Raw genomic sequence first — 252,702 nt, forward strand, 5'->3', positions numbered from 1 at the left:
TATAAGCATTTAATACTATACATGTTCTTATATTCACTGCTTTTGCTGCAAGCTACAAGTTTTGATATGTTGTATTTACCCTTAGCTCATATTTTATAATTTAGTTGTAACCACATCTGGGCTAATGTATTGTCAACTTTAAAGTAATTTGGGGGATTTTTGAGATACATTTGATTTACTGATTTCTAGTTTAATTAATTCTTTTGTAGTCAAATAAAATACTTTATTTGCAATTCTTTTACATCTGAGAGTTGACTTATGGCCCATAGTATGGTCCCTTTTAATGAACGTACCATGTGTTAGGAAAGAGGTGTGTATTCTGCTATTGTTGAATAGAATGTGAACTAGAGCAGAGGACAATGTTCACATATTGAATGTCCTAATATATTCTCCCACTGATAGGAAGAGATGAAATCTGTTCTAAGGTTACATTTTCATGTCAACATAATCACTGCACTTTAATAGTATCCTTTTCAAAGTTCAAGTTTGCACAGATTTGAAAAATCTCATTCCCCATCCATTCTTTTCTACCAGGCTATGAAATGTATATTGGTCTTATATTTTCTAGTCATATACTTCAAGGCAAAGCTTGAGATACTGTCAACTATTCTCATGTGGGATGTGATCCAGGCTAGATAAGAGCATGAATTTCAGGCTGAACGTTGTGGCTCACGCCTATAATCCCAGCACTTTGGGAGGCCTAGGTAGGAAGATTCCGCCAGCCCAGGAGTTCAAGACCAGCCTGGGAAACAGTGAGACTCCCTAACTCTCCAACAAACAAACAAACAAACAAACAGAAAGACAGGTGTGGTGGGTGTATGCCTGTTGTCCTAGCTATTCAGGAGGCTGAGGTGGGAGAATCACTTGAGCCCAGGCGGTTTGAAGCTGCAGTGAGTCATGTTCACACCACTGCAACTTCAGCCCGGGCAATAGAGCAAGACCTTGTTTCAAAAAAAATTAAAAAAAGAAGATGGATTTTGGAGTCAGATAAGCCTATGTTCATATCCTCATTCTGCTACTTAAAATGTATGTGTTCATGGGCACATGGTCTTTATTTGTATTTTTTATGAGGCTTTTGTAAACATTTTGATAGTAGTGAAATACCTGTGCATGGCATGAATAAATAATATATGGTCCTGCTATTATTTTTGTTGTATGTCATGAGGGAATACTGGGAAAGGTCCACATACATTTTCCTTCTGAAAACTTCTGGTAATGCCTAAATTCCTTTATTAGCCATTCATCCATACATATCAAGCACTGCCCTCACTGAGCTTTATATTACAGTGTGGATACCTCCTAAGAGTTTATTCTTAGTTCCTAATCCTTTTCAGTGAATCTGTTTATTGGTAGCTGCTCTCAGTGACAGGAGAAATCAGGCAACATGGTAACAAGCACCTAGGAATGTGGGGTCCCAGAAAGGGAAGTGAATTCTACAAAAGGAGAGCCGACTAGGATTGGTCCTAGCACTCCTATTGGAGGTAGTCATGTCCACAAGCCAGCAAATACCTGTGCCATATACCATGAGGTTAAGCACCAGGAAGACACCTAGAAATATACTTTCAAAAAATCAAAATCGTAAGGCAATAGAAAAAGGCATAATTTATTATGTCTATTATGACTAATGTTTAATAAGACTTATAAGAAAATAATCAAATTAGGATCATTTAACATATATATTCTGGAATTAGAAGCAAAAAAAGTGAGAACATAGCTGAGCCCCCAAAACATGCAAATTATATTTTTATTCAACAAATATCTGTTGTCCCAACTTGTGCCAGGCACCCTGTTAGGCAGTGAGGAATGAGAGTGACTGTGACAAACATGGTTCCTGTTCCTAGTGGGGAAGGAATAGAAATAATAGTATCAGAGGTATGACGACAGAAGTGCAGGAGCCGAGAGAGTCAGAAAGGCATCAAAACCCAGGCTCCCCTGAAATGACCTGAAGCATGAGATGTGGAGGATTAAGGATTTCAGGAAGAAGCAGCAACCTGTGAAGAGGTTTTGTCAACTCTGACCTCTCCAGAAACATTTAGCCACAAGAAAAATCCATAATTTAGTGGAGACTGTCTAAAACATTTAGTGTTACCCAAATTCAGCTCAAGATGAATCAAATGCAGGATGACAACATATCCCATTTCACAGTTTTCCAAAGAAAATACTGATAATGATGAAAAGAATGACAGCAGTTCAGGCTTGTTGATGCATTTTATTGTGAGATGGGGGGAATCTGGTAAAAAACTAGAAAATGACCATGATGTAACAAGGAACTTAAAAATGAAGAGTCAGATCTGTAACTTACATACATGAATACAGGAACAAATTGGCACAAAATGTTAAACATTGTTCCCAACACTGTTTATAGAAGGTAATCCTAATTTGGCTTACTAAGGAAATGAGAGTTTTATGGTTAGGCTAATTTCTTAATAAAACTGCAGAGCATCATGCTATTAGTCACACAGTGAATTTCAAAATTTAAGTTTTATATTAAAAACTGGGTAAAGGTAAAATGACTTGATTGTAGTTGTAAAACTAATACATTCCCATTTAAGTTCTGTTCTACAGTCCAAGGCAAGTATAAATGTTAACATAACACTGTTAAATCAAATCTCAATGCAGGAGAACCAATTGCATCTCTACTTTAAATCTTATCAACTTTCCAAATTTTCATACTAAAATATATTATTGTATTAATACAAACTACAGTATTATACACTACACTGTGTAATAAATAAAGAAATATAAAAATAAGACACATAAATATAAAAGTTTTCTAAAACTAAAAGTACATATGTCAGTAAGAAGGGTATTAATACTGCCAGGTTTGAAGACATACAGTACAAAAATGTTGCACAGATCTATAAACTAAAAGAAATAAAATAATACTGATAGGTAAAAATCAGCTAATGTTGTTAATAAATTGGGTCCATAATAACTAACATTTGGAAACAGTTATGAGTCAAATAACAATGGCATGTCCATGTCTGAAATGCAAGTACATGGATAAAGCAGATTAGAAAATTTCCCTTTCATTTCTGTAGAGAAATTCTGAAAGTCAATTAACATAAAATCAATACTGAGGAACTGAAGGGATGAAAGTATCCCAGTGTTTCAGTTTCTCTGACAGAGTCAGTGGTTTTATTTGGGAATTCTGATACAACAAACAAATCAACAAATGCTAGTTATTGTAGGCCACACATTGGATGAAGGCGGGTTAGAGCCTTGAAAATACTGAGAAATGGCACTTACAGCACACAGGTCTTGCTTAAGGCCAAAGGAGATACAAAGCTTCATGTCATATCCTTCATATGTTACCACATATTCAAACACAATCACAAACACTGATTCTGAAGATTTTGCTGTCCTTACCAGATTAACATTGTTAGTCCCTGCAATCAGAACTCAATGGCAATCTTTTGAACTCCATTTTAAACCACATGAGTAAGAAACTTCAGTTCTTCTATCAGCTGCTTTCTTAAGGCTAACAATACACTTTAAATGATAATATGCTCTACTAAGACATCTAAGTATTAGAAATTACTACCTTCTAGATTGAATTTATTAAAGGTAGTTAGCACGGGTTGGAACTAGATTATACTTCTCTGTGAAGGGAATTTTGTAGTGCAGAAGTTCTCACATTTTAAAAAACATAATAAAATACTGAAGCGGATTTAGCATATGTTTACCAATAAAAAATTATAAAATTTCTCCCAATTGTACAGCTTAAGAATAAACCAACATAAGAGTGATAATTAATACTGATAAAACAATGCCAGATGCATATCTAATTAATCAGCTTCCTTTAACCTCTTATATCGTTGCTCTCTGAGTCATTAAGGTTTTCTAATCTGCTGGATGTTACAAACTTGTTCCTAACTTTGAAAACTGCATGAAAAATTACTAGGTCTGAGGTTCAGGCACACCCGGATTTATTTTGTGTGTGTGTGTGTGTGTGTGTGTGTGTGTGATTTTGTATTTTTTTAGTTTTTACTTTACACAGTAGTGAACAGGAATCACAGCATACAGGTTACTGTGTTTCCATGAAAAGCAAGGATAATATTGAACAAAATTCATTATCAATTAGAATTTATTTTCCTTCTAGAAAAACGATTAGGCTTCATTTGTCTTTTCTTCAGACACTTGCTCACTACTCTCGCTTACTTTTTGTCCTAAGCTGCTTGCTTGACTTTCAGCCCTGTCATCCTTCATCAGACCTTCAGGTTTTGCTGCTTCTCCCTCGTTCTCTGCATCTTCTACTTCTTCTTCTTCCACTTCTTCTTCCTCCTCCTCCTCTTCCTCATCCCCTTGTGGTTTTTCACATTCTTTTTCTTCCTGCAATTCTTCCATCTCTTTATCCTCCTCCTCTTCCTCTTTTTCACTGTCTTCATCGTCTTCCCTTGTCAAACTCTCTCTCTCGTCCGAGTCGCCCTGTGAGGGAGACGCCCTGGCACCCACATGCTCATTCGAGAGGATTTCAGGCCCTGCCTCTTCCTGCTCTGTGCTGTCACGTTCTTCCGCTTCTCTCTTACAGTAGGAGTAGCGATGATTCATGTGTTGAGAATAAGACCCAGAGTGTGAGAAGCGCTTTCCACATTTGTCACATTGATAGGGCTTTTCTCCAGAATGTAATCGCATGTGTTCAATCAAATGATGTTTGTGTTTAAATGCCTTTTTACAGATTCCACACTCATGAGGTCTTTTACCTGCAAAATAAGAATTCTGTTAAATAAAATGGTGGTATTCAGCAAATAAAATCCTTATATGGTTTTTGGGGTACTTCAGGTTGTAGAAAGGGGAGGGTTGTTAGTTTCATTTTTAAAACATTTCCAGGTCCCAAACTCTTTGTAATATAATACTGCAATTTGGTTTGTTCTTTGCATTAAAAAAGTAGTGCTCTACACTCTGCTAGGCAGATGATTAGGTCAATGGGAGCTACATGAGACTGAAATGCCAAAAATACAAGCATCATGACAGCGAGGTGGAAAATGGGCCAAGTGCAGCTGGGAGGAGATGTCTGGTAGTGAGTGAGCACAGTGAGGGCAGGCAGGGACAGAAGTGCTGCTCACCTTGTGTTCTTCATTATTACTACCACTAAGGTCCCTAAAAAGTCATTTTTTTTTTTCCTAGTCACAAGCTCTGCCCCCAATGAAATTTTAATGTTTACTATATACTTTTTATATATGATAAAACTCATAAATATACAGTGTATATGCTGAGCTTCTTTAGAAAACCACAGCCATTGTAGTATCTCAGATTTTTTTGCCCCCTAAGAAACAAGTTTCGGCCCGTGAGGGTAATACTGCCCCCCTGAGAACGCATGGGCTAGAGGAGTGTTGCTGCGCAGACACGGAAAGGACTGGCAGCAACAGATCACAGTCAGGATCGAGAACGTCCAATTTCAGAGCTATCAAGCAGGTAACACTAACAAATGCAGAAATGATTTTTAATTTTAGAAACAGTGTAGTTTTTCACATATATTTTTCACTTTGATAATTGCTAATATTTAACTTTGCCTGAAGAGAAAGGGGATTTTCTAACTTTTCTTAGATCTCTGAGAACCAGAGGACTGAGTTACAAGGGGCTGGTTTTGAGAGGTGTGACTTTCTCTTATGTAATACTAGTTTTTAGCTCCAAGAACCTCCCAAGTGTCACTGTATGAATCCACAGATTGAAGAAGGAAAAAACAATTTTATCTTTTCTCACAAGAGTAAAAATAAAAAATACACTGAAACAGTTTAAGAATATGAAAGATAAATATGGATACTGTAGTCATAATGGCTGGTAGTGGGGGCAGGGAAGAGCGGGTAGGGGATTAAAGAGCTCAGGATGAATCCAGCCCCTTCTACAGCAACCCATGTTAGAGAGACACAGGAGTGTGCTGGAGCCAGTTTGTACTGGCTGGAGACTCCACTGCTAAATTTTCAGGAATTCTGCAAGCTGACTGACATCACATTCAAGTTTGAAATCCACCATGATGGGAGTATTTATGCCGCAAAAAGCTGCAAACACCACAAATCAGGGCTTCCTCACCCTTCAGAGAACCAGGTGTTAAAATTTATCAGTACTTCACTGATGGAAGGAATGAAACAGGCCGGAATTGGCAACTATTTTCCGTAAAGGGTTGTGAGTATTAAAAGGCTTTGCAGGCCAAATGGTCTGTGTAGCAGCCTCTCAATCCTGTCATTGTAGAACAGCATGAAAGGTGACATAGACAAAATGTAAATGAACGGGCGATGCTGTCTTCCAACTCATTTTATTTAGGGACGCTGATATTTGACTTTCACATAATTTTCGTCAGTCATAAATACTCTTCATCTTTTTCAATCATTTAAAAATGTAAAAACAAAAACAAAAATGACCATTCTTACCTCACAGGCCTTAGAAAAACATGGGTATGCTCACCTTTGGCCTGTGCGCTATAGTTGCCATCCCTGAGTCAACCTAAGGAGGCATATTTTGTGGCAGAATTACAGAATCTCAGAATTACAGGATCTTAGAATCTTCTAGTCCAACCTCTTAGGCAGAACTTCCTACTTAAAACAAAAGATCTTGACTTGCCAGAACAGCTTGTTGCACGCTTATGAAGAAGCAGCTTTTTCTTTTATGAAGCCAGATCCTGACTTCCTATGACTTTAGCCCACTGGCCTCATATTTTTTATTAATGGGTACTATGCACTGTTTTTATTAATATAGCATAAGTTTGCATTAAATGAATGTGGACGTAATAAATGCTGTGTCAGCTTAAAGTAATTAAGTCATGGAAAAACAACAACAACAAAAAAAACCAGATGCAGCAAAAAACCAAAAGGCCCAGACCTTAAGTACTAGGTGGAAGTAGGCAAACAGGTGAAAATGGCCAGATCAGAGAAGTAAAAAATAAGAAAATTAATTCTGGGTTCAGCGTGGTGACTCATGCCTGTAATCCCAGCACTTTGGGAGGCCGAGGTGGGTAGATTAGCCTGGGCAACATGGCAAAACCTGTCTATATAAAAACTGGCCGGGTGCAGTGGTATGTGCCTATAGTCACAGTTACTGAGGAGGCTGAGATGAAAGGATGGCTTGAGCCCAGGAGACGGAGGTTGCAGTGAGCTGAGATCAAGATTGCATGCCACTGTACTCCAGCCTGGGTGACTAGAGCCAGACTTTGTCTCAAAAATAAATAAATAAATAAATAAATAAATAAATAAATAAAAGAAGAAGAAGAAAGAAAATTCTAAAACTTTAGTTTAAAATTTTGCATCTTCCAGTATATCATATCATGGACACTTTTGAATATGTTTGTGTTCACTGACATACCTGTGTGTTCATATTTATGTCTCAATAATGAACTACTCTTTTGGAATATCTTATCACACAAATCACAAGCATACATTCCATTTTCTGTCTTCCGCATTTTCTTTTTGGGTGGTGTAGAATCAGAGTCATTCTGATCCTCTACATTTGATACTCCTTCTGAGCTAGTATCTTGTCTTTCATCCTAGAGGGAGAAAGGTGTTAGAAAATTTAATTTAATATTAAAAGATAAACAAGAGATATACATAAAAGTATGAGATAAAGAACTACTTTAACTTATACTTTTACACTTTCAAGGACTTGACCAAAGCAAGTACACTGATCCTCACTGCAAATGCGCCCCAAGGGTGGGGCCAGATCACAGGTGGAGGTGACAAGGACAAGAGTGAGGTTGGGGATAATACGGTCAAAACTATAGCAAAGATATATACTCAACTGGTACTGGAAAGAAAGCAAGGACACCCAAAAGAAAGCATGTAAAATATATAATAACAGAGTTTATCCGGTTTCATGTAAATCATTACTTTACGAGAAATTTGCAGGTTTTAACTTATTAGTTTGCTAATTAATCACTCATTACTAACTGCATCAGTTGCCTTCATTTTTTCATTCTGGGTTTCACTAAGCAAAAGTTAACATTCTATTTTTAAAACCTGGTCTTTCAATTGTATCCTCCAGAACTTCAGGGTTCTTTAACCTCCACGGTCTCTCTGAAAAGAGAGAGGTGTGCTCTACCACTTGTCTAAGGAGCAAGATGGAAAAACAATGCAGGAGGGTCTTTTTAACAGAAATAATTGCTAGTCAAAATGAACCTTTAGAATTCCAGGGCGATAAAAAGAAACTCCAGGCAGTCTCATGGAGATAATTTTGGGTAGCACGTTCTTATATAAGCCGAATAACCCTGCAGGGAGCCTGTTGTGGAACTGGGTCCCCTAAGATCTTTCTACCTTATCTAGAGTGTTTCATGCCATTGCCTCAAACCCACAAATTTTCTAAAAGTTGAAGGTTTTTCACAATATTTCCTATGGCTTTATGAGGCAAGAGAAGTGCAGCCATTTGTTCCTGTCATTTGTGAGTGGCCCCCGTGCTGAAGTAACTTGACTCTCACTGCTATCTGATCTAGTCACGTGACGTGATTCTATATGAAATGCTAAGGATGGCTCTTTTTCTATTCAAAGGCATTCAAAGTGTTCTGTACACTAAAAATTTAGAGGAATTCAATGATCATGTAAGACATTTTTTTCAAGAGTTATCACAAATACAGGAAACCCAATCAGTAGTAATATTTAAGGGAAAACAAAAGCAGCAAATACATGTTTGAGCAGGATATTTAAATTATTATACTTACAGAAAATATTTGCATAAAATATCAAATTTGTCTCTAGTATTCATTTGATTCCATCAGAAATTGATGGAAAAAATGGGAAAACATCAACATCAGTGACATGGAAAAAGTCTGGACAACAAGGCATACAATAGCTCTATCCAAAACTATTGTGGATTTTGGGGTAAGAGCAGTTCAAGGGTTCTTCCTGGACAGAATAAACATTGTTCTGGTAAACACTAGTGATAGTTAAGGAGGAAAATGCATACATATTTTTAGGTTCACAGCCACACTTCCTCATATACATTATGACTGAACACTGTTTATGCACAGTTCATAAAATGATCAGTAAATTCACAAGATGCTTTCTTTGTATACTTCATTCTTGTTTAATTAAAACCTTTTATAAACAGATGTATTAGTATATAAAAGTGATAGATAAGTTTGTCTGGTATGAACCTGTGAATGGGAACATAATTTTCATTTATTAATGACCATAATCAAGGCAGAAACTATTACTAATTTTAGGAATTTAGCTATACAAACAGAAACCCAATTAGCGAGTATTTCAATTTTGTTTTTTTATTTCTAACTTCAAACAGGTTTTTAGCTGAGACTTATAAATCATCTTTCACAATAGAATAGCATTTCAAACTTTAAGCTGGTAACAATACCCTGGATTAGCAAACAACCAACTGAAGACATTACGCCAGAAAAGTTAAAGCAGACATTGATCCTTTTAAAAATGACAGTTTGTAATAACCTAGTTGGCGCTACAGGACTGATACTTTAATTAGACAAACTTAATTGAAATTAATCAAATAGCATTTTACTAGCCAGGTTCAGGATTGGGGGTTTTTACCTGATTTCCATTTGGCTGGATCACTTTCAAGGGTGGTTCTTGGACTGCAGGGCTGACTGTAGTTGAGTATGTGTACGCCACCTGGGGAATCAGAATCGTTTGCTTATTGGCAGCTAGTGCTCGTAAGCATGGAACACTGTTCTGGTCAGCAATGGCCACGATTGTGGGTAACTGGGCAGTGACTGTAGGTATAGCGATATTTATGGGGTTGGCACTTGGTGGGATTACATTTACAACTGGTTCTGAGTCTGTAACACAACTGTCCTTTTGTGGCTCCTTTTTTGCACAAGACAAGTTCAAGGGTTCTTCCTGGACAGAATAAACACTGTTCTGGTAAACACTAGTGATAGTTGACCTTTCTAATAATTCTCCCTGTTGCTTTGGTAGTGAAAGATCAAGAGGTTCTACTTGTGGCTCTTCTTGTGCACCCTCAGCTGTGTACAAGTAACCCTGTGTATTTCTGGATGAGGAAAGGTTTAGAGGTGATGGGGATGGTGTACTACTTCTGGAACCATTGGTGGTTGATCCCACTGGTAAAACTGGGGAGTTAGTCATCTTCAAAGGACTTTGTAGGTTTACTGTGCTGTCCTGGGGTTCATTTGCATTTGCAGATTGAGGCTGATCATTGTTCTTGGCAGGGATATTTTCAGGAGAAGATGGTTCAGAAGACTGCACTGAAATCTGTCCAGCTTGCATCTTTTCAAACCACTTTTTTACTACATCCAGTGGTAGGTTTACTGAATCAGCAATTTTTGAGAGCTCTTCTGCACTTGGTTGTGCATTCAAAGCATAATATGCTTTTAGGAGAGACAAGAGGTTTTTTAAAGGTGGCTGACTGGGAGACAAATTGCCATCTCCAGTAGCTGATGAAACAGAGGACTCAGGTTTCTCAGCTTCTGCTGCAGGGAGTGGAGGAGGCTGAGTAGGCTGCTTTAGGTCATAGTGCTTTAATTCTGGAAGTGCATTAATATCTCCTGGACAATCATCACACAGAAGACAAGTGCTATCATTCACCCCCCCTTCAAAGCTTTTGTCCTTCTCAGACTTAACAGTAAGATCTTCTGGTAACTTTTCACTTTTACAACTGTTTGTAGCAACTGGATTTTCTTTTTTTAAATTCTGAGGAACAACTTGAAGTTGGCTAGGCTGCTCAAGACTATAGTTGATGATAATTTTGGTTGTTCCATCTTGATCAACCAAAGGAAGACTGATGGCTGAAATAACAGAATGGCCACCTTGTTGTATGGGTGAAGCATTGATTGTTTCTTGTTCTTTGGATGCAAGATTGGCTTGATTATTCTCCAACACTTGTCGTATTACATTACCATCTACTGCCACTTTAAGTACATTCTGAATATCACTTAAATTGATACTTATGGGAGACACCAAACCAACTGTTGGCAGAACAACAGCTTGCACCACGCCCTGAGGAGAACTGGTTGCCTGTAATGGGCCACCACCAGTGAAAACCCCATTTTGTAAAGGGGTTGAACAGTTGATTCCTGAAGCAACCACTATGGGTTTGAATTCGTAATCCACAGGTTCAGTTTTAATTTGGTTAACAGAAAGCTGTTCCTGAAGGGGTTTATTCTCTATCTTTTGCCGTATCTGTGGTCGTGTGGGACTGCCTGGTGACGCTGAAAGAGACGGTGAAGAACACTGAGATGTCTTGAGTCCTGTTCTTGGTCGCCCATTCACAGGTATCAAGCTGATACATTTCTTACTGCTTATGTGTGAGCTATAGGAGCCAGAATGGGAAAAGCGTTTCTTGCAGTTTGGGCATTCATATGGCTTCTCTCCTAAACAAACAAAAAAATTATATTCACTGAATTATTACATATAAATTTTTATGTATCCTCATTTCCCTAAAACAAGCGTATTGATTTTAAAAAGAAGACTGCCATGCATGCTTGTGACAGAATTTTATTTAGAATCATCCTTTTAGCTTCAAAACCTATATAAATGTGATGAATGCTAGTAACTTGGTCTGAGGTACATGTTCTGCTAACCAAACATGGAATCTTTGCAGCATATGTGTATAATATTTCTGCCAACCTTTGTAACTTCAAATAATTCTCAAGTACCAAAAGTAATTACATTCTACTCTTTCAAGTATGTTTTCTCTTATTCCGTTTTACCAACCCATATCATTTTTTATATTTTCCTTTATTCAACCATCTGTAGGAGAAACATTAAAGAAAAGAAAAAAAGTAAAATGTCCCTTACGACTTAACAAGTATGAATATCTATCTTTGATTAATAAAAATTCCTGTACCCATAGGGCTTTCTTGAAAATAGTTTTTCCCTAATGGGAGTAAAACTTTAAATATAAAATATTCTATAAGCATTGGCTTATTAAACTGGAATGTATATACCCCCAGGATAAACACTGTAGTGGGTATCAAAGCATCCTGGAGTTTCAATTTTAGTGACAGTGGATATGATAAAACATTATTTTTATATTAAAACAGAGAAAAATACATTTGTGTGACTTGCTAGGAAAAGCCATGCACTATCAAAGTAGCCTTGGCTTGCAGAGGCTTCCCTCAAGCTGCTTCCCTAGACTCTGTGGGGTACAAGGCATTTATTCTCCTTGGCTGTTAGGGATACTTTGGTAGAAAATTTTGAAAGCACTGAGCTAAATGGAATATTTTCCTACAAACCTAATGTTTCCTTTGAGTTTTAAGTTATAGTTGCAGTTTGCTAATTTATAATTTAAAGGTTACAGACTGTAAGCTCCAGTAAGGCAGAAGCCTCTGAGGCTTGTTTGCCATTTATCCCTTGCACCCATCAAAGTACAGGTTGCAAAGATGCTCATTAAACCTTTTTTGGATGAATGAATGCCTAATTGTTGAATGATGAGATGTGATGTCTACTTAGTATGAAAATAAAACTCTCCATTTCCTGTTCTTTTTAAGACTTAAAATGAAAGCAGTGAGGAAGTCAACTTAAGCCCTACTAACAATAGCTTCAGTAGTAACTTCAATGTTAAAATGTGTTTAAAATGTGAGTTATATTTTCTAATAAATATGATTATTTGAAGAATCAAAAATAAGAATTTGAAGAGATTTAAGAAGCCCTGTAGTACAGCCTCCTTTTCAATGAACAGTTCATTTCATATCATTCTTGACACTAGCTCATCTCTGCTTGAGCTTCTTTAATAAAAGGGGAGTTAGGACCTACTGGACAGCCCTGCACAAGAGGGTCCTGTCTGGTTCTGCTGAGGTCCATGGATTTGGGTTCCAATCCTGGCTCTATCACATACTATTTTCTTAAGCTTTCCAAGCCTTAGTTTTTCAATGTGCAAATGCAGATACATTCTCATTAGACTGTCATAGGGGTCATGAGAGATTATATAGCAAAACTCTTAGTATGCTCTCAACAAATGCTAGTCACTTTTTAAAAAGGCAATTCTACTAAGAGACAGGCTGAGTTTCAGCCAAAGTCGGCTTGCTATGATGCCTAGTTCCCTATCCTAGTTTGTCCTTCTGATGCCACACAGAACAAGTGTAACTTTTCTTCTCAAGTCAAACCTTCAAATGGATCAAGAGCTGCTTTATGTATTCTTAAACTTCTCTTATGTAGGTTAAATATAGGTAGGTCCTTCAAACATTCTGCACAGGATGTGGTTTTTAGAACCCTTACCTGCTTGTTAACCCACCTCTGGAGATTCTCCAATTTATCAATATTTTTTCCAATGAGATGCCTGGAATAGGATTCAATTCTCAAAATACATCAGACAAAAGTTTCCAGTGGGGTGTAAAACAAGGAATATACTCTAGTATATCTCTATTTTAACAATTTTAATTACTTGATAACATTTTTACATGAACTACATGCTTATTTTCCTTCTAGAGACACAGACTTCTAGATAAGACAGACTATTTCATTTTTTAAAACAGGGAGACAGAGAAGAATGGTAGGTAAGGGAATGACTATGGGTCAGGATGACTACATCACAGCCCTAGTTTTGCCATGTACTACCTGAGTGACCCTGGACAAGTTAATTAAGTTAATTAAGTCTTCTGAGCCTCAATTTTCTCATCAGTAAAAAGAAGAAAATAATAAAATCTACTGCATAGGGTTATCCTGTGGACTATATGAATGAATGCATACAAATAACTAACATGTGGCTGTACATAGCTAAGGGTCCAATAAGTGCTAGTTATCATTATTATTGTTAAAAATTATCTTGATATTTTATCATTGCCAGAAAGGCAGTTTATACAACAATTATTCTAAAGCCAAAGTCACTATATTTGTTATAAAACTCCTTGTTTCTAGCTTCATAGCTTTATAGTTTATAGCTTAGGCATATCACCTAATTTATCTATCGAGGTTAGGGTTTACAAGTAGTTTAGCCTGAAGGTTACATCAGGAAGTTTTACTACTCAACGTTCGGTATGCTATGTATAACGACTTTTTTTTTTTTTTTTTTAATGGCTGAGGTGGGTGTTTGGCTGCATCTGATATAAAAATTTTCCAGGCAAAAATTACTAAGACCATGGAAAATTATATTGGGGGTGGATCACAGCCATGTGCAGGTGTTCTTTTGTCTCTAATCTGAGTGGAGGTCTGGTGGCCTTTTCCTCATGAGAGCTCAATTCCTACATGAAGAATCAACTAATTATTAACACACATGGTTCGGCATAGGGTCATGATCAAAATTTTCTGGGTACCAGTATTTAGCAACAATATAGGAAATTTTAGAGGGTATAATTTTGGATCCTGATTCTCAACATCTTTTCAAAGTCATGTGAAAAGAAAGTTATGGAGGTTTCCTAAAGGATATTCAGCTCATCCATTATTAGATACTCCAAGCAGAACTTTTCAAACTAATTGTGGTGAACAACCGATTGGTTTTGTTTGGTTCTTTTTTAAGTTTCCAATCTACTGTGGACCAATATTTTATAAAATATAGTAAAATGTCTCAAAGTTCTTGGTATAATAAATGCTAAATGCTTACTCTCATTTTCTATACTTATCTCTTCAAGAATGAGTAACACATGGTTTGCAGACTGGTACCAATCCTGAGCTGACACTTTGGGTAGCCTTTGCTCGAAAATCTTCTCTTGGAATAAACCAGACCATCAGAGAGCTGTGTACTTGAACTGTATCTACGTGGCCACCCTGGAGCAATGCTTTTCCTAAATCGCACTTCGGTGAACTATGACTGGCTTCTATTGAATAATCTGATTTAAAAAAGAAACGCTATCAAATTCTCTGCTGTGTTATTTTAAGAATATTTCTGAGGATTACATAACTTCTGTTTTGTTCTTTTCTCTTTATGTTGTTCCAAGGAATAATATTTTCTATGGACTTGGTATCAGGAAGGAATAGTCCTTTTTCTAGCAACTGATTTTTTTTTTTTTACTTACAGACACCCTGGGTCTTGGTTACTGATTGTCGTGTTCTTACTTCCTAAACCTTAGAGCTTGATTTGTGGTCTACTTCCAGCATACGTATGGCATTTCTCAGCATTCATTTTTTCCCCCACAATTTACTTCGTGTTAACCTTTCTTAATTTTTCTTACATATTTTTAAATTAAAATTACTTGCTATGTTAAAGGTATACAAGCTTCACATTCAATGTTTTAAAAACAAGACAGAAGTAAGTACATAATGAGTGGACAGTGCAGAGTACAGTGGGAGCTTTGTGTTCCATGATCTGGCCTAAATTTGCATTAGCTTTTGAGCAGTAGCAGCATACATTCAGCTCATATTAAGCTCTGGGCCATTCAAATTTACTACTTGATTGAGACTGATTTTTAAATACCAATGCTTAACTTTCAACTTCTTATTTCTAGACCAGTATTTCAATCCTTGTTCTGATTTATACTTCCCAACTTTGTATTATTTATAGATCTGATAAATTTTCCTCTATGACTGCACTATGACAAAATGAATATGACTCATTATATACATGAATCTTACTGTTAGCTTTATTTTCCTTCCTCTGCCCTGATTTCAACATTTAAAAATCCCTCTTGAAATTAGCTATATCTCTATTAACAACTTTAAATCATCTCTGGTAAGAAGGTAGGTTGTTAAAATATATTATTATTGATAAAAACTGTTCAATAGCATAGGAGCTAAGAAATAGGATATTGTGGTGGGCTGCAAAAGACAACTTCTACTTTTTAGAAACATTAATCAATGTGTGAAAATAAATGTTTTGGTAAGGATCTTGGTTTGAGCATTTTCAAGTGGTAACTTCAGCACATTTAACACTGAGGGTTAGCTTTAATGAGCAATACAGTAAAACTTTTAGAAATGCAGTTCCAAAATAAAACATAAATATCACCAACTACACTTCACCAAAGCTATCCAACTATACTTTTTTCGTAAGAAGATGTTTGTAAAATGTAAATGTCAATACATACTTTTCACAAAATAAGCAATGTGTGAGCACCCATAATTTCCCATTCATGGTTAATAATTTTTGCATTAAAATTATTTAAATCTAAAATAACATATCAAAATTTATTAGGAGATGAATAGATTTCATAGGGCATCGTGGGATGCTAGAAAGTTTTCCTTTTGTGCTTTTGTTCAAGTAGAGTCTCCAAAGACATGTAAATATAGCTCTCTGTTTACTCTGAGTTCCTAAAATAGACACAATACTTTCATCACATAATAGTATTAACCTTGTAAGTAATATAGAGAATGACATGGAATAGACAGGTGAAGATGGTGGGTGAGCACATTTTTCTTTTAGATTCTCATTAATGCTGTAATCCTTTCACCCCCTCTCATTGCCTCCATATCATCTCTCCAATATTTTCTAATCTTGAGTTCCATTTCTACTTCTCTCAAATAAAGGACATCCTTCACTTCCCTATTTTCTTGTGCAAATCGTATCTCTATACTCTTTTCCATTCCCCTGTTAATTGTGCAAAGGAGGCAATGACATTTACATTCATCAGAAAGTTAATGTGTTTTCAGGTTGTACTTACTAAAACATGCTATATTATCTTCTCATTAGGAAATGTGGAGTATGTCATACTATATTAATTTGATATACTTTAGTCAAAGGTTAAGACTCTAATAAAACATAAAATAAACATACAATTTCTCCCTATTAGTGTATGCCAAAAGAAATGCAAGGAGTTTCTGATCATGTACGTAGATCATGTTACGATATTTATTTATTACCACATATGCTGATATTCAGGGTGTAGAAAGAAAAAACAAATATTTACCACTGTGAATTCTTAAGTGCTCTTTTAGGTGGTGTTTGTATTTGAAAGCTTTTCCACACTCAGTGCACTTGAATTTACGATTACACCCAGACTGCGTCACATGTCTCTGTAAGAAAAGAATTGGTATTTTATTTGTAAAGCAAAAGATCTTTAGACTAAAGAACATCCAATCTGCTAAGAGTAACATTTTTGTGAGCCTGATGGTTGTTTTGTTCCTTAAAGACCTCAAATTGCAGCAGTCACAAAAATCTACCTCTTGAAATTACTAGCAGTTGTAACAGTCACAAAAATGTAACTCTTGAAATTATTACCAAAAAGGATAGTAACAGTGGGGACAGAATTTGATACAGAAAAATATCAACTTTCTCAAGTATCAGACAGAGTTCATCCTTTATTAAGCAATATTCAAAATTAGCAAAAATAAAGTAATATATACTTTGCTAGGAACTAGAGGTTAATTTGTTTGCATTCTAATTTATAGATATAGAAATCGCATCTACAAATACTGAATAACCTGTTTAAAACTTACTCAATAGAACAAGGTCCTGAAGAGAAGACAGGCTTTTCCCTGTACTTTATCCTGTGTCTTCCATTTGATATTTCCAAAACGTACTTTGATGATTAAAAAGATACTTCCAGTTTTTTCAGCCAAATGGGGATTATTATAATAGCTTTCTGTCTGGTTTATCAAATTCCCATTTGCACATATTTCAAATGTATTCTTCATACTTAGATTAATCTTACAAAAGCACTGCTTGAATTGAATTCTATCAACTCCTGCTCATAAACCTCTGAAGGATCCCCATTAACCCCTCAATAAAGATTCCGAGTCTATAGATTCCAAGATTTTAGTCCTTGAGTTTCCAAGATGATTCTTCACCAGTTTTTTATGACAAGTCCATGTCTCAGTCATTTGCGAGCCATGGTTTCCTGCACACATATCGCTCCTCTTTATCTTTTGGCTTTGGTTTACATAATTCCTTACTCCTTTACTGTGTTTTCCCATAATTTTGACTACTAAGATTCTACCCATCCTTTAATGGCTTAACTCAACTACTGCTTCATGCTCTCCCAACTGGAATCTCCCTTCCTTTGCCTTTCATACATGAAGGAAAGAGAATTAGTACTTACTTTGAATCAGGTCCCACTTCATTAAAACCCATGACTTAAAATACCAAATATATGGTGACAACTCCCAAATTTGTATCTCTAAACCTCTCCCCTTAACTCCAGACTTTTACAACCTACTGCTTCTTTGATATTGCCAGTTGGAAGGTGATAGAGATATGAAACTTTACATGATTAACACCAAACTCTTAATTTCCCTCCTGCAAGCCAGCTCCTTCTCTAGTATTTCCCATCTCTGTGCATAGCACTCTTATTTATTTGGTTATAGCTTAGGCCTTAAACTTTGGAGTTATTCTTGATTACCCTCTTACTCATGTACCCTCACCCAATCCATCAGCAAGCATATGAACATATTCTGAAGCTAACAATCTTATTTATCCGTCTGCCACCAAAATCTCTGGCCTAGATTACAGCAAAAGCCTCTAAATGTTCTCCCTGCTTCCGTTCTTGTCTCTCTTATCTATCATCCAACAGTCAGTGTTCCCCTAAAAATAAAAATTAACAATTCCAGGATCCTTGACAGGCTTCCCCACTGCACTTGAGAATACAATCCAAAGTCTTTATCTTGGCCTACAAAAGGGCCTATAATATGTAGCCCCCAGCACCTCTCTGGCCTTACCTTTCTCCCTTTCACACTGGCCTCTGCTGTTCTCAGGGTGTGCCCGGCAGGTTCTGGCCTCAAGGCTTTCTTACGTTTCACTGTTTCCTCTGACTGCAATGCCCTTCTCCAATATTCCATGACTGGCTCCTTCACTGTATTCAGATGTCCCATTCTCAGAAAAGTCTCCCTTCTCTGTGAAACCTAGCAGCTTTCATCATTTTCTATCCTCTTATCCTGCTGTATTTTTCTTCATAATACATATTATTTTATTTCTGTTTTATATAATCTACTAAATGTATGGTCCCTACTATCAGGGACTTTCTTTTTCACTACTGTGCCTTTAACACCCAGAAGAGGGCCTCACATATAAAAGAAATGCAAATGTTTGTTGAATAAATAAGTTAGTAAGACTTGAAAATGCTTGTTAGTCACAGTATGATTCTCAAGCGCCAGCAAAATACACATTCTACCTTTTAGTTTGCTACCTTGCAAACTAAATTGTTTCCAAGACCTGTTATATTTCCTCACATTACTGGTCCCCATATTTATCACAGCTCCTTCCTGACCTTAGTCTGACCCACAGTTTATATGTAAATCCTACTACGTGTGCACCCACTGGAAAAATCATCATAGAATTGGTTTTCATGCTCATTAAATATTTTGGAGTTTGTTTTTATAATGGCATCTTCTGCTTTCACCACCAGTTCAATCTGTCCTCTCCTTTTACGATGGCCCTTGGAGTAGAGGGAATATGGTGGCAGCAGCTCAGGATGGGTCTGTTTCCTGAATGTCACATGAGTAGGCTCTTTCCCAAGCCTTGTCTACACTGTGGCCACATCAGAGCGCTAAGGTATAAAACATACTCTTCTGCTGGTCTGTGTCTGATAAGACTCATTAATAGGGGCACTTACAAGGAGATGATGTTTGCCTTCAGTCATCCCTTCTCTGTATTAATTTCATCCTTCTCTTGGAGCTTTTACCTGTTTCAAGTGCTCCTTCATGGGCTTATGGACCATTAACCTATAAAATCTTGGTTCTGTTCTCCCTGATTGCTGCCCTCTTCTTATTATCTTGTTATCATGAGTACTGTTGCCAAGTACTAAGGAAATAGGTTGACTCTGCTCAGTCATTCTTTTTCTGTTACAATTTTTTGTTGTTGTTTGTTTGGCCTAGCCATCACCTTAGCAAATGGTCTAACTTGTTCTCTATGGGATATGTGACACATATTAGGTACATCCATAGGACAGAGTTCAGGTATGTAGATATACATCATTCTTTGATGTAAGAAACTGGAAATGTGCCCTAACCCCAACATATACCCTCACAAACCCTGTGTGGTTGAAAATTTATTTAATTTTTAAAGTTAGAATTAAGGCAATATTAATTTCATTGTTGATGGTTGATAGTTATGAGGACCTTGTAAAAAAAGAACAACTGATAAAAGCTTTCTTGACTTTAATCCTAAATATAGAACCAGCAATTTAAATGTAACTTACAGTTACAAAACAGTCTTGGTTTATACTCTAAAAACTGTGGCACAGTGACATAGAAGTAGAATAAACCATACAAAAATTAAGTTTTCAGAATAAAAAAATCTAAACTTCAGATTTTTAGAGGAGGCAACTCCCTTTACTATGGCGGAAAAAACAAACAAACAAACAAACAAACCCACAGTAGCTTATACTGAGAATAAATAGTAACTGGTTCAAAGAAAATTAAACTTTTAAATTTGACTTTCTTGTTAATTTGGTTAGTATAATGTGGTTTATATAGTCAGCATTTATTTTTCCTACACTGAACATTTTAATAGAATGCAATTTGAAATCTTCTAAACTTGAAGAATTATCTGTTATGGCATAAGCAAAATAATTAAGTCAAGATGGAAAGGGTCTTATCTGAAAAAAATACTGAGTCACCTCTAAAATAACGTTCATATGTGGTTTTTAATCTCAGGAATGACTGGATAACTCAAATAAATAATCATTTTCATTTTTATAAGGCTGCAGATATAGCACTGTTTAGTACATTCTTTTAACGTTTAAATATATTAAAATCCTTGCCTTCCATTGAGGGCTGAGTTGTCAAAATCTGGAAAGTTAGTGAACTCTCAGTCATTGCACTTACTTGATCTCTTCCTGATTTATGTGATGTCATGTGACGTTCAAGTTGGGTTCTGTATGCAAAGGTGTAACTGCACAGGGAGCAACTAAAGTTATCTTCATTCTTTTCATGACGATATTTAATGTGTTCTTTCAGAGAGGTAAAGCGTTTATAGCCTCTATCACAATATGGACAGGTGAGTAACTGTGAAAATGCATCTGGTGTTCCTGTAAAAGAAAGATCATATATTTTAAACTTAAAACATTCAGAATATATTACCAAAGTTTCCACTGACTCCCTATGCTATGTTCCAGATACTGTGCTACCCATTTCATATTTGATCCTCAAAACAATACAATGATACTCATCTCTATTTTATAAGAAAGAGAACATTGGTGCCCAGGAAGACTCAATAACTTAAAAGAAAAGTCACAGAGCCAGAAAATGATGAAGTCAGGGTTCAAATACGGGCTATCTGACCTTCAAGTCCCATATTTTCCCCTAAACTATAATTCTTCCCTTTTGTCATGTGATTAGCCAGAAAAGAAAACAAAAGTAAAATTAAAATGTAGGTTGCCTTTGTAAGTGTATACAGATTAAAGGGGAATTGTGCTCTACAACAGGGTCTATTGGTAACAATGGTATGTATCATTATTTATTTAAGGTTTATTCCTCTGATTTTGAAAATGAAACTACCAAGTCATTATCATCAAAGAGGAAACAGTACACAGACTGTTTCCAAGGGCCCCTTGCAGGTAGGTGTGGCCACAGGACTGAGTTCAGACCAAAAAGGAAGTGTGTAAGGTAAGGAAGGAAAGACTGATGGGGGCCAGATCTAGGCCTGCTACATAAACACATCCCATGCATGACCCTGCTTATAATTTCCCCTATTGAAATACACTGGCAAATCTGCTATATAACTGTGTATGTATGAATATATATAGCTTTTAGAAAACAAAGGCATTCTGAATAGAGTTTACTGAATGAACTTTATTTTTACACTTGGAGCTGTCTAAGCCTGACAATCCTAAAATGTAGTGTTTTGCCAATTAATACTATTTAACTAAGAGTAGTTTTCCATAGTTGACATTTCTTCAATGAAATAAGTTACTAAGTGATATCTTTTTGTAAATATCATCTCTATTTTCATTTTGAATTCACTATAGAAAAACAAACCACCAAAGATAATTTCATAAAATCTCCAAGTGCTTTCTAAACATATACTACTTTATTTAAGTCCATATACATCAAATGTCTTGCTCAAGGACCAGCTTGCAAATAACAGACTGAGCACCTGAATGTTAAACAGTTGGTCAAACATGTTGGGAGAGGGGCTTCAAGATGGCTCAATAGAGGCATCTGGTACTCACCTTCTCTACAAGGAAAAACCAAAATAATGAGTTGGGCTCACACTTCACATAGATCATCTAAGAGAGAACACTGGAATTCAACAGAAAAGTGACAGGAAACACCTCAAGTAAGGAAGAAGGAAGTGAAGCAACCTGCAAAGGCTCTCCAGTGCAGGGAAAGAGTAAGTGAGAGACCCCCAGAGGTCCACATTCCCACCATGGACTCCTGCAGTCCTAGCCATGGGAGATCCCTTGACCACTGTGGGCTCTGAGACTAACACAGGGAGGTACCTGGAGACCACATGACAATGCTGCTCCAGAGAGGGAGCTTACGCTGAATCTGTACATCCCCTGAGTTCCAAGTAGCTACAGCACAGCACTATTTTGAGAGCCCAACTCCCAACAGACTACATCCTGTTCTGGGACCCAACAGCTCCTGCATCTTCACATGCCTGGAGCCCCTCTGACATACCTCCCTTCACAGCCACCACTGACACTGGTTGCGGCTGCTAAGGCTGAAGTGCAAACCATTGAAAGTGACCATATTTCCCCCGAGCAGAGGAGCTGCAAACATTTTTACATGCCCCGAGGACAGACTTCCCAACAGACTACTGCCACTGTGGGCTTCCACTGCTGGGGACAAAGTGCTAGCCACTAGCAGTGACCCCCAATTTCCTCAGCAGCTGAGCTGCCATGCATTTATAAGGGACCTGAGGACAGGCTACCTCATCCACAGCTGCTGTCTGGGGCTAAAGAGCACATTTCCCAGCTCCCTCCCTATGGCTGCTGCCACTGAGAGCAACCTTGCCCTCCCCAGTAGGAAGGCTACAGTGCAAACACTGATGTCCTTACTTGAGCACTCTGCTGGTGGCCTGGGACCATCCTGCCCCTGCCATGATAGCCAGTGCCTACACATACCACCAAGGGGCCTGAGGACAGGTCTATCTGGCCCAGCTTACCTCCCCAGTTTCCGAGCATGCTATTCAGGGACCTGGGGGATCACCTAGCCCAGTCCAACACTGTTGTCACCTGAACACTCCTCCTGGAGGCCTGAGGTTTGGTCCACCCAACTTGCTACTATCACCACAGCTGGCATACTCCTGCATGCACCACCAGTAGGCTTGGGGACTGACTCACCCAGCCCATTGCAGTCACTGCCAACACCAGCGTGAATCACTAGGGAACCAGGGGGTTGTCCTGCCACTGCTACTGCCATTGACCAAGTGACATCCACTGCCCAGGAGCCTGAGAACCTGCCTACCTGCCCAGCTTAGCACTGCCACTAGCAGCACCCAAGCAAGCCACCTGGAGGTCCAAGGATCAGCCCACTTGGACCTGCTAACACAAGGTGTCAGTGTGCCACCCTGTGGTCTAAGGACAGGTACCACAGGCCCGTTACTACCATGACTAGGGCCCAAGGAATGTTCCACCTGGCATCCCTGTCTCAGCCAAACTTCACCTCAGCCTCCAGTAACAATTGCACCCTAAGCCAACGAGGAAATCACAGAGCCTACTCACACTATTTATAATCAAATATATCACACAGAAATTACACTACCACATATACCCAGAATCAAAGCCAAAGTGCCCTACTCAACCAACGAAAGCATATCCAAAAAACTCGAATAACTATTATACCAGATGTGTAGATATCAAGGTAAGAACATAAGAAACATGAAAAAGGAAGGAAAATGACAGCTCCAAAAATACAGTAATTATCCAGCAACAGATTCTAATCAAAATAAATTTATGAAATCCTGGGAAAGATTCAAAATAATGATCTTATAAAAGCTAAGGGAGATACAAGAAAACACAGAAAAGCAACACAAAGTAACCAGAAAAACAAATCAGGATATGAATGAGAAATTTACCAAAGAGGTAAGTTTCATAAAAAAGAACTAAACAAATTCTGGAATAGAAGAATTCATTAAATGAAAGACAAAAGATATCTGAAAGCTTCAGCAATAGACTAGGTCAGGCAGAAGAAGAATTTTAGAACTTGAAGACAGGTCTTTTAAAATAACCTAGTAAGAGAAAAAAAGAACAAAAAAATGAACAAAGCCTGCATGACACGTAAGAAACTATAAAGCAACCAAATACTCCAATTTTTGATGTGTTATAAGGCAAAGAGGAAACAAAAGGGATAGAAAACCTATTTAATGAAATAATAGCCAAAACTTCCCAAGTCTAGCAAAGGATTTAGACATCCAGATACAGAAAGCTCAGTGAATCCCCAAACAGATACAATTCAAAAAGATTTTCTCCATGGCACATTATATTCACTGTCAAAAGTAAAAGACAGAGATTCTAAAAACAACAAGAGAAAAGTGTCCAATCACTTGTAAGGGAACCTCCATATGACTAACAGCAGTTTAGCAACAGAAACTTTATAGGCTAGGAGAGAAAGAAATGATATATTTATTCAAAGTATTGAAAGAAAAAAACCCTGCCAGCCAAGAATCTCATACCCAGAAAAATTATCTTTCATAAATGAAAGAGAAATAAAGTCTTTCCTAAACAAGTAAAAGCTGAGAGAATTCATTACCACTAGACTGGCCCTACAAGAAATGTTTAAGGGAGTCTTATCCCTGGAAGTGACAGGAAAATATCTACCATAATGAAAACACATGAAAATATAAACCCAGTGGTAGAGCAAGTACAAATAAGAAAGAACTCAAATGTTACCACTACAGAAAACTACCAAACCACAATAATAATCAGTAAGAAAGGAACAAATGATATACAAAACAACCAGAAATAAAAATAAAATGACAGAAATAGGCTCTAACATATCAATAATAATAACCTAAATGGATTAAACTTTCCACTTAAAAGATACAGATTGGCTGAATGGATAAAAACTATAACCCAACTATGTGCTGCCTACAAGAAATTCATCTCTCCTGTAAAGATACATATAGATCGAAAGTAAAGGGACAGAAAAAGATGTCCATGCAAATGGAAACCATAGTGAGCAAGAGTAGCCATAATGAGATAAACTACTAAATCTAGTAAACAAAACAGTGTAAGGGGACAAAGAAGGTCATTAAATAATGACAAAAGAATCAATTCAGTAAGAAGATATAACAATTATTAACATATATGCACCCAACACTGAAGCACCTGCTTATATAAAGAAAATATTATTAGATCTAAAGGGAGAGAGACTCTAATACAATAATAGTTAGGGACTTCAACACCCCTATCAGCATCAGACAGATCATGTAGAAAGACACTTAACAAAGAAACACTGAATTTAAACTGCATTTTATACCAAATGGACCTGAGACATTTACAGAACATTTCAACCAACTAAAGGATACATATTCTTCTCATCAACATACAGAACATACTCTAGACTGCATGTTGGGACACATGACAAGTCTCAAACAAATTTTTAAAAATCAAAATCATATCAAGTAGCTTTTAGACCACAAAGTAAAACAACTATAGATTTTAATAATAAGAGGATCTTTGGAAACTCTACACACACATGGAAATTAAACAACATGCTTCTGAATAACCACTGGGTCAAGGAAGAAATAAGGAGGAAATTTTAAAATTTCTTTAAATGAAATTAAAATTAAAATTTATTTAAATGAAAATGAAAATCAAAACAGAACATACCAAAACCTATGAAATACAGCAAAAGCACTACTAAGAGGAAGTATACAGCAATAAATACCTACATCAAAAAATAGAAACATTTCAAATAAATAATCTAACAATGTGCCTCAAGAACCTAGAAAAGCAAGAACAAAGCAAACCTTTAATTAGTAGAAGGAAAGAAATAATAACAATCAGAACAAAATAAATGAAATGGAGACTAAAAAACAACACAAAGAACAAAACAAAAAGTTGGCTTTTTGAAAAGGTAACAAAACTGATAAACCACTAGCTAGACTAAGAACAGAGAAGATGCAAATAAAAAATGAAAAAAAAGACTTACAAATGATACCACAGAAATACAAAAGAGACAATTATGAATAACTATACATGAAAGAACAGAAAAACCTAGAGGATATGGATATTCTGGACACAGCCTACCAAGATTAAATTAGAAAGAAACAGACCAATAAATAATGAGATTGAATCCATAATGAATATCTCCCAACAAAGTAAAGTCCAGGACTGGAGGGGTTCACTGCTGAATTCTACCAAACTATCAAAGAAGAACTAACACTAGTTTTCCTCAAACTATTCCAAAAAATTGAAGAGGTGGGAATTTCCCCTAATTCATTCTGTAAGTCCAGCACTATCTTGATACCAAAACCAGAAAAAGATGAAACAAAAAAGGAAAACTATCCAGGTTAATATCCCTGATGACAATAGACACAAAATCCTCAACAAAATATTCACAAACTAAATCTAACAGCACATCAAAAAGATAATGCAATATGATCAAGTGGGATTTATCCCATGGATGCAAAGATGGTTCACCTCCATATGCTAAAGGCCATATATGACAGAACCACAGCTAACTTCATACTGCATGGAACAAGCTGACAGACTTCCCTCTAAGAAGTGTAATCAGAAAAGGATTTCCATTCCTTCACCACTCCTACTCAACACAGTATTGGAAGTCTTAGCCAGAGCAATTGGGCAAGAGAAAGAAGGCATCCAATTTGGAAAAGAAGTCTAACATTCTCTCTTTGCAGACTATATGATCTAATATCTAGAAAAACCTAAAGACATGACCAAAAAACTCTGCAATCTGCTAAATAAATGGCAAGTTGCAGGATACAAAAATCAACATAAAAAATCAGCAGTGTTTCCGTACACCAATAATGAACTAGACGAGAAATAAATCAAGAAGACCATCTCATTTATAGTAGCTACAAAAAAGTAAAATACCTAGGGATAAATTTACCCCAGGAGGTGAAAGACCTCTTCAAGGAAAACTACAAAATATTGATGAAAGAAACTGAAGAAGACACAAGTAAATGGAAAGACATCCCATGCTCATGGATCAGAAGAATTAACATCATTAAAATGATCATATTGCCCAGAGCAATCTACAGATTCAATCCAATCCCTATCAAAATATCTATGTCATTTTTCACAGAAGTAGAAAAAACAAATCTAAAATTTTTATGTAACCACAAAAGAACAATATAGCCAAAGCAATCCTGAGCAAAAAGAACAAAGCTGGAGACATTGCACTACCTGACTTCAAAATATAATACAAGGTACAGTAACCAAAACAGCATGGCATTAGTATAAAACAGATACACAGACCAGTGGAAGAGAATAGAGAACCCAGAATTAAATCCACATTATTAACAGCCATTTGATTTCGACAAAGGCACCAAAAACTTACACTGGGAAAAGGACATACTCTCCAATAAATGGTGCTGGGAAAACTGAATATTAACATGCGAAGAATGAAACTGGACTCCTATCTCTACCACATACAAAAATCAACTCAAGATCAACGAAAGACTTAAACACCACCATAAAACTACTAGAAGAAAACACACAGAAAACACTCAGGACATTGGGGTAGGCAAAGATTTTATTGCTAAGACCTCTGAAGCACAGGCAACAAAAACATTTGACAAATGGGACTATATTAAACTAAAAAGCTTTTGCACAGCAAAGGAAACAACAGAGTGAATATCTGCAAACTACTCATCTGACAAAGGGACTAATATGAAGAATATACAAACTACTCAACAGATTAAGAAAACCCAAATAATCCTATTGAAAAGCAGGCAAAGGACATGAATAAACATTTCTCAAAAGAAGACATACAAATGGCCACAGATATATGAAAAAATGCTCACCATCACTAATCATTAGAGAAATGCAAATCAAAACCACAATAATATATCATTTCATCCCAGTTAGAATTGATATTAAAGACAAAAACTAATGAATGCCGGTGAAGATGTGGAGAAAAGGGAACTCTTATATATTATTGGTGGGAATGAAAATTAGGACAGTCACTGTGAAAACAGTATGGAGATTTCACAAAAAAACTAAAAATAGAACTATTATATGATCCAGCAATTCCGCTACTGGGTATTTATCCAAGGGAAGTCAGTACATCAAAGAGATGCCTGGATCTCCATGCTTATTACAGTACTATTCACAACAGCAAAGATATGGAATCAACCTCAGTGTCCATCAATGGATGAAGAAAATGTGGCATATATGCACAATTGAATACTATTTGGTTATAAAAAGGAATAAATATGTAAACAAATGTCATGGATATGACAGAATACTTCAAAATTCTTTATTAGCATTTAATTAGATTACATTAAATATCTGAAAGTAATGAATAACAAAATCAACAACTTATTCTATAATTCAAACTGTTTACTAATTCAGAATAGTAGTTCCTCAATTTTTAGATTGTACTGTGTGGACTTGACAAACTTTAAAAGGTTTAACCTTTATTAGAACTACATAATGGATCATTTCTTTAGGTTTCATTGTTTCCTTTCAGTGAGGCTTTTTGAAAGCCTTTAGTCACATAAACATTTTACATAAATACATATATATTTTAAAATTTTGTATTTCCCTTCCATTTCTTTGATAACCTACTTTCTTCTGGTGAACAATAACATAGTCTTTTCCTCCAAAACTGTAACACAGCCTATTTCTTCTCAGGAGAGTCTGAACACATTTTTATTGCATTTTCCTCACTCTGTACACCGACTTTTCGTATCAGAGTGGAATAAGGCAGATTCAGAAAAACCACTGTCTCCAAATTAGTATGTTCTTGTACAAAGCAGACAACCATATTTTTATTTGCTACGAGAAGAGTGGGAAAGAATCAAAGGGCAGTAAGGGTTTTTCTAGTTCTCGCTTCTACTGCCTACTGCCATGTAAGTAAATGGAATTTGATGTCCAGACACTGTTCTAAGCATTTCATATGCAGTGGCATTACTACCACAATACATGAGCAGCTAATAATTTATTACTGTGTGGTCACCATAGTGTTCCATTAATGAAACAGACTGCTCTCTATAGGCACCTGTAATAAAGTCTGGTCCTCAAGAATGTTCCCAATAGTAGAGCAAGTTCCCATAGTAGAATGGTAGAAACAACAATCCTTTAAAGAGGCAAAGAAACACGGTTGTTAAGATCCATTTACCATTTTCATCATGACCACTGGCTTCTGGTGTACCCTGCCTCTGGTCCTCTTCAGGTGCCTCAGGAAAAATGACAGCAGTGTCTTGTTGTTGTAGAAACTCTTCAACATTAGGATCATGGTTTTGCTCATTTTCTGCATCTGACTCGCATTCATCATCTTTTACTAAAAAGAAAAAAAGCGTACTTTTAAGAAAGCAATCTCACCACTAAGTTATTACAAAGGTTTTCTAAATAAGAAATTATTTGAGAGAACATGTGATTCTTCTTGAATCTGCAGAAAATATTTCTTGAATATTAAAAATGAATTCCACTCATTTTGTTGTAATCTCCTAAAATCTCTTTGCTTTATAAGTTTAAAGTGTTATAAATGTGTGAAATTCTCACAGTATCCCTTTTAAATGTTAAAGTCATACTTCTATTGCATTTTACTAATAAAACACAGAGAAAGCAATATAGTTGACTGAATTATTTCTCAATTAATGATAAAGCAAGAAAAAAACTTTAGTTCTCAAAGGTCACCTTCTTAGCAACCTATCATATCACAATATTTAAAGTTGGACAATAGACAGCCCCTTATCTGTGGCTTCATTTTCCATGATTTCAGATACCTGTGATCAGCTGCAATCTGAAATCAGGTGAACACAGTACAAGAATAATAATCTGAGAGACAGCGAGGGAGACCACATTCATATAACTTTTATTACAGCATATTGTTATAACCGTATTTTATTATTAGTTTTTGTTGCAATCTCTGTATAAAATTTATAAATTAAACTTTATCATAGGTATGTATGTATAGGAAACAGTATAGTAAGTATTTATTTCAGACACTTGATGGGGGGTCTTGGAATTTATCCCCCATAGATAATGGTAGGGGGGGACTGTACTTTAAATCTGAATCATTCTCATATAAACCATTCTGACATTCAGTTCAGTTACATGATTTCTTAGAACATAGTTTTTAATAATTATCTATAGTTAGAAGGATTTCTAATAAGCATCAAAGGGTATCAAATCTATGAAAACTGTTTCTTAGCTATACTAGTATTCATATAAAACAAGGCTATTCTTTCTCTATTTCTGCCTCAGTAAATGTTTAACTGGGGGATTAAGGCAGAGGCAACTTTTCTTGAATTAGAAAGGCTTATGCTTTGAGATGGTAGCCCAGAGTGCTGCCAAATTTCTAAAGCAGTATTGCTGTACTATGGTTTTCCTCCATTTCCTCCACTGGCTCCAGATGAGGGCCTCTACTCCATGCTGGTAACTGCAGTGCCTTAGTATGGCTCCCAAATGCCGCAGGGATGACTTCTTTATAGACTCTGAACTGTCAGGTCTAAATTTGTAAAACAGCACTTCCCAGCAAGCTGACATTTGGCCAAATTACAATGGGGATGTATGGCATCTGTTTGTTTGATGGTTATTAAAACTATCTTGCTAAATCTCCTGCACCGTAGTGATAACTGAACTCATCAGGGTGACTGCTATTTAAAACCTGAGAACCAATGACAGTAACAAATGGTGACTGTAATTTTTTCCCTACTTCTCAATAGCGATCAATTATTTAACATTTGCTACATACCAAGAACTGCATTATTTAGTTAATGTCAGTAGTTACCAAACTGGGATTACTGGATCCAGAGGTAAGTGAAGACTTTTAAAAGGTAAGCTGGACTGTTGGTTTTAAAGGAATCAACTCCCAGATCCTCAACTTCCATGCAAACTCTTTTCTAGCATCCTTGAAAGTTCTTCTCCCTGCTCTCCCTTTTTCACAGTATCCCTTGTTCTTTCTTAAAAGAAAAAAAGAGAAAAGGCATATTCCTCTACCCATCCATGACATGATTATGGTACACTGCTTGGAGTGTAAAGTCCTCCTGGGTGCCAAAGGAGTAAAGTTCAAAATACTGATTAGGGAAAGCCTTCTTTACTGACAAATAAAGGCAACATAGAATCACTATAGGTTTTCTGGTCTTCCCTGTTTACATGAATTTCTATTAGGCATAAAGCACAACTGAAATGGCGGTATGCTGGTCCTGGTTGGGATGCTGAAATTAACTATATAATATGGCCAGAGGGAGTGAGGGTAATTTTCCCTTAATGACCCCCTAACTATTATTTAAAAATTCATTGCTCTTCAAGAGACTGATAAGAGCAAAGCAAATAATATTCTCAAACATCATTCCTAGGATTTGTCATTAGGTAGAACAATAAGCAGTTCTGAAGAGCTAAAGCAGAACAAATCAGTGGCATTCTTTGCAAAGCAATTTCAATTTTTTTAATTTAAACTAGATAAAAGTCATAAATGAAATTAATATATAATGTGATTTCTTACAGATTCCATGTTGAGTTGCTAAGAATTAAAATTGTTTTTATCAAATTATATAAAATATTTATTTCAATTAAGCAATCTCCATCTTATATTTTCTAAATCCTAATAAAAATTGTAAGTGTGCTAGCTGTTGGAATGAGTTTTTAAATAGTATACACTTTTCAGAACTGCATGATCTGTATTTTATATATGAATTTTGCTGCTTCAATAAATTCTAGCTCTCCTATACATTGATTAGGTCTAAAGGTACACAGTTGGAGATGAAGATTTTTTTAACATACAAATTAGATGAGATCTATATAATCTTAATCTTGACTTTACTACTTAGTATTAGTATAAGATGTATTTACTTATACTTTATGTTTTCTTCATTACTGATAATTTCTTTTTTTTTCTTGAGACTGAGTTTCGCTCTTGTTGCCCAGGCTGGAGTGCAATGGCATGATCTTGGCTCACTGCAACCTCCACCTCCTGGGTCCAAGCGATTCTCCTGCCTCAGCCTCCCAAGTAGCTGGGATTACAAGCGTGTACCACCACACCTGGCTAATTTTTATATTTTAAATATATCCTTCATACACTTCCTTATTGATGAGATTTTATAAAATTCCTCAAAATATGTATTGTCACACTGAGTTCAGAAAATGAAAAAATGCTTTTTTTCCTGACTGAAAGTAAGTCTGACTTGTCTGGCTGGTTTGATGTTGATAACTGGCTTTGCTGGGTAGATTATTGGAAATTTTCCAGAAATTGCATGAACTAATAAGGTATTGCTCAAAATACAGTTCATATAATAAAAGTGTTTTTCATGAAAAATATACTGGTAAAAGATACTTAAATTAACCATATTTCAGTTTCTTCAATACATTAAACAAAGTGACTGTGAGAAAAAAATTTTTTAAAGCCCAAAACAGATATCATTAGTCCTTTGATAAATAACTATTGGTAAAGTCTTTCTGGTATATGTCCCAGAAAATGAGGGAATAGATGATTGTAATCACTGGGAAACAAATCTTTTTGCAAATTAGATGGCTTTAAATTTTGGTTTTCAACAAAATTGAAGAAATAGTTAATCAAAGTATAAGCTGACAGGACATTAAAATATTTTCATTGACAAATAACTTTTGACATTATGTCTGAAGATGTATAAAAACTGAGCAACTCAGTTATAACATAAAATTTTATTTCATCTTTTAATTTGAGAATAAAGGTACCTCAATGCTAAAAAAAGAGAAACCAAATGATGAACACTTTTCCTTCTAGAAATAATATTAAGCTATTATAATTAATTACTATTTATGAAGTAATTAAAAAAATTAGCTCCTGGCCGGGCGCGGTGGCTCAAGCCTGTAATCCCAGCACTTTGGGAGGCCGAGACGGGCGGATCACGAGGTCAGGAGATCGAGACCATCCTGATTAACACGGTGAAACCCCGTCTCTACTAAAAATACAAAAACTAGCCGGGCGAGGTGGCGGGCGCCTGTAGTCCCAGCTACTCGGGAGGCTGAGGCAGGAGAATGGCGTAAACCCGGGAGGTGGAGCTTGCAGTGAGCTGAGATCTGGCCACTGCACTCCAGTCCGGGCGACAGAGCGAGACTCCGCCTCAAAAAAAAAAAAAAAAAAAAAAAATTAGCTCCTTTAATCTCATTTCTAATAATGTTTTTCTTTAATAATTAAAGTTTAAAATATACTTATGTTGTGATCAACTATGAACTACTAATAATTAAATGATAAATCCCTGAATTTTCTAAAAAACTAAGATCTTTGTGGTCCCTGGAAATTAAAAATAAATTTTAATTTATACACATATTTTTCTTGTAAGGAAATAAAATAGTTGATCAAAAATACCTTCAAACAGGAAATATATATTGGCATAAAATTCTATAGTGTATATAGAATGGAAATATGAGCTCAAAAAGTAAACATTATGACCTAACATTTCTTACTCTTAAAGAACATTTTCATACTTTTAAAAAAACGATAATAGGTTTTAATATACTATGGGTTTCGTATGTAACAGTGATGTTAAAATGTCAATGTTTTACTATGCCAGAAATTAAATTATAACTACTGACATTTAAAATGAAAAATTTTATATGTCCATTAAGAAATTTGCGAGGCAGTATATAATCAGTTTACATCCTATAAAATTTATATACAGTACCTCTTAGGGTTGTTGTAAGAATTAAATTAATTAATACATTAATGTACTTATTAGGAGGGTACCTGGTATGTAGTAAGTACTATGGAATTGTTAGCTATTTATGCCTTAAAGAAGTCTTGCAAGATGAACATAATTTTGCAATTAAAATTTTTCTCAATAAAAAAATTAGGGTCAGAAAAGGTTTTCTAAGATCACAGAGAGAAAATGTATGACTGTTAGAGCAGACAAGTTGGTATTAGGTGTCAGGTATAAAATCTGAGCTCTTTCTATTAAACTACACTCTATCTCCATGAACCCACATTTACCAGGCCCAATTTCAAACTGAGACCAGAATTTCTGCAGCTTTTTAAAATTTAAAGTGTTGGGAAATGCACATCTTGAAAAGGTCAATTATAAATGTCCTGGTCTTTAGATGATAAACGTATATATGTAAACATTAGGAAGATGAAAAAAATATACAGAGCATAAAAGGGTAATTGGGTTTTCTTTAAATATGACAAAACTCAAAATTGACAATCAAAGTGTAGAATTAAATGACTATATACGTGTATTTGAGAGAGCAAATATTTAATATAAACACTAAATATTTTTTAAATCAATCAATTTTTCCATCCTGAATAAAGTGTCCTCAGGCTTCCTCTTATCTTTATCCTCCATGTTTGAAACTTTCTAAAATTATCAACTATATAAACAAAAAAAGGGATGCTCAGTAGGAACAAAGGATGTTTTAAATGAATTTTTTACTCTGAATACTAACTTCAGACTATAGTTCCTTAACTTCAAGAGCTGCAAAATGAAGTCTGCTATAAAAAAGATCCGACAACGTTCTGAACTAATGATGGCGACTGCTGTAAAATATTTTTACTCATTTTGTCAGCATATTATTCCCTAGAAGTCAAGAAAGTAACAAAAGCAAAGGCATGACATAATTTTACAGTTTAACTGCTCAGAAGTCTCAAAAGTTAAATTTCCTTTTAAAGCTACACTCACTGGAGCTTTAATGGAAGTTTGCTTACTCCTAACTCCCCATGTTCCAGGTGAATAATGCAGCAGGGATCATCATCGTGTAGATGGGGGAGATTTTACATTCCAGCAGCAACTTTTGTTAAACACAAATTTGAGAAGGTTACCCTGCCTTTCAGATGCAATTTTTTTTGAGGAAATTTACATACTATTCAGTACTTCAAATTGAAAGAATTCATTTATTTTTATAGTGAAGAACAGCCTGACAGATAAAATACTGTAAACCTGTGAGTATCTTTTTGGATAGCATTTTACCTAGAAGGGCAAGAAGTCTTCTGTAACTCTGGTAATATAAGTCATCAAAGTTTAACAACACTAGGTAAAAGTAAACAGTGTACTCTTACGTTTATTAACATTACTGTATTACTACTAACAAATGTCCAGCTTAAATATTTTACATATTCTATAGTTTAGCATTGCAAATATATGATAACAAGCATATCTGAATACATTATTCACACAGGTTACACAGAACCAAGTTGGGGCAAAACATAAAATCGTAGGCTATAGGCACCACAAATTATCACATACTCCATTATTATTTAATTAACCTGAAATTCACTTTTAATAACAGCACAAAGATTTACTCTGTTTTACAGAAATGGCTGACAAGTATAGGAGTGCTATTGTTTATATTATGAATAAAAATCTAATCTTGACACTTTTAGGCCATGAACCGTACCTCATCTTACCTAATGAAAGATACAATTTGTAAGCCTTTATAGAATATTCCTAAAATGCACAGCAAAGTAAAAAACAAATCTATAGATGATAACTCATAGAAGAGAAGGAAAAAGAAAATGTAATGAAAACTATATGACAGAAATATCTAATTTATGGTTGAATACACAAAGTACAATTATACTACGTTTAAGTATAATATTGTGAGGAAATGTTTTAATAATCTGGAATTCATTTTTGAAGTTTACATTCTAACAGTTCTGGCTCTTTTAGGGAACACAATAAAAAGTGACTGGTATTATTATACATAATATCTGATTTAATTTTTCCACTTACTCTTTTGCTTCTTAAATCTGATCTGAATCCATTACAGAGGAATAGCCTTAAGTCTCAGGGAGTATGTACTTTTTAGTCACCTAAAAGCAAATTTCCTTGTTTACTATAATTCAACTTCATTTTATCCTTTTTCAATCACAGAAAACTTAAGAAACATTTTTGATTCTCTTGTTTGCTGCGACATGTTCACTCAACTCATTAATATTCATGATTCTCATCTGATTCATAGATAATCCATATTTGCTTTTTCTATTTTCTTCTGCTTTTTGTCTTGTGGGCAATTCAAAGCAGACCCAGGTAACTAATAATGAAACTCAAAAGTTAGATCTGCATTTCTCTAACTTTGGTCAAAAACTTGACAGAAGTTCAAATCATCTTTCAAACACTTATTTTTTGGATTATCTGTAGGTTATACTTGTCATTCTTATAGAACAGAAAAATCTGCTATGTAATATGAATCTGTAAGTTACTCTGTATTTAAGGAATATTTACTTCTTTTTATGTAGTGCATCACACGCCTAAGTACTTAAACATTTAAGGAAGGTAAGATAAAAGAGAAGAAAACGGACTAAATTCAGAACTCACAAATGCGAAATCAGTGACACAAAAGACTTTCTTTTAAAGGTTATGGTATGAAAGTAAGCTGCAGCAGAGTACCTGTACATCCTGCTTCATCCGCCTGAGCTTCAGGCCCCAGGATTTCTTGCCCTTCCTTTCCTGCTGAAATCAAAGAAGAAGAAATTAAAATAGATCTATAGTGTTCCTAATACAAATGAAAGACACATGTTTAAAATTTTGGATATCCCAATTACTCTGATCTGATCATTACACATTGTATACATGTATCAAAATATCACATGTACTCCCCAAATATATACAGCTATTATATATCAATAAAAAATTAAAAAAATAAATCCAGGTATCACAAACATTTTAACTTCCCAAAATCTGAAAAGGAAACTTTCAGTACAGATTATATTTAATTTGAATTTTTTCCTTTTATGAATATGGTAATGTGTCCTTGAAAAGTAAAGCTGTTTAAATAAATTAAGTGGACAGTCTTATCACAAAGATATCTTAGAGAAGTAAAAGCAGTACAGATTTAGATATTCTGGAATTATACATATTTTAGGATTATAAGCAAACTGGAATTTTAGTATTATTTTGGGAAAAGAGCTCTACCTATAGATGGTAGAATTATGTATTTTTATTTCTTCTCTAAAGCACAAATTCTATGTTCTAGGCATTGTGCTAGTAACTTACTTCTTTTAAGCTTTGTAACAACATATTTTATAAGTTAAAAAACTTGAGGCTTGGAGAAGTTAAATAACTTGCCCATAGACACACGACTATTAGGTGGTAGAAATGAAATATAAATGCAGGTCTGATTGACTTCAAAGCCCACTTTCCATCACACTCTTGCTCATTTAACTAGGGTACCAGAAAACTAGAAAGAAAACCGGACCAAACATTACTGTGCCCAAAGTAAACACCTAAGGCATTACGCTTTTTCTTTCACTTTATTCATTATTCTACTACATATGTTGATATGTAGTAATCAACAATATAGTGCTACTAACAAATATTTTTAGATATCTGTCATCTTCCCTTGCTACCTGTACATTTATAGTGGGCTATCTGTAGCATTTCATACAGCATAGGTTCAGAATGAACATTTTGTATGATAAATAAATGCATACTTTTTGGACAAGAAGTATGTTTTATATTTTCAGGTACATTTTATTTATTATAATAATGTATTAAGAACATGTGCATATATGAAAGGTATGAAGAAGTTAAAAACTGTTCCTTTTCTAACTAGTAGCAGAGTATATGTCATAATTATGATCAGAATACTTATATGGTCACACCAAAATAGTGTAGTTATCTGCACCCTAATCAAATTGCACTGAATATGTCAGTCAAAAGTCTTGATTTAAATTTCTTTTAGGTTTTGTTGTTAAATTGAGAAATAGAGCACTAATCAAGTAAAATGTTTGCATCACATTATAGCATGTATTTCCTTTAAGTGCCTTGGATTATCAGGTGGATTTATTCAGCAGATTTTCTTTACTCATTAACTTTCATACTAATACTTAAAGATGATCATATAGGAAAAACAGTCAAAATACACACAAACCTCTTTAGATCAATGTAAAAAACACTGTTTTAAGTAGATAATGATGAGATTAACTTCTGCTGAAGTCTCATTTTATACTTTCCATCAGCAAAATGACAGTTTAAAGATTCTTGGTAAAGTGCTTACAAAGCTGTAGGATAAACATTAATGTTTGCTAAGTGTCTGCAAACCTCTAGCACCCCCTTTTTCTTGCTTCAATGTTTCTCCTTAAACTAAAATAATAAACAGTATGCCAACTGGGTAATTATATGATGGTAATATAGTTATTGATTGTTGTATACTTATGTTCCTTATTCTTCTAAAATGAAAATCAAAACAGCCAGAGTTACTACCTGATAAGATGGAATATGACATTGATATTAAAGGTTAAAATGACATTTTTAGACACTGCTAATTTTTCTACTTATAAATATTTTAGGAACTGCAATTTGATTGATTTGTTTGTTTCTTCATTTCTTCATCCCCCCTTGGGATAAATTCTAGGCTCTTTAGATGAGTATTTAACATACTTCAGAATCTACTCCAAGACCTATTTTCCACAATTTAAAAACTAGAAGTCTATTTTTTTCCCTCATTATTGAGGCTGGAGTTTTGGTTGAACAACTAAGATCATGGTGCCTAATGAAAACAGAAAACATTCTAATGTTGGCCTTCAGCACTGCAAAAAAATGCTGCCTCGGTATAGGCTCCTTTCTGCATCATCCGTGGACTAGCATGAGTGTGTCTGCAAACAGGCTGTGCTAAGTATTTTTCAAGCAGCAGTATCTCTCATGTGTTCTGATCTTACTTCTGATTTAGGAATTAAAAGGGGAGTAAAGTAACAAAATCAACTTGTACGTATTTTTTTCCTGTAAGACTTAATAATGTCAACAGATTATGACTGGTTAACCTAAATGCAATTTTAAAAAGAACACTAGAATGCTCCTAAGGTTTTTGTTTTTAGTATAAATTCTAAAGCAAATATATAAGTGAGAAAAATGCCTGAGTAATAAGACTTTGTTTTTACAAAATGGAAAATAATGGAAAAAGGTGGCCTAAAAAATAAGTCATGAAATAACTACTCAGCAATAAAAAAGAACGAACTATTGATACAAGCAACAGCTCAGATGAATTTCCAAGAATTGAAAAAAAGCCAGTCTAAAAGGTTACATACTGTATGATTTCATTTATGTAACTTTCTTCAAATAATACAATTGTAAAGAAGGAGATTAGTGGTTGCCAGGGGTAAGGAATGGGGCAAGGTAGAGGGACAGGGGTGAATATGTAACGGGAAATGAGAGCCTGGTAGTGACAGAACTGCTTTGTATCTTGAGTATATCAATGTCAATATGCTTGTTGTGACATTATATTATGTTACCATTGGAGGAAACTGGGTAAAGGGTACATAGGATTTCTCTGTATTATTGTGAATCTATCATTAGGTCAAAATAAAAAGTTTATTTAGAAAATAAGTCAAAGGCAAATATTGCAAATTCAGACCAAAAGAACTTATGGCTTGTTCGTTTTAGTCATAAGATGAAATTCCTAGTAAATAAAAACAAGAATGGAAAATGTGATTAATTTTAATAAAAATCCAGAAGCCTTACTATCATTTGCAGGATAGCATAGTTTAAGCTAAAGGACTGGTTATTCAGCATATGTGTTAAATTCAAAAACTTGTGTTTTTTGAAATTCACACCCATGTGTTTCTAACCATTTCAAATGTGTTCATGGGAATATCTTATAGCAACCTCTAAGAAGGCACAGTAATTACCTAACTGAATCAGATTTCCCTTTCCTGGTTTGCCTACTCCTCTTTGATACACATTCACACATGCCAGGCATATTTTACCTGTATAGATACTCCTTGACTTATGATGAGGTTACATCTTGATAAACCCATTATAAATGGAAAACATCATGTCAAAATGCATTTAATACACCGGTCCTACTGAACAACATAGTTCAGCCTAGTCTACCTTAAAGGTGCTCAGGACAATTATGGTATCCTACAGTTGGGCAAAATCATCTAACATGAAGCCCATTCTATAATAAAGTATTAAAATCTCATATAATTTATTGAACAGTATATTGAAAATGAGAAATGATTTCATAGGTCCTTGGAGTGTGGTTTCTACTGAATACGTATTTCTTTCACATCACTGTAAAGTTGAAAAGTCTTAAGTCGAAGTTGTAAGTTGGGGACCTTCTCTGTACCTTTTCTCAAGTTGTTCCCTCTGCCTAGAAAGCCATTACCCAGTCCAAATGAGTAACTTCCACAGATTTTTTAAAGGCCAATTCACATCTCTCTCTCATTCTGTAAGTCATTGCTGGGCCAGCTTTCTGCTATTCCCACCCTACTGTTCCTGCTAAGGGAAAACTATCAAAAAAGAGAATGCCAACAGATTCCTGAATTCAAACCTAAATGTGTTCAAACTTTAGAGATGAAATGTTTCACTGTATACTTTTCCAGATAGTTTCATTTTCCCACTCCTGTATCTTCTACTTTATAATGTGTATGTGAATATTTGTGGTATAACTGTCTAGCAAAGTTAAAACGAATATAACTCACAAACTCCATGAATACCCATTACCTTAGATAACGATTAAAAATATATACCTGAGGTCAGATCCAGCTAAGATGGAGAATGCACAAACCGTTTATGTCTGCTACTAAATCTAGCTAATAAAACCTGGGGATAATGAAGGGAACAGTTATTTAAAGACTGTAAAGGGTAAGTCACAGCAGGTGGACTGGAGAAGATGACATGACAAGAATTCAGAGTAGCACAGGGTGATTCCCCTTACCTTTTTCTTTCTTCTTTTTTCAAAAGGTACCCCTGGCCCGGATTCAAGGGAGCTTAAAACCTGAAAGTGGGCCCTGGGGCATGGCAGTGAAGGCTCTAGGAGAATCCTTCTAGTTTAGGCTCAAGGAGCAGGAAAAGGCTTAAAGAAAAGAAAAGCTGCCCTTTTCTCCTTTATTCTCTTGCATCCTAACCTTCAAGGTAGTAGCAGAAATAATGATGACTGCAAGAATTTAAAACTTTGAGGGAGGGAAAACTTCCTCTCCAGTAGGAGGAGCTGTGGCCCTAAGAGTATAATATAACCTCCACTGAGCTCTTTTCTCTGTCTTCTTTCAGCTCTTCCACAGGCACAGATGCAGGAAGTATGTGGCAAAGTAGGGTAAATGAAGTCCCAAAGTTTTGGCTAGAGGACTGAAAAGCAGAGTCTCTAGGAACTCAAAGTACTGAGATCATGAAAGAGAGAGGCTCAGGAAAGTGACCTCATAAGGCTGTTTATGAACTCTTGGGTTTATGCTCAAACTTCTCATGTGTGAATCTGATCACAGACTGTGAGAAACTAAGTATGGACAGACAATTACCCATGTTCTAGATTGGACCCTAGGTGGTACATGAAGGACAGATCTGAACAGCATTTCAAAGGCTTTGAAAAGTGAACCAGTTGTGAGCAAAAAATATCAAAATTCTCTATAGGATTTAAATAAGACCAAGTATTAGTCTTATTTAACTTATTAGTCTCATAATACTCGAAACATCCAGGATACAATCTCAAATTACTTGGCATGTGAAGAATCAGAAAAAGTCTCAAGTCACACAGGAAAAGATGATCAGAAAATGGCAACATAGGGAAGAAAAAGATGTTGGAATGATTAAACTAAGACATTAAGACAACTATTATAAAAATGCTCCAAGAAGTAAGGGTAAACACTGTTGAAAAGAATGAAAAGACAGACTGTCTCAGCAAATGGAAGATATTTAAATAAAAACTAAAAGAAAATTTTAAAACTATTAACATAAAGTAACCAAAATTTAAAAATCACTTGATGGGCTTCATAGTAAAATGGAGATGAAAGAGCAAAGACTGGTGAACTTGACAGTATATCAATGAAAACTATCCACTTTGAATAAGACAGAGTAAAAATATTTCTTAAAAAATAAAGAGTCTCAGGATATGCAGCACAATAATAAAATATCTAACTTTGATGTCACTGGAGTCCCAGAAGGAAAAGAAAGTTGTAGTGCAGAAAAAAACTGAATAATGTTTACAAATTTCCCAAATTTAGTGAAAGACATAAACCAACAGATTTAAGAACTGAACCTCAAATAGTAACCTCCTAACCCCCCAAATCTAGGCTCGAACCCATCAATCAAACACTAGACTCAAACCCATCAACCAACCTAGTTTTAAAAAATATTAAAAAGAGCCAGATGAAATAATATATAATTATAGGGGATCAATTATTTAAAAGACTAGAGTTATAATCAGAAATCATAGATTTCATAAGAAAGTAGAACATGTTTAAAACAAAAAATATCTGTCAGCTCAAAATTCTAAATCCAATGAGAATATTCTTAAAAAATGAAGGTAAAATAAAGACATTCTCAGATAACAAGTATAGTTCATTGCCAGCAGATCTGTTGTAAAAGAATTACTAAAGGAAAACTGTCATAAAGAAGGTGAAATGAGGAACACTTGGAATGTCAGGAATAAAAGAAGAGAAATGATGTAGTGCATATAACAACTATAAAATAAAGGAGGGAGAATAACAAAACTTACATGAAAGAGTTATACATTCCACTTGGCATGGTAAAAGACTGATTCTAAATAGACTGTGAAAAGTTAGTATGTACATTCTAATCCATAGAGCAACCACTAAAAGAAATCTATACAGAGATACACAGTCAAAACTAAAATAAATTGAAATGGAACACTAAAAAATATTCAAATGATCCAAAACAAGGCAGAAAAAGAGGACCAGAAGAGTGAAAATACAGAGAGAAAAACAGAAAACAAATAGTAAAATGATAAACCCAAATCCAAACATCAAACATTTTACAAAATATGAATGGCCTACACAAATCAATTAAGGGCAGAGATTATCAGAAGAGACCAAAAATAATAAAAACAATCTTCACTAATATCCTCTCTACAAAAATTACTTCAAAAATAATGACATAGTTTAAAAGTAAAAGGATGAAAAATTCTATCACGAAATATTATATCATTAACCAGAAGAAAGCTAGCGTGATTACACTAATATCAAAGTAGACTTCAGCGATAAGAAAATTATCAGAGATCAAGAAAAACATTGCATAATGATAAGAGGGTCAATTTGCCAAGAAAAAAGAGTGATCTTAAATGTGGATGTATTTAACAACATAGCTTTAAAATAAGCAAAGCAAAAATGAACAGAACAAAAAGTAGAGACAAATCTACAATATTCTTGCAGACTTCTGTACTCCTCTTGCATTAACTGACAGAACAAGTAGACAAAAAAATTACCAAGGATATAGAAGAACTAGGCAACATTAACAACTAGATCCAAATAATTAACACTCACCCCAATGACGGAATTCACATTCTTTTCAAATGCACACAGAATATTCATGTAGATACACCACTTCCAAGATTATAAAACAAAACAAATTGAAATTCTATAAAGTATGTTCTATGATCATAATGACCAGATGTCAACAGGAACAAGATAAGAAAATCTCCAAACACTTGGAAATTAATAAAACCATTTAGAGAGAATCTATGGATCCAAAAGGGAAATAAAAAACACATCAAAATTTGTGGAATGTCCCTAAAACATTGTATAGAGGGGAATTTATAGCATTAAATGCTTGTGCTATAAAAGAAGGTCTCAGATCAAAATTCTAAATTAAAAGAACAGTAAACAAGGAGCAAAATAAACCCAAAGCCAGCAGAAAGAAATAATACAAATCAGAAATCAATAAAATTAAAAAGAAAAAAAATGAGACAAAAAGCTGGTTCTCTGTAAAGATCAATGCAATGGACAAAACTTTAGTAGGACTGGTAAGCAAAAAAGAAGCAGCCACAAATTACTACTATCAGGAATGAAAAGACAATACCACTGTAGAACCAGCAGATATTAGAAGGGTATAAAGGAATGTATATTCCTTTTAGAAGGGTATAAAGGGTATAAAGGAACAATTGTGCAAACATAAACCTAAATAACTGGAATAAGTAAATTCCTTGAAAATCAGACACTAAACACATCCAAGATGAATACAAAACCTGAATATTCCTGTAAATATTTTAAAATTGAATTAAAAAAAATCTTCCTCCCAAACAAAACAAAACTCCGGGCCCAACTTGTTTCACTCGCAAATTTTACTACATATTTAAAGAAGAAGTAACACCAATTTAAATATTTTTTTCAAGGCCAGGATTACTCTAATACCAAAACCATAGGACAATAGTACAAAGAAAGTAAAAGAAAAAGAAAAAATATTATAGACTAACATAACTTATGAACGCTGACACAAAAATCTTCAACAAAATATTAGCAATATACAAAAAGAAAATGATCAAGTGGGGCTTTTCAGAGAATAAAGCCTGATTCAATATTTGAAATTGATTAGTGCATTCCTCCATATTCACAGATTAAAGAAGCAAAACCATATGATCATTTCAATTGATGCATAAAAAGCATTTAAAAAAATCAACATTTATTCATGATGAAAACTTGCAGCGAACCAGGAATAGAAGGGAAGTTCCTCAATTTGATAAAGCGTATCTACACCAAACCTACAGTTAACATTATATTTAAAAGGAGAAAGACTATGCTTTCTTCTCAAGATTAAGAAAAGCCAAGAATGTCCATTATCATCACTCTTGATGTCTTGCAATAAATCAATAAAAGAATTATAGGCATACACATTAGAAAGGAAGAAATAAAAATGGCCCTATTTGCAAAAAACAAGACTGTCTACATAGGCAATGAACTGGAAACCAAATTAAAAGAAAAAAACTTCAAGCCATTCACAGTCCTTACCTCCAAAAAAGAAATACGTAGGTGTAAATTTAATGAACTATGTACACTATCTGTATTCTGAAATTATCAAACACTGATGTAAGAAAAAGAAAACCTAAATAAATGTAAACACACACCATGTTCATTAATTGGAAGACTCCTCAACATTTTAAGGAAGATGTCAGTTCTCTCCAAATTGATCTGCATATTTAACACAAATCAAATCAAAATTTCAGCATGATTATTTTTTAATATAAATAAGATTATCTAAAATTTATATGAAAAGGCAAAGGAACTACAATAGCCAAAATGATTTTGAAAAATAAAATTAGAGAAATAACATTCCCCAATTTTAAGACTATCAAGCTACAGTAATCAGGATTACATGGTATTGGCAAAAGGATGGATGTATTGATCAACAGAACAAAGTCCAGAAACTGACCCACATAATAGACAATTTCTGACAAAAATGCAAAATATATTCAACAGAGAAAGAATAGTCTTTTCAACAAGCAGTATTGGTACTATCGGACATCCAGATTGAAGAAATGAAACTTCACCTCAATCTAACATCTTACAAAAAAATTAGGTAAAAATAGAACAAGCCCTAATAAAAAGGTGAAGAAAACAAAGAGAAAATCTTGATGATCTGGAGTTAAGCAGAGTTTTTGCACATGACACCAAGCATGATGAAAATCATGATCCATAAAAAGAAAAAGTGATAAACTAAATCTCATTTAAAACTTTTGTTCTGTGAAAGACTAGGATAAGAGAATGAAAAGACAAGCTACAGTAGTTTTTATGACAACTCTAAGGAACTCTCAAAACTTAATAAAATAAGTAACTAGAAAATACACAAAGCAGACAATTCAATATAACATAAGTGGACATAATATAACAAACACATGATAAAATGTTTAACTTCATTAGCCATTAGGGGAATGCAAATGAAAACCAAACCTATTATGAAAACACACCTATTAGAATGGCTAAAGTAAAAAAAAAATATGATAAAACCAAATGCCTGTGGCCATGTAGAGAAAGTGGATCATCTCTTATTTATTATTGGTGGGATGGTACAACCACTCTGGAAAAGTTTGGCAGTTTCTTAAAACATTAAATATATACAATATTTTATGCAACAATCACACTTCTACATATTTACCCTAGAGAAATGAAAACTTACCTTCACCCTCAAAACCTGTATACTGATGTTTATAGCAACTTTACTCATAATCTCTGTAAGTTGGAAACAACCCAAATGTCCTTCCACTAGTGAATGGATAAACTGTGGCACGCCCATACAATGAAATACTACTTATTAATAAAAAGGATCAACCTGCTGATACATGTAACAACCTGAATACATCTGAGTGAAATAGAAATGTTTCATATTGTATGTTGAGTGAAACAGAATATGTTTCATGTTGTATGATTTCATTTTTATAACATTCTCAAGAAGAGAAAATGATAGCAAAAGATCATGGTTGCCAGGGTTTGTGGTAGAAGGAAAATGTGACTAAAAAGGGGTAGCATGATAGTGCTCTGTTCTGTACCCTGTTGTGGTTGCTACATGAATACACTTGTGTGTGTGTGTGTGTGTCTGTGTGTGTGTGTGTGTGTGTGTGTATTAAAGCTCTAATAAATGAACATCAAGTCAAATTTATAGTATGTTAATTAAAAGAGATTTTCTGAGATCTTAACACTCAGAAAAAAAGAAACTTACTTTTCTAGTTCTAGGTGCTAATTTTGTAAGTAGAAATCCAGACGAATAGGAGCGTTTACAGATTTTTAAAACTGTTTTAATGTTTTAGTCTCAGTTATTTGAGAGACAAACTGGTAATAATACACAACAATGTTTTTGTAATCAATCAATTCACAAGTAGTACAGAAATCAGATCCAGAAATCTTGTGAGTAGTTTTACTTTAGGAATAAAAAGAAATATGGAGGCAGTGGATAAGGGCAAAAGCTTTAGAGTCAGTTATTCCTAGGTGAAGACACTGGCTCTACTGGGTCCGTGAGTAGACTTGGGGGAGTGATACAACTCAGTTAGTCTTTAGTTGCCACATGTATACAACTAGAACATTACATCACAGGATTGTTGTGAATACTGAACTCTCGTTTAGCCCAATGCCTAGTAGAGTGCAAATGCTCAATAAATAATGGCCATTATTAGGGATTCTATAAATATTCAATTTGTTTGAGACTCTTAGAATTATCTTTATTACATGTAGAATATGAAGATCATCTTGTCTGAAACATTTTGATCTCAAATTAATTCATCACATTTTAAGAGCAGGGTATAAGTGGACTGACAATTACAGGAATGATTTAATTAATTAACTAATCCATTCATCCAATTCACTATTTGAGGATCCATGAGCCAGAAATTCTGCAGATGCTGAAATACAAAATTGGAAAGACCACTAATACCAAAGAACAAAGCTTAGGGGGAGAGTGAGACAGAGAATTACAACATCATTGCAAGTGCTGCAACAGAGATGTATGTCATTGGATTACATGATAACCTAATTACCATCCGTTTTTTTCTCTATGTTGTTCTGAAGGAACTTATTTAACAAACAGTAACATTTCTTATACAACAGTGATAATGAGTAAAATAATCTAAGGAAATAACATTCATTTTCAGTCATCTGTGTACCCTCATTATCATTCCTTTTCTCTCAGCCAGCAAGAAAAAAATATTCATTTACCTAAAATACTAAGAATAACCAGCCCACATACAGTATAGACTTGCTGAATATTTTGACCCTAGTTAAGTAAAATATCCAAAGTCCTGAATCATCTGAGTGACTTATGATAGTACAGAAGTTAATGGCATAGCTTATAGACTCAGACCGCCTGGTTGAAATTACAGATGATACTTACTATCAGTGACTCTGGTAAATACCTAATGTCTTTTGTACTTGTTTTTTCTCATCTATAAAATGGGGCTAAGTAACCTGCTGCATTACAGTATTGTAATGATTAGATTAATATATAACACACAATTTAGAACATTACTTGATACAAATAAACTGCTCAGTAAAGTTATGATTATTAATATTAGCCAGTGGTTTATGAACTTGTGTGATTTTTTTCACGTTGTGGTCTGCAGAACAAGGGATCCATGAAGATGTCCACATCCTAGTACTCTGAGACCCTGTGACCCTGTGACTGTATTACTTTAAATGGTGAAGTGAACTTTGCAGATGTGATTAAAATTATGGACCCCAAGGTGGGGAGATTATCCTGGATTATTTGGGTGGGCCAGTTAATCACATGAGCTCTTAAAAGTGAAAGAGAGGGAGGCAGGAGTGGAGACACTATATGAAAGAAATAGGACTTGACCTGTTTTCCTAGCTTTAAAGATAGAGAAAAGAAGTTACAAGCCAAGAAATGCAGGTACCCTCTAGAAGCTGGGAATGGCCTTCAGCCAGCAAGGAAATGGGGTCCTTGTATGACTAAAAGGATCTGACTATGCCACCATCTGAGGAAGAAAATGAATCTTCCCCATGAACTTACAGAAAGGAATACAACACTTAGATTTTAGCCCAGTGAGACCTGGGATGGACTCACGACCCACAGAGACGAAAGAAAATAAATTTGTGTCGTTTAAATCTTAAGTGTGTTGTCATTTGTTATGACAGCAACAGAAAACCAATACAAGTGGTTAAATATTTTTACAGCAGAGAGAAGAATGAAGATACAGTAATTTGCCAGCTAGCTACAGGTAAGATTGCCCTGTTGAGGTCAATATTGTTTTCTTTTTGCTGTTTTAGTTTCATCAGACACTATGAATCTGAAAATCACCAATAATGTAATTACCGGATTCTAGCCTTATTAGAAGCCATGGGAAATTATAAAAAATATATGATATGGTAATTTCTCTTAAGATGTTTCTATATGGATGGGCATTGATACTGACAGAATTACCTCTGCACTGCTCTATTTTATGTATGGATATCATATTTAATGTATATGTATTTTTCTGTTGGACCTATAAGAAAAAAAGAACAGAATATTTTGGAATCAAATAGACCTGGGTTTGAATCTTGGCTTTTCCATTACTTAATGTACCATGTTGGCAACATATTTAATCTTTCTGAGCCTCATTTTCCTTATTTTTAAAAAGGAGCCAACATCTATCTCACAGAGCTATTCTAAGTATGAAAATAAATAATGTATGAGAAAGCAATTAACATTAGGTCTGTACAGGTACACTCAGTAATATTCTTCTTACCAAATATGTGAAATGTGGGATTGCCACTGACTGTTGTGTCAGCCTTCCCAGTCCTATAGTGTTTTAGAGAGGCATATTCTCTCACACCCCAACCAGGCCTGAACAGAAAAGCCTAATGAAAGCAGAATTAGCCTGATTTATCCTTGCCCCCGAAGTTCAAGGTATCGTGACCAGGTCTGAAATGGGCAGAAGTAAGCTGACACTCTGCAACATGGAGGAAGATCAGGAAAAGTATATAAAACTTTCCCAAGTCCTTTGGGGCAAGATATCTGACATTCTATTAGGCTAAGGAATGGGACAAGAGTCAGAGATCTAGGAATGATCCTCTGACCTACTATGCATTTTGTAAGCTGAATAATTATTATATTCCAATATTTTCCTTTTGTTCTATTACTGCTTATTAAAATATTTTTGAAAATTCCAACTTTTTTCAGATAACATATACTAACAAAGCCCAAGGAAAGGATTTTACTTCATTTTGATCAGAAATTTTCAAAATATCTCAATTTCAAAAATTTTAGACTTACAGAAAAGCTGTAAAAAATAGAGTTCCTGTATACCCTTTAACCAGTCTCCCCTAAAGAGAACATGACATAATCACAGCAGTATTATGAAAGATATAAAATTAACATTATGTAATGCTATTAACTTATCTAGGGACCTTATTTGCCCTTTCCCAGTTTCCCCACTAATAATCCTTTTTTTTTTTTCTGGCCCAGAAGCCAATTTAGTATGCTACACTGTATCATGTGTCCATAACCTCCACCAAAATTTGATAATCCAATCTGTTTGTCTTTGACAAGTTGCTTCCGTCTTTATTTGTATTTTATGACCTTGACATTGACACTTTTGAAGAGTACTGGGCACTTACTTTGTCATATGCCCCTCAACTTGGATTTCTCTGATGTTTTCTAATTATTAGATTGAGGTGATATATTTTGAGCCAAAATACGACTAAGGCAATAGGTGCCCAGTATACCACATTAGTGGCACATGGTATGTCACTATGTTATTACTGGTGATATTCTCATCTGTAATTGATCATCTGGTTAAGGTGGTGCCTGCCAGGTTTTTTTTTCACACCAGTTACAATATTTCTCTTAGCAGTTATTAATTATCTTCTGGGAAAATACTTCAAAATTATGCAAAAGCTCTTTTTTTCTCATTACACTTTCACCCACTTATTTTAATATCTATTGATGGTTCTTTTAAACAATTATTACCACGATATTTGCCTAATGGTGAGTCTCCATCTCCATATTTACTTACTAATTTATAATTGGATTTCTACTATAAGGAAGACCTGTCCTTTCCCTCCCAGGTGTTTAAGTATTTATATCAGTACAGATGGATGGATATTTCTTTTATTTTCTGGATTTTAATAATGCTATCATTATTTATTTTGCTGCTAAAATTGTTCCAGAATTGGCTATTGGGAACTCCTTCAAGTTGGCTCCTGTGTTTTTTTGACATGCTCTCATCATTCATTCATTTAGTCATTTTTTGAGATGGAGTCTTGCTAGGTTGCCCAGGCTGGTCTCAAACTCCTGGTCTCAAGTGATCCTCCTGCCTCAGCCTCCCGAGTAGTTGGGATTACAAAGCCTCCTGAGTAGCAGGGATTGCAGGTGCATGCCGCTGCACCTGAAATTTATTTATTTATGGGTACTTACTATTCCAGGCTCATCTTCTATTTTCCCTGCCCTAGATATAGAATCAGTCATTTCTCCAAGGAGGCTTAGTACTTTCTACTGGAGAATGGTGTTTGAATCCTAGATCTGGGTATTATATATGTTCACTACTACTGGGTGTCACTGCTTTCATGTCTTGTTAGTAGGCAGGGCTTGGAAATATATGTATGTACACTAACATCCGTTCTATATTTTCATATTTACCTGTTTTTATATATATTCAGAACCATGAGTTCATATTGATACCTCCAATTACAACTGAACACCATAGCCTTTACACTAGCCTTTTCTCTTACAGTGAGAAACCTGGGTCTTATTGTGTTAAACATATTTACTTACTTGTTATATCTCAGTATACACTTAAGTAGTTTCAGAACAACCCAAATCTCTGACAAACAAATTTAACAACTAGAAGGAGAATGGAAACAGGGTAGTAGGCATAGGGAGTGACACTTCCCTGAGTACATCTTTTTGTAGAGCTTATTTATATAACTATGGCAATGTTTCCTATTCCCTCCCCCCAAAATTTAAATCATCAGCAGATAGGGAGAATGAAAAATACAATACCAACAGTAATAAAACTATTATGAATGAAGTACGGAAAAAAAGAATTTACCTAAGTAACTTTGGAAAATATTTTAAATGACTACATATTATAAGACTAATGACCAAAAGACCTATACACACTGTACTCTAGGTAGCAAATTTGTTTGATTGGTTTTTTAAAGACAACAGAATATACACCAAGGTTCAACACTGTAGGGAAAGCCTAAACTCCATCATGAGTGCCACCTCTCAACACTCAGATACTCAGAAATACTTAAATATTCATACAGTATGTTTAGTGCAAATGGAAGTGTTCCCTTATAAATAGAGCTAAAAAATAAAACAACACTCAGGGGTCATCTGGCCCATTGTTTTCATTTTACATATGCACAAGTGGAACTCAAGAGATGGTACAGTGAAGACTAGAAGCCATGTGCTTAACTTTTTCTAAATCATACACCACCTCTGGTTGAAAATGATTCCAAAGAGTAGGTTCAACTGAATCTTGAAGGATGAATACAATTTGCTTCAAGGCTTAGTGACTGATATATTCTTTACATGTATTACTTATAGTATTTTATTATAATTTATGCCCAAGAAAGCATTATTACTATGTGCTATATGATCAGAGTTTTAAACATTTTTAACATAAAGAAGTTTAATGGTCTTGGCAGTTGTGTAAACATGTAAATTTCCAGAGAGCTTTAAAAACTACATGTGAGAAAAATGTTTTTAAATCGTTGTTAACTTGGGACAGTTCTAAAACTCACCAATTTCAAAATATTCAGAAATAGCTAACATATTAAACAATATCTCACATTATCAGATTAGTTTTATATGTTTTAAAAACTGAAAGCATATTCAACAATTTCAAAATATTAAGAAATAACATTAAACAACATTTCACATTATCAGATTAGTTTTATATATGTTTTAAAAATGGAAAGCACAAGGAAGCCTTTAAGACAGGTGTTTCAAAAGTTATACTTAAAAGTTTAACTGACACAAGCATGAGAATTTCTGGCTGAAACACAAGATCTTGTAAGATTAATACAGACATGTTGGGACATGCAAACTTACAGTTTCTTCTCTACAGAAAATAAAGTTGATAGTATTTTAAGACAAAAACACTTACTGTATAAATTTTATTTTTGATAACAAACATGTCCTAGTTTAATATTTACAATAAAATACTCTTTTTTCCATATAATTCTTCTTTTAAGAACTTAATCCTAATTTGGAGTTTCATTCACAGATAATAGCTTTTTGAAGGTACTTACTACATATTTAAAATTTTAACAGCACATTATATTTCCCAATATAATTTAATCTTTGACTACATTATGTTACAGATCTATGAGTATCAGAATATTAATGTGTTATGTCACATTTTTTATCTGCATAGGTTAAACCATTCTTGCATCCCAGGAATAAGTCCCAGTTGATCATGGTGTATGATATTTTACATTTCCTACTGAATTCAATTTACTATTATCTTGTTAAGGATTTTTTGCATCTACATTCACCAGAGATATATACTGGCCTATAATTTTCCTGTGTTCTCATTTGAATTTGATATCATAACAATGCTGGTCTTATGGAATGAGTTTGGCAGTATTCCTCCATCTTCAAATTTCTAGAAAAATTTGAGAAGAACTGATTCTACAAGCTGACCACTTGTCATTAATTCTTCCTTAAATGATTGGTACAATTAACCAGTGAAACCATCTCATCTCGACTTTTCTTTGTTGGGAGATTTTTGATTACAGATTCAATCTCCTTACTTGGTCTATTAATATTTTCTATTTCTTCATGGTATATCTTGGTAGGTTGTACGTTTTTATTCATTTATCCATTTCTTTAGGATTATTCAATTTGTTAGTGTGTAACTGTCAATAATAGTTTCCTATCATCCTCTGTTTTTGTTTAGTATCAGTTGTAGTGTACCCTTTTCCTTTTAAATATATATATTTTTCAAATTGTAGATTCGGGGGGCACATGTGCAGGTTTATCACATGGATATATTATATAATAGTGAGGTTTGGGCTTCTAGTGTACCCATAATCCAAACTGAACAGCTGTACCCAACAGGTAACTGTAAAAGTCCTAATTCCCCTTTTACCTTCCCCCCTTTTGGAGTCCCCAACGTCTGATATTTACATCTTTACATCTATTTGTACCCACTGTTTAGCTCCTACTTACAAGTGAGAATGTGCAGTATTTGATTTTCTGTTACCGAGTTATTTCACTTAGTATAATGGCCTCCAGCTCTATCCATGTTTCTACGAAGGACATAATTTCATTTGTTTTTATGACTGCATAGTATTTCATGGTATATATGGACCACATTTTCTTTATCCAATTATCCACTGATATACACTTAGGTTGATTCCATGACTCTGCTATTGTGAGTAGTTCTGTGACAAACATACGAAAAGGTGTCTTTCTTATATAATGATTTCTTTTCCTTTGGGTAGATGCCCAGTAGTGGCACTGCTGAATAGAATGATAGTTCCATTTTCAGTTCTTTCAGGAATCTCCGAACTGTTTTCCACAGGGGTTATATTAATTTGCATTCCCACCAACAGTGTATAAGAATACCCTTCTCTCTGCATCCATGCCAACATCTGTTTTCTGACTTTTAATCATAGCCATTCTGACTGGTATAAGATGGTATCTCATTGTGGCTTCAATTTGCACTTCTCTGAAGATTAGTGATATTAAGCATTTTAAAATGTTTGTTGGCAACTTTATGTCTTCTTTTAAGAAATGTCTATACATGTCCTTTGACCAGTATTTAATGGGGTTGTTTTTCTCTTGCTGACTTATTTGGGTTCATTGTAGATTCTGGATATTAGTTCTTTGTCAGAGGTATGACTTACAAATGTTTTCTCCCATTCTGTAGGTTGTCTGCTTACTCTGTTATTTCTTTTGCTGTGAAAAAGCTTTTTGGTTTAATTAAGTCCCACTTGTGTATTTTTGTTCTTGTTTTATTTTCTTTTGGGGTCTTAGTCATAAATTCTTTGCCTATGCCAATGTCCAGAATAGTTTTTCCTAGGTCTTCTTTCAGGATTTTGAGTTTCACTTCTTACATTTATGGGTCTTTAATCCATCTTGAGTTAATTTTTGAATATGATGAGACACAGAGGTCCAGTTTCATTCTTCTGTATGTGGTTAGTCAATTTCCCAGCACCACTTACTGAATAGGATGTCCTTTCCCCATTGTTTATTTTTGTTGAATCTGTTGAAAGTCAGTTGGTTGTAGGTATATCACTTTATGAATTCTTTTTTTTTTTTTTTTTTTTTTTTTTTTTTTTTTGAGACGGAGTCTCGCTCTGTCGCCCGGACTGGAGTGCAGTGGCCGGATCTCAGCTCACTGCAAGCTCCGCCTCCCGGGTTCCCGCCATTCTCCTGCCTCAGCCTCCCGAGTAGCTGGGACTACAGGCGCCGCCACCTCGCCCGGCTAGTTTTTTGTATTTTATTTTTAGTAGAGACGGGGTTTCACAGTGTTAGCCAGGATGGTCTCGATCTCCTGACCTCGTGATCCGCCCGTCTCGGCCTCCCAAAGTGCTGGGATTACAGGCTTGAGCCACCGTGCCCGGCCATGAATTCTTTATTCTATTCCTCTGATCTATGTGTCCATCTTTACCATGGTATCATGGTATCAGTATCATGCTGTTCAGCCTTGTAGTATAATTTGAAGTCAGGTAATGTGATGTTTCTGGCTTTGTTCTTTATGCTTAAGATTGCTTTGGCTATTCGGGCTCTTTTTTTGGTCCATATGAACTTCAGGATTGTTTTTTCTAATTCTGTGAAGAGTAACATCGGTAATTAGGGATTGCTTTGAATCTGCAGATTCCTTTGGGCATTATGGTCATTTTTAATAATATTGAGTTTTCCAATCCATAAGCATGAGATGCTTTTCCATTTGTGTAATCTTCCTGTAGATCTTTCACCTCTTTGGTTCAATGTATTCCTAGTTATTTTATTTTTGTGTGTGACTACTGTAAATGGGATGGAGTTCATGATTTGGATCTCAGATTCAGTAACAGTATACAGAAAATGCTACTGGTTTATGTACATTCATTCTGTATCCTAAAACTTTACTGAAGTTGTTTATCAAATCTACGAGTCTTTAGGATTTTCTAGGTATGGGGGCTTGTCATTAGTGACCAGAAATAATTTGATTTTCTCTTTTCCAATTTGGATGTCTTTTGTTTCTTTCTCTTGCCCAATTGCTCTGTCTAGGACTTCCAGTACTATGTTGAATAGAAGTGGTGTGAGTAGGCATTCTTGCCTTGTTCCAGTTCTTAGGATGAATGCTTTCAGCCTTCCCCCGTTCAATATGATGTTGGCTGTGAGTCTGTCATATATGACTCATTATTTTTAGGTATGTTCCTTCAATGCTTAGTTTTTGAGGGTTTTTAACATAAAGGGATGTTGAATTTTACCAACAGCCTCTTCTGCATCTATTGACGTGATCATATCGTTTTTCTTTTTAATTCTGAATATGTGGTGAATCACATTTACTGGCTTGCAAATGCTGAACCATCTTTGCATCCCTGGAATAAAATACACTTGATTGTGATACATTTTGTTTTTGATGTGCTGATAAATCTGGTTTGCCAGTATTTTGTTGATGATTTTTACATTTATATTCATCAGGGAGATAACCAGTATCACAGAATGAGTTAGGGAGGTATCCCTCCCTCCTTGGTATTTTGGAATAGCTTCTGTAAGACTGGTAACCTGCTCTCCTTTGTCGATATGGCAAAACTGTCCTGTAAATCTCTCTGGTCCTGGACTTTTTTTGTTGTTGGAAGGTTTTTTACTATTGATTCAATTTCCTTATTCATAATTGGTCTGTTCAGGATTTCTATTTCTTCCTGATTCAATCTTGGGAGGTTGTGTGTTTCAGGAATTTACCTATTTCTTCTAGGCTATCTAGTTTGTGCACATAGAGATGCTCATAGTAACCCCTGATGAGCTTTTGTATTTCTGTTGTATCAGCAATACTGTCACCTTTATAATTTCTGATTGTGCTTATTTGAATTTTCTCTCTTTTTTCTTCATTAAACTAACTAGTGGTCTACCAATTTTGTTTATGCATTCAAAGAACAAACTCTTCACTATGTTGATGCTTTTTATCACTTTTTTTGGTCTCAATCTCATTTAGTCATTCTCTTTGTTATTTCTTTTCTTCTGCTAGCCCCTTTGAGTCTGTAGTTGTCTTTTGCCATTAGGTGGGTCTCTGGTAGGCAGCAGATGGTTGAGTCCTTCTTCTTTTATCCAATTTGCTAGTCTTTATCTTTTAAATGGAATATTTAGGTCATTTATGTTCAAGGTTAATATTAATGTGTGTGTGTTTTTTCCCTTCATAGTTTTGTTAGCTAGTTGCCTTGGAGTCTCGGTTGTGTAATTGCTTTATTGGATCTTTGAGGTTTCTACTTACCTGTGCTTTTATGATGGCGAGTATTATCCTTTTACTGCCATGTTCAGAATTCCTTTGAGCATTTCTTGTAAGATGGTGTAGTGGTGATGAATTCTCTCTATGTGTGCTTATCTGGGAAAGACTATTTCTCCTTCATTTATGAAGCTTAGTTTGGCAGGATATAAAATTCTCAGCTGACATTTTTTCAAGGTGGCTAAAAATAGGCCTCTAATCTCTTCTGTTTTACAACATTTCTGCTGAGAGGTCTACCATCAGGATGATGAGCTTCCTTCATAGGTGATTTGACACTTGTCTCTAGTTGTCTTTAAGATTTTTCTTTCACATTGACCTTGAATAGCCTAATGACTATATGCCTCGGTCATGTTAACGTTGTACAATATTTTTCAGGTACTCTCTGAATTTCTTGTATCTTGATGTCTACATCCCTGGAAGATTGGGAGATTTTCCTATATTATTCTCTCAAATATTTTTCCAAGCTTTTTACTTTTTCCTCTTCTCCATCAAGAATGCCTGTAAGTCGTAGGTCTGGTAGCTTTACATAATCCCACATTTCTAGAAGGCTTTGTTCATTAAAAAATTATTTTTTTCTTTGTCTGATTGGGTTAATTTGAAGACTAGTCTTTAAGCTCTGAAATCTTTCTTCTGGTTGGTCTAGTCTATTGTTAAGGCTTTCAACAGTGTTTTGATGTTCCTTCAGCAAATTTATCATTTTCAGATGTTCCATTTGCTTTTTAAAAATATGTATCTATGTTGTCTTTCATCTCTTAGATTGTTTCTCTAGTTGCTTTGGTTTTCAACTTTCTCTTGGATCTCACTGGGCTTCTTTACAGTCCATATCTTAAATTCTTTATCTGTCACTTCAAAGTTTTCATTTTCATTAGGATTCACTGCTAGAGAGCTAATGTGGTCCTTCAGGGATGTCACAACATTCTATTTCTTCATGGTGCTGGACTTCTTGTGCTGGTTCCTTCTCATGTGTAGAAGCTGGCACTTATTTTTGGATTTATCTTAATTTGGGTGGGATTATTTTTCTTTGCCTCTTGAGGGTGTGACTCTTGCGTATGTTGGGTTGTGTCCTTTGGCTTTGCTTAAGTGCTTTTAGGGGGCCAAGGCTCTGTATAAATTCCTTGGTTATAGATAGCCTTAGTGTAGTCGTTTTCTCAAATGTTAATAGTTTGTAGTTTGTAGTAGTGGAGCGCTGTATGTGTAGAAAGGTTCACTGTCTCCTAAAGAGACGCAAAGTTGGAGGTCTTTTGGGGGAAGATTATCTCTTTCCTTAGCACTGTGTACTTGTAAGGAGGAATTATATTGGGTTGTGCAGTTCACCCTACAGGCCAGCAGGTGATGCCTGCAGGGAAGAGCTGTCTAAGTGCTGTGCAATGATATCAACAGTTGTTGTGACAGGCCATGAAGTTTGACCTCCTGGCCAGTAGGTGATGCTGGCAGGTTACAGGCAGCTACAGTGATGACAGTGGGATTTTTACTTGGCCTTTGTTGATAGGAAATACGAGGGTGTCCCTGATGATGGGTGGGGGTGTGGAGCTCTCAGTGGTCCCATTCCATGCTCCGCTCCCAAGGCTGGCTAGAGGGGGCAAAGCTGGGTGGGACTGTGTCCGGTAAGCCTGTGATCAGGCTCTCTGAGGCAGATGGGACCTTGGTAGGGCTGTTCTCAGGCAGCTGGAATAACACTCTAGGGAGGGGTGGAGGCACCTCTCCTGTGCCATAAGAGCTGGTTCAGGATTAAGAGGGCTGGCCCTGGGTTTTCATTCCAGCAGATGGCCATGGGGCCCACCCAGCTTCTATACCCCTGACTGGTGGGTCTCTCTCCAGTGTCCACCCTGGCAGCCGGCCCAATTGGTTATGCAAATCCCAAACCACCTGTGTCCAGACTGCCATGCCATTCCAGGCATTCCAGAATGCAAGACTCCCTGCAGCAGAAACCAAGGCTATGAGGCTACACCCTTCCTAGTCTGTTCTCATGAAGGGAGGGGTGCCCAGCTTCTGTACCACCTGAAAAACCCGCGCCACACTCTTCTCTGTGTTCTGACAGTGGGGGTTCCTCCCCTGCTTGAGATCAGGCCACAGATCTCATCCCCATATTCCTGGGTGGTATGCTTGAGTCCTGGCAAACTGAGACCAGGCCAGTGGATCTGTCCTCTGGCTCCTTAGGATCAACCACTGGCAGTGATGGGAGGAGTGAAGTGTTCCCAGGTAGCAATAAACCACTCAGGTGGGGCAATGGAGGCTATGCTGTGGGTCCCACTCCATAGCAGTGGCCAGGCAGGCAATCTTAGGAGGGACTGGCAGGCACGGTCATGTGTGGTTTAGATTCATCTCAGTCCTGCAGGAATGGTGGTGGATCCTGAATTGGGCATGTGAGCATTCATGGGCCCCATTCTATCCCAGCCTGGCAGACAGCAGATGTAGCTGCTTGGCCTCCCTCCCTGTAAAATTCTTTTTCCATATTGCACCAGACTTATTCATAAATTACATTAATGATGTTCTACTCATAACTTCCATAATAAGGTTCAAATTCCTTGACACAGTACACAAATCACTTCATATTTTTTCCCTTGTTTACTTCTCTGATCTCATTTTCTGTGATGACTTTGCTCAAGTGTCTGTGGTTTCATGTATGTTGCCTCTTTTGCCTGAAACACCTTATATTCACTCTACTTTGCCTAATTAACCTCCATTGGTCCTTAAGAACTAAAGACCAACTCTGTTTCACTCAGAACTCTTCTAGGACTTTCCCTTCCTTCTCTAATTCGGATGCTCCTCCTTGATGCTGCCACATAATGTATACCTAAATAAAACTACAACGTATGTGTGACTTATTTATCTCTCTTTTCCATTAAGCCCTATATGCATCATTCATGCAGAGAGTCTTATCCACAGTTGCAACCAATTTCTACAGAGGTTGCTGAATGGACAAACGAACAACACTATAAAATGAGAGGGCTGATCTATATTATTTTCAAAGTCCCTTGTTAACCATTAGATTTGTCATATTGTAGAAATCTTAACTTCTGCCAATCTGTGCCTATTATCTGAGCTTTTATCTATACTTCCACATTTCATTATCCAGATAATATCCTGACCTGCATGCCTGACCCACTTTTCCAGGTTTTAGTTTTGATATCTTATCTAGATGATCTCTTTGAACTTGAACTCTTGCTGGGAAGCTTCTCCTTTGACTGGTCTTGGATTTGAGTTATTGCATGCACTTGTTTATCTTTTCTGATGTCCTTGTTTCTGATCCCCAACCTCCCGAATTAATACTATGCCACTTCCATATCCTATTTTTATATCACTGGTGCTTACCCTGGCAAGACAGGCTAAATAATCTAATTAGTTTATTAGGAAAAGTAGAAAGAAGAAATTTTAGAGCTAGAATAAAAGACTAAGTCCAATTTCTCCATTTGATAGATGAGGAAGAAGATTAAACTTTCAGTGTTTACTCATTAAAAGTGTAGTAAGTAGAGGGTCTCCTTACTTTCACTGCTCCTTCCACTCAGCCATGCTTTGAGTAAAAGTAAACATATAAAGTGAAAAAAAACCCCACCTTACTTAAAGGATTCTGATGTATGTATAGAGAGGCTTACAAGCACTAAAAACACCTCCATGATTTATATGTGTTTGGGATTTTTGCACATTGAATTATAATTTCACTACATCAATATATTATTTATTGGTTTCTAAGTACAGTATTCATTTGGGGTTACAACAAAAAATTAAAGGTAGGTTCAATTATATCAACAATATTTGGAAAGCTTGATCCTGGTTAGTAAATTCTACTAAATTTCAATAAATTATATGCATTGTAAATATGGTCAAAATAACTTTCTTACTCTGCTTCATAATCTACTTTTTAGTAAGTAGGACACCTAATATTTATTGATAGCCAAGTTTACTATTGATTTCAAACTTTTCATCCAATTTATCTTTTCCATTAATATATATTTTAAAAACTAATCATGAGAATACAATATTACAAAAAAAATCAGACTTACTGTCATCCTCCCAGCAGTTCTTAGCATTCCCTTCTCTTTCACTGCTCCTCCCTGGTAACACTGTCTGGTCTGTTGGCAGGTCATCCTCTGGTACACCTTCACAATCAGCTGCATCTGTAACACTTTCTTCTTCCACAATATGGAGTTTGTCTTCATCATCTGAATCTGAATTTGTTTCTACCACAGTATTATAATTTGTAACTGTAATATAAACAAGAAACAAATAATCAAAACCAACTAGTAAAAAAATCAGTTTTTACATCTCACAAAAATAAAAGTATAAAAGATACTTAAAACAGACTGTAATTCAATAATGTTCTTCTAAACAATAATATGTAAACAACTAATTTATTTGACAACACACATATATAACACTAGATATTACATGACCAAACTGATGAATAGTAGCAACCCTTATTGAACACTTACTATATGTAGACCTGCTTTATAAATACTAACCCATTAAATTCTTACAACAATCTTATAAGAGCCTTATGAAATAAGAGTTCTACCACTTACTATTTACATCCTTGTTTTATAGGTAAGAAAATTAAGGCAGAGAGAGAGAGTAACTTGTCCAAGATCACAGCCAGGAAGTGGCAGAGCCAGGATTTTAACACCAACGGTCTGATTCCATATTTTGTGCTCTTAAACTCTATATTAAACCTCCCCTCCAATGATAATGAGCCTACAGCATACAATATTGCTTATGTACAATTAGGGCTTTGAATCCTTAAAGGATTACAACTTAAGAAAAGAGGCCATCTTTCCTAACAAAATAGCATTACATCATCAAGTTTACCACAAGTATTTTTAAGTCCTCAATAGACCCATACATGACATTATTAATCCCACACTGACTTTAGAAAGAATCAACCAATTTAGTCAATTTCTATGTAATTAAGTTTGTCATTCTGAAAAACTGACATTTGGAAGTTTTCAAATGAGTACCTTTTTCTACAATTTTTAATGAATTTCAATAAATATAACATCAGCATTTTAAAGACATATAATTATTCTGAATGAGTTCTACAGTTCACAGAACCAGGAGTATAAGCTGAGAATAAAATTCTCTAAAATAAATAATCTAGTATAATCAATGTTTTCCTTTAGAGTCCTTGTAATAATCACTCTAACAGGATGAATATTTAGTACTTCATTGGGTATGGTCACTAGAATGTCTCTTTTAAACTACTTTCAGGGTGATTCTTATTTGCTAAGAAAAGATTCGGAAGAAGGGAGAAAAAGAAGCTTAAATTATTTAGATAACTAAGCAGCAATTATTATTATTCTTTCCATTGCTTTCTTAAATTTTCCAACAATTCTTGAAAAATAATCACCTAAATGCTTAAATAATATGTATATATATCCCTCTCCCCCCCGCCCCCACGCACTCCTGATAACACGAAGGAAGAAATTCAATTAAAAATATGGGTAGGTATTTAAAGGTGAAAACAAATGACCAAAACTCCAAAATTGCTTTTATAGACTTTAGGAAGACTCCTTGTCCAAAAGAGTACCAGAGGTCACCACTGTGCTCACATATTAGGAATTCTTCAGTATCTTGTGTCAGAAGAAAAATGTCAAGTTTTGTTATGTCATTAATATTTTAGCGTGAATATGCTTTTCCAGATCTTTTCCCAAGAATAAATGGTTTTCTCTCTTATTGTACTAAAATAATACATGTAAAATCAGTCAATGCAAAACACGTAAAATAAGTAAAGGCAGCCCTATTTTTCCTTCCTCTATCCACTCCATAAAGGTAAAAATAATGGCAAATTTTATTAATTATTTCAATGCACTAAGTAGGCATGATGTAAACCATTTTATATACCTTTTCTTACTTAGTTGTAATACAAACCTCATCTTATCTTATATTTAATATGAATCCAGCATCACCTATATACAAATTTGTGTATATATAATTCAAAATACACATGATCACGTCACACTGCTTTGCCACTTATATTCTGCCACTTTATAACATATCTTGGAAGACTTTCTATGTCAGTACAGACAGTCCCTGACTAATTATGGCTTGATTTACAATGTTTTGACTTTATGATGGTGCAACACCATTCTGTTTTTCACCCTCGGTACAGCATTCAATAAATGACATGAGATATTCAACATCATATTAAAACATAGGTTTCATGTTAGATGATTTGCCCAACTGTAAGCTGTAAGTGTTCCAGGCATATTTAAGGCAGGCTAAGCTCAGCTATGATGTTTGATAGGTTACGTGTATTAAATGCATTTTCAATTTCACAGTATTTTCAACTTACGATGAATTTATCAGGACATAACACCATCATAATTCATAAGCCGAAGGGCATCTGTGTATATAAAGCTTTCTTATCTCCCTCTGGATAGCTACACAGCATTCTATTGTCTTATTGATACATTTTTTGCCTGTGTTGGAAGCACTAGCAAAAATGCCATAATTTTTCTTGTAAATATGTATAATTTTGGCCATTCCTAAATATACTTATCAGATTTGTAGGGGTGAAACTATTGAGTCAAAGGGAAGACTTATGAAGTAGATATTGTTAAACTGCCTTCCGGAATGGTTTTATGTTTCCATAAATATTACCTGAGAAGGTCTATTCAGTTTATCAATATAATAAAGAAAAAAGTCACTTTAATATAGTAATGGGAAAATAAGTGTCAAGATGGAACAGTCATACTATGCGCAGCCACACTATAAGCAGAGTGAAGTCTGTGTGTGGGTAAGGGAAATGATTTTAAAAGCCTGGTTCATAGCTGATTATAAGAGTTTCCTGACTATAAGTTTCCTGATGGGCCTCTAACTCATAGTAAGAGGCAAATACACACACACATACACTTGGAATGGAGATGCTTACTGGCAAATGATGTACAATATTATTAACTTTCATTTTTACTTTCAGGACTTATTAGCAACCTACTTGTTAAAGTCATTTTAAGTTGGCATTTATATATGACAAGCTAAAATTAGAACATGGTAAGTATTTGCCGAGGATTACTCAATTCTATACTCCACTAAGAGCTGGCTATCATGTAAGGTCTGGCTCACTGCAAAGCTCTCAAATATGCTTGACCAGTGAAACTGCATGCCTAGATAGCTGACATTCCTGCTGTTTTGCGAAGGGAGGCTTCCGGACATCTTTGGTATCTTGAGTTAGCCATGGTTTTATGCTGGTGCCATTCTTACCTTTTAATGATGCAATATTGCAGTTTAGCATTATATTATCAATTTTGTTAGCTGTAGGTTCTCTGGTTGACCTTGGATTGCACATTTAACACATTTATATCTAGAGTATTTTGGGCTTGAAAATTTTCCCCAAATTAGGCTTTAAGACATATATGCATTCTGGTTCAAATGCTTGCTTGCATGGTTCATATTTTTCTACTGAGTTCTTTTTAACCAGAGATACTGGGTGTTCTGTCTGAGTCAACCATAGCTCAAAGCACTGTTAAAGATTGCCTATCACTTTCTGGGACTCTAGCAAAACTCCTTCCTGTCACCTGTATAAGCTGCCATTGTAAGATGGAAGATTATGTCATACATCCAAAACACAGAGATTGTATATATTTTATAACTGTCTCGTGAATTTTCCCAGAGCATGTTTGATATGTGTCTTTTGCTTCTGTCACTCAGCTGAGGAAAAAAGACAGTAAAAACTGCTGATACTGATGACTGAAACTTAAATTAATAGTCAAGTTTACTTGTATTTCTGAATCTATCACTTTTGTTTGTGGATCTACACAGCTTATTTAAAAAATGGGCCACCACCAAAAGCATACAGAGTAATGCAGGCCCTTGATAAATTCTAGTAGCCAGTGAGGGCTTCAGTTATCTAAACGTTCTGTCCAATTACCTCTATACCTCTGAACTGTTTAACCTGTGGCTGAAAATACAGTATAGCTTATCCGAAGACAGGTGATCATCACATCTTAATTCTCATTTTAATTAAAGTATCAAGAAAGCAAGGGTAAAAAATATAGTAAACAGAGTTTTAAAAATCTTTAAACATGACTTAAGATAGATAATATGAATTTAAACTTCAATAGAACATGGTAACATTTTCAATGCATTCTTATTGTCATCAGAATGTAGTTGACTTCTTGATGGTAGTAGTTGTTGGTATTATTTGCTAATATTTAATGCCAGACACAACAGTACCCACTGCATACAGTGGTTGTGAAGATATTATGATTTTTAAATGTACTGTGCTTAGATCAGTGTCTGGTACACAGTAAGGACTAGAGAAGTGTTTTCTGCTACTACTATTATCTTGGTAAATCTTTACAGCAGCTCCTAAGAAGTATTATTATATATCCCTCTGATAGACAAAGAAAAATAGAGTACCTAAGTAGCCTGTCTGAGGTTATGTAGCTACTAAGCAGAAGAGTGAAAGCCAGGTTGGCTAGATTCCACAGCCTACATACTTTATTATGTGCAAAGGCTCCTGACTGAAAATTGTTGCACTGATGATAAATATTCTTAAATTTTTGTGTGTATACCTATTTTGGGGTACTGAAATTCCATACTTAACAATTTACCACTGCAGATATTTACAAATGACTAAACAATGCTAACCATTAGAATCTCATAATATGTGAACAGTATATTCCAGCATAATATCCTCCTTATAGTGGATAAATCTTTTTTTTATTATACTTTAAGTTCTGGGGTACATGTGCAGAACATGCAGGTTACATAGGTATACACATGCCATGGTGGTTTGCTGCACCCATCAACCCGTCACCTACATTAGGTATTTCTCTTAATGCTATCCTCCCCTAGCCCCCATCCCACCAACATGCCCCGGTATGTGATGCTCCCCTATGTCCATGTGTTCTCATTGTTCAGCTCCCACTTATGAGTAAGAACATGTGGTGCTTGGTTTTCTGTTCTTGTGATAGTTTGCTGAGAATGATGGTTTCCAGCTTCATCCATGTTCCTGCAAAGGACATGAACTCATCCTTTTTTAGGGCTGCATAGTATTCCATGGTGTCTATGTGCCACATTTTCTTTATCCAGTCTATTATTGATGGACATGTGGGTTGGTTCCAAGTCTTTGCTATTGTAAAGAGTGCTCCAATAAACATACATGTGCATGTGTCTTTATAGTAGAATGATTTATAATCCTTTGGGTATATACCCAGTAATGGGATGGCTGGGTCAAATGGTATTTCTAGTTCTAGATCCTTGAGGAATCACCACACCGTCTTCCACAATGGTTGAACTAATTTAGACTCCCACCAACAGTGTAAAAGCATTCCTAGTTTCTGCACATCCTCTCCAGCATCTGTTGTTTCCTGACATTTTAATGACCACCATTCTAACTGGCATGAGATGGTATCACATTGTGGTTTTGATTTGCATTTATCTAATGACCCGTGATGATGAGCATTTTTTCATATATCTGTTGGCTGCATAAATGTCTTCTTTTGAGAAGTGTCTGTTCATATCCTTTGCCCACTTTTTGATGGGGTTTTTTTTCTTGTAAATTTGTTTAAGTTCTTTGTAGATTCTGGATATTAGCCCTTTGTCAGATGGATAGACTGCAAAAATTTTCTCCTATTCTATAGGTTGCCTGATCACTCTGATGATAGTTTCTTCTGCTGTGCAGCTCTTTAGTTTAATTAGATCCCATTTGTCAATTTTGGCTTTTGTTGTCATTGTTTTTGGTGTTTTAGATATGAAGTCTTTGCCCATGCCTACGACCTGAATGGTATTGCCCAGGTTTTCTTCTAGGATTTTTATGGTTTTAGGTCTTATGTTTCAGTCTTTGATCCATCTTGAGTTGATTTTTGTATAAAGTGTAAGAAATGGGTCCAGTTTCAGTTTTCTGCATATGGCTGGCCAGTTTTCCCAACAACATTTATTAAACAGGGAATCTTTTCCCCATTTCTTGTTTGTGTCAGGTTTGTCAAAGATCAGATGCTTGTAGATGTGTGGTGTTATTTCTGAGGCCTCTGTTCTGTTCCATTGGTCTATATATCTATTTTGATACCAGTACCATACTGTTTTGGTTACTATAGCCTGGTAGTATAGTTTGAAGTCAGGCAGTGTGACGCCTCCAGCTTTGTTCTTCTTGCCCAGGACTGTCTTGGCTATGTGGGCTCTTTTTTGGTTCCATATGTTTAAAGTAGTTTTTTTCCAATTCTGTGAAGAAAGTCAGTGGTAGCTCGATGGGGATAGCATTGAATCTCTAAATTACTTTGGGCAGTATGGCCATTTTCATGATATTGATTCTTCCTATGCATGAGCATGGGATGTTTTTTCATTTGTTGTGTCCTCTCTTATTTCCTTGAGAAGTGGTTTGTAGTTCTCTTTGAAGAGGTCCTTCACACCCCTTAGAAGTTGTATTCCTAGGTACTTTATTCTCTTCATAGCAATTGTGAATGGGGGTTCACTCATGATTTGGTTGTTTGTCTGTTACTGGTGTATAGGAATACTTGTGATTTTTGCACTTTGATTTTGTATCCTGAGACTTTGCTGAAGTTGTTTACCAGCTTAAGGAGATCTTGAGCTGAGACAATGGGGTTTTCTAAATACACAGTCATGTCATCTGCAAAGAGAGACAGTTTGACTTCCTCTGTTCCTATTTGAATACCTTTTATTTCTTTCTCTTGTCTGACTGCCCTGGCCAGAACTTCCAATACGATGTTAAATAGGAGTGGTGAGAGAGAGGGCATCCTTGTCTTGTGCCAGTTTTCAAAGGGAATGCTTGCAGTTTTTGCCCATTCAGTAAGATATTGGCTGTGGGTTTGTCATAAATAGCTCTTATTATTTTGAGATATGTTCCACCAATACCTAGCTTGTGGAGAGTTTTTAGCATGAAGTGGTGTTGAATTTTATCAAAGGCTTTTTCTGCATCTATTGAGATAATAAATAATGTGGTTCTTCTGATTGGTTCTGTTTATATGATGGATTATGTTTATAGATTTGTGTATGTTGAACCAGCCTTGCATCCCAGGTATGAACCCGACTTGATTGTGGTGGATAAGTTTTTTGATGTCCTGCTGAATTTGGTTTGCCAGTATTTTATTAAGGATTTTCGCATCAATGTTGATCAGGGATACTGGCTCGAAATTTTCTTTTTTATGTTGTGTCTCTGCCAGGTTTTGGTATCAGGATGATGCTGGACTCATAAAATGAGTTAGGGAGGATTCCCTCTTTTTCTGTTGTTTGGAATAGTTTCAGAAGGAATGGTACCAGCTCCTCTTTGTACCTCTGGTAGAATTCAGCTGTCAATCTGTCTGGTCCTGGATTTTTTTTTTTTTTTTTTTTTTTTTTTACTGGGAGGCTATTAATTACTGCCTCAATTTTAGAACTTGTTACTGGTCTATTCAGGAATTCGACTTCTTCTGGGTTTGGGAGGGTGTATGTGTCCAGGAACTTATCCATTTCTTCTAGATTTTCTAGTTTATTTGCAAGGTCAATACATCTTTACAAGAATGTTCACATATTTATCTTTAGCACACGATTGCATGCAGCACTGTATCAACTATAGTAATTAAAGTCTCATGCAAATATCTGTTTCTTAAGTAATGTATAATCACAAAAGCATTAGATAACTTATATGAGTATGGTTCCAAAATAAACCAATACATTCTCAATTTATTATTCATTGGGATGAAAGAAAGATCACCTAAATGCTTCATAAAGAATCTCACTATAATCATTTACTGTAACTTGGAATAGCAGGATAGGCCCATGTAGAGGAAGAAACTTAGGGAAGTGGGGAAGGAGGATGGAAAAGATTAACTTTGAGGTCTTCAGTTCTTTCTTTCTTTCTTTATTTTTATTATACTTCAAGTTCTAGGGTACATGTGCATAACGTGCAGGTTTGTTACATATGTATACTTGTGCCATGTTGGTGTGCTGCACCCATCAACTCGTCAGCACCCATCAATTCATCATTTATATCATGTATAACTCCCCAATGCAATCCCTCCCCCTCCCCCCTCCCCATGATAGGCCCCAGTATGTGATGTTCCCCTTCCCGAGTCCAAGTGATCTCACTGTTCAGTTCCCACCTATGAGTAAGACATGCGGTGTTTGGTTTTCTCTTCTTGTGATAGTTTGCTAAGAATGATGGTTTCCAGCTGCATCCATGTCCCTACAAAGGATGCAAACTCATCCTTTTTTATGGCTGCATAGTATTCCATGGTGTATATGTGCCACATTTTCTTAATCCAGTCTGTCACAGATGGACATTTGGGTTGATTCCAAGTCTTTGCTATTGTGAATAGTGCCGCAATAAACATACGTGTGCATGTGTCTTTGTAGTAGATATTTATAATCCTTTGGGTATATACCCAGTAGTGGGATGGCTGGGTCATATGGTACATCTAGTTCTAGATCCTTGAGGAATTGCCATACTGTTTTCCATAATGGTTGAACTAGTTTACAATCCCACCAACAGTGTAAAAGTGTTCCTATTTCTCCACATCCTCTCCAACACCTGTTGTTTCCTGATTTTTTAATGATTGCCGTTCTAACTGGTGTGAGATGGTATCTCATTGTGGTTTTGATTTGCATTTCTCTGATGGCAAGTGATGATGAGCACTTTTTCATGTGTCTGTTGGCTGTATGAATGTCTTCTTTTGAGAAATGTCTGTTCATATCCTTTCCCCACTTTTTGATGGGGTTTGTTTTTTTCTTGTATATTTGTTTGAGTTCTTTGTAGATTCTGGATATTAGCCCTTTGTCAGATGAGTAGATTGCAAAAATTTTCTCCCATTCTGTAGGTTGCCTGTTCACTCTGATGGTAGTTTCTTTTGCTGTGCAAAAGCTCTTTAGTTTAATTAGATACCATTTGTCAATTTGGGCTTTTGCTGCCGTTGCTTTTGGTGTTTTAGACATGAAGTCCTTGCCCATGCCTATGTCCTGAATGGTACTACCTAGATTTTCTTCTAGGGTTTTTATGGTATTAGGTCTAACATTTAAGTCTCTAATCCATCTTGAATTAATCTTCGTATAAGGAGTAAGGAAAGGATCCAGTTTCAGCTTTCTACTTATGGCTAGCCAATTTTCCCAGCACCATTTATTAAATAGGGAATCCTTTCACCATTTCTTGTTTCTCTCAGGTTTGTCAAAGATCAGATGGCTGTAGATGTGTGTATTATTTCTGAGGACTCTGTTCTGTTCCATTGGTCTATATCTCTGTTTTGGTACCAGTACCATGCTGTTTTGGTTACTGTAGCCTTGTAGTATAGTTTGAAGTCAGGTAGCGTGACGCCTCCAGCTTTGTCCTTTTGACTTAGGATTGTCTTGGCAATGCGGGCTCTTTTTTGGTTCCATATGAACTTTAAAGCAGTTTTTTTCCAATTCTGTGAAGAAAGTCATTGGTAGCTTGATGGGGATGGCATTGAATCTATAAATAACCTTGGGCAGTATGGTCATTTTCACGATATTGATTCTTCCTATCCATGAGCATGGTATGTTCTTCCATTTGTTTGTGTCCTCTTCTATTTCACTGAGCAGTGGCTTGCAGTTCTTCTTGAAGAGGTCCTTTACATCCCTTGTAAGCTGGATTCCTAGGTATTTTATTCTCTTTGAAGCAATTGTGAATGGAAGTTCATTCATGATTTGGCTCTCTGTTTGTCTGTTACTGGTGTATAAGAATGCTTGTGATTTTTGCACATTAATTTTGTATCCTGAGACTTTGCTGAAGTTGCTTATCAGCTTAAGGAGATTGTGGGCTGAGACAATGGGGTTTTCTAAATATACAATCATGTCATCTGTAAACAGGGACAATTTGACTTCTTCTTTTCCTAACTGAATACCCTTGATTTCTTTCTCTTGCCTGATTGCCCTAGCCAGAACTTCCAACACTATGTTGAATAGGAGTGGTGAGAGAGGGCATCCCTGTCTTGTGCCAGTTTTCAAAGGGAAGTTTTCCAGTTTTTGCCCATTCAGTGTGATATTAGCTGTGGGTTTGTCATAAATAGCTCTTATTATTTTGAGGTACGTTCCATCAATACCGAATTTATTGAGCGTTTTTAGCATGAAAGGCTGTTGAATTTTGTCAAAAGCCTTTTCTGCATCTATTGAGATAATCATGTGGTTCTTGTCTTTGGTTCTGTTTATATGCTGGATTACGTTTATTGATTTGCGAATGTTGAACCAGCCTTGCATCCCAGGGATGAAGCCCACTTGATCATGGTGGATAAGCTTTTTGATGTGCTGCTGAATCCGATTTGCCAGTATTTTATTGAGGATTTTTGCATCGATGTTCATCAGGGATATTGGTCTAAAATTCTCCTTTATTGTTGTGTCTCTGCCAGGCTTTGGTATCAGGATGATGTTGGCCTCATAAAATGAGGTAGGGAGGATTCCTTCTTTTTCTATTCATTGGAATAGTTTCAGAAGGAATGGTACCAGCTCCTCCTTGTACCTCTGGTAGAATTCAGCTGTGAATCCATCTGGTCCTGGACTTTTTTTGGTGGGTAGGCTATTGATTGTTGCCTTAATTTCAGAGCCTGCTATTGGTCTATTCAGGGATTCAACTTCTTCCTGGTTTAGTCTTGGGAGAGTGTAAGTGTCCAGGAAATTATCCATTTCTAGATTTTCTAGTTGATTTGTGTAGAGGTGTTTATAGTATTCTCTGATGGTAGTTTGTATTTCTGTGGGGTCCGTGGTGATAACTCCTTTATCATTTTTTATTGCGTCTATTTGATTCCTCTTTCTTTTCTTCTGTATTAGTCTTGCTAGCGGTCTGTCAATTTTGTTGATCTTTTCAAAAAACCAACTCCTGGATTCATTGATTTTTTGGAGGGTTTTTTGTGTCTCTATATCCTTCAGTTCTGCTCTGATCTTAGTCATTTCTTGCCTTCTGCTAGCTTTTGAATGTGTTTGCTCTTGCCTCTCTAGTTCTTTTAATTGTGATGTTAGAGTGTCCATTTTAGATCTTTCCTGCTTTCTCTTGTGGGCATTTAGTGCTATAAATTTCCCTCTACACACTGCTTTCAATGTGTCCCAGAGATTCTGGTATGTTGTATCTTTGTTCTCATTGGTTTCAAAGAACATCTTTATTTCTGCTTTCATTTCGTTATGTACCCAGTAGTCATTCAGGAGCAGGTTGTTCAGTTTCCATGTAGTTGAGCGGTTTTGATTGAGTTTCTTAGTCCTGAGTTCTAGTTTGATTGCACTGTGGTCTGAGAGACAGTTTGTTATAATTTCTGTTCTTGTACATTTGCTGAGGAGTGCTTTACTTCCAATTATGTGGTCAATTTTGGAATAAGTGCGATGTGGTGCTGAGAAGAATGTATATTCTGTTGATTTGGGGTGGAGAGTTCTATAGATGTCTATTAGGTCTGCTTGGTGCAGAGATGAGTTCAATTCCTGGATATCCTTGTTAACTTTTTGTCTCGATCTGTCTAACGTTGACAGTGGAGTGTTGAAGTCTCCCATTATTATTGTATGGGAGTCTAAGTCTCTTTGTAAGTCTCTAAGGACTTGCTTTATATATCTGGGTGCTCCTGTATTGGGTGCATATATATTTGGGATAGTTTGCTCTTCCTGTTGAACTGATCCCTTTACCATTATGTAATGGCCTTCTTTGTCTCTTGATCTTTGATGGTTTAAAGTCTGTTTTATCAGAGACTAGGATTGCAACCCCTGCTTTTTTTTGTTCTCCATTTGCTTGGTAGATCTTCCTCCATCCCTTTATTTTGAGCCTATCTATGTCTCTGCATGTGAGATGGGTCTCCGGAATACAGCAGACTGATGGGTCTTGACTCTTTATCCAGTTTGCCAGTCTGTGTCTTTTAATTGGAGCATTTAGTCCATTTACATTTAAGGTTAATATTGTTATGTGTGAACTTGATCCTGTCATTATGATATTAACTGGTTATTTTGCTCGTTAGTTGATGCAGTTTCTTCCTAGCCTCGATGGTCTTTACATTTTGGCATGTTTTTGCAATGGCTGGTACCGGTTGTTCCTTTCCATGTTTAGAGCTTCCTTCAGGGTCTCTTGTGAGGCAGGCCTGGTGATGACAAAATCTCTAAGCATTTGCTTATCTGTAAAGGATTTTATTTCTCCTTCACTTATGAAACTTAGTTTGGCTGGATATGAAATTCTGGGTTTAAAATTCTTTTCTTTAAGAACGCTGAATATCGGCCCCCAGTCTCTTCTGGCTTGTAGAGTTTCTGCCAAGAGATCTGCTGTTAGTCTGATGGGCTTCCCTTTGTGGGTAACCTGACCTTTCTCTCTGGCTTCCCTTAAGATTTTTTCCTTCATTTCAACTTTGGTGAATCTGGCAATTATGTGTCTTGGAGTTGCTCTTCTCGAGGAGTATCTTTGTGGCGTTCTCTGTATTTCCTGAATTGGAATGTTGGCCTGCCCTACTAGGTTGGGGAAGTTCTCCTGGATGATATCCTGAAGAGTGTTTTCCAACTTGGTTCCATTTTCCCCCTCACTTTCAGGCACCCCAATCAGACGTAGATTTGGTCTTTTGACATAATCCCATACTTCTTGCAGGCTTTGTTCATTTCTTTTTCTTCTTTTGGTTTCTCTTCTCGCTTCATTTCATTCATTTGATCCTCAATCGCTGATACTCTTTCTTCCAGTTGATTGAGTCCGTTACAGAAGCTTGTGCATTTGTCACATATTTCTCGTGTCATGGTTTTCATCTCTGTCATTTCGTTTATGACCTTCTCTGCATTAATTAGTCTAGCTGTCAATTCTTCCACTCTTTTTTCAAGATTTTTAGTTTCTTTGCGCTGGGTACATAATTCCTCCTTTAGCTCTGAGAAGTTTGATGGACTGAAGCCTTCTTCTCTCATCTCGTCAAAGTCATTCTCTGACCAGCTTTGATCTGTTGCTGGCAATGGGCTGCGCTCCTTTGCAGGGGGAGATGTGCTCTTATTTTTTGAATTTCCAGCTTTTCTGCCCTGCTTTTTCCCCATCTTTGTGGTTTTTATCTGTCTCTGGTATTTGATGATGGTGACGTACTGATGGGGTTTTGGTATAGGTGTCCTTCCTGTTTGATAGTTTTCCTTCTGATAGTCAGGACCCTCAGCTATAGGTCTGTTGGGGATTGTTTGAGGTCCACTCCAGACCCTGTTTGCCTGGGTATCAGCAGCAGAGGTTGCAGAAGATAGAATATTGCTGAACAGCGAGTGTACCTGTCTGATTCTTACTTTGGAAGCTTCCTCTCAGGGATGTACTCCACCCTGTGAGGTGTGGGGTGTCAGACTGCCCCTAGTGGGGGATGTCTCCCAGTTAGGCTACTCAGGGGTCAGGGACCCACTTGAGCAGGCAGTCTGTCCGTTCTCAGATCTCAACCTCCGTGTTGGGAGATCCACTGCTCTCTTCAAAGCTGTCAGACAGACTCGTTCGCGTCTGCACAGGCCTCTGCTGCTTCCCCTGTTGTGTTTTAGCTGTGCCCTGTCCCCAGAGGTGGAGTCTACAGAGACAGGCAGGTTTCCTTGAGCTGCTGCGAGCTCCACCCAGTTCGAGCTTCCCAGCGGCTTTGTTTACCTACTTAAGCCTCAGCAATGGCAGGCGCCCCTCCCCCAGCCTCGCTGCTGCCTTGCGGTTAGATCGCCGCAGACTGCTGTGTTAGCAATGAGGGAGGCTCCATGGGCGTGGGACCCTCCCCGCCAGGTGTGGGATATATTCTCCTGGTGTGCCCGTTTGCTTAAAGCGCAGTATTGGGGTGGGAATTACCCGATTTTCCAGGTGTTGTGTGTCTCAGTTCCCCTGGCTAGGAAAAGGGATTCCCTTCCCCCTTGCGCTTCCCAGGTGAGGCGATGCCTCACCCTGCTTCAGCTCTCACTGGTCCGGCTGCAGCAGCTGACCAGCACAGATTGTCCGGCACTCCCTAGTGAGATGTCCCCAGTACCTCAGTTGAAAATGCAGAAATCACTGGTCTTCTGTGTCGCTTGCGCTGGGAGTTGGAGACTGGAGCTGTTCCTATTCGGCCATCTTGCTCCGCCCCTCCGAGGTCTTCAATTCTTGTCCAGTGATAACCGGCATGTGTTGGTTAAAGCCATGGACTAAGGCCACATTTTTACCTATTTTTGGTTGTGCAAAGGCTTTTCTTTCCAGAGGACACTCTTATTATGTTACGCCATTAGTATGTGCTTAACTATATCCCACTCATTGCCATCAAGCCACTAAGCACACACTCATTTGCAAGTTAGAAAAGAAAGAGAAAATCTTTCTAGAAAAGAAGACTAATCCTTAAAAACGAAAAGACTACTTTTAAGAAACTGGTTCCACATATAACAGATTAGCATATTGTCATAATTTAAGAAACACCAGAAAAACACATACACTTTGACTTGTGTTCTACAGAGCCAACAGACTGTACTCATATTGAGTATTAGAATATTTTACACGCTACCACAATGCTGAGAACACCACAAATTCAGGCATGAATGCTGAGCAATGCGAAGATATGGGTGGAGACACTGACCAAGTGTTTCCATCTATTATTCTTTAACATTGATTGGGACTAAAATAACATCTCTCACTCTCTCTCTCTCTCTCTCTCACACACACACACACACACATATATTTTATCCTGAACACAGTCACTGGCATACTGCCTTCTACATAGTAGGTATAGAATTATTTGCTGAACTGAACATGGGACCACACTTCTTTTGTTTCTCAGTGAAGAAACAAGTCAATTTACTTAAGTGTTAGCAATAATTCAGGAAAATGAAAACAAAACTGCAGTCATAACCAGACCAGGCAAATAGGCACACAAAATGGAAAGGAGAGGTCATGTGATAATTCATAGGATCAGAGAAAACTTCTGCATATAATACTACTCCAGGAAAGAGGAGCTTAAGTTGTCTATAAATACTAAGCATGTACTGTAAATTTTTGTTAATCTGGCTTTTGACCAAACTGATAATGTCCGATTACAGTCTATATATATATCATAATGAAAGATATAATGTAATATACAAATGTAACATGTTATATAATAATGTACAATGTGTATATTATCTAATTTTAAATACTCTAAAAATAGGTATCATTTAGAGTATCCCAAGTACCATGAACATGTTAGATTTTAGTAATTCTAATGATTCAGTAAATTTTGGGTGAAATTTTAAAATCCTTCTCTAGGTAAATCTTCATAAACTCTTTTTATATTTTCAAAATATCTTTTAAAACATAACTCCAATAAAAGTCAATTATTCTAAATTTTACCCCTGCAAAAGGGTTGGTGGTTTTTAATATCTTCAGATACACGCTATTAATAGAATGAAAACTGATAGGCAAAGGCAGGGAAAGGGCTGTCATTGCTCACAGACGCCTAGTTCTTTTTATCTCCTGTCTCTCATTACATAAAAGTTAATAAGGATTCACAGGATTTGTCTTTGATACTTTCTCTGTTTTTGTTCTGGCCTCTCTCCCTTCCTCCCCAGATCCTGTATCTATATGCCCCCAACAAGAGCCATCCTCCCAAATTACCTTTCCCTTTTCTTGCCTTATCTAAATTCCCATCCACTCAATGAGCTAATTTCAGCCAGTGTTAATACAACTCACAGACAGATGAAACAATGAAAAAGCAAAGTCCTCAGGAGATTAAATTAAATTCAGTCCCAAAAAAGATGATACCTTTTTACATTGAGGAAAGTATTTGGATTAAAATATTTCACACTAAATTACCTATAACTAATATTTCCTTCATAAGTAAAGTCTGCTTTTATGAAAGGATGCTTTTTAATTCATAGAAACTGTTACTTATGGAAGATAGGAAGTATGACAAACTCTAAGAAAAATGTGAAGACAAAATCAAAAATACAAATGCGTAAAGTACTTAATCAAAAAACAGAGAAGCCATGTAATCAATACAGCAGTCCAAAAGCCCAAACTTTAAAGAATCAAGAAAACAGATAAATCACCAGCCTAGTTAATCCTAGAGAAAAAATTAAGTGGCATGAATGTTCAATATTAAAATGCAAATGGAGTTAACTACAACTATAAAGAAATTTAGGAAACTTACTTTATAAATATTTTGTACAAACCTAAGCCACCTAGATGAAAACCCTTTCTAGGATAATGTAAATAATTATCACTGTATTATAGAACTTGGAAAATTATTTAAGAGACATAGACAGAGACATCATAGAATAAATTTAGGAAGATACTAGTTAACCACCCCAAACTGCCAGGTGTTTTCACAAGTAAATGTCTTCAGATCTTTAAAGGACTGATAATTTTGTAACTTTTTAAAGAGAGAGGGAAATGAAAAGTCTAAATTCTAGGAAGTTAACATAATAATAATTAAAATCTGAGAAAGGATACACATGCATGTGCACACACACACAGACATGCACGCACGCATGCACACACACACGCTCAGTCCTAAATAAAATATGCAATGGTCTTAAATAAAATACTAAAAGAATGAAGCAAACATTACTTAACATGAGAAAATATATGAGCGTTTACTATATTAACATAAAGGAGAAACGACATCTAGAGATACAGAAAGGCATTTGAAAAAAATTCACCATTCCCTTGCTGATACTTTTGCATGAAAAGAAAACTGAAGTTAGTATCATAATAAACATAAAAAACATAATAATAATAAATTATTAAGAATCAGAGGCATTTGTAAGATAAAGATGTTTAGTTTCATCATTATTAGTTAACAATATTTTAAAAGAATAAACCAATTTTTAAAAAGAATAAAAGAGAAAGTATAAATATTAGAAAGGAGAAGCAAAATTATTTGCAGAATAACATTTATAGAAAATTCAGGAAAAATCAATGAAAAAGTTATTAGCAGTAAGAACATTTGGTAAATGGTTAATTACAAATTTAAAAGAAAAAAATCAGTATCTTTCCAACAGAAAAAATCAACAGCTTTCCAATGTATCAACAGTAACCAGCTAAAAACATGAAACAGGAAAAAATTCTATTACTAGCAAAGCAAATGAAATACATGAAGGAAAAAGCTTAAAATAAAACATGGAGGACCTACATGAAAAAAAACTAGCATTCTACGTAAAAGTCATCAAATATTTGAATAAATGAAAAGCTATATCTTAGTTATGGATAGAATGATTTTGTATAATAAACATGTCAATTTTACCTAAAATTTTCTATAAATTCAATGCAATTTTGATCCAAATGCTACACATGGTATCTTGGATTCTAAATCTAAATGACTTAGATCAACACATCTATAGTTTATACAGAGAAGTAGGAGCACCGTCTCTGGAACCCAACTGCCTGGCTCAAATCACAGCTTCACTGCTTACTAGCCTTGTCACCTTGGGGATGTTATGTATTCTTCTAATGTCTCAGTTTCCTCATTGCCAAGATTGAAATAATAAGTAGTATATCCCTGACATGGTTCTCACAATGATGAAAGTAAGTATATATGCAAAACACTTAGTAATACGGTACACATATTCTTGATACATACTCTTGGTATTATTATCTGAGAAAATAAACACATTAAAATATTCAGGAAAATTCAGAAAAATAATAGTAATGGTGGTGGTGGGAAAACATGAACTAGATATAACAGAGTGTAAACTTTATCTTGAAGCTACAGAAATGGAAACAGATTTGTACTGTTACAGGGATGGGCAGACAATCAATGCATTTGAACATGATACAAAATAGACCCTAAACAAATAGGAGTCTTGCAAATTAGTGGGGGGAAAGATGCATTATTTAACAAAAATCATTTGGAAAAAATATCAGATCCCCATGACTTTCATCAAAATGAAACCCACATGAATCAGACTTTAAATCAGAAAAAAACTGAAACCATAAAAGTATTACAAGAAAATAAAGGCAAATCCTTTTACAAACCTAGAATAATGAAGGCTGTTAAAAGCATGACATGAAACCCCACAACTATACACAGAAAAAAATAAAGTCAAAAGACAAATGACAAATTGGGAAAAATATGTGCAACACATATGACTAAAGGCTGACATTTTTATTAGAGAATTCTTAAACACTCATAAGAAAAAGATGAACCACCCAGTAAGAATATGCATAGGCAATTCACACACACAAAGATGCCCAATAAACATGTAAAAAGATGCTCAACCTCAGTAACAGAAGAAATATCCATTTTAATCCTATATTTTTATAATCACTTCTCGCACGCACTCTCAACTTTCTTGCTCTCTCTGGCTTCAAAATCTCTATTCTGGCTAACCTCTTACTTTGATTAAACTCCACCATTCCTAATTCTATACCTCAGTCCCTCTATACTTCAAAGTTTTTTGAAAAAGTTGCCTACATGTGTCTCTAATTTGTTTCTTCCTATTTTATCTTAAATTAGTCCAATTACAACACTCCACCAAAAGTGTTCTTGTCATGACTGTGAGCACTGCTAAACCCAATGACAATTATCAGTCCTCATTTGACTTGACCTTCTAGCAGCATTTGACATAATTCATTACTCTCTCCTTTTCAAAACAATCTCTTCTCTTGACTCTATCAGTTTTCCTCTTAACTCACCAACTGCTTCTTTTCCGTTTCTCTCCTCCATTTCCTCAATCTGTCTCATGGCTCCAAATACCATTTGTTGACTCCCAGTTTTATATCCCAGCCCGACTTCTCCTATGAATCCCAGACTTATATACCAAATTGTCTACTTGATATCTCCACTTGGATTTCTAATGGGAATTTTTTTACCATAGCCAAATCCAATTCCTGGTCTCTCAGTCTTCTTTATTTCAGTAAATGGCAACTCCATTCCTCCAGTTGTTCAGGCCAAAAGTCTCAGTGAGTTTTGACTCCTCTTTTTCTCTCATATCCCATGCATCTAATCTGGAAGGAAATACTTACAAAAATATATTCAAGATCTGACCACTCACTCACTACCAATTCCCTGCCACTAACTACCTGGTGGTACCATCATCTCTTACTTCGAATACTGTCACTGGCTCCTATCTTGTCTCCCTGCTGCCACCTTTCTCTTCCTGGAGTCAGTTCTCAACACAGCAGACAAAGAAAACATTCTAAAACATCAGTGGAATCTTGTCGAACCATCTAATGGCTTCCCATCCTGTTCACTGTAATCCAAGGCCCTTCCTTCATGGGCTGACTCTCCTCACCTGTCTCTCTCAGACTTTGTCTTCTACTTTACCCCTGGTTCACTGCATTCCAGGTACACTGGCCTCTTGTTTCTAGGCTTTTGTGCTTCATATCACTCTACCTGTAATATTCTTTATGCACTGCCCAATTCCACCTCCTCAGGGAGGTCTCCTATGACTCCCCTATTTAAATACCACCACCCCACCCCATTGCACTCCCTACTCTCTCCCTCAATTTATTTCTTTTAAAAATACTTGTCACTATAATACACTACAATGCAAGTTCCATTTGGACAGGAATTTTTTGTTTTGATCATAACTGTTACCCTCATCTATAACACTGGCTGTAGATACTAATCCCTAGATAAATGATGTTTAGTACATTGGCAAAAAACATCCCAGTAACACCTGGCATATGCAAGGTTTAAATAAAAGAGTACACTCTTATATGCTGTGTTAATTTGGCAATATTTATCAAAATTTAAAATGCCAACTTGTTGATCTAACAATTTCTTGGTACCCTAAAAATTAACACATGTATGCAAATATGCATACATATGTTTATCTGAAAGCTTGTTTTTAACTATAAAAACCTTAATAGTCATCTAAGATATATTGTTTGGTACTGATAGAGAAAGTTTTCCAACATAGTTTCATTCCATTCTTGCAGAAAATACAGTAGATGCAGTATAGTATCCATATTACACATGCACCTTAACATCAATTCACGATGTCTAGGACATACAAAGGAGGAAATCAGGTACCAAAAGAGCGACCTGTTTTTCTGCCTTATTCCTTTGATATTAGTTGAATGTTTATGTTACTTTAAAAATTTTAAGATATACTTTAAATGTGCAAAGAAAAAGCCAAATAATGTTCAGCATAATGTTGCCAGTGGCAAACTTTACAAAACTGAACTGGGATTGGGCAAAACATTTGCTGACTCTCTATGTATGTATGTACGTATGCTTGTATATGCATATATTTCTACATATGTATGCATATTTTAGACACAGGGTCTCACTCTGTCACCCAGGCTGGAGTGCGGAGGCATGATGGTAGCTCACTGCAGCTGTGTACTGCTAGGCTCAAGCGATCCTCCTGCCTTAGCCTCTCAAGTAGCTGGGACTAAAGGCCTGTGCCACCACACCCAGGTAATTTAAAGAATTTTTTTTTTTTTTTAATAGAGACAGGGTCTCACTATATTGTCTATGGTGGTCTTGAGCTCCCAGCCTCAAGCAATCCTCTGGCCTGGTCTTCCAAAGTGTTAGGATTACTGGTATGTGCCACTGCACCCAGTTCTCTTCCTTAACATTTTTATGTTATTTGAATTTGGTATCACAGTGAATAGGAAGTACAATTAAAAACACTAATCAGGATACTGAAATAAAATGTAAAGAATAATGAAAGGTAAAAAGGACATTTATTAGTTGATGAATACTATGTTGTAAATAAATATCTGTGGATTTTGAAATAAAATGATTTTTATGTTTTATGAGACAATAATAAGATCTATTTTCTTAATTTTGAAAGATAAAGTATGAAAAACATTTACCTTTCCTATTCATGGCTACATAATGTTATATAAAATGAAAAGGAAGGTAATACTTGCTGAACACCAGGACAAGTGACTTCTTCCAGCTAGCGCTGAGGGAAGCTGCTCTCATACTGCACAGACACCACGAGGGAGGCCTTGTGGAGAGCGCACGCTTTCACTTGTCAAGGGCAATGAGCATCCCCAAAGTACAGGTTATAGTATCTCACATACACCCAAACATACAGTCAATTATTTAAATAGTTTCAACCACAGGAGTTGGCATGATTTTCCATTTTTCTCATTTTATGAAAAAAGTTTAAGAAATATTTTGACATTTACTAATCCCAGAAGGCAATTTTCCTTTGGTCGGCTTTGAGGCTCATCGATTAGTAGCAGAACTGGTTGTGAAAAATAAGATGAAGGAAGAGGACAAGAATTATATTCTAATTCATTTCATTTGGTTCTCCAAGATTCCTTCAAACTAGTGATGCTGTATGCGTAATTTAAAACTCCTGACCATGGGAAGGGAAATCATAGGAAAAGTGAAAAGAAAAAGATCATGAACTCCAAGGATGTAGTTTGAGGACGGATCTTCCCTTACTTCCATGGGAATGACAACATACAGTAATCTAAGTAAGGCTTACTGGTCCCAAACTAGGAGACTTCCTTTCAGGAAGCTTTCCTGAGAGCCAAATTTCAACACGGGGTACTAATTCCCTGAGTCTAGTCTTGTAAAGAAAGTCTTTCTACTCCTTCATTGGAAAGACATGAAAGAACAAGGGGGATAATTAATGAAATTTTAATTGGAATTTATTTCCTGATGAAGTATTAAAAACAAACAATTTGTAGGTAACTAGAGTTTAGTTTTATTGAGCTCTTCTAAGCATTATATGTTACAAGCTTGTGAGTTGTCAAATTAGAATGAATAATTTAGTTCCTTTGACTTAAGTGCTTCAGAAGATAGGAGAATGAAGATATTTAATATCTATAGTCTCCACCTCTAAGATATGTGTAATCTTTGCAAATATGAGTAATATACATGAAGTATTATATAAATGTCACAGTACATAATTAAATGCTAAATTAAAAGTGATGTAGAAAATAAATACTATAAGAGTCCTTACCTAATTATGTTAATCTCTCTTTTATGCCTTGCTAATGAGCCACAGAGGTAAAATTGAGTACTTTGTTTCTTTTCGATTTGGAATATATTGTTGGGAAGTTAAATAAATTTGAACTGTAGTACCAAAAAAATCCTGATGTTTTGTTTTACCTAAGTTACCTGAGTAGCAGTGTGAATTATAATCATCTCTGGATATAACTTATTCCAGAAAATAAATAACATCCAATAAGCCAGAAGATCATGCAAACTAACTCTCATTTTCTTATATAATTTTTTTTCTTGGAGAATAAGTGGGCTTTGTGATGGAAGAAGTGGACATTCTTGGAAAAACACACATAAATAGCACATTTAATACCATATATAAAAATGAACTAGGAAATAGGTATTTTAAACGTACTTTAAAGAAATTATGACCTGTCACATTTCTACCACTGATAAATAGAAAAGCTTACAATCAATGCTCCTCGTGTACTTCTGCACCCTGCCCCAACCCTGATCCACAAAGTGCTTATGACATATTCAGTGCTTTATATGCACTGAATCCATTAATCCTTACAGGAGCCACTTGAAGTAAGAATTATCATTATCCTTATTTTATAGACAATGAAACTAAGACTTAGATTACATAACTTGCCAAAGGTCAACCAGTTAGTACTGGTAGCCAGGATTGTACCCTAGGCCATGTGGTTCCGGACATGCTCTGAACATGTTACTGTACTATCTCTCCAAAGATAGAAGAGTAGAGCCCATAAATGAAAAAAAGGCCTCACAAAAGAAAAAAAAAAAAAAACAGAATAAAAGTTGGTTCCCAATGAATTATTAAAGACTTCATTGACAAGTACTTAATCAAATCTTTCTGAACTTCTCAGAATCTAAGATGATAAAATTTAAAGTACCCCTATTATTCTCCTTTACTTCAGAATGAAAATGAAGGACATACATAATAATCACAAAACCTCAGGTCAAGAGATTGTTTTGTTCTCTTGATTTGAAATTTCTGATGAATCTCCACTGCATATGCCATAAATTCCAAACTCCCATGCGTGGCAAATAAGGGTCTCCTGACTGCATACATTATCGCTTAAACAATCTCTTCATCTTCACTTGCTACTGTTCTGCAAAGTATATTCAATTTTCCAGACATCCTGAAACTTCATGCTTCTGCTATGTATTCTTCCTCTTCTCTAGGGCCAAATTCCTACTCATCTTTTGGAACTCATATCCTATCTATCATTAACAATCCTCTCCAGGCACCAATGCCACCAGTTTGTTTCTGCCTGTAAATTTCCTCCTCTGGACTACAATACCCATGTCATTGGTCCTTTGTTTCCATTTACCAAACAGTAGCCGGGGTGATCTTTCAAAAATGTAAAGCAAAATGTATCACTCTCCTTCTTAAAACCTTTCAATGGCTTTCCATTGTTCCATCATTCCTGCAAGGCCCCACATTTTTGGGCCTGCACCTTTTCCACTATTCTATTCACTCTCGCTAAATGACCTGTTTGTTCTTTGTAAATGGCAAGCCTTCTCTACTCCATGCCCTTGCACTTGCCTTTCCCTCTGCCTGGGATTGTTTCCAGCTCCACATGGCTGGCTATTTATTTTCCACTCTAGTGTCATAGTTCCAAAGATGACTTCCATGATCACCTAAACTAACATGCTCTATCCTTTACTCTTTCACATCATCCTATTTATTTCCTTCAAAGCATCCATCGCAGTCTGTAATTATCTTGTTTAGTTACTTGTTTACTTTCTTCTACTCTGTATTAGTATTCTATTGTTGATGTAACAAATTAACATATTTCTAAGAGGCTTAAAATAGCATACATTTATTATTTCACAATTAGATGCCCAATACGGGTCTCACTGGACTAAAATCAAGATGTTGGCAGAACTGTGTTCTTTCTGGAGACTCTAGGGGAGAATCCACTTTCCTGCCTTTTCCAGCTTGTAGAGGCTGCTGCATTCCTTGGCCCATGGCCCCTTCCATCTTCAAAGCCAGAAATGGCCAGTTCAAACTTTCTCATGTCACATTATTCTGACACTGACCCTTCTTCAAACTCCAGCTTCCACTTTTAAGGAACACTGCATTTTGCCTAGCCAGGTAACCCGACATAATCTCCCTATTTTAAGGTCAGTTAATTAGTGACCTTAATTCCTTTGCTACTTAATACTCCTTTTTTCAAGTAATGTAACATATTCACAGGTTTTAGGGATTAGGACATGGACATATTTGGGAGGTCATTATTCTACCTACCACACTCCCCCACTAAGATGTAAGCTCCATGAGGGCAAGGACATCATTTTGTTCCCTCCAGTAGTCTAAGTTCCAAGCTTTATAGGGCATAACAAAGGCATATAAGACATCTGTTGAACTAATGAACAAACTAAAACACTGCTACTTTAGTGATGCTCTTCTTGACCTTTCCTGACTCTTGTTCTTTGTGCTTTTGTATTACGTTTTATTCCTCTACAATAGTGACCATATCCCATCATGTTTACATTATGTTCACATCTATCATTAGGTCTTTGGTCAAGTGTTCAGTGTTCTGATTATGTGTCAGTAAAGAATTAAGTGCTATGAAAAATGTATTGACTCAATGAATTTTAAAATGAAAGGGACATAAAGTTTCAAAAAGTTTATGTTAATGATTTGGTAATTGTTTTTATGGCTTCCTAATCAAATGTGGAGTATTCAGATAATATGTCAATAAAGGGTTATCCTGCTGTGAAATATGTGTTTATTTAATGAATTTTAAGCCTGGTAAGGATGTGAAGATATGTCTCAGCTTCGTATTTTATACTTGAGGAAACTGAAACCCAAAGAGGCTAAGTAATTTATCTAGTTATATAAAAATTGTGAGCCGGCACTAATTTCAGTTAACTCTCTATAAAACCTAACTCCTAAGGTTACCATGAAGATTCCGTGAATGCATTTAAAAGCACATAAACACGGTGCCCAGCACATAGCAGTGCTCTATAGTGGGGGCACAGATGCTTTATTGGCATGATCATTATTCTAAGCATTACATATTTCCCACTTATCAACAACAAAAATAACTTATGCAAAATAGTTAATAATTGCTGAGTCAAAGAATGATTTTAAAAGTAACATGGTTAAACAATTTTTAACATGCTAATTGCTTTCCTACTTTTATTTTTATAGAAAAAAGTAAGTAAAGAAAAATAAAGTAGGGCATGAATATTACACTGAATATTACACTGATCTCTATCATGGAGTCTTCCCTAACTTATTCGAACTGAAAGCAATTTCTTTCCTCCATTATTGTCTTTCCAGCAAGGTCAAAACCATTTTTATAATAATACTAAGGCATTACTTGCCCTTTTCACTTCCTTGGCATTTGCACTGATGCTACAAAGACAATGGTAGGTCAAACTGTTGGCATCTTAGCACTTACCAAGGCAGCAGCAACAAACTATATCATTGCAGCCCTCACTGCCACTCGTTTCCAGTTAAAATATTTGCCAGTTTCACTTAAGTACATCCTTGATGAAGTAGTAAAAATTACTTTAATAAGTTTTGGCCTTTTAGTATATGCATTTTTAGTGTTCTGTACAACAAAATGGGATGTATACACCAAACACTTCTGCTGGACATCAAAGTATAACAGCTGTCTTATGGAAAATCACTCCTGGAATTAAGTTGCTAGCCGAACTAGCTGCTTTTTTCATGGTACATCAATTTAACTTGAAAGAATAACGAACTGACAAACAATGGTTTGAGTCTTTGGCATATATTTTCTCAAAAATAAAACAAATAAGCCTGTCATTTAAAGGAAAACAAATTGGCCAAATTTGTTGCCAATAAAATTTGAGCTTTCAGATGTAAATGAGAATTTTGGAAAACATGTTAACTGCAGTTGAGTTGAGTTTTGCAATTTCCTAATTTTGAAGACCCTTCTGAAGGGATTGGTGCTGCTATTAGTGATTTTTTGGTTGGGTAAAATGGAATGTGTCAACATTTGGAAGATCTGGACAATTCAGTGAACCAATACCTTCCAAATAACTAATGCATGATGTTGCAAATTAATAAATTTGACCACTTGTAAAAGGTAAAAGGTCCCCTCAAAGTTCAAGAGAGCAGTGATTTTTTAATGTAACGAACTATAAAATTCATTGATATGGTTTCATATTTTACATCACAACTAAACTTTAAGAAAGTGCTACTTGAGGAGTTTTGGCATAGCAATCACAGAATATCCACAATTATCTAAAAAGGCTAATTCCAACTACGTATCTATGTGAGGTTAGGTTTTAATGCAGTTCAACACATTGCAACAGCTGGAATGTAGAAGCAGATACGAGAATTCAACTGCTTTCTATTAACCCACATATGAAGAGATTTGTAAACATGTAAAACAATGCCACTCTTTTTTAAACAATACAGTTTTGCCTCAAAGATATTTTATGTTAACATATAATAACTTTATTAAGAATGAATAAATATTTAAAATTTTTCTATTTTTAATGCTGTAAATATCAATAAATATAGCCCACACAGTCAAAAGCATTTTGGGGCCATAAATCACTTTTAAATGAAGGCTTCCTGAGACAAGCATCTTTTGAAAATTATAGAATTTAATAAAGTTAGCCACTAATCAAATGTATCTATTCACTCTGAATTTTTTAAAAAAAAAATTTGAGACAGGGTATTGTGCTCTGTTGCTCACGATGGAGTGCAGTGGCATGATCACAGCTCATTGCGGCCTCAACCTTCCAGGCTCAAGTGATCCTCCTTCCTCAGCCTCCTGAGTAGCTGGGACCACAGGCACACAACACAACACCTGGCTAATTTTTAAATTTTCTGTAGAGACGGGGTTTTGCCATGTTGCTCAGGCTAGTCTCAAACTCCTGGGCTTAAGCAATCCACCTGCCCTGGCCTCCCAAAGTGCTGGGATTATAGGTGTAAGCCACCATGTCTATCCTTAAATTAGTTAATTAAATTTCTAAATAAAATAAAAAATTAAATTCCTCATTTATACAGCATACATTTCAAGTGGTCAAATAACCACAGGTAGCCAATGGCTATTAGGTAAAATAGAGAATATTTCTTTCATCCAAGAAAGTTCTACTGGACAGTGTTGGTCTACACTATATTCTGAAGGTAGTTATTAGCATTTACTAAGTATCACTGGTAATATTCTTTCAGTATTTTATCATACCTGCGTTAACTCCTTAAAAAGAACATATGCTTTTTGAGGGCAGGAACCAGAATACTGATATCTGTATCCACATATACATGATATTTCAATATATTCCTGTCCAAATTTACAACCACCAGAGTCTCCACCTTTTCCGTTCTTATGTGTTTAAAGTAAACTATTTTGTCAACAAATTAATGTTTATGTTGCTTCACTTCACGTTTTCATAAAAATTTAAAGACAATCCTTTTATCTGTTATACTACACAGGTCTTAGTTATAATTAAGAATTTTCAAGTTTTCCTGAGTTCTGTACGTGATTGAAAGTAATGTTTTCATTAAAGTATTAAAATTATTCCATTAGATTATATCCATAAATAATAAGATAATTAAATTTATCTTGAATGAATTAGTAGCACCTAGGTTCAGAGGATTTTTTTTTTTTCTGTTGAGACGGAGTCTCGTTCTGTAGCCCAGGCTAGAGTGCAGTGGCCGGATCCCAGCTCACTGCAAGCTCCGCCTCCCGGGTTTATGTCATTCTCCTGCCTCAGCCTCCCAAGTAGCTGGGACTACAGGTGCCCGCCACCTCGCCCGGCTAGTTTTTTGCATTTTTTTAGTAGAGACGGGGTTTCACTGTGTTAGCCAGGATGGTCTCCATCTCCTGACCTCGTGATCCGCCCGTCTTGGCCTCCCAAAGTGCTGGGATTACAGGCTTGAGCCACCGCGCCCGGCCCAGAGGATTTTATTTTCTGTATGGCCTTGTAGGTTTTCTAACTTTTTGGGATGCCAAAATACTAGGCATGTTCTGTAGTGATCTATCTGCCCTCTATTACTCCTCAAACAATAGAGATTTATAGTATAAGGAATGATTGCTTCTTGGCCTTTTGGCTAAGATCAAGTGTACAGTATAATGAATGCTGCTTCTTATTTCCAGTTTAGTTCAAGGCAATGCTCCCTGGCAGGCAAGGCCACATTTATAGGAAGGAAAATAACAGGAGAGGTATGTGGGCTGTTCAGGTACTTTTCTGGTCAACAACCAAGAAATGTACCTGGAACCAGGTGAGAGATTAGCTGCTTACATACACACCCAAGCTCTCTGCCAATTTAGGGTTGTGGATCAACCCCTCCACATCCCCCAACAGATTCCTTTTGGAAACAGAAGAAAACTTTTTCTTTTAAACTTTTGTTCTGGGTGAAAGAACCAAAAACATGATCCATAAAACAAATATACTCTTTTTACTGATTTAAGCAGTACTGATTGGGCCTTACAAAATCACCCCTCCATGCAAAAGACTGTATACTGTAAGCTGAATCACAGGATTTTATTTCTTCAATGAAAATAAATAAAAATAACTGCATTTAAATGAAGTAATTTTTGTAAATTGTAAACTTTATATTACACTAGCTTCTAAACCCTGTTTTCAATTTTGTCTTGCTATGTAAGTTCATTCTAAACAATTTTGTTTCTGTAGCTAAAAAGGCTTATAATCTAAATATATTTCCATAGACTGATTTATTTCCTATATAAATTATGTGTGTAAATGTGTAGCAATTTATTTCCAAAGTAACATTAATCTTAAGCTAAGCCTAAAAATTTTACATTGTATTAGCAGTGGTAGAAATTGTTTTTATTACAGTAAATTCAAAGTTCTTAGTTCAAATAGGTTTACATTTTAACATGGCAAAATTAGGAAATTTAGATAAAAGCCATATTACTAAGTAATTATTAAACTGAAAAAAGACAATTTTTAATAAGTTCTAGTCATGTCTGCAGGTAGTGGCAGTCTAAGATGCAAAGTTTAAAGGCAGTGTTTGGTTTGCAAAAGGAAGAGGTTTCTTGTATTTTCCTCACATACAATGAAAGAATAATAACTACTCATAGGATTTTTTAAAGATGGAATGAGCAATTTACATAAACTGCCTATCTCAGTAACTGATTAAGAGATGACCCTATAAACCACCCCCAGAGTTTCCCCAGTACACAAACACACAGTTTACCCTGAATTCATTCTAACAGTCTATGCCTTAACCAGTAGGAAATCTTAAATTGCATACGATTACAAACATCATTTAGAAGTTTAATAAGAAATTTAAAAGACTTATTATTTCAAAATCATATGCAATTATACACAAAGACCATAAAAAACAGAATGTCAGAATCTTAAATGAATCCTTCCCTCAAGTAAGAGTTCTGCCTATGGCTGGGCACAGTGGCTTACGCCTGTAATCCCAGCACTTTGGGAGGCTGAGGCGGATGGATCACCTGAGGTCAGGAGTTCAAGACCAGCCTGGCCAACATGGTGAAACCCTGTCTCTACTAAAAATACAAAAATTAGCCAGGCGTGGTGGCAGGCATCTGTAATCCCAGCTACTTGGGAGGCTGAGGCAGGAGAATTGCTTGAACCCAGGAGGCAGAGGTTGCAGTGAGCAGAGACTATGCCATTGCACTCCAGCCTAGGGGGCAAGAGTGAGACTTCGTCTCAAAAAAAAAAAAAAAGAAAAAGAGTTCTGCCTAGAAGTATTCCTAACAGATTCACTGGCTTTTTTTTTTTTTAACTTTTAAATTCAGGGGTACACGTGCAGGTTTGTTACATAGTTAAACTTGTGTCATGAGGGTTTGTTGTACAGATTATTTCATCACCAAGGTATTAAGCCTAGTACCCATTAGTTATTTTTTCTGATCCTCTCCCTCCACCCTCCACCCACTGTTAAGCCCCAGTGTCTGTTGTCCCCCTCTATGTGCCCATGCTTTAATCCTTTAGTTCCTACTTAGATGTGAGAACATGCAGTAATGCCTGTGTTACTTTGCTAAGGATAATGGCCTCTGAAACCCCACAAGCCAAAAAGAGATTGGGAGTCAATATTCAACATTCTTAAAGAAATTCTAACCCAGAATTTCATATTTAGCCAAACTAAGCTTCGTAAGTGAAGGAGAAGTAAGATCCTTTTCAGACAAGCAAATGCTGAGAGAATTTGTTACCACCACATCTGCCTTACAAGAGCTTCTAAAGGAAACATTAAATAGGGAAAGGAAAGACCATTACCAGATACTACAAAACCATACTGAAGTACACAGACCAGTGGCACTATAAAGTCAACCACATAAACAAGTCTGCAAAGTAACTAGCTAACATCATCATGATAGCATCAAATCCATACATATCACTATTAACCTTAAATGTAAATGGGCTCAATGCCCCAATTAAAAGACACAGGATGGCAAGCTGGTTAAAGAACCAAGACCCATTGGTATGCTGTATTCAAGAGATCCATCTCACATGCAATGGCACACATAGGCTCAAAATAAAGGGAGTAAGGAAAATCTACCAAGCAAATGGAAAATAAAAAAAAGCAGGGATTGTAATTCTAGTTTCGGACAAAACAGACTTTAAACCAAACAAAGATTTAAAAAAGACAGTGAAGGGCATTACATAATGGTAAAGGGTTAAATTCAACATGATCAAACTATCCTAAATATGTATGTGCCCAACACAGGAGCACCCAGATTCATAAAGTAACTTCTTAAGAGACCTTCAAAGGGACTGCGACTCTCACAAAATCACAGTGGGAAACTTAACACTCTACTCACAATATGAGATCACCGAGACAGAAAATTAAAAAAGATATTCAGGACCTGAACTCAGCACTGGGTCAAATGGACCTGATAGATATTTACAGAACTCTCCACCCAAAAACAACAGAATGTACATTCTTTTCATTGCTACATGGCACTTTCTCTCTAAAACTGCTCACATAATTGGAAGTAAAACCCTCCTCAGCAAATGTAAAAGAACTGAAATCATAACAGTCTCTTGGACCACACTGCAATCAAATTCAAAATCAAGACTAAGAAATTAACTCACTCATACAATTATATGGAAATTGAATAACCTACTCCTGAATGACTTTTGGGTAAATAATGAAATTAAGGATGAAATCAAGAAGTTCTTTAAAACTAACGGGAACAAAGAGACAATGTACCAGAATCTCTGGGATGCAGCTAAGGCAGTGTTAAGAGGGAGATTTATAGCACCAAATGCCCAGATCAAAAAGACAGAGAGAACTCGTTAACAACCTGACATCACAACTAAACTAGATAATCAAGAGCAAACAAATCCCAAAGCTAGCAAAAGACAAGAAATAACCAAAATCAGAGCTGAACTGAAGGAGACAGAGACAAGAAAAACCATTCAAAAGATCAACAAATCCAGGAGCTAATTGAGAAAAATTAATAAAACAGACTGCTAGCTAGACAAATAAAGAAGACCAAAAATTCAAATAAACACAATCGGAAACAACAATAAGGGGGATATTACCACTGACCTCACAGAAATACAACCAACCATTAGAGATTCATTGCCTTTTTTTTGTTGTTGTTTTTGAGACGGAGACTTGCTCAGTCACCCAGGCTGGGGTGCAGTGGTGCAATCTCCGCTCGCTGCAAGTTCTGCCTCCTGGGTTCACACCATTCTCCTGTCTCAGACTCCCAAGTAGCTGGGACTCCAGGCGCCCGCCACCACGCCTGGCTAATTTTTTTTTTTTTGTATTTTTAGTAGAGATGGGGTTTCACCGTGTTAGCCAGGATGGTCTCGATCTCCTGACCTCATCACCAACCTGCCTCGGCGTCCCAAAGCGCTGGGATTACAGGCGTGAGCCACCGCGCCTGGCTGAGATTCACTGCCTTTTAAAGCAATGAGTTCAAGCCCTATATGTCTTAGATGGAGGAAGGGGAGGAAGAAATACAAGGGAGGTGGCGGGGAGAGAAAGAGAGAGAGTCATAATATAGTTTGAGCCCTGGTATCAACCAGGGGTCACTGAAGCTACCACTTTTTATACTTTTCCGTCCTTCCCTTTTTTGGCTTATACCTACTGAGTTGGGGTTCCAAAACAAATTATTATGGGTAAGAATACGGCAATTAGAAGAAAGGTTTTATTTCCACCATGCCTGGTAGAATCCTTTGGTAAGTGGTGGATTTAGCATTTATACCCAGGATACTGACTCTAGAGCTTGTGCCCTTTTATCACAATGCTGTAGTAAATGCCAGCACTATTACACATCTTTGAAATTTAACAATGGAATTTTGTTCTGAATTATGACAAGCTTGCACACACCTATATGCATCTGGGTTTTTCTTTAAACATTATTCTGGTATCTTGTAAAGAGAACCCAAGAAGTAAGAGAGACTACAATCATGCAAATGGTATTTTCCTATTCTTAATAATTTAGATAAAAAAGATAATTTAAGAAGAAATTAATTCTTTTCCTACAAAGCTGTCTTGTATATTCATGGGAAGAGGTATACAACTCAAAATCTACTGCTTCAGTTATACAGAAAAACACCACCCTGAAATTGTATTTTACATATGTCTCTGATCCAGATCAATGGGAAGTATCATCCAAAGCATGACTATGGAAACAGAACTACGGATCTATGTTACATAATCTTGCCTTTTTGAGAACAGAGGCTCACCTATGAGAGGTGTTTGTTTAGGTAGAGGGTAAATCAACTCAAACTAGAGATTTCTGTTGTAGAAGGCACTATACAATCTGGCACTAGATTTTCCAGGCATCCATCCAATTACTCACAAACAGGATATGGGTGGGATTAGCTTGTGCACTAGGAACAGTTAGATCACAGGATGTCCCCAGTTGGAAAACCTAAACAACATGAGAGTTCTCTGTACTACTCTAGGGTCATAAAGTTAGACTGACTCTATAGTCTATTATAGAATGTCCTATTATTCTACAGACTTTAGAGTGAAGTTACTGATATAAAACTGTCTTTTAAGAAAAGTGTCTGAGAAGACCAAAATGAAATAGAAGTCAATGAATATCTACAGGAAGCTCTCTAAACTGTCCTCTTTTCTCCAGTATCTCTTAACTAAGAATAGCTGTCAACCTGAGTCATGGGGATGGGGTGAGGGTAGGGGGCAGAGTAATGTTTTCTCTAGTCACATACTTTGTGTTCAACTTATAGCTTGAATCTTCAGATTGGCAACAAGTGCAACACTGGCAAATCTTACAATCCCCTTGCAATTCACAAGTTACAAAGCACTTAACCAGAACATCCTTAGAAAAATATACTGTGACATTGGTAGAGTTGGTATTATCATCACTTTTTAAGGAAAAGATATAGGAAGCTTAGTAAAGTTAAGCAAACTATTCAAACTCACACAGAGAGTAATTGGAAGAAAAGGATTAAAAACAGGTCTCTAGAGTTCTCTCCAAAGTACCATGGTACTCCAGAAATAAATTATTGCAGCCTTCTTTGAATATATCATCACACTTTATTTTTATAAAACCTTTGGGCTATTTATACGTATGCATATACAACTGATACTTTCAATTATACCATCCTTTCATAAACATTTGTACTCCAATTTTTTAATAAATGAGAAGGTCAGGGCTAGAAAAATATACCCTTAAGTACCACCAAAATATAGACTGCTACACAAGAATTTCTCAGACTTGATTTTCAGGGGAAAATCAAGAGAAAAATTAGGTTTCAAGCCAGATAGTTCAAAAACTTTAAAATGGGTGTAATTTACATAATTCAAAATTTATGGGTGACTAATGCTACAGATCACAACTGAATAAATGGGTACAGTGATGAATTAGTCTAGGAAGTGCTTCATGTTGAGAAATGTGGTTAATTTTGGATTTTTTATAAAGAATTTATGAGATTTATTGTAGAACATATACATAGTAATTTTTACTTTTATTTCTCTAAACTTTGTTGTCTATGAGGCCTGATTTTCTCTGCCACAGTTTTCAACCACATTCTTTTTAGAAACATTACCTCCTGGCTGGTTAGGGAAAATTGAATTGCGATTATTAAAATGCATTTTCGTAAATCTTGAGAATACTTGAGAAAACTACCAAATGACAATGCTCTGAATCCATGAGAACTAGCAGTGGAAACTCATTAAGTAATGGTTTACTCAAAATTTTAAAAATGCTTTCCTAAATTTCTTTTTATTCTCAAATAAAAACGTTGTCTAACTCAAATTCAATTGATTCGAATTTGTGGTTTTCTGGTCTTTGTATTTAAAATTAGTAAAGATTTAATGAAATACCAAATACACACCTCTTCTTTTTATGGATATATTGGCTAGTCCAAATTTCTTCAGGAGTTCTAACATTCCTCCCAGAGTAACAACTGCTGAGTGTTAACCTGCCAAATGTTTTCAAATGTTCTGTAAGAGTTTTTTTCCCATTTTAAAAAAAACTTGATTGTATTTATCTTATAGGATAGCTTGAAATGGAAGGCTGATGCTCCACTTAAGGACCGTACTCTGTCTACATTGACTGTTTTGTTTATAGCCTATACTAAGGTTATTCTTATTAAGCATAAAATGTTGATTCATCAGGCTGAAAATGTAAAATAAGGCAAAAAAAATTCAAGATTTGGTAAACCACTTAAAAGAGAAAAACCTATGCAATATATTATGCCAACAAACCACATGTCAAAACAGAAATTCTCACCTAAGGAAAATAAGGTACATCTGAGCAGCATATATGTTCTAACACTAGTTTAGCAAACCATGAGCTGTCAAGTTCCAATAACCTATTATTCACACCTCTTTAATCACTTCCACAGAGTTGATTATAAATAGCCTCATACATTTTTAAATAAGGTCACTCTGAAATGAAACAAAGAAGGTAGTAAACATTTTTGTACATAAGGGACTCAAATCCTAACATAAAACAGAACTGTGTATTACTCAAATAATCAATATAAAGAAAAGTAACAAAACCTTTTCTTAACTATGTCAAGTATGCACTATATGTAGATTCAATGGGATAGCTAAGTTGTAGCACCTTTAAATATAGCAGCTTAAATAAAATATCACTCCCAGTAAGTTTCACTCATATTATGAAGCCTTTGGGCATTATTCATGATATAGTAAAATATAATAATCAATTTATTGATCTACCTGGAACAATGTTATGCAAAGTCATGATGAAAAGACTAGCTACAAAAAAAAAAATGTATAGTCTGATGATGGCATTGGTTTGCAGTAACTCCACAAAGCTGATAGTATAAAGGCATTTCTTCAAAGTGAATTTACATAAACACATATTAGAGAAAATGTAAAATGTAATGAAAAGGAAGAACATTTTTCAAAACAATTAAATTAAAATTGAGTATAATGGGGTAAAGTACCATTTAGTAGGCAAGGGTCAAAAACAAGCTGAAATCAACCAGACAAAAGAAAAACAACAACAACAAAAAGCAAATACTTGGCTTTGTATGAAGTGTACTTTCTAAAAATTGATTATTACAGAATCTCTAAGAAACATATAAACTATCCTTATTATTCCAGAGTTGTTTTTTTTACCATTACAGCATCTTAATGATTATCTGTTGAAATTAGAGTAGCATACTCCTAAAATTTCTCTTTTAAGAACTCGGCCTGAAGAACAACTGATACCAAGTAACTACAATTACAGTTGCTTTTAACTGACTATTTAAAAATTTCTAATGAAGATTTCAAACTAAAAATCCTGAAGTTTTCTGGATAAACAAACTTCCTATATGGTCAACTTTTCTCATTTTTTCCTACAACTGTCTGCTTATAGATAACTCAAGAGATAATACATTTGGGAAGAGGTAAATTAGAGGTTTTGACTAATTGCTTAAACACTGATCCTCATGCATTTACATTATATAGTAACACAACCTTTTGGGAGTATACCTATTGCACAAACCTTTGTTACTGGAATAATCTGAAAATAGGAAAGAAGTTGGACACATGCATAGTATTAACAAGTTTCACAATCTTTTAAAAAATTACATGCAAGTCCCAATTTCTACTTAATCGTTTCCTTCACCTGGATGTAGAAGTGTTTACTTAAAAACATTATTTACTGCACACAAAAAATTAGTCACCTCTGTTCTGTTTTCCATAAGACATACTTTTTAAACAAAAGTTTTTAGTTAATTGTGATAAATATCTTCTGACAAGGTGAGTATAATAGAAAATGGCTGACCATAGAGAAAACCATGACACTATTTTCTGCCCACATTCCAGAAGACCTGCATGAAGATCCTTGGGGGTAGAAACTGATTTATTAATTTTCTTAACTATATAGTGCCTGACATATGACAAAAGCGCAATACATGTTTTGAGTAAATCAATCACCGCACCAACTCAAATCACAGTATTTCCCCCCTCCCTGCTGATTTCAGGTGACCACGTCTGATCTCCTTAGACACAAACATTGACCCTGATTAAACCTGTGCTTGCTTTGATCCATAGATACACATTTGAACTACTGGCCATCCTTTCTGGAGGGGGTTTTGTTACTCTGGCCTACAGTTCTTTATCCCCCCGCCCCCACTGACCAGCATGTATTAAAGTCAGAAGACTTCTGAAATGTATGCACTGTTATCCATATCAAGCACTTCTAATTTTACACTCCTATGCCACAGTCATCAATATTTTATTGGATGAATTCTCACATGAAAAAGTACACACACACACACACACACACACACCATGGAATGCTATGCAGCCATAAAAAAGAACGAAATCACGTCCTTTGCAGCAGTATGAATGCAGCTGGAGTCCGTTATCCTAAGCAAATTAACGCTGGTACAGAAAACCAAATACTACATGTTCTTACTTCTAAGTGGGAGCTAAGCATTGAACACACACAGATATAAAGACTGGAACAACAGACACTGGGGACAACCAAAGGGGGAACAAAAGAAAAGGAGTAAGGGCTGGAAAGGTACCTATTGGGTACTATGCTCAGTATTTGGGTGACAGGATCATCTGCACCCCAAACCTTAGCATCATACAATATATCCACATAGCAAACCTACACATGTACCCCCAACTCTAAAATGAAAGCTGAAATTATAAAATTATTAAAAAGGAAATACAGATTTTTTGAAAAGTACATTTCTGATATGAAAGCTATGTTCTTCCAAGGCCATACATCTAATGATGCCACTGCACCATCTTTAATGCTGCTTTTCAACAGTAAAACCAGGCAAGGGTCTTCGGGAGAGATGATAATCTGAAGACACTGTCTCTAACTTAGTTCTCTTTTAAGAATGTATATAAAATTATCCTTAGGGCCAATATTCTACAACCTTAAACATGTACTGTACATTTCACAATATGAAGATTCCTGAACATTTTCTTTGGTCCACACGTCAAAACTAAGGTAACTGAGATGATAATTCTCACTTTCTATTTCATAGCTTCAGAACTTCATTCACATGTGAAGAACTATAATTAAGATCCTCTGCTACTACTGCACCCTATGCCAAGCACTTTGCTTTCCCCATACTCTCTGGAGTGACTTACAGGGCTTCAAGACGAAAAGGCTTTGCCCCATGCAAAACATCTGTTCAAAAGATTGGTCTTCTGACTTTAATACATGCTGGTCAGTGGCGGGGGGGTGGGGGTGGGGAAGGATAAAGAACTGTAGGCCAGAGTAACAAAACCCCCTCCTGAAAGGATGGCCAGTAGTTCAAATGTGTATCTATGGATCAAAGCAAATACAGGTTTAATTAGGGTCAATGTTTGTGTCTAAGGGGATCAGAGGCAGTCACCTGAAATCAGCGGGGAGGGGGGAAATACTGTGATTTGAGTTGGTGCGGTGACTGATTTACTCAAAACATGTATTGTGCTTTTGTCATATGTCAGGCACTATATAGTTAAGAAAATTAATAAATCAGTTTCTACCCCCAAGGATCTCACTCGTAGGGTAGACAGACACGTAAGTAAATTATAATACAATATGGTAGTTTTAATTGACAGAAACAACTTCAATCCAGGTAGAGAACAAAGAGAGAAAAGGATTGACTTTCTCAAGGATGGACACTGGAGATAGGTTTCTAGAAATGGAAAGGCTTTAGCAGGGAGACAATGTCTAGGCTTTTTTTTTTTTTTCCTAAGCTGGGTTTTAACGGGTAAACTAATCAGATAAAAAGAGAGATGAAGGTCATTTTAGAAAGAGAAAAGATAACTGCTCCCTCCATGCAAATTCCACCAAGCTATCCTTAAATTAGCAGCAGAAGCCTGACAGCCTTAAGTTTGCAAGATACCGAATTTTGCTAGATAGCAGATGGTTGAATTCAGGTGAAAGGCTACATCTAAATTGTAAGAATGTATTTGTTTTATCAATACAACTTGAAACCACTGGTAGATTAATATCACATGGTTGTCCGAACTCATGCATGTGTAGCCCCTCTCATAAGTCACAACCCACACCCATATTCTTCCGCGGTACCCTGGCATAAAAGGACAATACTCCTCCATGCCATGGAGGGTGCATCTGCTAGAACCCAATGACACAACTGCCTGTCCCCCATCTGGTAAGGTTCTCCCAACCATCCATGCAGTCTTCCCTACCTGGAGTGGCTGGAGCTAAAACCAGTCATTCTCCCCTAGGCTTCTCCCTAAATTGGTACAAGGTTGGCAAGAAATAGGATTTTGTTTTATAATCTGATGAGTTTATGTTCTTCAACAAATGACTGGAGGAAAAAGTGCCTGCTCTTAGCTTTATTTTTAGAACAAGAAAATTGGTCCCCAGCCAATGAAAAATAAGAGGTACAGAGTCAAGAAACAGGCTGGATTGCTGATGAGATGTTTTGAGAAATCTCAGTATCTACGGAATGAAGGAAGAGAAAGAATGGTGAAGAAGTCATCAAAGATATGATGAGACTGAGACAAGCATGACTTGTTGGAAACTAAAAGATGTGAGAGTTTTTACAAAAAGACAAGTGAGGTAGCCAGAATTCTAAGATGACTGACCTCCAATGACCCATGGTCTTCTATCATCTCCTTCCCTTGAGTACAGACAGGACCTGAGAATATGATGGAATATTACTGCTGTGATTATGTTATCTGGCAAATGTGAAGTGATTCTACATATGTAATTAAGGTACCCAATCAGCTGATTTTGTGTTTATCAAAGGAGATTATCCTGGGCGAGCCTGATTTAATCAGGTGAACCCTTAAAAGAGGATTTAGGCCTTCCCTGAATTCAGAAAGGCAAAGCAGTATACTCTCTCTATTCTGCCACTTTTGAAAAGGTGAAGAGTCATATTGTGAACTGCCTGTGGAGAGAAGCAGCCTTCCTACAAAAGGAAGGGAACGAATTCTGTCAAGAACCTGATGAGCTTGGAAGAGGACCCTGAGCTAGATATGAGAATGTAACCTGGCTGGTACCTTGACTGCTGACTTAAGCAGAAGAGCCAGCTAAGCAGTGCCTGGACTCCTGACCCATGGAAACACGAGATAATAAATACATGTTGTTTAAATCACTAAATTTGTTGTCATTTGTTATGCAGCAATAGAAGGTTAATCCATTAAGGAAGGTCCCAGCTTTTCTAAGAGTAAAGAAGAATCAGGATTTAATTTTTAGGTTGTCAGGTCCTATAACTTAAGTCCTATATTAAGTTATAGGACTTAAAAGTGGCTGTATTTTCAGCAAAGGTCATCAAAGTAGAAATTTAGTAGTATACATTAGAACAAAGAGGAGGCAGGAGAAAATGTAATTAAATTATTAAGAGATCTCATCTTCATCTAGGATATTCCAGATACTGAGGCTGGGACAACAGGCAGGCTAATTCCAGACATATTACTTCGGAGGTATGAGGCCAACATACAGCCTGCTCTACTAAGCTCTGGTTACCCAGACTACAAGCCACTTGATGGCAGATATCATGCCTAACTTATTCATCCAGTCTGTATCCTCAGCTCTCAGCCAGTACCTGGCACAGCTTACGCACTTCTTGAATGAATGAATAAATGCCTTGTTTTCACCCTGGGCAAGATGAAGCAGCAGTTCAAAATATCTAAAGTTTTATGAGGAAAAATTAGTACAAATCAGTAACACTTCATGATTCCTCAAAAATATCCAACTTAACTCATGGTTAAAGTACAAATAATTTGAGATGTTACAACAGAGGCAGTGATCTAGTCATCATTAAGCTAACCACAAAATGGCAAATCAGTGCCCACTATGTGGTAGATGTGAGAATACGACTCCTGTAACTGATGTCCCTGTACTCACTCATTCTAGCTGTTCTCTTAGCCATTCACCACACATTAGCCATAGTAATTAATATTTTAATAAAACAAATCATCTTATATCATTCCACTATTCAAAACCTTTTAATGATTTTTTTCATTACACTGAGGATAAAATCCAAATCCTTAACTTGGCTGTCCGTAATCTGGGTTCTACCTCCCTCTCCAGCTTTACTGCTCCCACGAACCTTACTCCCCCAGGGCATTTATGCATGTTATAGCCCCTGCCTACAGCACTGTCTACCACCAGCTCATTGTTCAGATCTCCACTTCAGTTTATATCTAAATGTCATTTCTTTACAGATCTCTCAATGTAAGTGACCTCTTCTGTACAGCACTTATCATACAGCTTGAAGTTACAGGATTACTTTTTAATATCCATCTCTGGCATTATACTGGAAACTCCATGAGGTCACGGATTATGTCTATTTTGCTCAGGGAAACATTACCAGTACTAAGAATACAGGTTGAGTATACCTTATCCAAAATCCTTGAGAGAAGTGGTGTTTGGATATCAGATTTTTTTTGGTAATAATATGTACATTATATTTACTGGTTCAGCATCCCTAGTCTGAAAATCTGAAATCTAAAAATGTTCCACTGAGCATTTCCTTTGAGCATCATATTGGCATTCAAAAAGTTTCACATTTTGGAGCATTTCAGATTTGGGACGCTCAACCTGTATACACATTTTTGTTGAATAGATAAAAGTAAAGGCCTAGGAGACTACTCAATAACAAATGATGAAACCTATTGCTACCACCAGTCAGAACACAGAGCCCCAGTTAGTAACATGATGTGACTCTAGAACACAATTCCTAACCTCAGTAGAGTACAGAGAGAGGCAAGCAACCAAGGAAACTAACACCTCTACCACCTCACCAAAACACACAACAAAATAAACCTTAACATCAAAACCAAAGTAGTTCTGTTTTTATTATTTTTTAAATATTGAGCTACAAGTTAAAATTTAAGAATTCTTAAGAATTCTACTGCTAAGAAAATAAAGGTTTTAAAAACCACCGATTTAAAATCCTTCATGACCTGGCTCTTGCCTTCTTCGGCAGCTCAATGGCCCTGCCTATACCCCTCCATCCACTCTGTCCAACCAAATCTACATTCTGGCCTTGGACAATGACTTCTTCCAACTCACCTTAGTTTTTTTTTTTTTTTTTTTTTTTGTGTCACTGGACATTTGTTCATGTTCCCCTCACAGGAATCCTCCTGCTCTTGTCTGCTGCTTGCCTCTGTTTAGCCATGCCTTCCTCTCAGAGGTGGCACCAGCATCCCTACATGGGAAGGTTTAGGGTGACACTCTTGAGGGAGTGCACGCTGGATATTTGACTTTCAGGTGTGTTCATTCCCATAGCAAACACACACTGTTACTTTGTTTTATTTGGTATAACTTAGGAGACTGAAGATTATCGGGCACTAAAATTTCCTAATTCCCTCTTTGGTGCCGAGGCTGCTTCTACTAAAAAAGTTTGCTTGACACACCTATCCTAGAAGAGACTAGGTACCCTATACGCCTGCATTTACCTGTATTCAAGAACTTATACTATATTAGGGTTGTCTGTCAACCTATCTTTCCCACTAGACTATAAGCAGGCTGAGAGAACAGACGGTCTTTTCATGATTGTAGTCCAGAAATCCAGCAAAATGCCTGGAACATAGTAGATGTTCAATATTTTTTTGACTGAATCAAGCACTTTATGAAACCCTATTATGTTCAAAGTACCATATTAGGTGTTCAGAATGAGGAACAGAGATACTGCCTCGTTAAAAATATGAAATGCAAAATATTTAAAATAGCTTAAAATAAACAAAATATCAGCAAATATGGAAGACAGTAAATATTAGAAACTTCTATTAACCAGCATTCCTACAAATCTAAATTTCTAAGGAGAATAGCTTATATATCACCAAAGAAGCACTAAATACATTATAATATATTTTTCTTATGGTAGGAATTTTTACTGAATAAAGAGTACTTAGTGTTGTTAAGAGAGTACGTGATAAGCCACTCATTAACCAGAATACTCAATTTCCTCTAGATACTCTCAGGATCCAGAACAAAAAGAATGATCCGGATCAGATGACTATATCAACCTAAACCTCACACCTCACAGGGCAGTTTTAGTTGTGATTTTTAAAATTTCAGAGGAGGAGGAGGAGTACATCCTTGAAGAGAAAAGATGATGCACTAGGACAAGAAGTGGGAACAGACACCGTGCTAAGAATGTTACCATGAGGAGACTGGCATGAAAGAACAAGAATAAGTGAAATTTGGAGAACTCTAAATGTTCAGGCTGAGTTTAGTTTAGATTTGATAACCAACTGGGGACTATAAGTCCTAGCCTGGGGATGGAAAATGTATAAATATTGTTTAAATAAATTGTTGGCACATTGTAGGTCCTCAAAGGTCTGCTGAATAAATAAGTTCATGACTAAATGTATTTGAACAGTGAAAGACTGAGGCATGGTTCTCAGCATGGATGCTGATGTAGTAAACCAGGTATAAAAAGATGAGAGCCAGGCACTAGGGTAGCAGCTATAGAACTGGACAATAATGGTTTTGTAAGTATACTAACAGCCCCAGTTTTTGCACTGAAGCTCATTTCATTAATCAGAGTAATGCTACCAATAAAAACTTTGGGGGCTTTATGGTATAATCAAGAAGATGTTTGATGAAAGCATTTAAGTTTTTAAATATGTGCCCATGTTGTTGAGTTATTGGATTAAATACAAAATTTATTTTGTGCAACTGAATTTATTCCTTCTACGCACTTCTAGTTTTCTCTCTGGTGCTATAAAACAAGACTTAGGTATATTGTATTATCTTTACAAGGCACTTTGATATCTTTAGTCTAATGGCATATTTTAAAATTTGCTTCAATATCTAATAGGAAAAATGACTAAAGAGGTGAGGATTCACATTCCACATTTTACACAAAAACCTACATAATAGTCTTGCATCACACTGATTAAAATGGAAGACCAGAAATTGTCTTCCATTTTAATCGTTTGGTTCAAGACCATTATGTAGGTAATTGTGAGCTTATGTCAAGACTGGAAAATATACATCAGCACATCATCATCTGAGGGTAAGAAACAAATTAGTGTTTTATTCCACTTTGCATTAAAGTAGTAAGCCATAAAAAATGAAAATGCTTAACATTTAATTATATCAATTTTAGCTTAGAAGTCTATACAGCACACAAAAAATTAGGAACTCGCTTATAAATACATTTAGAACTAAATTGTCTTTCCTAAAATATGAAGTATTAAATCATAATCAAGAACATCAAAAATAGTCACGATAGTCTTTGTAACTATATGTTAGTATTAAACAATACTTCATATTTGAAATCTGAAAAAGAATCACTTCTTAGATAATCACACTTCTACACAGGGCATAACTGTAACTGAGAAAATAATTTCAAATGTTTCAACCATTTTTATACTAGCAAAGATAAGAAGACTAATAAGACATTAGTATTTACATCTAAGATTATTACAAATAATTCCAGTCTCAATTAACCATTAGATATCCCATGTTCTAATGCTCTCTTAAATATTTGGATGTCAACCTGCACAGCTCTTAAAACACTGGAGAAATTCTGAGTAACTTTTTTGTTATTGTTTACAATGAAAGAGAAATCAACCACTTTTGCCAAGAATCAACTAGAAAGTATTATGAAACAAAATAACCAATGAATATTAGTGTTTCTAGATTACCCTTTAGAAGGCAAAAAAGATAACAAATATCCCGAATACAGATTTTTCCTTTCGAATGAAATTTTCCCTTTATATATATTTAGAACAGTCCTTTCAAACTGTATTTATAAAACTGATAAAGGTTATGTTAAAGCAGAGCAAATGGTAAAAGTCTATGTATGCCAGAAATCAATTACATAACTGAAAAAATCTGATAATTTAAACAAGTCCAACAAGATGCTATTTTTTAAATTATAATTTTTTAGAAGTATAGAATAATCTTTTACTTTAGAAAAATTAGAAAACGAAAATGGCCGAAAAGACTTTAAAATATATGTGATCCCATCACCCACAGACAACGGCTTCTCCCAAAACCTTACCACCACACACACAGGATCAAAGAGATACTTTTCTATACTAGTGATTAGTAGTAGTAGTAGTAGCAATAGTTGTAGCAGCATCAACAGCAGCAGCTAGAATTCCTAGGCAATCATCCTTGCTTAATGTATAAAGGGGCTATATCTTTCACCAGCACTGTACTGTCTTTGCACAGAAATCCTGCTCTCTCTCTGTTGAACAGTTAATTCTATTGAAAACACAGACTTTGTATTTCAAAGGGAAACTTTAAAGGCATGGCATTCTACCATCAGCAGTGCCTAGCAGATCCAAGTTCTTTGTAATGTAAGGAAGATGGAGGTGGGCAAAGTGGATTGTAAAATGATTTTGAACAAGAAACAATTTACAACAGATAAAACTGGATTTAATGAAATCTATGATTCCTGGTTCTCAATAATCTTCTGTGAATGAGTCTGATCCCTTCATGTTAAGTTTTAATTTCAATCTCTAATCAATGATTAAGTTTTACAAAGTATGAACAATGCTTTTATCATTCTTTGAGATTTGTGTGTTCTATTTAATATCAAAAATATGGTTTATAATGCTATTTATAACCAAGTGAGGACTAAATTTTACTTTGCTGAAGGAATTTGCAAAATAGAAAGAAGACAGTTATGACAGGTAAAGGGTTTAGCAGAAATATCATGAAGTGTCCACTATGATGCTACAAAGAACAGGATATCATGATCAGACATTCTGTAATGAGTGATCATAGGTAGAAATGTGAAAATATCAACTCACAACCTCTAAAATCACTGAGTCATCAATGCAGATACAGAATTAGAGATTTTGCCTTAGTTGAGAAGTAAATTTCATAACTAAAATTAGAACTACAACCAGTTGCATGTAGTAGCCCCTCTAATTTTCAAACTTATTTTAAAGTATTTATGTTTTTATAGGAGCTACATAGGATAGTGATGCATTTGTTACGCTCCGATTAACCTTTTAACAAAACAACTGAAGAGAAAGCACTTGACAATCTCATGAGGACAAATTTATAAAACTGTAATCCAGTGTATACATACAAACCAAAAATTCTGGCAAACACCACAATGCATTTAATTTTTTTCATTAAATTACATTTTTAGTAAAGTTATTATTACCAGTTGAGAAGAGAGAAAAAACAAGTAACATGCACAATTAAAGCTCAACTATTATGTGCCATGCACTATGTTTAGTGCTTTTACATATTAACTCACTGAATTCTGAAAATGGCAATATTGTTTTATTAACTCCATGTTATATATGAAAAAACTAAGGTCAGAGAGATTAAGCAACTTGCAGAAGAGTGTACCTAGGATTAAAAAGGGTAAAAATAAATGGTAAGTCAAGAATGATTCTGAATTTGCTAGTGCTTGGATGTGCTAGCAAGGAGGAGAAGGCAATTTGGAAGGGGCAGTCTTTGTAGGGCTCATAGAAAGAGAGGGGCTTGTGGCCATGGACAAGCTTAATGCAAGAGCAGGCAACCAAGAGAGTTGTTTATGGTCAATTAGAAACAGATTGGCAGAAAGACCAATAAATTTTACCTTTTTGTTTAAGAACATCAAGTTAGTAGATATGACATTATATAAATGTTCAGCCTGTAAACGAAATTAAATTGTACTAAATCTCAATCTTAAAGACACAGATTGTATCTATATTCTTAATAATCAACATTTTTTATGAGTAGTATTATTTAGAGATCATACTTTTCTCTTTCAAAGTTTTTGCCCTGAAGGAAACCACTAAATGCCTCTTGGTGGACTTTGCTATCAGTGAGCTCACCAGCCTGTATCAACTTAATCCTTATCTTTCATATGTGTTTGTCCCATTCCTTTTTCTTTTGACAAATCTGTTCAGTTCCTTTGTCCAATAGGTTGTGCTTTCTATTTCTACACCACTACCAGTCTATGACCCAGTGTTTCTCTCCCTATCTGCAATGACACATTCCCTTCCTTTTTCACTGAAGCATGTCAAAAGAAATTTCTCCCATCATCTACACAATACCTAAAATTCCACCTCCTGTGAAAAGTTTCCCTAAGCTAAAGAAAAAAATGCATTTTCTGCCAGACTATTCTGGCAGATAGAAGGGCTTAATACCTAAGAAGCCCAAAATGCACTTACCACTTTATCAGTATAATCCTTGATTTATGCTACTTGTTTAGTTGCTTGCAGATCCTTCTGCATGTCTACACTAATGTTGTATGTTTTAGGCATCTGGTGAACAGATATTTACTTAACTTCATTTTTACAGTTAATACCTTGTAACAATGTCATGCAAATGAGGTGCAGAACTAATGCTTCTAATGCTGATTTTCCATATAACCTAAGTATATAATCAATCTTGTGATTTTGGATTAAGATAAATGAAAATAATTTTGTCCACAGATTCTATGGCATTTAAAAATTCCTAAATATATGAGTCTTTAAAAATTGTCTGTTTGCCAGACAAGCAATTGCAGGGTAAGTCAGCTGGCTTTAAATAGGGCCTCTCTCTCTCAGTTAGTTATATTTCCAGGATGCAAGAGAGTTTTACCACCTTTGCTAGATGAAGAGCAATACTCCCCGCTTAAATCTTCAGCCAGATGCTTTCTGGTATCTGTTGGTATTCTTTACACATCCAGGAGAAACTTTCTGAAAAGCTTATTACACTTTGGACTGAAACCAAGGAAATAAAAAACTAAGCCAATGAGTCCACAGAATTGGCTGTTCTTATAACAGTCTTATAAGACCGCTTATAAGCAGTCTTAAAGAGGTGTATTTTACCAATTTTGAAACAAATTCTACAAGTGACATCATAATTTAAAAATCAGCATTCTCTTCTTATCTAGTTTTTAAAAGTTAGTTCTCTATTATATGTGTAAAAAAGAGAGGAAAATAAGACATGTTGTAAAACTGGGACATACTTTCACTAAATCTGCAAAGAAATAAGGAATGTTGTAAATATTTCTCCCTATCCTTTTTACAATTGTGCTCCTGAAAAAATGTTTTAGTCTATATCAGGTGGTTTAAACATAATGAATTCTGGTCGAGATTATGAAATGGAATTACAGATTTTCAAAAAATAATTTTATACCGACACATTCAAGTTTGCAAGAATCCTTATGAACTTAAGCAATTCCCTACCTAACTCCAGTTATTCCACAGTTTATTAGAATAAAAGGTAACTCTCACATGAAATGATGTAAAACATTTGGTTTTAGTTGGATTGTGGAGTAAATAAAATAAGCAAAACTTTAGCAAGAAAGAGACCTAGAAAAAGAGCCTAGGTTAGGGTGTCAATTTTAGTTCTTTCCTGCTTTCTCTTGCAGGCATTTAGTGCTATAAATTTCTCTCCTAACACTGCTTTAGCTGTGTCCCAGAGATTCTGCTACGGTGTGTCTTTGTTCTCATTGGTTTCAAAGAACTTACTTACTTCTGCCTTAATTTATTTACCCAGTAGTCATTCAGGAGCAGGTTGTTCAGTTTCCATGCAGTTGTGAGGTTTTGAGTGAGTTTCTTAATCCTGAGTTCTAATTTGATTGCACTGTGGTCTGAGAGACTGTTATAATTTCCGTTCTTTTGCATTTGCAGAGGAGTGTTTTACTTCCAATTATGTGGTTGATTTTAGAATAAGTGCATCACAATTAAAACAACTAGAGAAGCAAGAGCAAACAAATTCAAAAGCTAGCAGAAGACAAGAAAGAACTAAGATCACAGCAGAACTGAAACAGATAAGAGACATGAAAAACCCTTTAAAATATCAATGAATCTAGGAGTTGGTTTTTTGAAAAGATTAACAAAATAGATAGACCACTAGCCAGACTAATAAAGAGAGAAGAATCAAACAGACACAATAAAAAACGATAAAGGGGATATCACCACTGATCCCACAGAAATACAAACTACCGTCAGAAAAAACTATAAACACTTCTATGCAAATAAACTAGAAAATCTAGAAAAAAAATGAATAAATTCCTGGACACATATACCCTCCCAAGACTAAACCAGGAAGATGTCAAATCCCTGAATAGACCAATAACAAGTTCTGAAACTGAGGCAGTAATTAATAGCCTACCAACCAAAAAAAGCCCAGGACCAGATAGATTTACAGCTGAATTCCATCAGAGGTACAAAAAGGAGCTGCTGCCATTCCTTCTGAAATGATCTCAAACAACAGAAAAAGAGGGACTCCCCCTGTAACTCATTTTATGAGGCCAGCATCATCCTGATACCAAAACCTGGCAGATACACAACAGAAAAAGAGAATTTCAGGCCAATATCCCTGATGAACATTGAGGCAAAAATCCTCAATAAAATACTGGCAAACTGAATCCAGCAGCACATCAAAAAGCTTATCCACCACTATTAGGTCGACTTCATACCTGGATGCAAGGCTGGTTCAACATATGCAAATCAATCAACATAATCCATCACATAAACAGAACCAATGACAAAAACGACATGATTATCTCAATAGATGCGGAAAAGGCCTTCGATAAAATTCAACACTCCTTTATGTCAAAAACTCTCCACAAACTAGGTATTGATGGAACGTATCTCAAAATAATAAGAGCCATTTATGACAAACCCACAGCCAATATCATGCTGAATGGGCAAAAGATAGAAGTATTCCCTTTGAAAACCGGCATAAGACAAGGATATCCTCTCTCACCACTCCTATTCAACATAGTATTGGAAGTCGGGCTTGGGCAATCAGGCAAGAGAAAGAAATAAAAGGTATTCAAATAGGAACAGAGGAAGTCAAACTGTCTCTCTTTGCAGATGACATGACCGTGTATTTAGAAAACCCCATTGTCTCAGCCCAAGATCTCCTTAAGCTGGTAAACAACTTCAGCAAAGTCTCAGGATACAAAATCAAAGTGCAAAAATCACAAGTATTCCTATACACCAGTAACAGACAAACAACCAAATCATGAGTGAACTCCCATTCACAATTGCTATGAAGAGAATAAAGTACCTAGGAATACAACCTACAAGGAATGTGAAGGACCTCTTCAAGGAGAACTACAAACCACTGCTCAAGGAAATAACAGAGGACACAAACAAATGGAAAAACATTCCATGCTCATGGATAGGAAGAATCAATATCATGAAAATGGCCATACTGCCCAAAGTAATTTACAGATTCAACGTTATCTCCATCAAGTCACCACTGACTTTCTTCACAGAATTAGAAAAAAACACTTTAAATTTCATATGGAACCAAAAAAGAGCCCATATAGCCAAGACAATCCTAAGCAAAAAGAACGAAGCTGAAGGCATCACACTACCTGACTTCAAACTATACTACAAGATTACAGTAACCAAAACAGCATGGTACTGGTATTAAAATAGATATATAGACCAATGGAACAGAACAGAGGCCTCAGAAATAACACCACACATCTACAGCCATCTGATCTTTGACAAACCTGACAAAGACAAGCAATGGGGAAAGGATTCCCTATTTAATAAATGGTTTTGGGAAAACTGGCTAGACATATGCAGAAAGCTGAAACTGGACCCCTTTCTTACACCTCATACAAAAATTAACTCAAGATGGATTAAACACTTAAACATAAGACCTAAAACCATAAAAAAGTCTAGAAGAAAAACTAGGCAATACCATTCAGGACACAGACATGAGCAAACACTTCATGAACAAAACACCAAAAGCAATGGCAACAAAAGCCAAAATTGACAAATGAATCTAATTGAAGAGCTTCTGCACAGCAAAACACACTGTCATCAGAATGAACAGACAACCTAGAGAATGAGAGAAAATTTTTGCAACCTATCCATCTGACAATAGGCTAATATCCAGAATCTACAAAGAATTTAAACAAATTTACAAGAAAAAAAACAACCCCATCAAAAAGTGGGCAAAGGATATGAACAGACACTTCTCAAAAGAAGACATTTATGCAGCCTACAAACATATGAAAAAAAAACAAAACTCATCATCACTGGTCATTGGAGAAATGCAAATCAAAGCCACAATGAGATATCATCTCATGCTAGTTAGAATGGCCATCATTAAAAAGTCAGGAAACAACAGATGCTAGAGAGGATATACAGAACTAGGAATGCTTTTACACTGTTGGTGGGAGTGTAAATTAGTTCAACCATTGTGGAAGACAGTGTGGAAATTCCTCAAGGATCTAGAACTAGAAATACCATTTGACCCAGCAATCCCATTATTGAATATATACCCAAAGGATTATAAATCATTCTACTATAAAGACACATGCACATTTATGTTTACTGCAGCACTGTTCACAATAGCAAAAACTTGGAACCAACCGAAATGTTCATCAATGATAGACTGGATAAAGAAAATGTGGCACATGTACATCATGGAATACTATGCAGCCATAAAAAGGATGAGTTCATGTCCTTTGCAGGGACACGGATGAAGTTGGAAGCCATCATTGTCAGCAAGCTAACATAACATAGGAACAGAAAACCAAACACCACATGTTCTCACTCGTAAGTGGGAGGTGAACAATGAGAACACACGGATACAGCGAGGGGAACATCACACACCAGGGCCTGTTGAGGTGTGGGAGGCTAGGTCGGGGATAGCATTAGGAGAAATACCTAATGTAGATGTCGGGTTGATGGGTGCAACAAACCACCATGATACATGTACACCTATGTAACAAACCTGCAGGTTCTGCACATGTACCCCAGAACTTAAATTAAAAAAAAAGAGCCTAGGTGTAATAGAAACACCTTCCACTTTAAATAGGTGCATATTAGGTAGCTATCAAATAAAACTAGTAAACTGACAGATCTGTGTAAAAACCACAATGTTTTGGGTTTATACATTTCTAAATTTTAATTTCCAAAATCTTTAAAAAAATAAAGTTTACAAGCACTATAAAGGCAAGAAACAATTACCACTTCAGAAATAATACTAGGAAGGAATAATTACTAAATAATAAAGTACTGTACTGAATATAAAGCATCAGGCTTTATGGGTAAAGAAACACTTTTCTGGGTTAAGCCCAGCACACAGTAGGTAATTCAGACATACAATTCTGTAATACCAATTGTTTTTACTTCTCAAACTGTATATTACATATTGACTTGGTACAGTCTATTGGAAGTTTTGACCACCTTTGACACTTCTATAAGAAAATTTTAACAAGCTCCTTTTTTCCCTCTCCAATATTTTGGTAAATTACTAAATAACATACATGCACACACAACTGCTTTCAAATTAGGTTAATTTTCCACATTTTTTTTTAATGTCCGTAAGTTATCATTTAAAAAATAATTCCCATTTTGGCTAATCTGGGAAAAGGAATTAATAACCAAAGAAACAAGAAATTTCTGCTTCCTGTTATTTCTCATCTGCAGAACAGGCTAGAAAATTTGTGAGACTCAGTGCAAAATAAAAATTCAGGGCCTCTTGTGTGAAACTGATTAAGAATTTCAAGATGGCAGTAGCAGAACATTAAAAAAGCTGAGCCTTGTGTGACTGTACAGGTTGCACACCCATGAAGCCAGCCTGCTCTTTTCTCCGTGACCTTGACTTTGGTTCACACCATGACTGAGTCCAGTCTCCTGTCAAACACTTATTTCCTCTGAAGTCATCCATCTCTGCCTTCTCTATCTTAGCCACCACATGGCTTACATTCATGCTCTAATCATTCTACTATCTTCAGATTGAAAAAAACAAAAAAGAGAGATGCAGTTTGAACAAGACAAAAGGCAAGATCCAATCCACAGTTTAATGCAATATCTCCCAATAATCTTTGAATTATTTTAATTGTAACTTAATCTTTACAAGAAAAGGATATATAAAATGCATACAAAGATGAACTTGCTAGAAAACTGTATAAAGTGATTATGTGAAAATAAGCAGTGTTTAAAGTACAACTAAACATGTATTTTTTTTTCAGTAAAGGTGAAAACAAATTCCCTCAAGTAGAAGGTATGCATTTTGCTTCTAACCAGAGTATCCAAGTCAGTTAACATATTTTTAAAATCATTTCAAAGCTACAAAGTTGGTAACTTTTTCAGTAAATGAATACTTGCATAGGCAAATGCTGCATACAGGCAGGTAAAGAATGTATAAAGCAGGTAAGCAGAGGCTTACATTAATTATTAACAAAAAACTATTCATTTATTCTTTCTAAAACAAGAAAAAGAATCACTGTAATAGAGCACAGACTTTAAGAGTTAAAAAAATGGCTACAGAAAAGGGTACACAGCAATCAGAGAAGCAAGGATTATACTGAGATATAATCTTCAACTCTAATTGCAATCATAAATTTGTTGCTTCAAGTACATTGTCCCTGCTCTTAAAAAGAATGTGTTCTACTATTTTTTAAATTTCCAAAAGGATAATAAATTGAATCTTTATAACTTTGTGAAAATTTAATATACTAAATATAGACTAGTCTATTCATAGTCAACATGTACATAGTTTACTCCTTAAAGACTATGTGAATTTCCAGCAGCAATCTGCCTTTCACATTTTCTGCATCTGTTTTAAAATGTTATTTTTATTATTTCAGAAATAAAATATGACTTCTGCAGACTTAACAGTTTTACCATATAATCAGCATTATCAATGTGTTTTTATTTAAGGCAAAAGTATAAGAGATGCTAAGAAGTACCTAGTTTTAAACTATTTCTTGGAAATGTTTACAATCAATTTATAAAAGGAAAGCTGAATATATAATATACATAATATACTAGTAATCACTCTTTAATATCCACAATATTGGGCATCTTTTAAAGGAGGCAGTGTAAACCAAAATCTGTAAGAATGTTGATTCTATTATTTTGTCCAAGCTAGCAGATAATTAGGATGAAGATTCTTACGTTTAAAAATGAACTTTTTATATACTAGTCTCATCTCTTTAAAGATCATTATTCCATCTAAGAATTGAATATACTGACACTCTAAATATTTTTCAAATAATTCTTTAGTTTTGTCAAATGTTTTAAGCTGCCAGAAAACTGAGTATTAGATACCCCATCATTACACACATGTATACAAGATTCTGATTAAAAGAGGAGAATGTAGGGTAAGTGTTTAATACAGGTAAGAATTTCAAAAATTTTTGCCAAGTCCTCATACTACAACAATAACTATTAATAACAATATTAACTATAAAGGTACTGTTTATTAAGTGTCAGGTTGTATACTTAGTTCTTTACATTCTAATCCTTACAACAATTCTGAAACTTAGTATTACTATTTCTATTTTACACAGAAAGAAATAAAATCATCCTCCAAAATCAAGCTTTTCATTTCTGTTTACCTAAGGTTACACAGCTAGTAGAGTAATAAAACCAATATTTGAATTCAAGCGGTTTAATTCCAAAGCCTGCACCTTTTCTATGGTAAGCCTCTCCTACATTATATTTTATTTATATATATATACACACACATACTTCTATAACATTATTATATTTGTACCGAATTTCTTTCCAAATAATTTATTGGGATTTCTGACAGCTAATAACAAATAGAGCCCCAAAAGATTGTATTAAGAAAAATTGCAGAATGCTTTTTCCAAGTTTGGCTTTATACATCCAATTCTCCTTCCTCCCAATTTTGATCTGCAAGAAGCTTCCTCTGGCAGAAAAAAGATAAAGTGAGATGGCAGTTGTGGCACTTCCGGTGTCAAATCAAGCATTTCAGGAGTCAGGAAAGTTTAATCTCCAACAGACTCAGGACTGAACATTTTATCCTCGCTTCATTATAAACCAAAGTCTTCATAAAAGGTCACTAAACAGCAATCATGAAGAAACAGTAATAAAGTTCCAATAAAAACACACACACACACACACACACACACACACACAGCAATTGTTTCAAAGCTGGAAGAAACCTCAGCAGTCACTAGTAGTTCAATATTTATTTCACAGGTGAGAAAACTGAAAGCCAGAGAAGTAAACTACTGTCCAGGGTCCCGCCAGTGATAAATTAAAATTTTTCTTAATGCTTAATCAGGGGCTGTGTCCACTCAGTCAGGCTTCCTTTCAAACTAAACTCATCATTTCAGGAATGCTTTCTCCTCCCACACATACAGATCTTCTTCTTGATCATCCATTTTTTTTTTTTTCTAGGAAGGATCGTTATTCTTTAGCCACTTGAGATAATACTCTGGAGTAATCTTAGACAAACATTTATTTTACACCTTCTTTATCATTTAATCAGGAGGCAAATCCTACAAACATTTATTTTACATCTTCTTTATCATTTAATCAGGAGGCAAATCCTACAGCTAACAAAACTCTTACATTTATACTTTCTTTTCTGTTCTTACTGGATGGTAACCATACCATCTCCAACCTACACTTTTCCTATGTCCTTCTCGTTGGCCTTTCTTCCTATCTGGTCTTTCATCTTTCCTGTTCAACAACAACAACAACAACAAAATCCTGACTTTCGGTTGCCTTCTGAAAGCTGAAACTTTCATCTGGTATTCAAGGCACTGCTCTACCTAGGTACAAACTCCCTTTCCAGGTTTTAGGGTTTCTTCTTCTTCTATTTTCTCTAACCTCTATTCTGGCTTTAGTCATTCTTGGAAGAAATCTGTCCTCCATTTTTTTTTTTTTTTTTTTTGTCTCTGTGCAATTAACCAAGCTTTATTATTATTTTAAAATAACATCTCCAATGCCCATTATGGCTAGAGTTATATCTGTAAGACTGCACCAAACTGTATTCTAAAGGCATTTGGTTAAAAATATATCAGAAAAATTACCATATAAAAACCTAAAAACCTAGCACCATGCTAAAATTGCAGTAAAATTGATGGGATAACAAAGTAGTGTAGTCTCTTCTGCCATAACACTTATTTTGAAAATGCAAATTTGTTTCAATGCAGTTGGTTTATTAGAGAACTATGTGAGCATAAAGAGAATTTCACCTCTGCTTATGCATGATTTTATCTGCGAGAAACACTAAGTGAACAGAGAAAATTGCTGCCAGCTTAACTAAGTCACATAAGAATAAACAAAAAGCACACCTGCACACATCTCAAGTTACCAGCCACTTCAGTTCACTGTGTTTCTGTTATGAGCCACACCCATCACATGCAATGTTACAACTTTCCTTCGGATTTCAGATAATCCTCCTTCCACCACTTCACAATAACTTGGAGATCACAATCCCATACCTACTTCCACAAGCAAACATCAGCGTTTGTTCAAGGTAAAGTGTCACATGTAGAACAGTGGTTATGTATTTCTTAACCATTTAACATATGTAAAACTGTGCTGCACTTATTAGTTTTCTTTTTAAAAATATGTCACTGACAAAATTATTGTGGGCTGTACTCCAACCCCATTTTCCTCATCAGCCCTATGATTTTTATTGCCCAATCTAATTCTGGGTAATTAGCTAAAGGAAACAATTCAGGCAAATGCAAGAAGTTATATGCACAAATATATCATCTAGCATATTATTAATAACAGTAAAACAAAACAGCCGGGACAAAACAATTTATGAATAATGATACATCAGCAAGATGGTCTATTATTAGTCATTTAAAAAGGCTATAATGAAACATGAAGAAATGTATGTCATAATTGAGAAACAAAATTTGTATTATGACTCTATTTAAATCAGTTATGCATACAGTCAAGACAAAATTCATATGAAATTTGAAAATAATTATTTGGTAGTTTTATGTATTTAAAAATTATTTAAAAAGAAGTTACTTTAACAAAAGCTATGATAGTAGGCTGAATTAGTATTTGTGCCATGCTTTTTGAAGATATAAACTTAAAAAACATAAAACAAGGATCCTGAAGAGTTCAGTCTCTGTACTGCCTTTGCAACTCTTCTGGAAATTTAAATTATTTTATAAGTTTTACTGTAAAAAGTTCCTGTTGTACTAAATGACTACTTTTAATGATAAAATATTCTTTTAAAAAGTATCCACATCATAGCATACTCAAATAGTAATCATATTTAAATTCAAATAACATTTATTTTTTGAGTATTCCATACTTAAAAAAATAGAATAAATGGTCGAAGCTAAGGATTTGTGCAAAAAAGAAAGTTCTACATATATAATGATATCAATGTATACAGTCATATTTCTAATACCTTTAGCTCCATGTATGTCATTTACTGGAATATTTGAATGCTTATTCAATGATCCTGGGAGCTCTCAAAAATCCCTGAACTATGTTAAAATTTTGTGGTGGCTATTTTTAAATTCCACTCATTTATTAATTCATCAGTAATAACCAAGTGTATAATATGGGCCAAACACTATATTTCTATGTGCTGAGGATATACCAGTGAACAAAGGAAACAAAAAGCCTTTATATTCTAGTAGAGGAAGGCAAAAAATAAATGAAAAAAGTAGGTAAAATATACGGGATGGTAGATATAGGTCGTCAAGAAAAGAAACATAAAGCAGGAAGGAGAAGTGGTGTGAAGTAGGGGAAATCTGCAATTTTAGATCAAGTGGCTAAAGAAAGCTTTGTTAAATTGACATTTGAGTAAAAATCTCAAGTAATGAGAGAATGATCCCTGTAGATATACAGGGAAAGAGTATTACAAAGAACAGCCAGTGCAAAGGCTCTAAAGCAAGAACTTGCCTGGCATGTTCTAAGAACAGCAAAGAAGCCAGTGTGGATGACTAGAGCAAAGTGGGTGTGAGCAGGCAGGAGTGGTTGGCAGTGGCTGTCGGGGAATGACAACTCAGAACACAGAGCCTGGTAGGCTATTTTAAGAACTTTAGTTTTTATTCCGGTTGAGATGAAAAGTCAATGTAGGATTTTCATCAAAAGAGTGACATAATATGGCTTATATTTAAATACAACTACTTTACCTGCTATATTAAGAATGGACTGAAGTAAGTCAACAGAAGAAACAGAAGACCAAATACAGGAAGCTTTTTGCATCAATACAGGTGAGAGATGAAGGTGATTTGGATCACGGTTGTAGGAGTAGAGATGGTGAGCAATAACTGAATCTCAGAAATATTTTTGGGACAGAAACAAGATAATATTTTGGTAACAGAAATGTGAAGAATTATCATATGTGGAATGAAAGGAGGACAGGAATCCTTGGTGATAACCAAGGCTGATAAAAGACAGCAGATAGGAAAAACTGCTGGAGGTGGTATTGATGGGGGGAAGATGAGGAATTCAGTTTACTATATCACATTTTAAGAAGACTAAAGGGGCCGGGCACGGTGGCTCACACCTGTAATCCCAGCACTTTGGGAGGCTGTGGCAGGCAGATCACCTGAGGTCAGGAGTTCAAAACCAGCATGGCCAATATGGTGAAACCCCATTTCTACTAAAATTACAAAAATTAGCCAAGTGTGCTGGTACACGCCTGTAATCCCCACTACATGGGAGGCTGAGGCAGGAGAATCACTTGAACCCAGGAAGAGGAGGTTGCAGTGAGCCAAGATTGTGCCACTATACTCACTCCAGCCTGGGAAACAGAGCAAAACTCTGTATTAAAAAAAAAAAAAAAAGACTAAAGGACTTCTGATCATTAGCAAATGGATGATCATATAAAGCCATGGTACTATATGAAGTCACTAAGGGAGTGAATGTGCAGTTTTAAAGTCCCCAAAATTCCAAATGTTGGAGCATTCCCAATTTAGAGATGGGGGAGGCAAGAAGAAATCAGCAAGAGATTGAAAAAGCAGCAGCCAGAGGGGTGGGAGAAAAAAACCAGGAGAGTGTAATATCGTACCTAAAAGGCCAAACAAGGAGTGTTAAACACCATTGCCTGGTCAAATAAGAGAAAGACTGAGATGATCATCTGATTGGCAGCATGGTAATCATTAAGAAGTGCAATTCTGGTGAAATGGCAGGGGTTATAGGAACTGAATTCAGACAGCACAGGCAACGACATACTTCAGAGATACTGGCTGTAAATGAAAGACATGGGATAGTAACTAAAGGAGGAACTGGGAGTAAGATTTTTTTTCAAGACGGGGAAAAAACCCAACATTATTTGTATGTTGGTAAAAAAGACCCAGTAGTGAGGAAAAATGATGCAGAGAGAGAAGGCAGAATTGCCCCAATTTTTTGAGATCACTAATTCCCCCATTAAAAATAATTTCAATATTTATCCAAAATTTAGAACCATAGTATCTCATACAATAATATTAATAAAATATAATACAAAGAAGCCAATATGTATAATGGCTATAAAAATAAGTATAAATGTTGAATAAACCAATGAATAATATAATTTTTAACAGCTGCCCTTCCCAACACATTAACAGGTACGCATGTTTTATTTTGCCTTACTTGCCTTAAGTAAGTGGTGTCTTCTAAAACCAAGATTATATTTTAATATTTTTCACTTGCTCTGATTTGTGGTTGCTGTGTAACATATTCATGAAAAACAAAATCTACTTTCATATTCACACAGTTCTTTGAAGTAGATTGCTAAGTCCACATTGTGTTCACACACTTTCAAATCTAGACTTTAGAAAGCTAAACTATTAGCTGAATATCCAGTAGAGAAAAAAGCTTTCTTATTCAGTCAACTTTGCTAAAATTATATAAATATACTCCCAACTTAAAAAATAATATCTATCCACAAGCATTGTATCTGCTTGTAGAATAACACATGCATCCAGGAAAAACTGTACTTTAAACCATGGATTGGGGTTTTAAAAAACGGCCAGTCAGTAAACACCATAGGCTTTGAAGGCCACATAAAATCTCTGTTGCATATTCTCCTTTTTTACAATCCTAATCCCTTACAATCCTTTTTGAAATTTAACAATTTTAAAATGTAAAAACAATTCTTAGGTCATAGGCCATACAAAAACAATTTGAGGGCTGGATTTGGCCCATGGGCTATAATTTGTTGACTCCTGCTTTAAACGGTTGTACAAAATATGATCCAGGTGAGTCAAATTTCAGGATTGAAGGTGGACACACTGAAAATTATTTATATTCTGCAGAAAGTAGATATATGCCTGTCAAAAAATAGGAAGGAATTTCTACTTGAAATAGCATATTTGAAACATTCTGTATCTAAAAAAGCAATTGAGCTGTCCTTTTACTGAAATCCACTGTATTGATAAAACAGCCACTATCTCTGGTTACATAATCAACCCAACTGATACACTTTTCGGGATTATCTCTTAAATACTGTATCAGTAAATAGTGAAATAAAGGGAAAGCAGTTAACTTGTTTTAATTTCCCCTCTTTAATTTACTGCATTAAAAAAAAAAAAACAAAAAACCCAAGACGAAGCTTCTGGGGAGGCTGAGGCAAAAGAATTGCTTGAACCCAGGAGTCGGAGGTTGCAGTGAGCTGAGATTACGCCACTGCACTCCAGCCTGGGCGACAGAGCAAGGCTCCATCTCTACAAAATAATAATAATAATAATAATAATAATAATAAAAGTTTTAAGTTAGGAAAGCTCAAGCTATTTTATTAACTTCTTCTGGACTGTTACATACTCAAAAAGGTAATGGATCCTTCCTCCACAAAAAGATATATATCCAAACTTTTGCTTTAATTTCAGAGAGATCCAGACTCCCTGAAGCCTATCCATGGGTCCTGAGTGGAGATACTCTTAAAAGCACAAAAACTTCATTCCTTCAGGTAATTTCACATCAGGTTTCTAAAAGGAAAAAAACCTACATAGCTATCACATGGTGGTGAGTAAAGTAAAATTATATTTATAGATAATCTAAACATCAAGACAATAATACATGCTCTTATGACTGGTAGATTTTTCAGTAATCCAAAGCTTCCCAAATGAAGTTTTTCTCTCTCTCCTCACACCAGCTTGTGATTTCTGCTACAGTCTGGCCAGTTTCTCACTCTGCCAATATATGCTGTACTTTTTTCTGCATCAATTCTCATGAGATGTTACCCTTGCCTGCAGTGTTCTTGCCGTACATGTTCAAATCCCACCTATTTGTCAGGACCCAAATTGAATTCTACCACTTCCATCATTTCTTTTTTGATACTGTAGCCCATAGTTTATTTTCGTGGGATTTACTGCTTTTATAAACACTACTAAAACAGCGAGTCATATAATAATTTGTGTTATCACATTGTTTTTGTATGTTCTGAGTATCTCCACAATGGTACCAGTAACAAAAGGTAGGAATACTTCTCACTATCATCTTAGGCTATAGCACTATTATACATGACATATTTCATAAGTAATTATTAAATAAATGAATTAACTTCAATGGCTTCTGAAAATACTGATTTGGTTGCTCAATGTAAACCTGAATTAGAGGCAAAAATTTAAAAGAAAAAACAACTCAATGTATATTTACAGTGTAGTGCAACAACAACAAAAAACCTAAGTGAAATGAAATTGAGCATTTAATTTTTAAAACTGTATTATCTGTTAAGTGACAATGCCCAAAGCTAGAGAAAACTCTATAAGCTGAAGTACATGATCATGATTACTTAGTTGTTCCTCTCCACCCCATGGACATGATGGGATAAGAATAAACTGCCTTGATTTTAGTTCCAGTTTTGTGGTCTAAATATAGCACTGAATCATAACTGGCTGGCATAAAACTCTATTTAATGTTCCAGTAGGTCTTAGGCATTTGTTTCATTCAGTGCTAGACTTCTTAGTTATTTTCATATAAAATTTTCCAAGAGTATAACTAGTCCCAGGCAGCATCGAAAAGTGGTGAAGTCCCTCCTTTACAGCTCCTACATCACTCTTTTGGCATCACATTGCTTTAAAATCAGGTGTGTTGAACCTGCTCTCTGATGCTGAGGGCTCCCCCTGTGGCACCCTGCCTAGGTTTGTGCTCAGGTCAGACCTCATCCCTAGCTTTCTTTTCTTTCCCCTGCCCAAATTTCATCAATATTTACTTCAGTCCATTAAAGTCTTACTAAATAAGTAGGTTATTTCCTATAAACAAACTCATTTTAAGGTGTGTTTATTGTGCTAATTAAAGGAAAGACTAAAATGCTGGAAAAACAATGTTTTTAAGTTTGAAGGCATTTCACCAATGCCTTTCATATCATAAACTTAGGAAGTGCTACTCTTCTTGCATAAAGTTAGCACTAGTTTAGAGGAAGTATATTCTATAAATAAAAAGAAAAAAAAAAGCATGAGGTGTGACAAAACCACTCCTAACACATTTAGGAAAAGTATCTCGGGAGATTTAGAGGTGAAGAGCAGTGAGAATAGACAAGATTTGCAGTTTTCCATATGTAGAACTACTTGTTAGCACACGGTTGTTAATGAAGATAAAGTTATTCATTAATTCAGTTAATAAAACAGTTAATTAGTTGTATAAAGCAGATCTGCGCAATGTTTCACAGGTGACTTAACTGTATCAGAAATTGAATTTGTTAATCCCCTCTATTACTAAAGCATGAGCAACAATCCACTTCCTCTCCAATATTTGGACTTAATGAAGGGCACTGCCATTAACCCCTGCCCAAGTCAGGACCCAGGAGTTCTCTGGTGTATCTGATTCTTCATCCCCTCATCCAATTAATCCCCACATCCTATAAGTTCTAACTTGTAAATATCTCACTATATGCCCACTTCTCTTCATCCTCATTGTCACCACACTAGTCAAGCCCCAGTATCTCTTTCCCAGATTTACTGTGAAGTTTACTAAATTCACACCCTTCCATCCTTCATGATGCAGATTCAGCAATCTCAGAAAAATGCAAATTTGTGGTACATGCATTCGACAGAACATTACACAACTATGTGAACGATTAGCAATCATAGTTAACAATATGGACAAATCTCATAATCATAATGCTTCTTTCACCCAAGTGAATACACATTGTATGCCCCTATTTATATAAAGTATAATGTAGGCAATACCCTCCATATACAGTGAGAAGTCAGGCAAGAGGTCTCCTTAGTGGGCAAGAGACAGGACTGACTGGAAGGAAAATGAAGGGGAACTTTTAGGACGCTGGTACTGTTATTTTTCTTCATCTGGGTGTTCATCACGTAGGTGTGTTAAGTCTGAAAATGCATGAAGCAGTATGCTCACACTTCTAGATGTATTAGGCATTAATAAAAAATTTTAGAAAAAATACAAATCTGATGGTCAATGTCTTCCCACTGTTCTCAAGCTAAAGCCCAAAGGCTAATATCTAATACTGACTTGCAAGATATTTCACCATACAGTGTCATCTTTCCCTCTCTTCATGTCTTTTATCTTGAATGTGTTTTGTTCTTCTTCTTATGATTCTCACGTCTGCTGTGCCCTCAGCTCAAAACACCACCTTGCCTTCTCATTTGGTTTAAATCTAATGTGCCTCAGATTCAGTTAAAATGTCATTTGTGCAACCTGAAATAGATTGTAGTTTTGTTTTCTGACCCCAGATTGGGTTCTGATCACCTCCATCTTCCCACCATCACTCCTCTTTAGCTGTGAGGGCAGGCAATGTGTTTTGTTTACCACTCTATTCTCACAGTTCTCTATAGATTTGATGATTGAATATATTTACTTATATCCTATACAAGGACATGGCAGGTAGCTGTGGCAAAGTTTCTTTTTTTTTTTTTTTTTTTTTTATTATACTTTAAGTTCTAGGGTACATGTGCATGACGTTTATATCATGTATAACTCCCCAATGCAATCCCTCCCTCCTCCCCCCTCCCCATGACAGGCCCCAGTGTGTGATGTTCCCCTTCCCGAGTCCAAGTGATCTCATTCAAAGTTTCAAAGTCTAACTACTCCAGTATAAATGATTAGATTGCTAAGAGTGTTTGATACGCAAACTTAAAGGAAATAAAAGTTAAACGTTAAATTGTTTATACACAAAAAGATATAAGCCATCCATATATCTCTCAAGCATAGGGAGAAGTCACTTTTAATGGTTCTTAAATGTATTTGAAAGTTCTATTTTAAAAAATAATCTATGGCAATAAAACTCTAAAAATCATAAACTTTTAGTCATTGTCTACACACAGATGTTGAATTATTTTTAATGTAATGAAAACCAAGAACCCAGCACTGTTTTAATGAATTGAGTGAGGTCAACTAATTACTTCAGTTTCTTTTAATGAGAAGTCACAAAAATTTAATATCTGTCTACCTCAACTTTTTTGAAAAAAACTATTTTACAAATATTTGCAAACATTCCTAAGATTTTAAGCTTTTCTAAATTAAACATAAAATAATTGGATGAATACAAAGTAAAAATATAACTTTTTATTTGTTAGAATTACCCATGGAAAATAACACAGGTGGCCTATCAAGTGGCATTCATAAACTGTTCTTCCTGATAAAAAAGCAAATACCTCGTCACTTTTTATAATGGCAGAAAAGCATAGAGTGATAATTACCTTGAGTGAAAATGTCCAAAGGAATAAAAACAAAACCAAAACTATAATGTTTCAGAAGCCAGTATCATTTTCTATAATGAGCTTTACACTATGCATTTTAGAATCTTTAAGCATAATTTAATTTAAATAAAAAATATAAATAGTACAGCTGGGCATGGTGGCTCATGCCTGACAGTCCCAGCTCTTTGGGAGACCAAGGTGGGAGAATCGCTTGAGCTCAGGAGTTTGAGACCAGCCTGGGCAACATGATGAGACCCCCGTCTCAACAAAAAACACAGAAAAATTAGCTCAGCATCTTGGTGCACACCTGTGGTTCCGGCTACTCGGGAGGCTGAGACAGGAGGATGGCTTGAGCCTCAGAGGTCGAGGTTCCAGTGAGCTGTGGTTGTGCTACTGCACTCTAGGCTGGGTGACAGAGTGAGACCTTGTCTCAAAAAAAAAAAAAATATATATATATGGATATATAATATCTATATAAAAGTATAGTAATATATTTTACATTTATATATATGTAGTGTTCCAAGTTGCCTTACTTTTTTTCTACTCCTTTCAGAAAACAATTGTCTTCTGTTTATCATCCTCTAAATTGCTTTTTATTCTAATATTCAATTTATGGCATAAATGCACTAGATTTTAAACTAGGCAGATTTTACTGGTTAGTACCAAGAAAAGAAAAAGAAAAATGGTATTTCCTTTAATTTGAGAAAAAGGTATTAGTTTTGCTAATTAATACAGAACTTGCTTACTTACCATTTCTAAAGGCCTACTATAACATTAAAAGCATCTTATGATCAAAAAGACCTAAAAATGCCCTAATCACTGAAAAACAACATGAAGTGTACACAGGCTACTAGAGAATTTCTTTAACTAGGGTTCAGAACCAAAACTGTCCCAATAATGCCCAGTGTAATGTTTATTAAGGCAATTACCCACTTTTTTAATATTCTAGAAATACAAAAATAACATTATTCACCTATTTTCTTGAGTTTTAGTTTTGGAGACAGAATTTGAAAAGAGAAAAAGGGATTTAAATTATAATGGATAATTCATTTTCTTTTTAATCTATCTTCAAGAACTTATCACATAGTCTTGTACTTTATTGGAAGGCCATTTTAATGTTAACTAGTAGAGTTCACTCAAAGGGCAGAACAGAAGAAATCATTAGCAAACTGACGCTCCCATTTAGGCTGGTATTTTCAAGTTTAATTAATTGAAGGTAAACGTATTTTTCTTTTAAAAATCAGTATGAATTTCAAAGAAATAAACTTTTCACAAGTCTTACACATTTCCAAATGAATGAAGATAAGTTACTTAAATTCTTTAAACTTCAGTTTATCAGTAAAATGATCACATTAGACTAGATCACAGTGGTTGTTGACCAATTTTTTTGTTATGAAATCCTCTGAGAATATGGTGAAAATTATGGACATTCTCCCCAGTAAAAACACATGTATACAAAATATGACTGTAATTTTAGGGGATTCACAGAATCTCTGAAATCCATCTAAGGATCCCCAGGTAAAAAGGGTACTAGATTATATTTCAGGTCTTTTGTAGCTTTAAATTATGGCTACAGAAATAAGGCAAAAGCCTTTAAACAAAAGGAAGTCAGTCTTGAGAATAAAAGTGAAAATGCAGACACAACTCATTACTCATTGCTGTTGAAGACATTAGCTAAGAAAGGCTGAACATCTTACTTATATATAGATGTGTTAATCTGACAAAACAATTCATACCAGAGACATTAGAGGTTAGGCAAAATCAGATTCTTACATAAACCCAGGATATTTCTAGACATGAAAATGTGTGACATTCACAGCTTTCAAATGACAGTAAATTGTCTTCCTCATCCCAACTCCACCATCACCACCAGCTCCAATTCCTTCCTTCTTGGAGTGAGGAAATAATATTATATACTGAAAGCTATATTTGAGACCTTTCAGGTGACTGTTTTGGGGGAGGGGCAATATTTTCAGATTCTGACATTTCTTATTTAAAAATAATTATTGGATCACACATACACACACAAAAACTTACCTGTAGTTCTTGTTCTCTGAAGGAAATGCAGTAATTGAAAACATCCCCACACTCTTGGGTACATTCTCCTAAGCGTGAATGGATTTGGAATGCACCATAGCTTAACTTTGGAACTCCTAAATTATGCCACTCTGCATTGGCAGTTGGCATCCACCTGCCTACATAAATAATAATGTAAACCCGTCACCTAGAGTCATGCACCTTCTGAAGGAAAAGTATTCTCTGGAGGGAGAGGGAAGTGGTGCAATGACTGTCTTTCGAGACAAATAGTCTCTTCTGTAGCGCTTAAGGAGGGTAGATCCACACTACTAAGGAGGTGACTGTATGCTTCAAACATAGTACTAAAATTAATACATAAAAAATGTTAAAGAATGAAAACGGAAAGATGTTCCTCTGTAAAAGAAGCTCTTAGGAGACCAACTGTTGAACTGGTCAGGATCCAATGGTCAACACCAGAGCAAAGAATTACAAGTACTTAAATACTTGTAACAAAGTAGGCCTAATCCTGGCATTCAGTAGCCTTGTATTTTGTGTTAATGCTTGACTACCAGAGATTTATGTGACAGATGCAATGGAAACCAATGGTAGGAAAATACCTTGAAATGGCCAAAACCCTGAAAACTGCTATGGTTACTGCCAAGGGAGAATTAGTTTTCAAGAGAAATGACAGCAGCAATGTGCTGTTAGATGATCTACATTTTATAAATTCAAGTAATCATTCAAATTATAAAATTTCATAAACCTTACACGTTAATGTAATAATTTAGATTTAAAATGTTTAAATATGTATGGACTAAATCCTTGTCATTTGACCCCTCTTCTGTCTTAAATGTACTAGATCATTAGGAAGAAATGGGCTACAGATATTTTCTAGTTTACAGGCTGATTTTTGGAGGGTTATTAAAATCCTGTGCAGAGGAAGACATGCTCTATTTTCTAGTCCTCCAAGATCAGGCAGCCTGATGATGTCTTCTTCTCAAGTTAAACCAGAGAAGGGTTGTCAGATAAAATACAGCACACCCAGTCAAATTTGAATTTCGAATAAGCAGTAACTTTTTTGGTAAAAGTTTGCCCCAAATATAGCATGGGACATAATTACACTAAGCCATTATTTGTTATTTACTTGAAATTCAAATTACACTGGACATCCTGTTTTGTTTTGTTTTTTTCCTTCTGCTAAATTTGGAAACTCTAAACAAGGGGAGTTTGCAGGGTCATCCAGTGGATTTTAGCATGTATGAGGCTAAAATGAGAATTCCACTCATTGTCTAGATCTGAACTGTGGAATATGGTAACTACTAGCCACGTGTGGCTATTGAGCACTTGAACTATGGCTAGTCCAACATAAGATGTGCTATGAGTATAAAATACACAGACTTTGAATGCTGAGTATGAAAAAAATCTCATAAAACATTCTATTAATTATATGTTGAAATAATATTTTTGTGTCTATTGGGTGAAATAAAATGTAATGAAAACTAATTTTGTCTCTATTTTCTTAAATGGCCATTAAGAACTTAAAATTACATATGCGGCTTCTATTTATGGCTCGAATTATCTTTGTACCATATAGTGCTGGTCCAGATGCCTCCAAAGGCTAGAATTTCTTTGTTGTCCCATCTCTAAAAAAAATTACTGGTAAACACATGAGACTGCTTCTCTCACCTCCCTCCAGCTATCAGAGTAGGTAAAGAGCATGATCATGCCAGGGGAACAAAATTTCTAGTAGGGACTAGCATGAACTGGCTAGGAACACTCCAAAAACAAAAACAAAATGTGGCATACTGATACTGATGAAAGACAAATCAGAAACCTGATCTTTGACAAATCATTCTAACATGATTTAAAAAAAGAAATAAACTCTAATATGGGTATGTGTATATGTACACATGAAAATCAAATCTTCTCCCAGATACTAGTTTCAATGGAAGAAACCCTCAGTACCACTATTTTGGGTTTTCCTTCCTACACATGATCAAAATCATACAACAATAGTTGATTTTCTCACCTACTATGAATTGAGATGGATAAGTTATTAATAAGAATTATTAGGAAACGGTCTTATTTTTGATACTGTAGCTACAGAGGGCAAGATCTCATAGATCTCATAGGTCCCCATTTTATTTATACATCCTACAAAGAAGTATGTTTGCGGAGATTACAAGTATTTTAGTTAGAATAAATCTTTAGTTTGGTTAAGAAATAATAACCTGTTTAGTTATTTCTATAACCCACCTTATAATTTTCATTAGGTTGGAGATTTAATTCAAAGTGTTTTCTCAACTGGCTAAAAGATATATAACACATTTGTCCATTCTATTCTATGCTGTTATAAAGGCTAAGATATTTAGCATACTCTTGCAAATAAAAATTCAAAAAAACTGTACATATATATATAGGTTATCTCTATACACCCAATAATCTATATTTCTTTTCTAATAAAACCTACATGATAATCTGTTTTGAAGATTTAAATCTTTTAAGTTTACCTGCAGTTATAATAACCAAGACTAGTTCTAACTCCTCAATCGTTTACATACAAAAAAAGTAAATTGGTTCTCAAGGTTTTTCAAAAAGGTCCAGTTTGTATTTTTTCCTCATTCTAACAGCAAACACACAAGTATTTTTCTCTTTAATATCTTTTATTATACAGATATAGGAAGAACAACGGTTTTGAAAAGACAAAAAAATTATCCTGCATCAGAGGCAGAGTTGCTAGACAAAAAATCAGCAGATTATTCCCCAATTTAATGGTCCATAAGTTGTTCACATTTTGTAGAACTAAAGTCTTCAGGATCACTTTCAGAGCTTTAAGAAAAGATGAATGATATGAAATGGACATATTTGATTTCTTCATCAGTACTTTAAGTCCTCATTGTTAATGCTACAGAATACTGGGAATTGTAATCTAAAATGTTTTACTAGACATTTAGTCTCTTGTTATTCAACGTATTCTTGTCTAAGACTGACCTAATGCTAATATTAATGACATTTTTGAAATCAGCATGCTTCTGTTCTTTTCCATAGTCAATTAATGATATCCAAATGACATTTTAATTTAAGACTGGTCATTTTGAGAGATATTTATAGATTATATAAGTGAACAATAAGATTTTCTGATGTTAGAATTTGGAAGTAAAGCACAGACATTAATTTGTTTATCCTTCGTAAGGTTTCCCTGATAGAACCAACATATTTATTCTTCATTTCCTGAAGACAGGAAGAAGTTGTAAGATGAAAAAGAAATTGCCAATTTTAAGTAATTTTTTCAAGTTTTAAGTAATCTTTTTCAATTAAGATCTGACATAAAAAATTTTATGATTACATACCTTTTAAAGATTAGATGGCCTTTGCTTCCACACTTTCTGAAGTGTAATACAGAATACAAAATTGTTTGAGGGGCTTTCCCTGAAGTAAAGATAAGATACAGCTTCAAAAAGATCATGAAAAGTAATTCTTCAAAGCTGGTTCTATCAACTGAAACTATTATGTCACTAGAGGGCCTAAATGGTGTCATTGTTTCAAAATTCCTAATCCATATCTCAAGACATACAAAACAATTCTTGATTAACCCCAGCAGTTATTAACTGAATATAAAGGCAGACTAAACTAGAAACAGGTTTTATTACGACTGGGATTTTTTTTTTTTTAAAGTAAAACAAAACAAAAATATCATACCTCCCCAGGGCAGTGCTTCACTTCTAAATAACGAAAAGCACCTCTTGATGAATGTGTGATGTCCTACCCACGGGTCTGTGAGAACATCTGAAGGGCTCACACCCTCGATGGAGCATTCCAAAACCAGTCTTAGGTTAGGAGCCTGGGCCCACGAGTGCGCACTTACTACACAGTGCTTACCTTTAGAGAACAAGGTGGCTGACACAAACTGATCAAGTTCTCACACCCCACACCTCCAAGAACACTGAAAAAGATCTGCAGATCTTTCTTGGTGCAGGAGGGACCTCTTTATATTCCTCTTGTGGTGGAAGTTTAAGGTTGTCCTGAGGGAGGAGAGAAGAGTAAAAGATTATACTGAGATCATACTATTTGGATCAAGCTTATCTTTCCATATTACAAAATGAAGTTTTGAGAACAGAAATTAGATGAAATCATGAGTATGCTTAAAATCACATTCTCTTCATTCACAAAAAATATCTCCTCTAAATACTGCATGTTTCAAACATTACTCCTTAGACTCAAAACCTTAAGTGACTAGTTCAATGTCTATCCCCATCACTGGGAAGTTGAGAAGTTGAAAAAAATACAGAAAAACTGTAGGCTGCCAAATGATCATAGTTATAAATTCCGTTTTAAAAAAAATATATAGCTAAACTCATTAAAAAGCAATGAGTTAGAGCCAGCGGAAATTCTGTCCTCCCTTTGTATTTCCAACATAATGGCATATGCTATTTCCTAACAACTAACAGAAAAGTAGCCCTTTGAATTGTGTTAAATGCCACAGAATCAATAAATTACTATAATCAATAAATTAATTTAGTATGAATCAACAGTAGAATCAATCTACTAGAATATAAAACTCCATGAGGAGAGGAAGTTTGGCTTTGTTTTTTGACACACTGATTATCTGTAGTAACTTAAATAGGTCCTGGTACATAGTAAGCATTTAAAAAAATTTTGATTATTAAGAAGAATATTAACCAATCATTCAATATTCTTAAGGTGAAACTTACATAAAATGAAACAAAAGCCTATAAATGTTCTGAGGAGCTTGAAAATATGTTATACAAAATAATACTAATATAAATGTTTAATTATATATTAAATAACTGTTAGGAATACAATATTTTAAAATGCCATATCCTAAAATATGAATGATAAAATACTATAAATAAATTATTATAATCCAAACTCCTTGAAAGGAATAGAATGCTTTAAGATCAGGAAATCATGCAGAGTACTTTAAAATATATTATTAAATACCAAGTATCAGAAGAAGAATATTAATACAGATGAAAAGTAATATACCTTCTTAATGCTTTAGTATTAACAGTTTTCGTCCAGAGTGTAGAGCAATATAAATCAAGTGATAAAATGGTTGTCTATAGATATAATTCTGCCTAAGTAAATCATTACCATAATATTAAATTGAAATCAGAAGATGCCATTCTATAAGTATGATTTTCTTACGTATTTTAATATGTACATTTTGTCTGACTGCAATAAACAATCTTATTCATTTGTTTTCCTTTAACTTAAACTATTATTAAAAACACAGAGACTTACTTCCTTTAAATGTTTTCCAACTGTTTCCAAATCTGATAAATTGGGGAGAAAAAGAAGAAACACTGGTAGGGTGTGGTGGCTCATGCCTGTAATTCCAGCACTTTGAGAGGCCGAGGTGGGTGGATTACAAGGTCAGGAGTTCAAGACCAGCCTGGGCAACATGGTGAAACCCCATCTCTACTAAACATCCAAAAATTAGCTGGGTGTGGTGGCAAGCACCTGTAATCCCAGCTACTTGGGAGGCTAAGGCAGGAGAATTGCTTGAACCTGGGAGGTGGAGGTTGCAGTCAGCCAAGATTGTGCCACTGCATTCCAGCCTGGGTGACAGAGCAAGACTCCATCTCAAAAAAAAAAAAAAAAGAAGAAGAAATGCTAAAATCAACATCAGATTAATGGTACTGATAAAGGACTGAATGTATATACTTTTAAAAATCTAGTATGTAAGGGCAATAGAATCAGAAGAAACAGCTATTTATAAAGTACTTGATTCCATTTGACCCCAAAATCTGAAAATGTAGAATTAAAACTCAAAACATACTGGACAATGTGTATGGTGCATTTCATTTCAGAGTAGAAGATATCATTTGCTGTATGGTCAAAACCACAGTAAGAAAACAGGTAGTAAACTTGGGATGTATGTCCACCCTTCATCACTAAAATAATGCTTTAATGGACAGATTATGCTTTGATTACAGGCAGTAAAAACCTTTCCACATTTCACACATAATTCAATTTTATATCTTATCTCAGGGAATCAGGTTTAAATGTGAAAAAAAGAGATTTAAAACAAAACTTTAGGCTAAAGAAATAAGTGTACACAAAAACTCACTTAATTTAAAAACAATTTTCCTATTTTCAACATCCTGTAAGCCTCTGAACTAACTCTGGGGGGAAGGGATGAAAACGGTTACCAAGTACTAAGTGCAGATAATATGACAAAAAAAGCTAAAACGGGGTAAAGGCCAACACAAAGTTGGAAATCCTACTGAAAGGAAAAGACTGCTAGCTGGTTGAATCTCCAAGGCCAACAAGGGCGAAAAGGGAAAACAAACTCCCAAGACAGAGGAACTGACTAGAAACTTACTCATGCTGTGGATAACGGATCCCTTGCCTCATTTCCACCTCAGAGGATGAAGTCTAAGTTTACCACATTCAGAGATTTCATGCTGAATTTTTAATTTCACCTGCAAATACAGACTACTAAGCCATACTAACATCTCACTTTAAGTTCCCTACAAAACTTCCCTGAGCAATCCACTTTCCTTCTTTAATGCTGGCCAATGTTTCTCATGCAATCTGTAGTGAAGGGCTATTTTCTCCCCATTGGGGACCCATGTTCATGGACTACCATCATGACTATACTCAGCTCACTCAACATAAAACTCTCTAGGCAACTGAGTTAAAACTACTGGCCTGCTCTTCAACCAGGGAGACAGGTGATATGTCTGAATGACAGAAATATGACATGACTATAAGAGTTTCTAAACCAATACAGAAATTGAGAGTAAGCATTTAGTCATGGATTTAAACCAGCACCAGTTCATAGCCCATTCTTCAAGGAGCAATGGTGTAGGCCAGGCACAGTGGCTCAAGCCTGTAATCCCAGCACTTTGGGTGGCCAAGGCAAGTGAATCACTTGAACTCAGGAATTCCAGACCAGCCTGGGAAACATGGAGAAACCCTGTCTCTACTAAAAGTACAAAAATGAGTCAGGAGTGGTGGAACATGCCTGTAATTCCAGCTACCTGGGTAGCTGAGGCAGGACAATCACTTGAATACAGGAGGTGGTAAGGCTGCAGTGAGCTGAAATGACGCTACTGCACTCCAGCCTGGGCGACAGAGTGAAACTCTATCTAAAAAAAAAAAAAAAAAAAACCACGAATCTAGGTTACAGTAGTAGGATCTTATGATACTCTTCCTTTATACTTTTTATTGAATCCAATTTCCAGTTTTAATTCTCGTGGGCCCTTAGAAACTACTCACTAATAAACTATCAGTGACTTATTCCAGTATATTCCTTTTACCAGTTCTTTCTACAACACTGTACAACAGAATTTTTGGCAATGGTAAATTGTTCTATAGCTTCATTGTTCGAAAAGGTAAACATTAGCCATATGACTGCTGCCCATTTGGAATGTGGCTGGTGTGACTAAGGTACTGAATTTTTTATTTTACCTAAACAGATATAAATTTAAATTGCACATCAGGCTGGTTGGTGGCTACCATACTGAACAGTACCAGTGCAGTGCTAAAGTGTTACATTATTGTCACGTAACCTTTTAAAAATTTAGCATTTAAAAAAACACCTATTTCCTTCAATTCTAACAGAAATATTTTAATTGTGACTATCACTTTCCATATGTACATTTAGTTATGTACATACTTGTAATCATGGCATATAAATTTACTATTTTATTTTCACTTATACCAAACATTTCTCCTTATTTCTGGAACTACACTATCTAAACTTGTGGCCACTAGTCCCATTTATCTATTTAAATTTAAATAATTAACATTAAATTAAAAATTCAGTTTCTCAGTTGCCTTAGCCACATTTTAAGGGCTCAGTAGCCACATGTGGCAAATGGCTACCATATTGGACACTGCAATCATAGAATATTTCTATCACCACAAAGCTCTCCTGAACAGTGTTGTTCTATAGTCTCCAAAAATAATCATTTAAATGTAATATTTTATGTTGCTGTACTATAATTAGTCTTTAAGCTGGGAATTTTCTATATATATATATGAGAGATTGATAATTAGCATAGTATTTCCTAATATGTTATTATGATATTTCTAAACATTATTGTGACTCTCAGCATGTATTCCTGCATTATTTCCCAAAAGGGTCTGTTAGCACTGCTTACTTGCAAATATTAGATTTCTCTTTTTAAAAATTGATGTCCTTTAATACAATGAAAAAAACCTCATATTTATTATTCATATGTCTTTATTTTCATATTCTTAATCTGTCACATTCATTTCTCATTTATGTTTCAGAATCTTGATATCTAAACTTGCATATTTACAATAATATATAACTTATAGCCATTATCACTTTCCCTATAATTTTTAATGTAGTTTCCACAATTTTCTATTATCCTTTTAATCATAATATTTTGGTCCAACACAAATTTTTAATATTCAAGTATCTTCTGGGTGAGTTCTACTAATTCTTCAAATATGAGATGTAAAGGTATTCTCTCTGCTACCTTTTCTAACTCCTATGGATGATTTTTGTCTAATTAGTTTTCCGGTGTATCACTGAATAGTACTATCCAACACCACTGAACAAATATCCTTTAAGTGCCCCTCTCTTAGGAAAGAATATTCTGTCATACATTTAGTTATTGTGTATGTTAACAGATGGGACAAATTTTATATTCCTAATAGTCCTCCAGTAATCTATGTTTTACAAAATGAAAACAAGCTGATTTTTTCAGTATTCCTCTTAAGAAAACAGTTGTATTAATTCAGGGAAGTATGAGTAGAAGAAAAGAATGAACGTAGATAGCATGTTCTACTCAAAAATTAAGAAAATAATTTGCTGGTCTATCACCTATTCAGGATTTCTTAACTCACAAAATGTTAAATGTTTGAAACTAGTAAAGGGGCTGGTTTCACATATGTATTGACATTGGCAGAAACCAAGGTGGCATGCAAGCAGAAGCAGAGAAACTGAGGTCTGAGTCAGCCACAGGGATTTGCATAAGTCATGGGATGCAGGCCATGTCTCTTCACTCTCACTGGCCATGAAGTCAGGCTTCAAATGAAATTTACGCTTTTTTTTTTTGAGACAGAGTCTCACTGTCGCCCAGTCTGGAGTGCAGTGGCACAATCTTATCTCACTGCAACCCCTGCCACCTGGGGTCAAGTGACTCTTCTGTCTCAGCCTCCCGAGTAGCTGAAACTACAGGTGTGCACCACCTACGCCCAGCTAATTTCTCTATTTTTAGTAGAGAGAGGGTTTTACCATGTTGGCCAGGCTAGTCTTGAACTCCTGATCTCAATGATCTGACCTCCTTGGCCTCCCAAAGTGCTGGGATTACAAGCGTGAGCCACTGGGCCCAGCCAGAAAATTTATACTTAAATCTCCAAAGGACAGAGAAGTCTCTTCTGGTATCTGGGTAACACACCTATTCTTGCATCACTGTCACGGTTTTAGACACTCTTGCTTTCTGATATTTAGTAGGACAAGACTTCTCATTACAGAATCACTATAAAATAAATCACTAGAAATTTGGAAGTTAGAGATTCAACCCAAAAATCTGTAAATTACTTTTAGTCAAATAATTTGCCAATATTCTTGATTTAGAAACAGTTTCTCTCCTTTTATTTGAATCTTAAAATTGTTTCAAATACACTGGATGTTAACTTATTTTCCAAAGATCTAATATCTCCCTCAAATGTATTGCTAGATATTACATCTTGTTTGTTGCAATTCTGAATGGGATATTTACCCAGAATGATTTTCACATGATATAAAGATACAGTATATTTGGTACTTTATTAAATTTTTATTATTTAATAAATGATTTTAGAGCTGACTACTGTAGATTTTTCTAGGTAATCATGTCATCTACAAATGAAATATTTTAGTTTTATTTATTTTTCAGATTTTGTTCATTACAAGTATTAAATAAAAATGGGGTTAGTGATGATGGGTGGAAAAATTAGTTAACAAAAATGGTGACTGTTTCGTTCCTGAATTTAAGTTTATTGCCATTCATTCTACAGCTTTGGTTAGATGATACTATTCAGCTTGTTGATTTAATGAGGTATCATGTTCTTTGAAGTTCAACTCATCACTCACAGTTAGTTAATCACAAAATAATGTATTTGACCAAATAAAACTGGGAAAAGGTCTCCAACTCCTATAGGACCAACACTGTATATACGTTGACTATATAAAATTATCCTAATACTGACAATTTTCATTAAAATAAGAAATATCTTTATTCTGTGAAAGTCCTCAGAGTCACATGTAAAATGGGTACTCAAGGTGCTATGTGGTCCCTGTAGTATCTCAAGTTACCTTTGGAATATTACACTAGGTATTTAACAGATGATAATTAAGACATCAGGCTTCTTTCCAGTATACATTGTTTCAGGCATATCAAAAAGGTGTAATTTATGAAGGAAATTTCTTCTTATAGAAGAATTTCCACTAATAAATGTGTAAGGGGTGGCAGATTTAAAAATTCATTCTCTTGCAAACCCTAATGACAGAATTGATTCAAAGAACAGTCAGCAACTTTTCCCACAGGAGAAAAGATTGGGAGAAAACTCTCAATAGAGAGATTGGGCTGGCACCACTGCCCAATTTTAGCATTCATGAAAGTATGACAAGCAGACATATGCTCCTTGATATGATGCAGTATAAAGAAACAGTTCCATGTGTGAAGTATTCCTGCATGCCTTCCATCCTCAACACCTAAACCAAAGTTGAACCTGAAACTAATTAAGTCTTTCAAGCCAACTTTTAATTCACAGGAAATTCAGAGGCTACAGGAATAAGTTAGAAGCCAACACAGAAATCCAGAATGGAGGATATTCTACAGGATAGTTTACCCAGTTTCGTCATTAACACATGAAAGGGAAAAGGGGAGGGAAGGAGGAAGGAGGGGGTTTGGGAGTGAGTGAGGTAGACAAATGGTGGGAAAGAAAAGACCTTTTAATTATACAGCAGTCCTAACAAACAAATGCTATACAGATCTTGGTTGGATTCTCAAAGAACAACCTAAACGTAAAAATGACATTTTTCAGTCAAAAGCAGAGAAATCGAATACAGAGAGAATACGAGGTGGTTAGTAGTTATTGTTAATTTTGTTGGATGTGATAAAGGTATTGTGGTTATATAAGAAAAATTCCTTCTTTTAAAGAAATGCATATGAAAGAATGTAGGAGTGAAAAGACTTGAAGTCTGGGATCTACTTTAAAAATAGTTGAGGAAAAAGAAGACAGTAGATGAAGCAAATGTGGCAAAATTTTGCTGATTGTTAACTCTAGGCCATGGGGTTTATTACACTAGTCTCTCTTAAGTGTATGTCTGAAATTTTTTACACTAAAGTTTTTTTGTTTGTTTGTTTAATTCAAGCCTTCGGAACATCATCTATTAAGCCAGATATATTCTAGTACAAGTAAAAATGGAATTACCTACCCTACTACATAACGAACATTCACAACCAATACAAAGCAAGGATGCAAAAGATATGACAGACTGCCCTGTGTGTGATTGGCACAGATTCACCCATGCTTTAAAAGATTCATCTTAAAATTAAATTTGACTTGCACATACTATTGCTGTGTGTGTGTAGAAAGAATACATATATATGTGTATATATATGTGTGTGTGTGTGTGTGTATATACATATATATGGGGGGACAATTTGTTAAGTTTCAGTCCAACAATACTTTAGGAAAGAGAATATCAGAAAATGAAATAATTTGTACCCTCAAAACAAACAAACAAAAGAGATGACAGTTTATGGGGTACACTGAACCAATACAAAGAAGGTTATTTTATGTTGATACCTTCCTACCTCCATTTCTCAACAAAAGCATGCTGCTTTCTGATTTTATTAGAGCATATTACTTGGGTATGCATTCTCACAAATTATCTCATGATTCAAATGAGTCCTTCTGTAACTAACTGATACTCCCTTCTCTAAAAGAGACCAACTGGTCTCAGCTACATAATAGGAGTGTAAACTGTTACAGCCTCACTGTGCTAAAGATAAAATAATGGGGTATTTTACACTTAGTAGGTACTCAGGTATTTAAGTAAATGACAGGTATATACATCAACAGAGATATTTGGATTTATACGCTCCTCTTAAAAATGTAAATGCATTTCTACTGGGTAAAGTACATGGCAGAAATACATTTGAACTAGAAAGACTTTCTTATACCCCTTATGTACCTACCACCTGCATATCCACCACTGTTCCAGTGGTTATCATGTATCCCCTCTTATACAAAGTAGGTTACAGAGTAAGATGGGACTATTTGTCACCTTATCTTCACAACAATTAGGTTATTTTCGTTGGTCCTTGACTTTACTTTTACCGAGTTAATATTACTTAATGATATGTAAGATTTTTTTCCCCAATACACCACAGTAAGCAAATCCTCCCAAGAAAAAAAAAAGTTTTTCTTTATGCTAATTGAATTCTTATAAACTTCAGTCTTCTTTCATATCATTGCATGTTAATATTTAATATTATATATTTAACATTATATAATTATATCCTTTTCCTAAAAATATTTGCATTCAAACCCCTTGCAAATATTTTAACATTTAAAATACAGTAATTCAAAGCAGAGGTATTCTTAAATCTTCTACTAAGCCTATAAAGGGCATCTATTTTAGCTCTCATTTTTTATCTGAAAAATTATTCTAATTATGACTATGTTAGCATCTAGTAGTTCAATAATCACAGCAACTAACTTCTGATGAGTATGTATGTATGCATATATGAGTATATACATATACATTTTTTACTCAATGTTCACTTGATGCTAAACCTATCAGAGCATAGACCTCCACGACACTAATACACAACTGGATAATACAGTGGTGCTTCAATGAGCAGATCACAAATACTCCCCCGCCTTTTGAGGAGTAGTGATTCAGTGAGAACATCTGGTAAAGCAGACGTGTGTATACATACATTCAATATATATGTATTATCCATATATCATATAATGTATACATTATATATTTATATTATCTGTCTATTCATAATATATACATAGTATATATATGTATAATATATGTATCGTGCTTGTTTCAGTTCCTTTCCCTTAAAAATGCTAGTCTGCTGTTTAATGAATTGGTAAATTACTCTGAGAACTCATGACACTATTTCAAGAACTAGAAATGCCCTCTAGTGTTGCCAACAGCAGAGTTTGTAATGACTGCTGTCATTATTTAAAATTCATTTATAAAAAGTTAATTCAAAGGTAAAAAAATTATTTAGTAAATGTTGAAACTTTATTTAAAAAAGGAATTTTAATCAACAAGAAAATGTCTGAAAATGAGGCACACTAAAGGAATTTCATGTTTCCCTTGTGAAGTCAAAAAACATTACACTTGACATTAATGAAAAGATCACAGAATGATGCAGAAACACTAGATAATTTATGTGGGACTATCTGAGAAGCCTTGAAATAGTACATGTAAAACTCAATTTGAAGGCATTATACAAAATAATTTTTAGAACAGAATTCTTTTACTCAGTAAATTTGGAAATTAAAACAACCCTAATGAATTCCTCTCATTTCAATTTGGAAAAGGAATATTGGATGGTCATGTGTGTATACACACGACATATATAATAAGGGTACTGAGATGCTAAGATGGCCTCATAATTTTTACAGGTTCGTATATCTAAGATAACTCTGTTTATTAGTGGCACAGCAGGAACTAGGTCTCGGATTTTGTGCTTTAAGTATTCTTTACATGGCTCTTGTCTCCCTAGGGCCTAAGTAGAATGATAGCATAATTCTTTTAGGCTACCACGACACTATATTAACAGCTAGTGGTTTTCAATAGACAACTGTTGACTGGTTACATTATAACTAATTGTGGTCATGGGAAACCATACTTGTATTGAAATAATTTTCTCTCATTCAGCATCTTAAAATGAAAACAAAAATTTCTGTATTGCAAAAAAAAAAAAAAAGGCACTAAGTTATAAAGTATCTCTCGATGGCATCTCTAGAAAGCCTTTGAGTGACTGCTGAAATTCAGCTAAAGAGGTCCCAAAGCTTAGATGAGAATTTCACAGACTTTTTTTTGTTTGTTTAGCAGTAATAATAAAAGCTCTTTACATACTACTCTGAAATATATATTGTATGTATTTTAAGCACCATCTGCAATTATTTCAGTTGGCACAACTTTATGAATGAAGTAGGATATTTTCAAGATGAAGAAATTATCATTATTGTTATTATTAACTAAAACAACATTTGGAGCCCTTTCTATGCACTTTCCATATGCTAGATACTCTTTTAGCATTTTTATATATCAAATAATATATTTTTTCACAAGATACATACTCTTATTATCCCAATTTTACAGGTAAGGAAACTGAAGCACAGTAGAGTTATGTAGCTTTCCGAAGATTGCAAAGCTGGTAAGTGTCAGAGTTAACACTCACACCCAACCAGTATGACTCTGGAGCCCAACTTCTTAACTACTACAACTTGGTAGTTTTAAATGTAAAACTGCTTCATATAATTGTATTAAATGACATTTATAAAGTATATAATATTCATGACAGGCATTATGTGTTTGTTCTGCTCATATTCACGTTTCTTGGTATCTCAGAAACTTGTAGATCTTTCCACAGCAGTTTCTCATTTTAAATAAGCTATACAAATAATAAGACTTTTTCAGTCTCTACTAACTGTAAAGAAGGTCAGTCTAATTTTTACATCAAAATGAACAACCTCATTTCATGAGGAATATGAACGGATTAAAATTAATACACTACAGATCAACTTCAAGATATCCTTAAGAAAGGATTGCTTTGTTTTTATAAAATCATAAGCCACTATACTTTATTGTAATTACTTGCTTAATGTCTATGTTCCCTGCAAGACCTATGGAATCACATCAGTCTTATTTATGACTATGCCATGCCTAGTGCAATGACTGACATATAGCAGGTTGTTGGTAAGGATGTATTGAATGAATAAATGTGATTTGCTATTCTATCTGTTAAATTTACTTAAAATTTACTAAAAATTTACTTAAAAATAATGATCTCACTATAAATAGCAGCTCAATATTTTTAGTACCTATTTCACAAAAAGTTTTACATATTTATAATTATCAATACCATGATTTTACAAGATGTGACATAAATTTCCTTCAAATAATCCTTGTGACTTATATCAGCAGGAACTCCTTCTTTGTAACTTCTTTATAACTTCTGCCAAATTTTTAAGAATGGATGTAGAAAGACACCCCATTTTATTTTCTACATTTAAGAGGTTCTTTCTCATATTGAACTAAAACATTATTTTCCTTTCCATATCTTTAAACAGTAACTTTTATTTAAATTTTTCTCATTCAAACTTCCAATTCATTTCTTCTAACACCATTGTAATTCACAACTCCTTTCTTTCAGAAGAAACAGTAGAAACTCCCAAATTCAAAACAAAAGGCATTATACTCCAACATACACAGCCAATCAGACATTGATTATTTCCTATATTGAGAAGTTATATAGTTAAAAACTGACGACTATTGGTAGAATTTTGTTTTAGAAAGAAGTTATTTCAAATTCATTTCAATAAAAGAAATGCTATGTATCATCCTCCATCTGCAATATTTACAAAATTACGTGTTTTAAATATCTTTTTGTGGCTAAATACCAAATTCTTCACTGGGCATCATAAGCCCATCAAAGCCACTTAAACAGAATCAAAAAGAGCTGTCAAAGAAAAATGAGTATCACGTACATTCCAAGGCACGTTACCCAGGAAGGAGTATTTCTTCAAGACACTCTTTCTGGAAGGTATGGGAAGGACATCTTTCTCCTAGCACTGACAAGGTGGACTGCCTAGTTCTCTAAGTTGAGACCTTCAAATCAGAATATTTGAACTCAGGTTGGTGACTTTGAGTATATCCAGAAAAAAGCTAAATTTGTAAGTCACTGCAGAGATGAACGTAAACATTCAGATATCCAAACGCTCTTTGGATTTTATTTTCCAAAACGTAATCGACATGTATGCTTCTGTGTGTGTATGTGAAAAACATAAATGTTACAGTCCCTTCTTTAAAAAAGAGATAAAGTTGACTTAATTAAGGAAAACAGTATACTACCTTAAAAAATGTCTGCATGTAACAATTTTAAGTTCAGTTGAGGAAATCAGTGTCCCTCTTCAGGGCATTCCTTCTTGAAATCCTGTAAGAACTCTCCCATAAGTGAAATTCTCACATAAGAATGCTGCTTTGACAGGGCTTTGTTGTAAATTCTTAAGAAATCTAAGAAAATAGAATAGCAGCATAAAAATGTATTTCTCTATGTTTAGAATTTAGTCTTTCTGATGCCTAGCTTAGCAGATATTAATAGAATTAACTTTAAAAGTTGAAAAGCAAGTTATCAATTCACTCTAATAAATAAATGTGTAGGTTCTATGCTTTATTTATACACTAACTTTATTGTTCCTACCCTTGTAGAAACTTATGCCATTTCACAGTATTGGTTCCAGTTGTGATGTGTAATTATACCTACACTGTAATTACTATTGGCACCGGAAGTTCCGTAACAATTAGGGAATATCTGTTTTTAACCCCACCATTTTATTCTCAGCATCTACCTAAATGGATGACACATAGTAGACAGACTATACAAATATGAATTACTAGACAGATGGACTAAAATATGAATGTTGCCATCTCAAGTACTTAGTTCACTGTAAACATTGGAATGATTACATAATGACAGATGCTGTGCTGGGTGCTTGTCACAAGAGCTCTTCTTGATATGTTTGTTATTAAGCTCTAGAAAGCAGCTAAGAACATGGCCAGATTCAATTAACATAATTTTGACATCTCTAATTGGGCATGAAAAATTACTCCAACTATGTGAATCGCAAAAATCACACATTTGACAATAGAATGGTTAACAGAATTATAATCTATTATTAACATGCTAATCTTCATCAGTCATCATCTTTTTATCACAAAACTACTATGTCCATGGACACGCTGGAATAATCTCAGATAAACAACAATCTTAAAGATTTCAAACTTGCTAAGATCCTACCTCCATTCTTGTCCAAAGTTAACGTGACTAATCATGGATCTGATTGGACACAGACGTCCAAAAAAAGGGATATGCAGGAATCAAATATATTCAGGAGAAAAATATAAATTTAAGGTCATTTGAAGCATATGAAAACGTAACCAAATTTAGAAATTATTTTCTCAGTGGGACAGAAAATATGTGTAAGGCAGGAGAGAGATGTCTGATTTTATCACCAAAATTTGATTCTGTACCATATTATGAACAGCTACTCCACTTTGTTTTGGGTATACAGTATAAACGTCTAATCTTACAAATTTAATGGTTTCCACCAAAGTATAGCAGCAATTATACATTTTTAAAGAATTAATGTTAAACTAAATGGATTTTGTCATATATTATACTTTTTTCTTTCCTATTTTACAATGAAAGTAAAAAACAAAACAGCATTCAACATACTACTGCAAAACTTATGTCTACTTTAAGAAGCACTTATGAAACTGAACAGAAAAACTCAGTTTAGTATAAATTTTTTAAAAGTTAAACTTTAGTCAAGCAATATTTGTAATACACTATCTTAAATAACTACAATAAAACTACAAAAATTGAATTTTTAAACCAGACATGAACTATATAATTGATTTTCCATACTTTTATACTATTTATCAACATTAAGTATGTAAAATCTCTTATCTATAAAACCATTCTTTGCATATATTTTATTAAAATATAAGTGACAGACATATAAAATTCAAACACTTGTCATTATGTCCTAGATTTTAAGTTCTAAAATTTTATTTCAAATATAATAAATTGATAGGCTTTACACACACACACACACACACAATTTAAATGAAAACTCTTACCATTGACTTCCTTTTGATAGTCACTCCATTAGTCTTTCTTGATAGTGCTTTCCTATATCAAGCAGACAGTAGCCAAATCACAAAATGACATTTGGATGATCATGTCTTCAGATGGGAGTTTTCGGCCAATTGCCAGTTGAGAATTTAAACTGAAAACTAAATTACCCAAACTTTATTAAGTTGTTCCCACACCCACCAACTGATAACAGCAATAATTCTAAACTGGAAAATAAGGTGAATATGATTTACCTCCTGTTCAAACAGTCCTAATATTATATTTGAGAAGACATGCTATATTAAAAGAATCCCATAAAATTCTAGTATCTTCTGAAAATGCTTTTAAGAAAATTTCAATCCCTCACCAAAAAGTTACCCCAATTATCCTATAACCCAAATTAATACATGATAAAGATGGTATTAGATGACATAATAAACTATGGAGTCACAAACCTAGGTTCTGTCAAGCACTGCCTTCGCCTAAAAGCTAACTGTAATGTCTGGAAACACTCTGACAGTATCATCTATATTTATATTTATTAAATCATCAACTAATTGTAATACTACATACTACAAGAAGTCAGAGGTTACACTTTAGTGTAGCCCTGCCTGATCATGATACTTTTTGTATTGGGAAGACAAAATTTATGGTTACCAACTTCTAATTATAGTACAAAAATGACTCAGCTCCTTTTCTGTTCCAATTTAGACTCTTTTTCTCTTGATTCTTATGGCTACTCTTCATAGGGCCTGTCAATTATATATGACTTTCGACCATAGGCTTTATGATTATTGGGCTGTACAGTCTGTTTTGATCATTCTTAAATATTAGACACATTAAATTATTCCCAAATGTTAAGATATATCTCAGTGCCCTAACATAATTTGTGCTCAGCTATAAGTTGGCTCATTTCAATAGTTATTACTGACAATTCAAGTCTTTAGCAAAAATACCATCAAATAAAGCTAAACTGAAAACACGAAGGAAAGAAAAACATGTCCTTATCTTCCTTAAAAATTGTTTCTGAATTTTAACTATAAAAGATCCAAAATTAAGTGTACATAACTAGACAGCTATGTAAGACTTAGCTGAGTTATAAACATTACACACACCTCAAATTCTCATATATTCTATGTGTAATTCTTCTCTCTTTCACATGTGCATGTGTACATATGTGCATGCATATCTATCCAACCTATTCCTGATGTTTACCTATCAATAACCCGATACCAAGGCGTTATATAAGATAATATAAAGTGAATAATTGGCTTATGATTAAGAAAAATGGACTTCAGAAACAAAGCCTAGAGCTTAAACTGTTATGTCTTTGAGTTAATAACACCAACCCCTAGTTAGATATATTAGAAACAGCATTAGTCTATTCACTCCAATAATTTAAATCCAAAATTCTCAATAGCAATAACATTTATAAACTATTCAGAGACTAACAAAGTTCTTTCCTGGGTGCTATGAGATATAAAGGAAAGGAGCTTATAACCTAAAACATGATGGGGGAGAGTGAGTGGTACATAAAGACATAGAAATGGATAGATTTCCAAGAAAGAAGCAAGCACACTGGGGCAGTTTAATAGTCTGAATAGGTTTATCACATGTGGAACTGATCTGAGAAGACTTTATAACAAGAAGCATTTTTAGAGCAGAAAATACATAACTACGTTTTTCTTATTTAGCCTAATGAAACCCACAAAGCAAACTGTAATACGGAATACAGCTATGGAAGTATTCATGTCCTCACTCTGGAAGAAGACCAAAGGTAAATTCCTCAGTCAAACGAAATTACAGAACATAGAGATATCTCCTCCATCAACCCCACACCCCCAAAAATCAGGCTTTCAGTATTGCAGAAACAATTCTAAATCGTTCATTTCAACTCTTCCCAATGATTCCAATCATAATGGCTGTAATTTAATTTTAAATCAGGAGACATAATGAAAAGTCACTATCAGATTACAAAATCATGAATTAAAAACCACAGAATGATCCTCTTGGTGTGAGTAACACTGCTGATAACACATCTACACAAGAAAGCTGGTTTCATATTCCAGCAGATGATAATCATGAAGTGACTTGTGTTTTTATATAATCTTAACTATATTCTACTCATCCATTATAAGTGTCTTACAATTTGGCCAGGCATGGAGGCTTATGCCTATAATCCCAACAGTTTGTGAGGTCAAGGTGGGGAAGACGGCTTGAAACGAGGAGTTCAGACAAGCCTTGGCAACAAAGCAAGACCCAGTCTCTACAAAAAATTTTTTTAAAACAGTCTTGGAATTTAACACCACACACAATTTTACAAATAAAGAAACAGGTCCAGTCACGTGACATTATTTACCCAAAGTCACACAACTAGCTGGCAGCAAAATTAAGACCTCTGAAGAACCACAGATGCTCCTTTTACTATAATCAAAGAAAGAAACAGTTATACCTTAGAAAGAGATATAATTTTATTAGGAAATTTTCAACTGTTTAACCTACATACTCAGTTTCAAACATTCAGCACGTTAGCTCCAGAAATTGCAAAAAATCAATTCATAAGGTTAGGGAAAGAAAGTTGTATGATTAATTTAAATTTTATACTTCTCTTTTTATACTATTACCTTTAAGACACACTCAGCGTTATACCCAATTCTTCAGACTAAGAATATGAGTTTTAAAAATACGCAAAATTTTAATCAAAACTCTCTCTAAAAAAGATAATGCCCTAGAATGTTCCATGGCATCACATCTATTTTTCTTTCACATCCTGGCACCCTTTTTCACTGGATTGGGTAACAAAGTAAGCCTGCCACATGGATAGCAGTAGAAACAGTCTTATCTTGACTGCTTCAGGTGACATAACTCATCCCAACTCCATATAAATGAGCAGCAAGAGAAGTTCAGAAAATTTGTAAACAGGAAATACAAAAAGAAATATCTGCAAATCATACATTTAACAAGGGGTTAATATCTAAAATATTTAAGTAACTCAAACAACTCAATAACAAAATAACAAATCTCCCAATTTTTAAAAATGAGCAAAGAACCTGAACAGACATTTCTCAGAAGACATATGAGTAGCCAACTGGTGCAAGAAAAAATGTTCAGCATCACTAATTACTAGAGAATTACAAATTAAAACCACAATGCAATATTACTTTATACCTGTTACAGTAGCTTTTATGAAAAAGATGAAAGGTAAATGTTGGACAGGGTGTGGAGAAAAGATAACTCTTACACAGTACATTGTTGGTGGGAATGCAAATTAGTTCAGCCATTATGGAACATAGTATGGAAGTTTCCCCAAAAAAACTAAAAATAGAACTACTGTATGATCCAGTGATCCCAATTCTGGTTATATATCCAAAGGAACTGGTGTCAATATGTCAAAGGGATATCTGTACTCCTATGTTCATTGTTGCATTATTTACAATAGCCAGGATATGGAAACACCTAAGAGTGTATCAATGGATGAATCAAGAAAATGGGCTATCTAAACACAATAGAATACTATTCAGCATTTAAGAAGGGGAAAATTTTGTCATTTGCAACAACATGGATGAATCTGGAGGATATTATGCTAAGTAAAATAAGTCAGGCAGAGAAAGACAAATACCATACGATCTCACTTATATGTGGAATCTAATAAGGTTAAATTCATAGAATTCTGTAGGGAATAGAACAATGGTTACCAGAGGCTAGGGTAGGAGGGTGGTGGGGGAAGTTGATCAGGGGGTACAAAGTTTCAGGTAGAATAAGTTTGAGATCTATTGCGTAGCAAGTTGACAAGAGTCAATAATAATGTATTAAGTATTTCAAAATAATAAAGTAAATTTCAAATGTCTCACTATAAAATATTACAGGTGAGGTGACAGATATGTTAATTAGCATAAGCACATCACATTGTATACATATATCAAAACATCACAGTGTACTCCATGAATGTATGCAATTATGATTGGTCAATCAAAAATATTAATTTTACAAGAAAAATAAACAGGAGATTAAAAAAAGAAATAGTTGAAACACTTTAGATTTAGTTGCAAAGATATGTCCTCCACTAACTCAATTTAGATTCCATTGTCCATTCAGAGTCAGAACTTACAAGATGTTTCTAGTAAAGCACAACATGCTTGTTTGTTCAACTGGTTTCAAAAGTCAGAGCACTTACTAGGCAACACCTAAAATCATTTATCAAAACTATTTTGGACAGGCAGTGATGTTAAACAAATTACTTCCACCATACTACCACCACAGTCACCACTTTCACTACCTACTCCACTTCCCATAGTCTATGAACTAAAAGGAAATAAAATATTCTTATCATTTATTATTAAAAAGATAAAATATTTTAGCATATAAAACCAAGAATTATCTTATGCTACTAAAACAGACAATATATGCTTAATGAGTTTTACTTGAATTACATTAGTCACAAAGTAACATCTCAATACACACACAAATATTCAGAAAAAATTTAAAAAACAACACAACAAAAAATAATACAAATAAAAATCAATATAACAGCGATTTACATAGCATTTATATTATATTAGTTATTATAAGTAAGCTAGAGATGATTTAACGTATACAAGAGGATGGGTGGGTACAGTGGCTCACGCCTGTAATCCCAACACTTTGAGAGGCCAAGGTGGGAAGATCGCTTGAGCCCAGGAGTTTAAGAACAGCCTGGGCGACACAATGAAACTCTATCTGTACAAAAAAGTTCAAAAGTTAGCTGGGCATGGTGGTGCGTGCCTGTGGTCCCAGCTACTTGGGAGGCTGAAGTGGGAGGACTGATTGAGCCCAGGAGGTCGAGGCTGCAGTGAGCCATGATTGTACCAGGGCACTCAAGACTGCATGACAGAGCAAGACCATGTCTCAATAAATAAATAAATAAATAAATAAATAAATAAATAAATAAAGTACATGAGAGGATATGCATAGGTTATATGCAAATACTATGGCACAGTATTTGGATTTTGGTATCTGAGGGTGTTCTGGCACCAACCACCTGAGGATACTGAGGGATGACTCTCTCTCTCTCTCTCTCTACATATATATATACATAAATCATGTATTTTAGAAAGTGTAATTATTTAAAAAGTTTCCTCAATGTTCTAAGTTTTGGGGTGCATGTCTACTTTTTCACCAAGAATTGTGACAGGTTTCCTAAAAGCAAGAAAAAGTATCTATATTTAGGTCTAGTTGTTAAAGTATTCTATATAGAGTTGGCATATTGATATTTCAACTTATATAAGAACCAGTTTATATTCATATTATTCACATTACTTAAAGCAATCCTTTAGAAAGTGAGTTTAAAAACTATCAACCAAAAAAATATGCCTCATCCTTTTCATGAATTCTTGATGTATTTATAAGAAAGTCGTTTTGGTGACAAGTTACTTAATTTATATCTGCCTCAGTTTCTCCATTTGTATAATGAGGATAATAGCCTATTACCACATAGGCTTGCTGTGAACATTAGGTTAATAGTTGCAAACTGCCTAGAAAAGTGCAGTAAGTACATCATAAGCCTTCAAAAGCAGAGCTATTACAATTATCATCATCATCACTACCATTATCACTACTACCACCACCTTCATAAGCATCTCAACTGATTCTTAGTAAAAGTGTAGAGTCCTAGGCCACACTCCTAGAGATTCTAATTCAGTATCACACCAAAGTTCGAGAATATTGTGTTAAAGAGAAAGGGGAATAGATAAATAGCCAAGACACTACATATACCAATATCATCTTACAAATACACTAACGGGAAGCAAAATACTTTAAAACAGAAAAAGCTTGTTTTAAAAGTCCAGTAACACCTTTACTTCCTCCTCCAAAATACATACAACTTACCCCCAAAGTCAGTGGTTGCTTTCTGATGACCCTACTACTCAAGAGCAGATAGGATACAGGAATAAGTAAAAGACCTGGGCTCAACAAAGAGTTGAAGAAGCTTATATACTTCATTACTTCTTGGATAGAGAATAGCTAGCAATTTCGCACAAAAAAATTTGTGAGTAGGTCAATTATCAAATATTTGAGCACTAACTGTATGTGGAACGCTAAAGGGGACTGAACTATAAGACATTAAACTTTCCTGGAATCTCATTGGGAAAATAACCTCCCACTTTCTTCCAAGGATCACTGAAGTCTTGCTCCAGCTCAAGTAGTATAAGCTGGGAACTCAGAGAAGAGATTTTAGTTAGGGTCGATAGGAAGGCTTCATAGAAGAAAAAGATCTTTGCTAGACCTCATAATGACTAAGATTTTTATAGATAGAAATTGCATTTCAGGTCAAAGAAAACAGTGTGAGCACAAAGCAGAAACTTGGAAGTACTACAGGTATTTCAGAACAGTACATTGAGTATTTGCCAACGCTGGAAAGGATGGTTTTATTCTCTGCTCAAAAATCTAATTAGTACTTCAGGAAGATTGTTTTAGCAATGGTGTGCATCATGGGGTATGTTATGATAGCGTAACCCTGGCTTTGAAAATGGACAGAGACAGGAATCTAAAGGATTATTTAAATTATGACCAGGCACAGTCGCTCATGCCTTCTAATCCTAGTACTTTGAGAGGCTGAGGTGGGAGGATTACTTGAGTCCAGGAGTTTGAGAGGAGCCTGTGTGACACAGCAAGACCCTGTCTTTACAAAATTCAATAAAACAAAAAGTAAAAAATAAATTAACTAATTGGCAGTGAGGACAAAGTAGGTATCAAAGACAACTTAAGTATTATGTCTGTTTTTTTCTGGAACGTCCCAGTCTGTCCTGGTATATTCAAGATGAAGGAGATGGTATACAGTGACAGCTATAAAAAGTAAACTCAGGGCTAGTCAGAGAGAGTTTAGATTAGGGGGAAAGGACTAACCTGTAGTAGTGGTAGCAAAGGTAGAGAGCAGTTTGAGCAAAGACTTGGAAGTGGGAAAGTGCAAACATTATCCTCAGGTTGATTAGCTTTGATTTGCTAGAGCCAGCAGCTTGCAAATGCCTTTTCTTTCCAATGCATCAAAATGCCCTAAAAGTGTTATTGAGGAAGAAAGTAGAGGCAAAACAGTTTAATGCAAAGAATGCCTATAAATGATGGTAATCTGGAGTTTAAATTAAATATTAAATTATGTTTCCTATATTCAGTAGAGCATACAAATGTATTTCAGTACAGCTGATAATGTAAAATGTTCACAAATTTGGCCTGGCCAACAAAAATCAACAATAAAGCTTAGGTATATTCAATCTCACCCCCACTTTTTCAAAAATTTTTAATAGGCAATTTTTGTGGAATTCATTATATTACAAATATGGATCTTCTCAATCAAGTGATTCATATGACTGTTAAACAGCTCCTTAAAGATAGAGGCCATGCTTTTCTTCTTTTTTCCCTCTGGTACTATCAAAACTCAATGGTATAAGGTATGGATTTAGTATACTTATTAAACGAAAACTATCCTATAATCTGACCTGTGAATGCATTAAATAAAAGATATGAACAGTTATAAAATTCCATCATAACAGACATGCAATTTATTAGAGCATCCATGCTGTACTGTTTCAGGTTACTGTAGCTCACTCTAATGCCACTACTGTGGCACTAGTAAATGCAAAATGGCCTTCAGAACTCTGTGAAAATTTTACTTAAAGTGTATACATGGTTTCTAGGTATTTACCTTTGCATTAAAAAAATAACTCACTAATTTACGTACTCTCTGAGGATATTAAAAAAATATTTCAACATGATTAGACTTGGATAAAAAACCTGTATTTTTTGCATCTAATATTTTTCTTGCATCTAATTTTATACTTTCAGTCTCCAAAATATTTCAGCACATTTTATTCATCTGATCCACCAAATTAACCATAATATCTTGTCACATACTATTCATTTCCAAATAATTAAAGAGAGCTTAACAGCTATCATATTTTAGGGATACTGATGCTTTAAACCTTATAGCATCATAATTAAATAGGCAAATACCATTTCCAAAGTAGTGCGTCATTTATCTTAAAGTATAAGGAAAGGAACTAGCATTTGTTAAAATACCTCCTAAACTAGATCTATTATATTTAATCCTTACAACCCTGAGAGATAGTATATACAAACCCATTTTACAGCTGTGAACTTGCTTAAGGTCCCACAGCTATTAAATTATACTGTTTTAGTTCCCTTCATGTTTGTCTACCTCCAAGTCTAAGTTCATCCTTCTTACAATAACTACCTGGAACATTGCCAAGTACCATGTTAAAAAGAGGCTAGGGTATAAAGGGACAGGGGGAGGGGCACAGGGCAGGACTTAGTGAAGTAAAAGCAAACATTGTAAAGTCCAAGTACTTTACTCATTGAAGTGCTTTTCAAAACTATTATGAACATTCTTTCTCTTACTTTATTCACAGATACCCTTCTCTGCACACTAGTAGCTATAAGAATTAATATCAAGCTTTGAAAAAACAGACACCATAAAAATGCAAAGCAACAATAGCTACTGAGAATTATTTTTGAAAGGACAAACAGCCCTATGACATACCTCAGTAGCCCTGAGGTAGTGTCTTGCTGAAGACACTGTCTTAAGAAAGTTTCATCAACAATCCAGAGTCATTATGATATTTCATAATAAGAAGGGTTGAGATTAACTATTCTAGCAATCAAAGAAGATAGGTGTTTGTTATCTGGAAATTTTACTAACTGAATGTACAATGATGCTATGAATAAAGATGAAAAAATTTTTGATTTTTCTATAAAACTTCAGGAAGTATCTATGGTATCACTTTGTACTTTCAAACAGAATAGAGTGTACAAATGATAAACATAGTTAATAACATCAGTTAATAGTAAACATAATTAAAAGCATTATGAACATAGAGAAAAAATAATAAAAATTCCAAAAGGTATACAGTTCTTAGTTTTAACAACAGAAAAACTACGGTTCTTGTGTTAACAGAAGCTGGCACTAAACATATCCCTTTCAAAGTTAGAACAGTATTCAGAATGGAATTTTAGAGCCTATAGCACTTTATAAATGAAGGTGGAATTTCTGTTACTCCAATGTACTCCTTTCTTCTTTCCCTCTCTCTCCCTGCCCTTACCTCTATATCATAACATATAAGACTTCTCATTTTACTTTAAGAAAAATGCTATCTCATCTAGTATAAAAAGGTGAAACAACTTTGCATTCTAAATTAACATGGGGTCTTTAGGAGTTTTGAGGATTTCAATACCAAAATGCACACAGGTTGGATCTTTAAAAACTGTTACAGTAGAAGTGCCAAAACAGACTCTCCAGCATTTTGAACAAGGTTTCACAATAATTAGCACTGCAGTAGGTAATTTAACATGTGTGACCTTTTGTACAGTAACAATTCTAAAACATAACAGCCAAGAGCACAGTCATTTATTTGTTTGTTTCCTTGATTTAGGGCAAAATGACACAAGAAGACCAGTTCCACACAAAGAATTAACACAGTACTGTGCTAATATAAGTAAATAAAGTTTAGTTTAAAGAGAAACAAATAATAAAAAGTCAAAGAGAGAACTGAGCTGGCAACTGAGAAGCATAAACCATTTTGGCCTAGATTTGTTTGTAATGACTATGTGACCCAGATACTAAAACATTTGGCTAACATTCAGAAATCTAGCAACTGAAAGAAATAAGATATATGGTTGGCTGGTTAAATATTTTAGCCAAAATAACAGATTCTTAAAATCATGCATTATTATAGTATTTTCTACACAGAAAATTTTTAAACTTTAAAAATAAGTGTTTCTTTTTTGTTTTGTAAATTATCCCATAAATTATACTTCACCTTTACAATCAGACAATAAGGATGAGACTATTTACTACAGAGGTTATGATACAAAACACCTTTGGAGAGAAGAGCTGAAAGAAAATATACTTTTTAAAAGTAATTTATTTAAGAAATTGTATTTTCCTAAACTCCATTTATGGCCCACATAGTTTACTGTACAGATAGGTGTCTGTTAAATGAGAAGAGAATTTTTGGAAAAAAAAAATTATTCAACTCCGAAGCTACACAAGCTCTGCTAACAAGAGTGCTTGAAACACAGGAGACAGAGAGTAGATTCACCAGGACTTGACTTCATACTTACAGGCTTGATAGGGGAAGGTGGTGTTTCACGTAAGTAAAAAACATAATACACAATCCTTAATGCAGCCGTGGTGGACCATGCTGAGTGCCTATCCAACGCTTCCTTCTTCCTAATGATCCATGATTGGATTTCTATATCCACATCTCTCCCAGTAGTCAATGTGCCTCAGGGTAAGCTGACTGTCCTGAGCTGCAAGGGTAGACCATTAATCTAATCCATTATGGTAAGCTCATCCCTTTTGCCAATGATTAGTTTAGGCATATTTAGAATTAAGCTAATTTAGGACAATAAGGAGCAAGTTAGGGGCAGGAGTGCATGAGGACTTCTCAGCAGAAAGAATGTATATTACCCATGAGAACGCCAAGAGAAGTGTATTCTTCTCTCTTTGGATCTGAAGGAGGAAACACAACCCTGATTGCAGCCAGCAGCCATTTGGCAACTACAGTGCTGGGATAAAGGAAATACTATGGATAAAGCGTAGAGTAGATGACAAACTGAGTCCTTGAAAAAAATCACTGAGCAATTGGCATAACTAATTCTAATATATGTACTTTCTTATGTGAGTCAACCAATATTCTTTTTATTTAAGCCAAATTAGACTAATTTGGAAACTAATTAGCTATTAGGAAACTAACAATTGCCAAGTTCTATTTTAATTACTTTTAGAAAACGTTAGAATTTTACCTATTCCTAGCTTTAAAAAAAAACCATACGCTACCTTTTGTATATTTTCCTAATTTCCTACAGTGATTGTGTACTACATGTGCTATTGGGAGTGGAGTTATTCAATCTTACTGTACCAATATGACCTCTTCTTGATCATCAGTATAAAAAATCATGCTTTTAGTCTAATAATGCTTTCAGGGGCCCATGATGTACTCAGACTGCTATGTTCTTACAGAATGATTTTGCTCCAATATCAACTGTCTCTTGTTCCTGCTGTACTCTGCTCACAACAGTTTCAGAGAACCATCACACTCTCATCTTCAGTTCATTGGCTCTCCATGCCCTGTGCATTCTCATCCTCCTCTGAGTTCCCAGTTAAACACATGCAGATGGCTGAAGTTGCTAGAAGTATGCTCTGAAGCATATGAAAATTATTCTCAGGACAGTGAATTTCTTTTTGAACTTAGTTTAAACTAAAAATATAACCTAGATAACTGGTTTTGTACTTCTTTTAAAAAGTATCTCAATTATTCCTTCCCTTTCTCCCTCCTTTTGGCATTCACTTTACCTAGAAATACTTTTGACCTCTTACTTTTAAATAGATATTGAAGATTTCTATAAGGTCAAGGCTATAAAACAGAGGCCTATTGGCCAAACATATTCTACAGGTCGATTTTGCCCTGTAGAGTTGTTGTTACAGAGTATCTTAAAAACACTTGAATTAGTTGCCAACTAATTTACATAAAAATCTGTATTTTAGGATCCTTTGGAAAAACTGAAATACTGGGTAACAATCAGCCTGAATACTCCCATGATCACCATCCAATGGAGCAGAATATTAGCTGTCCCTTTACCCAGTTAGATGAGCACAGATTCTCCAGCCTCATTATTATTTCCCTAAATGGCCTAATTCTTTATAGTTAAGGCCCTTATAGGTACTTGACTGTGGTATCCCTGATACAACAGGCTAATAACAGCCATAGGTACATGAAAGAAATAAGATTGGTTAAGAAAGTACAGAAGTTCATAAGGAATTCTGTAAAGTCTGTTTCCAAAATGTTTCCTCTGGCATCTTTTAATTTAACCAGCAGTCTATTTCTAGAGCCAATGATCCAGCAATAAATTCTTTGAATAATCATGAAAAAGTAAAGCTATTTGAAACAAAAGGATTAAATTCTTCATGTAAGTTTCAATCAATCAACCAACAGGAAAATCCCAAAAAGTCACCTTCCAAATCTGATATTCATTAACAAGTGGTGTAAACAACATGACCTGCACTACATATATATATACATTATATGTGTACAGAATTACTTATGTTTTATGTATAAATTAGGAAGTCAATTTGTCTTTTAAAACTAAGTTCTCCCTATACTCCCTATATTATTTAATGAAGTCAAACAAACAATAACAAGAATTAGCATAATTCAAAAATTATTTTTTAAAGAATGTTTTCTAAATTCTATTTATAATATAGTCACTTCATCCTAACATTAAGTACAAGTTACTGAAAGTATTTTAGAGATAATCTTACAATCAAATTCTATAGGTGGAACAATAACAATACTATTAATAGTTTTATATTTCTGTCAAATACAAGGCTTTGTCCACATCCCGAATTTCAAATCTATTCCTTTCTCTCCAAATCAACTGCTGTAACCATCATCTCCAACCTGGCCTACAGAAATAGCATCTAACAACATTGCATCTATATATACTGTAGTCAGACTCATGATTTTCAAATGAAAAATTTAATCATGGTATATACCCCAATGCTTAAAACCTTTCCATGGTTTCCCAATATCCCTTAGGATATAGGTCAAAAAATCCTGAAGAATGTATAATCTCTTTCCTACATTCTTCTCTACATTTACTTATCCTTCTTTTCAATGCTCACACTGGAATCCTTTTAGTTCTTCCTTTTACTTTTGTAGATGCTATTTCTGTTGCCTGCAATGTTCCATCCTAACCTTTCTCCTAATTCCTAGGCTTAAGCTAACTCATGCTGATTCTTCCAATCTCAGCCCAAAAGTTATCTCTCATGTCCTACCCTCAGCTGACATTCAACACTCCTCTATGATCCCAGGGCAGGTTAAGTCGGCCTGTTATATTCTTCCCTATTATCTTATGATTTCTCCCTTAATGTTCATCTTAGTTGTAATTATTTGTTTAGTTTTAGTCTTTTCCAAAGCTGCTGGTTTTGTGAGGACACGGAAAGGTATCTGTCTTGTTTACTGTCTTACACTATCATTTAACACAATGACTGGCAATAATAGCATTTAATAAATATTTGTTGAATAAATGAGTCTCACTAAATTGAATTTAACCCACAGATAAATGAATTACTGTTGAAAATGCAGCATAGTAGACAGCACAAATATCTGGAAGTCCTGAACACCTGGTTCATAATTCCAGGTGGACTACTTGCTGTGTGACTTAAGGTCTCAAACAACCAGATTCTTTACCTTAATAAGAATATTATCCAATGCCTCCTCTGTTTTCCTTAAACAGCTGCTATGAGAAAAAAGCAATAATTCACTTTCTCAACTCTTAAAGCACATTTTGTTCACTTTAACATTTTTCAAATCAATAGGAGTCTTACCGAAGATATCAAAAGAACTTTTAATAACAACAAAAGAGACATTACACAAAATACTATAATGCTTTGTATTATATCCATGTGTATTATTGTATCACTGTGTGAACTTAGACATGACTAAGAATTTACCTTCAGTCACTTATCAGCATCAATAGAACTATGCACAGCTAAATTTTAACTGAATTTTAAATCCATAAATTACCTCTTATCTTTTTAAAGATCAGTATAAAAAGTCAGGAAACAACAGGTGTTGGAGAGGATGTGGAGAAATAGGAACACTTTTACACTGTTGGTGGGATTGTAAACTAGTTCAACCATTATGGAAAACAGTATGGCAATTCCTCAAGGATCTAGAACTAGATGTACCATATGACCCAGCCATCCCACTACTGGGTATATACCCAAAGGATTATAAATCATGCTGCTATAAAGACACATGCACATGTATGTTTATTGCAGCACTATTCACAATAGCAAAGACTTGGAATCAACCCAAATGTCCATCTGTGACAGACTGGATTAAGAAAATGTGGCACATATACACCATGGAATACTATGCAGCCATCAAAAAGGATGAGTTTGCATCCTTTGTAGGGACATGGATGCAGCTGGAAACCATCATTCTTAGCAAACTATCACAAGAACAGAAAACCAAACACCGCATGTTCTTACTCATAGGTGGGAACTGAACAATGACATCACTTGGACTCGGGAAGGGGAACATCACACACTGGGGCCTATCATGGGGAGGGGGGAGGGGGGAGGGATTGCATTGGGAGTTATACATGATATAAATGATGAATTGATGGGTGCTGACGAGTTGATGGGTGCAGCACACCAACATGGCACAAGTATACATATGTAACAAACCTGCACGTTATGCACATGTACCCTAGAACTTAAAGTATAATAATAATAAAAAAAAAGATCAGTATAATGCAGCATTGAAACAAAAAGTTATTATATATGCAGAACTTCCTGTGACATGTGGCTGAATTATATTTAATGAAGGTCTCACAAGTGATAATTCTGAGCAGATACCAAATATCTGGCTGTTAAAGTCTTCTGGATGACTTTCAAGAGAAAAAAAGTAAAAAAAAATTTTTTAATTAAATAGGAAATGGAAACCTCGCCAAAGTAATTCCTGGACATGGTTCAGAATGATATTATCAATCCTAAAATTGTTAAAGATCAGGAAAAGCAGCATTTGCTACAGTTACTATGGCCCAAAGGAATTCAGAATAATCCTTAGATAAATGCTTCTCCTCCCGCATGAAAAGTGTTCTATTTTTCCAAAAAGAGACATTAAAAAGTTGTTATTAAATCAAAGAATGTGCCTTACAATCGAGCTCTTAGAATCGAGAAAATATAGTAATATGCATGAACATATTCTTTAAATTAACTGCGATACAAGTAGGTAATTTTAAAGGTGCCCACTTAGTGCTATGTACAAAAAAAAAAGTGCTTTATATGAAATGTAAAAGCTTCTCCCAAAGTCACTTATAAAGTCAGTGTTTGAAAATGAAAAGATGGAATGGGATTCCAATATCACTGTTTCAGAAGAAATAAAATGTTCCCCCTAACTCTGAATACAGACTTGACAAAACTAAATCCACTTATTTTGCTCTGTTCCCACTTTAAGCACTGCCCACATAATTCATAACACTGTCATTTGTTAAATTCTTTAAAATATTCTCCTGAGAAACTTATTCTAATATCTAACCAGTAGCATCCAAAAGTTCTTCTTTATGTCTATCCCCATTCTTTCAATTATTATATTTAATGTATATTTCACTTGATTTTGTATTTTGCTGATACTGTTTTAAGCAATATTCACCTCAGTCTTATCTTCAAGAACAAATCAGGACATGTGCTTTCAGTTAATTTTCTGTAAGTAGTAGTACTGGTTTTCTATGACTCCTTCACCTGGTGACCAAAACTATGTACTGCCAAAATGACAGGCTGGTGGTGCTGGTGACTACTGAGACTAAAACCAACAAAGCTGACTCATAATCAAACCTTTGACTGTGACTATTTAGTATGTGTTTTAAAATATTTTATCTCTATTCCTTCTTTAGAAATGATCATTGGAAAATTATCTCTTTAGACTTCTTTCTCTGATTCAGTATCTCAATCTCTCTGGCTAGGGACTTGTCAATTAGATATTTAAACACATTCTGGAATTGATCTAAAAAGATGGCTTAGGAAAGTTGTAAGATTTTTCTGCAAAATAGAAGGTAGAATAGAATGTAGAACTATGGCAAATAGCCACTTGTTTATTTCTACCAATTAGTAGCTCATTACATTGTGAATAGCCTATATACAGTGGTTTATAAGAATTCTAGCATTACACAGATGCTTGTATTAGAAGATCTATAAATTATGCTAATGTTATAAACTTTATTCAGATTGGATCTATAAACTATGCTGTTATAAACTTTATTCAGATTGGAACTACTGAACTATCTTGGTAAGACAAAGACTTTAGACAAATTATGATTTATCTTTAAAACATACCTTTAAGAACTGTAATCACAAATATAAAAATCAATCAAACATGAGGGACATGGGAAAAGAAACAAGATGGGAGTAATGGAATTTCCAGCACTATGCTGTGTACTTCCAAATTATCTCACTTACTGTCAATCCTGTGAGGTTGATACTACTAGTGTCATACAGATGAGAAGACAGTGGCTGATAGCTCTTAAGTGACCCTAGTGTAAATCCAGTGCTCAAATCCATGTGGGCCTGACTATACCAGTTTCTGAAATGTGGTAATGGCAAATACCCATGCTCAGCAAAAACTGCACTTCCTTGTGGTAGTTTGCATTTCCATAGATGGCTGCAACAATATATCCCATTCTATTTGCTCTTCTACAGTGTAATCTTGCTACTCCATCTTTAACAAATGAAGCCTATTTCTCTTCCTGTTGATCTAGGCTGGCCTTGTGACTTGTTTTGATCAACAGAATGGGCAGAAGTAATGCTAAGTAACTTCTAAACATGGCCCTTTAAAAGGCTACGGCTTCTTTGCCTTTGGAACATTTCTTTTTGGAATCCAGCTACCATGTTGTAAGGAAGCCCAACTAACTTCACAGAGAGGCACACTTAAGGAGAGCTGAGGCACCCAGGCCACCCCCAACTGTGCCCCAAGCCAGCAGCCTGCATCCACTGCCAGCCATGTAAGTGAGGCCACTGCGGACTGCCCTCTTTCCCAGAACCCCAGCCAAGACCACACAAAGCAGAAGACTCACTCAGTCAACTCTCAAAATTATGAGAAATAATGAAATACTGTTGTTTTAAGCCATTAAACATTGGGGTGGCTTGTCATGCAGCAACTGGTAAAGTGAAATACTCACCATCCTCCTTAGAAATGTATTTCAAAAATGCCAGTGTTGGCACTAAAAGGGCTAACAAGAACCCAAATTTTTGTTTTTTGTGACTACTGAAATGGAATTATGAAAAATCATCACTCGCCATCAGAGAAATGTAAATCAAAACCACAATGAGATACCATCTCACACCAGTTAGAATGGCAATCATTAAAAAATCAGGAAACAACAGGTGCTGGAGAGGATGTGGAGAAATAGGAACACTTTTACACTGTTGGTGGGACTGTAAACTAGTTCAACCATTGTAGAAAACAGTGTGGCGATTCCTCAAGGATCGAGAACTAGAAATATCATTTGACCCAGGCATCCCATTAGTGGGTATATACCCAAAGGATTATAAATCATGCTGCTATAAAGGCACATGCACACATATGTTTATTGTGGCACTATTCACAATAGCAAAGACTTGGAATCAACCCAAATGTCCATCAGTGACAGACTGGATTAAGAAAATGTGGCACATATACACCATGGAATACTATGCAGCCATAAAAAAGGATGAGTTCGTGTCCTTTTTAGGGACATGGATGCAGCTGGAAACCATCATTCTCAGCAAACTATCGCAAGAACAGAAAACCAAACACTGCATGTTCTCACTCATAGGTGGGAACTGAACAATGAGATCACTTGGACACAGGAAGGGGAACATCACACACCAGGGTCTATTGTGGGGAGTGGACACGGGGGAGGGATAGCATTAGGAGATACACCTAATGTAAATGACGAGTTAATGGGTACAGCGCACCAATATGGCACATGTATACATATGTAACAAGCCTGCATGTTGCGCACATGTACCCTAGAACTTAAAGTATAATAATAAAAAATAAATTAAAAAAACTTAAAGAATTATGAAAAATCATAAAGCTTAAATTTGAATAATTCCTAATAGTTACACTCATTTTACATCAAAAAACAACATGGTTCAGCACTTAAAATCACAATGTTTCATAAAATCACAATGACTATAGATAAAGTTAATACTGACTGAAACACTAAATCTTATGAAAATAAGGGCAACGCTTAAAGTTTGAAAAAGGCAAATAGGTAACAGAATAAAGTCTGATTATATCAAAATAAAGCTCATATATTAGATTCGCATCCTATGTATTACAGATTGTATGCTTTACATGTATTATATAGAATATGTATTATGCTTATGGACTATATAAAGAATTAGTATACAGTAAAACACACCACAGTGAATTTTACTAAACATAATGCTTTGTCTTATTTAGAAACTTCTTTAAGGATAAACATTGTATTTGGTGAAGTATCAGTATACCAGCAAAACACTACTTCATAAAAAATTTCCAGTTAACAGAAGTCTGGATTACAGTCCATTGCTTTATTTTAAATTTCTGTTATATAACTGTAAAAGTCTTGTTATACCATGAAATGTGCTGAATACATGCAAACTTAAAGGAATATTTTTAGCTAACCTCTAAAGGATATCAGATAATAATTTATTACAAAAATAAGGATGTAGTTCATTTATGAAGGATAAACACAATTTCCAGTAGTGACATTGTCAAAGAAGATTATTGTGCTAAAAAGACAATTGCTCTGACCCAATAAAACAGAGTCTCTTATGATTTGAACAGCAGAGAGAAAATAATCTAGCATAATTCCAATGTTGGTGCTATAATAAAAGGTAGGAAAAAAAGAAGTCCACATTAATACCTAATACAGTCTTTGTATTTCTTAGAAAATAAAGAATTCTAAAATAGCAAGTAAAGAATTTTTAAAATTCTATGCTTATCAGACTGATGCTGAAAAGTTATTTAGTCTAGTAAAAAAGTTTCTGAAAAAACTAGAAAAAATTAAATGATTTGTTCAATTTTAAAACTTAATTTTGTTTTGAGGCAGACACTATGAAAGATTCTATATCCAGAAATAAAATCCTATTTTGCTAAAAAGAGATTTCCAGGGCAACTGTACCATAAGGGTAAGGTCTAGGAGTTTATAATTACTATATTTCTTTTCAGTTGCTACTGGAAAATATACATTCAAGACAGATTCTTAATTCTCTTCCATGACTCCAGATACTCAGCTAACACTGAGGTTGAAACTATGCCCAAGTCCTTGCACATTCACACAAGATTGCTATTTGGCTGTAAAGGAGCCTTTTAAAAGAGAGAAAGTGAACATAATGGGGGAGAAGGGAACTGAGGAGAAAGAAAAGCTGCTTTTGTGCCATATGAATTATTTATTCAGTCAAGCAATGAACTCACTACTTCTAACTCTAACAATTTATCAGCGAACTCTAAATAGTGAACTCAAAGGCTAAGTTTAAAAATTATCATTATTCAGCCAAGTTGTAATTTTTTCCACTTGAAAATGTTTTTAAAACATAAATTGTATTTTATCCAGTAATTTCAATTTCCAATTTATAAATTTTATAAATCAGACCCAAAGTGTTAATTTTTAAAACAGACCCCCAAAAACCCCAGATAATAACTTTCATCACAGGCTAATAGGAATTAACAAGCTACTCATTTTTTGTTCTTCTTAGTTTAGGAAGCTAATTATAGACATGTCAATTCATGAAACTTTAATTACTATTTGTGTTCAACTGATAACCAAGTATCTTAAACTAGTTCAAGAAAAGCTTTCTTCATCTGGTGAGTGCTGTTGAGATTTATTTTACCAAAGCTCCATGAGGTAGTCCTAGTTCTTGATCAGTACAGACAGACTAGAGTCAGATTTCTCTTACAATCAGTAATGTTTGGTTGCCTAAATTATTAATAGAGATTAAGTCACTTTGGAATAAGAACAGAGATAAGGTACTTCCTTCTTGAAAAGAGAAATAATCACGTCCAATATATGCCCAAATGGCCTTTTCTTACATATCAAAGATGATGCAGAATTTTTGCCACCTTTCTCATCACAAAATAATTTACTTTAAAAATATGAATAGAATAGAGAGATCACACATTTATGGTCAACTGATTTTCAATAAACATGCTGAGAACACACAATGGGGAAAAAACAGTCTCCTCAATAAATGGTGTTGGGAAAACTGAATGTCCCCATGCAGAAGAATGAAATTAGACCCTCATCTCACATCATTTACAAAAATCAACTCAAAATTGATTAAATACTTAAACATGAAACCTGACACTATAAACTCCTAGAAGAAAACATAGGGAAAAAGCTCTCTGACACTGGTATGGGCAATGATTTTCTAAATATGACCCTAAAAGTATAGGCAACAAAAGCAAAAGTAGACAGATGGGATTACATCAAACTAAAAATTTCTGCTCAGCAAAGAAAACAATCAAGAGTGAAGAGACAACCTGCAGAATAGGAGAAAATATCTGAAAATACACCATACCGCTGATAAGAAATTAGTATCCAAAATATGTAAAAGCTGAAACAACTAAATAGCAAGAAAATAAATAAACCTAATTAAAAAACAGGCAAAGGACGTTTGCCTGTTTTCTCAAGAGATGACATACAAATTGCCAACAGGTATATGAAATAATGCTCAACATGACTAATCATCAGGGAAATGCAAATTAAAACCCCATGAGACACTACCCCACACAGATTAGAATGGTGATTATCAAAAAGATGAAAGAGAACAAGTGCTGATGAGGATGTAGAGAGAAGGAAACCCCTGTACGCTGTTGCTGGGAATGTAAATTAGTACAGCCACTATGGAAAACAGTATGGAGGGTCCTCAAAAAACTAACGATGGAGCTATCATATGATCCAGCAGTCGCACCACTAGTCATAAATACAAAAGAAATGAAATCAGTATGTTGATGAGGTACCTGCACTCCCATGTTCATTTCAGCATTATTCATAATAGCCAGGATACGGAATCAACCTAAGTATCCATCAACAGATGAACTGATAGAGAAAATGTGGTATATGCACACAACAGAATACTATTCAGCCTTCAAAGAGAAGAAAATCCTGTCAGTTGCAATGACATGCATGAACCTGGAGGACATTATAATAAGTGAAATAAGCTAAGGCACAGAAAGAGAAATGCCAATGATCTCACTTATACAAGGAATCCAAAAAAGTCTAATCATAGAAGCAGAGAGTAGAATGGTGGTAACCAGAGGCTGGGGTGTAGAAGGGCTGGGGAAATGTTGGTCAAAGGATACAAAATTTCATCTAAACAGGAGGAATAAATTCAAGAGATCTATGGTACATCATAGGCTTACAGTTAATATATTGTACACCTGAAAATTGTGAAGAGTAGATTTTAGGTGTTCTCACCACAAAAAAAGTATGTGAGGTAATGCATATGTTAATTAGCTTGATTTAGCCATTCCACAATGTGTACATATATCAAAAAATAACGTTGTACACCATAAATATAATTTTATCAATTTAAATAAATAATAGAACAGAATGAAAATATTTTGCATTTTGTGTAAATGAATGAATAACATACTTTTTTTGGCTTAAACTGAGTCATTCTGTAACCCAAAACTGACACAGAACACAACTTCTTTTGGAAAGTTACACACTTGTCTCCTTATACTTTCATTTTCTATTTGAAATGGTTTGAAAATACCTAAGTCTCAGAAGAAGTGTCTATCTGACATAATTTTATGGGAGTCTATTCCTTTTTTTTTTTTTTTTGAGACAGAGTCTCACTGTCACCCAGGCTGGAATGCAATGGCGCAATATCAGCTCATTGCAACCTCCACCTCCCAGGTTCAAGCGATTCTCCTGTCTCAGCCTCCTGAGTAGCTGGGATTACAGAAGCCTGCCACCACACCTGGCTAATTTTTGTATTTTTAGTAGAGATGGGGTTTCACTTTGTTGGCAAGGCTGGTCTCAGACTCCTGACCTCAAGTGATCCACCCCCTCCCAGAGTGCTGGGATTACAGGTGTGAGCCACTGCACCCGGCCTAGACTTTTTTAAAACAAAAAAACCAGAAGAGCAATCCATATGTTTTGTGTATTTCCCCCAACTTGCTCCTTTTTCTAGGTACAGCTGATATTCCCTGCTTCTGCTTTTTTCCCAGACAAATCACTTGGTAATATATAGGCACTGATTCTCCTTGATTATATCCATATTTTACAGAATGAGAATTAAGGCCGGTAGAATAGTTAAAATTCACCTAAGTTATGGTGAGGAAAGTAAGGCCCACACAACCTATGCTACTAACCCAGATATCTACAACTAGTGTGTGGCAAAGATTAAAAAACATGTTACACTAAAACATTAAAAAACATTAAAAAGATTAAAAAGACACCATCTGTTGCTCTTTGCAAAATGTCCCCATTTATTCCCTGAAGGACCCTGGAATTCATATCTGGGAGTCTATACAACTGATAAAATCTTTGCAACACACTTTAGTAGTAATTCACTGTGAGGCTTAAAAGGGTATGCCCAATAATTCTACTCCTGGGATTCTATCCTATCATAAAAATCCAACTTGTCAGACAAGCTTCATATATAATTATCCTGTCTAGTATTTACAATAAAAATTGTTTTAAATTTTTTTAAACTTTTCAAAATGTCCAATAATAAGGGGAGATGCTATTTCCACTATAATGAAGAAATTTAAAATGTTTGTTAAAGTTTTATGAAGTGTTAAAAGAGGCACTTTCCCTATGTCAAGTGACCTGTCAGGAGGCAACAAGTTATAAAAATACATAAATGTATGCTAAATAAGTGTTTTCAATCAAATAAATCATTAGGTCTTACCCAGGCATGGTGGCTCATGCCTGTAGTCCCAGCTACCTGGGAGGCCAAGACAGGAGGATCACTTGAGCCCAGGAGTTCAAGGTCAGCCTGGGCAAAACAGCTAGACCTCAACTCTAAAAGCATTAAAATTAAAATAACACAGATGTATGCTAAAAAATGTTTTCAATAAAATAAATCCATAGATCTTCACTGAGTGAGATTCTATCACATTAAGACTGACAGAGGCAAGACTGGAATCTTATTTTAAACAGGTGGCAGTTATACAGGGAGAGAGAATGATCTACTTTCTCTAAGAAATACATGGCTTTAGTTTCTTTAAACTGGCATTGCACAATTCATTTTCTTCCTCATAGGGATGAAAGACCTGCCTCAATAATCACCTGAAGGTAGTAAAAAGATGAGTTTCCTAACACCTCCCCAACCACATAAAAAACTTCAAGGTTCTCATTATTAAAGCTGAGCTGTATCTTACTTTGGAAAACTGTAATAAATATCTTTCAAGCATTTTTGAGAGACTAAAGGAAAGTCCTCCTTTAAAGCACCACATCTCACTCATCAAAGCTTTAAACCATACTCAGTAGTTACATGCCTTAAACTTAAAAATCTATAAATCTTGTCTTATCTTAACCCCAAGGAAAAGACTGAATTAGCAAAAGTACAATCTGAAGATGATAACTGACTTAATTGAGTATGCATGGTTATACTTATAAGACAGAAATGGGACTTACAATGTATGTAATTTGACAAGATTTAAGTTCCCTTCACACAATAAGAACAACCAGACTAAAGGCAGTGAAAAAACGGTGATATTTTTCCTAAGAGTATGTTTTTCTATTTTAGATGGTATTTCATTATTTTTTTCAATAAGTGGTCTGCTCTTGACTTATCAAGACATGATAAAGAATCACATTAGATGGCTTTATCTCCTCAAAAAGAAAAAAACTCTATATGCAAAAGTTAGAGTTTCACTTATAAGTTTCACTTACATATTTATTTTTTGCTAAAAGCAGTATTTTTACTGTGAAAGCCATCTAATTTAAAATAAACCATTAAGGGTAACTACTAACACACCTCAAAAAGGTACTATTTCATTCAAATTTGTAAGTACTAAACTCACATCATCCTAACTTTATTTTGGGCCTAAGGTTTCCATGTATCAACAACTCATATTCTTTTACTAGTTTCTGTAACTAGAATTCTGAAAACCAACTATCCAGTTACTTAAAATAACCCTGAAGTAGCTGAAACATCCAAGTTAGCAAGAAATTTCCTATAGTTCTGTTCACAGGGAGGTAAGAGTTTTCCACACAAGACATATAATTTTTCTTCTGAGACAAAGCAGATGAGGTACAGTGAACAAACTGTAAAATTAACTAGTAGTTGTCACAAGCCTCCCTATAAATTCCTTACATTTTCATGATGACTATTCCTACTTCTAACCAACTGGACCCAGTAAGAAAACTGTAGCTTCTGCTCCAAACTAGCTCTTGTGATGTAAACCAAATTACATAACTTCTTGAGGTTCTCAGTTCTATCTCTAAAATGAACCAGACCAGATGGATTTTTAAGGTCCCTTTCCACTTTAAGAATGTATATTTCATTTTCTCTGAGACTTTTAAAAATCTTTTTCAAAGGTGGTAAGGCATGTTTGGAAGAAGGAAAAAAAATTCTTTCTTTTTACAGTAAAAGAAAATACTTTCACCTTTTTCTGACAATCTGCACAGAAAAGATTTTTAGGCTCTCTCTTAGCATTTTCAATACCCCCTTGGGATCTAGGGAAGCTAATTTCCCTTTTAACAAGATGATCTCTACAAATGAATGAGGCTGTTTCTGCTAATGGCCTTCTTTTCACCATTCGACTTTTAGAGTATCAGCTACTAATTCCAACTGGGCAGGTTTACCTAGATGTCTTGCTTAAATTAATCAAGGTGGGCCTCATAACCCACACAAGTTGATCTCCCATTAAAGGTGTTAGCGGTTGATTTGGTTTTGTCTTTAGCTCTTTACAGGAACATCAAGGCTTCTGGGAAGTAGCTTTATACAGGTGGATAACTCATAACACTTAGGATCTACATTCACCACATAAAATGCTGCAAACCTACAGAACAAAATGAATTTTAGGTTACCAGTTTACATTCCTGTCATTAAGAAAATTCTAAAATGTAAAATTAATGTTTCTACTTTAAAAGGTTTAACAGGATTTATTACATTACATAATACAATCCCCCCACCAATCGGTTTTCTTCTATCACAGTGTATACTTTAATCTTCAGCTAAATGGAGTAACTGACAAATGGAGTGATTTAAGAGCACTATAAATGAAAAAACTAGTCAACAAAAATGCTGAATACATAAATGGTTTAGTGAAATGTCTGTGAATCTGGATATTGGACATGCTAATTTGGGCTTGACCACCTCCCCAACTCACTTCTGCCTCTCCCAAATTGTAAAATTCAAACAAATTCTTCCAGTAGAAAACTAGTCAAACATTAACATCTGGATAAATTTTTAAATATTTTTATTTTCTGTCTTTTCCCATATCAGAATATTGGACATCTCCTCTGGTAATATTTTTCATCAATTTAAATTTCAAGTTAAGATTTCTTTTCCATTGAATCTATTAAAAAGAATCTTAAGTTTTAACTACTAAAGCTTAACTACTTAAGCTTTTATCACTAAACTACTGATTCAGAAAAGCAAACATGAATTAGTTCTCAACTATTCCAGTAGTCCACCTTAATATGTTCAAAATAACCCAGAACAAGTTAAAATGTCCAAGATAGCAAGAAAATTCCCACAATCGGAGTCTAAAAGGAGGTAAGGGTCTTTTCACTCAAGGTACTGAATAGAGCTTTTCTTCTAACACAAAGTGTATGAGGTACAGCGAACAAACTGTAAAGGTAACTAGTTCTTTTGTCATATGGTCCCCTACAACTTTCTTATATTTTAACAATTAATGACTATTGGCAGCTTCTAACCAGTAAGGATATAATAGTTTCTGCTGTGGAAACTGAAGTGAGCCTAAGCATATTACTAATTTTCTAAGATTATCAGAACTCAAACCAGAAAATTTAAATGAGTAACATTCAAGAATTTTCTATTTCATTACTGTGAAGACATTTAATCTTAAATACTTATTTAAGTATATTTATATGCATTTTATACTTGAGTTGACAAACTGTCAAAATTACCAAATTTACATAAAAATACACAAATAATCTTTTAATATATACTACATATATCCATGAACATATGAAAACCTTATATTACTGGGAAACAATCTAATCTAATTATTGATTTTAAAAAGTGAGATTTTAAAAAGCCCATGGCTATATATTTACTTAATATAATTTGTCAGTTAATGTGCCTATTACATAACCAAAGACACCGGATCAAATGGGAACCAAAAATACCAACCAGCAACCCATTTGTCTGCTCTGCATTTATGTATGATATCACCAGGATCCAATGAGGCTGTTAGAAAAAGTATGGAGAAGACAGAAAGTCCACCTACACTTAGCCTGCACCTTTTCCTCAGAAAGAACTGTCACCCCCAAGAAACCTCTATAATAGAAAAAGACAAACGTGGGGATTATGCCAAATTGACCCCAAGCTTTATTCTCCTCCTCAAGGCACATTCAGTAAAAACATCTAAACACACATCCGATTTGACAGGCAATTGGGTTTACAAAGAACGTGGTGAAATGAAATCATACTTGGAGCATTCATGGGTTCTGTGTCAAAGATCACTTAGTAGTATTTCAGTTGCTGCCTACTAAGATTTAAAGCGGGCAGAGCACAGAGAGCCACCAAACCATAGCACACCTGCTCTAAAAGGCACCTTCACAATCATCTCCTCCAACCTTTTCATTATACAAACACATTTTATAACATATTTGATTAACTCTGAATTTCCTAAGAGCTATGATAGAATGATACTAATTTGTGTCAAAGACATACACACACAAAAACAAAGATAAGCAGGCACAACCACAAAATGAAAAATTCTATAAATCAAAGGCTATGCTTTAAAGGTATATGATAAGAAAAAAAATAAATAAATGTCTATGATAAATAATGAAATCTTAGGTTTAACACAATACTATAATGGATTACTGGATTTTTATATTTCTCTGAAGGGAAATATTCAGGATACAAATTACAATGCTATGGAAATACATGAAAAGAAATTAGAGCCTTTAAAAGCAAATGAGATATCAGATTGAATCATCTCTAAAAATGAAACAGGATTAATTGCTAAAGTTATCAAAACATTCTAAAAATGATTAACTTAAAATGTTAACTACAGTTTAGTGCTAAAATGAATTAACTTTTTCCTGTGCCACAATATGACATAGAAAGCTCTCAAGAGCTTCACGAAACAAAACCACTCAGAAAGAAAAATGGGGGAGGGGAAGGGTAAAAGGATCGGCAAGGAAACTGAGAATAAATGCAATCCACTAGGCCAGTGGCTAAAAATCAGAAGAGCAAGTGCATTTTTTTTTCACTGTCCTTGGAATGTGTACCCAACAGCTATGAAACAAAGAGGTGAGATGTGCTGCTACAAACACAAACAAAAATTTTGCTCTACTACTATAAAAAAAGGAGGTAGCTTTTCTTGCAGGGGAGAGATACAAGATTTAGAATTCATACTTTAAGTAGAGCTGGCATGTCAGGTAAAATTTGAAACTTTTGTATTTATATTCTGAATATTTCTGGAGCTTTCCAACAAGCTTATCCATATGGGGGAATAAATTATATACAGCAAGTCCAATTTATTCCTGTCTTTTCAGCAAACCAAATCTAACCTCAATCTATGTTTAAAAAGCTAGAATTGAAGTAAGAAAGCTTATCTATTCCACTCTCTGCTGCTTCTTATCTGTAGATCTCCAATTATACCACCTCATTTTGAGGATGGTATCATAATGTTCCTCTCTATTAAAACTTCTATTATAACCTTAGGAGTTTTCAACATCTACATAGATGCCTACAGAGATTCAATAATAAACATCCTTTACTCCACTGCTAAGACTTGACCCTCTGTCATAACACTGAACAACCCTATCTCAAAAAATCATAAACTCCACCATTTTACACTCTGATGATAACTTTCTCCCCTTCTACATCTCTCATGCCTTCATTTCCACTATTCTCAGAGAGATCTTCAGACCTAAAATTTCTCTATTTTCCATCAGCTCCCTAATCCTGGGCTCAATTCCTTTCCTACTGGCTCTACCACTAAATAGTTGTGTATGTAAGTTACTCAATCTCTTCTTACCCAGTTTCCATATCTGTAAAATGGGAATAATAGTATGTACCTCATATTCTCTCATTTATTCAACAAGTATTTGGGCCTATTCTGTATGTCAGGCACTGAGAATAGCACAGACAACAAAACATACGTACCTTGCTCTTATGGAACTTACATTCTAGAATCTTCTGTAACAACTATGGTTGGGGTGAGGATTAAGAGTTAATATATGTAAAGAATAATGTACAGCACATAATTTGCAATATTTGGCAGAGCTGATCATCTAAACTGTTGCAACTTCAACAACTTGGTTTCCCTAAACTCACAACTTTTACTGTACCATCTGGTAAAACCTCAATCCTAGACTAATGTTATATTCTGATCCCCCTCACTAATTTAAGGCTTCTAAGGAAATTATAACGATATAGATTTGTTCCATTAAAAACGTGTGGTTTCTAGTCTTGCTTGGATCTTCAGGTTGGCCCATTGATTATTTCATTTTTTTCAGTTCCTTTTCTTATCTTTGTGGGGCTTCTTTTTCTCTACTTGACTCTGAAACACTTCTGTTCTCCAAGCTCCTGTCTTCTGCCCCTTTTTTCTCTTCAACCCACACACCTTCCCTTGATGGTTTTATGCTTTCAATCACCTCCTGCAAACTGATGAACTCTTCAAGCTGAATTTCCAGCCCAGGACCCCCATCTATATCCCACAGCATCAAGTTGAAAGGTCAAGTGCCTTGTTAGCCCTCCTCCACTAATGATGTCACAACCACCTCTAACTCAAAATATCCAAAACTGACTTCCGTACTGTCTCCTCAACTGATTATTCATATATTCACTCTTTGTTTGGTGTCATCGCTATTCCTGGAATCACCTCAGCTAGAAACTTTGGAGTTAATCTTGTCTATTTTTTCTCTCCCACTGGTCATTTCCAAGCATCGAGTCCTACTAAATTTACTATTTATCAAAAAAAAAAAATGTATAGACTCTGAAATCGACTCCCTCTTCTCTATTTCTACTAACAGTGTCAGTTTAAGCCCTCGTCACCTCTTACAAAGCTAACTGCTTCCCAAATGGCCTCTCTGCTCCAATCTTTTTCCCTTCAAATTTATCCTTCACAGCAGCTATCAGAGTACTCTACTAAACCTGAATACGATCAAATTGGGCCCCTACTTAAAACCCTTCAATGACTGTCCAACTCACAAAAAACTGAAGTTCAAGCTCCTAAACATGGCATTTAAAAAGCTCCCATGATTTGGTTCCGAATCTCTCCAGACTCACCTCCAATCACTCTCTTACCCTTATCTCGTACTCCTGCCAACAGAGATCTGCTTGTATGTCCAGAACATTCCATGTTGTTTCCCACCCATGTGCCTTTGCTCCTGTCCTCCTTTAGGCTATTCCTCTCTTCCTATTCCCCTGTGCCCTCTGATTTCAATGCTCATACACAATCAATATTTACCCTTCCTTGTCTCTCCCACTGACCTCCCTTTAGTATTCAGTTCAGGCATTATGTTTTTAAGTAAGCTTTTTCTGGCCATTCTTTCCATTTCTCTGTATTATAGTGACCAGACTTATACAAGTATCTGTTTTGTGACTGTATCCCTCATTTGACTGCGAACTCCCTAAGTACAGAACCACAGCTTTACCTACCATTCCATCTCTAGCACTTGGCACAGTTCCTAGAACATGGTAGGCAAACATCACATGTTTGTAACATCACACTATCCAGTCTCATACCAATACCAAGTCATCAAGTACCAAATTGTAAAGTTACATAAAACTGAAGATCAGAAGCTGGATGATTTGTTTTTCCTTTCTGAATGTTAAGTGCTACTACTAAAATGTTATCAATGGGTCTTAAAGATTAGCTGCTACTCCATTCAACAAAAAACAGATTTCTATATTGCTAGAGTTTGCCCTCTAAATGATTTCAAGTCTGTCCTAAAAAAGTAAGTTAGTAATTCATAAAATGTATCTCTAGGTGTTTTGACATCTGAAAAAAAATATATCATGTACCAAAAGCAGGATATGCTTGGCATGGAAAGGGAGAAACAACATTTGATACCACAAACAATGCAATCATCCTAGATAATTCACTTAACCCAATTTTTAAAAGGAAAAATTTAATATGAATACATATAAACCTTACAGTAATGCACACAAATAACTTATGGGGTAACATAGCAATTTTACATTAATTTTAAAGACACAATCAAGAAATATTTCTCACTTTCTGAGAAGCATTTCATGAAGTTTATAAACCAAAATTTACCAGGGGTATAATTTATTCTCCTGTGATGTGTTGATATGGATTTATCTAAAATAACATAAAAATACCATATATTATACGACCTCCTCTCCCTAGCAGAGAAATGAAGCAAAACAAACACCAGATGTAGGTGGTACACTGTCATAATTACCCAGAGCTCTTTGTGAACATCCCAAATTACCTGACTTGATGGTCACAGCTATAAACTGCTATAAACTATTTTATATAGGTTCTCTCTCTCTCTTTTTTTTTTTTTTAATTTGAGACAGAGTCTCACTCTGTCGCTGGAGTGAGTGGTGCAATCTCAGCTCACTGCAACCTCTGCCTCCCCGGTTCAAGCGATGCTCCTGTCTCAGCCTCCTGAGCAGCTGAGATTACAGGTGTGCACCACCATGCCTGGCTAAGTTTTTGTACTTTTAAGTAGAGACAGAGTTTCACCATTTTGGTCAGGCTGGTCTTGAACTCCTGACCTTGTGATCCACCCACCTCAGCCTCCCAAAGTGCTGGGATAACAGAGTGAGCCACAGTGCCTGGCCTTATACAGGTTCTTAACAAATTAAACGTCTTTACTTCACTGCAAGAGCTTTCCTTTTTATTTAAAAGTAAGTCCTTACAATATGCCACACACGTGCAAAGAGACAGGAAATACTTTCTCTTAGAAGAATCTCTAAAAGTGAATTTAGGCCATATACACCATTTCTGCTCTAAAGAAAAGTCATTATGTCATGTGTTTTGTCTGTTAACACCATGTGTCACTGAAAGTTAAGGTATTTAAAGTAGCTAACAAAAAGCACAAAGAGAAGCTGAAATTCTTAGAGACATTATATATATATATATATATATATGGTGAGCATATATGCCTATAGGATGAGATCTCTCAAGAACTTCTAAAGTAAAGGCTCTAAATGGAGTGTGGGTCTAAATGGGTAAAGAACTATTACTTTAAAGGATTTGTCTGATTCTTCTCTCTTTGCCTGGTGCCTCACTTTAGACTACTACTACTAGTTTCTTCACAAATCACTTAGAACTTTCTCTATTGACAGTCTAACTCTATTTTACTATGAGAATTTCCCAAAGGTATCATGTCAACATCCCTGAATCAAATATCACTCTCCCATAAATGATTTATATACAACTTATGGTGTATAAATATCAAATTTATACATGCTACTGTTAAACTTTCTTATTTTAAATCATGACTCCATTAACCCACCTTTGGAAGAAGAAAGCACACTATCACCATTTGTGCATTACGGGTAGATCTGCAATCAGACTAACAGGTACTTCCGCCTATCTATTTTTCTCATCTCATGAACATACGGACACAAAATTCATTGAAGAATAAATCTAAGCAATGTCCAGCAGTGTGTAATTTACCAATATTACTTTTTATATTCTCAGATCAAACAAAGGGAATAATATAATTATTTCATCATAATCTGACAATATGCTGGCACTGCTCAAAAATAGTACCGTTTATTAAACAACACTGAAATAGATGACATACTTCTCTTAGAGATCTACTTCATACGGTCTTTTATGTCTTAGTGGTTAAGTGCACAGACTGTGGAACCAGACTGCCTAGGTTTGAACACAGGCTCCACTTACTAGCTAAGTGACCTTACCCAACACTTTCTGTACCTCAGTTTCTCTTGACCTATCAAAAAAAGATAGCAGTATCTTTCTCATAGGGTTGCAATGAATACTAAATGAATATTTTAACAATATTGAGAATAGTGCCTGATACAAAAATACTATTGTTTGATAAACAAAATAAAATGTAAGTATTCTAAAATGAAATGTTATATCCACAAGTGCAATAGTAAGAATACACATATTTTAAGTTAGAAAAAAAAATATGGTAATATCTTTCTCAAACTTCCTAAAAGGTGGTCAATAAACTGAAAATATGTAAAGGTAGAAGCCATGTAAATTTAGTGATCAGAAAAATGTAAAAAAATTTAAAATGCCTATACCCCTAAAAATAAATGAATGCATTTTGAAGCATCACACAACCAGGGTTAGAAATTATTATGCTTAGGCCGGGTGTGATGTCTCACACCTGTAATCCCAACACTATGGGAGGCCGAGGCAGGTGGATCACGAGGTCAGGAGTTCAAGACCAGCCTGGCCAAGATGGTGAAACCCTGTCTCTACCAAAAATACAAAAATTAGCCCAGCGTGGTGGCGGGCGCCTGTAATCCCAGCTACTGGGGAGGCTGAGGCAGGAGAATCGCTTGACCCAGGAGGCAGAGGCAGCAGTGAGCTGAGATTGCGCCACTGCACTCCAGCCTGGGAGACACAGCAAGACTCCGTTAAAAAAAAAAAAAAGAAAAGAAAAGAAATTATTATGCTTTGTCTGCTATATTAAATACAAAGATAGTACAAAATACTAAAGATACTCAAAAGAAATTGATTACATTTGAGAATGCAGAAAGATTAAACATACCTACATAGGAAATACACGGCAAATACTGAGTTCTCCCAAAAATCATTCACTTTTATTTTTTCAGTTACTATTCTAGATTAAATGTTGATTATCAGTAGCCATAAATTACTATCAGTAATTAATATCAAATATTAAAGAATTCTATAAATTTAAGGTATAATGAGTAAATACAATAAATATCTGAGTATTCACTGTCATTTTTTTAAAACACACATTATCCTGACCTATATTTACTCTGTGTCCAAACTCACTCATTTCTAAATTTTATGATTATCATAGACTTATATTATGTGTATCGGTATCCTTAAACAATATATTACTTAATTTTGCATGTTCTTGGATTTTACATAAATGAAACCACACTATATTCTTCAATGATTTGTTTTGTTTGAACATTATTTTCCTAGGATGAGCCAGGTTGTTGAGCACAGGTGTAATTCATTCATTTTGAGTACTGTGTTGCATTCCATTGTATAAATATACTACAATTTACCCATCCTACTACTATTTTTGTTTTGTTATTATGATCAGTACTGTATAAACAACTACATACATCACCTGGTATGTCTGTATAGAGACTTCTCTAAGACATATACTTAGGAATACTGGATCATAGTGTATGTGTATCTTCAACTTTAATAATGTGAAATTATTTCCCAAAGTGAATGCAGCTACTTACATTAGCACCTGCAAGGTTTAAGTGTTCAGTTGTTCCATGTCTATACCAATAGCAATATCAGTTGGCTTTTAAGTTTTGAGAATCTAGGAGATGCGAAATGCCTTCTTAATGTGGTTTTAATTTGCATTTCCCTGATTTCTAACGAGGTTGAATATCTTATAATACACTCCTTGGCCAAACGAGTTTATTTTTTTGTGAAGTGCCTATTCAAGCCCAGTTTTCTATCAGATTGTTAGTCTTTATTTCCCTGGGTGGTAGATTTTGATATGTGCTAAATACTGGATTAGGCCCTCTACAGTATGTATTAGTGAAACAAAATTCTTAGTTTTGATGTAGTCATATTTGCCAATCTTTTGCTCTGTTGTATGCCTTTTTATCTTTACTCAAAGTCATAGAGATATTCTAGCCCATCATCTTTAGAAAATGTTACCATTTTACTTTACCTATACCTTTACCTTACCTATAGATTTAGATCTATAATCCATCCATTGGTTTCTCTAAACAGTGTGAGGTAGAAGTCCAACTCCAATTTTTTTCTGTTTAATTAACCAACAACCCCAATTATTGAAAGGGTCATCCTATTTCACTGACTGGCAATCCCAGTGCCATCACAGATTCATTTCATGAATGAGTATCTTGCTGTTATCTCTTAGCTCTTCCATATAAGTTTTTGAATTAGCGTGTCAAATTCCACAAAAACCTGTTGATATTTTGATCAGATGGCACAGAACCTACAGATAAAATTGGGGAGAACTGGCACCATTACAATGTTCAAGTTTCCTTCTATAAACATGGTACATTATGCTATTTAATTAGCTCTTTATGTCTGCCAATGTTTTATAATTTCTCCATAAAGATATTGAGCACTCAGTGTTTTATACTTTTATAATGATATAACGCTACCTTTTAATTGCATTTCTATGCCAGCAAAGAGTCTGAAAATGTAATTGAATTTGTATGATAATTCTGCATCCAAATTTAAACTCTGAGTAATTCATCTGTGAATTTTTCTGGGTTACACAGATAATCATATAATCTACAAATAATAATAGCTTTTTCTTCCTAATCGTTGTATTTTGTTTTTGACTTACTGTACTAGCTATACTTCTAGTACAATGTTGACTAAAAGTGGCATTAGCAGGCACACTTGTCCTTTGATATCAAAGGGAACCAATGCTTTCAATACTTTACCATTAAGTGGAAAGAAAGTAGGGCTAGAAATTTTCTTTGAAAAAAAATGCCTTCATCAGGTTAAGAAAGGGGCCTTCTTATTCACTGACTTGCTAAGAGTTTTATCACAGATGGATCTACTGAGATGCTCACATGACTATTTTCCTTTAAACAGATGATGTGGTAAATTCTATTAAGGAACTTTCTAATATAAAACCAACTTTGAAATTCTAGAGTAAACCCAACTTGGTTATGATGGGTTACTTTCTTATACATTATTAAGTACAGTAATTTCCCTTTATCAACAGGGGATACATTTCAAGACCCCCTGAGGATGCCTGAAACCATGGATAGCATGGAAGCCCTATAAATACTACTTTTTTTTTTTTTTTAATCTGATAACCAAGATGGCTACTAATGGTAACCAATGGGCAGGTAGCATATATAGCGTGGATATGCTGGACAAAGGAAGGATCCACATCCTGGGTGTACAATTTAAAACATATGAATTTTTATTTTATTTTCCATTTAATATTTTTGGACTGTGGCTGAGCATAGGTAACTGAAATCATGGATAAGGGGTTACTACTATGTGATGATATCTAATCTATGAATTTTTGTACACAGATCTGAGTTAAAGACAATCATCATTTCTCATACTTGGAGCTTCATTAAAAAAAGCTGGGGACAGTCATTTCTTTTTCCAAACTGTGAAATACTCTGTACAACTGGAATTATTGTTCTTTGAATGTTTTGTAGAATTTTCCAGTAAACCTGTCTAGAATTGGTATTTTTTTCTTTGTAAGAATATTTTTCCTTTATGTTTTAAGGCTATTCCATTTTCTATTACTTCTTGGGCCAGTATGAACTACATTTTTTTAGGAATTGGTCCACTTAATCTTTCAACTACATTAAAATAAAACTGATCATTCCTGAAACACTTGTAGTAACATTGCCATTTTCATTCTTTGTGATTTCTTTCCCCACATATTAATCTTACCAGTGGTTTGCTAATTTTGTTACTCTTCTCAAATAATCTATTTTTAGTTGCATTGTTTCCTCTTTGAATTACTTTTACTTTCTCTAGTTCATTAAGTATTCCCTTGTCATATCAATCAGGAAGAACGCTTTTTTTCCTAATTCTTAAGATTGCATGTTTATTATTCGCCAACCTTTATTCCTGTAATGTAAGCATTAAAATCTAATTCCCACTTTAGCTATACATAAGTTGTCATGTACAATAATTTACTGCTATCATTACAAGTTTTTCTTTGACCCACAAGTTATTTGGAAATAAACATGTTAATTTCCAAAACATACACACACAAATTTTCTATTTAAGTTAACGGCATTGTAAACAGAAAGTGTAATGTGATGCCAATCCACTGGTATTTGTTAAAACTGGTTGTATTTAACCAGAATGTGATCTTCTAAGTGTTCCTCCTCTACTTCAGTTGCGGGGTACAATGTTCCATGCATGTCCATTACATCAGGCTTGTAAGTCCTGTTATTAAAATCATCTCTATTTTTGTTAATTTTTTTCTGCTTGTTCTCACATTAACAGAGATTATTTTAAATAACCTATAATAATGATAAATTTACCTATTTCTTCTGCAGTCCTAGTTTCTGCTTAATGTATTTTGAAAGTGTATTATCAGGTAGTCACTTATTTAAAATTATACCTTCCTTTTACAACTATTTAGTGACCCTCCTCTCGGACAGGTTTTCTGCCTCAAAGCCAACTTTACATTATATTAATATAGCTATACAACATTTCTATTGATTAGTAGTGTCAGGAATACATTTTTAAATCCTTTTTACTTTCAAGTGAGAATATGCTTTTTGAGATATTGTTTGTAAACAGCATATATTTTGTTATTTTATCCCACCTAATAATCAGTTTCTGTTAAGTGGAGGATTTTTTCAACTTATATGCACTGTAATTACTAATATATTTGCACTTACTGCTGCTATATGCTTTTGTGCTTTTTACTTATCTTCTCTTTTCCATGTTTTCTTTCTTCAGCTTCTTTACCTTTTTTTCAGATTGAATATTTTTTCTTGTTCTATTTCCCTTCTCTATTAGTCTGGAAGGTACACATACCTTCTAGATTTTTATTCCTTATCTTAGAAATTTTAACATGCACGTGTAACTTACCAAGCCTACCCATAACTAATCAATAATTTTACCCTCCTCCCAAGTTTTATACAATGTCTATCTGAACCTAAACATATTTACCACTTCTTGTGTTCTTTGTCCTTTTTACTTTTCAGACCTTCCATCTACAACTACTTTCCTTATCTGTGAGAATGTGGTGATCAGAAACTCAGAGAATGTAATGGTGGAAGTATGATCCAACACTGTTACTTGCACTGCCGACTTTACATTAAAGACATACAGCAATTCCCAGGTTCTATACAACTCAGGTGAAAATGAACAAGATGGGGGTGTGGCTGTGAAACCTTAAAATAGCTAACACCTTGTTTTCCTCTCCACATGCTTAATATACTGTCAAAGAATAGACTGTGAAGATTTGCCTTACTGCTTTACACCATTTTTGAAATTAGTACAGTAAAACTCCTTTATCTATTAGCAACAAGAGGAAGATGATGTTCCCCACCAAAATAGTCAGCTTGACTTGATAAAATTATATAGCATTTTATAACCATTCAGTTTCATTACTGTCACAGATAATACATAGGCAGGTTAAACATGTAAACAAGGTATAGTAAAGTATAAACAAATACTAATGAAATGGGGTTAATTTTTAAAGTTTTGGTTAAAAAATACACTATATAATAACATCGAACACAAAAGTCCCTGAATTAATATACAAAGTAGATCGCATGTGAAATGTTTAGAAAATTGATGCATAAATCAAGCACTAATTTTTACATGAGAATTATTAAACTTAAGAGGTTGAAACATGACAAAGATTATATCCTCAGCAGTTGGTCTAAAAAAAGGCACCGGTTTTAATCTATCTAGTAGTATACGGCGTAACTTCCAAAAAAAAAAACGTGAACTGTTTCTATTCAAATAAAAACATATACCAGGCCTGAATTACAGCTATTTTGAATGAGTAACACTCAGGTAAATATTTTATATCAGGTAGATATTTTATTTATTAAATATCTATGACAGAGAACTGATATCAAAGTACAGTAACAGGTTCACAAGGTGGAGCTCTATGCAGAACTATTAATAAATGCCAGAAATAATCCAGAAAATTATCTAGTAATAGTGAGTGAAGAGTATTTTATGTCTTTGGAGAGTCATAATTGATAGAAGTAAAAACATATTATTCCATAGGTTTGTAAATCCACAACACATTTGTTTGCACTGATTTACTGATTTGAGAAAAGGAAAAAATATATATATATATATATATACAATTCCCCTTAACAGTGCAGGGACCAGAAATGCACAGTCAACTTGGTGCATAGATACCAAACACTCTAACGTAAGGCTGCTTATGCTTCTAGTAGCATAAGTCTTTTATGAATTTATGGTGGTGGTAGAAGTGGTAGTGGCAGCACCATTTCAAAGCAATTACTATGCAAATCTATTAGTATTATCAGAATAGACAAGCAAAAACTCAGGAAAGCAGGCTACATCAGGTTTTACAACTTTTTTCACTTTTAGTAAAGCAAGTATATATATTAAATTTTTAATCATATTAACACTGCATATATAAAGAAACAAAATATTATGACTTACTGTATATAAATGTAATCATGTCACTCTTTGCTTCAAGACCTGTGGTAATTTCCCATCATGTCCAAGATAAAATCTAAATTCAGGATAGCAATATAAAGCAAATTCTTATGCCAAATTCTTCATTTGCTTACTATCCAATTCTCGAGCCTCATCTCCAGCCATTCTTCCACTCACCCTACACAGTTTAACAAAACGTGACTTGAGTCCCACAATATGTGTGTGCATCTGTGTCATGCCCTTTGCACATACTATTCCCCTGTATGGAATATTATTTTCCACTAGGATATTTTACGAGGATAACCTACACACATACTTTAAGACTTGGTTTAAGCACCATCACCTCTATGCATATAAGACAAAATATCATATCAGTTACCAAACTGTATTCTAAAAGTTCTAAAGGTTTCTTTCCTCATTTTTCTTTCCTACCACATTATAACCTCCTTAGGGCAAGGTACTATATCTCTCATCTTTAGAGTCTCATTACCTTACATACAATAATCCATCATATTCATTCCACAGCAGAACAAACATAGGCCCAGATAAATTGAATTATTTTCTCAATTTCAGAGGCCAAATAATGGCAGATTCAATATTAGAATTTAGCACTTTGGGCCAGGCATGGTGGCTCATGCCTGTAATCCCAGCACTTTGGGAGGCTGAGGTGGGCAGATCACGACATCAGGAGATGGAGACCATCCTGGCTAACACAGTGAAACCCCATCTCTCCTAAAAATACAAAAAATTAGCCAGGCATGGTGGCGGGCGCCTGTAAATCCCAGCAACTCGGGAGGCTGAGGCAGGAGAATCGCTTGAACCCAGGAGGCGGAGGTTGCAGTGAGCCGAGATGCCATTGTATTGCAGCCTGGGCAACACTGCAAGATCCTGTTTCAAAAAAAAAAAAAAAAGGAAAGAAAGAAAAAAAAGAAAAGAATTTATTTAAGACTTCGTCTCAGTTCAATGCTTTTTCTATAAATGCACCTAAGGATACCAGCTCAGAAGGAATTATATTATGCATTAATATACAGAATATTCAAGACAGACACAGAGCTAAAAGGAGTATTAAAAAGTGAGATCTTTAAAAACAAAAATAAGACACAGGTTACTTATAATGAATTTTCAAGGAATAGGAATAGGTGATAAAATAGAAAAGTTAAACTTAAAAAAAATTATCTTAAAATATTACATAGGAATAAGTAACATCTATATTTTCTAAGAAATGAAATAAATATAAACGCATCTGTAATCAACTTACCAAAGTTAAAAGTAACTAAAAACTTTTTCTTTAGCTGTAAAAAAGTGAGGGGGTAAAATATGTAGCCAAAAATCAGTAAAATCAAGCATTTATCTCAAGGAGAAAACTACGTCCCTTAAAAACTCAAGATAAATGTTAGGTTTAAACAAACTCCCTGTCTAAAGATAAAAGCTACAAAACATGAAAATGAATTGGTATAGTGCTAAATTCCTTAAAACTTTGTAGGAAATAAGAAACCTTGAAGACAACACTCACATTCTCCTAACTATGGCCAGTCTCCTTAGGCATCTTTCTCTGAAACTGTATCTTCATTAAAGTATATTTCAGTGAATTAAAATGTGTCAAGGACACGAAGAATCTTGAAAACCCTGACTAGGCACAATGTACTCACTCTCAGTTAAAAATGTTCAAAACCAGAGAAGTAGGACTTGTGTTCCTCTATAATCCTGAGCTTTGGGTCTTAGTTGGGCCCTAAGAAACATTTTTACAAATTTCAAATAAAAATTCTTATGCCAAATTCTAGTGAGTTAAGACCAAACATTAACCCGAAATGGATTACAGACTTAAATGGTAAAGCTACAAGCTTCTAAAAATACATGGGAGCAAATCCTGAAGATCTGGAATAGGCAAAGACTTCTTAGAAAGGACACAAAGCTTAAATTAATAAAATTATGAATTAAACTCCACCAAAATTTAAAGCTTTGACACTTCAATGGTACCATTCAGAAAACTGATAAGCCAACAGAAAGAGAGAAATATCTTTGATACCTGTATCCAACAAAAAATTTTGGTCCAGAATATATAAAGTTAACTCTTACAACTAAATAATAAAAAGACAATCCAATTAAAAATGGACAAATTATTTGAACAGACAGTTAACAAAAGAAAATATACAAGTGGCCAATACATACACCAAAAGATCTTCAAACATCATTAGTCACCAGTGAAATCCAATCAAAACCGAAATGATACTACCACTCATGTACTAGAATGGTTAAAATGAAAAACATGGACAATTGTTTGCAAGGATGTGGATAACTAGAACTCTCATACATGGCTGGTGGAAATGTAAAAATGTTTGTTACAAGCAGTTTGCAATTTTGCAGTTTCTTACCAAGTTAAACATACACTTACTATATGTACTTAGGGGTACAGTTACCTGTATTATAACTGTACTCGTAAGTATTGACTCAAGAAAAATGTAAGATATATATGCATATAAATTTTTATGTAAATGTTCACAGTAGCTTTATTCATTACAGCAAAGAACTAGAAACAATCCAAGTTAATAGTTCCATTGGAGGTGAATGGCAACACGAATTGTGTATTTGGTGACGCAATATTCATACAATAGAATACTACTCAGCAATACAAAAGGAATGAGCTACTGATACTTATTAATTTTGGCAATACCCTGAGCAAAAGAAGGTGCACAGAAAGTACATACTGCATGATTTTGTTTATATGAAAATCTAGAAACACTAAATCTAACCTCTAGTGACCAAAAGCAGATCCTTGCTAGGGGCAATAGCTGGGGAAGACTGCCTGAGATTGAGTACACAAGAACTCTTTAGGATGATGGAAATAATATTCGACTACATCTTGATTTTGGTAGCAGTTACACATGTATATAAGTATGTCAAAACTCTATCATATAAACATGTACATGCATAGTGGTATTAATTGTACATAAATTATACCTCAATTAAGTTCACATGCACATATACACACACACCAGGGTATGGTTTTAACTTTTGTCTTAGAATAGTCCTGATCTACAACCATAGGAACATAGTAAGACAGCCATCTTCTTAAATATATTCCCAGCCAAATGGATGTATGAGAAGGTGCAGACTCCATGTTGCTTAGACTATTCAAATATAGAATACACAGCTTTTATTCCTGGGCTTGGGTTCTTCGATTTATGTAACAGAAAAACAAAGGGACATTATCCTTGAAGTTCCTATCAATGTGATACACAAAAGTGATATGGTAAGGTCTCTCTCAATATAATGCCCCTTAAAAAGAGTCCAAGGAATCCTTCCTAAAGCTGAAAGACATACCAAAAGTAGCATTAAGATGAAGCTTCAATATCTATTGATCATGTAACAGCTTTGTCCAAGGTCTGAACGAAGCAATGTTAAATGTCAAAGCTACAAAAACAATGAGCAAATTTTACAACAACCCCCTTACAGATGGTACTTACATTAGTTGGAGTTAATACTGGAAAAAAGGATAAAAAATTGTCAGTTGATTCAAGACATATTTAAAATAAATTAATTTAATAAGTAAAATTTTAAATGAACATGTGTTGAAAACTTAAAACATGTATTAGGCACAATGCCTCATATGCTTCATTTAAACTTTCCCAATTCTGAGACTGTCATGCCCAATTTACATGTAGAGAAACTCAAGCATAAAAAGACTAAGTAACTTGGCCAGGGTGATAGCTAGGAAGTGACAGGATCAACCCAAACTCTTGGCTGCTATATTTGTTCCTTTTAAGAAAGGCTGTATTCAAAAGGTGAACTCCTGATGCATTAGACATATAAATATGAAAAATACAACTATGAAACTAATGGAAGAAAATCCAGGAAAATATCTTTATAATGTATAGATTAGGAAAAACTTCCTACTACCCATAAAGTCAATATTTTGACATTAAAATTAAGGATTCCTGTACCATAGTCAAATGACTGACACATTGGGGATTATTATCTCAAATACACAAGGAATTCTGGGAAATCAACAAGAAATGGAAATGTATCCAAAAAGAGGGGTAAAGGGTATGAATAGGCCAGACACGGAAAGCAAAACCCAAACAGCTAGCAAGGATATGAAGAAATGATCAACCTCCCTGATAAACAGAGAAACATAAATTAAAGCAACTATTACATTATATTTAGCAACTGAAAAATCAGCAAAATGTAGAATGTTCTACAATACCAAAGGCTGGCAAAAATGTGAGAAAATAGTTCTTTTACATTGTTGGTGAGTGTAAAAAATGGTGTTGCTGTTTTAAAAATAATTTCACAGAATTTAGTAATTATTAAATATGTGATTGAACTATACTCAGCAATACTATGTCTGCACAATGCCATGTCCCTAGATATGGCAGTGCCCGAAACTCTTCCACAGCCATTAGCAACATGTAGGAGGATGTTTATTACAGAATTATTGGTATCCAAGAATTGGAGTCAATCTGGGAATCTGCCATAAGGAGAATTGATAGGTAATTTGTGCTTACTACATAAATGAAATACTACAAGGTTAAAAGCAATGAACTAACTGTACATATAGCAACATATCTAGCTATCAAACAATGCTAAGTAAAGAAAGTAAATTGTAGGTCAGGTGCAGTAGCTCACGCCTGTAATCCCAGCACTTTGGGAGGCTGAGGCAGGCGGATCACCTGAGGTCAGGAGTTCAAGACCAGTCTGGCTAACATGGCGAAACCCCGTCTTTACTAAAAATACAAAAATTAGCCAGGTGTGGTGGTGTGCACCTGTAATCCCAGCTACTTGGGAGACTGAAGCAGGAGAATCGCTTGAACCTGGGAGACAGAGGTTGCAGTGAAACGAGATCATGCCATTACACTCCGGCGTGGGTGACAAGAGTCAAACTGTCAAAAAAAAAAAAAAAAAGAGAGAGAGAAAGAGAAAGAGAAAGAAAGGAAAGGAAAGGAAAAGAAAAGAAGGGAAAGGAAATTATACAGCAAAGTAGCACTTAGTAAATACAAAACACACAAAAGAGGTACAAAATTTTACAAGGCTAGCTATAAAACCAAGAGCATATATAAAACATATTAGATTGGGTCCAAGGTAGGAAGGAGTGAATTGGAACTGAAATTGGGAATAATGACCAAAAGTATAATCCAAATGAAAGGATGCCTCTAAATAATACTAACGTTCTGCATCTGAAATATTTTAAGTGATATAATCACATCAACTACTAAATTTGATAGATACATGAATATGTATTAGAACTCACCTTTTTTTGAGATGATGAAGCATTCTACACATTTTGGTTTTAGCTATAATAAATCTGAAAATTCATGGTATCTAGTTCTTGTTACCATCTTAGATAAATATGCTCAAATGACCTAATAAAAAGAATACTGAACTAGGAACCCAAAAAGCTGTGACTTAGTCCAAGCTAACCAGCAACATAAACTTGGCAAAGTCATCTTATCTCTTTGATTGTTTGCTTCCCTGCAAAATGGCTTTGGATGATTCTCCCAAACCTCTCCAGTCCAAAATTATTCCACTTTATTTTCTTAATGAATATTTATTCATATAAAGTTATTTTCTGTCTACTCCAATTCCTCCTTCCTTTACTTTCTCCCTCCCAAATAAAGCAAAAACCAAGAGTATCAAAAGAGATTCAGAAAAGTGATGTAGCAATAAGAGTGAATAGCAACTTAGTTTTAGGGTAGAAAGGAGAAAACATTAAAAGAGATAGTGATTTTTGACAGCCTTTTCAAGTATTCAAGGCAGAGCAAGGTTAACCTGAGCCCAGGTTCAGAAAATCTACTCCTTGAAGGATTTCACTATATGCTATTCCATATGTCACTGTATCTGCCTGGCATTACCCCTTCTGAAAACACACATTAAAGTCTCTTCCAGAGTTTCTACTTAAAGGCCCTAAATTTCAGCTTATCTGTGTCAGTTTTCAGATAAAAGTTATTTTGGAAAAGATGATCTTCCATATTAAAAATGTACAATTCCAAGAAAATGAGTTTTTTCATCAGCAAACTGGTTACACTCAGCACTATCTACTTAAAAAAAGACAAACCCAAAACCAAACACTCTGCTAGAATTGTGGATTAAATGAATACAAAGACCTTAAGAGTAAGGGAAATTAGAATATATTTTAGGTGGTGACCATGAATAGTAACAGGTATCTAAATAATGGCGTCACATTTTATTAAAAGAAAATTGAAATCAGAACACTTAGAATATCTTAAACATTTAAAATTGGAATATTTTAAAAAGAGAAAACAGAGGACTTTCAATACAGATTAAAACAATAAAAAGAAATTAACATAATTTATAAATTTATCTTCCATTCATATTTAATTTTAAATCTGAATGGGGGAGGGGAAGGGAGAGGAAGGGAATTAAGAGACACAAAACATCTGTTATGAATAATTTCAGCACAGATGTAGTTGTTACTGCAAAAGAGATGAAGGTTTTCCCAGGCTGTCATACTGACAGGTTTTCTACAAAGAGTCATAGTTCATACCTCAACTTCCAAGTACCAAGTCTCAATAAATACATAATGTTGATTAGGAGGAAAAATGTGCATATGGACAGATCAATGCAATCCCTATGTATGGAGGGAACGTGTATTAAGCAACAGGGAGCTGTCTGAAGAAACAGAGAAAAGTAACTTCATAGAGAATGAAAACAGAAGACCTTAAAGTTTCATAGCTATAATACAAACAGACACTTGAATTCAACTTTTTGCTTTTCCTTTCATAATCTTTCCATTTATCTACATCCGTATTCTATAATCCAAAAATATGCTTTAACAAAATTAATGAAGTTCTAAAACTTAAGTTGCTTTCTCTGAAAACAATCATAAAGCAAATTTTACTTATTAGAGAGCATTTTGCTACTTAAGTACTGTATTATATTGCCATCTTTTTAAGCAACCCAGTTTTAGGTTAACGAACAGTGTAACCCACCTCCATCAAGGCTAAAATCCAGACATGCTCATAACATACTGAAGTTTTTATTTAGTAAAACTGATGTCCTAAAGATGTTTCCTTTAGTGATACAATACTCAAAACACTGCCCCATGCAAAAGAATGATTAATTTATATGGCAATGCCTACATAATAGATCAAATTTAATTTTAACTAGGGTTGCTACAAAACTTTCTCTACTACATATATTTCTATTGGCTTTCTACTTTTAGTTCATACCTAGTTGAATGATTATTTAGCCAGTAATACGTACAACATCTATCCTTTTAAAAAGTATTTTAAAAAATCATTTTATCATATTTCCTAACCAGGACGCTTTTCTAGTTTAAAATTTTTTGAGTTTTCTTTCAACAATGCACTTTTATTTTAGCTTATCACTCAATTAGAAATAAACAGCATGCATTTCCACATAAATTAGTGACCGTACTGCAAAGAAACCTTTTTAAATCCTAGTTCTACAGCTTCACGTTTTCTAACGTCTTGTTGTACTCTTGCACACTAATGCATATCTTCTTCCAACATCTGCATGATTTTTCTCCTCCTCCGCTGCAATTCAATACAGGTAGTTAAGAGTAGCTAACAATATAATTCCACATGATACTGCATCTGTGTTTACATCTGGCTCTAACCACATGCTAAAAGTGATTTTATACAGGTAAATCCAAAAGGAGGAAAAAGCAAAATAAAAACACAACTATGAGAAATCATTATGCTGTCATTTTAAAAATATAATTCTCAATTTAACAGAAGTTTCTCAGCACATGCTTCAAAAGCTACTACATAGGAGGGTATGCCATTTCAAACATACTGGAGACTACAGAAAGGAAGAAAACAGTACTAAACAAATATTTCACATGCTTTTTATATCAGGGTCATCTTAATAAATGATTAATATTTTCAATTTATAAGATACTTTAAGTTTTGCTCCATGCTACAATGTATCTCATGACTTTGTGGCAAAGTTTCTGAGTTCATAAACATGTAAGTGAATCACACCTATTCACTACTGAGCCCTCAGGAATTAGAATACTAAATTAAATAAATACCTGTCAGGAAATGAAAAACAATTTACGCACACACACGAATAACCATGACATCCTAAAATAAGAAATTAACACAGGCTTACCTGGCAATTCAATACCTACTTAGTTCAAGATAAACACTATGGCTATTCCATTATGGTACTGATACTGATGCATTTATAGAAATACCACTAAAAATAATTAAGGAAATAAATACTTTAATGTTCTACTTAATGAAAGGCTTAAAATTTACAGTTATACTAATATACCTATAAGGACACAAAATGAAAAGACATAACTAAATACACTGTCTCATGCAATTATTTATATGCAATTTATAGTTTGTTGAAAGGAGTTATTTTAATACAACCATACAGCAACGAACGAACTACAGAGACTTTTTACTGCATTTAAGATCTCAAAGCAAACTTATATTCTTAATTTACAACTGACAAATTTAAAACGTATGCACTGATTCTTAACTAAAGAGGTCGGGGAGCGCTACCAGTAGGAAAAGACCTGAAGGGGAAGGAAAAGATAAAATCTAAAAATCGCTAATATCTGAGTGACTGCTAGTTACCACCTCTTTTAGTAGCTCTCTGCCAACCCATCCATAGTCTAAGTCTACATAAGTTATATAAAAATAATTACATAGTATTATCAATCAATTGTAATTCTCCTTACTACTCTTAAACTTTTACCATTTTAGATGTATTTTAACATCTAAAATATGTATTTTAAGGGATCTTACTATTAATTTTAGAAAGAGGTGATTAAAAAGTATTCTAAATATGCAAAATAAATATGGGTCAATTATTATATATTCTTCTCCAAACCTAAGAACATAAAACAAAACTAGTTTGAAATAAGGAGCAATGCAACTGCTCTAAAACAAAAATGAATTAGTAGCAATCTCAATTAGTGACTTAAATAACTCAAATTTATAAAATTATTCAAGTTAAAACAGTCCTGCTTCTTTCTAGTTTTGGCAAACTGGAAAATGCTTATGCCTAATTTAACCAAGGCTAGCTTTAATTAACAATAAGACTTAGAATTATACTGAAGGTCCCAATCAGCACAGTAGATAGAGAGACTTATGATACTACTACACCAATAATCATTTTTGTTAGCATCCTCTACTGGTGGTTTCCAATGACAGCAAGGGGAAATGGTGCTGATGACAGAAGGATATGTACCTGCTATTCTATCTAAAGAGAATTAATTAGCATGTGGTCATTAGTAGCTAGAGTACATCTCTCTTTCTTTCAAAAAAAAAAAAAAAGGAAGAAAAAGAAAACCACATAGAAGAAAGCAGAAAGAGAGAAAAGACAGATTTTTAAAATACAACAAAGCATGAAATTATAAATGGTAAAAACTAATTCAAGCAATTCTAATGTCACTCCTTTATGGACAACTAACATCATTATCATAAAGTTACCACACAATGCTTGATGCTTTGCCCAAACCTTACCCAACTGGTTTACCTCTGTCAGTTACATTACCTGATACTCCCTTTAATATCCTACCTTCAGACATATTCCAGAAAGGAAATTAAAATATTTTACAGAAGCTTAGCAGCAAAATCCACATCTTATTTCAAAATGAATAAGACATTATTTACATATATATAAAACAACCTAAAGTATCTCTCTACGACAATCTTCCACTGTACACATCACTTATTTCTTCATTAAAAATATTTAAGAGTTAACATTTTGCCAGGCAATTCTCTCCAATAAACATCTGCAACTTAAATATGACTGCACTGCTAAGAAATATTAACCAGCACATATACTGAGGTTTCACAACACAATAGAATATAACTTCATTTTTAATTTGCAAAATATAAGGCTAAATCAAATAGCATGACTACAATCACCAGCAATGGATGAAATGCATTTGAGAACAAAAAGAAATACAAGGACAGAGCCAAAAGTGATGAAAATGGAAGATACCTGTAGTAGTACAGTGCTACCTTAAACACCTTTTGTTTTCTGAGAGTAATGCATACTGCAGACAAGACGTTTTGTGCTAAACAGACGCAAATCTGTTTTTCTAATATTAAACACAAAGGAAAAACACTGACAGCAAGCATGGTAAATAAATCCCTCCCTTGAGAATGAAAGCAGCAGACAGGAGGGGGCTGACATACATGCAGGAGAAAACTAAACACCATCTTTTTTCTACCTGCACAAGTTGCCATTTGCTGCAGCGATCAAGAACCTCTCTTTCTTGTTGATTTCAAGTACCTTTCAGGATCGCTTTTCCCCCTTAAGTCATCTGTTGATATGCCTTACAAGTGTAATATTCATATCACAGGATCTTAAGGAGAAAAATCCATTCTTTCCTGTTCAGGTAAACATGTTTACAGCAGCTGCACAGACGCTGGGTGGTTCAGACTCACATGTCACACACATGTCGTCAGCAACAAGAAAAGCCCCTTTCTCTGGCGATCAACATTTTAAATAAGGTAAAAAGCGAATAGCTCTTTCCGAACCAACTTACCTTTCATAAAGCCACATCAGCAACAGCGGCAACAGCTCAATATAGAACACACACTATTTGACGCTAAAACAGGAAATTAAAATTGCAATAGCCTATGCTCCACTCCTTGCTATAACAAGTCATCTCTCCACAATGAGGATACCAAAATACCTTTCGATTATAATCAATAGACGTCCTTAAAATGCAAGTGTTTATTTGAATAATTAAAATCACTCATGAAAGCAGTGATTTTAATGTCGACTCGACTATATTAAAAATATATTTATGGATTGAAAGGAAACATCTTGAAACAGCTTAAAAATCTTCGTATCTGCTTCTAGACAGGAAATCCCACACAAAATCTAAAATTGCCAGGAAAGGTTACAAAACCTCGCGTTTCGCATCCCAGAGGGGAGGGAGAAAGGGAGCCCAGGCGCGGGGGGTGGGGCGGGGGAGCAAGAGAGAGTTTTCTCCTAAATACGTTATTTCCTCGTTTTCTCGACGCTGCATAGGTCCCATTATAGACGCATTTATTGCCCCTCTCTTAAAAGTCGTTTTAAAAATAACGCAGGAATCAAAGCGAGCCCCTTGGTCCGAAATGTACGTGTAATTCCTTATATAGCCTGGGCTGCGGCCGGCGGCAGGGCCGTTGCCGCCCATTATTATACAAACAGGTACCCGGGCGGCGCTGGCGGGGGCTGCTCTCCCCGCGCTCCCGCCGCCCCCGAGCGGACAAGTCTCGCCCCTCTCGCCACAGGAACTGTCCAGACAATAACAATCAGCAGACATTTCGCTGCTGCACTAGAGGGAGAGAAAGCACAGCATCGCCCCGAGATAACCAGAAATACAATCAACTTACAACGTCTCTCCAAACTGGAAAAGGCGACTGTGCAACCACCACCACATGTTCAGGTCTCGATCCCTCAGGCGGTGTGTGTCTCTCTCTCTTTTTTTTTTAACTCTCACGCCAGGCAGAGGGGTGTGTGTTTCCCCTGGCACAGCAGCACAAATCAATAAACACTGCAGCTGCGGCGCGAGTAGCAGCCCCGCGCGTCCGTCGGTCCGTCCGCCCCCTCCCCCCATCCTCCTTCCACCCGAGACCCAGAGCGCCATCCAAGCCTCATTATCCGGCTTCAGCGCTCCGTGCGTCCGGCCCAGGTAACAACTTCCCCAAAAAGCGAAAGAGAAAAGCGCGAGGCGCACGCACACCGGCCCATCCCGGCGCAGAGACCGCGTCTGCCCCAGGAGGGGGATCTGTCTGTGGTGCTTCCCGGTCTCAAAGCCCAGGTAACAACTCCGCAAACACACCCGCCGCCCAGCTCGCCTCCATCCGCGCGGCTCCCGGTGGCGTTAAGTGGGTGCCTTTCCTGCCCTGTCCCCACGCCTCCCCGCCGCGCCGCGCCAAACGTGGACCCCAATCGCGGGGCTCGCAGCGGAGTCCCCAGGCCGGGGCTCTGGGCCGGGCAGCGGGAGGCGCCGGGGAGGAGGGGCGCTTAGGGACCCGCGCCCCCGCGCCTCTAATCCCCGTTCCGCGAGCGCGCCCGGCCCGCGGGTCCCAACTTTACCGCCGCCGGCCAAGCCCTGTCCGCCCGCGGCGCGCACCTCCGGCGCCCGCGCACACGCGCGCACGGACCCCACGCAACCCGCGGCCGCCCCGTCCCGCCGCCGCCCGCCCACAGCCCGGCCCGAGTCGCGGGGCCCGAGCGACGGCGCCAGCCGGGGCCGCGGCGCGCGGAAGCCACTTTGCACGGTCAGCGCCGGGCACAAGTTTGTTCCGCGGCTCCCAGGGGCCTGGGCGCTGAGGGAGAATTCCGCTGAGGGGGCCGGGAGGAAGTGGAGAGGGAGGCGCCGAAGGATACAAGAGTGGGGAAAAGTGCCGAAAGAAGCAACAGCCGCTCCACCCGGGACTAGAAAAGTGGCCAGCGCGTCCCGGCCACCCGCCCTGCGCCGGGGATGCGGCGGCGCCGGCGGCGGCTAACGGTCCAGGGAGGCGGCAGGGGCGGCGGGAGCCGCTAGGCGGAGAGAGACCAGGTAAGAGACATAACGGTTCAGGGAGAGCGAGCGGCCGCGGCGCGGCTCCGGCAGCGGCGGCAGCGGAGGGGGGCAGAGAGCACTACTTTCTACTTTCCCACTCCACTTTGCCGTCCCTGCCCCGGCCGCCCCCAACCCGGCTCGCCCCTCTCACCCCCGGGGGCGCCACGGCTGCCCGGCTCCCCCTGACTCCGCTGCTCCCCGGTCCCCTCCGCCACTCACCGTTATTGCGCCGCGGGTTCGCCTGCTTTCTGCGCTTACACCTGGGGCCATCCGCCATGATCCTCTCGCTTGTGTCTAAATGCTCGAGTCACCTCCTCCCCCTCCCTCCCCCTTCCCCCCCACCCCTCCGCCTCCACCCCTCCCCCCTCCCCACCGCACCTGGTTTACGACACTCCCGGCTTTACGACATCACCTTCCTTACACCTAGAGGCGCTCGCTCTACGGCCGGAACCTTGTTGCTAGGGACCGGGCGGTTTGCGGCAATCGTGGGCACTGCTGAATTTGAATTGAGGGGCGAGGGAAAAGTTTTTCTCAGGTGTGGTGGGGTGAGGGAGGCGGGTGTTGGGAAACCGTGGGGACGTGGTCAGAAAGGCGACGGGCTGTCGGAGTTGGAAAGGTAAAGTTGGAGGCTCGGCGGCGTCCTGCCTCCGCGCTGGCCACACCCGCCGCGCCTGCCCGGAGCAGAGAGAGATCTGGCTGATTCTCTCTGGACCCTGTGCCCTCGGAGCTGCACCTCCGAGCGCCCAGAGGTCCCCGCCTGCCTGCTTCCTGGAGGCAGGGCTACCATCAGTCCCACGCCTCGCGTGTCCGCCCCGCGCACTCCGGGGCCAAGGAAAGGGAGCGCAGTCTGGACTCCCCGGGGAGTTCCCTTGATGAGGGGAAGGGCAAGTTCGGGGACGGCGAGGACATGCGGCGCCCGGAGAGAGGCTACCTGACCCCCGCAGCCCGGACTCCCTTCCCTTCCCTTCCAGGGACGCCCGGTTTCCCCCCAGGCGAACCGGGTTGGGAAGTGACTTCAATGAGATTGAACTTCAGCTGGACTGAAAGAGAGGCTAGAAGTTCCGCTTGCCAGCAGCCTCGTTAGTAGAGCGGAATGAGTAATACCCACACGGTGCTTGTCTCACTTCCCCATCCGCACCCGGCCCTCACCTGCTGTCACCTCGGCCTCCCCCACCCGGCCCGCCCTCCCCGCCCTTCTCCTCGCGTAGATCCCTGTGATCCTGGGCGGCAGGACTCAGAGCTAAGCCTGTATCCACAGGCCGTGAATTCCTTCCTAAATGAGCGGTCATCGCTGTGCAGGACCTTAAGGCAAGAAGCATCGGCTGACAGATGTGATCTCTGAACCTGACAGATTGCTGATTTTATCTTATTTTATCCTTGACTTGGTACAAGTTTGGGGATTTCTGAAAAGACCATGCAGATAACCACAAATATCAAGAAAGTCGTCTTCAGTATTCAGTAGAATTTACATTTAGGTTTCCTTCCTGCTTCCCACCTCCTTCGAATAAGGAAACGTCTTTGGGACCAACTTTATGGAATAAATGAGCTGTATTCCAAATAATATAAATTAACAATGTAGGAGTTATTGATAGAGAAATGGAGAAAACTGAAACATGACCAGAATATTGGAAATAACGTAGTACATCACCTAGTACAGTGACACATAGTAGGTGCTCAATAAATTTATGCTTACAATTTTTGCCACATGATGGCAGGATTTTTTATTAGTTTAAAATTATCTTTTAAACACCTTCCGGGATTTTAGAATATTCATTAATAATGTCTTCAAACCTTTCAACTGAAATAAATTTACAACTGAAGTCTGGTGATTTAAAGTTAGAAAGTTTAATCTTGAATATAGATGAACATTTTCTCTCCCACATTTTCTTGGGCATTTTGAGAAGTAAATGCATTATTTATTGGTCCATGAAATGTGACTGTAAATATTCTTTGCTATACACTATGACTGTATATCTGCATTCATTCTCAATGCCAAAACTAGAATCATTAGTCTTAATGATCATTTTAAGTACAGGCAGTCCTCGCTGTCCTCGATACCGTGTTAACCGAAACTTGTGCATGTCAACACGGTGTCCTTTGCTTGGTTAAGTGTGAGCTCTTCCTCCCTTTTTAAGAGTTATACAATGTTTTTCAGTCGCTTACTGAATCAGGTCATAGACTATGGAATTGCCCCCACAGAAAGGAAAAAAAAAAACAAAAAACTTTCCAACTCTAGCACACATTTTATCTACTCTTAAACTTAGGAAGTATTACAAATAGCATTTTCTCATGTTCTCTGGCCTATACCTCCCCTCTAAGCTTCCTTCAGTGTTCATTCTCACCTCATAAAGATGAAGTGAAGAGACAAACAGAAGTCATTTTCTTCCTTTAGTGGTTTCTGGTTTAGTTAGTTTGGGCCAGACTGTGTGGACAAGTACCTTTTCAGGCAACTTTTTTTTATTTCTATGTCCTCAGCACCTAGTGGAGTATGTAGCCAATAGTAGATGCTTAATAAACATTTCTTAAGTTAATATTGTTGACCTTTTCTGACCCTGTTCTTGACAGTGAGATACATAATCTGCCGTCATCCCCCTAGTCCTTCGGAACAGCTAAAGTCACGGATGTGAAAGTGATTACTGTCATTAATATCCAGACTAAAATTGCTCTTGATTTTAGTTTCTCCATAATCATTTTCCCTAAACAATGAACTCTGTTCACCTTATTTTTAAAATATGCACAGTGAATATTACTGGTAGCCCAAATCTAACATAAAATTTCCATTTTGTAAAAGTTTCTGATAAGTATGTATGTTATGAACTGAATGTTTGATTATTATACTTTAATGTTCTTGAAAATATTGATATCTGGACTGGAAAGAAAACAGACAAAAGTAAATCTCAGAATAAATTACTGCTTTAAACATGATGCATGTGTGATGGTTGCTTATCTCTTAAATATAACTAAAGAATAGGGGGAAAGTCTTTAGAATCAATTTATAAAAGAAGATTATTAAAATTTAGGCTTATTCAAATCCAATGGTAGGGGATACTAATATATGAGTTTAACATGTATCCTGCATTCTTGATTTTAGTAATTGTAGTGCTGTCATACAGCATACATGCAATATATATGCCTATTTTTAATATGTCAATGAAATGTTAACACTCTGCTTCTACTGAGCACTGGGATTATGTATGCTGAAGGGAAGATATTCTAAAAATGAATTGCTATACTAACTTTTCCAAATTTACGGTGAAAATGTAAATGGATAGAATAGTTCCAATACTGAGTTTTTTCTATAAATTTTTCATAAACCCTTTGCACCTGCTATTTGCTTTTCATATATGAATCATGTATAAATTAGGATAAAATTTGACATAAAATTATCTTAAATTTAAAATGTAGAGATTTCATGGTGATCCACATGAAGCATATCATTCCCACATACCTCTTCCAAAACACAGAGAAGTGCAATGTATAATTCTCTAGTCTTCATCGAAATTTAAAGTTGGTTAATTTCATGGAAGGATAGCATGTAAATGCAACTCTTGAATTCAATACCTAATTTTAATCTTAGGAGTTTTTGAAGGAAAAGAATGTGATAACATGTTATCCCTCAAAGTACAGAATTTAGAGGTCCCATAAAGCCGCTACTCAATTCTTGGCTCTGACCATGGCTCCTGACCTATAGGAATTCTGGATTTGCGGTTCACTGTGGAACAAAGAAGGGCAATGGTCATTTCACTGTTGCAGTCTCACCAAATTCTGCAGTCATTGAGTCAGGAAGGAAACATGACTACAGGATGATGCAGAACCCACAGTTGGCCATAGGACCCATGCCAGCCCTTCGAATACAGCCTCCCAGGAGGTATCACAGGGACAAATGATTTCTCCATACTTTTTGATTTTGTTACATAGTTTACCACAAAATGGTTCTTACCCCTCTGGAGAATGAGGCTCCTATTTTTAATATAAGTCAATGAAATGTTAACACATGAAGTTTCTTAGGGTGTGATTTTTCAGGAACGTGTCTAATACAGAGATAGATGTAAGTATAAATATATGGAGAAAGAGATTTGCAGGATGTCGGTAAACATCCAAAAAGTAAAACTAGTATTTTCCATGAAGTCACAATAATTAAAAAGAATTTCTTTCAAAGACTGCCTCCATGGAAGTTACACTGTAGTTTCTATTACTAATATTACTTATGAATATGAATAACATTTTTTCTATACTTAATTATACGTTAGGTAATTTGAGAGGAAGCAACACGCATATTTTTGATTTAAGTGAATTTTAAGTATTTACCATGATATCAGGGGTCTGATAGGTGGTTTCTACCGCTGTTTTTTCTCTTTTGTCTTCATGTATTTCTTTTTTCTGTCATCTTGACTTCTTTTAGCAGCTGATTGATTCTGTTACAGAGTATGGCTGTTTCTTTGACCTAAAGTGCTGGCGTTCTGCAAACCACAGATCCTCAGTTACAGTCGTTGCCTCTGTTCAGTCCTTGGTGTACAGGCATTTAAAATGTTTGCAGTTAGTAACAGGTTTTAGATGTTCTACCATTGTATTAAATTCACATGAGAAAGTTGGTGATAAATACCCTGTGTCCAATTATACACACAACTTTAAGATCCCTGGTCACACCCTTCTCATTCTCTTCAGACCTCATGCCTCTATTTCTTTGCTCGCTGTCTTTATCCTACTTACATAAATAGATCAGACACTGTGCCCCTCCCCACTGTTTTACTTTGTAATCATTCCCTTCCTCTGTCTTTCTTTGTCCCCGCTCTGTTTGGATCATTTCCCTTTCTCTTTTTGTTTAAAATTTTTTGAATCGTTCCAACTCTGTGAAATGCTTTGCTTTTTCGTATTATCCTTGTTATGCTCTGTCCTTCAAAGTCCATTCTCTGCCTTTCCATGCTCTGCGAGGCTGACTTCTGTGGCAGTCACATCACCCAGGCTTCTTTGCCCTCTGGTTCCTATTTGGTTTCAGCCAATTTGGAGGCTTTGGCAAATGATCAGAGAAAGGAAAAAGAGAGAGGTCAGGATATTTATTCTATTCCCTGCTGCCTGGCTGTGGCTGTAGCTTCATGCCTCTACCTGAGGTCCCTGGCTCCTGTCTGACACCCTTATCCCATGGCCACAGGTCTTGCCAAGTTCCAGAAACTGCTTATTCTCTTTGTGTCTTCAGGCCCAGGGTGATAATGGTTGATTGCTTCATCACTCCTTCTCCTAAAATCTGTCCACACCTTGTAAATTGTCTCTTCATTAAACTCTCTTCAGTGTATCCTTTGAATGTGCCATCTGCTTCCTGCCAGGACCCTGAGTACTATGCATATAGAAATAAAGCATGTTAACCTTATTTCTCATCAACCAATAATTCTGCTATTTCCATTAATTACAGTACTAATGTTAAATGTGATACAAATATCTTATGTCATTTGTTGAACAAGTATATACTCATGTTCTAATGTACATACTTGCAAAATCTGGCAAATACTATCACATAGTAATTATTCAATAACCTATTTGTGGAATAATGACCTCTGCCTTAATCTAAAATCTAGGCAAGACAACTTTTACATATTTAAAACAATGAGAAAAAAATCATACCACAGTATTAAGACAGACAGAGCTAATTGTCCCTAATATGTTTCTTCCTCTTTTTAAATGATAGAACTGTCCATTTTTATCACGTGGCCACTTGAAATAACTCTTAGCTGGGTGTGGTGGTTCATGCGTATAATCCAGTGCTTTGGGAAGCCAAGGCAGGAGGATTGCTTAAGGCCAGGTGTTGGAGCCCAGCCTGGGCAACATAGTAAGATCTACTCTCTACGAAAAAATTTAAAATTAGCTAGGCCTCATAAAACACACCTACAGTTCCCAGCTACTCAAAAAGCTGAGGCAGGAGGATCACTTGAGCCCAGGAGTTCATGGGTGAAGTGAGCTCTGATCACACAACTGCACTTCAGCCAGGGCAACAGAGTGAGACCTACCTCTAGGAAAAAAAGAAAAAATAGTTCTCTTTCTCTACTTGTATGTATCTAGGTCTCACTATGCTGCTTAGTTCTGGCCAAAGAGATGTAAGTGGTGTGCACAGCATTGACGAAGATCTTCAGAAAGAGGTGCTTCACCATCCTTTCCCTTCTTCCTATGGATTGAAATCCTGCTAGATTTTCTCAATTTGGGCAGAGTTGTCTAGAGCCCCTTAAGTCATGCAGAGCAAAAAGACCCAAGGAGCCTGATTCCTTGACACTGTGGAATACCATTACCAGCCCTGGACTTCCTCTTCCAGATTTCTCTTTCTCTTAGAGAGAAAGAAACAAATGTACATCTTGCTTCAGCTGCCATTCTCTTAGGTTTTCTGTCATATGCAGCCAAAGTTAATCCTGTTCCTTGTGGGAATGTGTATTTGTTTCCTATTGCTGCTATTAAAAATTACCACAAACTTAGTAGATTAAAATAACATAAATTGGCCAGGCTCAGTGGCTCACACCTTTAATCCCAGCACTTTGGGAGGCCTAGGTTGGCAGATCGCTTGAGCTCAATGGTTCGAGACCAGCTAGGCAACATGGCGGAACCCTATCTCTACAAAAGATACAAAAATTAGCTGGGCATGGTGGCGCAGGCCTGTAATTCCAGCTACCTGGGAGGCTGAGGTGGGAAGATGGCTTGAGCCCAGGAGGTGGAGGCTGCAGTGAGCCATGTTTGTACCACTGCATTCCAGTTTGGGCAACAGAGACCTCCAAAAAAAAATTATTTTAATTAAAAGTAAAGTAAATATATTGTCTTACTATTTTGGAAGTGAGAAGTCCAAAACAGGTCTCACAAGACTCAAATCAAGGTTTTGGCGGAATTGAGTTCCCTCAGAAGGGCCTAGGGGAGACTCCATTTCCAGGCCTGCTTCAGCTTCTAGATGCTGCTCACATTCCTTGGTTTTAAGCCTCTTCCTCGGTCCTCAAAGTCAGCAACATCCAACAGAGTCCTTTGCATCTTGCCAGCTCACTTGTTCCTCTGTTCTGCCTCCCTCTTCCAGTTATAAGGGCCTTAGTGACTAAACTGGGCCCACCCAGATAATGCAAAATATCTCTTCATTTAAAGGTCAGCTGATTAGCATGCTTAGTTCCCTCTACAGTGTAAATTCCCCTTTGCCATATCACCAAACCTTTTCCCAGGTTTGGGGAATTAGGACGTGGACATCGTTGGGAGCCACTCTTCTACCACTCACAGTATGCAAGTTTTATATTTCATGATTGAGAAATATGTTTTATTTGTTCATCTTTAATTTGCAGATTTATAGCATTATGCTAATTGGTCATTACTCTGTATATAACATTTAGCATTGTACCATGTAGAAGTTTTAATTGTTCATTAGTTCATTCAACTCATATTCTTTTTTTTTTTTTTTCTTTTTTTTTTTTTTTTTTTTGAGACAGTCTCCCTGTGTCACCCAGGCTGGAGTGCAGTGGCAGGATCTCGGCTCACTGCAACCTCTGCCTTCCGGGTCCAAGCGATTCTCCTGCCTCAGTCTTCTGAGTAGCTGGAACTGCAGGCGTGCAACACCAGGCTCAGCTAATTTTTTGTATTTTTGGTAGAGACGGTGTTTTACCGTATTGGCCCGGCTGGTCTCGAACTCCTGACTTCAGGTAATTCACCTGCCTTGGCCTCTCAAAGTGCTGGAATTACAGGTCAACTAATGTTCTAGAGCATATTCTGTGTGGCAGACATTGCATGGAACTGTAAATGCCTAATATGGTCCCTGACCTCAAGAAGCTTACAAGTTCATGGGAGAAACATATTAAAAGGCTGATACACAAATGTCAAGGAAATATGGTGTACCTAAGAGAAAGATCTAAACAAACCCAGAGTCAAGGAAATCTTGCTTGGAGAAGTAGTAGTATTGTCAGAAGAGTAGGAGAAGAGAGTATTAAAGGCAGAAGTCACAGTATATGCAGAAATCTCACAATGAAAGTATAGTGCTTTGCAGTACAAATCCAATAGCATTAAAGCATTGAATAAAATGAGCTCATAGTTCTAGATGAGGCCTCAGAGGTCGGTAAGCAGGAGCTAAACCGTACAAAGGTGCTAAGGACGTGGGACATTACATTGAAAGCACCTGTAGGCCATGAAGGGCCTCGAAGTTAAGAGCATCTACCATATGGAAGATGTGAATTAGTGTTCTGTGAGGGAAATGAAAAAGTGAGCAGGACAGCGTCAAGAGAACTTAACTTTTTACAAAATTTCAGTTGTTATTTTAGACACGGGATACATGTGCGGGTTTGTTACATGGATATATTGCACCCACCTAGTCAGCATAGTAACCAGTATGTAGTTTCTCTAGTAGTCTGCAATGCCTGTCGTTCCTATATTTATGTTCACGTGTACTCCATGCTTAGCTCCCATTTGTAAGTGAGAACATGTGGTATTTGTATTTTTCTGTTCCTGCATTAATTTCGAATAATCATGTAAGAAGGAATAATTCTGCAAGGAAAAGCAACACAAAAATAAGATGTGACTTTGCAAATTAAGCACACATGAACAATAATATTTGCAGATTATCTTTTTTTTCTTTTTCTTCTTTTTTGAGACAGGGTCCTCCTCTGTTGCCCAGGCTGGAGTGCAGTGGTGCAATCATGACTCACTGCAGCCTTGACCTCCTAGGCTTGAGTGATCTTCCCACCTCATCCTCCCAAGTACCTGGGACTACAGGCATGCGCCACCATGCCTGCTAATTTTTTGTACTTTTTGTAGAGACAGGGTTTTGCCATGTTGCCCAGGCTGGTCTAGAACTCATGGGCTCAAACAGTCCTCACACTTTGGCCTCCCAAAGTGCTGAGATTACAGGAATGGGCCCGCACACACAGCCTAGATTATTTTAACAAGTAGTGCTGCACTGCTGCTAAAAGTTCAGCAATATAAAGCATAATTAATATTTCCCATGTTTACAATATTAATGAAGTTGTTCCAGGTGATACATTTTTATAGTGGTTTTTCCAGGTCCTAATACTGCCTTAGTACATGGCATGCCCTCAAAAGTATAAAAAGGAGTCCCCAATGTATTTTTTAATACTTGCTATTTTTTCACTGCTATTTTTCACTATTTTTACTGCAGCCTAACATATACTAATGTCCTGTCATTCAGATTCTGCATCTTCTAGATTACCTGACATATTTCTGAGAAGGCAAATTCGTTTTCTTTCCCTGGATTTCAAATTATCTCAGCACTTCTCCAGGTGTGTCAGAATTCTTGGGGATTAGACAACCACCTCCTGGTATGGACTCAGAATACCCAAGAATATGCAGAATAGCTAGTAATTCCCTCACATATGTCAGGGTACTTTGTACATATCACTACTGTGGCATTTATCACTTTTATTTTGTTTTTAGACAGAGTTTTGCTCTTATTGCCCAGGCTGGAGTGGATGGCACGATCTCGGCTCACTGCAACCTCCATCTCCCAGGTTCAAGCGATTCTCCTTCCTCAGCCTCCTGAGTAGCTAGGATTGCAGGGCGTCTGCTGCCATGCCTAGCTCATTTTTGTATTTTTAGGAGAGACAGGGTTTCACCATGTTGATCAGGCTGGTTTCAAACTCCTGACCTCGTGATCCACCTGCCTCGGCCTCCCAAAGTGCTGGGATTACAGACATGAGTCACCGCGCCCGGCCACATTTATCACTTTTACTATTTTTTTTTTTTAACATCTGTCTCCTAGTCTGAGCTTTCATTTTTGCATTTCTTATTCGGAAAGCATTGTCTGATGAGAAGTACACTCAATAATTGTACAAAAGAGGGAAGGTTTCTGCAGTTGGTAAAACATTCCGGCTCAGAAGTTTTATGAAGGGCAAAAGGGACAGTGTATGTGAAGTGTTTTATGTAGGATCTGGCACATGGTAAACAGTATATGAAAGGTAACAAAAACAGCAAAAGCAGACTCTCAGGAAAGATTAGAGTCAAATAGTAAGGGCATAATCCACTAGATTTCTACACAGTGCCTTTCTGTTAGATCGTTTGTATCCCTGAAAATGTCACTTCAGGCATAGTTGGATTAATTCTAACCTAAAGAGCAAAAAGATGAGATAGTAACATGTTGTTTGTTTAACATTAGTTGGAATATTATGTTGTCTAGAAATACTGTTAGCTTACATTAGCTTTATTATTTAAGAAACTGTCTACACAATAAGTAAATTTCCAATTTGAATGGTTCTAGCATAAAGAAAAGACAGATAATTAAGGTGTTGGATATCCCAAGTACACTGATTTGATCTTTACAAATTTTATGAATGTATTAAATTATCACATGTTCCTCAAAACTGTGCATAGCTATTCTGCATCAATAAAAAATAAGTAAACTTTTTACCTTAGGATAAATTAACAGTATTTGCAATGCAGTTAGATGGCATAGGATTCTTACCATTCTTAGACAATTCTTTTTAAAAATACAAGTTGCTGGGCACGATGGCTCATGCCTGTAATCCCAGCACTTTGGGAAGTCAAGCCAGGATTGCTTGAGTCCAGGAGTTTGAGACCAGCCTGGGCAACATAGTAAAACCTTGTCTCTACAAAAAATAAAATTAGCCAGGCATGGTGGTACATACCTGTAGTCCCAGCTACTCAGCAGGCTGAAGCAGGAGGATCCCTTGAACACAGGAGTTTGAGGCTGCAGTGAGCTGAGATTGTGCCATTGCTTTCCAACTTGGACAACAAGTGAGGCCCTGTCTCAGAAAAAAAAAAAAAAAAGGCACAAGTTAAAGACTATAATATAAATATTAAGACTTATTTTTGTTTCTTGGTTTGCACCAATTCGAACTGGTCCAAGCCAAATGATAGGAATTTTAAATAAGGATATAAGAGATTTTGTTTTTTCACAGACCCTGAGAGTAGACGTGTACGCAGGTCACACAAGTGAAGAATCGGAACACCTTTAGATAGGCAAAAAGCACCCCTCCATTTCTTGCCTCTGTGTCTGTCTGTGCTTCTGTTTTGTTTTCTTTCAGGCTCTACTGCTGTGCATGAAGGTGGTATGGACTCAGAACTCTGAAGTCTGAGGAGACAAATACCCACCATAACAACATCACACAATACCTAGAGTCAAAGCAGTTATCCCTATTCCTACCCCCGAGTTACTCAGCAAAACCTGCATTATTGAATCTTTTTTTCCCATGTATAGTTTATATAGTTACATAACAATTAGTCTTTTCCATACACTTAGGAGAACTACCTGTAATTTAGTATTATGCTGTTTTCACTGACATGTCACATACGTTTTCCTGATACAGGTACATAGCCTTTATATTTGTCCTTTTTCACTTGACTGCTATGTTTCTCAAATTAATATACTGTCATTTCCTAAGCCAGTTATTTATTGTTGAACATTTAAATTACTCCCTTTTTTGTTTTGTAAATAAACATTGTTATGATATAGTTTTTGTTTGGTTTTTGATCATTTCCTGGGAAAGTGTTCTCAAAACTGAAATTACTGAATCAGTGGTAGTGAACACAGTTGTGTCTTTTAAAATATTTTATCAGCTTCCTCTCAAGAAGGATTGTACCAATGTGTGTTGCCAGTAGAATTATATGAGTTTGTCTCACCATGCTTCAAAATTTTTCAAAACTGGTAGCTTATTCACACTGGAACATATGAATTGTTCAACATTTTAGAATATATATACATATATGGAATATATATAGTCCATATATATATGAAAACACTTAAGTGGACCGATCACAATCATGTAAATATCTAATAAATTTAATCACTGATTAAGCCAGTGATCCTGCTAGCTCAGTATCTTGAGACCTAGTTAAGGTCTTTTGTGTTAAATTCACCAATAACATTTCAAAAAAAAATGTTACTTTTTATATCTGAAGGCTTTTGCAAAGGAATGGCTTTGGTTTTATGACCAGTTTTTTCCCTGAAATTATCTGCCTAGACTTTGGTCAAGGTGTTCTATTAATTGTCAAATGTGATTGAATTTAATCACATATTTCTTTCTAGGTTACTTTATAAGGTGTTCCTGCACATCATAAAAAATGCCCACAAGGAGCCAAATTGCTTTATTCCTAGATTTGATACTGTTTTATATTGTTGCTATATAGGCTTAGATAAGTACGTAGTTTTACCTTCAGAAGCCATATTTTAGCTACAGGTAAAGCCATTCTTAATTATAATAGTATATAAAGCATACACGTGGGAAACCAACATTATTCAGCATGTTTTACTATTACTAACAACAATTTATGTTTTTTTAATATTGTAAATAGTTCTGGAATTTTATTATTTTCTGTATATTGAATTACATTAAATAATTTTTCTCTTTAGTAGCTTATTTCTTGAATCTGCCCATTTGATACCATGCTTTTGATTGGTAAGCACCAATAAATATCTATATTAATTTCTAAAAAATAATGTCATAAAATATGGAAGATTTTCTGGCAGACATTTTCATTAGCCAACTGGTGACATTTTTAGTAAATGCCAAAAAGTAATGTATGAATATATAAAACATCAAATGTTTAGCATAAACTTTATAAATAATAGAAATGGCTAGTAGAACAAAATATACAGATATTGTCTGCTAAAATAAATATTTATAAATTGACTAGATGAAAAAATATTAGTCTCTTGAACTGACTGAACAAATTGATTTTAGTTCTGGTTTTGTTTTCTGTGTCTGTGGAAGTCATAGTAAATCAAGAAAATGTACAGTTTTAATTCTGCTGTTTTTTTCCTTACTACCTAGTTTGCTTACATTTTTTTTGTCCTCCCTTGAACTCACTTTCTCCAGACTTTGGGTATGTCATGGGCATAAATCAAACCACTCAGATCCACTTTTGGAGGTTGGTGTTGCTTTTAAAGCATGTCCTTGTACCTGTTCTCCTTCTACTGCTAGTCATTGCAGAACTGACCAAAAGCTATCAACCAGACAAAAGCTTCTGATGCAAAGAATTTGACAACACATTAGCTAGAAAACTATTCCCTGAATAATACAAAATCGATTGAAACCCTTCCCCCACGTATAACATTATTCTGCCATTCCATTCATTTCTGCGTTCCTCCTTTGTATAGTCTTGGGAAACATAGATCAGTGATGTAGCAGTGAAAGACATCGTGATACCAAATAGGAAACAAGGATTTGGAAGACACTTTGGACCTCTTAATTTCCAGGCCACTTGATAGCAGATACAGTTTATTACACAAGAAAATTGCTTGATCTTGGGAAAAGAGGGTGCTGGAGGTGAGGGAAAATGAGTTAGTCACCAAGACGGTTCACCTTGCAATTCAATCATTTAGATCTAACTGGAGAATGATTGCTGCCATGTTCCAGAAAAGGAATGAAAGCCTCATTTCACAATAAGATGGTGAATTATACATCTTCTGAGTTTAGATTCTAGAAGAAAGGAAGGTTCTTTATTCCCCACCCTCCTCCCCTCCGCATCTACCCATTATTCTTCATAACTACAAATCCCATGGTTAAATACTGTTGTACTCAATAAACATAAACTCAGAGCTCTGCCAGGACAATATTCTAAAGCATAAAGTGTAAATACTCAGAAAAAAATATGAGAAGTATTTTATTGGATATTTTGTTATATGTTCAGTATTTATATAAATGTTTCCATAATATACACAATTTTGAATGACTTAATTCTTTCTGTACCTCCTCTTCTCTAGTTGGGCAGTTCTGTGAACACAAAACATCTCCTTCTCTGACGTTTCACTTGTCAGGAAGATCCTTTCATTTCCCACCTTTTACCCCTCCGCATCTGTCCTTTATTCTTTTTTGATTCCCCTGGTCTCTGACCGCCCTCCTCAAATTTCTACCATATTTATGTTATAATCAATTGTTCCATGCCTTATGCTATAAACACTTTTATGATAGACATCATAACTAATGACTTCTTGTTATAGTGATGAGCACATCTGAGAAACATATTTTAAAAATAGATACACTGTGGATATACCATCTATGGCTGGTATGGGAGAAGAGTTCTAATTGGAAACTGATATAGAAGGAGATCACAGTTTGTCTCAGAGGAGTTAATAACCTGAACCTAACCCAATAAGAAGCACAAAGGCTGAAAAAGTGATAACTCGTTTTAAAAGAGCTACCGAGGATTAACCATTACATTTTAGAACCATTGCATATGGTATGTGTATATTGTATACCTGAGTCCTGTGAGCTAAGGAAAAAAGATTGATTTTTGGAACAGGCATCTTTACTATGGTTAGACAAAATCAAAAAGGGAAATAGTGGTCAGAAGTTGATAGATGTCCACTATCAAAAACAACTTAAACTCTGAAGTAGAGTTTAATAGCTCTGGAAGAAAAATGGATCTAGATTGCCCATGAATGTAAGGACACATAACAATACATCTCTGGAGTTATGGAGACAGAAAAGGTCAAGAGTGTATCTTCTCGAGAGTGTACCTTTCATGGAGACAACTAAGCTGGGAGAAAAGCTAATATTCCATTGCTAGTAGCATAACCCACAAATATCATTAAAAAATTCTTTTGGAACATAAAAAATTTATGTTAATGTAGTATATGGAACCAAGAGGTAATAATTACAGTAGTTCCTTTTGGACCAAAATAAATTGCCAACCACATATATAATTAATTTTCAGAACTCTCAAGGTATTATGTCTTCAATATGCACCTTCTAAATTAGTTAAATAGAGGAATTAATACATGGGAGAAATAGGGGTGAAGGAAAGAAAATTTTTTAAAGATATCACAAGACATAGTTGTCATAGGAAGAAATTTAAACAGCAGGGTAACAGATGTATCACAAGATTATCGCTAGTCAAAAATGACTGCAGAGTAGAAAGAAATCTCAGAAGTCTACCAAAAAGGTAATTTAGGCAAAGGGAAGGAAGGAAGAGAGGGAGAGATGAAGGGAAGAAGGGAGGGAAAGAGGGAAGAAAAAGAAAAGAATTCCCTACCACCGTATTTAAAAAAAAGTTTTAGGACACTTAAAGAGTAAAATGAAACAAAGTGTGGATTAACTGAATATCTCAGAAAAATGATTATGATAAAAAGATAAGGGCCTAGCGACATATCCAAAGGAGAAAAATAAACTGGAAAGAATGTAAACATAAATACAACTAATACAATTTTTCCATAAAGAAATGTCAACAGAGAATACCTTTTAAAAGTTGTTCCAGTGCTGGGAAACCTAGATACTCACTTGCAGAATGAAATTAGACCCTTATCTCATATCTTATACAAAAATCAACTCAAAATGGGTTAAAGACTTAAACATAAGATCTGAAACTGTGAAACTACTCAAAGAAAACATAGGGAAACAGCTCTATGACATTGGTCTGGGCAATGATTGTTTTGGATATGATGACAAAAACACAGACAACAAAAGCAAACATGCATAGCAAAGGAAACAATCCACAGAGTAAAGAGACAACCAATGGAATGGGAGGAATATTTGCAAAGCATTCATCTGATAAGGGGTTAATATCCAAAATACATAAGGTGCTCAAACAACTCAGTAGAAATAAAACAAAAAATGAACAAAGTACCTGAATAAATAGACATTTCTCTAAAGATGACATACAAATGACCAATAGATAATATGAAAAAATGCTTAACATCACCAATCACAAAACTACAATGAATTATTACCTCCTACTTGTTAGAACGGTGATTAACAAAAATGAAAGAGAACAAGTGATGGCAAGGATGTGGAGAAAAGGGAACTCTTGTACACTGTTGGTTGGAATGTAAATTAGTACAGCCACTATGAGAAACAATATGGAAGTTTCTCAAAAATAGAACTGCCATATAGTCCAGCAATCTCACCACTGCTATATATATCTGAAGGAAATGAAATTAATATGTCAAAGAGATATCTGCACTATCAAGTTCACTTCAACATTATTCACAATAGCCAAGATATTGAACCAACTTGAGTTTCCATCAAAGGATGAATGGATAAGGAAAATGTGGTATATGCACACAATAGAGTATTACTCAGCCCTAAAGCAGGAAATCCTGTCATTTGTGACAATGTGGATGAACTTGAAGGGCATTATATTAAGAGAAATAAGTCAGGCACAGAAAGAGAAATAATGAATGATTTCGCTTATATATGGAATCTAAAAAGTTGAACTCATAGATGCAGGGAGTAGAATGGTGGTCACCAGTGGCTAGAGGGTAGAGGAGTTGGGGAGATGTTGGTCAGAGGATACAAAATTTCTGTTAGGAGGAATAAATTCAAGAGAACTGTTGTACATCATAGTGCCTATAGTTAATAACAATGTAGTATATATTTGAAAATTGCTAAGAGAGTAGACTTTAAGTTTTGTCAACAGAAAAAGTATATGAGATGAGGCATATGTTAATTAGCTTGACTTAGCCTATCCATAATGTATCTGTTTATCAAAAGATGTTCTACATCATAATTATATACAATTTTGTCAATTTAAAAAAAGTCATCCAAGTCATTAACAATGGTCTCAGAAAAAAGAAATCACAGTGAAATTAAATGATTATTTAAGGGATTCTGAGTAGAGCTAACTATTGGTTTCAGGCATAGTAATTATTGTTCTTTCAGTTGAGAGGAAGGTCAATGTAGTAGGTCATTGCAGAAAATACTGCTAGAATGTTTTTAGAAAACTGGATAAAGCTGCATACCTATGTAGGATAAAATATTAAGAGAACAAATATTAAGCCAAATATGTCAAAACGTACCATTTAACCTTCTAACCCTAGTTTGGATCCAAGGGAAAGTGCCTAATCTTTTTTAAAGAGAGATACTTAAGAAGAATTCCTTTATTCATTTATCTGACAAATATTTATTGACCTGCTTCTACGTACCCAGGCACTGTTCTAAGTTCTTAATATTCATTAAGGAATCAGATAGACAAAAATCTCTGCCTAGCAGAATTTGTATTATAGTAAATAAGACACGTAACATGCAACAAATGCAATAAATAGGTAAATTATATAATGTATTTGAAGAGGATTAAATGCTATGAAAAAATAGAGCCGGGTAAGAGTGATTGGAGTTGCAGAAGTATTGTAATTTCCTCTTTTAAGTTACAAGACATGAAAACTTGAGTGCCTCTACATGTTTTCAGAAAGGTGCACACCACGTATATCACGGGGAATGTCTATGGAACCAGGCATGTCGAGGGCGGGGGTTGTCCAGTAAATGAGTGTTTGATTTTTAACTACTCAATAATTATTGATTGGTTCAAAGCAGTTGTTACAGCAGAAAGTAAGTTGTAGAACTCTCATAATAGAAATACATAGTTTTTCATGAGTTCTATAATAAACAAAATCTGTGATGTCTCCCATTAATTGAATCCCTAACACCTGTTCTCTTTATTTACCTTACTTTTGTTTTTCATTTTGTCAGATACTATTTCACTGCTGTTTTAAAATAGAATAATTGAAAATATGTGCAGTTTTAGTCACAAAATATTTACATTTTTTCATCAGTGTTAATGATAATATAATCATCTACGTTTGTATGTTTATGAGGAATAATTTATTTAACTACCACAGATAAATATGTACAGCTCCTCTGTTTGAGCAGGGACTGAAGAATATGAAGAGTTTTACTAACTTAGGGATAGGCTAGGGCCCTTTGGCTTGGCTTCATGTATCTTTTTGCTTAGCTCTTTTAATTTTATACGCCTGTGTTACTGCAGTAATAGTCTCAGTAGGGGTTATTGTTAATGATACTCAAATTCAAGACCATATAGATATTGGAACCTCTGTTTTTTTTTTTTTCTCAACCCTTGAAAAAACATTAGAATTAAGGAAGTAATGTATTATTATTAAACTACAGTAATAATAGCTCTAAAGAGCTTTACGTTCTTTACCAGTTAAAATCTCACTTAATCCTCTTAGTAACATTATGATGTCAGGATGTCAGTGTTCCTTGGAACCTGAGAATCAAGAGGTGACTTTATCAAGGTCACCAAACTAGTGGGGTTAGTTAGGGGTTGGGTCAAGAAGAATACTACACAGTAACAACAACAAACACCTAAGTTAATTCTGTTTAAGGAACTTGGTTTGTTGTAAAACCTGAAAAAGTATTTAATAGAGTTTACCAAATCTAGATTTAGCATATTGTTTAAGTCAGTGCCTGTCATTACATGACTAAGCATCTTTCCTTTCACTCCACTGTTCCTGTTTCCTGCCCCAGCCAGCAGCTCTGCTCACCTTATCTCACCTTTCCTTTTCATCTCAGGAGGGTAGGGACAGAACTGTTCTAATCTTCAGCAAGGGAAGCAACCAAGTATGTAAAAAGAATTGTAGTTGGCTTATTTTTAATCTTATGCTCACTTAGTTTATGAACTGTAAACTTTTTAAAAGGTGAAATATAACTCTTACCCAGCTCTATTTTTTCATAGCATTTAATCCTCTTCACATACATTATATAATTTATCTCTTTATTGCATTTGTTGCGTGTTCCGGGTCTCATTTACTATAATATAAATTCTGCTAGGCAGAGATTTTTGTCTCTTCTATATCATCTCTTCTATAATAATTCTTAATCATAATTTTTAAGCTTGAAAAATTCTCAAATGATATTGTAAAAATTAGTATTTCAAAGCCAGTCTTTAAACACTCTCTCTATAATTTATGAATGAAACCAAAATTTAGAGTTGAAATTTGTGAAATAGTCCAGTCCCAATTATTACAGATGTAGAATTGCTAAACACTGGATCATTTTAGTCTTCTACTATCAATTAATGAGTTTCTAGAAGATTAATTGCCATAGGCTTTGCCTCAGGTCTCTCTTTCCTAAGTCCAGTCATTAACTAGACTTGCAAAAGGATGACCTACCACATTTTGTTTTATGAAACAGCAGCAACAAAAATTACTATTCTTGAAATCTAAAGGATTTTTTCTTGCAGTTCAAAAATTTTAGAGTCTTTTAAGACTCTTTTTTTGCACTCTACTAAGAAATTAGTAAACAAATTTAATTGCATATTGAATAATGAGATGAAATTTAGCATTATCCAACAGGAATGACCCACCCACCCACTCCCAGGTGAAAGCATCATATTATTTATTGAGTGTCTCTAAAGATTAAACTAACTTCCCAGGTAAGGAGACTTAGCCTCATTCCAGATCTTTACAGGATTATTAGGATAGTCTTCCTTATTGTTCAAATAGGTACTACTTTTGCATTTGGGGATTTTCTGCCTGGTTTTCTTCTTAACTAGAAAGAAGGTAAGTCCCTGTCCTTGAATATGGAATTCCATAGCCTCTCATCTACTCAAGGACTTTGATCCTGAACTTAACCTCCTTTCTTCTGCATCAGTATCCCCCTCAGTAATACAACGTGCTGTAATGTTGTTACATCCAGTGGTTGGTTCTCTGTCCTCGTACTCTTTCTGGAGGCAAATCCTCACAGTTGATCCTCTATCCTCTTTGAAATACTTCCTGCACTTGGCCTGTAGGACACCATGCTGTATTCTCCTGGTTTCCCTAATGTTTTTCTAGTTGCTCCTTTCAGGCTTCCTTACTTATTGGTCCTCCTCTCCCCGAACTATCAACATTAGACTGCCAGGGCCCAGTCCTTGCATATCTTTCCTTCTCTGTCCATATACCTTCTCTAAGCAATAAATATTCTTAGCTTTATGCCAATCATCTATATGCCAGTGGCTCCCAAATAAATATCTCCAGTCTGAATCAATTAACTCCAGGCTTAATTGGCCTCTTTATTTGAATGGCTAATAGACACTGCAAACTTAAACTTCCCCAAACAGCTGCTGATATCAACCCCACTCACCAAATCTGTTCCTTCTGTAATCTCAATCTTTTATTTCACACAGTAGTAATTCCATCCTTTGAAAGGCTTGGGCCAAAACCTTGGGGGTTAAACTTGATTATTCTTTTTCTTAAACCCCTTGTTCAATTATTTAGAAAACTCGTATGTTCTTTTTTCAAAATACATCCAGAATTTGACTATTTTAAATCAACTCCCCTCCCACTACCTGGACTTAGCCACTGTCATCACTCACCTGTATTGTTATCATCTCCCCTGCTGGCATTTCTTGTTTCTACCTTTGTCATCTTTTAGCCTATTTCAATAGAGCAGCCAAAGTAATTCTGTGAAAACATAAGTAGATCATGGTTTTTGTTCAAAACTTCCAATGACTTCACCTCTTAGTAAATTATAGCCAACGTTCTTACAATGGTTTTCAAGGTCTGCATGGTCTGTCCACACCCAACTCTCCAACGTTACGTCCTGCAGTCTCCATTCTTCACTATTCTAGCCACATCCATCTCCTCAGTGTTCCTTGAATATACCAGGTATGTTCCTGCCTTAGAGCAGGGGTTAAAACCAAGGCTTTTCAGATTCGAAAGACTATTCTAAATCTAAATAATTTAATAGAGACTCTCCAGAAATCCTAATGAGAGCATTCTCATAAAAGGTACTACTACCTTAATCATATACTCATTTTTAAATGCCCTTATTAAAAGGAATTCTAAACAGAGTACTTCATTCTCCTGGGTTATTTCCAAAAATCTGATATAAACAATTATGAGACTAACTAGAAAAACATGTAACAGAGTTATTTGACGTCTGATATGTACATGCTAACTATGAGTGATTTAACTAAAAGCATCTAAATACGGTCAGCAAGTGTTTATTTAGTATCTATTAAATGCTAGCATCTACTCTAAACTCAGATTTCAGGTCATGTGTTTGGGGGATACAGTGGTAAAAGATACACATACACATATATATACACACATGCATGTACATACACTATATATGTGTATGTATGTACATGTATATGCATGTGTGTATGTGTATATATATAGAGAGAGAAAGAGAGAAAGAGAATGAGAGAGAAACTGAAGAAGGCCCAAGTGATTCTGAAAAAGGGATTATTAAATGCCTTTGTCCAAATGGAAATATAATGTATGGTTATTAAATGAATCCAAGAATGCAAGTTTTGTTCAACATCATAATATTAATTAATGAATTCATCATATTAACAAAATAAAAATGATCTCAATCTTGATAATTTTAAGATCACCTTGATTACCTCGATCTCAAATTTGCATAAAACACCTCTGATAAATTCAACATTCATTAATGATGTAAAGAAAGCTCTTTAAAAACTAGGAATAGAGAAAGAAGTTCTCGGGGCGGAGCAAGATGGCCGAATAGGAACAGCTCCAGTCTCCAACTCCCAGCGCGAGCGACACAGAAGACCGTGATTTCTGCATTTTCAACTGAGGTACTGGGGTCATCTCTCTAGGGAGCGCCGGACAATTGGTGCTGGTCAGCTGCTGCAGCCTGACCAGCGTGAGCTGAAGCAGGGCGAGGCATCGCCTCACCTGGAAGCGCAAGGGGGAAGGGAATCCCTTTTCCTAGCCAGGGGAACTGAGACACACAACACCTGGAAAATCGGGTAACTCCCACCCCAATACTGCGCTTTAAGGAAACAGGCACACCAGGAGAATATATCCCACACCTGGCCGGGAGGGTCCCACGCCCACGGAGCCTCCCTCACTGCTAACACAGCCGTCTGCGGCGATCTATCCGCAAGGCAGCAGCGAGGCTGGGGGAGGGGCGCCCGCCATTGCTGAGGCTTAAGTAGGTAAACAAAGCCGCTGGGAAGCTCGAACTGGGTGGAGCTCACAGCAGCTCAAGGAAGCCTGCCTGTCTCTGTAGACTCTACCTCTGCGGACAGCGCACAGCTGCAGTCCATTAGGGGAAAGAGCGGGGCTGGTGCAGACGCGAACGACTCTGTCTGACAGCTTTGGGGAGAGCCGTGGATCTCCTAACGCAGAGGTTGAGATCTGAGAATGGACAGACTGCCTGCTCAGGTGGGTCCCTGACCCCTGAGTAGCCTAGCTGGGAGACATCCCCCACTAGGGGCAGTCTGACACCCCACACCTCACAGGGTGGCGTCACCCCTGAGAGGAAACTTCCAAAGAAGAATCAGACAGGTACACTCGCTGTTCAGCAATATTCTATCTTCGGCAACCTCTGCTGCTGATACCCAGGCAAACAGAGTCTGGAGTGGACCTCAAGCAATCTCCAACAGACCAACAGACAGTCCTTCTGACTGTCAGATGGAAAACTATCAAACAGGAAGGACACCTATACAAAACCCCATCAGTACGTCACCATCATCAAAGTCCAGAGACAGATAAAACCACAAAGATGGGGAAGAAGCAGGGCAGAAAAGCTGGAAATTCAAAAAATAAGAGCGCATCTCCCCCTGCAAAGGAGCGCAGCCCATCGCCAGCAACAGATCAAAGCTGGTCAGAGAATGACTTTGACAAGATGAGAGAAGAAGGCTTCAGTCCATCAAACCTCTCAGAGCTAAAGGAGGAATTACGTACCCAGCGCAAAGAAACTAAAAATCTTGAAAAAAAAGTGGAAGAATTGACAGCTAGACTAATTAATGCAGAGAAGATCATAAACGAAATGACAGAGATGAAAACCATGACACGAGAAATACGTGACAAATGCACAAGCTTCAGTAACCGACTCGATCAACTGGAAGAAAGAGTATCAGCGATTGAGGATCAAATGAATGAAATGAAGCGAGAAGAGAAACCAAAAGAAAAAAGAAGAAAAAGAAATGAACAAAGCCTGCAAGAAGTATGGGATTATGTAAAAAGACCAAATCTATGTCTGATTGGGGTGCCTGAAAGTGAGGGGGGAAAATGGAACCAAGTTGGAAAACACTCTTCAGGATATCATCCAGGAGAACTTCCCCAACCTAGTAGGGCAGGCCAACATTCAAATTCAGGAAATACAGAGAACGCCACAAAGATACTCCTCCAGAAGAGCAACTCCAAGACACATAATTGCCAGATTCACCAAAGTTGAAATGAAGGAAAAAATCTTAAGGGCAGCCAGAGAGAAAGGTCGGGTTACCCACAAAGGGAAGCCCATCAGAATAACAGCAGACCTCTCGGCAGAAACTCTACAAGCCAGAAGAGAGTGGGGGCCAATATTCAACGTTCTTAAAGAAAAGAATTTTCAACCCAGAATTTCATATCCAGCCAAACTAAGCTTCATCAGTGAAGGAGAAATAAAATCCTTTACAGATAAGCAAATGCTTAGAGATTTTGTCACCACCAGGCCTGCCTTACAAGAGACCTGAAGGAAGCCCTAAACATGGAAAGGAACAACCGGTACCAGCCATTGCAAAAACATGCCAAAATGTAAAGACCATCGAGGCTAGGAAGAAACTGCATCAACTAACGAGCAAAATAACCAGTTAATATCATAATGACAGGATCAAGTTCACACATAACAATATTAACCTTAAATGTAAATGGACTAAATGCTCCAATTAAAAGACACAGACTGGCAAACTGGATAAAGAGTCAAGACCCATCAGTCTGCTGTATTCAGGAGTCCCATCTCACATACAGAGACATACATAGGCTCAAAATAAAGGGATGGAGGAAGATCTACCAAGCAAATGGAGAACAAAAAAAAGCAGGGGTTGCAATCCTAGTCTCTGATAAAACAGACTTTAAACCATCAAAGATCAAAAGAGACAAAGAAGGCCATTACATAATGGTAAAGGGATCAATTCAACAGGAAGAGCTAACTCTCCTAAATATATATGCACCCAATACAGGAGCACCCAGATTCATAAAGCAAGTCCTTAGAGACCTACAAAGAGACTTAGACTCCCATACAATAATAATGGGAGACTTCAACACTCCACTGTCAACATTAGACAGATCAACGAGACAGAAAGTTAACAAGGATATCCAGGAATTGAACTCATCTCTGCACCAAGCGGACCTAATAGACATCTATAGAACTCTCCACCCCAAATCAACAGAATATACATTCTTCTCAGCACCACATCGCACTTATTCCAAAATTGACCACATAATTGGAAGTAAAGCACTCCTCAGCAAATGTACAAGAACAGAAATTATAACAAACTGTCTCTCAGACCACAGTGCAATCAAACTAGAACTCAGGACTAAGAAACTCAATCAAAACCGCTCAACTACATGGAAACTGAACAACCTGCTCCTGAATGACTACTGGGTACATAACGAAATGAAAGCAGAAATAAAGATGTTCTTTGAAACCAATGAGAACAAAGATACAACATACCAGAATCTCTGGGACACATTTAAAGCAGTGTGTAGAGGGAAATTTATAGCACTAAATGCCCACAAGAGAAAGCAGGAGAGATCTAAAATTGACACTCTAACATCACAATTAAAAGAACTAGAGAGGTGGCCGGGCGCGGTGGCTCAAGCCTGTAATCCCAGCACTTTGGGAGGCCGAGACGGGCGGATCACGAGGTCAGGAGATCGAGACCATCCTGGCTAACACAGTGAAACCCCGTCTCTACTAAAAAATACAAAAAACTAGCCGGGCGTGGTGGTGGGCGCCTGTAGTCCCAGCTACTCGGGAGGCTGAGGCAGGAGAATGGCGTGAACCCGGAGGCGGAGCTTGCAGTGAGCTGAGATCCGGCCACTGCACTCCAGCCTGGGCGACAGAGCGAGACTCCGTCTCAAAAAAAAAAAAAAAAAAGAACTAGAGAGGCAAGAGCAAACACATTCAAAAGCTAGCAGAAGGCAAGAAATAACTAAGATCAGAGCAGAACTGAAGGAGATAGAGACACAAAAAACCTCCAAAAATAATGAATCCAGGAGTTGGTTTTTTGAAAAGATCAACAAAATTGACAGACCGCTAGCAAGACTAATAAAGAAGAAAAGAGAGAGGAATCAAATAGACGCAATAAAAAATGATAAAGGGGATATCACCACCGACCCCACAGAAATACAAACAACCATCAGAGAATACTATAAATGCCTCTACGCAAATCAACTAGAAAATCTAGAAGAAATGGATAATTTCCTGGACACTTACACTCTCCCAAGACTAAACCAGGAAGAAGTTGAATCCCTGAATAGACCAATAGCAGGCTCTGAAATTGAGGCAACAATTAATAGCCTACCCACCAAAAAAAGTCCAGGACCAGATGGATTCACAGCTGAATTCTACCAGAGGTACAAGGAGGAGCTGGTACCATTCCTTCTGAAACTATTTCAATCAATAGAAAAAGAGGGAATCCTCCCTAACTCTTTTTATGAGGCCAACATCATCCTGATACCAAAGCCTGGCAGAGACACAACAAAAAAAGAGAATTTTAGACCAATATCCCTGATGAACATCGATGCAAAAATCCTCAATAAAATACTGGCAAACCGGATTCAGCAGCACATCAAAAAGCTTATCCACCATGATCAAGTGGGCTTCATCCCTGGGATGCAAGGCTGGTTCAACATTCGCAAATCAATAAACGTAATCCAGCATATAAACAGAACCAAAGACAAGAACCCCATGATTATCTCAATAGATGCAGAAAAGGCTTTTGACAAAATTCAACAGGCCTTTATGCTAAAAACGCTCAATAAATTCGGTATTGATGGAACGTACCTCAAAATAATAAGAGCTATTTATGACAAACCCACAGCTAATATCATACTGAATGGGCAAAAACTGGAAAAATTCCCTTTGAAAACTGGCACAAGACAGGGATGCCCTCTCTCACCACTCCTATTCAACATAGTGTTGGAAGTTCTGGCTAGGGCAATCAGGCAAGAGAAAGAAATCAAGGGTATCCAGTTAGGAAAAGAAGAAGTCAAATTGTCCCTGTTTGCAGATGACATGATTGTATATTTAGAAAACCCCATTGTCTCAGCCCAAAATCTCCTTAAGCTGATAAGCAACTTCAGCAGTCTCAGGATACAAAATTAATGTGCAAAAATCACAAGCATTCTTATACACCAGTAACAGACAAGCAGAGAGCCAAATCAGGAATCAACTTCCATTCACATTGCTTCAAAGAGAATAAAATACCTAGGAATCCAGCTTACAAGGGATGTAAAGGACCTCTTCAAGGAGAACTACAAACCACTGCTCAGTGAAATCAAAGAGGACACAAACAAATGGAAGAACATACCATGCTCATGGAGAGGAAGAATCAATATCGTGAAAATGGCCATACTGCCCAAGGTGATTTATAGATTCAATGCCATCCCCATCAAGCTACCAATGACTTTCTTCATAGAATTGGGAAAAACGGCTTTAAAGTTCATATGGAACCAAAAAAGAGCCCGCATTGCCAAGACAATCCTAAGTCAAAAGGACAAAGCTGGAGGCGTCACGCTACCTGACTTCAAACTATACAACAAGGCTACAGTAACCAAAACAGCATGGTACTGGTACCACAACAGAGATATAGACCAATGGAACAGAACAGAGTCCTCAGAAATAATACCACACATCTACAGCCATCTGATCTTTGACAAACCTGAGAGAAACAAGAAATGGGGAAAGGATTCCCTATTTAATAAATAGTGCTGGGAAAATTGGCTAGCCATAAGTAGAAAGCTGAAACTGGATCCTTTCCTTACCCCTTATACGAAAATTAATTCAAGATGGATTAGAGACTTAAATGTTAGACCTAATACCATAAAAACCCTAGAAGAAAATCTAGGTAGTACCATTCAGGACATAGGCATGGGCAAGGACTTCATGTCTAAAACACCAAAAGCAACGGCAGCAAAAGCAAAAATTGACACATGGGATCTAATTAAACTAAAGAGCTTTTGCACAGCAAAAGAAACTACCATCAGAGTCAACAGGCAACCTACAGAATGGGAAAAAATTTTTGCAACCTACTCATCTAACAAAGGGCTAATATCCAGAATCTACAAAGAACTCAAACAAATATACAAGAAAAAAACAAACAACCCCATCAAAAAGTGGGGAAAGGATATGAACAGACATTTCTCAAAAGAAGACATCCATACAGCCAACAGACACATGAAAAAATGCTCATCATCACTCGCCATCAGAGAAATGCAAATCAAAACCACAATGAGATACCATCTCACACCAGTTAGAATGGCAATCATTAAGAAATCAGGAAACAACAGGTGTTGGAGAGGATGTGGAGAAATAGGAACACTTTTACACTGTTGGTGGGATTGTAAACTAGTTCAACCATTATGGAAAACAGTATGGCGATTCCTCAAGGATCTAGAACTAGATGTACCATATGACCCAGCCATCCCACTACTGGGTATATACCCAAAGGATTATAAATACTCTACTACAAAGACACATGCACACGTATGTTTATTGCGGCACTATTCACAATAGCAAAGACTTGGAATCAACCCAAATGTCCATCTGTGACAGACTGGATTAAGAAAATGTGGCACATATACACCATGGAATACTATGCAGCCATCAAAAAGGATGAGTTTGCGTCCTTTGTAGGGACATGGATGCAGCTGGAAACCATCATTCTTAGCAAACTATCACAAGAAGAGAAAACCAAACACCGCATGTTCTCACTCATAGGTGGGAACTGAACAGTGAGATCACTTGGACTCGGGAAGGGGAACATCACACACTGGGGCCTATCATGGGGAGGGGGGAGGAGGGAGGGATTGCATTGGGGAGTTATACATGATATAAACGTCATGCATATGTACCCTAGAACTTAAAGTATAATAAATAAAATAAAATAAAAAAAAAACTAGGAATAGAAAGAAATTTACTTAATCTGACAAAGAGTACCTGAAAAAAACCTAGTATCTCTCACTAGGATCCAAGTGAAATAATGATGTCTGATCAGTATTATAATGGATGGTCTAGCCAGTGCAATAAGGCAAGAAAAAGACATAAGATGCATAAGGATCAGAAAGTAAGAAATAAAATTAATCATTCACGGGTGATATGATTGGGTCACAGAAAACCCAAAAGAATCTTCAGATAAAGTTTTAGAATGAAGAAGAACATTTAACAAGAATGCTAAATACAAAATCAATACACAAAAATTGGTTGTAATTCTCCATACCAGAAATAAACATCATCTAGAAAAAACTTAAAGATGTCATATAGAACAGTTCTTCAAAGCATCAAATACCTAGGAGTAAGCCTAATAAAAAATGTACACCTCTGTGCAGAACACCATAAAACATATTCAAAAGCATAGAAGACCTTAATAAATATGCATTGGGTGATTCAGTATTATAAAGATGTTAATTCTCCCTAAATTCATTGGGTTTAATGTAATGAATATATTCAAACAAATTCAATAAAAGTTCCAGTAGGTTTTTATGAAAACTGACAAGCTGATTCTAAAATTTACATGGAAATGCATAGGGCCCAAAATAGCTAAGATTCTTGAAGAAGAAAAGGAATTACAGAGAAATTTTAAAACAAAGTAATTAAAAGTTTGGATTCAAAAAAAGGCTAATGAACCAGAAAGGAGAGTTCAAAAACTAATTTTTGTATATTTATAGACTCTTAATTTGTGACAGGTGGCATCTTTTCAATAAATGATATTGAGTCAATTGGCTGTCCATATGGTAAAAATGAAACTTGACCCTGAATTCATACCATACACAAAAATCCATACAAGCAAATTATAGTGATTGTATATAAATCTGAAATTTCAAACATTAAGCCTTCCAGAAAATAAAATACAAGATATTTTCAGGTTCTTAGGAGAGGCCAAGGTTTGTTAGAATTAAAAAAGCATTATCTAAAAAGAAAAAGATTGATAAATTAGACTGTATTAAAATTAAGAACTCCCATCATTTAAATACATCAAGAATGTAAAATTGAAAACCACAGAGTATAAGACCGTGACATTTGCAGCCTGTATAACCAACAAGGAGCTCATACTGAGACTATGGGAGAACTACAGATGAGTAAGAACTATTTAAATAACCAAATAGAAAAGCAGGCAGAAGACTTCAACAGAGCTCCACAAAGCAGGATATCCAAATGGCCAATAAAGCTATGGAAAGGGGCATCATTACTCTTTAGGTGAATGGAAGACAGAACCATAGAAGAGATGTCACTTCAAATCCACCAGAATGGATAAAACAGAAAAGCCTGGCAAGGCTCTGTGGAGAGGATATAGAGCAGTGGACACTCATATATTGCTAGTGGGAATGTAAATTGGTACTGGCAGTTTAGAAAACTATTTTGTATTATATAGTAAAGCTGACCAGATTCATGCCTTATGACCCAGCAAAGTTCCACTCCTAGGTGTAACTGCATACATATGTGCACCTGCATACATAAGTGCAAAGATATGTACACACATGTCCACAGCAGCACATATATAAATAGCAGTGTAAAATGTCCATTCAAACAATGGACATTGAAAACACTAACCATTGTGTTTCCATTTATGTTAACTTCAAAAATAGACAAAACTAATCTATGGTGATAAAAATCAGAATATTGGTTACTTCTCAGAAAGTGAGAGGGTTTAGATATGGAGAGGGACCAAGAGGGGGATTTTGGAATCTTAGTGTTACTGACATTCTATTTTTTGACCTGGGTGGTGGTTATAAAAATGTTTGCTTTGCGTTAATTTGCTGAGATAGACACTTATGATTTATACGTTAATATGTCTCTATTATACTACAATATTTCTTAAAAGATTTCTTAAAATCCCCATTACAATATAGGAACTAAATAGGTACCATGTTTACCTGTTTTCCCAATTGATTTGTTTCTGTTTCAGTGTGCTACAATTGTTGGAAAAGGCATTATGTGAACTAATAAATATTGTAGAACCTCAGGAAAACATACCCTTGGCCGTACCTATTACTGTATGTTTTCCTGGATATTTTGGGTTCACAAGCATGGGAAAACAATGTTTTAAGAGGCACTTAATCAAATAAATACTTTTTTAAATAATATTTTTATTCCAAATGAATACGTTCTTCTGTGGTCCAGACATTATGCCTGCATTTTCAATACATGTAATATATATATATATCTTTTTTTTTTTTTTTTTTTTGAGACGGAGTCTCGCTGTGTCGCCCAGGCTGGAGTGCAGTGGCGCGATCTCAGCTCACTGCAAGCTCCGCCTCCCGGGTTCCCGCCATTCTCCAGCCTCAGCCTCCGAGTAGCTGGGACTACAGGCGCCCGCCACCGTGCCCGGCTAGTTTTTTGTATTTTTAGTAGAGACGGGGTTTCACCATGTTAGCCAGGATGGTCTCGATCTCCTGACCTCGTGATCCGCCCGCCTCAGCCTCCCAAAGTGCTGGGATTACAGGCTTGAGCCACCGCGCCCGGCCGTAAAATATATTTTTAAAAAATGAAGTGTGATAATACCTTACATATTATTTTGTGACCTATTTTACACCTCAAATATGTTTGAAATCTATTTATAAAAACAAATGTCTGTCTACCTAATATATTTTTATAAAATAAATGTTAAGATATTAAAACTCATAAGACAATAGAGAGGAAATAAACTCCCTTTCACCTTTGCCCTGCTACATTACTAATTCCCAGAATCAAGCATGTTAAAAGATTCTCTGTGCGTATGCCAGTGAGGGTTTTTGTTTTCGTTTGTGTGTGTGTGTGTGTGTTTGTGTGTGTGTGTGTTTTACAGAGTTTGAGATCTTCCAACATTTTTTTTTCACAAATATAGTTTCAGCACTTTACCTATCAATGCGTAAGTATCTACATTCTTTCTATATCAGTCCTTTAACTGTAGCTAATATCTGTATCATTCTTTTTAATGGCTATATAATATTCCAACATAGAGAAATTTCATAATTTATTTAGCTTTTCTCCTACTAATAGTGTTTTTCCAGTTTTTTTCTTTACAAAAATGATATGACAAACATCTGTGTACACGTGTGTGTGCATATGTATGGGTGTATCTTCATATATTTCAGAAAATACAAGAACTGCTGGGTTAAGAGTATAAATATTTTTAAATACTAAAAACAACTCAAACCATACTTCTGTGAGTAGTCATTGCTATTGGATACAACATCACAGCAAAACAAATGTAATCAAGAATTTAAGTAAGGCACCAACATGGGAACCAATGTGTCTCTTAAGGCAAGAAGACTATTAAAGGTTGATGTGAGATTTAGTGGAAAGGAGTACATATGGGAGATAATTTACTGCTGCCCCAAGCTTATAGCCATATAACTCTTTTTTTCTTTAGTAGTTAATAAAAACTAATGTCAAATATAAAATGGACAAACAAAACTATAGCCAGCATTGATAGATAGAAATTGTAATACAATATAATTAAGTGACCAATTTATAATACTTATAGTCAAGTAAAATATTTCACTTAGATTCCTTAAAATTAGAAATTGTCTTCTCAGGATTAGGCCACATTTTCTCTGAAAAGCCATCATCCTTGAGTCATGCTGTTCTAAGGATGAGTTTTTCTTCTAATGGACAATTGTTGATCATTTAAATCTGTACCTACCGCTGACAGTGGGTTTTAGTTTAACCCCAGGACATGAAGACATCAGAATCTCTAAGAGATAAGGCAGTGGATATTATATGTATTAATGTGCTCTAAAGATAGTTAAATTTAGACGGGAGCAAATAAAATTTTTTCTTTACAGCCAGCAAATTAGTACTGTGGCTCCTTGTCATTTACCTCCTCCATGCCTCAGAATAAAATCTTTCCTTGACAACACAAGATCACTAATAGTAAGGGAACAGGAGATGTAGTAGAAATCTAGATCACTGAATGACTTTGAGCCTTTCTGCATAATAGTGGCGGAGATTTGAGTGCTTGTTATGTGCAAGATGCGTTTGTAAGTGCCTAATTTGTATTATTGCATTTACTCATTATAATAACCCTATGAGGTAGATAGAAAATAAGCACCAACAGACTGGTAATAGATGCATAGAAAAGCTAAGCCAAGTCAACAACTGGTATGTAGCAGAGCCAGTATTCATACGCAGGTACTGTGGCCACAGAACCCGTACCCTTAACGATTTCACTAAAGTTGAAGATTCATTTGGTTTAAACTTGTGAACCCCCAGGCTCCACCTCTTTTCCCCTGTGTCTCACTTTGAAGCCCACAGAATCTCAGTGGGTCATAAGATATCCCTCTGCCATTGGGAAGAGGAGCTAGGCAAGGGCAGATGTCTCTACAGATCTGTTATTGGGAAGTTGGGTGTCATAACCTTGTCTTGCCATTTAACTTTGTGATTTTTTGCTGAAAGCCAGATGTGATATATCTGGTAACAGGAACTAAGGTAATCAGGCATATAGTGTGAGATATTATGTTAATCTGACTAGAAGCTGAGCTATGTTTAATTTGTTGTAGCTGTGCCAGGGGCTTATGTTTCCTCTAGGTTTTGGTTTTTGGTTTTGGGTGTTTTTGTTTTTTTTCCTCCCCTGTTATCTTTGAGCTTCCCTAAGAACTCCTTCTCAAATAGAGTCAGTAATGAGCTCTCTCAACTATAGTCCACTGCTATTATTTTGAAGCCCTGTTGATGCAACGATAACGTATTGGGGAAGGGAAGTTGTGTTCTAAGCTTATGATTCAATCTCAGGAATTGTTTTAGTGGGCCTGGGTCTCTGGACTATGACTTTCAAAAGCATTTCTTAGCCTTTTTTACCCCTCTCACTGTGTGAGAAGGTTAGGGAGAGCTCAATTTGTCTAATTGCCCTTACTTAGGTCAGATAAGGCTCTGGTAAAGGAGTTTTCCTTGAAGTCAGGTCTTTGCTGAAGAGAACAGAACACTCTGGATGTATCTAAAAATGGTTACTTATTCCCTGGATGTACTGAAAAATTCTTGTTTTTCCCCTCTCCCTGCCTAAAGAAGAAAGAAATTTTTCTCTGATCTTCACAGTGAGAACCTGATGTAGCTTCTGGAGTTAAATTCAGGAAAGTGTGGGAAATCCCCAGTTAACATTGGGGCCCCAGGAGTTTTAAATTGTCAAGCTAGTTCACCCTTAGCCTCTGGAAATTTATTAATTACTATTTAAGTGTTCCTGCTAGTTACTTATTTCAGTAACTTCTGCTTCTAATAAGCTGTGATTCTTTTGTATTTATCTGCCTTTCCATTTTCAGAGGCAGCGGTTTGCCCTGTGACTTCAATTTTCTGATGGATCTAAGAACAGATGTTGATTTTCAGTTTATTTAGCTTTTTTCTTGTAAGGAAGCTAGGTGACAATTTCCAAGCTCTTCACATGTTGGAGTGTGGTGAGGGAGAACAAATAATCTCACAAAACTTAGGTAGTGTCTTAATTCATTTGGCCCACTGTAACAAAATACTGCATAATTTAAGAATAATAGCAATTTACTTCCCAGCAGTTCTAGAGGCTGGGAAGTCCAAGATCAAGTCACCAGCAGATCTGGTGTCTGGTGAGGGCTCACTCTCTGCTTTGTAGGTGGTGTCTCTTGCTGTGTCGTCATGTGGCAGAATGGCTGGGAAGCCCCCTTCAACTTCTTTTATTAGGGCATTAGTTCCATTCATGAAGACAGAGCCCTCATGACTTAATCACTTCCCAAAAGGCTCCACCTATTAATACCACCACAATGGGGATAGGTTTCAACATGAATTTTGGAGGGACACATTCAGACCATAACACACAGTATCTCTAAACTTTTCCTAATTTTTTAAAAATGTAAGTCTTCTTATTTCAATGACAATACACAGGAAATGTCACCATCAAATGGTAGTTCTTAATTTTGCCTGCACATTTGGAGGTTTTGTTTTATTTTTAATACCAGTGCTTGGGCCCTTCTCCAGGCCAACTGAGTCAGAATTTTTAGGGTTAGGCTTGAATATTCACCCCCTGCCTCCACCCAGCCTCTTACATGTGAAAACCATGCCATAGAGCAATGGTTCTCAAACTGAAGTGTGCATCTCAGAATCACCTCAAAGATTTGAAATTCAGATTGCAGGGCTCCACCCCCCAGAATTTCTGACTCAGTGGGTGTGGTGTGGAGCCCAAGAATTTGCATGTCTAACAAGTTACAGATGATGCTGGCGTCGCTGGCGCTGGACCACATTTAGCACACCATTACCACAGCAGATCCTAAAAAGAAGTCACAACCTTTGACATCCATGATCTGCTTATTCCTCTTGCAAAATGAGACATCATAGCTTCATATTTTTCCTGTGAATTCTCTGGTTGATTAGGTCAAAATGCTCAGTTTGGGGTCTTTTTTTTTTTTACTTTTGGTATATTAAATTTTTCTGTTTTTCAGGGTTCTGTCTATGGCCAGCTTCTCTTTAGATGCCACCTAACTTTCCTTCTGGGTGATCTTATAGATTTACATAGTTTATTTCATCTAAATGCTGATTATTCAGTTGGATTTCTCTCCTGAGCTTCACATCTGTATATTCAGTTGGTTACTTGACATATCCATGAAGATGTTCCCCAAAAAGCTATAGTCAGTGTGTCTACATCTGAGATATATTTCAGCCTCAGGATCCCCTTTATTTGTGAATGACACCAAAATGTATCCTATTTTTTCAAGCCAGAAACCTGCATGTCGACTTTGATTTATCTTCCTTATGCCTCTCTCAACATGGTCCCCAAAGCCTACAAATACTATCTCCTTAATCTGAAGTCCATTTCACTCCATTTATGCCACTACTTTCAATGGTAAAAACCGCAATTACTTTTGCACCAACCTAAACCTCTGACTGAATGCTCCAATGAGATTATCTCATTTTATAAAATCTCAAGCTGGAACTGTATCATTGGTGAGAAGGAATACAAACTAATTTATTACGGATACCTCTTGTACCCATGAACCAGCACTCTCCAGCATGCTAGTGTGAAAGAAGTTCCTAATTTGAGCTAGTGTGTATTGCACTGGAATGCTGGCTCTTTGGGGAAAGGCTGGAGTGGGTCCAACTGAAGTCTATTTGCATGAATGGCCAAGGAGGCTCCTGGGAAAGAATTCATTGGAAGAGAAGAGAATCTGAAAGAGAGAGTCATACAGGGAAGTTGCCTCAGCAACCAAAACTCAGTTATTGAGAAAAGGAAACTATTAAATATAGCAGATGATTTGTTACTCTCCACCTCACGCCTCTGTGAACTTAAGTCCTCTGTAGGTGTTAGACCTGCAAGTAAATAAACTAAATGAACCATATGCCAGTTGTTAAGCACCAAACCCTCTTCTGGCCTCTGCTTTGTGATGCTGTGGCTGGGACCCTGCAGACCTCAGTTCTGCTTTGCCAGCTGGCATCCTGCTAGGCTCTGCCAGTATGGGGAGGGGAGCCACTGTAGGGAACCTGGAAGGATGGAAGGCTGCTATAATAAAATACCATAAACTAGATAACTTACAAACAACAGACATTTATTTTTCACAGTTCTGGAGGCTGAAAAGTCCATGATCAAGGGACCAGCAGATTCATTGTCTGGGGAGGGCCTGCCTGCCTTCTGGTTCACAGATGGCAACTTCTTACTGTGTTTCACATGGCAGAAGGGACACAGCAGCTCTCTGGGGCTTCTTTTATAAAAGAGCATTAATCCCATACATAAGGGCTCTGCCCTGATGACCGAATAATCTCCCAATGGCTCACTCCTAATACCATCACATTGGTGATTAGCTTTAATATATAACTCTTGAGGGGAAACAGACATTCCAACCATAGCAGCAATCCTTTATGTTAAATTATCTTTGTTCAAATAACTGGAACAGGTTTTGTCTCCTGATTGAACCCCAACTGACAAACCATTTCACTAACATCACTATGAAAAATTGTGACACAAAAAGTACTTACTTAGTTCCCTTCAATGATACTGTAGTACACAATAGGAAAAAGGCATTCTGTATCTCATCTCATGGAAAACCATGCAACTGTGTTCTGTAGATGAAATGGTACCTGAGTGAAGAGACAGTAGTGTCCAGCTGTGCACATATAATGTGGTGCTGCCTTATGTGCCTGGCGGGCCTGGCCTGGATATGCCCAGGGGACACAGCAGTGCCTCCTAGATGTGGTGATAACTGGTGGAGGGACACACAAAACAAAAAGGGATTAAAACCATTTATGATGGTGAATTCTCTTCTTCTACTGTGCCTTTCTTGGTGAAAAGTAACTAGATTTGCTAGTGAGCTCATGTAAGACACCTTTGGGAACTCCTAGAAACATTTGGGGCAGGTTTGTAGAAAACTAGGAAACAGTATTAGCAAGTGACAGAAAGACCCATTGAAATCAGGATTACCCTAGTTAGCTATACATATGTTTTAAATTTTAGTATTAAAAACCATAGCCTTTAAAATAGGAGCTATTAAATACACTTATTTTTGTCTCTCTAGTTTTGCCATGTTAATATCTTTATTTGCCATTAATCTAGTTCTAGAACACAAATCTACAAAGTGGTTTAGTTCTCTTGATTCAGAGCTCTGATCCACATATGAGCCAGTATAGAAGAGAACCAAGGACTTGGAGTTTCAAATGCAAGCCCAGGAACTTTCAGCATCTTTCAAAGCTCTTGGCTCAGAGGGTAGCAAGCAAGTTTGAGTGCTTATCATCTCTTTTCTGCCCCTTCCCTGAGCGCCATTCTTCTTCCACATTCTCTGGTCTTGTTAGAGATTATGGATGTTCAAAATGAAATATTGACAAATGGTGTCTGCAACTATACTTTCTTAGCTTCTCCTTTATGAAAGTTTATATCCTTTCTTCCTGAATAATTGGTGTGATTTTTTTTTATGATTGTTGACTTGGGAAGTCTGGATATGTGTGGCTGCCTCCCAATCAGCCATTACCCTTACACTTCCCAAATTGTGCACTGAAGTGTTCTGGGGTACCACAGAGAATTCAGAGAAGGACTGTGGAATATTTTTAATTTTTAAGAGAAACATTGTGACTTTCGTTGGACACTGCATGAACTACTATTATTGAGTTGATAGACTGTTACCCCTTAATAAAAGGAAGAAAAAAAGGACCTGTTTGAGGTTTCTTTTGATTCATGGGCACTATGAAAAAATCATTGAGGCACTAAGGGCATTGGGAAAGAAAGTAAGTTTGGAAACCTCCGCATCACCCTCTTCCAAACAACTCATGTCTCTTTAGGGGTTCCATATAGATATGGGACCATTTTTGCCCCCAGATTCAGGAGATGGAGCATAGGATCAAACTAAATTAATCAGTTCAATCTACCCTCCTGGCCTTGTTAAGAAGTGAACGAATTAAGAGGTGAACATGTGAACCAAATCAGACAGATTAGAGTAAAACTCAGGTTACTTGCTTGAAATGCTGTAATACTCTCAGTATCTCTTTCTTCTTTTCTCTCAATGCCCAATCTGTTGAGACATTTTTAATGACCCATAATATTGTTGAATTTGGTAAATACTTCATGCACATTTGAAAATAATACAAATTCTCCTTTTTAGGTATTTTCTTTAAACCAAGTTGTTAATTGTGTTGTTTAGATTTTTATAATCTTACCTAAGTTTGATTTGCTTGCTCTGTCAACTATTTAGACAAGTGTGTTAAAATTCCTCTGTAACTGGCCGGGCGCGGTGGCTCACGCCTGTAATCCCAGCACTTTGGTATGCCACAGCAGGTGGATCACAAGGTCAGGAGATCGAGACGAGGCCATCCTGGCTAACGTGGTGAAACCCTGTCTCTACCAAAAATACAAAAAATTAGCCAGGCGTGGTGACAGGCACCTGTAGTCCCAGCTACTGGGGAGGCTGAGGCAGGAGAATGGCGTGAATGCGGGAGGTGGAGCTTGCAGTGAGCCAAGATCACACCACTGCACTCCAGCCTGGGCGACACAGTAAAACTGTCTCAAAAAAAAATCCGCTGTCATTATAATTTGGTTAATTTATTCTTTTAGTACTATTCATTTCTGATGTATACATTTTGAATCTTTGTCTTTGAGTGCATACAAATTTAGAATTTTTATATTTCCTGGTGGATTGAATCCTTTATCATTATGAAAAGTTCTTCATTATCTCTTATAATGCCTCTTGTCTTAGTATAACTGAAACAACTATTTTTTCATACGTATACATTTAACCGGTGCCTTATGTTAAAATATGTCTCTTATAAAAGGAATATAGTTAGATTTGTTTGTTTTGTTTTTCTTTGTTTTCCTCTAGTCTGAAAATCTTAGTCTTTTACTTGGAATATTTTATTCATTTACATTTATTGTAATTATTGACATTGTTGGGTTTAAATCTTTCCTCTTTCTTTTTTTTCCCGTTTAACTCACTTGTTTTGTTTTTTTTCTTCTCCTTTCTTGTCCACTTTTTTATTAATCATTTGATTATTTTGTTTCAACTCTTATCTTGTTAGTTATTCATTAACTCTTCTTTAGTAACTACCCTAGAGATTGCAATTCACATTTTTGACTTATTATAAGCTAATATAGATTATTACTTTTAATACTTCTCAGAAAATGCTAAGACCTAATAACTTTTAGATTCAATTTATCCCTGCCCACTTTTAAATTTATTCTTATTTGCCTTTTAATTCTTTATATAGTTTAAACTCTGTAAATACTCAGCATTATCATTATCATCATCTTATACAGATAATATTCAATTATTAATATATTTATCAAAAATTTTACTTTTTCTCTTGCTTTTTATAACTTATTGATATTTTTGTCTATGATCATTTTCTTTCTGTCTGAAGCACTCATGTATTTCTTTAACTGCTTGTCTATTGGCAACAAATTATCTCAGTGTCAGTTTTTGTATTCCTGAAACGTCTTTACATCACTTTAAATTTTTGAAGGACTTTGGGCATTACAGTTTTTGATCAGCAGTTACGATCTTTCAGCACTCTTAGCTCTGTCATACTATTGATTTTTGTTTTCCATTATCACTGTTGAGAAGTCATCAACTAATCAGTTCTGATGCTTTGAAAGTAAAGTTTCTCTCCGGCTGCTTTTAAAATTTTCTTTTTGTCTATGTGTTTTTTAAGCGGTTTTATTCTAGTGTGCCAGGAATATTTATCCTTTTTTGTATTTTTCCTTTTAAGGCTTTCAGAGCCTTAAATCATTAGATTTGTGTTTGATGTCTTTCATCTTCTGGAATAGTCATGTTTATCTCTTCAAATATTGTTTTAGTTTCATTCTCTCTTCCTGTTCCTTCTGAGACTTTAATTACATGTTTCTTGGACATTTTCACTGTGTTCCACATGTATTATTTCATACTCTTTTGTATCTTACACTTTTTTTTTTTTTTAGCTCTGTTGTTCGGTATTGAATTGGCCTCACTTTGGGTTTCCTTATGCTTTTAATCTCACATATATAATCTGTTGTTAAATCCATATGCTGAGTTTCTAATTTCAATTCTTGCCCTTTTGTAGTATCTTAGTATATTTTTGTCCTTTTCTTCTATTTCATTGACCATATTAATCATAATTATTTCAAAGTCCCTGTCTGCTAAATCCCATCACCAAATCATATAGGGATCTTTTTTATCTACCTGTTCTTGATTTTATGATCTTTTTCTTGGCATGTTAAGTAATTTTAAAAAGTGAATTCTGGACATTATACATTAAAAATCATAGAGGTTCCAGGTCACATAACCTTCTCCAGAGAAGTTTCATCTTTCCTTTCTGGGTAGATAGAATGAAGATTGATAACAAATACAACCAGGAACTAAGCTTTATTCACACAGATAAAGACTCTATTTACCTCCCTAGAGTGTGGCTCTCTAAGGCTTCCTCATGGAAACCTATACTGTACACTGGAGCTTCTCCTGGCTAGTTCTTAACTTTATTATTATTATTGTCCTGAATCAGAAACGCAGACCTTTTCTGGTGCTATGTTCTTAGTTTCTTATTTTTCCATCTCATGCGGCTTCAGAATTCAGTACTTATCATGGGGGAAACTTTCTTGTGCCAACGCTAGTGCTTCACTCATTCCTTTCAATCAAACACTAGCCCTTCAAATCTCTCGTTTTCTAGCCCCAGTACTGCAAGACCACTAAAAACTCTGCTGGTCTCCTTCTTTCCCAGTAGCCCTCTGTCCAGGCAATTCTCAGATTTTAGAATCCAAAACTGGCAAATTTACCCATGGTAAAAGTAGCTACAGATTTCAAGCTAGTCTCTCCACTGTTGTCTCGACTTCTCCAGAATCTTCACAATCTTGGACTCCCTTCTTCTTGGTTGCTTCAGGAAGCAAACCACTGATGCGCTGGAACAGATATTTTGTGTATCTCATTAACTTTTTCTGTGTGTTCTCTGTGGGTGCATTGGTGTATGCTAAGCTCCTCCATCATATCCTAAAATGGAAGTTGATTTTTCACATTAAACTTTGCAATTAAGCCATGTTTTATGACAGCCCAGTTTTCCATGTATTGCTGAGGAAGGTCAGTAATACTGTTAAATACTGAGCACTTTCTGTCAGATACGTTATATGTAATTTAGAAGAATTCTAGAAGTGATGCTTAAAGAGAGATTATAATATTTTAAAAGTTTGCAATTGTAACAAGGCCTTTCGAGAAGTCTGTGAAATTATAAACAAGGTAAGAAAATCTATGTTACAGGAAGGAGGTGCTACTCAACATACAGAAAACACATTATCTCTTTTCCTCCATGTGATACTTCCTAGGATTAGGGACAGGGAAACATCTGACCAGTTCCAGAAAGATAAGGAATTTTGCTGACTCATAGAGATAGCCATATTTCTAATGACCAGCATAGGAAAAGCAATATGAAAATTTGCTGTCCTTAGAAAAGGAAAGCCAAGGAAATAAAAATCCCCTCTCAGTGAACACCAAATTGGTAATGAAGATAAGTTACTGGGATATAGATACCACGTTACATTTATGTGTAAGTGATAAAGGTTATGATAAGCTGTTTTTAATACACGTAAACAGCAAGAGAAATATAGACGAGATTTCCAATTTGCTGTGAAGGTTATCTTTCTAAGTACAATGGAGTCCTGTGCCTCATATCATCACTGCTATTCTTTTTTTTTTTTTTTTTTTTTTGAGATGGAGTTTCGCTATTATGTCCCAGGCTGGAGTGCAATGGCTTGATCTCAGCTCACTGCAACCTCCACCTCCCGGGTTCAAACGATTCTCCTGCCACAGCCTCCCAAGTAGCTGAGATTACAGACATGCACCACCGTGCCTAACTAAATACAAAATTTGTATTTTTAGTAGAGACGGGGTTTGTCCATGTTGGTCATGCTGGTCTCAAACTCGTGACCTCAGGTGATCCACCGACCTCAGCCTCCCAAAGTGCTGGGATTACAGGCGTAAGCCACTGCACCCAGTCCATCACTGCTATTCTTAAAATTCCCAAACACACATGTATAAAGTCAAGGTACTGGCCAGGCACTGTGACTCACGCCTGTAATCCCAGCACTTTGTGAGTCCAAGGCATGTGGATCACCTGAGGTCGGGAGTTTGAGACCAGCCTGGCCAACATGGTGAAACATCGTCTCTACTAAAAATACAAAAATTATCTGGGTGTGGTAACATGCGACTGTAATTCCAGCTACTTGGGAGGCTGAGGCAGGAGAATCACTTGAACCCGGGAGGGCAGAGGTTGTAGTGAGCCGAGACTGTGCTGCTGTACTCCAACCTGGGCCACAGAGCAAGACTGTTTCAAAAAATAAAAATATAAATAAATAAATAAATTCAAGGCACTATAAGGCTCTCGGAGCAATCCTGGACCTGTTAGCAGAAAAGAAGGATTTGGGTTTGGTAAATCATCAACTTAATGTCCAGTCAGTGAATTCTAGTCCCACTGACTTCTATGGACAGGCCCCCATCATCCACTCCTGCTTGCTTCTCCCAAACACTGATCCTCCCTTAACATTTAGAAACCCTTACTAGTGACTGTTCTGATCCTATCCTCCTCCTGCTCCACCACTGGTTTTGGTACTGTAGCCATACTAGACTACTTGCAATTCCACAAATATGCTCTGTATTTTTCATACCTGCAAGCCTTAGTCTATTTGATCTCTCTCTCTCTCTCTCTCTGGAATACATGATCCTATTTTATCCAACCCCTCTGCTCTTCTCTTTCCTGTCTCTCTGCCTGTGGTAATCTTAATTTTTTAATACTTTCTCCCATGCCTCTTTATTAAATATTTCCATTCCCAGCCAGATGTGACCTGTTCTTCCTTAAAATGTTATAACACTTTGCTTATGTCTCTCCTAGGACTCTTAGTGTAATTTGCCTTGAAGAAAAATGGTTTGTGTTCTTATGTTATCCTTCTTAGTAGATAGTTAGCTTTTTGAGAAAAAGAACTGTGAACGTTTTTTAACTCCACAGCTGGGCCCAACAGAATCTTGCAAACACTAGTCAGTTAATAAATACTTGGTCAGTTAAATATAGGTGACATGTGGCTCCCCTAGGCAGTTCACAACATGGATATTAATTTTCTTCCAAGCCAGCTGGATTGGCCTCTGACTTGTCACCTTTCTTTAAAGGCTCATGTAATTGGGTAAGACCCAACCAGGATAATCTCTCTTTTGATTATACAAAGTCAACTTATTATTAACCTAATTGTGGTAGTGATATGGCATCATGTTTACAGGTTCCCCTGTGCTCAAGGGGAAGGACACACAGATAACAGGGATCATCATAGAATTCTGCCTGTCATCTCCTCCTCCCTTTTTTTTTTTTTTTTGCAACTTTTTTGTATATCTGCTCACCCAAATGGTTGTCAAAATATGATCCCTGGACTATCAGTACCGGCATCACCTGGAAATTGTTAGAAAAACAAATTCTCAGGCCCCACACCAGATCTGCATCAGAAACTCTGGGGGCCCCACCATCTGTGTTTTAACAAGCCCTCTGGGTGATTCTGATGCACACCAACATTTAACAGCCACTGCCTCACCCATGGGTCTTTTATTTTAGTACCATACTATAAATAACTTCCTCTGTTCTCTGCCTTGATTAAAACAAAACACAATAAAAAAAAAAAAAACTAGCCTAACCATATTCCACTAGCTGTCTTAATCCTTAGGTTGATGAGCAACTCAGGAGGAACATAGATTCCAAAACTTGTCATGCTGGAGGCTCTCCCATATTGACTGTGACTCCCTGGCAGCCCCAGGTTCCACCTTCTTATCCTGGTTGCCATTTGCCTTACAAGAAGAGGCACAGTAGTAATACTGTGTATAACATGTCAACTGAATTAATTGGGTACTTTTTCACCCATCTTTTCCCACATCTTTGCCCCACTTAAAAAATCGAAATGATTATTCTGACTCCGGGTTTATTGTTCTATTTCTTGCTATTATCACTGCTGCTGTGTGGGTAAAGTAGAGGATTTTCATGTAATAAGTGTAACACCTCCTTTGGCTGATAGTAGTTGATTAATCTCAGACATTAGCACTGAAATTATATAAAACCCATGTTACAGAAACAGAGATCTTGCTACATCTAAGTAGAATCATGTTACGATATGAGAATTGGGGTACAGCATTTTATTTTTAGGTTCTCCATGGCATAAGAAGTTAAATGTAAACACTGCATGTGTTTGCACCAGAATCAAATCAATAGTATAGTTGAGTTGCTGAATAATAGGATTTTATTACACTTTAATAAAGTTTTAACAGTAAAAGTTAACCAATCTCTAACCAGAAGTTTTCTAAATCAAGAAATATTTTACTTAGCAAATATCTGTATACATTTTTGACATTTTATGAGAAGCATCTTACAAACTGACTTACTGGGACATTTCTATAAAAGGAAATCTGCTTTTCCTTCGACTCTCCTCATGTCATCTCCCACCCCAAGGTAGGTTTCAGGAGGGTAGGGCTTTCTGTACATTTTGGCTTCTTACTGAATCCTCAGCACCTCGAAGATGGTGCTCACAAATATTTGTTGAATGAAAATACTTTTTCTGTCATTTTATTAGTGAAGTCTTCCTGTATGGGAAGATAAAATGGACCAAATTGCCTGAGCATCCTCTACGACAAGTGAGGACCACTAGCTGTTTTCATAAAAACCAGTTCTCTGTAAGAACATGGCCTGGGTCTTACTCATGACTCAATCATGTAGATTACGTGCTAAACTGAATTTACAAAATTTAATCCAGGCTTCTTTACTTGGAACCAGAGGTTTTCTAATGCAGAAGTGTATACCACAGAGTATGTGCATGTATGGGTGTGTATATAAAGGAAATACATTTTATATACTTTCTGTGTTCATGTTTATGTTCAATCCCATTAAACTAAAATTAGTGGTCAGGTGTGATGGTTCATCCCTATAATCCCAGCACATTGGGAGGCCAAGGAGGAGAGGATTACTTGAGGCTGGAAGTTCAAGAGCAGTCTGGACAGCATAGCAAGACCCTATATCTTAAAAAAAAAATTTTTTTAACCAGGCATAGTGGTGAACATCTGTAGTCCCAGCTACTCAGGAGGCTAAGACAAGAGGATCCCTTGAGCCCAGGAGGTTGAGGCTGCAGTAAGCTATGATCGCACCACTGCACTCCAGCTTGGGTCACAGAGCAAGACTCTGTCTCTTACAAAAAATAGTTAATTTATGTGGTACCCTTTGCGGTGATTAGCCCCAGCAGGACATTGGAAGAGATGAGCCAACAGAGCCAGCTGGCTGGTAAAAAGCAATGGTAAGACTAGCTGGGTGAGGAGAGCTATCAGAACTTTAGGAAAGACTCATTCCTTGCTCTTCCACTTCAGAGGACAGAAGCTGAAACCCAGACTTAGAACTTAAGATAAAATAATACTCTAGAGCAGGGCTCCTTTATTCCTAGAATTCTTGTTAATATAATTAGAAATGATTAAAAAATGAATGGCTGTATAAATTGTGGAATAAACAGTGTCTATATTTGTCTTACAGAAAAGCTAGTGTATTGTTCTTCTTTTTTCATAGCTGAAGGGACTTCAAAACTTCTGGTACCATAAATAATGGTGATATCAAAATGGCAACCATTGCTTCAGAATAATCTAGCTGTGACCCATAGTTTCCATAGTGGTGCACAAGCCTTCAAATTTCATAATGCATTGGACAAATGGAAATGAGGCTTTAAATATCATTTTACCCAGAAACTCAGAACACTTGGAAACATATGTAGCACAAATAGTTATTAAAGTATAGAAGAAGGAGAGGAGTATTAATTCAGAGACAAACCTATCTCCAATTAGGAAAGAAGGAACCCTACATCCCTACATGTTTCTTTCTCCACGTTCTTCATTTGCCCTAAACCCTCCCCTGTCCCAAAGACGACGACAGACCTCCAGCCTGTGAGTCCCTGTTATGCCACACCAGGAAGAGCTTTCAGCCTGTTTGGAAATGTTCTGTTTCCTCCTCAAAACATACTAGTTCTTTCCTCTCTTATAGGCACGTGTATTCACGGGTTTCCTTTCTAAGGCACAAAGAGAAAGAATAAATCTTATTAGGAACTCATTTCAAATCGGTAACCAGTAATTTAAAAAAATGATTTGTTATTTGCCTGCCTTAAATATTTCCCTTCCCATTGCTTTATTTATTTATTTATTTACGAGATGGAGTCTCACTCTGTCACCCAGGATAGAGTATAATGGCGCGATCTCAGCTCACTGCAACCTCTGCCTCCAAGTTCAAGCGATTCTTGCTCTGTAGTCTGCAGCCTCCCCAGTAGCTGGGATTATAAGTGCATGCCAACACGCCAGGCTAATTTTTGTATTTTTAGTAGAAATGGGGTTTCACCATATTGGCCAGGCTAGTCTTGAACTCCTGACCTCAAGTGATCCTCCAACCTTGGCTTCCCAAAGTGCTGGGATTACAGGCGTGAGCCGCTGCATCTGGCCTGTACATATTTTAAAATTAAAAAATCTAAAAGCCTTATTGTTGAAAACCAACAGTCCCCCTCCCATTCCTCTTTACTCCACGAATAGACTACCCAGCAGCAGCCATGTTCAGTTATTTCAGCTGTTTCTCCACATTTTAGGTATAGTCTCTTGGTTTATGACTTTTAGACAATGTAAGCTTCATATTATGGTAGGTGAGACTGCCATTGTCTTATGCCCTACCTTCCACTTCCATATCCCATCTGCCCAATAGAGTTAGATTTTAGTTTTTGGCAAAAACAGCAATCATTGTTTATGTTAGTAAGGCTAGATAAATATTTTTTATTCTCCTTCAGTTAGTATACTTTGATTGTTTCCTTTTTGTACAATTTTTATTCTTCCTAGAATTAATAATTGCTTTCTTTATATTTTTATTTGCTTAGTTTCTTTGTATCTATCAGTATATATTTTTTTCTAATGCTGTAACATATCTGTCAAACAACTAAAAATAACTTTCCCCAAACCTAAAGACAGCAGATCAGTCAGTTCCATTTTCCTCCTCTCTGGAGACTTCTCTCCTACAGCTTTTGCCCCAGTTGGTCAAATATGAATGTGCTATCTAGGGCTGCTGCACAGCTGTCATTCTGCAACATTCCTTCACTATCTTCTGGGAATTTTCTTAGTTTGCTACATATTCTATTTCCTGTATCTCAAGTATTCCTGTTTCTTCATTTACTTCCTCTATTTTTCTGGAACACATTCTCCAATATTTTTCTAAGAGAGTATAGGAGGTAAAATTTTGAGCCTTTGAATATCCTATAACAATCAAGATTAACTGATAATTTATCCATTTTTAATATTGTAAGTTGGAAATAATTTTGCCTCAAAAATTCAAAGACATTTCTCCATTTTCTTTTAATTTCCCATTGGGGAGTTTAATGCTATTTGACATCTCTTTGTATGTAAGCAGCTTTTCTTGGCTTGTTTATCCATTTTGGGAAGATTCTGGGATTTTGTCTGCTTTTTGGTGTTTCTAAATTCCTTGATGCTGTGACTTGGGATGGGTCTTTTCTTGTTCGGTGTGCTAGTCCCTTTCAATCTGGAGAAAGACGCATGGGGTAAAAATTCAAGTGTAAATCTAAAGAATGATGTGTTTTTCCCCTACTGAGTATTTTTTCATATAAATCTTGCTTTTATAATATTTTTAAGTGAAGAAATTCCTGTTAGTTTTACTTCCTTTCATTGTTAGCTGTCAATGTTGTCACAACAATATTAGCACCATCATAATTATTGATCATAATGGCTCCCTTTATGGCTATTACTGTGCCGCAGGTTCTTCAGGATCACAATAGAACCTATCAGTGTGGTTGAGAATATTAAGTGAGTTATAACACATATAGCACTGGGGCCAAATACTCTACATAGTAAGTGCTCAATAAATAATAGCTAGTTCTATCACTGTTTATGATCCAATTACATAAGACTAGTATTATCCTCACTTTACAGATGAGGAAACTGAGGTCAAAGAGGTTACATTACTTGGACAAGGTGACACAGCCAGCAAGTAAGGAGCAGGGCTGGAACCTGCTTTGCCTGGCTTTCAGTCCGTGCTCTTTCTGTTCTGCCACACTGCCAGAGAAAGTGATATGGTTTGGCTGTGTCCCCACCCAAGTCTCATCTTGAATAGTAGCTCCCATAATTCCCATGTGTTGTGGGAGGGACCCAGTGGAAGTTAATTGAATCATGGGTTTCCCCGACACTGTTCTCATGGTAGTGAATAAGTCTAACAAGATTTGATGGTTTTATAAGAGGTTTCCCTTTCACTTAGCTTTCATTGTCTCTTGCCTGCCACCATGTAAGATGTGCCTTTTGCCTTCCACCATGATGGTGAGGCCTCCCCAGCTAGGTGGAACTGTGAGTCCACTAAAACTCTTTTTCTTTATAAATTACCCTGTCTCAGGTATGTCTTTATCAGCAGCATGAAAACGGCCTAATACAAAAGGCACTGCTGTCTTTCTTTCCATGTCTTTTTTTTTCTACTCATGGATACAACTCACTCTAGCACAATGTAAATCACAATAGTGTGCAAGGTCAATGTTGGATCTCAAACACTGGAGATCGTGGACTTCCTTGAAGATACTCAAGTCATGCATAAAAAAATACTGTGCCCTGAGTAAGTTAAATACTCACCGTGTGAAGGCGGGAACTGGAACAACGCATTTTCCACATGTGATATTCCATGACATCATGGAAAGTCTAGGGTTGGTTTTCAAATTAAGGCTGCAGTGATGTTTAGTTGGCGGTGGAATAAGAGCTTTGCTAACTGATACATGCAGCATGTGTTAAAATAAGCAAGACATGTTGTCCTGTCCAGAAGAGGTTAACAGATTTGCTGTCTGTATTATTTATGACACTTTCCCAAAAGTTTTAATGTGTGATTGTGCAGGCAGAACATTTTCCCAGTCAGTCACACAAAGTTCAGTCCTTTGCGGCACTCCTGAAGTATCCTCACACCGTGCCAATAGCTGTGGGGGCTGAACACCTTCCAGATCCTCAGACCTTGCCTGGACGGAGCCAACTCCTTCCTCCACTGAGGAGTGTGGAATGTTCGGCAGAGCTGGGTACAACAGGTTTCACCTCTAATTTTGGAACTGGAAAGTGTTCCTTTTTGACAAATGTGGACACCCTTTTGGACAGGTCTATTGCACTAGACAAACATTGAACTAGGAATAATGACAGAAATTAGCTTGAGTAGAAAAAGACCATTGCCTTTCTCATCATCCAACATCAACTACAATTTTTGATAAATTGAAAATAAGAACAAGCACTGGAGGAGGTGGTGGGCTGTGTTATTCTTGTGACCTCGAGCATATGTCATAGAAAGGAAACCACCCAGAACAAACATTGTAAGATTTTTGAGGCTATGGAAATAGACGAAACGAAAATATACAACAAAATTTTACATGCTGGTCAATTTGTTTCCTTATTCTACATCATCCCTTTCTCATTGAAAACCTAGGATAAGGATACATAAGCAGTCATAAGGAACTAGGTTCCATATATAAATGTGTGTGTGTGCATGCATGTGTGCGTTATATATATCTATATGCTTCCATATATATCTATATTTATATTTCTATATACATATTACTTCCATATATAATATGTAAAAATATATATACTTCCACATATATTCAATATACTTCCACATATATTTTTATATATATATACACTTCCATATATATATGGAAGTATAAATATAGATTAGATAGATAGATATTGAGACGGGGTCTCATTCTGTAGCCCAAGCTGGAGTGCAGTGGTGTAATCATGGCTCACTGCAGCTTCAAACTCCTGGGCTTAAACAATCCTCCTTGCCTCAGCCTCCCAAGTAACTGGTATTACAGGTGTGTGCCACCATGCCTGGCTAATTTTTTCTAACTTTTTATAGAGACAGGAGGTCATGCTTTGTTGCCCAGCCTGATCTTGAACTCCCAGTCTCCAGTGATACTCTCATCTAGGCCTCCCAAAACACTGAGATTACAGGTGGGAGCCACTGTACCTGGCCAGTAATCTCATTTTTAATATGACTGGTTACTATGTATGTTTATTCATAAGAAAAGATACCCATTTCAAAGAATTTGCAAGCTGATAAATGTGGGCAGGCCTCAGCAAGGCAGCACTACTACAGTAGGAGCTGTGAAAACAAGAAATAAATAAATAAAAGGCCCTTGGAGTGCCCCATTTATGAGGACCTGCTGTAGTGGTGCTGTGAGATTTTACCCTTCCAACTGCAAGAACATTCTGAACAAAATCCCCCTGGATTGGTTGATTTATTTCATTATAACATTGATTATAACACACCTCAGTGAATAATTCTGAAGCCATTTGGTGGCTGTAATCTCTACACATCATCTTTTCATTGGCCTGAAGATTTCTCTGTCCCACCCACTTGCTGGCCTAGGGGAGGAACTATAAAGAGGGAAGGAGGTAGGAGACTTGGGGAGGGGGAGATGAATGCTCAAAGGTCCAGAACGGGCCCAGCATGGTGGCTCACTTTTGTCAACCCAGCACTTTCAGAGGCAGAGGCTGGTGGATCACTTGAGGTCAGGAGTTTGAGACCAGCCTGGGCAACATGGTGAAACCCCATCTCTACCAAAAATGCAAAAATTAGCCAGGTATGGTGGCGCCTGCCTGTAATCCCACCTACTTGGGAGGCTGAGGCAGGAGAATCGCTTGAACCCGGGAGGTTGCAGTGAGCTGAGATCGTGCCATTGTACTCCAGCCTGGGCGACAGAGTGAGAGTCCGTTTCAATAAAAGCAAAACAAAACAAAGTCCACAACAACCTTCCTAAGAAGCCCAGAGCCAGGGAGCAAAAAATGCCATGATTATGTGTCCTTCTCACCTCCCCAGCCAGCTGCTCTCGGCATGAATAGAGAAGTAGCACTGGGCCTGAGGATTGGGACCACATCATGCACATCCTGTTGCACACAGAGATATGGGCGAGGCGTCCTGACACTTGGACCCACAGCTCAGCCGCTGGCTGTATGAGATCCAAGCAAGTCATGTGAATGTTCGGGCTTCCAAAAGTTAGGGCAGCAACCTCCACAGTGCCTTTCGCTTCTCACAGCCTCTGTCTCTGTTCTAGGATTCTTTTGCTTTTTGAGCCTGGAGTTCATCTGGCCAATCCAAGAAAGCATCTGGTTCTACAAAGATATACAGGCAAGAGTATGAGAGCCAAGAGCCACCTATCATTGGTCTGAATCCCTTTTGTTAGTTCCAGGTGGTGTGTCCTGCCCCCGGGACGATCTGTCCCTCTCAGCCAGCTCCAGAGTTGCCCTGGCTTGGAGGACAGGGAAGATGGATGTTTTCACCTTGACTTCACACCTCCCTTCCCGGCATATCTTCTTTATTCCCATTCTTTCCAACCTTTACTCCTCTTCCTCTTCCCCATCCAAGGGGCAGTAGAATCAAAGGCAAATCAAGACAGATTCTCTGGCAAATCCTTTCCTACTGTGATTTATTAAATTACACAATTGTTTTCCAAGTCCCTGTGACCCAAAGTCAGGAAAACTGGCTGAGTCCCTCACAGGAAAATAAAATACTAAGAAAAATGCAATCCCAAAGGTAGGCAAGGGGGGATAAAAAGAACTTTCCATTTTCAATTCTAAATTTCAAATTACCATTCTAGTTTTTATTGTAGGGAAAATAATTGTTATTTGTTGAAATTCTTCTGCAAATAACAGTATGTAAAGGCTTTTTAGGAGAAATTGTTTGGGGAATGTATTTAACTCACTGTACCTAAAATTTACACTAGAACAACTATTTTAAGTACAATGAAATGCCATTTTCATAATTTCGTATAATATTTTTGTGATGGATAGCTACTTTAAATTTACATGCCAGCTATGTAAATGGCTGGAGTGATTTTTCATTATCCTAAGTGGTAAGCAGTTTAAAATATCAATGTAAGTGCAATGTGGGCATCCCATTCATAGTTTATTAAACTAAAAGGATGCTAATTAGTTATTATATTGAAAACAATACCCATTGGTGAAGGAAACTTATTTGCTGAGATAAAAAATTATTTTTTAGAGTTAGAATGTAAGTAAATTAGTGGTAAGAATACACAATTATAGTTGATCGAATTTGACTTCAGGAAATAACTGTACCCTTATTGCTGAGTGGAGCGGGACCTGCTGAGAACTCTTTGTAGGAGTTTCCTATAGATGGGCTGGCAATTGTTTAACTCCATTGGTATACACAAGACAATGGGCCAGTCACGGTGGCTCACACCTGTAGTTTCAGCACTTTGGGAGGCCAAGGAAGGAGGATTGCTTGAGGCCAGGAGTTCGAAACCAGCCTGGACAACATAACGAGACCCCTGTCTCTACAAAATAAATTTTAAAAAACTTATTCCAGTGTAGTTGCATGGGCCTGCAGTCCCAGCTACTTGGGAGGCTAAGGCAGGAGGATTGCTTGAGCCCAGGAGATTGAGGCTCCAGTAACCTGTGATTGCACCATCGCACTCTGGCCTGCATGACGAAGCAAGTCCCTGCCTCTGTTAAACAAACCAACAAGCAAAGGCAATGATGCTGTATCACAATGTAAGCCCTAAAACTCAAAGTTTATATACTGACATCTAGACTCTATACTATATTTCTTTGGACTTTCAAAACAGAAAACTTTTCACTGAACCTTTGATAGCAGAAAGAATACATCAAAGTAGAAGTAGGCTAGCCATGCGCAGCCACACAACTTCTTAAAAATCATATTTGTGAGACTACATGAAGTTCTGTTGATTTTTCTGCTGTAAAAAGATTGACCTAGGTCTTTAAGTTAATTGCAGCAACCAGATGATGAGTTAAATAACATTTTTAAAACAATTATATTTTTTCACACAGCTAATTTTTCCAAGGGGTGCAGGATAGATTTACAAATTGTTTTGACCAGGTTTGTCAGTGAGAAATCGGGCTTCTTTCAAAGGAGGATCAAGCTGTACTCTTTGTTTAGTATTGCTTACTTTTTATGAAATACATATTTCCAGTTAATTGTTATAGGTTTGTTTTAGCTATTTTGGAAGTTGATAAGTTTTCTTTTTGAAAGAATGAAAGTATAAATTTGAATATCAAATTAAATAGTTAATCTATAATTCATCCTTGATTGTTTTATGATTCTATAATGCTTAAAAACTTAAAAAAGCGGCCGGGCGCGGTGGCTCAAGCCTGTAATCCCAGCACTTTGGGAGGCCGAGACGGGCGGATCACGAGGTCAGGAGATCGAGACCATCCTGGCTAACACAGTGAAACCCCGTCTCTATTAAAAAATACAAAAAAAAAACTAGCCGGGCGAGGTGGCGGGCGCCTGTAGTCCCAGCTACTCGGGAGGCTGAGGCAGGAGAATGGCGTGAACCCAGGAGGCAGAGCTTGCAGTGAGCTGAGATCCGGCCACTGCACTCCAGCCTGGGCGACAGAGCAAGACTCCGTCTCAAAAAAAAAAAAAAAAAAAAGCCTTAAAAAAGCATTACTTATTATATAGGTACCATTTTTACAAATCATTCAATTTTCTGCACTTTTTACATTACTAACTTTAATTTTAGGCATATTATGGTATGTCAACATCAAACCAAGTAGGACCTATTTTGTTCGATGCTATTTAAAAAATAAAAGTTCTGCTTTCTGCCCGTGGATGTCGCCGAAGAAGCATCGTTAAAGTCTCACTTCTCCCTGCCGTCATGTCTAAGTCAGAGTCTCCTAAAGAGCCTGAACAGCTGAGGAAGCTCTTCATTGGAGGGTTGAGCTTTGAAACAACCGATGAGAGTCTGAGGAGCCATTTTGAGTAATGGGGAACACTCACGGACTGTGTGGTCATGAGAGATCCAAACACCAAGCGTTCCAGGGGTTTTGGGTTTGTCACATATGCCACTGTGGAGGAGATGGATGCAGCTATGAATGCAAGGCCACACAAGGTGGATGGAAGAGCTGTGGAGACAAAGAGAGCTGTCTCAAGAGGAGATTCTCAAAGACCAGGTGCCCACTTAGCTGTGAAAAAGATATTTGTTGGTGGCATTAAAGAAGACACTGGGGCCGGGCGCGGTGGCTCAAGCCTGTAATCCCAGCACTTTGGGAGGCCGAGACGGGTGGATCACGAGGTCAGGAGATCGAGACCATCCTGGTCTACACGGTGAAACCCCGTCTCTACTAAAAATACAAAAAACTAGCCGGGCGAGGTGGCGGGCGCCTGTAGTCCCAGCTACTCGGGAGGCTGAGGCAGGAGAATGGCGTGAACCCGGGAGGCGGAGCTTGCAGTGAGCTGAGATCCGGCCACTGCACTCCAGCCTGGGCGGCAGAGCGAGACTCCGTCTCAAAAAAAAAAAAAGAAGACACTGAAGAACATCACCTAAGAGATAATTTTGAACAGTGTGGAAAAATTGAAGTGATTGAAATCATGACTGACCGAGGCAGTGGCAAGAAAAGGGGCTTTGCCTTTGTAACCTTTGATGACCATGACTCCATGGATGAGATTGTCATTCAGAAATACCATACTGTGAATGGCCACAACTGTGAAGTTAGGAAAGCCCTGTCAAAGCAAGAGATGGCGAGTGCTTCATCCAGCCAAAGAGGTCGAAGTGGTTCTGGAAACTTTGGTGGTGGTCATGGAGGTGGTTTCGGTGGGAATGACAGCTTCGGTCGTGGAGGAAACTTCCGTGGTCGTGGTGGCTTTGGTGGCAGCCGTGGTGATGGTGGATATGGTGGCAGTGGGGATGGCTATAATGGATTTGGTAATGATGGAAGCAATTTTGGAGGTGGTGGAAGCTACAATGATTTTGGCAATTACAACAGTCAGTCTTCAAATTTTGGACCCATGAAGGGAGGAAACTTTGGAGGCAGAAGCTCTGGCCCCTGTGGCGGTGGAGGCCAATACTTTGCAAGACCATGAAACCAAGGTGGCTATGGCAGTTCCAGCAGCAGCAGTAGCTATGGCAATGGCAGAAGATTTTAATTAGGAAACAAAGCTTAGCAGGAGAGGAGAGCCAGAGAAGTGACAGGGAAGCTACAGGTTACAACAGATTTGTGAACTCAGCCAAGCACAGTGGTGGCAGGGCCTAGCTGCTACAAAGAAGACATGTTTTAGACAAATACTCATGTGTATAGGTAAAAAACTCGAGGACTGTATTTGTGACTAATTGTATAACAGGTTATTTTAGTTTCTGTTCTGTGGAAAGTGTAAAGCATTCCAACAAAGGGTTTTAATGTAGATTTTTTTTTTTGCACCCATGCTGTTGATTGCTAAATGTAATAGTCTGATCATGACGCTGAGTCAATGTCTTTTTAAATAAATAAATAAGTAAATAAATAAATAAATAACAGTTCTATGGGATTCTAAGTTTTAAAATATTTCTCTCAGGGCTAACATTACACATATATAGGAGTTGTTCATTAATTTATTTGATATTCATCCCAATAAACAGCCACTGAAGTCTTATTCACTATAAACCACTGAGCTAAGTCATGGTGAGGTTACAAAGATGGATAAAATATAGCCCTGCTCCATGGAGAGTGCACTCATTGAGCTAACTACTTTGCAGGGATTCAGAATACAATGGCTTAAATAAGATATTAGGTTGGTGCAAAAGTAATTGCGGTTTTTGCCCTTACTTTTAAATGGCAATTACTTTTGCACCGACCTAATAGATACATGTCTCTTCTCATTATAGCAATCCCTAGGGCCAGCAACCTGGCAATAAGAGAGTGACCTGGAAATTGGGTATATCATTTCTGCCCACATCTCATTGGAATGAATTTTGTACCACAGCTATACTGGGAATATAATCTCTAACTGGGTAGCCAGGTACCCAACTAGAATTTAGGGATTTCATTACTGAAAAGAAGAAGAACATAGCAATTAAAGAGATTGAATTGTTAACAGATGTAGCAACATGGAAGAATCTCAAAAACATTATGCTAAGCAGAAGTCACAAAAGGTTGAAAGTCAGCCATTTTCAGTGGCTGTTTATTGGGATGAGTATCAAATAAATTAATGAACAAATTCCATGTATGTGTAATGTTAGCCCTGAGAGAAATATTTTAAAACTTAGAATCCCATAGAACTTTTATTTTTTAAATAGCATCGAACAAAATAGGTCCTACTTGATTTGGTGTTGACATACCATAATATGCCTAAAATTAAAGTTGGTAATATAAAAAGTGCAGAAAATGGAATGATTTGTAAAAATGGTACCTATACAATAAGTTACGCTTTTTAAAGTTTTTTAAAAACTTGAAAAACCTTAATCCTGTGTGATTCCATATGTATGAAACTCAACGCAAGGCAAAACTCCAGTGTAGCAGGAATATGATTGCCTGAGACCTAGGTCTTGAGGAGCACAAGGAAACTCGTTTTGGGATGATGGAAATGTTCGAGATCTTGATTGTGGTTATGTGACTATATAATTATCAAAACTCATTGAACTTAACACTTACAGTGAGTTAGTTATTATCATTGTGGCTGCTGCTGTTATTATTGTCTTGAGTTCACAGAATTTCAAGAGGGTTAAAAAAATCACTGGTTAAATTTGGAATTCTTGAGCCCCCCTAAAAAATCTAACATAGCTTTATTTTATTTAGAGTCCTTTTTGTTTTTTAAACTTTGGCAAGTATATGTTTGAATTAAGATAATTTGCAATGACTGTTATACAAACAACTCAGAAGCTCAGTAGATTAACTGAGAAATAAACAGAATAAAAGATGTATTTCTCACATCTGTCACAGCCTCTCTGGGTGGTGGGTTGGGTTTCTGTCCTGCCACAGCAATTAGGGTTCTAGCTTCTTCCATCTAGTGAATCCACTGCCTTCTGGGGCCTTAGAGTCGTCTGGGATCCTGGAATCATCTGCTAGATACTCTGCGCCAATGAGGCGGATAGGGGAACAGAGGGTCTCATGAGATTTAGGGGTCAGGCCTAGAAGCAGCACACATACCTCTACCACATTTGAATGGCCCAAGTAGGTCGCATGACCACACCTAGAGGTGTACCTGGAAACGTAGTCTTCTTATGTGCCCAGCGTGAGAATGAAATGGTTAGTGAATATAACCTGTGGCTATGTTTATCATTAAAAAGTTCAATTACTGTCTTTGCAACATAATAGTTGATTGAATTTGGGAAAGGGTCTAGGCCTCAGGTTGGTTGGTTTGTTTTTATTTCTAAAATGATGGCATAAATGATACCTACCAAGCAGGGCTGTTATGCGAATGAAATGAGATTATTCATGTAGAGTGCATAATAGAGGGCCTAACACATAGCAGGCACATTGAATTTCCTGTCTGGTTCTCCTTGCATGAGGAGCAGACTGATTTAATCACTATGGTTTTGTAATATACTTTAATATTTAATTGGGCTAGTCTTTTACCAGTTTTCTTTTTGTTTGTTCATTTGTTTGTTTTAATGTACCTTATTTTTTCAGAGCAGTTTTAGGTTGAAAGAAAATTTGAGTGGTAGGCACAGAGATTTCCCATATCCCCCATCCCCATATGTACCCAGCCTCCCCTACTGTCAACATCTCCCACAACATCTCCCACCAGAATAATGCATCTGTTACCTCTGTGAACCTACATTGACACAACATTATCCAGTCTTCTTTTAATAAAATAAACACTTTTTGAGATGGCTTTTTCTTCCAGGTGAACTACTGTGTAACCTTTTCCCCCTCTGAAAGTATATCTTAGCCTGACTTCTCCAGAAAGTACAGGCCAACACAAAAGGCTTAATGTTATTAGGAAGTGCAACCCCAGGAGACACCCAAGAGCATCCCAGAGAATGAAGCAGGGAAAGTAGAGCCTATACAAAAAGGTGCTAGCTCACTGGCTGCTTCTCTGTGCACCTGATTGTTTCTACATGGCTGTCCCTGAGAATTTGAACAGCGTCTCAAGCCAGTCAGTCCATGAGGAAGAAGGGGCCCTCATAACTCATTGGTTGAAGTTTCACTCACTGGCCCTTGTATCTCGTTATATTTAAGTTTCATCCCACAGGGAGTTCACTCCACACACCTCAGGGTTGAACATGACTCAGAGCCTAGTGTTCCATAGTGTGTCATGCCCAGGTGTCATACGGGGTCCTGGACAGATCCCAGGCAGAGCCAGCGCAGGACAGTTGGCAGAGCAATGGAAGGGATGCCGAGAGAACGTAAATACGGAATAAGTTCCCTTCTTTCTGTTATCCAGTTTTCCCATTCTAGAACATAGCAATACCATTTGAAAAGGAAGTTCTCCCATTTACTCCTAAAGGCATGTTCCTTATGTTCTCTTGGATTTGCTTCCATTAGGATCAAATTAACAAAAAGCTATATTATAAAAGGGAGAGGGTGGGACCCCTCAACTTAATGAAGAAATGTCATCTCCTGATGTAACCACCAGTCCCTGTGAAGTAACCTAACTTAAAGAGAAAATGCAGACAGTATGATACTGTTTTGAAAGTCAAAGGGATTTGCTATTGCCTTTGGAGGAAAGACTTCACTCATTCCCTGGCATAGGAGCCTGGGGATTAGAGGATCAGTTAGCATTCTCCTGCCTCTCCCAAGCCGCTTCTGATCATCATCACGGCAACTTATATTCTCCCTAGATGCTTATTAATGTACCCTACAGCTTCGTACTTAGCAGTAAATTACTCTCATTCAAAACGTGACTTGAGAACCACGTGATAGCCAACTTAGCACTGAATCCTGTGGAATGTTCAGTGTTGAAAAAGACCTGTGATGGATCTCCCTCAAACAGAGTATACTCCCCTGCCTGCCACCAAAAACTCAAACTCTTTCTAGACCATAAATAAGATCCTGGGCACTGTAAGTACCTCCAGTGAGCTATATGGAAGGAACTTGCCCCATCTTTTGACATGCTAGGAGTCTGAAAGTCAGTTATAGGTGATCGTTTTGCATTCAAGAGAATGGTCTCTATGAGTCTGGTCTTTCCCTCCTGTACAAAAAACTTCTAATAAGATCCAGGTGAAAAGTTTCTGGCCTACGATACTGAGGGGTCTAATATGTGCAACCAAAGATACCAGTTATTTGTCAGGATGATTATTCTGGGACACGCTGAGCTCTGGGTTGGTCCTTGTCTAATCACAGAATTGCTGCATGCCCTTTGGAGGTATTTTACTAGCTTCTCCATGTCTAGATGTACTAGTGTTATTATACAATATCAGATTTCCCCACAAAATGCCATTGCAATTGGCTATTCATTTGTGTGCACCAACATTATTATTTACTGTACTTAGTCCGTTTTGTAGTATTTAGTGACCTTCACCAGAAGTTCAGCATTCTTGGCAGGCATTTTTCCCTTGGCCACAGAGGAACCCTGTATTTCTCTGGCTCTGGCTCCTTCCAAGAGATGGGAATGTAATAGCAGCAGCTGAGGATATGAAAATAACTGGGAACAAAATAGACATCAAATTCAGAAAAGGACTGAAAAAAAAAAACAGCAGAAGCAGTTCTTTTTCGACACTGAACATTCTATAGGATTCAATGCTAAGTTGGCTATCACATTGCTATTTTAAACAGAGGGAAAAACATAGGTAGATCGACTTGTGATTTTATATTTTAAACACAGATATAGAATTCTGACTCCAGATTTTACTCTTAGATCCATGTGGGTGATTAATTGTAAATTCTGAAAAACATGGATAAAAGAATAGAACAGACTTCTAATACAGTTCCCTTTTT

At 36.1% G+C, this 252,702-nt stretch overlaps 1 protein-coding gene and 1 pseudogene across 13 annotated transcripts; one reads left to right on the plus strand and one right to left on the minus strand.

Moving 5' to 3' along the window:
- Positions 1 to 1,579: 1,579 nt before the first annotated feature.
- ZEB1 (zinc finger E-box binding homeobox 1) lies at positions 1,580 to 194,346 on the minus strand. 12 transcript variants are annotated; one of them, XM_033209698.1, is made up of 12 exons: positions 194,226 to 194,320; positions 143,519 to 143,674; positions 141,728 to 141,889; positions 129,502 to 129,644; positions 60,355 to 60,555; positions 36,148 to 36,210; positions 28,965 to 29,126; positions 20,535 to 20,737; positions 16,682 to 16,787; positions 9,480 to 11,278; positions 7,297 to 7,477; positions 1,580 to 4,703 (listed from the first exon to the last, which is right to left on the minus strand). In XM_033209698.1, exons 8-12 carry the CDS (start codon positions 20,562 to 20,564, stop codon positions 4,111 to 4,113), a joined length of 2,709 nt encoding a protein of 902 aa, XP_033065589.1. In that variant the 5' UTR covers positions 20,565 to 20,737; positions 28,965 to 29,126; positions 36,148 to 36,210; positions 60,355 to 60,555; positions 129,502 to 129,644; positions 141,728 to 141,889; positions 143,519 to 143,674; positions 194,226 to 194,320; the 3' UTR covers positions 1,580 to 4,110. The 12 variants fall into 12 exon arrangements, with proteins under 12 accessions (XP_033065589.1, XP_033065588.1, XP_033065586.1 ...); XM_033209697.1 differs by lacking the exon at positions 141,728 to 141,889 and adding an exon at positions 128,973 to 129,051 and having other exon boundaries at positions 194,226 to 194,305; XM_033209701.1 differs by lacking the exon at positions 141,728 to 141,889 and adding an exon at positions 128,973 to 129,051 and having other exon boundaries at positions 2,190 to 4,703; positions 36,148 to 36,207; positions 194,226 to 194,305.
- Positions 194,347 to 246,630: 52,284 nt separating this feature from the next.
- Positions 246,631 to 248,146, plus strand: LOC117082736 (annotated as a pseudogene). Its single transcript, XR_004436751.1, has 2 exons — positions 246,631 to 247,086; positions 247,374 to 248,146. The product of XR_004436751.1 is annotated as a heterogeneous nuclear ribonucleoprotein A1-like (transcript).
- Positions 248,147 to 252,702: the final 4,556 nt, after the last annotated feature.

Source organism: Trachypithecus francoisi, unplaced genomic scaffold (genome assembly GCF_009764315.1).
Source record: "Trachypithecus francoisi isolate TF-2019V2 unplaced genomic scaffold, Tfra_2.0 Lachesis_group9, whole genome shotgun sequence".
NCBI lineage: Eukaryota > Metazoa > Chordata > Mammalia > Primates > Cercopithecidae > Trachypithecus > Trachypithecus francoisi.

What these genes read in the sequence shown, in the direction of transcription:
- ZEB1 (XM_033209691.1), bottom strand. Translation starts at nt 194,283, where the DNA reads ATGGCGGATGGCCCCAGGTGTAAGCGCAGAAAGCAGGCGAACCCGCGG. An exon ending in GAACCCGCGGCGCAATAACG is followed by an intron (nt 60,556 to 194,225) that starts GTGAGTGGCGGA and finishes TTTATATTACAG; the next exon opens with TTACAAATTATAATACTGTG. An exon ending in ACATAAATATGAACACACAG is followed by an intron (nt 4,704 to 7,296) that starts GTATGTCAGTGA and finishes CTTATTTTGCAG; the next exon opens with GTAAAAGACCTCATGAGTGT.